The sequence below is a fragment of the Callorhinchus milii genome, unplaced genomic scaffold (assembly GCF_018977255.1).
Source record: "Callorhinchus milii isolate IMCB2004 unplaced genomic scaffold, IMCB_Cmil_1.0 Scaffold13, whole genome shotgun sequence".
Lineage (NCBI taxonomy): Eukaryota > Metazoa > Chordata > Chondrichthyes > Chimaeriformes > Callorhinchidae > Callorhinchus > Callorhinchus milii.
Genome location: NW_024704754.1, coordinates 18,503,582 through 18,791,939, shown reverse-complemented (window position 1 = coordinate 18,791,939; position 288,358 = coordinate 18,503,582). Strand labels below are relative to the sequence as shown.

General features: G+C 42.2%; 22 protein-coding genes and 1 pseudogene across 25 annotated transcripts; 22 read left to right on the top strand and 1 right to left on the bottom strand.

Moving 5' to 3' along the window:
• Positions 1–4,752: 4,752 nt before the first annotated feature.
• LOC103184107 (UDP-glucose 6-dehydrogenase) lies at positions 4,753–14,323 on the top strand. 2 transcript variants are annotated; one of them, XM_042340159.1, is made up of 12 exons: positions 4,753–4,933; positions 7,237–7,411; positions 8,595–8,696; positions 9,009–9,209; positions 9,757–9,954; positions 10,624–10,771; positions 10,918–11,012; positions 11,448–11,578; positions 11,802–11,941; positions 12,288–12,379; positions 12,998–13,108; positions 13,361–14,323. In XM_042340159.1, exons 2-12 carry the CDS (start codon positions 7,250–7,252, stop codon positions 13,466–13,468), a joined length of 1,488 nt encoding a protein of 495 aa, XP_042196093.1. In that variant the 5' UTR covers positions 4,753–4,933; positions 7,237–7,249; the 3' UTR covers positions 13,469–14,323. The 2 variants fall into 2 exon arrangements, with proteins under 2 accessions (XP_042196093.1, XP_042196094.1); XM_042340160.1 differs by having other exon boundaries at positions 4,788–4,933; positions 7,241–7,411.
• A 110-nt stretch (positions 14,324–14,433) lies between these two features.
• LOC103184108 (CRAL-TRIO domain-containing protein C589.09, mitochondrial) lies at positions 14,434–18,991 on the bottom strand. Its single transcript, XM_007901962.2, has 7 exons — positions 18,957–18,991; positions 17,367–17,463; positions 16,717–16,740; positions 16,202–16,398; positions 15,687–15,771; positions 14,851–15,062; positions 14,434–14,596 (listed from the first exon to the last, which is right to left on the bottom strand). Exons 1-7 carry the CDS (start codon positions 18,989–18,991, stop codon positions 14,494–14,496), a joined length of 753 nt encoding a protein of 250 aa, XP_007900153.1. The 3' UTR covers positions 14,434–14,493.
• A 365-nt stretch (positions 18,992–19,356) lies between these two features.
• Positions 19,357–30,503, top strand: hars (histidyl-tRNA synthetase). 2 transcript variants are annotated; one of them, NM_001292982.1, is given in 13 exon segments: positions 19,357–19,499; positions 22,310–22,399; positions 22,902–23,021; positions 23,543–23,638; positions 24,344–24,469; positions 25,033–25,140; positions 25,568–25,666; positions 25,974–26,067; positions 26,809–26,936; positions 27,397–27,657; positions 28,514–28,630; positions 29,121–29,267; positions 30,121–30,499. In NM_001292982.1, coding segments are annotated over 13 exon segments (1,542 nt in total). In that variant the 5' UTR covers positions 19,357–19,403; the 3' UTR covers positions 30,181–30,499.
• A 2,208-nt stretch (positions 30,504–32,711) lies between these two features.
• LOC103184110 (dead end protein homolog 1) lies at positions 32,712–35,038 on the top strand. The gene is made up of 5 exons (XM_042340105.1): positions 32,712–32,829; positions 33,072–33,527; positions 34,131–34,367; positions 34,545–34,652; positions 34,977–35,038. The coding sequence occupies exons 1-5, from the start codon at positions 32,712–32,714 to the stop codon at positions 35,012–35,014; spliced, it is 957 nt and encodes a 318-aa protein (XP_042196039.1). The 3' UTR covers positions 35,015–35,038.
• A 2,171-nt stretch (positions 35,039–37,209) lies between these two features.
• On the top strand, positions 37,210–45,925 carry zmat2 (zinc finger, matrin-type 2). The gene is made up of 6 exons (XM_007901968.2): positions 37,210–37,378; positions 38,837–38,930; positions 40,242–40,365; positions 40,942–41,015; positions 42,653–42,798; positions 44,350–45,925. The coding sequence occupies exons 1-6, from the start codon at positions 37,361–37,363 to the stop codon at positions 44,491–44,493; spliced, it is 600 nt and encodes a 199-aa protein (XP_007900159.1). The 5' UTR covers positions 37,210–37,360; the 3' UTR covers positions 44,494–45,925.
• Positions 45,926–61,837: 15,912 nt separating this feature from the next.
• LOC103184112 (protocadherin-10) lies at positions 61,838–71,730 on the top strand. 2 transcript variants are annotated; one of them, XM_007901969.2, is made up of 4 exons: positions 61,838–64,420; positions 66,569–66,627; positions 66,820–66,905; positions 71,196–71,730. In XM_007901969.2, exons 1-4 carry the CDS (start codon positions 61,913–61,915, stop codon positions 71,444–71,446), a joined length of 2,904 nt encoding a protein of 967 aa, XP_007900160.2. In that variant the 5' UTR covers positions 61,838–61,912; the 3' UTR covers positions 71,447–71,730. The 2 variants fall into 2 exon arrangements, with proteins under 2 accessions (XP_007900160.2, XP_042196092.1); XM_042340158.1 differs by lacking the exons at positions 66,569–66,627; positions 66,820–66,905 and having other exon boundaries at positions 71,196–71,282.
• Positions 71,731–96,567: 24,837 nt separating this feature from the next.
• LOC103184150 (protocadherin-10-like) lies at positions 96,568–126,451 on the top strand. Its single transcript, XM_042340104.1, has 2 exons — positions 96,568–99,102; positions 126,134–126,451. Exons 1-2 carry the CDS (start codon positions 96,568–96,570, stop codon positions 126,158–126,160), a joined length of 2,562 nt encoding a protein of 853 aa, XP_042196038.1. The 3' UTR covers positions 126,161–126,451.
• A 4,338-nt stretch (positions 126,452–130,789) lies between these two features.
• LOC103184152 (protocadherin-10-like) lies at positions 130,790–135,017 on the top strand. Its single transcript, XM_042340103.1, has 3 exons — positions 130,790–130,825; positions 131,584–133,776; positions 134,853–135,017. The coding sequence occupies exons 1-3, from the start codon at positions 130,790–130,792 to the stop codon at positions 135,015–135,017; spliced, it is 2,394 nt and encodes a 797-aa protein (XP_042196037.1).
• Positions 135,018–135,180: 163 nt separating this feature from the next.
• Positions 135,181–137,996, top strand: LOC121850062 (protocadherin-10-like). Its single transcript, XM_042340102.1, is given in 3 exon segments — positions 135,181–136,279; positions 136,282–136,674; positions 136,677–137,996. Coding segments are annotated over 3 exon segments (2,418 nt in total). The 3' UTR covers positions 137,603–137,996.
• A 1,640-nt stretch (positions 137,997–139,636) lies between these two features.
• LOC103184154 lies at positions 139,637–154,365 on the top strand. The gene is given in 12 exon segments (XM_042340100.1): positions 139,637–140,716; positions 140,719–141,063; positions 141,066–142,026; positions 142,602–142,610; positions 144,022–144,434; positions 144,437–144,703; positions 144,706–145,887; positions 145,890–146,456; positions 148,328–148,335; positions 148,440–150,784; positions 150,899–150,908; positions 151,473–154,365. Coding segments are annotated over 12 exon segments (9,693 nt in total). The 5' UTR covers positions 139,637–139,650; the 3' UTR covers positions 153,993–154,365.
• Positions 154,366–154,720: 355 nt separating this feature from the next.
• On the top strand, positions 154,721–157,324 carry LOC103184114 (protocadherin-10-like). Its single transcript, XM_007901971.2, has one exon. The coding sequence runs from the start codon at positions 154,768–154,770 to the stop codon at positions 157,249–157,251; it is 2,484 nt and encodes an 827-aa protein (XP_007900162.2). The 5' UTR covers positions 154,721–154,767; the 3' UTR covers positions 157,252–157,324.
• A 773-nt stretch (positions 157,325–158,097) lies between these two features.
• Positions 158,098–160,503, top strand: LOC103172942 (protocadherin-10-like). Its single transcript, XM_042340099.1, has one exon. It carries the CDS (start codon positions 158,098–158,100, stop codon positions 160,501–160,503), a length of 2,406 nt encoding a protein of 801 aa, XP_042196033.1.
• A 719-nt stretch (positions 160,504–161,222) lies between these two features.
• On the top strand, positions 161,223–164,220 carry LOC121850041 (protocadherin-10-like). The gene has a single exon (XM_042339993.1). The coding sequence runs from the start codon at positions 161,271–161,273 to the stop codon at positions 163,752–163,754; it is 2,484 nt and encodes an 827-aa protein (XP_042195927.1). The 5' UTR covers positions 161,223–161,270; the 3' UTR covers positions 163,755–164,220.
• Positions 164,221–164,993: 773 nt separating this feature from the next.
• On the top strand, positions 164,994–167,473 carry LOC121850061 (protocadherin-10-like). Its single transcript, XM_042340098.1, has one exon. It carries the CDS (start codon positions 165,068–165,070, stop codon positions 167,471–167,473), a length of 2,406 nt encoding a protein of 801 aa, XP_042196032.1. The 5' UTR covers positions 164,994–165,067.
• An 837-nt stretch (positions 167,474–168,310) lies between these two features.
• LOC121850043 (protocadherin-10-like) lies at positions 168,311–170,788 on the top strand. Its single transcript, XM_042340005.1, is given in 2 exon segments — positions 168,311–169,940; positions 169,943–170,788. Coding segments are annotated over 2 exon segments (2,403 nt in total). The 5' UTR covers positions 168,311–168,319; the 3' UTR covers positions 170,725–170,788.
• An 875-nt stretch (positions 170,789–171,663) lies between these two features.
• LOC103184155 (protocadherin alpha-C2-like) lies at positions 171,664–175,241 on the top strand. Its single transcript, XM_042339977.1, is given in 2 exon segments — positions 171,664–173,683; positions 173,686–175,241. Coding segments are annotated over 2 exon segments (2,499 nt in total). The 5' UTR covers positions 171,664–171,684; the 3' UTR covers positions 174,186–175,241.
• A 1,289-nt stretch (positions 175,242–176,530) lies between these two features.
• LOC103184156 (protocadherin Fat 4-like) lies at positions 176,531–193,770 on the top strand. Its single transcript, XM_042340097.1, is given in 7 exon segments — positions 176,531–177,308; positions 177,311–178,904; positions 180,274–182,688; positions 184,071–186,087; positions 187,336–188,233; positions 188,236–189,753; positions 191,306–193,770. Coding segments are annotated over 7 exon segments (11,685 nt in total).
• Positions 193,771–195,185: 1,415 nt separating this feature from the next.
• On the top strand, positions 195,186–197,642 carry LOC121850060 (protocadherin-10-like). Its single transcript, XM_042340096.1, has one exon. It carries the CDS (start codon positions 195,186–195,188, stop codon positions 197,640–197,642), a length of 2,457 nt encoding a protein of 818 aa, XP_042196030.1.
• A 1,152-nt stretch (positions 197,643–198,794) lies between these two features.
• Positions 198,795–201,743, top strand: LOC121850059 (protocadherin-10-like). Its single transcript, XM_042340095.1, has 2 exons — positions 198,795–201,224; positions 201,669–201,743. Exon 1 carries the CDS (start codon positions 198,795–198,797, stop codon positions 201,180–201,182), a length of 2,388 nt encoding a protein of 795 aa, XP_042196029.1. The 3' UTR covers positions 201,183–201,224; positions 201,669–201,743.
• A 2,623-nt stretch (positions 201,744–204,366) lies between these two features.
• Positions 204,367–272,887, top strand: LOC103184157. The gene is given in 13 exon segments (XM_042340094.1): positions 204,367–206,770; positions 207,487–207,512; positions 208,285–208,410; positions 209,922–212,426; positions 213,348–213,582; positions 213,585–213,740; positions 213,743–215,871; positions 217,486–217,540; positions 218,301–219,647; positions 219,650–220,719; positions 246,780–246,838; positions 247,355–247,440; positions 271,553–272,887. Coding segments are annotated over 13 exon segments (10,476 nt in total). The 3' UTR covers positions 271,831–272,887.
• LOC103184158 lies at positions 222,612–225,217 on the top strand (annotated as a pseudogene).
• LOC121850064 (protocadherin gamma-C3-like) lies at positions 243,710–245,418 on the top strand. The gene has a single exon (XM_042340128.1). It carries the CDS (start codon positions 243,915–243,917, stop codon positions 245,355–245,357), a length of 1,443 nt encoding a protein of 480 aa, XP_042196062.1. The 5' UTR covers positions 243,710–243,914; the 3' UTR covers positions 245,358–245,418.
• LOC103184161 (protocadherin-10-like) lies at positions 272,273–284,596 on the top strand. The gene is made up of 4 exons (XM_007902031.2): positions 272,273–272,281; positions 280,648–280,725; positions 281,671–284,151; positions 284,480–284,596. Exons 1-4 carry the CDS (start codon positions 272,273–272,275, stop codon positions 284,594–284,596), a joined length of 2,685 nt encoding a protein of 894 aa, XP_007900222.2.
• Positions 284,597–288,358: the final 3,762 nt, after the last annotated feature.

Genomic DNA, 288,358 nt, shown 5'->3' with positions numbered 1-288,358 from the left:
TGGATTTACTTTCTCAATCCTATTGCTTGGGACAGTGGCCTATTGCTAATGTGGCTTGGGACGTCCTCCTGACGTGAAAGGAGCTATACAAATGTAAATTGTGAACTTTACACACCTCTATTAGATTCCCTCTGTGAATCATCTCTTTTCAAGGCTGAAAAGCTTTAGCTGATAATAGTCCATCCTCAGAGCTCACCCATCATGAGGATCAGCCTCTGTGCTCTCCTCTACGCTGTCTCGGTTCTGGGAAGTCCCTTGCGTTGGAAACAGAATTGTAGTGTACGCAGTATTCCAGGTGCAGCTTGAGTATTTTTACCTTTAAGACCATTTTCTGGGATCTGAGCTCAATTGATTTGGCAATGTAACACGGTATTCCATTTGCTTTGGCAGCAATGCAGTGAATTGCAAGGTGGGGGGGGTGGGCGGAAAGACTGCCAGTGTGAAATGCCCCCCCTCCTCTCCCCTTCCCCCCAGGGGAGTGCTACAGTCGTACTTTATTGTTGATGCTGATTAGAAAATAGTCTGAACTTCTCACTCTCTTGCGAGCAGAGAACACGAGGCTAATTAAAAGCAGACTGTTTGGAAATCTTTTCCCAGCACGATTCGAACCAGGAGCATGTTAGCCAGACCTCCAGGGTTCAAGTAACATGTGTAACATGAGCCTTCAGCCTCTCCTCTCCAAGGGGGCCTCAAAGCTTGGAGCCCACTTTTGAATGAAGTCCAGCAAGTTGCCAAGCTTGTTGCACATCAGTGTGGCTATTGAGGTGTATCGCGGGAGTTCCAATAGGCTGAGATAAAATCGTCACATACTGTATGTTGGTTGGTGTTTGTGCACACGCTCAATCAGTTGTCTCCGCGTTTTGAATGAATCGCACAAATGCAAGTCGTTCTTGTTCTATGTGCACAGCCCTGACCTCCAGACAGGTGACCTGAATAAGAGCAAACAGACAAATCTCCTCAGACAGAGAGCAGATCCCTTCCTTCTTTATCACACAGGCTCAGACGCTTGCATACTACAGCTGTAGTTTATTGTTGTTGATGATAAGAAAATAGTCTGATTATTCAGATGGAGATTAATGATCCCGTTTCATAGACATCCTTTGTGGGAGGATTATTGAACCGGACACCTGGAGTAACCGCTCTGTTTCAATCGTGCTGTGGGACCTTTACCACTTGGCCCACAAAATACAGTCACAGTATATCCTGCAAAGCGTTTTGAGATGTCTCAACCATGTGATTAAGCGCTATTACCGAATACAAGGATTATTATCATTATTCACCTGAGCAGACCAAAATACACCAAGTACACGTGCGGGGCTCTGAGACGTTTCGATGTTGTAAGCACTGTATCCAACGTGAGGGATATTTCACCTGATCTGTAGTCAGTGTCTGTGAGAGGAGTTCGGCTGTTTGTTTGCTTTCTCTGTTTTCTTTGACAGCTTTCTTCAGCAGCCTGTGGAATGGGCCAGATTTTCTGTGGCATCAAAAAAAGGAGCACAGTGCAGAAAGCTGGTTTGTGCTGGAGAGAGAGACTGCTGCCTGCATGTGTGTTTGTTTTCGCTGTCAGGCCCTGGGCCGTGGGTGTAAGTGGAGACTGAGCGGAGCGACTGCGAGAATGTCCAGTTAGCAAGGATGAGATTACATCACACTGCTGTTGGTCTGTCTAACGTCTCTCCCTTTCTGTAGCTTGTGCTCTTCCAGATGAAAGATTTCCGACATCATTTGTTGGGGTCAGCCAGGTGTCGGACACGTGCAGATACCCCGTCACCGTGCTTCAAGAGTCTCCGAACCAAACTGAGAATACCGTACATCCCACCGAGACATTGGAATTCCAGAGGTAGATTTTGGAATGGAATGGAATGCACCGCTCTCTCCCTGGAGGGACACATCCTGTTTGCCTCATTCCGGAAAGTATTAGCTTCCGGAATTCCAACATTTAATATAGAAATATCTAAAACCAAGTACCACAAGCTCGGAGGGTCCTGAGTTTAATCCTGGTCTGTGCTCAGGCTGATCTCAATTGGGAGCAGCACTTGGGGATTCAAGTGGCCTCCATGACCCTGGTTATGGGAGAGAAAATCAACCAGGGTTCCAGAGCCAAACATGTATTAAAGCGGGATGGAATTCTGCTTCTGATTACCATTAAACAATATAATAATCCTTGCATTTGATATAGCACCTTATTAGTTGTTGAGAAGTCTCAAAATACTGCACAGAATGTACTGTAAACGGTGTTGACTATATTTTGTGGGCGAAACACGGCATCCAATTGCACACAGCAGTGTCCCCACAAACCATCATGAATTGAATGATCTATCATGCCCAAAATGCCTGTGGAGAGGCAACATGGAGAAGGAAACATAGGATTAAAATGTATTCAGGAGATGAGGAGGGGGAATATAAAAAAATGCACATATTGAATCATTGATGGATAATTTCATCTCTGAAACAAATGAAGGCTTCAGTAATTTTTAACAGAAGCAGTGTTGAAGCAGAGTGCCTAGCTTGGGTTATTTCATTGAAAGTCACTCGCTGTGCTGTTAAAGAGTGCTCTCTCTGTATTCCAGATGTCAATCACTGCACACGTGTAATCATAGTCAGAGTCTTGGCCATCTCTCTCTGCAGAGAAAGTGACTGACACAGGCATCGTTTGTTAGGGGTATTGAGAGGCTGTTCACTAAGCGAATCCAGATTTGTGAACCTTGTGAATGTTGATGAACCAAATCTGGAGACACGTTGGGGTTCGGTGTTTCTAAATGTGTAAACGTATGTTTTTTTTAAAAAAATTCTTGCCTGGTTTCAATTCCTACTGAATATTTTGCTCGTTCAGGTTTGATCAGGTTCTGGGGGTAATAATCCCTCCAAACAAAAATGTGGTCACTCACTCCACAACTGTTTGTGCGCAATTGGCTGCCGTGTTTCGCCCACAAATGCACAGTCAAACAATTTTACAATAACCTGATCAGGCACTATGTCAAATGGAAGGACTAATATTGTTTGGAAGGCATTTCAAGAGCTGTGGAAAAATGGCATCCGCGTGACAACTGAATTGAAGAATCTTCCACAAATGTGCACAGTCTTAAAACCAAGAAATTTGGGGACTCAAGTCATCAAAGAATGTATTTTCGTGTTGAATATCCCAAGCGTTCTTAGATTGCGCAATGACATCAAAACCCTGAACCCCGAATGCTTGTTAATCCGTGTGAATTCCAAACCTCACAGGACAAAAGTGTAAATTTATAAATGCCCTTAAACAGCAGATCCCCAGACAGACCGTCTCCAAGCCTTGGATTGTCTCTTTCACACGTAGACATCAAAGAGAAGGGAAGTCCCTTTCATTTTTGTTAACCTCAGCAAATAAAATAACAAGTAACAAGGCTCCCTATGGAGAAGGTGGAAGCAGGAAGTGTCAATCCTTTCAAGGAAAAATTAGATAGATTTCTGTTAGGACATAATATCTCGGGATACTGTAAATAGTTTTGGACACGACATATGCAAGCGACTGGCAGGATGGCGGAAGGCGAAACGGTTGGACCTTGGTCCTCTTTCGTGCGGCAAATGGTTCTTATCTCCTTTTTAGGTTGGAAATTGCAGGTCTGTAAACCCGAGAGTTTGGGGAGAGTGTAGAGAATGGGCTTTATTGTGAATTGGGCAGTTTACTGTGAGATTATTGGCCAGGATTGCTCATAATTTTGCCTGTAACTGTCTCTGACACCTTTCCCGGTCTTGGATGCCCGAATTGTACAGAGTGAACCAACCACAGAGCCACAGAGCAAACACCAGTAACAGTTACCGGAGATTTCGGATTTGGATACTCTGTGCTCATGTTACATGTATACTTTTGTTACCTCATCAACCAAAAGATGCAACAGGTTTATTCACCTGTCTCAATTCTACAATCCGCCTCAGTTGAGCGTCTTACGTCGCGGAAGATATTAAGTAACACGTTAATAGTACTTCGGGAATCTCGATCACAGATTCTTTGCAATAAAATTATTGCTTTTGATGACCTGACAATGTTGAAACGACGACGGGGATTTTGTTCTGCTGCGGTTCGCCCACAAAATGCACAAAAAAATATCCGAGACGTCTCGAAGACATGATACGGCCCTGAAGTCAAATGTCAGGATTATTATTAACGTTAATAATAATAATAATAATAATAATTAACATTGAGGTGCAACTTCAAATGCAGGAACTCGCTCTGCCCGCGGACCCGGCTGGTCAAGGTGGTGGGGGGGGGGGGGGGGGGGAAGGGGATGGACAGGGCAGAGTGGGGTCTGACCCCACTGATGGGCAGGTCCGGGGCACAGAGACCACCCACAGCAACGTGACGCCTACAGGACAGACCGCGCCTGCGTGGAGATGGGCTGAGAGGAGAGACAGAGAGAGGCTCAGAGAGAGGGGGAGAGAGGCTCAGAGAGAGAGAGGGTCAGAGAGAGGGAGAGGGGCTCAGAGAGAGGGGGAGAGAGGCTCAGAGAGAGGGGGAGAGAGGCTCAGAGAGAGAGAGAGAGAGAGGCTCAGAGAGAGGCTCAAAGGGAGGGGGAGAGAGGGAGAGGGGCTCAGATAGAGGGGGAGAGAGGGAGAGGGGCTCAGAGAGAGGGGGAGACTCAGAGAGAGGGGGAGAGGGGCTCAGAGAGAGGGGGAGAGAGGTTCAGAGAGAGAGAGGCTCAGAGGGATAGGGGGAAAGGCTCAGAGAGAGAGGGGGAGAGGCTCAGAGAGGGGGAGAGACTGGGTCTGAGATAGAGAGAAGGGCAGAGGGAGAGATAGAGAGAGAGACTGAGAGGAAAGGGGTCAGAGAGGCTCAGAGAGAGAGAGAGAGAGGGGAAGGAGAGCGGTTGAGAAACAGCACATTTCGGAAATTTGCCGTCCGCTGTTTGGCCGAAGATCCCATCCCTCCCCCCGGGGTTACAGCGGAGCCTCTGGGTTCAAGGTAAGAGTGAGTGTGTTGGGGGTGAGGGGGGGTTAGGGTTTGGGGGGGAGGGGGGAGGGTGTTTGGGGGTGGTGGGTTGGGGGTGGGTTTGGGGGTTGGGGGATTTGGGGGGTGGTGGGTTTGGGGAGGTGGTGGGTTGGGGGGTGGGGTGGTGGGTTTGGGGGGTGGAGGGTTTGGAGGGGGGGTGGGGGGTTTGGGGGTGGGGGGTTTGGGGGTGGGGGTTTGGGGGGGTTGGATTGGTGGGGGTGGGGGGTTTGGTGGGTTTGGGGGTGGTGGGTTGGGGGGTGGTGGGTTTGGTGGGTTTGGGGGGTGGTGGGTTTGGGGGGTGGTGGGTTTGGGGGGTGGTGGGTTTGGGGGGGGTGGTGGGTCTGGGGGGTGTGTGTTTGGGGTTGGGGGTGGTGGGTTTGGGGGGTGGTGGGTTTGGGGGGGGTGGTGGGTTTGGGGGGTGGGGGTTTGGGGGGGTTGGTGGGTTTGGGGGTGGGGGCGGTGGGGGGTTTGGGGGGGTTGGTGGGTTTGGGGGGTGGTGGGTTTGGCGGGAAAGAGAAGGTGGGGGTCATTTTTTAGTATTTAATATTATTGTAACACAACACTCGGGAGGTACTGATCATTGGATGATAGTAACTCCCTCCCGGGGTCGCGCCCCATTGCTCGGGTGCCTTTCCTCCCCAGTGAGGCGGCTCTGACTCCTTCCCCACAGATTGGGGTATGGGGGTCCTCACAGCCCCCGGGGCAGAGGGAAAGGGTTCACACTCTTTGGGGTTTGGGGGAACTTCCAGCCAAGTGTCACGTCAACTTTGTGGCGAAAATTTGGATTTTATGATGTTTGATGTATATTTTTATGCATTAATTTAATTAATACATAAAATACATAATAATATTATTAATTAATAATGATTGGGTTACTCAGTCCACGACTGTCTGTGGGATGCTGCTGTGCGCAGTTCGCTGCCGCGTTTCGCCCATGAAATACACAATCAATTCACTTTACAGTATATTGTGTATACTGTAAAGTATACTGTAGACGTCTCAAAGACGTGATAAGACGCTGTATCAAATTAAAGGATTATTATTATTATAGTTCAGTTAAGACTGGGGTTAGACAGGAGAGAAACAGAGAGAGTTACACAAAGTTTCTAACAGTTACTGGGGACTGAGGGTGTAAGCTGCAAACTCTGCAATATGTGGCACTCAGCATTAGGTGTGGCTGGTTTATATCTGGCCAGTTGTGTCTTGAAATGCTTTCCTTAAATTGCAAAAAAAACCCAAATATGTAGTTAAAACTCTTTATCGTTTCACCCACAAAATGCACAGTCAATTCACTCTACAGTGCATTCCGAGAAGCACTTTGAGACGTCTCAACGATGGGATAAGGCGCTATATAAAATGCAAGGATTATTATTGTTGTTGTGTCCTAAAATGACCGAGGATGTGGAGAGCTGAGCTGGCGACTTAAATCCATTGGTTACTGGTTGGAGCAGTTTAGCTGGTGACTGGAGTCGTCAAAGGAAGCATCCCAATTGCAATGATCAACTGCGCAAGAAATGTTTTGGGGGAAGGAAGGGCTAATGTCTTCTATTGCTTTGCTTCAGTAAGGAACTGTAGGTACTGTTAATTACCCAATGAAATAACTGTGAACTTGCATGGGATCCTTTGCCCTGAATGCACTCTAGTGCCATCTGTCGGTTTTAATTATGTTTGTCTTTATTGCCCTCTTTCACCCCTCCAAAAAAGTTAGTTAACGCCAATCTGGAACATGACATGACATGTGCGTGCGACTGCCAGGCTGGGGGAAGGCAAACTGGATGAAGGCATCCAGCATTTCTTACGTGTTTTGGATTTGATGTGGGAAGAGAGTTGAGCGGAAACATTAATGCGTGGTTGTAAGGGGGGGGGAGGGGGAGTTGGTTGCTGGCTGTTGCTCCCGTACTGATCTTGAAGTCATTTATTAGTTATCTTAAGCGTTTCACCTACAAAACACACAATATATTCTGAGAGGATCTTTGAGACGTCTTGAAGACGTGATAAGGCGCTATTTCAAATGCACGGGTGATTATTATTATTAAATGGGTCAGTGTGCGGGAATGCAATTGGTTTCCATGAGTGTGCGCGCGCATGTGAAATCAGCCAGGAATCTATTTCTGATCACTTTCCAAGCTCTCCTCTGCTCACTCCCTGGAAACCAAGAACACTACACTTACTGTATGTCATGTCTCAAATCACTGTATTCCCCCACGTATCATTTTCCAAAAGAAATCCATCTTAATGTGGACTTGAGTGAATTAGTCAATGTTTTCCTCTCACAGACAGGTTGCTCCCATGGTCTCAGTGCACAATATCTGCTGTATCGGTGCGGGCTATGTGGGGGGCCCTACCTGCAGCGTCATTGCACAGATGTGCAAAGACATCACAGTGACTGTGGTGGACGTGAACCAGGATCGGATTAAAGCCTGGAATTCAAACCAGCTCCCCATCTTCGAGGTGAGGCTAAATTTCACCCGCAAAATGTCATTTTTTCCCCCCCCCACCACAAAATACAGTCGATTCACTTTACAGTATGTTCTGTGAAGCGCTTTGAGATGTCTCGACGACGTGATAAGGCACTGTAACAAATGCAAGGATTACTTATATTATTAAATTCGCTGCTCTGCCAAATTGTCTCCATCTGTGTGGAATTGGGGGGAGAGTGAAAGAAAGGACTGAAATTTGGGGATGTTTTTTTTTAAAAAATCTAACCATTTGTCGTGAGTTAACAATTTTCCTTACGTCCAAAGATTTGCCCAAAGATACATTTGTATTGTGTCGTAAGAGTACTGTACTTATGGGAGTGACTTCTTAGCCTCTTGCCACATGGAAGCAATTGTCAAACTCCCTTGGGGTGGAATGATGTGGCACATTTCCAAGACACAGTTTAAGAATCATTCCATCCTCCCAAGCTTGATGGTAGGCACCCCACCCTCCCTGCCCTCCACCCTTCCTGATCCCAACCCCCAGCTCGGTTCCTAATGCTTGGCTGTCCGGCGCCTTGGGACATCCTCCCGATGTGAAAGGCGCCGTGTAAATACAATTTGTTGTTGTTGGAAGTCTCTGCAGGTTCTGGTGGAAATAGCTGAAATCCTTGTGGTTTCGGGCTCAGTCTCTGAGCTGCTGGACTACCCCAATGTCCCTGTCTCACTGCACGACCTGTGCAGCACTGCCCATCGCCTGCTGAATGGTCTCTGCTAACAAGGCACCATCATGGCTTTGTGGCGTTGCAGTTGTGGCACAATTAATTGCTCAACATTCACGTGGTGCGGGGAGGGCGGTAGAGAGCAACAGGTACAAACTGTCCGTTGCACAAAGCACTCACTGTGCGATTGCAGGACGTGTGGTGAATGAGACTCATTCATTGCATTAGAGTTGTAGCCACGAGCTGCTTGCGTTCATTCAGCAATGGAGGTAAATAAATGTTCTATGTAAGCACCACATCGACTTGAATCACATTCCCCCACTCAAATCCAACCGAGTGGTCAAGGATGATTGATGAATAGTGGGACAGAATTATATGAGAGAGGTTTGACGTTGTGTGTGGGAATGGGGTAAATTTCTGATTCGGTGATGGTCAGTTAGTTGTTTTGTTCCATGTAAAATTGGACCTAACATGAATAACCTCTTGTCGCAACAGCCTGGCCTGCAGGAGGTGGTGGAGTCTTGCCGTGGGATCAACCTCTTCTTCTCCACAGACATCGATGCCGCCATCAAAGAAGCTGATCTGGTGTTTATATCGGTAAGAAAAGGAAGCGATTCTCTCTCCGCACATACTTGTGTAACACTGCTTCCTGCTCACAGAATTCCCTTTGCTCTAGTGCGGGAGACAAACAATACAGTCAAACCTGTTAACAACCATTGGTGTAGTCCGGACAGTTGAGTTCGCACAGCACAGCCCTTACTCAGAGGCCACCCTTTTATAAAGGCCACTGAGAGGTTGTTGAAGACAGTATTTGGATGTTGGGTTCTGAGTTTAGTCTCGATGTTCCTCAGATAGCCAATGTGAATGATCTGCATGTGTCAGAGTGGTACCCCTTTGTCTCTGTGGCAGGTAAACACACCCACAAAGACTTTTGGGATTGGGAAGGGCCGAGCTGCTGACCTGAAGTACATTGAGGCATGTGCCCGCAGGATTGCCGAGGTGGGCAACGGTTGTAAGATTGTGGTGGAGAAGAGCACGGTGCCCGTTAGGGCTGCAGAGAGCATCCGCAGGATATTCAATGCCAACACCAAGTCCAGCCTCAACCTCCAGGTAAGAGAGTAACACTGCCTGCACGTTCATAATAATAATCATCCTTGCATTTGGTATAGATTTGATTATCATGTAATTCAGGCGTCTCAAAGAGCTCCACAGCATATGTTGTAAAGTGGATTGACTGTTTATTTTGTGGGCGACACGCGGCAGCCAATTGTGCACAGCAGGTCCCCACAAACAGTCGTGGATAGAGTGACCGCTTTTATTTTGGAGGGATTATTACCTTCCAGAAATCGACCCACCAATCGACTAACAACCGGGTTCCTACTTACTGAGGCGTGTGAAGTAAGGAAATAAGGAAACTTTCCTAAGGTTTCACCCTGCCCAAGAATCGAACTCTGGTCCTCTCGCTTGCAAGGCGACTTGCTCCAACCACGACGCCGCAGGACTGCAGGTTGTTTGATACTTTTTGAAGATACTTTATATCTTTATGTTGGGAGTATAAGACAGGGAGTATAAACTGGATATGCAACTGATTTCTTTGTAGGTGTGATAAGAGTTGAGCAGCACAGTGATGGGTTCCCTGCATTGGCTTTTTTGACAGGTACTTTCCAACCCTGAGTTCTTAGCTGAAGGAACGGCCATCGCTGATCTGAAGAATCCAGACCGGGTCCTGATCGGTGGGGATGAGACCCCTGAAGGACAGAAGGCTGTGCAGGCTCTACGCAGCATCTACGAACGCTGGGTCCCCAACAACAAGATCATCACAACCAACACCTGGTCATCTGAACTTTCCAAACTGGTACAACATTCTCTCTTACTCTGGGTGGCACATAGTCTTTAATCTGCAGTGAGTGGTACAAGGTTAAAGCACGCTGTAAACTTGTCTTATCAGATTTGTATTGAAACAAATGCCAGGATTTATGTCGGTCGGGACTAGCATTTGAACCACTGGGTGACTCAGGAAAACTGCGCGATATATAATATTAATCATAATAATAATTCTTGTATTTGATATTGCAGCTCATCACGTCATTGAGACGTCTCAAAGCACTTCACAGAATATACTATAAAGTGGTTTGACAGTAAATTGTGGGCAAAACTCATCAGCCAATTGCGCACAGGAGTGTCCCACAAACAGTCGTGGATTGAGTAACCACGTATTTTTTTTTGAGGGCATATTACCTCTAGAAGCCAATCCACCCATCAGCTAACAACCGGGTTCCTACTTACTGATAGGTAAACAGAGGCTTGTGTGTGGAGTAACAAAACTTGCCTAAAGTTTGCCCCTAAATTTTATCTTCGCTTCCCGCACTGAACAAACCGTTCGAAAACTGGCTTCTGATAGTTGCTTAGCATAGCTCCCTGCATGAAGAATGAATTAGATTTCGACCTGTGAGGTGTGGTCCTGTGGCCACTTGCCTCTGTGTTGGTGTGGGTGATGCTTGAAGATCTGTGTGGTGTTTTCCAGGCCGCTAACGCTTTCCTCGCCCAGCGCATCAGCAGCATCAACTCCATCAGTGCCCTGTGCGAGGCCACGGGAGCCGATGTGGAGGAGGTAGCCCATGCCATCGGCACTGACCAGAGGATTGGCAGCAAGTTCCTCAAAGCCAGCGTCGGTAACCACACTGTTCCTTTCTTCAATACAGTTCCTTTCTTCATTCTTATGTTCTTATTATGTTGGGATACAGTGTATAGTCCTGTTTGGAGATGTGACCCCTCGCTTGGCTCATGAATCAGACGCTTTTTGTGTTTAACTTCCCAGGGTTTGGAGGCAGCTGCTTTCAGAAAGATGTACTGAACCTGGTTTATCTCTGTGAAGCTCTCAACTTACCAGAAGTAGCGAGATACTGGCAGCAGGTACGATCATGCTCATGCTAAAGAGCACTGAACAGCTGAGTATAAGTAAAGTTGGACCCAAGTTTCCTTATGAGACCTGTGTATAATCATCCAAGAATCTCATCCAAAGACAGTTTTCCTTGTGCCCTCCACTGCACCATTGGTGGCTGCGCTTTTAGCCACTGCGCCCCGAAACTCTGGAACTCTTTGCCCCATCCTTCCCCACCTTCAGGTCATGCCTGAAGACCTTCCTCTTTGACCGTGCCTATGGTCACCTCCCCTAGCTTGGCATCGTGCTCTGCCACCGTCAAGTGCTCTGGGATGCCACCCTGTGTGAATTGGCACTATATAAATGGCCAAATATAAATAAAAGTTGTTATTGTTCTATATGATGGGTATTTTCATGATCTGTTGGACGGGAAGGTGTGCCCTCTACTGATATTGGTTATTTCTCAGGTAATTGAAATCAATGACTACCAGAGGAGGAGGTTTGCGGCGCGGATAATTGGCTGCCTTTTCAACACAGTCACAGACAAGAAGATTGCCTTGTTGGGTTTTGCCTTCAAAAAAGACACTGGGGACACAAGGTAAGGTTCTCCCCTCATTCAGCTGAGGTCACCCCACCCATTAGACTATGTCTCCGTGTCTCCCGTCTACATCTCCAAGTCAGTCATGCAAGAGTAGAAGTGGGAGATCTTCCATTCCTGAGGCTTTGCTCCTCTGCTGGATGGGCTACATTACCTTCCCAGATTTTCGTTCCATTAAAGTGTTAATGCAGCAGATATCTCAACTTTCTGGTTTCCATTGCAGGGAGTCTTCCAGCATCTACATTTCCAAGTACCTCCTAGATGAAGGAGCCAAGCTGCACATCTTCGACCCAAAGGTTAAGAAGGAGCAAATTGTTCACGATCTGACCCACCCCAATGTTTGTGAGGATGATCCCGAGCGAGGTACACGTTCAGTTTAATGGAATACTTTGTGTATGAATACTTTGTGTGGAAAACCCAAGCTCAGAAGAGGGAATTTGAACAGACAATTCAAATTGATTACTTCACGTCAGTGCAATGGTGGAGGGAGCTTTGTATGAGCAAATTCAAGAGACAATACGATAGGTGTTTGGAGATTAAATTAATTGAAGGGCGTGAGACCCAATGCTTTCGATGTAGTTTTAGTTTAGTTTTAGCTTCTGGGCTGATCTTCATTCGGCCTTAGTTTAGGGGCAGTAAGGGGCTTTAGAAACTCATAAGCGGGAAATTGACCTCTCATCTGAAACTCCTTGTGTTTTTGTTGATGTAGTTCCCCGTCTGGTCACGGTTTCCTTGGATCCGTACGAAGCGTGTGAGGATGCCCACGCGATCGTTATCTGCACAGAGTGGGACATGTTCAAGGTAAAAAAAAAAAAACTGGTCCCTTACGTCACTGCCCATGTCTGGGTGAGGGGTTGATTTATTTTACTTCTCCTCGCAAAGAGAAATTGGGAAATACGATTTATTGTTGGTTCTATGTTCTTGCCATCTCCTGCTTCTTTCTTGTGACATCCCTCGCTTTATGCCCTCTTGTTGCCGTCTCACTCATCAGTCTGGATAGTCTTTTCTCATTAGTGTCATTAAAATCAGTAGCAATATTATGGTAAACTATTGATACCCCCTACCTCGCCTCAAGATCTTCCTCTTCAACCGTGCCTTCCTACCCCTACCCTCCCTGGCCTACACCCCTCCGGATCCTAACCTCCAGTTCAGACACAAAACCTTAATTGCCCATTGCCTCGCGACGTGAAAGGCGCTGTGTAAATGTCATTTGTTGTTGAACACCTGGTGCTTGTCTGGCAACAATCCATGTGTGGAACCAGGAAGTTCTAATGTACATTCCTGATGACTTCATACATTAAAAAACATTGTGTACTTCTTGCACCTCGAGTTACTGAGTGAGTGCTGAAGGAACATTATTTTAGTGCGGAGGCTTGGCTTGTCATCTGGCATCTTTTTTAAGATGATGTTGTCTTCCAGGAGCTTGACTACGAGCGGATTTATAAAGGAATGCTGAAGCCAGCCTTCATCTTCGATGGCAGACGCATCTTGGACAGTCTTCACCAAAAGCTTCAACATCTGGGTTTCCAGGTAATAAGAGGGGATGGAAAAACAGAAGGAGAATATGAGGGCATTTGGCTTGAGGAGCCTGTTCTTGTGACTGTTTACAGTGCCTCGAGATGCCTTCCCGATGTGAAAGGCGTGATACAAATATCATTTGCTGTTCTGTATTCTGTTAAGATGTTTTCTGCCTTTTCTTCAAATAACTTTAATATAGAATTGGGGAAGAAGGTCCTCTTTATATTCTTCCTCTTCACGCTTTGCTTTCACTTCCATTAACAGGTGGAGACAATAGGAAAGAAAGTGACGGAGCGAATACCGTTCGCAGCCAACAAAGACATCTCCAGGATTGACCTTCAGGCTCCTCCAGCAAAGAAGCTAAAGATCTAATGGATCAACTGGGTTCACAGTGACTTTAAACTGCATATTTTATACACTTCAGTATTAGTTTTTACATGTAGTCCCCAGGCATAACGACGACACTAAGGCAGTATTTTAGGCAACTTTTAGAAGAATGTGATGGATGAATGATTAGACTGTGTATTTGGGATGGGACTTACACAAGTTCCTATCAGTTGGTTGTATTGCAGGAGAAATGATTGTGTTTCATTGATAACTAAGATGATGTCAATGGAGAGTGGGGTGGGTAAGAAACTAGAGCAATTCAAACCATTTTGCACATGGACCAAAGGGTCAGGACCTCACCTATAATTCACTCTGTCCACATCATTTGCACATCACATGTAACTGAGGGTGCTGTGCCGAAGGTACTGATGTCTAAACTTTGTTTTATCATGAAAGCCACGAATCGTAAGCTTTGAACAATCATTGTGAGGTTAAAGACTTGACTCGTCCCATCGGTACATGGAGAGACAATGGAGTATGTCTTTCTGTCTAATCCTCATCATTGTGTAACTGAGTTAGGAGAGATGATGGTTGCCAGGTAAGGTAGAGTCCTCAAAAAGCAGTGAACCTGTGGGTTTTTAACCTCAGATAATCATCATTTACCTGTATTAATACTGTAAAGGAAATGCATTGTGTTCACATTCCACGTTCATAATGTTTTGCTCTTGGCGAGCAAGATTTTTTTAAAAAAAAGAAAACTACGTGACTTCCGTGTTGATGAGATTTCACTCAACTTATTGGTTACATCTTTTTCCTAATAAAAATGTTTTTTCTAAATGTCATGAATTTTGCACATAGGAATTTTGGCTGGGAATTCTCTCTCGCTCTCGCTCGGGGACAAAGGCGCTCTGTGTTTGTCGCAACATTCTGTTGTCTATCGCTTTGTTTAGTCTTTCTTATACTTATAACAAATAGACTTGTGAATACAGAGTAATATCAAGACTCGCAACTTTATTTTCTCTATGTTGAGTAATACAGTCTGATGCAAAACGCATTTACAGAGCAAATAATCAGTGGAACAGATTTGTGGGCAAGATCTCTGGGTGAATATATTCTGTGAGTTGTTCTGGTTTGTTCACGAAGACAACTTTCTTAGCAGTGGTTTCATCCAGCCTAAAGAAATGGAATTCCCAAAGTTAATACCTAGTTGAACTTGTGAGTATATTCTCGAGTCGCTAAAGCTTTCCCGAACCCGGGAATTCTTCTCTGGAAGTGGCAGATTTCCTGTGGGTCGGAATGGCACGTTACCAGTCAACAGAAGGAACCCCCAATTTGTGGAGCTCAGGATTCTTTATTGGGGAATCTCTTTTAAGCAATGCCACAATACAGACCCCCCCCCCGTGCAGTCATAAAGAAAGGAAACTTACCAACCACGTATAATTATCCAGCAGCCAGTAAAAAGAACCGGAGGGTTGACGATCAGCCAGACTCCAAGTCGCTCGGGGTAGTAGTTAGAGAGGAGCCAAATTAGATTCTTAACAAACTGATAGTCCATTGTGTTCATGGAAAAGTCTTTCATGTCAAACAATATGCAGAAATTATCGCACATGTCATCATTACATTTCTTGGACGCAGACTCCTGTGGAGGTGGAGGTAGATTTTATCAACAGGAACCAGTTAGTTAATGAAATTATGTCTCACTTGTGTTTGACCCTAGTTATTGCAGTACTGACTTAAGTTAGTGCAAAACACGGTCCCATTGGGTACAGAACCTTCCGTTTTCCTATCAAGTATTGCCTTTGGACACAACTACATTTAGACTCCAATGTATAGGTTAGCTGTGGTAGTTTCTTGTATGTGATATTTTTAAAATCTCTTGTGGATAAATTAACTCTGGTCAGATCATGTTCAAAGAATGGGGAAGAATTTGCAGTATTTTTTAATGCGATGCCTTGATGCGGTGTCTGCATAATTCATGTTGACACGCAGAGCTTCCATTTTGAAATTAGAGAAGGTTTACCCCCAGGAGAACCTCTGATCTGGTTAATGGAAGCTGTTCCCAATTTGTGTGATTTTCTGATTCCACTTTAAGGAATGCTACAAATTGAATCCCCAAATTAGTTTTAATAAAGGCCCATTACTAGATGTAAAGTAACTGATTCTGTTAAAGCTTTTATGTTAAAAAAATACTCAAAAGCTCTTTTACGCCCTCCCCTCTGCCTGAGCTAAAAGCAATCCGTGCTCGGTTGAATGTTAAACTCACCAGCAGGTACACGATGAATCTCGTTAGATTCTGGAGGTTCCGCTCCTTTGGGTTGTGCATTCTGGCTCTTACCATTATGATGGGCCTGAAGGGAAAAAAGGCCATTTTAGATGGGAATTTCTACGCCTAATTGTTAAAAAAAAACTGTAGATCACATCTCTCCTTCTACAATCTACAGGGTCTTTTCAATCCTACTGTTCCCCCCCCCCACCGACTTCCGAAGCTGCCTCCCGAAGTGGTCAGTGCCGTTTTCAGCGATGCAGAAAATCTCTCAAATGCAAGGATTATGATGACGTTACCAATGAGAGTGGTGAATGTGTGGGAGGGAAAGTTAAGGGAGACAGATTGGGTCAGCAAATTAAAAATGAATTGCCCTTGTATTTGGTGAAGAAGGCGCTCGAGCAGTCAGTATGAGAGATAAAGTATCGGATGTCTTTTTGACATCAAGTGAGTCAGATGGACCGTAATGTTTTTCCCCTGTCCTGTACATTCCTGAGGTGCTATATAATACCTACCTGCTCATTAAGTCTCTTTCCTCAAGAAGCACAGCTTTACCAGATTTCATTTCAACTTTGATTTCGGGGCTATCAGCAGTAATAAAGTCAACGCCAAACTCTTTCCTCCACTTCAGGTAACTGAGGATTGCAGTCAGAGCCTTATCCACTGTGCCAAATGCCCTCAGGAACCGTGCAAGCCCCTTGTCGTTCAGATCCTGCAAGACACAAAATGTCAGTTCTTGTCCACACTGCCCTCTGTCATTGAACCACAAATGTATCGGTGATTTATGCACAGATTCTGCTTAACAAGAAAGCTACGATAAATGAGGAGAATACAATCAATGGTGAGAAAAATACAATTTCTTTATGCTCGGACAGTATTTTGAGACGTTGAAGGTTATGGTGAGAAGGTGAGGATGAGGATTGATGAAGGTTGTGAGGTTTTTTTGCTCTAATCTCACAATGCTTAATCCTCACACAGAATGTGTCCCATATTTTTGTGCCTTGAGAGAGATTTACAGACCTAATCCTACCTCTGGCAAAGTTCTGCAGGCAACCTGGAAAAACAAAGCACAAGTGTTGAAAGCGGAATTTTCATGTGAATTTTCACAAATCAAAATTGTAGCCAAATTCCAGATTGTGTCTTAGGAATCTTTAACAAAAGCAGATAATACAGTATCTAACTTGGCACAATACTTGTGCATGTGACTGCCAGTATGGTGGAAGGCAAACTGGATGGATCTTGGTCTTCTTTCATTGAGCAATTTTTAAGTTCTTATATAATAGTAGTGAGGGTTCTGAAGAAACTCAATGCCCCCAAGGAAATGAGAGGTAGGATAAACGTCATTCTTTCACCATATGGGCAAAGAGCAAGGAAGTAGGATGAGTGGATATAATTTCCAGTGAGGGAGTGAGCACTAACACAGACATGAATGAAGAAAGAGCAGGGGGATGGGATTAGAGTAACAGCATGGGCTAATGGCCTTAATAATAATGCTTTGCATTTGATATAATGCCGGATTACGTCGTTGAGACCTCTCAAAGTGCTTTACGGAATATATTGTAAAGTGAATTGACTGTGTATTTTGTGGGTGAAAGACTGTAATTCTATACTGTGCTGTAATTCTATGTTTTTCACTGGTCCAAACCTCATCTGACTGGTCATTTCTCAAACAGCCCCTACCTTTGTCTTTTTCTCCAGAAGTAACTTATTTGCTTGTGAGTCAAAATGGGCAGAATTTGAGTTGTCATAGCTACTGTCACCGATACTTTCTTTCTTCCTGATAAAATAAGTAACATTAAATAATAATGAAATCATCAAAAGTAATTAAAATAGAACCTGGTTGGATGTGTAGTGGGGAGCAGAATAATACTGTGTCCCATTCACTTCACAATTCCAACTGTACACGGTGTCTGCAAAGTCCTGTTACTCTCATGTTTTTTTTTCTACAGTGCACTGACCAACAACTGAAACATATGGAAAACTGATGATCATTGTATTTAGAAGTGCTTAATTGTATTCAGTACAAGAGTTTAACTGTATTTAGCCGTCCAGAGGATCAGTGTGTGCGTGAGTGAGGGTGCGAGAGCCATGACTTTCATGGCGGACGATCATCTCTCGCCACGTTCGGTGCGACATCTTCCGTAACATGGATGGAGTGCCGCGGCGAAATGTGTCTCTTGTTTCAGCTCCTCTGCAGACTCGCATCGCTGTTTTGTCACAGGGGGGTAACAGGACTTTGTTGGCGCCCTGGAGAATAACTTTATCCACTTTTATCCCAATTTCCATCTAGTTGCCCACACCCTTTTTATATTGCTCCTCTGGGCAGCCACTTCTGGGTAAGAATGAGCTGTGTGAGAGCACCATGTGCCTGGGGACAGACAGACAGACAGACAGACACGTGTACTGGAGTCCACAGTTTAGATCTGTCCCCAACGCTTCAAACCAAACCTTTAATGGCGTCAATACTTCCCAAACCTGCAAATACATTGCTATCACTGTGGACAGTCACGATCAGAACTGCTACTTGAGTGCGATGACACTCTCAGGTTAATGTGGTTACAGTGAGATCACATAACACTCAGCCATTACCCTGTAGCGCCCACGTTCTCGCACTTTGAATAGTTGAAGTTAGTTGAATTCATGGTTACATCTGTGGCCTCAGGGGGTGGCGGTGGCGGGGACTGTGGGGAAGAAGCACAGAACCCAACCGCCCAGAGCGGAGCTGAGCCTTGTGCCGTCAGTGCGCTTCACAATGGGGACAGTGTCACAAACACAGCGTAGCTCTGCGCCACCCGCGTTCCTCTCAATGTCACCCACACCCCAGGGCACAAGCACAGCCCCTCGCTGGCAGTGCAACACCCACATACATGACCACTGCCAATCCATCCATTCGCACATCTCACTGTCAGAGCAATGCCACATCTCACTGTCAGAGCAATGCCACATCTCACTGCCAGAGCAATGCCACATCTCACTGTCAGAGCAATGCCACATCTCACTGTCAGAGCAATGCCACATCTCACTGCCAGAGCAATGCCACATCTCACTGTCAGAGCAATGCCACATCTCACTGTCAGAGCAATGCCACATCTCACCGTCACTGCAATGCCACATCTCACTGTCAGAGCAATGCCACATCTCACTGTCACTGCAATGCCACATCTCACTGTCAGAGCAATGCCACATCTCACTGTCAGAGCAATGCCACATCTCACTGTCAGAGCAATGCCACATCTCACTGGAAGCCATATCTGGTTCCTAAGTAAGTACCTCCTTTGGCAGCATCCAAAAGTGCGTGTACACATCTGTTCTCATTGTGGAGCTGACAGCAATGTGTGGGATATTTTTTTATATGCAGTTTTTGCACTGTTCCATTTCCCTGCCAGTGCTTGTGAGTTTACACAGGGCACGTCGGGGGCGAGGGCCGCTCGTGTGCCGTTGGTATCGTTATTTATTTTGCCCCATAAATGTCTGGCAGTTTGACATCAAAGCCCACAGCGTCAGTTGCAATTATGATTATTATCAGCAACTCGTCGTGGCCGGGACCAGTGATTGACAGGTGGGCGGGTCCGGCGGCCCAAGACCGACAGGCGACTTGGCCAATGAGAGGCCCGGGAGGGCGGGGCCGGGGGTGGGTGGGTGGAGCGGTGGGTTCCGGTTCCGGCCTGTCAGTCACGTGACGTCCAGGCGAGCGCGAGCCGCACGGTGCCGGGTGTCATGGCGGCGGTTGGAGGCGCGGAGCTGGAGGTCGCGGTTAAAACGCAGGCGGAGCGGGTCCGCCAACTGAAGGCGGAGAAGGCCGCTCAGGACAAGGTCAGTGCCCCCCTCCCCCCCCCTCCCAGCGGCGGGGAATGGCGGCAGCACGTGGCGGGCGGGGGAGGAGAGCCCCCCCTCACACAGGCTGTCAGCCCCGGGTACAGCGGGTCTGCACAGGGGCTGGTGAGGGGCTGTGTGGGGGAGGGGCTGTGTGTGTGGGGGGGGCTGTGGGGGGGGGGCTGTGTGGGGGGGGGGCTGTGTGTGGGGGGGCTGTGTGGGGGGGGGCTGTGTGGGGGGGCTGTGTGTGTGTGTGGGGGGGCTGTGTGTGTGTGTGGGGGGGGGGCTGGTGTGTGGGGGGGGGCTGTGTGTGGGGGGGGGGCTGTGTGTGGGGGGGGGCTGTGTGTGTGGGGGGGGCTGTGTGGGGGGGGGCTGTGTGGGGGGGGGGCTGTGTGTGGGGGGGCTGTGTGGGGGGGGGCTGTGTGGGGGGGGGGCTGTGTGTGGGGGGGCTGTGTGTGGGGGGGGGCTGTGTGTGGGGGGGGGCTGTGTGGGGGGGGCTGTGTGTGTGTGTGGGGGGGCTGTGTGTGGGGGGGGGCTGTGTGGGGGGGGGGCTGTGTGTGGGGGGGGGGCTGTGTGTGTGGGGGGGGGCTGTGTGTGGGGGGGGGGGTGGTGGGGGGGGAGGCTGTGTGTGTGTGGGGGGGAGGCTGTGTGTGTGTGGGGGAGGCTGTGTGTGTGTGGGGGGGGGCTGTGTGTGTGTGGGGTGGGGGGCTGTGTGTGTGTGGGGGGGGGCTGTGTGTGTGGGGTGGACCTGCAGTGCTCCGAGCTCTGCTGTGTGTTCCAGTGCAGTGGTGGACTGTTTGCAGGACCTGCGGTGACAGCAACAAACTGTCAATCTGTTTGACATGTCCTGTAATAAAGGCTCCACATCCCGTCTCCCCCCCACCACCACCATCAGCGCTCGGGCCTTCAGCCTTTTTGCACTCCACCTTTTGGAACTCCTCCACACATTCCCTTCGCCTCGCTCCCTCCCTCCCTCCCTCGCCTCCTTCAAGTCGCGTCTCAAAACCCTCCTCTTCGACTGCGCCTTCGACCACCCTCCCCGATTCCGCCCCCCAGTTCGGGTCCAAATCCCTGACTCTCCAGTGCCTTGGGACGCCCTCCCGATGCGAAAGGCTCTGTAGTACAAATGTCATTTTGATTTACTTATATTCTGATGGATTCAAGAAGGCACATTATGATGTGGTCCCTGTAATCAGATATCTCTTGATACCTCGACTGGAGTTTGCTGTTGATCAGAGATGGTCTCTGCAGCCAAAAAGATAGTGGTTTCGTTGGGTTAGTGTTACAGCTGAATTCTGCAGTTCTGCATTCATTGTGAATCTGTTTTTATTAAAATCTGTTTTTCAGAGACTATTGTCTCTTCCTTAATGGTGAAGGAGGTATATGTAGATGGTAGAACCAACATTGAGCTAATTCTCTAATCTCACCCTCTTATGTTTGCTGTGTTGAGTGAAGTTATTTATGGCTGGGTGATGCAACCCTGAATTAAATTGCTTCACGATCCAGCACACAGAATCATCATGGGAATTTTTTAATCAATCCTTTGCTTCTTTCCCCTCCAAAAGATTCAAGTTTTGATTAAATTAGGGCTTTTGCTTGGGAAATCAAGGTTTCAAGTGTACACCCAGCACAATACCGTAAGCCCACAACTGTCAAAACTGTTTGTTTGGGGGCCGATGCGATTGTTTTATATGAATGTGAAAGGCACCTGAATATAAAGCTCAATGTTGTACTGTTTACTGACATTCAGAGTTGATAGATATTGGTATGAATTGGTATTGGTGGTTCAGATACAGAGGTTAATTCCAATTGTTGCTCCTTTCCACCATGTTTTGCTGCCACACTGCACCACTGGGATAGTGGTAATTGCTGACCAGTTTTCTCCTGTTCCTTCATGCTCACCCACTGCCCTGTGCTACGTTTTGCTTTCGACCCGATGAATTCTTGATGACGGAATGGACTGGACCTGTGGGAATAAAAATTGCTGCTCTGTTGGGACAATGGGTGGCATTTAATGGAATTTCATTGCCAATACTTTTGCTGGGACACTTGTGATTACGTGAACTGTGTGCTTCATCACACTGAACTGGTTTAAAACCTCAAAATGAACACATTTGGAATGGTCGTCTCTGTGAAATTCTGGGCTGGATTCATGTGCCGACGGGTTGGATCCTACAACACCACCGTGCGTGCGATGTGCTGTCGGCCTAATGAGCAGGTGTGTAATCTTTCACGAATTAGAAATGTTGTATGTTTCAAAGAGCTGTGAGAACTCATTGATATCCATCCATTTCCACACTCGCAGGTGGTTAGTTATTATTATCATCAGGGAGATTGAATGGCACTGATTTAGCAGAGTTCTGCCTATTATCCTCCCGATATTGTTTGTTACTGTGAAAAGCATGTGTATATTTCTATATTTGGTTTTGCGTGGTTACCATATAGGATAAAAGATCTTGTGCAAAAACCCTTGGGCAAAGGATTCCTGAAAGTCATCCTTTCACTGTTTCTGTAACATGTGAAGATCATTTTTATCTCACCTTACAAGCAGCTGTGAGGTGCCAGAACAGGAGAGTCCCCGTTTGGTACATCTTGTCTGTTCTACCAATTTTTTGAATTATATAAGCTGTTTTAATTCCATCTCTCTGCTTTACCCATACTGCCCAAGTATCTCTACTTTTGCAACATCCCAAATAATTCTGCATCCAGAATTTCTTTTTATTCATTTCTACTTGGTGGAGAGTAAAGCGAAGGGTTGTTTTATCGCAGGTTTTCCTGAGTTGAAGGTATGTGTTATTTATTCCATTCAGATCACAGAGGAAGTGAGGAAGTTGTTGGAACTGAAGGCACAGCTGGGATCGAATGATGGAAAGCACCAGTTTGTTCTCAAAACAGCAAAGGTAAAGGAGACGGTCGGATAGTGTTAATGTTAACTAAACATTAGTTGGACGACAACTTAAAGGTTAAACTTAAGAATCCCTCTGCGCAGTCACATCATTCAAAGTTATTTTTCTAAAAAGCATTGGTAAAAGCCACACAGCTTCAGGATTGTTGTCAATGTCCTCAGGGAAGGTCTGTTATAATAATAATAATAATCCTTGCATTTAATATAGCGCTTTTAACGTCTTCTTGCCGTCTCAAAGCGCTTTACAGAATAGACTATGAAATGAATTGACAGTATATTTGTGGGCGAAACGCGACAGCCAATTGCGCACAGCAGTGTCACAAATCAGTCATGGATTGAAAATGACCAATTTTTTTTATTATTGTTTCTACTCATAACAGTTGTGTTCTATCTTCTATACCTCTCAAATCCATTTCTTTACCAAAAAGCTAACTAATTTTCTTTGAATTGCTGATATAATCTGCTTCTGCTTTCTCCCCGAAATTTACATTTCTCAGGGAACCAGGGATTATAACCCAAAGCAGATGGCCATCCGTGAGAAGGCCTTCAGCGCCATCATTAATTGCTTCAAACGCCACGGAGCTGAGACCATCGACACGCCAGTGTTTGAGCTGAAGGTAAAGTTCTGTGTGAAGCTTTGCAACGTGAAATTTTTGTGCTTTGTTTGGTATCTAAACGTCCTGAAACTTTATTGGAAACGAGCAGGAGTTTGTCCCCATGTCCTGATGGGGAGGACTGCAAATTAATGGCTCATTCACCTCCTGGCAGTGGGTGTGGTCTTGCTGGTGCAAATTGGGGGCATGTTTTCTGGCAAGAACAGTCGATACACTTATCAGTAATTGTGTGTGAAATACGAGGTGTTTTGGTGTGATTGTGTCACAAAACTGTTTCTTCTTTCTTTCTTTGAACTTTGTTCTTGCATTAAGTGGGTTCCCTGGGTTCTTTCAATGTGTCAATGCCCTGCAGAGCTGTTTGCACAGATACTTCAGTGTTGATGGCAGACGTGTATGATTGATTACTTGGGTGCTCCATCTCTACTGCAGCGGCATCACATTTACAATACAAAATGGGGAGAATGACTTGTTGACTGTGCTTGTCTCATTGTGCTCTGTTGGATCTCTGTGTGTTTGTTCTTCAGGAAACGTTGACTGGAAAATATGGGGAAGACTCGAAGCTTATCTATGACTTGAAGGACCAGGGTGGTGAGCTGTTGTCACTGCGATATGATCTAACTGTATCCTTGATGGGTTCTCCCTAAACAGTGAAAGAACGGGGGAAATAATCTTCAAATCCACAACTAAATGCCCTTTATGTCAAAGCAACTTCAATGAAGTGTTCCTCTTTTTCTTAAATGACCAGTACACTGTATATTTTGTATAGCATTTGAAATCTATAGAATTTAAATGATTAATTCTGAAATTAAGTCCTCTGAATATTGCTGATCTTACACAGTGACGGGTTAAAAGTTGCTATGTTGTTACTTAGGTATTAGGATGACACAGAATGTTGCAGCCCAGAAACAGGCAGTTCTGCCCACCAAAGTCTGTGCTGGTGCTTCTCTCTACTTGAGCCAGTGGGTTCCGTCCTCTGCTCCCATTACCTCCTCATGTTCCACTTTTACAAGCATCTGTCTATTTCCTCTTTAAGAAAATTTATAGTGTCCACTTCAGTAATCGTTTATGCCAGAGAATTGAACCCACTCGATGTGAGTGGGATTTGAACCTGTTGCGTTCGTGTGTGTCCAGTGGAGCCTTTACCCACTGAACTACTGAGGGGTTTTATTTAAATAAAACTTTTGAGTCCCTCAGGAAGGTAAGTATTGATGCAATATTGTTCCCTTTGACATTGCTAATAGCAGGCTTTACAAAGAATAAAATCTCACTGAGACCAGCAGATCGTGTTTTTATTGTCAGATTTACCCTTAACTACCAGCTCTCAGGTTCCCTTTGCCCGTTACTTATCTATGAACAAAATCACCAATATTAAGAGATATCACATAGCTAAAGTGTACAGAAGGGACAACCCAGCCATGACCCGGGGGCGCTACAGAGAGTTCTACCAGTGTGTGAGTATTTACTGCTCTGATGTTAAAATGTGGGTGAAAAATGCACTTATTTATTTAGAGTAGTTTACTCCCCAGAAAAGGAGCAATTTGGAACATTCTATATATACATATGTGTGTATGTATATATATATATTGTGTGTGTATATATATATAGATAGATAGTGATAGGAATTGTAGAAAATTCTACATATGAAGTATTCACATACACCAGCATTAAGTCTCACTTGTACACACTGAACCTTGGCTCAGCTTTCCGCCTTAACCCTTCCCTTATCCACCTCTATATTGATATACAGAAAACTTCACATAAGTCGTATCAGTTGGGACCATACATTTAATATGACTTCTGCAAAGTATGAGTTATGTGAAATGTATAAATAATAGGAAATTCAACGGGAATTGGGCAATTATACGATTTATACAGATTAGATGTGTCTGAGTTTTACGCTAAAATAAGTGGCTAGTAACTGCTGATTCTATAAGAATCTCGCCCCAATCAAGTTAGTGTTTTGTATTAAGACAATTCAAAATAAACAGTAATAAAAGGAGTTCTCCTTTCTCAGGACTTTGACATCGCAGGCCAGTATGACCCAATGATCCCTGACGCCGAGTGCCTGAAAATCGTCCATGAGATCTTAAGTGACCTGAAGTTGGGTGATTTTTGTATTAAGGTAAAGGAGTGACGTTTGTATGATGTGTAATTATAATCTGTGGGTTCCAGTTTAGTACAGGGTGGGAGGCCACTGAACCTATGACAGACTGTGTTGGAAACACTAATACTGCACTGATAATTCAACTCTCACTTACAGGTTGAATACTAGAAAACCTTTCTCTACGTCAGGGTAGTCCAACTAGCGACCCATGGACTGAGTCCATCTGTGTCCCCCGTTCCCATCCGCCCCCCCCATTTCATCTGACCGACCCGCTCCCTGCACAACCCATAAATGTTCTGTTTCTGGAAGGCAAACACAAAAATTTTGCTTATGCGGCCCGCGGATGTTTCTCAAAGACGCATCCAGCCCTCGGCAGCCAAGAGGTTGGACCCCCCGCTGTACATTACCTTTCCAAACTTTGAAGAGTAATTGTTTGTCTACGCAGGTGAACGATCGGCGCATTTTGGACGGGATGTTTGAAGTCTGTGGCGTCCCTGATGACAAATTCCGCACAATTTGTTCGTCTGTGGATAAACTGGACAAGGTGAGGGCTTTGCACCTCACTGACTGTGATCTTTACGACCTTTATTGTCTTTTTCACAGGCTTAAAATTTATCACACAATTGGTGGTCAGGTGCTATTTAGCATCTCTGCATGTTGGCTCGATTTACTTGTCCTCTTAAATGCTCTTGATTCCGCTCTTAAATGCTCTTGATTCCGCCCCGGACAACAATTAAATAAATAATTTATCTGTTGATATTAGTTAATGTTAGTCCTAGTTACTGCAGGTCTTGTGTTCAGTCAGTGTATAGTCAGAGGAGAGCCTAATGTGGATCTGGTTTCTCCCACAGTTGCCGTGGGAGGATGTGAAGAATGAGATGGTTGGGGAGAAGGGCCTGGCTCCAGAGTCTGCTGACAAGATTGGAACGTATGTGCAGCTCAATGGTACGTACTTCCTCCATATAGACCTCCTTGTCCACACTGGCTTTTCAGGCTTATAGTGAATGGTCCGATTTACTCAGTCAAAATAAAGGCTTTGTGAGCGCCGTTGATGGGGTAGAACTTAACCAATTGATTCTATCCCAATTCCCCGTTCTTTTACCTTGTTCCTTTTTATATTGTTCCTTTTGAATTTATCCTCCAAAAAAATCTTCCCGCTTCCCACCCCTCCTCCTAAGCAGGATGTCTGTTTCTGGGATTGAGAAATGTCATTATGTGTAAGTAGGATCTTAACCGTGTTTCAGGATTCCGTCTATCCCTGATTTGGGTCAGTCTGTCACAGGGGTCTCTCAGTGTGAGCATACTGTTCACATATAAGGGAAGTCACCCATTTTTCACAGACCTTAGCTGATACGGGTTGGGCTTAGTCAGTTTATGAACTGAAATTCATAGAGTATCAATATGTCTACATTATTTAATATTTGAAAGTGTGCACAGTTGAAAACACCTGACATAATAATCCTTGTATTTCATTTTGCGCCTTATCATGTTGTTGAGACGTCTCAAAGCACTTCACAGAATATACTGTAAAGTGAATTGACTGTATTTTGTGGGCGAATATCCCAATGCCAATCTGTTCACGGATGTGGCTTTAAACCATCTTCAAGGATTATTATCTTTAAAGCATCGCACATCTCATTTTATCCTCTGCTTGTCTGTGTATGAAGACTAATCTGTCTTTTTCAGGTGGGGCTGAGTTGATTGAGAAACTGCTGAACGATATCAGCCTTTGCCAGAGTAAGGTGGCCTTGGAGGGGCTGAACGACCTGAAACTTTTGTTCCAGTATCTCACGCTCTTCGGAGTTGGGGAACAGGTGAGCACAGTCTGACCAGCATTTCTTTGCACCAGCCTCGCCACTTGTGTGCTTTGCTTAAAAATTATATTCCTCCTTCGATTTTTCTAAACCTTTTGAAATTGTAAAGTTGTTAATTCAAAGTTGTCACTGCCTTATTTTTGCTTTAGCTGGTTAGACTCCAGCAGTTTCCCCAACGCACATGCTAGGCTCCCCAAGCCTTGGATGTATTGCCAACCTGTACTTAATACTTTCCCGAAGCAGGATGTGTCCCACCAGGGAGAGAGAGAGCGCATCCCATTCCAACAATTTATCTCTGCAATTTGCATATGCAGGTGGGATGCATGGAAATCGCAGCTTGGTTTGGATATTCATTAAGCAAAGTGATGGGATTCTTCATGTGTTGAGACACCCGGCTGACCAAAAAAAAATCACTGCCAACATTTATTTTAAAATATGCCTCTTGTGTTTCCCTGACCAGGTTAAGTTTGACCTGAGCCTGGCGCGAGGGCTGGATTACTACACGGGTGTGATTTACGAAGCCGTGCTGGGGCCGAGCCAGGGGGCAGCACCGACACAGCAGGAGGAGCACACGGAGACGAGTAGTGTGGGCAGCGTGGCTGCTGGGGGCCGTTACGACAACCTGGTGGGAATGTTCGACTCCAAAGGTCGGAAGGTGCCATGTGTGGGAGTCAGCATTGGAATGGAGAGAATATTCTCCATACTGGAGCAGCAGGTTGAGGTACAGTATATCCTGTGAAGCGCTTTGAGAAGTCTTGACGATGTGATAAGGCACTATATCAAATGCAAGGATTAATATTATTAAACCTGTGTCCAACTCCCAGGCTCTCTTAGAAACCATAGGCCAATTTTAAAAAATATTTAAGAATCTTGTTAACCTGTGAGGTTTTGCTCCTCACATGAACAAAGTTCTGTGAATTCAATCAATAAATTTAAGTTTTTAGTCTCGCTGAAGCCAGTAAAACTGTGGCCTCTCCCTTTTATTCACTTGTTCTCACTTTCAGAAATTCAAACCCTTTCAGAGCAGTAAATCACAGCACATCTCTGGTGTTTACATTTCAACCCAGAGCCCCAATTAACTGGGGAGAGTGCGACCAAGTGCTATCTTATATACAATAGATTTGGGGATCAGGTGAAAAGTAAATCACTTGGCACAAGCCATAAATAATAAAGCTGACCTTGCTGGAGACTTTTATTGGAGGTTTGAAGATTGCCTGTTCAGGTGGCTGTTAAGGATCCCATTCAAAATGAGAAGGGAGTTTCTCTTCCCTGGTGTCCTGGCCAAAAATCCCCCAAGTAAAAATTGGTCACTCACTTCGTGCCTGATTGGGGGTCACTGCTGTGAGCAACTGGATGCTGCATTTTGCCCTTTAACTCTTTGAGAGGTCTCGATGATGTGATAAGGCATTATTATCAAGTGCAAGAATTATTAAGAATAAATTCCTGTCTTCATCACTCCAGTTTCTCTCTCTTACCCCCATGCTGAAATGTTACCACTTCAGCTTTGTGATGCTGTCTGTGTGCTGCTAATCTTTGCTGTTAAATGCTATGGCTCAATTCCTGCCCTTTTCCATCAGGGGACTGAACAGAAAATTCGCACGACCGAAACCCAGGTGCTTGTTGCTGCTGCCCAGAAGAAGCTGCTGGAGGAGAGGATGAAGCTTGTGGCAGAACTCTGGAATTCTGGCATCAAGGTGTTGTATATTGTACTGTAGATACTCTGCCTGTGTAACAAGCGAGGCAGGTTTTAATTCAAATAGGGACAACAATTTAATGTGTTTTAATATTTGTTCATATGAAAGCCCAATATCAGCCAGGGCAGGGCTATCTGCGATGCTTAGTTTGCTAGCAGTGACCTTTACGGTCAGCTCTTTGTTAAAGAATAGAATTTTATAGCACAGAAGTGATCAATCTGAAACACTTTCCATTTCCTCTCAACATCAACAACGATGGCTTACATTTATATTGCGCCCCCTCGGCCAGAGTAGCGTCCCAAAGCGCTTGACAGTGGCGGAGCACGACACAGAGTCAGGGAGGGGGGAGAGAGGTGACTGTAAGCATGGTCGAAGAGGAAGATCTTCAGGCACGACCTGAAGATGGGGAAGGATGGAACAAGGCGGAGAGTTAGAGGTTTGTTTTTATCTCAATTTTATCTAAATTGCTACCTGTGTTGTGCTCCCACAGGCAGAGATCACGTACAAGAAGAACCCAAAGCTCTTGAACCAGCTGCAATACTGTGAGGAGACGGGTATCCCACTGGTGGCTATTCTCGGAGAGCAGGAACTCAAGGATGGAGTGGTCAAACTGCGAGATGTGGTTACAAGAGAAGAGGTCATTCCTAAGTTTCACTCTTAATGTAGCTTCCTTGTGTAGCTGCACAACAGGAAGGTCGGGGAGGAATGATGCTCTGTATTCAAACGACATCTATGTTAAACAATACAGTTTGTTATAGAAACTCAGATTTGGTTTCTGCACATTTATATCTAAATTGACCTGACTTAGCTGGAGAAGATGAGTGGCTTTTGAACCTGATTTCAATACAGTTTTTTAAATAGATTTTGACACAAATTGTGAGTCCTGTTACAATAGAACCTAATTGAAAGTTGTCACGTTATCACTGTTTGGCATATAAGGAATAGCATGAATACATTTGGAGTGTGCAGAAAATGTCTGGTGGACATTTTTCAGGAAATAGCTATACTGTTTTACACAACTGCAACAAATTACATTTACACAGCGCCTTTCACATCGGGAAGATGTTCCAAGGACTGGATAGTAGAGATTTGAACCAGAGCTGGGGTTGGGATCAGGAAGGGTGGAGGGCAGGGAGGGTGGGGGGGTATGAGGGTGACTGAAGGTGTGGTCGAAGAGGAAGGTGTTGAGCTGGGAAGGTCTTGAAGGAGGCAACAACAACAAGATTACATTTGTATAGCGCCTTTCACGTCAGGAGGGTGTCCCAAGACGCTAGACAGCATTTCAGATGGAGGCAATGAAGGGTGCGAGGCGAAGGGCCTGTGGAATGGAGTTTCAGAGGGTGGTGGGGGAAATGTTGGTATGGTGGCTGTTTCACTTTTGTGCCCTGTTATACCCGTTGAGTTTATGACCCCAAATGGGATATAATGGGATTGTACTGTATTTCATATTTTCTTCCCGAGTTAACTTTTATTTTCTTACCTTTGCTCAGGTTGATATTCTCAGAGTAAACCTTGCAGAACAAATCAAGAAACGAACAGGTCAGCCCTAATGTACAACATCTGCCTTTCCATCACGCAGCTTCGTAATTTATTAGTCTCTCTACAGCCAATAGAAGTGTAGAATGAGCTCTCTGAAGGCCACCATTGTTCCTAGCACTTATTTACAACTATGACCAATCCTTACTAATAACCTCCGAAAGTACACCTCAATGTGGAACTGAAAGTACTCTGGATTTTTTTTTATTCAGGTGCGTCGAGCACAATTACCATTGTACTACGTATCTTAATTCTGTGTAATCAATAACCTGATTTTACAAAGGCTGTTGCAACTGTATTTGCCAAGTTAACTGAATGAATAAAAGTATGATGATAAGACTGTTTGATGTGTCAATTTTTGACATCTTGGTTGCAGGAAACGATATGGAAAGAGCGCTGTTGTTTTAGGCGAGCAGTTAGGTTGACTTAGAAGAAAGTTGAGGTGGCTGAGAAATTGGTTCACAACACAGAAGCGCAGTGAAATTGGTTTGACATCTACAGGACGATGAAGTGGTCAATCAACATGGTCACATCAAGAAGTTGTCCAGTTTATTAGTTACACCTGTGGCTACTCATTGTCAGGTCAAGGACTCCAGTGGTGCAAGTGGTCAAAGTGCAATGGGGTGGGGGGAAATGAGCAATTTGTGGTGGGGGAAGGGATGTGACTTAAAGTTCCAAAGATTTCTTCCATAATGGATAAAGGATTCAGAAATGGGGAAGTCTTAAAAAAGTTTTAATTCTGAGTGTGAGAAAGAGCGAGTTTCTGTTTTAACAGTTGGACTTGTTAATACAGGAGGGGTCGATTGGGGTCAATGAAGCTTTCTCAGCTGTTGCTGTGTCTGCTAATTTGGAAAGGGGGGGTGGGGGCTGCAAACGGATTCATCTCAGAATCTGAAAGTGTGAACAAGTGAAAGTAAGAGTTCTTTACCTCCTCCCCAACAAAACGGGAGTCTGAGGAGGATTAGTAACGAGGCTAAGGATAGAAGTTGTTTTTCTTAACCCCCCCCACCCCAAGGAATGTTGCTTGCTCATATATTTCCCGGGTACTTACTGCTGTGTCTTAGGAATCAAGGCTGGAATAGTGGACCTGCATCGCTGAGAGAGGAGCCAATTTTATAATTGCAGCGTCCATTGCCCTCCCAACTCGAGGAGTTGTCCCCTTCGCATCCGAGCAGAAGGAATCCAGCCAGGATTTTGTCCGGGGAAACTCTGGTAGAAATTTGTTAATTTGAAATGCAATCGATATAATGCCCTGGAAATGAGTGAGGAAAGGAAGTTCTTATCTGGTGCGCAATGTGTTTTGTGGACTAAGACAGAAAAGAGAAAATGAGAGGGTTGAGTTAAAGAGTTTCAGTGGAACTTTATTTCCAAACTTTCCATCCTCCACATTCTGTGCTGTTTGGAAGCAGAATCTCTCCCATCATCTGGGCTCCAATCACCAATCCAGGGCATGTGTCTATCTTTGGGGGGGGGGGGGGGGGGGTGAGGAGGGGGGAGGGAACCACTGCCTCTCGAGTAATTTGGGGACAGGCGTTAGGACTCAGACAGCCAATGATCGGATGCAGTATGGAGGGGTATAAAGGGATGGGTGAGAGGGGCGAGTTCTGACAGGTATCGTGGAGAGAGAGAGAGAGAGACAATCTGAGCTCAAACCCGAACCCGGACTCAGCCCCCAATCCTGCAGGTATGTGGGTGGGTGGGGTCACTCTTTGCAAAAGGTTGGGATTCAACCCCCCCCAAAAAAAATCTCGTGCTATGCTCTGATACCAATGAGCAGATACCTCTCCCCTGACTTGTTTGTTGGTGCTGTTTGCTGCCCTCCCCCCTCCCCCCGAATAACTGGAACGCGTTGCCTTTTAATCTTAATGCGCGAGTAATCTCTAACCCGCGCCGCCCCGGGACACTCTCCAGGTGGGGTTTTCGTGTGTGTGGCATTTATTTTTTTTAGGGACTTTTGAGGGTTTGTGTAACGCTGTTTAGTAACTTTTAATGCAACTTGTTTGGGGGGTTCACATGTTCGCAGTTGCTGTGGATTCGATTTTGCTTTCAGTAACGTTTGATTTGGCGTTGTACTGAGGCGCGTTAAAGGGATTTATTTGGTTGACACCATGATGGTGGCAGAAAGCAACTTTGTTCCTTCCAACAGCTGGGAGGCTCTCTGTCCACGGACATAGACAACTGTATTCCACTGTTGGGAAACCCTTTGGAACTCTGAATCCATCGTCTTCATTTTAAATTAAAATTAAATTTAAAAGGGATGTTACCCCACAGTCGAATCATATTCGATCTTCTGGATAAGAGCATGAATTCCCCCCCCCCCCCCACACAAAAAAATGTTGTATTAAAGCACGAAACAGCGTTAAATAAACCCTCAAAACTTGACGGCTCTGGTTTGAGATCTGATGTAGATCAGCACTTGCCATAGTTCCTGAAATCTCTACAATAATAGCCCTTGAGTAATAATGAGTACCCTATAGCCCTTGAGTAATAATGAGTATTGGAATGTGCTTGGGTTTGCTGACTCGCTTGTTTACATGCACAGATTATGGAGGACACTTTACTCAACACTGAGAATAAAGTGGCATTCAGAGCATGGGTGGAGGCAACTGGCATCAGGCTCGTGCAAGTCAACGGCCAAAGAAAGTATGGTGGACCCCCTCCAGGTGAGTGGCGCCTGTAACCAGTCAATTCTCTGGTTTTAGTCAATTCTCGGATTGCTTTTCTGGGGGTAATAATCCCTCAAAAAAAATTAGTCACACAATCCACAACTGTGTGACGCTGCTGTGCAAAATACACACAAAATACAATCCACTTTGCAATATATCCTGTGAAGCGCTTTGAGATGTCTCAACAACATAAGGGGCAAATGCAAGGATTATTAATAATATTATTATTTGTTGCACAGGTTGGACTGGTCCACCCCCTTCATCTGGCTCTGAGGTCTTCATCAGCAGATTACCGCAAGATCTCTACGAGGATAAACTAATTCCACTGTTTCAGTCGGCCGGGCAGCTGTACGAGTTCCGTCTGATGATGACCTTCAGCGGTGAGAACCGTAGCTTTGCCTATGCCAGGTACGCCAGTCGCTGGCATGCCCAATGTGCTATCAACATGTTCAACGGCTATCAGATCGAGAATGGCTGCCCCATCACAGTGTGCAGGAGCACTGAGAAGAATGAGCTGTACATGGGCGGTATCCCTAACGGAAGGCAGAGGGTGGCGGTTATATCGGTGCTGAGGGAGCTGACCAGTGGAGTGGCTGATGTCACCCTCTGCCCTGAAACGAGCAGGACCATGTACGCTGTGGTCAAGTATGAAGATCACCGGTCAGCAGCCTTGGCCAAGAAAAACCTGGTGCAAAGTAAGTGTTGGGTCTGTTCAATGAAAAGAAGAAACCTTGCTTATCACTAAGAACCTGGAAACAGGAGTAGACTGTTCAGCCCCTCAAGCCTGTTCCGCTATTCTATAAGATCATGGCTGATCTGTACCTCAACTCCCATTTCCCCGCCTTTGCTCCATATCCCTTGATACCCATATCTAACAAAAATCTATCCTGAAAAGTTTAATTGATCTGGCATCCACAGCCTTTTTGGGGGAGGGAGAGAGTTTCAGATTTCCACTTCCACTATCTTTATTCCAGCTGCAGTTTATAATGGCGTTGTGTGATGTGGATAGCGAGCTATCAGAATAATTTGGTAATGGGATTTGCACTGTTTAGGGGAGGAGGAGAGAAAGGAGAGGAGAGCGGAGAAATGTCTCCTATACCCCAGATATTATATTGTTGCCACCTTTCTTTGGGAGGCTTTGCAATTGTGTACACCATATCAGAGTTAGAACATCTTAGTATTGGAGAAGGGCAACTGGGTAATGTCTTTCTGTGGGTGGTTCATGGCTGTGAATTTCTCTCTCAGTTCATGCTAGTAGTTTCAGTTCAGTTGTTGACTATATTTTGGTTTCTTTCCAGGTTGTATTGAACTGTGGGGTCATGCGATTGAAGTTGACTGGATGAAGTCAGATAATAAGCAAAGACGCAGCAGGATGGTTCGAGCCGAAACACAGCTGCCATCACCATTATTGCCACAGCCGGCATCGAGCCTGGTGGTCTCGGCACCAGCGCTGGACAACACTAAATTCTCTTTGCCCAATATTGACCAGGTGTCCTCTGATTACAGTCCTGTCAATCCAAACAGCAATACGATTGGTGGGAGGTCTTGCCTCTGGGATGGCCTGAGCTCACTAGGCATGAAGGGAGGTGATGCCATTCAACTCTTGAATGAATATTGTTTAAAAAGACGTTGGGGGTCTCCCATTTGCAGCATCCACCTCCTGAGGTCCAGCTGTTATGATCACAGCTACCTGTTTAAAGTTCTCATTCCAGGACTTCCCGCCTATTTTAATGGGACAGTGAATGTAATGCTCTATGATCTGGTTGCCAACAGAGACTTGCCCAAACAAAAGGCTGCACAAGAGGTGCTGCAGCATCTAGGTGAGTCATAATAATCCTTGCATTTGATACGACGCCTTATCACGTCTCAACTTAGAGATGTCTAAAAGTGCTTCACAGAACATACTGTAAAATGAATTGACTGTATATTTTGTGGGTGAAAAGCAGCAGCCAATTACAGTCATGGATTGAGTGACAATATTTTTAATCGAGTTGGTTTAATTGCGTCACTTTTGTCTGCATTCATTCTGATTCATTAAAAACTGGTGTGTTGGCTGTCTCTTGCTTTGATGTACGCCTAGCTTACTCTAAACTCTGGTCATAGAATACGTATTTTCATTGCCTGATGTTTCTCTCTCTCCATAGGTCGCTCTGAGAATATCGATGCCTTTCAAGTAATTTGACTGAAGAGAAGCCGTTCTGAAAACCAAACGAGTTGCTGTCACTCACACTTGCCTCATATCATTTGCAACTGTGCCTTGGTCCATAATTTTGCTTTGACCTGATCTGTGTTGATGAATATAAACAGTCTATGCTTTTTACAATATGCAGTTGCAGGTGCAGAGTGTCAAGTTGAGCTGTCAATATTACTTTAATTTATTACTTTAATTAAGATTACTTTTTTGTTACTTACAAGCCTGTTCCACATCCCTCCATTGATGGTTGTCCCAGTGACTGCATTCATCGTACAAATTTGTTATGTTGTGAGGGATTCTGTTTGTAAATTTATTCCAGTAATGTCTTTGTTTTGTTTGACCGGGAACTAAAACACTTGTAGATTTAGATGATCTAAACCCTCCCCATCAATGGCAAGAAGCATTCGATGTATTAATACAAAAATACAACACAAAATTACATTTGTATAGAGCCTTTCATGCCAGGAGGATGTCGCAGTAAGTTCGTATTGGAAACATTTTGTACCTTGAAATCTTAGTTTAAAAATATGATACTGTTTGGTGGATTGACGGTTGCCTCAATTTCAGAGCCTGGAATTCTACAAGGCTAAAGAATTTCCCTCTCATTGCGTCCCAACATTTTCCCGAAAAACAATTCGGCTGAAATTTTTTTTCAGTCGTTCACCCAAATACTGTTCCAGTGACGGATCAGTAGCAATCCAGTATGACCTAAGGATCCGTGTGTTTAAGAAACCCAGATGATTTATCTTTACACCTCAGATTCTACATTGATGATTGCCCAGGATGTCTGATTGGATTTAGGAGGGATAGAATGGCAAGTAGCTTATAGTTTATGGTGAGTTCGTTTACGGTCATTTTATTGATGAAACGCCAAGATCTAGTTTTTTTTAAATTAAAAAAACTTAAGGTGTCACACTGCATAGTTGTACGTAACTTGTGTTGTTTTGAAAATTTGTGTTCACAGAACTTGGAAGAAAACGGTTGCCATTTTGCTGATGTTGAATTCTTTGTACTCAGACTTTTTGCGGGGGGAAAATTCTATCGGAAGCTTTATTTCCAATGCTGTTTGAGGGAAGAATGTTTGATTTTTTTTTCCGAAAAGTTTATTAAAATTAAAACCAAGTGATAGTTTGGGTCTATTATTGTATCCACCTTACAGACGTGCACGGTATCTTTCCATTTAAACATGACTGGGCAATTACCAATAGATAATCGAACCACAAAAACAGTTATATATATATATATATATATACACACACACAGTCCTTGTAAAACTTAAACACGGTATGAAATCGCATTCACGTATTAATGTCACGTGGTCAACAACTCACATTTCTCCTCAAATAAGTCAATTTACTATTGGAGACAATAATAATAATAATCCTTGCATTTGATATAGCGCTTTTCACGTCGGGAGGACGTCCCAAAGCGCTTCACAGAACACACTGTAAAGTGAATTGACTGTATATTTGTGGGCGAACGCGGCAGCCAATTGCGCACAGCAATGTCCCACAAACAGTCGTAGGTTGAAAATGACCAATTTATTATTGTTTTGGAGGGATTATTATTAGGCTCTGTGTGGGGTAAGGAAACTTGCCCGAGGTTTCGCCCTCTGCCTGGAATTGAACTCCGGTCTCTCACTTGCAAAGCGAGTGCTCTAACCACTGAGCCACAGGACTCCACAAATCTCCCGGCGCCCCATCTTTCACCGGGATCTTTGGGGAACATAGGAGCAGGAGGAGGCCACGTAGCCCCTCCAGCCCGTTCCGCTGTGAGCTCATGGCTGATCTGTACCTCAACTCCCAATTACCCCCCACCCCACCCTTTGCCTCATCTCCCTGATCCCCTGACCTGACAAACGTCCATCCATCCGCCTGACCGGACCCCCGGACCCCGGACCGCAGACGGTCGGGACCTCGGGCTTTGTTCCACCCGTAAGTGAGACACAGCAGTCGCTCCACTTCGCAGTATATTCTGGGAAAGCGTTTGAGACGTCTCAACGATGCGACTCAAGAGCGCAATATCAAACGCGAGGCTTATACCGCCCCCACGGCCCCGCCCCCGGCCCCGCCCCCCGGCCCCGCCCCCCAGCGGCGCCCCCACGGCCCCGCCCCCCATGGCCCCGCCCCCCACACCGCAGCCCACAGGGCATTTGAGTGCTGAAGGCGCGGGGCTGAGCGGGTGCGGTGCCGCCTCCGGCCGCCAGGGGGCGGCGTGTCGCTGCTGAGCCGGCAGCAGGTGCGGGGAGGGCCCTCTTGTCCCGGGCGGAGTGAGCGCGGCGGCAGCGGCGGGAGAGAGAGAGAGGGGGAGAGAGAGACAGAGAGAGACGGAGAGATGGCGTCTGGCAGTGGGGTGAGTGCGAGAGGCCGCCCGGGGGGGGGGCGCAGCCCGACAGCCCGCAACTGCCCGGGGACCGAGGCCTGAAGCCTGCGCCCGCTCGGGGCCTGAGGCCGAGGCCTGGGCCTGTCCCCCCCCATCACCATCCGGGGGAGACTCGCGCTCTCGCTGGTGTGGCCCCCGGGCCTCAGGCTCCCAGTGAAGGGATAATCATAATAATAATAATAGTAATAATAATCTCTGCGTTTGATATAACGTCGACGAGACGTCTCGAAGCGCTTCGCAGGACATACTGTCCAGTGTAGTGACTGTGTATTTGTGACCTGCCCCTGAGCAGCAGGAAGAGAGGGAACCCGGTTGTGCGTCGCTCGGGTTAGTAACCCCTCCGCGTCGATGAGGAAGATTTGGTCGCTCAACCCACGGCCGTTTGCGGGGGAACGCTGTCCGTGCTTCGCCCACAGAATGCACAGTCACTACACTTCTACAGCGTATCCTGTGAAGCGCTTTGAGACGTCTCGGAGGACGTGATAAGGCGCTGTGTCAAGTGCGAGGATTATTGTTATTACATTGATATTTGTGGCAGCCAATGCCCCACCAACAGTCACGGATTGAGTGACCCAATTTGTTTTTGCTGCTCTGGTAGGAAAGTAACAACAGTTTGTGTTTGTGTGGATAATTATACATCTCTATATCCTCTGTTTGTGGATCAGTGAAATAATCTTCACGCTGAATTTGTTCCTCACAATGTAATTCACATGAAAAGTCACCCTGAGCCCGGAAGCGCTGCCCGGCCCTGAGCAAGTTGTCTTGGTCGTGGGAACATCAGAGACGCCGGACGGAAAAAAGACCCCAAGTTCCGTCTAGTTCGCCTTCCGCCTTCCTGGCGATCGCATGCACCTACATCCCGAACACCCTATGTACAATATCCCGTAGAATCACACAACCTTTCAGAAGGAGGCCATTCATTCAGCCCGTCGTACCTGTGCCAGCTCTTTGTAGAGCTACCAACTTGTCCCACTCCCCCGCTCTTTACCCCAAAGCCCTGCCCATTTTTGTGTCAATAAACAGTCGCCCGAGTCTTGACTGAAAATAGGGAGAATGAAGTTTGTTAACGTTTTGGGGGAAGTTGCTGCTAAGTCTGAACTTTTTGGGGCTTCCAAATTTTTGATCAATGTGGTTTTCTTTCTGGTGACTTAAAAAAATCCAAACGTCATTCAGTCGCTTCAATCCCACCACGTATTGACCGTAGTTAGTGAGGTGTTGGGGATGCTTTTATTTGTACGTGTAGTTTTATGCAGTTATTGCAGTGTATATTATTGACTGCCTTTCCTCTATTAGCCCTTTCATTCCATTCCACCCATTATGTGTGGAGGAACAAGGAACACTTGAGGGCACGAGCCACACATTACACTGTCGCTTAGGGATGCGTTCCTTCCAAGTTTTGTTCCTAACAAAGTCGTCTTGTTCCTGTAGACAAAAAACATGGACTTCCGCAAGAAGTGGGACAAGGATGAATACGAGAAACTGGCACAGAAACGGTTGTTGGAAGAGAGAGAGAAGCGAGATGGTAAGTGGAAATGCAGAACAGTCAGTGCTTCAGAGGAAAGCGATGATTCCACTGTACAAATATGTAGTCAGTGAGCATGTTTACATCGCTGTGTCGGCGCTATGCCGGAATCTTCGGTTATGGTTTATTTCAATATTGGATACATTTCAATTTGTTCATTTTTCTCCTTCTTTGTCTTCAAAACTCTTAAAAACCTAGAAGGAACCTATCAAGAATGGGGGAATGGGTTTAGAGGAGAGAGTTTCACTAGATGAGGTTCGATGGGCTGAATGAATTGCCGCTGTGTTGGTATTTCTGTGACTCTTATGACTTTTCTCTTTATTTAAACATGCAACTTTTTGGCCAGCCAGAATCCAATGGATGCGGCTTATTCCCTAGTTTCTTCATTACTGTTGTGGGATCGTTTAGCTTAGAGGCAGTGAAACCTTTAACGTGCTCTGCTTGTTAGCTGGCGATGGGCTGCTGCAGGGAGCCATGCACTATAGTGAGCTGGCCTGGCTCCATCGCCACAAGCAGACAAGACAGTTCAATGATGAAACAAAGGGGAGAGGGAGAAGAGGTGACAGTGTGTACAGGGGGAACACACTAATGATTTGAGGGAAGGAAATCCAGCTCGGATGACGGGGAGATATGAAAAGGAATTTTGAATTAACAAGGGGAATCGAACTTTGTTTGCTTGAAAATTACGCAGGAGAAAACAAAATACTTAAGAGAGGATTTAACCTGTCAATTTCTTATCAGTTAAAATAATCAAGGTCATTAAATAAATGTATAAATTTAGACTTGTTTCTTGATATGACTTATGCGAGTGTGAGAAAAACGGGGCGAGGGTTGGTAGATTATTTTGGGGGAGGGGGGAAAAGGCATCATAGCCAAGCCACAATATTTGTTTTGAAATCACTTAATTCCCTCACACCTCCCCACCTATCCGACCTGCTTAGACCCCTCTACACCACCTGCTTCCTCCACTCAGCTGGCTTTGGCCTCCTAATTGTCCCTCGTGCCTTCCGCTCCACGATCAGTGGCTGTGTCTTCAGCCACTACTCTGCGAAACTCTGGAACTTTCCCTCAATCCCTCTGCTTTATCTCCTCTTTCCCCACCTTCAAATCCTACCTAAAGGCCTTCCTTTACTTGATTGTCTTACGGTTTCCTTCCCCTCCCTCTCCCCTTAAGCTCGTTGTCAGACTCGGCCACTGTGAAGCACTCTGGGACTCTACCCCGCATGACACTAGGGCGCTATTATAAATGCAAGTTATTGTACTCCCCTCGCCTGGGATTCACACTCATTCCACATTCTCTCCTTGTTCCAGCCAAGCCTCCCACTCCCGTTAAGCGGGAGCTTCTGCGTCACCGAGATTATAAAGTTGATTTGGAATCGAAACTGGGCAAAACCATCGTCATCACCAAAACAACGCCACAGTCGGAGATGGGAGGGTGAGTGCCCTGCACGTGTCCTCATTGTTCCACATGAGCAGTCGGGCTGGAGGGGAGGTCCAAATAGCTGTTGTGATTGGTCTGTAAACACATTTTTCTGTTGACAGTAATGTACCCAGGGAATGGACAACTTCCCGCAGTTGACTGTGTTGAGTAGCATGTGATTTCCCCCCGACTCATGACTTTACCGATTGCTTCCAAATATTCAACTGGTGATTAAAAAATCCCCTCTGAAATATTTCCTTTGCCGACTGGGGAAACAAGATCATTCCTGGGACAAGGCTGGACAGAAGTATCCTGCCCACGTGCCTATTATTACTGTGTGAACTTGACAGTAAGGTGTGTTACATGTTAACCATGTGCACCGCGGGAGTTATAGGTCTCCTTCATTCTGGATTGATACCTACCCCACTACAAATGTATATCATAGTGAAGTACAGAAAACAGATTGAATGATAGTTGTGCCCAACGAGCAGACTGTGCTGTTAGAAACAAAATGTTCACAACACAATACAATATGTTCACACATCCGCTGACTTTTGTTACACTCTGTTGTGTAAACGCTTCCTCCCGCAGATACTATTGCAATGTCTGTGACTGTGTGGTGAAGGATTCCATCAACTTCTTGGATCACATCAACGGCAAAAAACGTGAGCAGAATGGACCGACCGATGAGTAAAATTCTATGATGTTATAAGAAATAGCCATTTCTTTCCAAAATTTCTAATCACACCTGATGCATGAGCACTGAATAACTTTATCTCCTATTCCAGATATAATGCAGTAACTCAGAGGCCCATTTTGCTGCCTTATAAACACTTTAAAGAAGGCAATACAAATTCACTCTTGTCACTGTCTGCACAATTTGTGAATGTGTCAGTTCTGTGTCCCTATCATCCCGATGACACCAGCAGAACCAATCTGGTGGAGCTTGTTGCTGGATCGATTAGTCCTGGGCTTGCCTGACAGCTGGAATATGTTTTGTCGAGGGCTAAATCAGAAACCTACTGGATTAGAGTATCAGGGTGAGATAAATTGTAGAAATACCTTTGCTGGTAAACGGCAGGGTTCTGTTACAGTCTGTGGAAGAGGCTAATCGCTGAGTGGATTTACTGAGCAGGAAGAAAAAGTGATTTGGCTGCTGGTTTGAATGGAGATTGATTTCACTTCAGAGGTGATAAACGGAATGACACCTCCCTACCTACCGTTAGACAAGCACATTTCATCTGAACCAGGATGTTCTTCCAACCATTATCAAATGACAGCCAGCCGGGCAGGGGCAGTGATGATTATTTCAGGATAGAGGGATTGAGATTTGATTCTAAATCCCGGGGGCATTAAGACAGAGTGCTACAGTAGCAATAGCACCTGACAGGTTTTACTGGGAGCTGAATTAGCAGGAAGTAAGTAAATGTGATGTATTACATTGTGTGTTTCAATTCCAAACATACTGAGCTGTTATCTGGGCTGTGCTGTGCTTTTACTAAATTGACAATTGCTTTTTCTCCTTGTTATAAATCAAGGGTTGCAGAACTGACTGCACCCTTTCCTCTGATAGAGACAAATGGGAGAATCGGAAAATCATTTGCAGGGAAAAAATCAAATGGGCAAACTTGCTATTTGTTTTAAAGATGGAGTGAAATCCAGAGGGCAACTTTTTGTTATTTGATGCTCCCACTGTAATAAAACAAATACCTGTTGAGTTTAGTGTGAACTGGTTAGAGAATTGTTGGCTCTGGGGATGTATTGAACACAAAACTCAAGTCAGGGTTTACAGAACTTTCTCAGAGTCAGGCAGCGACTGATTGATTCAGGACAGACCAAAATCTCCTTCCTCAATCACAAGCTTTCAACGACAGCCAAGAGATGAATGTGGAATTATTTTTGTCTAGGGCATAATAATAAGAATAATAATGCAAGGATTATTATAGGGGCAGTGGGAGAAATTCTCTTATTTGTACTAGTGTTGAGTGATCTTTATAATCAGTGACCGAGGGCAGATTTACAGAGAAAATTCTTCATCTTGCAGTAGTTTCGCTAAAGGAAGCAGAGGTACAAACAGCAATGATTATGAAATCATTAAGCATTTGATAACATGACCCCAAAACAGGGGAGGGTCGTTATCTATAAGCTTTATCAATACCACTTTAGCATTTCATATAAAATGAATTTTAAAGCCAGACCGAATTGCAACCTCCTGTGCCATAGTTTCTGAACATTCACTTGCCTCTTTGAGCTGTGTTGACTGTAGCACCCAATTTGATGTTTTTTATCCCTTGTTTGACAGACCAAAGGAACCTGGGCATGTCTATGAAGGTGGAGCGTTCCACCCTGGACCAGGTGAAGAAACGTTTCGAGCTAAATAAAAAGAAAATTGAAGAGAAACAGAAGGAGTACGACTTTGAAGAGCGGATGAAGGAGCTGAGGGAAGAGGTGAGAGACTGCACACCGAGAGTGACACTTGCCTCTAGTGCTTAAAATGCTCATTATTAGAATAAGAAATGAAATGTGGAGTCCTGTAGTTTAGTGGTTAGAGCACTCATCTCGCAAGTTCGATCCCCGGGCAGAGTGAAAAGTTGGGCAGGTTCCCTTATTTACTCAGCAGTAAGTAGGAACCCAGTTGTTAGTTGATTGGCGGATCGCTTTTCCGGGGATAATAATCCCTTCAAAATTTTAAAAATACTCAATCCACGACTGTTTGTGGGACGCTGCTGTGCGCAATTGGCTGCTGCATTTCACCCACAAAATATACAGTCATTCCACTTTAATATATATTGTGTGAAGTTCTTTGAGATGTCTCGAAGTCACGATAAAGAGCTATATCAAATGCAAAGATTATCATTAAAATTATTTTTGAAATCCTCTTCCTCGCCTTTCCACTCTCACTACCTAGAACAACCCTCCCTAAATCTACCTTTCTAACTATCAACATCCTTAATTCTCCTTTCATTCCTTCCTGCTCGGTGCTCCCTATCATATTTACAAAGCACTTTGTTTACCTGAAAGAAATGCACATTGTTGTGAAAGATTTATTTGTTGAGCCAGGAGTTTACTGATGTCCTGAGGACAAGCAATTAGACCCAGAGAAAGAACGATTGTTCAAAGGACACATTTATCTATAACCTGAGATTATGTGGAGCATGATTTACAGTGTGACCGGCAATGAGATTTATTGCCCAGGGTGCAGTCGATACTGTTTATTAAAGGAGCAGCCTGGCTTCTCCTGTTTACTCACCAGAGCTTGAGGTAATCCTGCGGCCATGAAATGTTCAGTCTCAGCGCGAGAAACCTGGCGGGGGCTCTGGTGATAAATCAATGCTCTGCTGTTAATTGAGGGAACTTTTTGTGCTGGGAGGAACTGCATTGTTGCCGATGCTATCCTTTCGATAAATGTTAATCCAGGGCCCAGTCTTGGGGTTTGGGTGGATGTTAAAAATCCCTTGGAAAACATTGTCCTGGTCAACAACCCCCCAGATTAAATCTCATTCTCTGCATGATTTATGTGTGGCGATTTGCTGTGTATAAAACAGCAGCGATATTTGCCGATAAAGACAGTTGCTCTATGTGACTAATTACTAAGACAATTTCTTTGTGATGAGCTGTGATAAGATTGCACACTCTCCTTCATTGGATGTGGGAAAGACACGAGGGATGGGTCGAGTGGTCTGTACCTGGGCACCGATCTAGTGCTTATCCTTCGTGCCCTCCCTCCATTCCACCATCGGTGACCGCACTTTCAGCCACTATACCCCGAAACTCTGGAACGCTCTTCTATCCCTCCGCCTTCCCCTTGCCATCCGCATCTTCAGATGGAGCTTGAAGGCCTTCCTCTTCGACCGTGCCTACAATCACCTCTCCTGGCTCCACGTCATGCTCCGCTAACCTTCAAGCGCTCTAGGACACTACATTGCGCGAGGGGCGCTGTGTGAATGCAAGTTGTTGTTGTGATGTTGCTTGATTGCTAGTTTTGCCTGTTATTTGCAGGAAGAGAAAGCTAAGGCTTACAGGAAGGAGAAGCAGAAGGAGAAGAAGCGAAAGGCAGAGGAAGAGCTGACGTTTGAGGAAGACGACGAGATGGCGGCTGTCATGGGTTTCTCTGGCTTCGGGTCAACAAAGAAGAGCAGCTGACCGACCCCACAGGACCCACTCGGTACTGCCTTTGGCGCTCCATTGACTGAATTTACCTCCTCCTCTCCCTCCATGCCCCACCAGGCAGTGGCAATCGCTGTGCTTAAATGTGGACGAACCGAACATGTCACGGTTGTGGAAGGGTCCTGGATTGGCAAAGTTGCAGTGGCCCTTTTCCTAGTTTGAAATGCATTTTTTTTTGTTTTAAAAGAAGGAAAAAGCGCATGGTTCACGGCTGTGTGTGGAGCAGATTCAGCCTCGGGAGCAGTGTAGACGTCATGCCTGTGGGTGAGTTAGCACAGCTGGGAGATTTGGACTGTAGGAACCCAGTGTCTGGTCCTGTGGTGAACTGTAAGGTTCTGAGACTACCCCAACTCTTTCCCATGTATTTATTGTAATGTGCAAACTTTTGAGGGGGAAGTTTTTTTAAGTTTCAAGTTTGTGTTAATTTTAAGAGGGAGACAAAGTGTAGAAGGATTGCTGCTTCGTCCCAACTGGGGTCAACTGGGTAGATCAGCTGGGTCAGGCTTACGACCAGAAGCCTTTGGACTTGAATCGTGGTGGGTCTCACTTAGCCTTTCAACATCAATATAAAATCACCACATCCAAGAATGTTATCGAGAAGGGAAGTGGGAACGATTGAAGCAAAGGTTTCTTGTCATTGCAAAATTATAGATTTTTTTCTCCATATATATCTATTGGGAGTATTTTGACCCAGGATTGCTCCCGCTAGACTTCGCCTCCCTCAGGCTGTGCAGGGAATGCAACTTATCAGAAGCAATTGCTGTGATCTGGTATTGGAAAGGGGATACTGCAGTTTGGGGGGAGGGGGGTGTAAATGAAGGTGGAACCTTGCTGCCCACATTGCCTTGGATTGTTAACTTTTCTGCCAGGATTGCAGTTGCCTAAACTTCTGTTCTACATCTACTGGCCTGAGAGGAAGAAGGAAAGTGTCGTAAACTATGTTCTTGTTAAAATATTCATTCCTAACTAGATCAGGCCTCTTCTGTCACAAGTAATATGACCAGTGAGTGAAGGCCTACATCCCATATTGTTCTGTGGCTCTTGAAAGCAAGTGATTGCAGTGAGGGGGTCAGGATTGAGGGTGGGAAAAATGCAAGTTCCTGAGCGAAGGGGTTCGAGATTCCCAAATGCCCAGTTTGGTGTGTGCTCGCTTGGCTACACTTCTGTGAGTTCACCAACAAGTGGAAAGTGAGCCGGTGAGGGACCTGCGTCTGAACAACTGTTCGAGTGACATGAAAGTGTCTGTTACTGCATGCGACGTGCTCTTGAGTGTTTGTATGCTTTTCCTTTCAATCCAGGGAGGTCGCTTGTCCCGAAATTTACGTTTCCTTTCACAAATTGTGTACAATTTCTACTGAGAACTTGGTGTCCGTGATTTTTTTTAATTAAAAGATGAAAAAACCCTGAAGTCTCTGATCTGTTTTCGCTATTTAATTGCTGAGCGCTCTGGCTAAACGTACTGTTTCATGTACCAGACGCTAAACTCTTGGTTGTGTTTGACTCAGTACCACAGTGGGTAACGTCTTTATGCACTTCACAACCACAGGATTTGGCTTCATTCCTTGTTTCTCTTCTTCTCCCTCCTCTTCCTCAATTTACCAGCACTGACTTTCTTAGTGTTCAGAAAGCAACTTAAGGATCCCAGTAGAGACAGACAGCTTTGAAGCGTGTTGAGTGGAGCCTGACGTTAGCAACTGTGCTCGAGTTTGTTGAGTTTTAGAGGCAGATCTGCTTAAAATTCTTCAACCACAGAAAGTCTTCAACACAAGCTTGTGACTTGGGCATTGTGTCCATAATTAAAAACTGATTTCAACATTATTTTTGGTGCTGGGATAAGAGGGGACACTCGGTTATTTAATTGGGAGACCAGAAGTTCCGTCCACAGTGAATTGGAAATGAAATGTATGCATACTGTCTCTAACTGTGATCTTCCTGATTTTCGCTCAAATCTAACATTCACCCTAGGTTTTACATGCCTGATCTCACTCTACATCTGTTATACATTCATACCTTCGGCAGATCTTCAAGCCTTTTTGTTCAAAGGAACCTTCTTATATCTTCTAGTCAAGGCCTGTCCAGCTCCCATTGGTTCAGATGTTTGAGAGCAGCTTGGCTTCAGTTCCATTGTAGCCCTTGGGGGTGTAAAACTGCCTGCCTTACATCTTGTAAGATACCCTTGTGGAGACTTTCAAACTGCTTAGTTTGAAGGGGAGTTCATATATGAATTTCTCTAGACTCAATGCTGAAATAATGGCTATTGTCTGCTTACCCCTTCCATAGTTCGTTCTCCTCTCACCTATATCTCTCAATAAATCCTGGCGAGAACATCAATGCTGACTTTGTCTAATGAGTCAATGTCCAGTGTATTAGTAGATGGACTATATGCTTGGTTTATATGAATCCTGGTCAGCCTTTTATGCAATTGATCATACTCTTACTGAACGGTAGATACGCAAGTGTATTGATTCACAAGTATTATTTAAATTAGTTTCATAATACCTGCTGAAATGGGGGCACCATCTAAAAGAATGATTAATCAGAGTGTTGCTCAAAAATGAAAATGGAACTCTTGTGTAACTTAAAGTTGGGATCACCAGATATGGGATCAAATTGATGTTATTCCAAGCCAGCGGGCAAAGGCAGAACAAAAATAAATGACAAGTCTTATGTGCTACACAGAGAAATAATCAGACATCAGAGCATAACATAGACTGTGCCTGAATATAAGCACTTAATCACTACAAATGTACCAGTGTGGCAACAGCAGACCTCAGGGCTCAGCGACGCAGCAGCCAGCTTCAATAAATTATGCAATTATCTGTAGAAACTACAGAGTGGATTGTGTGGGTGAAGTCCAGGCCTTGAGGTGCGTGTGGGGAGGTTAGGAGAGGATGAGAACAACAGCAGTTACCTTATCAGAGAAAAAAAATCTGAGACAACTCCAGTCTGTTCCTGGGGTCATTGTCAACTTGGTTCAATCGGTCATGCTTAATTATGAGTTCAAACCCCGTGTCAGTACTTTGAGCTCACAGGCCAGGCTGGTGTTGTGTTGTCCCAGGTGCCGTCCTTCGGATGAGATATTGAAACAAGCTCTTGTCTGTGGCTGTTCAAGTAGATGTTAATTCATGTGGCGTTAATAGAAAAGAGAAGGGAATTTCTCCCATTTCTTGGGCAACACCACCGCAGATAAAATTTGTTCTTCACTTGATGGGTTGTTTGTAGGTCCTTGGTGAGTGCAAATTAACCACTGTGTTTTCCTACAAATATATAGTCACTGAACTTGACTCGCAATTATCTGTGAAGCACTTTGAAATATTTATAGGTGTAATATTCAGATTCATGGTTTATTGTTAATGTTATTCTCACAAAATTGCAAGGAGAAGGAAGGAATGTATGACAAAGAAACTGTTCTCAATAAAACACAGTCGCGTAATTTTATTTTCCTCTTGGTCTCCATTTGCCAATTGCTCATCATGGAGTGGTTCAGATGAGAAGCTCACAGTTTGGGGGAGTTTCACATGCAGACCCACATCCCATTACTTTATGCAGTGGCAGTTTTATTGACTCATCCCATTAGTTACCTAACAGAAACCAGGAGCAAAAAGCCCGATGGTACATTGGGAAGAGCAACTACTTGCATCTCAGATTAGAAGGTTACCGTTTTAGCCCCGAGGCAATGTGACATTTTATTTTGTCAGTTCCAATTAAGGGTTGAGGTCCAATGTAAGTTCCCTGAAACAGCACAGAGGCTGGGAAACCCACAACTGGGTTCACAGAGGATCTCTGCCACAGTTTACACATTGGGCCGGTGTCATGGATACCATCCTTAAACTCAATTATTTTCAATAGCAACAAGACGTGAATAAGCTTGTTTGAAACACTGGACAAAGAGCAACTGATATATTTGTCATAAAGACTTCAATTTTTGTGTTGTTTGGCCACAGAAGAACTTTCCACTTCTGATCTGCAGCATCAGCAACAAGTGTCGCCTTTTGGAGATAATAATAATAATAAGCCTTGCATTTGATATAGCACCTTATCACTTTTCTTTGAGACGGGTCAAAGCGCTTAATGGAATATATTGTAAAGTGGATTTACTGTGTATTTTGGGGCGAAATGTGGCAACAACAACAAAATACAACAACAAAAATACATTTATAGATCGCCTTTCACGTTGGGAGGACGTCCCAAAGGCAGCCAATTACACACACAGCAGTGTCCCACAAACATCCACAGAAAGCTTACAGTGTTAAATTAGGTCACTCAGTCCATCTTGTCTGTGCTGGTGCTTACATCTCCCCTGGAGCTCTCTAACCTTTGTGTCTATTTATTCTTTCTTCTATAGTGTCTGTTCTCCGAGCACTTGAGTTGGCTTTCTCAATTCAAGTTAAATCTACCATCATCTTCATTCACAATATTGGTGACGGGAGAGAGAGAAGGGTCTGGTTTATGCTGGTCCTTAATCATAATGATATAAAAGATAAAGCAAAACAGATGCTGATTTTAGCCACATAAGCTGAAAAACCTGTGAAATGCATGTGACAACTTTTACAAGCCAATCCTGCCCTTGTCTGCTCCATCTGTGAGGGAAAGCATGGAGGCTGCTTGAGGTGACCAGCGATTGCTTTAAGGTTACTGGGTTAATGCTATTAGTAAATAAATTAACTCTGGCAGCTGCATACTGTGGAGATGAGCAGGAGGTGAGAGAGAGTGCGCCTGAGGCTGAAAGACAGCAGAACTTGGCAAAGAGGAGAAAAGAAGGGGACGCAAAGCGAAGGCAGCAGAGGAGGTCAGAGGGTTGAGAAAGGAAGCATGAAAGCTATTTGGACACAAGTGTGAGGATCTTGAAGTCGATCCGTTCGGTGATGGGGAGCAGGTGGAGCCTGGCCTGAACTGGTGAGATGTGGGTACGGAGTTTGGTCTGGTTAAGTATGCGAGCAGCAGAGTTCTGAATGAGCTGATCTTGTGAATGGTGGAACTGGGGAGACCAGCAAAGGATGTGTTTGAGTAATCCAGGCGGGAGGTGACAAACGCACGCATGAGGGTTTGGGCTGCATTTGGGGTAAGGTACAGTCGGAGGCGGGCAATGTGGCGGAGGTGAAGGAAGGCGGTCCTGGTCAGGGACCGGGTGTGGGGGATGAAGGACAGCTGGGGTTTGAACCGAACACCTAGATTGTGCACTAGTTCGGTGAGCCTGAAGGAGAGCCCAGGGAGGTTGAAGACTTTAGATCCGCGGGAGTGAAGATGTTGACGGGCGCCAAAGTGTATGGCTTCCGTCTTGTCCACATTCAGCTGCAGGAAGTTTGCACTCATCTGGGCCCTGATGTCTGCCAGACAAGCTGATACAACATCGAGGGACCTCGCGTCGATAATGGAGGAGGCAAAGTAGAATTGTGTGCCGTACGCATACATGTGAAAGTTCACCTCGTGTCTGTGGATGACATTGCCAACGGGGAGACTGGTTGACTGTGTTGGCCACAGGGGGGCGAGGATGGGAAGTTGAGTGACCAGCAGCTGGGTGTGGAGGGGGTCAAGGCAGCAGGTGCTGAACTTCATGCGGGTGATTGTGATTGAGAGGGAGGAGGAAGAAATGGGGGGCAAAAGAGTGTAAGGAGGGGGTAGCGTCAGGAACCGTGGCGGAGGGAGAAGGTGGAGTGGATGCTCCGGGTGGGGTGGAAGGGGACAATGAGGGTGGTGGGGGGGGGAGGAAGATGATGCAACCAGGAGTGATGGATGTTTTCAATCTTTGAGGTGAAGAAGTCAGGACCTCTTCGCACTTGATGTTTGATAGCTTTCAATGCAAAAGCAGGTGAAGCGGGTGAATGTATATTAAGACAAATTCGGGGCTTTCTTATATATAAATAAAATAGATATAAAAAAAAACTGTTGGGATTAGCTATTCAAATTGTGTAAAGTGTGTCAGTGTGTAAAAAGTGAGTGGGTTAAAGTTTTGTAGGGAATTGGGGGGAAGTTTGGACCCAGTGGTTTTGGTGAGATGGTGTTTTGCTGAGGAACACTTTCGGTTTCTGTTCTGAGGAGGAATGACGCCACTCTTTATAGGTTGTATTTTCGCCTCTAGTTCTCGGCGTCAGCTATAGCTCAGTGGATACTTCGTTTATTGCAAAACACTTAACAGCCCCGAGTAACATCGGGACTCGTGCCACGGGCGCTGTCTGACGTTTTTTTTCAGTAAAAATTTTTTTTCCCCCTCAATATTCTTTATTTTTATACCGGATAATGTTTTGACTATTTTGGCGTTTAACTTGTTCGCAACAAAAAGCAGTACAATGACGAGGAAGTGGAGCACCACTGCTGATTCAGTCACACCTGTGTGTGTGTGTGTGTGTGGGATACACAAGAACAAGTGAATTACCCATTCACTTTTTGAACCCCTCGAGTCGGGTTTCCGTGCTGCCCATAGCACGGAAACCGCCCTGGTCACGGTCACTAATGACATCTTGACCATCTGCGACCAGGGATCCCTCTGCCTCCTCGTCCTTCTCGATCTATCGGCCGCATTCGATAGGGTCGACCACTCTATCCTCTTCCACCGCTTGTAGAGCGGGTTATTTTTTAGAAGGGGAGAGATTGGAATGTGTTAGAGTCCAGAGGGACTCGGGTGTCCTTGTACACCAATCACAGAAAGTTAGTCTGCAGCTGCAGCAGCAGTTAGGAAGGCGAACGGTATGTTAGCATTCATTATGAAAGGAATAGAGTATAAGAGTAGGGAAGTCTTGCTGCAACTGTATAGGGCCCTGGTGAGACCACACCTGGAATACTGTGGGCAGTTTTGGTCTCCTTATTTAAGGAAGGGTGTACTTGCCTTGGAGGGGGTGCAGCGTAGACTTATTAGGTTAGTACCAGGGATAAAGGGGTTGAGTTACGAGGATAGGCTGACCAATTTGGGTGTATATTCTCTAGAATATAGAAGAATTAGAGGGGATCTTATAGAAACCTATAAGATCATCAAAGGGCATAGAGTAGATAGTGGGGGATTGTTTCCCCCGGTCGGAGAAACTAAAACCAGGGGTCACAACCTTAAAATCAGAGACAGCCCTTTCGCACTGAGTTGAGGAAGAACTTCTTCACTCAAAGGGCAGTGAATGTGTGGAACTCACTACCCCAAAGGGCTGTTGACGCTCAGTCCTCGAACATATTCAAGACTGAGAGAGATAGACTTCTTATTGCAAAAGGGATTAAGGGATATGGGGATAAGGCTTTGGGGGGTGGGTGATGTGTGGGGGGGGGGGGTATATGTGGGTAAGGCAGGGCCAGGTTATTAGCTGGAGTTAGATTAGAAGATCAGCCACGATTGAATGGTGGAGCAGAGGCTCGAAGGGCCGAATGGCCTCCTCCTGCTCCTACATGTTATGTTGCACACACACACAGAGCTGAGGACACGGTGAGGGACAGTCGGAGCTCCGCTCCCACACACAGCCTTTGATGGCGATGAGTGGTTTAGTTTAAAGGGCCTCCCGGGCGGCCCCGCCCCCCCGTCACCCCGCGGTACCCGATTGGTCGGCAGTGTATCCATCAGCGCAGAACGCTCGCCGATTGGTCCCTGAAACGATACATGTGGACCCACGTGCTCCCCGGGGGGCGGGGCCGAGGCCGAGGCCCCGCGTGGGGTTTCTCTCTCTCCTCACAGTCGGTCACTCGGTCTCCGGTTTAATTTGCCGTTTCGCTGCTTCCGCGGAGTTTCCGTTATCCTCTCTCCCTCTCTCTCTCCCTCTCTCTCTCTCTCTCTCCCTCTCTCTCTCTCTCCCCCATTGCTGTCCTTTCCGACCCCCCTTTATCTGTGTGGGGGGGGGAGTGGGGAGTGTTTGGGGGAAAAAATAATAGCCTTTCAATCCGGGGGGTGACGCGGGTCTGTGAATGGGAACCACTGACTAATGATTCGGGGATTCCCGGTGTTTAATAATAATAGTAACAATGATGAAAAAAATGCAAAGAGAATAATATCAAAACGAACATCGACATCTGAAGTGTGAAGAGTGTCAGTGGGGTTTCAAAAAGAAGCGAGTGTGAGTGTGTGAGTGTGTGGGGGTGTGTGAGTGAGTGTGAGTGAGTGTGTGGGGGTGTGTGTGAGTGTGAGTGAGTCTGTGGGGGTGTTGAGTGAGTGTGAGTGAATGAGTGTGTGGGGGTGTGTGAGTGAGTGAGTGAGTGAGTGTGTGGAGGGTGTGTGTGTGTGGTGGAGGGGGTGTGGGGGGGAGGTGTGTGTGGGAGGGGGGTGTGGGGGTGTGTGTGTGGGAGGGGGGTGTGTGTGGGAGGGGGGTGTGGGGGTGTGTGTGTGGGAGGGGGGGGTGGGAGGGGGGTGTGGGGGGTGTGTGTGTGGGAGGGGGTGTGGGGGGTGGTGTGTGTGGGAGGGGGGTGTGGGGGGGTGGTGTGTGTGGGGGGGGGGGGGGGTAAAGTTTTGTTGGGGGAGTTGGGGGACAGTTTGGACCCAGTGGTTTTTGGTGAGATGGTGTTTTGCTGAGAAACACTTTCGGTTTCTGTTCTGAGGAGGAATGACACCACTCTTTATAGGTTGTATTTTCACCTCTAGTTCTCGGCGTCAGCTATAGCTCAGTGGATACTTCGTTTATTGCAAAACACTTAACAGCCCCGAGTAACATCGGGACTCGTGCCACGGGCGCTGTCTGACGTTTTTTTTTCCCCCTCAATATTCTTTATTTTTATACCGGATAATGTTTTGACTATTTTGGCATTTAACTGGTTCGCAACAAAAAGCAGTACAATGACGAGGAAGTGGAGCACCACTGCTGATTCAGTCACACCTGTGTGTGTGTGGGGGGGGGGATACACCAAAGGAGAACATGAAATGCTGTACAAACAAACAAAACTCTGGATTAATGGAGGCACCAAATAAGACGAGTCCCATTGAAGGACAATAGCTATTCACTGTGAGTGAGAATTATTTATAATGTAAATCACACTCTGGGGACTCCGAGCCTTGGTCCTTGGGCAAAACCTCAGGCAAGTTTCCTTACTCCGCACACCTCTGCTTACCTCGCGGTCAGTAGGAACCCGCTTGTTAGTCGATTGGCGGATTGCTTTCCAGGGATTATAATGCTTTTTTTTTAAAAAAATGTTTAATCAGTCCATGACTGTTTGTGGAACACCTGCTGTGTGCAATTGGCCTCTGCATTTTGTCCACAAACGACACAGTCATTACACTCTACAATATACAGTATTCCGTGAAGCACTTTGAGATGTCTTAATGACATGATAAGGCGCTGTACCAAATGCAAGGATTATTATTATTAATACTTTAAGGATTAGGAAAGCTGGATGCGTGGCTCCAGGGAGAGAGTGCACATTCCAATGACATATCAGTTCAATTTATTTGGGTTCCTTTGAATATTCCCAATGAACCTGCTGGTTTTGACCCGGGCAGCAGCCAAGAGCATAACTCTATGTGTCCACAATGAGTGGGACTCAAATCTGTTCCAGCGGCCTTAGTAATCCAACCAAGCCTGTATTTCGGAATAAAACATAGGGCTGTGTTCAGCTAAAGCTTCTGTGATGGATTAAAGCCGCTTTAAGTGGTGACCTGCTTAAGCAAAGGGGATTTTGTTGATGTAATGAAAACAGTTTATGTGCAAGTCAACCCTGCAGGAAGCAATCCAGGAGCTTGCAACCAGCAGCTTAATGCTGAGGGAGCTATGATTTTCTGGAGAATCCTATGTTATTTTCTGTAAAACAAAATAGCTAAATTGAGTAGAATTGGTTTTAAGTGAAGCATTTCATTAGAAATACTGGGGATTTGAAATGTACGGACAAAATGAGAGCAATTTGATCGTAGCTTTCAAAGGGGATTTGGATAGGTTTTTGAAAATAAAAAAAATTGCAGGGCAATAGGGTAAGAGCAGTATCGGGACTAATTGGTAGCTCTTTCAAAGAGCGGGCACTGGCATCATGGGCCAAATTATCTCCCTCTGTGTTGTAAAATTCCATGATCATGCTGATCAACATCCGAAAGACAACGGTAGATCAGTGAATGAAGCACTTGTTCAGGGATACTGACCTTTGGCTATTCCTCTCCTCCAGGACCTGCTAAACATAACATGTAAATGTAAGACCTTGGCTTTGCCAGAGTGAGGTTAGACTGAAAAAATTGTGTTGGTTTGACCTGAAAATCCCATCCCAACCGAGTCTTAATGATCTCAAGGCAGTGAAACTGAACACGTTACTTTTATTATTTCTACCTGTTGAATAGAACCATAGAAATGTTTAGCCCATTCATCCTACTCTGTGTGAACTCTCCTACAGGAGCTCCCAAATCCCATCCCCCTACTCTTTCCCTGTACGCTGTTACATGGAGAATGAGATTAAAGTGGTATTATTATTATTAAAGTGGGATTGGATCCCATTCCCTATATATTATCAATCCTGTTACATGGGGAATGGAATTAGAGCCGAGAGCTCCAGAACAGGAGTGATAGGCCAAATGATTTCTGCGCTGAAAGTGTTTTCCTTCTAACTACCGTCATTGACTCAGATGTAACTGTTGTTTGTGGTAACATTACCATGAAGCAATAACCCTTTACTTAAAAACAACGTTCCTAAATATGTAGCACATTGCAGGTACAAATCAACAGCTACATTTGCCTCTCGACATTCACTTAATTTCTAATGAATCTTATTATGTCAAGTGCTTCGGGATGTTTCTTTTACATGAAAGGTGATGTACAAACGTAGCTCGTTGTTTACATGGGAAGATTAATTCTGGAGGCTATTGCACCAGTAACAAAAAAAATGAGGTTGACTGAACAGCGACTGAAATCAATGTGCCATTCAGGCAGAGACAATTTTACTTTATACTCTCCTGACTCCATTCTGCTTGCAATAATTTTTTTTGACACAGATTTGCGTTGCTGCTCATCTGAGCAAAAAAAGATGTTGCTTCTGTACCTGGATGTGTCCCAGGGCTGTCGGGCTCTTATTTCTCGAGTTTGTGGTGAAGAAAGCAGAATTGTGTCGCTGTACTTAAAAGGATTATTAATGGTAAAATAGCTTCTGGGGAGATATTAGAAAAACAGTCAGTACACTTGACAGTAATTACTGTAATGTATTTTGAGATGCTTCAACATGATAAGATGCTGCAAATTGAAGCTCTTCCTTAATTGTAATTGTCTGAGTTGTATTTTGGTTCACCACTTGCGACGTGTTACCACATTGGCCCACGAGGTGGCAGTGGTGTGACACCAACACGAGAGGGGTTTCCATTGAACTTAGTGTCTTGTGTGGTATTTCCCCCAAAAGGCTAATAAATAAAAGGAATTTTAACTTCACGATCCCATGAGCTCCAATTAAGCAACTCAGTTATAAGCACTGAAGGAATAATAATCCTTATTAGCTGGTGCGAACATTCGGAACACAAAAAGATAATTTGCCTGCAAACAAGTTACTGCATTTGATAGTGATTATTGCAAAGGACTTTGATAAATTTGGGCATAAAATAGGCACACAGCGACATAGGAACAGGGGTAGGCCATTCATCCCCGCGAGCCTGTTCCGCCATTTTATTAAGATTATGGCTGATCTGTACCTCAACTCCAAATGTGCCCCATATCCCATGATACCCTTTCCTAACAAAAACCTATCCACTGCAGTCTTGAAAATTTGAATGGAGCCAACATCCATAGCCTTTTGGGGGAGAGAGATGCTGAGATGGTGAGCATGCAAAACCTTTCACTCACTTCTGCATTCATTTCCAGCAATACATCTAAGTAATGCAATAATTCTTGCATTTGATATAGTGTGTACAAGATGGAAACGCCTCAGAACGCCTCACAGGGAACTGATGTCAAGTGTGACAAATACAGCTTAGACTGTAAGCCTAAGGTTAACGCGCAGTGAGAATGTCCATTAATTCTGTGTTGAAATCTTCGAAGTTGTGTCAGAAACACAATGTGCATAAAATACCACAAGCCAGTAGCTGTCACCACAAATAACATGGATGGTTGCATGCACACTCAAGTCATGTCAATGTAAATCCCACCGGCAGCATCATCCAATAGAAATACCAGCTCAATTGCACTGAAGACTGTAATGACTGACAGTCTAAGAGGCTCATGTGTAGCAATTTCGAAACAAGGTTTTTCCTTCATGTCTAAGTTCACTGAAGGCTTTTAATCATTAATATTGAAACCTGTGCTACAGTCAACAATTACACAATTTGTTCCAGGAAAATGCACTTTAAAATTATTTGTCAATTCTAATATACTTCTGTGTCAGTAACTTTGCGTGGCGACCACATGCCAGGTTAGTGTGACTAAACCGCCTAGGATTCAAAATGGGATTGAGAAAGTTAACCCAGAACGGTAGCTTCAGTTATTTCAAAGGCATTTTGGCAAATGTCAAGAGGACGCAGGGTGGGTGTGAAGGGCAATTTCAGTACAGACACCACAAGTATTGCTGTACACAGAGGGTATCGAACAGCTGAAACAGGTTACCAGACCTGATTGCACGTCATATTTAAGAAGCAGTTCAGTGTTATAATGGGAAGAAGGTAGGATGATATCAAATGTGCCACAGGGGCTTTTTCATTTGAACCTCTCTTGTGATCATCGTTGATGAGCTACTACTTGGACAAAGGCCCAGCATGCCAAATGTGAGGACTAAGCAGTGATTGAGGAATGACGATTCGCCCACAAAATATACAGTCAATTCATTTTACAGTAAATTCTGTGAAGCACTTTGAGATGTCGCAAAAGCATGATAAACCGCTACATCAAATGCAAGGAATATTATTATATTGGCTTGACCTAGAGAGTGAACTAACTGTGATATTAATGGCTATGAATGCAATATGACATGGGCTTGTTGAAGCCTTTGCTTTTATTTTGGTACCCAGCCTTAGGAGATGTGAAAGGGTGCTAAAGAGGCTAATAATTATCCACTGTTTCAAGTGCAGTTATCTACAATGTCATAATCACATTACGGCTTATACCCTTTTCCCCTGATTATCCACAACATCCCCTGTGTTGTAGTAGCGGACTTTAAGATATTAAGTGCAATCCTCTCTTTTGAAAGCTAAGTTTGGTGGGAAGGTTCTTGAAATTATTTTGCAGTCACCCTAACAAAACCGTTGCAGTCACCTGGGAAATAAGATGGTGTTGAGAATCTGGCAGAATGTAAAGTACAGGCCACCTTAAATTTCCCAGATGACTGTACCAATAAATTCACCCACTACTTCAGCCTTTCGGCATTGCATTCCTATTAATCCTTTCAGAACTGTCTTGCTGCAAGAGCCCAGAAACCATTCAAGATTACATTTCCCATTAGTCAGTACATACCGCTTATCTATATTTTGTTAACCTTCCACAGGAAGGTTATTGTACTTGATTGACTGCTTTGTCTCTCACGCAACACATTTAAACTTTTCCCGCCACCTGCCCGATAATTGTAATTACAAAAATCATTTGCTCCTTCACTCAACGTGAGAACATTGTAATGTACAGAAAATGAAACCACCTTCTCTGAAATGAGCCGGGCAACTTTATAACAAATTTCCAGCTAAAACCATTTCATTCACAGTGAGATTTCTTTTGTCTGGCTTTTTCTCTCAAAGGATTATAGGTCTGAAAAGCCACCCAGTCTTTGCCTTTCTTAATGTTTAAGATCATGCAGAAAGATGGAAAATTCTTAAATTTAGTCTTGATTTTGCCCACAAAATATATAGTCAATTCACTTTACAATATATTCTGTGAAGTGCTTTGAGACGTGTCGAAGACGTGATAAGGGACTGTATCAAATGCAAGGATTATTATTATTAATTTGGAAAAACGGTTTTCCGCAGTGCTTAAAAAGAAAATTAATACTGAATTTAGGAATTTTTCACAATTCTGCATTTAATTTAATTATATTTAAAAGAAAAAGGCTAAGGCTACGTGAAATTTGGGGATGCAAGAATAGATGATAAGAATGGGGAGGAGAGAATAAGGACAAATAGGAAAGTAAGAGGCATATGACCACATTTAGAATATTTTTTATTAAAATATAATTGTACACATTTCCTTTGCCCACCAGAACTGAGATTTCCTTTTCTGATGTTTGCTTTTCATTATTCCCTACAGTACAATATATTGGCTAAGATTAAAAGGGGGAGGGGGGAAGAGATAGCTGGAAAAATACGCAATTTTGGTGAAGACTTTAACATTCACTCCATGTGGAGGTTGAGTATGAATTGCTTGAAGCTTGTTGCTAGAGAATTAAGAGCAAGGTCATTGTTTAAAGAGGGGCAGCAGTCTGTCAGTTTCCTTAAGTAGTCAAGTGCAGTGGGAATCTGCAATCACTGACAGCACAATGCTGTACAGAGCAGCCATGTAATAGCTTACACTCAGCCACAATCAACAGCCCCTCGTCTGGGAAGATGAAACGGTTTCAAGTAGATTCTCCTCTCCATTGCCAGATGAACACAATCTGACAATGCAATGCAACGTACAGTATTTCTTGATAGGATTCTTCAACAAGAAATCCTAGTCGCAGAAATGGACACTCTCTCCAGTAACCGAAAGTACTACTGCTGACAGAACTCTGCTCCGACGTGATCTGCTTAGGTCAGTGGGAATTCTATAGGGATTCCTTATTAACAAACCCATTAAGAAATAATGCAAATTAGCCGTGATATCGCACGGTGGCTTTGCAGCATCTTAAACAGTTGTAAAATGTTATGGAGCAAAAGCACAGAAGACTTAAACTAATGGTCTCTGTCCATCCATATAATGTGAGGTATTGTAGGGCATTCAGAGCTACACATATCATCCAACAATCAGGAACAATGTTCATACTGTACTGAGCCATTTAAAACTCGCTGGCTAAAGGAGTGCGTGTTCTGATTCTTTATGAATGGAGATTTCCAAGAGCCTATAAATTGAGTCTTTCAATAATTTATGTGAAATCAGATAAACTGCCCGATTCTTCCTGTGGGAGACAAGTCAGTGAATATTGGCAGGCTACTCTGCTGAACCTAACCCTGTCCTTCACTTGAACGATGTGCTGTCTGGAATAAAGATCAGGGACTATCATAACTAAAAGCATCCGTCACAGTGCAAAATACCATCATAGCTGTCTGTCAATCATCGGGTCCCTGTAATTTCTTGATAGACCATTGGGTTTGAGCGCCAAACTTGAGATCAACAAGTTTGAGTTTGAAGACACTGGATGCAACACACCCTTATTCCGTTCAAGAGATTGATGCTATGAGTGTAAGGTATAATAATGTGGGGAGGTGAGGGGGGGGGGGGGGGGGGGGGGAGAAGATAAGCAGTGTCTCCCTAGGATTGAACTAAGTCTCAGAGAACAGCTGTATGAAGCCAGAGAGAGACACACAGGTCCATAGTAAGTCCATTATTATTGACCAACATGTCTGACTTACTGTGGAGTCACATATCGAAGGGGTTAGTGCGCTCGCTTTGGAAGTTCGATTCCCTCAGGCACATTTCCCTACTCCACTCGCCTCTGTTTACCAAGCAGTAAGTAGGAACTCGGTTGTTAGTGGATTGGCGGATCACTTTCCGGTAGTAATAATCTCTAAAAAAAAAGGTCACTCAATCCACAACTGTTTGCGGGACACTGCTGTGTGCAATTGGCTGCCACGTTTTGCCCTCAGAAAACACAGTCTATCCAATTTACAGTATATTTTGTGAAGATCTTTGAGACGTCTAGAAGGTGTCATAATGCGCTACACCAAATGCAAGAATTATTATTAATATTATTATTATTATTACGTTGGATGTTGTTACCTGAGGTTTTTTGGTCCCTTCACACTTCTGGAAGAATTGGCATTGCTCTCAATCTCCATGTCACACCGCATTAAAGATGTCCATAAATTCATAGGGTTTTAAAGGCAAAATCCCTTCATCCGAAAGGAATTAATCGTCTGGTAGATTTTTATTTACTCTGATTAGAGTTTAATTTGAATATTACACATGTTCAGAGAACAGAGTAAGTAATACTGTAAGTAACTGAGGATAAGGACTGTGAGTCCTGGAAACGCCGGATCATAGCATTTCATTAAGCCCGTATCGCTACAGTGACCCCGGCAGGAAACAACAATATTAAAATAATTTTAATCAGCTCCAGTTACATATGTTTAAGTCCAAAGGCATCCATCCAGGGCTGGTAATATTGGACTTCAAGAGACTGAAGATTAAAACACACACGCTGATCCCATCCCATGGTGTGTTCTAATCCCAATGTTTAAGTACAGGGTACCAGCTGGTGACACCGAAGAGCAGCTGTAAGTACAGTATAAAACAATGATATTCCAGTGCTGCGGAAAACTACTTGTAATGCAGTTTGCCGGGAACCTGCTTCTGATTACAGCGGTGGATGAGGGGAGTGGGGCTCCAGTCTGCGGTGCATTGCCTCGCTCACTGCAGTGTTGTGTTGTGTGCCGTGTTGTTGGGTTAACTTGGTTTATTTATTTATCGATTGCTTCATTGATTCATCGATCCACTGATCCGTTCATTCACTTATTCATTTGCTTATTTGATTTTTTTGGCCAAGGTTACTGCTAAGTTTCATGACCCTTTGAGAGGAAGCTTATAAACTGCATAGCGTTGCAGCGCCAGCCCTGGTAATGCTAATTAGTGACTTAGACCAGCGACTCCACGCTGTGTTCTTTCCAAAACGGGTCACTTATTTATAATCCCTTCCAAAAATAATGAATAAATAATAATTTGTTCACTCAGTCCACGACTTGCTGTGGGACACAGCTGTCTCCAATTGGCTGCCGCAAAATACACAGTCACTACGCTTTACAATATATCACGTTAAGCGCTTTGAGACATCTCAGCGCTACATCAAATGCAAGGATCATTATTATCATAAGGATCCTTCCTCCTTAAGACGCGCGGGGCTGTGTTACCGAGTGAGTATCTCTGTTCAGCTGTCCTCCAATAAGGTGTTGAAATGCAGCGAGATAGACAACGCGCTCTCTCCCCTCCCTCCCTCCCTCCCTTCTCGGCATTAAACACAGTACAGAAATCAGAGAGAGAAAGCAGCGCTCAGATCATCCTCGGGCTGTTAAATACATCGGACGGGGCAGCAAGGGATTAGTGGCGATGTCTCTCATTTGCACTGCAACACTCTCTCGTCTGGCGCAGAGTCGCGGTGTGCAGAGAGACAGAGAGAGAGAGCGGGAGAGGTTATTCCGAGCCAAGCGCGGGTGCAAATCCACTTTAGCCCAAAAGTTTTTTGTTGGAATCGATCATTCCCGGCTCTGGATATAAGACGGGTTGTTGAAAATCGAACGGTTTTATTGCGCGGTGGGTGGGGGGGGGTTAAGGGAGAACTTCAGACGCCTCGAAGACGTGATAAGGCGCTCTATCGGATGCTATAGGATTATTATTCTCAGTAGTGGTGTTATAATAACTTGTGTAGTGTTATGGCTAATTCGAATCCAAGCCGGATTTTGGACTGTTGTCTGGCGTTTTTGTTCTTGAGTTCTTCCGGGCTTTGGGGTTCGGCGTTTGGGCAGATTCGCTACTCGATTCGCGAGGAATTGGAACACGGCGCATTTGTGGGCAATATCGCCGACGATCTCGGCTTGAACGTAGCGGAACTGTCCGCCCGCAGGTTCCGCATTGTGTCCGGCGCTCGTCAACACTACTTGGATGTCAACTTGGAAAATGGAATATTGTTTGTCAATGAGAAGATAGACAGAGAGCAACTCTGCGGACTGAATCCCACCTGTTTCTTCAACCTGGAAGTGGTGATAGAGAACCCATTGGAGCTGTATCAGGCTGAGATAGAGATTCTGGATGTCAATGACAATTATCCCAGTTTCCCCCAAAGCCAAGTGCGGCTGGACATCACCGAATCGGCGACTCCGGGAGCCAGATTCCCCCTGGAAAGCGCCCACGATCCGGATGTTGGCCCCAACTCGCTGCGGACCTACCGGCTGACTCCCAACGAACACTTCATCTTGGATGTGCATGCTCGCAGCGAACGGAGCATGTTGGCGGAGCTGATTCTGGAGAAGGCGCTGGATCGGGAGCAGAAAGCGACCCATCACTTAGTGTTGACAGCGATAGATGGGGGCATCCCGGAGAAATCGGGCACCGCGCAGATCACCATCAGTGTTCTGGATGCCAACGACAACACCCCAGTCTTTGACCAAACGGTCTACTCTGTGAGGCTGGTGGAAAATGCACCCAAGGGAACTTTGGTTCTCAAACTGGAAGCCACCGATTTGGACCAAGGTACGAACGGGGAGATAGTTTATGCCTTCAGTAACCACGCTCATCAGCGGGTGCGGGAACTGTTCAGCGTGAACCCCAGAACCGGGGAGATCAGGGTGAGGGGGTTGGTGGATTACGAAGAAGCCGCGTTATATGAGATCTTTGTACAAGCCAAGGACAAGGGACAGAACGCGGTGGCGGCGCATTGCAATGTGATGGTGGAGATCATTGACTTGAATGACAACCCGCCAGAGGTCATCTTGACTTCCTTGTCCACCCCCGTCCCAGAGGACTCACTTCCGGGTACCGTGATCGCTCTGATCAACGTGATGGACCGCGATTCCGGGGCCAACGGGAGGGTGAGTTGCAAAGTCGCCAAGAACATCCCGTTCAAACTCTTGCCCTCCTTCAAGAAGTATTACACGTTGGTCACTGATGACCTGCTGGACAGGGAGAGTGTGGCTGAGTACAACATCACCATCACCGCCGGAGACATGGGGACCCCTTCTCTCTCCAGCAACAAGACCATTGTGGTACAGGTGTCGGATGTGAACGATAACACCCCGCGCTTTACGCAGCTCACCTTCACTGTGTATGTGACTGAGAACAACGCACCGGGCGCTTCCATCTGCTCTGTGAGCGCAGTGGACCCAGACTTGAACCAGAACTCCTACCTGTTTTACTCTATCCTGAGCAGTCAGATACAGGGCATGTCTGTGTCCACTTATGTCTCCATCAACTCGGACACCGGGAACATCTACGCCCTACGTTCCTTTGACTACGAGCAACTTAAGAGCTTCCAAATCCAAGTGCAAGCGCAGGATGCCGGCTTCCCTTCGTTGAGCAGCAACGTGACCGTCAACGTCTTCGTTCTGGATCAGAACGATAACGGGCCGGTTATCGTGTCTCCCTTACCGCCCAACGGCTCGGTGGCGGTGGAGAGGGTGCCTCGATCCGCCGATACCGGTTACCTGGTGGTGAAGGTGACGGCGGTGGACGCGGATGCGGGACAGAACGCTCGCCTCTCCTACCGGTTGCTCCAAGCCACCGACTCGGGCTTGTTCAGCGTGGCGCTCTACACGGGAGAGATCAGGACAGTCAGGCGCTTTGGTGACCAAGACTCTGTCAACCAAAGACTAGTGATCCAAGCCAAGGACAATGGGCAACCACCACTGTCATCCACCATGACCATAGCCCTGTCTATCGTGGACATTGTGCCTGAGATCCAATCTGACGTGACCAGAGATCAGGAGCCACACACTGACCTCACTCTCTATCTGATCATCTCTCTCGGCTCCATTTCCTTCTTGTTTCTCGTGGCTATCGTTATCCTCGCCGCCATCCGCTGCCACAGGGACAGAAACAACCTCCGCGAAGCCTACACCTGCTCCCCAGTACCTTGCTGTAGGAGTGTCTGTTTCTGGAGAAGGAAGAGTCCGAGGGAGATCTACCAAAAAAAGGCCAACAACAACCTGCAGATCGCCTCGGGGACCAAGGCGGCGCCCAACTGCGCCGAGGTGGGAGGCAGCGGGTCCCAGGCTTACTGTTACAGGGTGTGTCTGACCCCTGAGTCGGCCAAAAGTGACTTCATGTTTCTCAAACCCTACGCGCCAGCCACCGCCCCCCCGCCCAATAACACCCAGCCCTCTGTGACTGGACGGAGTGGGCAGACCCCAAACCCTGCCAAACCCAGGACCAACCCAACAAGCCAGGTGAGCTTGATAGAGTCTTTAAGTCTCAACTCAGACTAACGGACAAGCAGTCGAAGAACATCAAAACCATATATTTCTCTCTTTTTCTCCCTTTCTTTCCTTCTTTCTTTGCTGATTCTGAAATACACGGTGCCTCGGGTGAACCCTCTGTCCACAGGGAACCTTCCAGACAGAATTCGCCACACTTGCACACCATCCAACAAACTCAATGCATTGACTGGGGAAGAGTTGTGCAGTCTGTCACCGGGACTGTTAGCGAGGGATCTCTCAGTATTCATCGAGACTCTGCCTATCCTCAGTCGATGTCGCGTTAGGTGTATGTGTGTGATATCATGTGATCCATTAGCTCCCTTTAAACCGCAAATGGGTGTCAGTATTCACAGGTTCCCACATAACGCTGTCTGTTAAGGAGACCCTTTCCCATTGGGAGTGAACTAAGGGAGGCACATTGTTATGGGTCACTCGCCAGAAGTGACCAGGTAACTCTCCTCCGCCACAGCGCTCCTTTTTCGAACACAAGACACGATCATTCCTAAAATACGCCAACAATTAACCACTTTGGGACTTCAGTCTACACACAGTGTAGGCTGACATCCCAGCACCGAGCCGAGCTTTGAGACAGTTTAGAAGCGACAAGGCGTCGCATACATCAAGGTTCTTTGTATCTAGGCTAATGGGGTAATCCCCCTGGGAGCTGTAAGCATATGAACCGATAGAATGATGAACCAAAACGTTTTCTTGTGACAGCAAAGGAATACTTAACTCACTTTTTTACTGAGACACAGACGCATATCTCATCTGAATACAATTGTTGTGTTGATGTTTGTGTGCGATGGAACTTGACATATTGACAATATAGGGTTGGTTCCCTAGTAATTGCTCGACCTTTCTTAATTTATTTGCAACAAGTATGTCTGAGTGGTGAGGGTGACAGATAGTAACTCCAGGTGGCATTATTCACGCTGCTCTCAACCCATCTTGCCTTTTATGTGACTGTCACGCAAATAATTCGCTTCCTTCCTTATTTTCTTCTTTCCTTCTTTTCTCCGTTTCTTTCAAAATGTTCCACATCTTAAACACAACTATTACTGAGCCCAGAGCAGAAAAAAAATTCCACTTTAAAGTTTGGTTAAAAAAAGAGAAACCATCGCCTGAAATTTTCTTGTAATGTTACATCAAGCCACTTTCTGTAAATATAAAGAATCTTAATTTTACACAGCTTGAATATTCTGTTTCTTATACATCAAAAAGTTCAAATTAGTGAGATCAATTGAAGTGGGATTGAAATAAGTTAAATTCAGGCGGATACGTTTTATGTCTCAGAAACTAGCCCAGCGAATGGGTTGAGTTTAAGCTGTCAGTTGCATAAGGAAATGTATTATTTAAATGTGGGTTTTCAAGTGGAATTTTTGCTCGTGGTTAAATAGGCTTTGGAGAGAGAGAGAGAGAGAGTGGGGGAGTGTGGCATTCAGAGGTCTAATGGAGCTTTGAGTGGGTTTGATGAAAACACAAACACGCACTTAATTAATGTCAATCCCATTTTCATCAAATGTCCTTTGCTTTCAATCGCATCCTACAAAGTAAATAAGCGGGAAAACCTCCCCCCATCAGTTCATTTACAGTCTGACATTCACCGGTATGACATGTTGGACGTTAAATCAACTGTTAACCCTACAATGGGTGTACTTTAATTAGGGTATAAACCCTTTCATGGCTCTACTTTATTTTTTATCGGCTAAACTTTAAGTGGAACCCCCTTTAAGTGGAACAAAAAATGATGTCCTTCCAAATACGCAGCAGCGATTTTGATTGATGGCATAATTTTAACTTACTTCTGGAAGTAATGTGCAATTTACCCTTCACTGTGTGCTGGGACGTGGATTATAGCTATCTGTTAACATGTGTTTTGTTTGGCCGGGGGGGGGGGGGGCGGTGGTAAAATCTTTGGTGTCTTGTCCGTTCTAACTCTGAGAGAGAAGGGAATTGGATCAGTGTAAATCAAACGTAGTGAGTTTGTTCAATCCCATTTTCTCCCGACCAGACATTTAGTAGTATTCAATATGTATCTTAGGATATATTTTGCTTTTAAATAACTAGAGCCAAAAAAAAACACCCCCACAAAGGACCTGTTTGTTATGTGTTTTACAGATGAAGCCACAAAACACTGACTGTCGATTCTCACCCCTTCAAAACAATCTTCCTATCAGGTAAACAATGTTCCTATCCTATTTATTCCTATTCCAGTTTATTCACCTGTGTCTCTGTGGTGACTTTCGCTCTCTCTGTCCTGTGTGTGTGTGTGTCGTTTCTCTGCCCTGTGTGTGTCTCACTCTCTCCTGCGTTTCACTGCGCTGTGATCTCTCTCTCGGTGGTTGACTCAATGACTCTTTTGTTCCCAGTTCTCTGGATCAGGACGTGTTGGTTTCCCGGCGTCCGGCACAGATAGAGCCGGTCAAAGTGCGTTCGGTGGTCTCTACACCAACCGGTCAGTGCTAGACGGGGTGGGGAGATAGAATAGATGTCGGGGATGTGGGGGGTGGGGGATGGAATAGCTGCCTTGGGGAGGGGAGTGGGGGGAGAGGGAGGAGTCTGCACTGACACTCCCGAATACCCATTTTTATTTTAAAATATCCTGTGCATATCTCACATCTCAGATTACTGAATTGTCCCGAACACCCTTTAGGTTTTTGGACTCTGAAGCACAGTGATGGGTTTCCGCCTTTGTCAGACACGGGGCCGACCAAAAGGCAAAATCTTACATCTCGGAGTCAGTTAGAGATCATTAATTCTATTAATTGCTATTCATTTTCCCCCATTTTCCGCGCTCATTGATCCAGTTTACTGCACAGTGCATCTGCGAAATGGTATTTTGCTACACACAACGCTACCTCAATCCCTCCCCCCCAAAAAAATGTAAGCATAAATGTGCATATTATTAAGCCACATAAATCGCTTCGTCTCTCTTCTTTTTGCGCCATCAAACAAATCATTTCAAGGGCTCTGTGTTTTATTGCCCAGATCAGCGGCTAATCCGAGATCGCTTGAAGTCTGATTATAGCAATAAAGAGAGAGGGAACCATTATCTGTGTTATCTGGCTTTTAATCAGTGTGATTATTCCAAAGCGATTTTCTCCTGGGAGGGGGGTATTTGAGGAGGGGGTATTATGTCCGGCACTGTTCACTCATTTTGTATGCCATCTGCGTGTTTGGAACAATTTGCTAATCGCGATATATTTTCGATTAACCTACAATAGCCTTTGTCCGTATGATTTATTCCCACCGATTGATTCATTCAATGTCCCTTTGTCCCTTAGAGGTTACTGTGCAGTTACACACACACACACACACAGAATACACACATACAGACCCACACCCATACACAGAATGCACACAAATACACACGTAATACACACACACACACACACAATACACGAAAAAAAATGTGTTTTCTGTTATTTTTCTATTGAAAAAAACGCCCAATGGGTTAATGTTTCTCTTTGAAAAAAAAACCCGACAAAACTTTGGTATTTTACCTGTTCAGTAGTAAGACACGAGGTGGATTTATATGGAAATGGACATTTTTTTCTCTTCAAGTTGATTGCTAACAGATTCTGACAGTCAGGCACAGCAGTTAGTTACCTTGTTCAGAAACACTCAGTTCCGCTTAACCAGAGCCCAGGTACCGCAGTGAATCAGACAGTCCAGACACCCCCACGAGATTGTGTGAAACACTGAATGCGCATTAGTTACAATGATTATTTAAATAGGTCTTTTTTCCCCATTGCCGAGTTTCCTTGTGTCAGGAAATGTAGCAAAAAATCGAGTTAGGGAAACTGCTCCAGGATTAGTTCTTTCAATTAAAATCGGCCTCTCTGGGGGTCAGGTCTCTTTCTCTTGTGGCACACAGTCAGGTTGAGATGTCCTCACATTCACACACACTCTCACACTTTTTCTTTGTTTGACAATCGAAGACATTGGGGTGGGAGACAGAGACAGAAAGATGTCCTTCCAATCTCCTTATCGCAGGCAACAGGGGGTGCTATTTCCCTCCCAGACCACCAGGGGCGCCAGTCAAACTGTCAGAAGGCAAATGGCTTCATGTTACTAATTCAGTCCAGTAGGGGGTAGAGCTGTAATGCTTGTCACTTCTAAACCTGTTATATCTGCATGAACGCACATGAATATGACCGTCGATTCGAGAGATTTCATTAAGACTACTTAATGCCAAATAGTCAACAGTTTGATTGGGGTTTTGATGTTGGCAATGAGGAAGATTTAAGCCAAGTCTTGGAGGGATAGTGCCATCCGAGGCCATTAACATGCACATATCTCCAACTGGAGCAAAATAATGTTTCTTCCCACAGAGTTAGTGCACTGGTGGAGCAGTTTCTGTAGCAAAAAGTAATTAATAGTTTATTTATTAGCTCATTAAAAAAGACTTGGCTGTAATTGTTTGGAGATCATTGGGATCACTGCAGACTGAGGGAAACAAACACTCAATGGGAGGTAATGTTTGTGTGCTTCCCATCTCCCACATGGCTCATGAATGGAGGCAAACAGTAGTCTGTGCATTTGCTGTGGCCTCACCCTATCATGACTCTCATAAGGTGTGTAATACAGTGGGGACCCGCAAATAAACATTAGCTTTATTTATGGACAATAAACCAAAGAACACATTCCCAAGTCAAACACTATCCAAGACAATTAGCTTATTGCCTTTCTCTCAGTGCCGGTTAATTCCAGTTTCTCCTCGGTTATTTTCCTAATCTCCTCAGGGTTCTCTCCAGCTTTCTCTCTGTTCTTTGAAGAGAGTGATAATGAGATGCTGTTGGTCAGGCACAAAAGTGGAGAAATCCCAAAATTTGCTGGAGTCATGGCAGAACAGAACCATAAGCTTCAAAATAGCTCATCAACACATTCACTTCAAAGCTCAGATCATTATTTCCTGACACTTCAAAAACCTTTGCCCACAGTTTAATTAAGATGGGTGCTTGGCACCTCACCACTTAATGGCACACTTGTCAATAAATGAGACACATAACAATGATATCCATAAGTACTTAAATAGAATGCACATTTTTTATAGAGGCAATCATCCTCATCTCAGGAGACATGTGGCAGGATCCTTGTGCAGTACATTAATTCAGATTTAAGAGAAAATCTACCTTACATTTGTGGGACTGATGGCACCAATTATACTGTTATAATTGTATTATAACAATACAATGTTATGATTGCTGACATGTTTACCTACAACAACAGTGAGTGTACTTGACAGTAGTTATCTGTGAAACAGTTTGGGACATTTTAATGTGATAAGATTTTATAAAAATCTCTGAAGCTCGTTGTTGCTGTAACCCCAAAACTGAATGTACTTGTTCAATGGTTTCCAAGGACATCCTTTACCACCAGGGAGAGATTTGAAGCCAACAATTTCCGTGCCTGGGCCAACTTTACATTATTTGAACCAAAAGCTGGGTTGATTGGTCAATGGGCCTGAGGGGAGCCTTGACTTCCTCTGGCAGCTTTGAGTTACAAAAGGCCATTTCTGTTATCTTGGTAGGAAGTCAAGGTAGTCATCTGGTTCTACTGTCTCTAAGGGCCAAGGAGTCCTGGCAATAGCAAGGACTGAGCTCCCAGCCAACTTCCCAGTGAATCATTAACTGGAAAAATCGCTGGAACTGCTGTCATCATTTGATAGATGCTATAGGGCCCGAAGATTCTCATTCCTTCTGTCCTTGGAAACACTGAAATGGGCACAAATTACAAGCGTATTGGGAGCATGAGGACAACTCTGAAAATAACTGAATATTAATGGAAGGGAGAGAGAGTCCAGTATAGCTGTCCTGCCAAATGTCTCCTGGGCTTTGTCACAATGGATGAGCAATTCTCTCATGGTGCAGCTCAACTCATTTTGCAGAGATTTAACTATAGAGCTTAATTATAGCCTTAACAAACGTTAATAATAATAATTCTTGCATTTGAGATGTCTCCATGACGTGATAAGGCGTTGTATCAAATGCAAATTTTACCGCACAGAGAAGGGCATTCGGCCCATTGTACTTATGCCAGTTCTTATTTTGGAAGCTCTGGTTCTTTTAAGAACTGTGGGCAACTGACTTCCGAATTAAATTCGACCAAAAATAACCTAAAATGCATTGCTCTAATATTTAGCTGAAATGGGTGATGTGGGGGAGACGGCTCAGCATTATTGAACGTGGCAATGGCGTCCTCGTGTGGACACAGTGGTGTACTACACCTTAAGACATTTGACCTTCATGGATGAAATCGTTCGTAAAATCCTATGTGAAAAGTGCTGAGAAAGTGCCAGTTATTTACATTGTATATTTAATAAGAACCAATTGTATGTACAGTGTTTTGAAAGTTTTACATGAGAGACAGTTGATATGGATGGTTGACAGACATCCAGGCCAACTGTTGCCCCTAAGTATGAGGATTTATTCTCAAATAAACTATGAATAAACTGCAAAAATCTTAACTTACCACCACTTTTCATGGTTCAGGTTTAATAAGCAGGATCGTTAGATTTTTATTTTTATTCGTCTGTTTGTGGGACACTGCTGTGCGCACTGCTGCTGTGTTTCGCCCCCAAAATACACAGTCAATCTACTTTGCAGTATATTCTGTGAAGCGCTTTGAGATATCAATGACGTGATCAGGCGCTATATGCAAGGATTATTATTATAATTATTATTTTGACTTTATTCCTGTGTAATCTGCTTAAAACATATTTTCTTCTTTCCGCTCTACTTAGAAAATTATCGTGGAACTCCTTTATTAGTTGACAAACATGGCTGGACACCTCGATATGGACCGCAATACCCTTATATTGACCAACCTACCGGGTACAAGCACAATGTATACATCCCCGGCACTGCCACCCTGAAATCTTGCAAGATGGACCCAGTGACTGAAATGGACCAAAGCAACACTTTTTCTACCTTTGGGAAAAAAAGGAAACACAATGCAGTTCCAGACATGCAAGTTGATAGAACTTTGAATTAAGGTCTCCGAGTCACAGAACTTCGAAATATCTTAAAGTGTAAAGGACTATCATATTCGAACGGTTTTACTTCTGTGTTAAACAACGTTGCGATTTTTTAGTGAATGATAAATATGTTTGAAGCATGTTTCAGCAAAGTAAGACCGTGGTGATTTACCTTCTACTGTATCTTGATTTGCTCCTTATGAATGTGCAATAGACATTGAACAGCAGTTGAAATTGTTAAAGGTTTGGCCCAGGGCTGAACATTGGGTGCAGCAAAGCCAGTTGCACAAATGTTTCTGAATTTTGCTTGTTCATTTGGCTTTCTTCTCTTTTTTTNAACATGGTTTTACAGGAAGTGATAAAGGCACATGAGATGCTAAATGGGATAGAGAACACTACCCCCAGAGCACTTATTTTCAAATACATTAAAGCACGTAGAAACCTGGCATTTTTCACTGTCTTTGCCTTAATATTTAGGTCAGCATCTTAAGGCTAAGACCATGAAACGTTTGGGCTTCAGGATGGGTGTTTGAAACTAGGACGAGGGATTTGATTAATGCTGTAATGTGAGGTAGGAAGGATGAGATACAATGGACACTAGAGGGCCTTCTCCATCCCACACCTCTCTTGTGATCTTGTTGTTCACTGGTTAGTCACCAATCATCTGCACCTTGTAGGTTAGACCAGGATATTTCTAAGAAATTCCTCAGTCTAACTCCCAGCAACTGAGTTAAGGCAGAGCATTCAAACTTTTGTTATGTATTGGGAAAGGGTTGAAGTGATTGAGAGATTAAGTTTAAAAACCTGAACCCAGTTCAAAAACAGATATTTGAATGAATGTTTTTATATTGTTAATTAAAAAAATTCATCAGAACAGGAAACAGTGAAATAATTAAAATATTAAAAAAAAGATACTGCCTTTTCCAGTTCCTTATATCGTTGAACAATAGTTTACATTCTTAGCATATAAAATAATTGATCACAGGCTCCTTAATAGTTTATTCCTGTATTGAAGTGTAAAATAAATATGTAGATGTTATGCTATATAAATATTTTTCACAGAGGGTTCTTCTGATAGCAAATGCAAACCAACACTTTCTTTGAACCAGTAAGCATCTGACTGCCATTTCTCCAAAGTCCTTTATTCTCTTACTTTCACAGTATATTCGGTGAAGCGCTTTGAGGCGTCTCGAAGACGTGGTAAGACCCTATATCAAATGCAAGGATCATTATTATAATTATCTATCTTTGAAATAACTCAATCGACTCTCCATCTATAGCCTTCAGGGGGCAGTGTGTTCCACACTCTCACAGTGCTCTGTGTGAAGACATATTCTACATTTACAGTGACCATCAGAGCGTTAGTTTTAAGATTCTGCCTCTCGATGTGGATTCCCTTAAAGATCCCTTTTTAAAAAAAGTGGTCACTCAATCCACAACTGTTTGTGGGGACACTGTTGCGTGCAATTGGCTGCTGCCTTATGTCCACAAAATATACAGGCAATTCACTTTACAGTATATTCTGTGAAGCGCTTTGAGATGTCTCGAAGATGTGATAAGGCGCTGTATCAAATGCAAGGATTATTATTAAAGATGACGATGTGTTCCTTAATTACTTTGCCAATTCCCATTAATACCTTAGAAACTTCAATGAACTTGAATGAAAGAACAATCCAAGTTTACTCATCCTTTCATCTTAGCAAAGTCCCCTCACCCCAGGTGAATCAGTGGCAGATTTGCTTTTGGGGCTAATATCTTTCTCCTAAACTGTGCTGCTCAACACTGAACAGCCAGTCGGCACCAATGAAATCTTTCTAACTCCAGACTGGTTATTTTTAGTGTACACTGAGGTTTTAAGGAGCTCAGATGCTTAGATCTAGGACACAAGGTGACCATTGTGAGTACAAAAAGCAGCCACCCTTCCCATTCGGGACTTAAAACACGCGGCATGGAGTTCTCTCTCAACATTGCGGCTGTGAATTCAAGCCAAACCTGATAGCAGCTGCTGATGAAGTCGTTGCTTCAATGAGAGTTGGTAAAATAATCATTTTATTGATATAGCACTTGTAACACTCACATGCCTCAAAGCACATCACAGGTACTCAAGTGTAGTGACTATATTAGAAGGTACATCTGGCAGCTATGATACAGAGCAAAGACTAAAAATAGCCATGACCAAAATCACTGGAGGATTGTTGGCTTGAATATGTGCTTAGTGGAAAAATAGTAGGATTACTGATGCCTCATCTCAGGGAAAAAGTACCTGTGACACAAGCTGTGCCCTTCACTGAGAACTTTATGTATGTCACCCTGTTTCTAACACAATCTCAGGTCAGAGCCCAAGTCTCATAAATTGGTGTGACTTACATAGATTCTCTGTTAGAGAACATTTTAAGTCATGAGGCCTCTTTTCAGTCGTGAAGCACTGACAACATGACCCCCATTATTGTGGAAGCTTTGTACACCTGGAAGAGGATCTATCTTCTGGAGGAAGGAATTCTTTCTACTGATATTAAAGTACTTCATAAATATTTGGATATTTTATACTGAATCAGTGGATTGTCAGACGCTATCCATTACAACAGTTTTTTCAACCTTTAAGGATCAGCGAAATTGGATGAAACTTATGACACTTTATAACAGGTTTGATGTGTTAACTTGCGATGTTTCATAACAGATTTTATGTGATAATTTGCAGATTTCACCCCAATATTTCTACGCCACATGAGCACAAAAAAAAAGACTCGTGTACGAAAGAAAGAGGTTTGTGAATTGGGAAATATACTGTGATTTAATGCAATTCTCTAATGTGACTTTTTATAACCTTCAGCATTAAAAATGTAGAGATACAAGTTCACAATGTTATTATAATGTGGGGAATGTGGATATCTGGAAACATACATTAAAAAGATTGTAGGATTATGGTAAATATAGCTTGTTAATAACTTGAGGGAGTTTAATATAAACTCCAGTGCAGAATTGACAAGTAAACATTAATGCTATCATGGACTTAATTATATTAGTGCCATGTTACCATCAAGCTTATTAAGATATGGTAGTGGCCTATCAGCACTGTCAGTTCATGGTTACCTCACACACTTGGCTTAAAGTGTTGGACATGGTATTCAACAACAGAGGGCATCACAACTACATAGAATCTTGTCCTCATCTGACATCCACATACTGTATATGCATCTCTAGACAGTGCTACTAGAACCTGTTTATAACTTGACATTTCTCACATTCTAAACTTAAGATCATTGTCTGATAAATTTAAGATTGTGCGCAGTTTTCATTTCAGTCTTAATCTGAAAGATGCAGTTCCACAGTTCTTTTTCAGTATTGCCGAGAAATCACTTCCAAGTTAAGACTGCATTTGAGACATAATTGAACACAAAGCAGGATCAATGGGGGAATGATCCTGGGGGAAAGTACAGTGCAGACGACTCTTAAAAAAAAAAGTCAACTTGCTTTTTGTCCCTTTCCTATTATTATTCAATGTCTTCTTTCACAGCTGAGTTTTATTGTACCAAACCTGCCTTAATACTCCACGACCACCAGATGTCCTTGCTTCATGGCAAACTCGCTGGATTGTCCCAGTTAAATGGTTTGCAATCAGGAAATGCTTTGTTATCTGAGCAGCTGTTTTTTTAGACAACCAGTTTGTTTTCCTAACAAATTCTCCTGATTCATCTGATGAATCAGATTGGGCGTGATTTTCTGGCGTGTAAGTAAACTCACAGTATTACCAAACGGCAATTGCGCCAGCCTAAAATATTCTTTAAAAAAGGTGCTGTCTGTTCTCTGAAATGTCTCTATTTAAACACAAAATTCTCCAGCTTATCTGATTGCTTCTCATAACCTCTGGGGCCACGGCCACAGTCCCTTTAAGCCACAGAGAACTTTTCCAACCTTTTGATCAACCATTTCCGGCCTTTTCTCAATCAAGAAATGGAAAGCTCTGGCTCTAATCATTACCTGGAATCATAATGCGTCAACCATTCAGATGACGAATGGTGTAGTTTAGAGCTTATTCTCTTTGTGGAGGACAATCAATGTCTGGTAGTGTTGGAGGAAGGCACTCTGACCCCCAGGACCACTAACACACCCTGGGACCAATCAATTTCGTGTTCAAAATTTTCCAATGTAATTATTAAAAACATTGTTTTTTTAATCTATTGGGAACAGAATACGATCCCTTGAGAAGTTACTGTGTATCCTGGTGATTGGTAAAGGACAAGGAAAGATAATTGTTCATCCATTCAATTTTTGGTTGTCTAACAAGGAAAAGGACAATTTTGCCTTGCTAATGAGTGTCGATCTTCAGTATCCAAGTAGACAACAGGGTAGGTCATAGCATTCTGATGGGCGTGTTTCACTCTAATGGTTGAATGGATCTAAGATGGTATGTAGGCTTACAATGGGCACGTGTCTCATTGAATGTCAACCAGACCCCTTGATGTGTAAAGCCTTGGTTTATGCTGGGTAACATGGGTTGGAATTGATACTATTTGGATGTACATCTCCGTGTGTGCATCTGAATTCCTTGGCACATTGTTTCCCAGCTGTCTCAGCATGACCTTCAAACTCAGCTTATGAATTTAGATTTGGATTCGGAGCATGAGGAATATTGGGCCACTGCTGTGGACTTCGGAATTGACAATAACTCTTCGCTCCCCCCCAAGTTGACCTCCAATGTTGCACACAGTTCTACCTGCTCATCGACGCTGAGCGATTCTCTATCCCCTTTCCGTGCTGCAGCTTCCTCTGCTGAGGTGGATTAGACTTCAAGCGGATTGTCAGACTTTGTAGCTGCTTAATGGACCTCTCTGCTCCACTCCACACACACGGCTCTTCTGTAGGAGGAGATTTACCATCTGGCTGGCTCTTGGGAGCCAAGTGATCTGGCTCCAGTGAAGGGAAATCTGCTGTTTCTATTCTCTCCAGATGTCTCCAGCTGAATGATATTTGTGCAGATGGATCTCAGCCATCTGCTTGGGAAGTGAATGAGAATATACCCTGAGGATTCGGGCCTATGACTGGGCATCTTACAACATAGCTCAAACTGATCCCCTATGCTGCAAATGCTATTTATTATTCCCACAAATGGAAAAGAAATGGGGAGAAAGGTAGAAAAGGGACGGAACATTCAAGAAAAATACACAGCAAAGCATGTAATACAGTATATAGTTTGGGATATAACATGTGCATGCAACTGCCAGGATGGTGGAAGGCAAACTGGATGGACTTCTTTTGTCTGGCAAATTTGTATGTTGTTGTGTTCTATCCGGTTTGGAACAAGGATGTGCACTGTTATCCTCTGTGTGAATATGTGCTGCCTAATACTGGTGCTGGAGATCGGTTGGGAAAAAAAACATATTTTAAAATGTTTAAAGTCACTGCAATATTTCTGGTCGTTGGAAGAGAATTTGTGGAAGATTGAATATTTTTGAAAAATGCAGTGCCTTAAAATATGAAAAAATTATAATATCGTGAAATGGTTCCTAGTTTTTAAATGAGTATAGACAGCTCCCAACATCCACAAGATATTGGATATTCTGGATGTGTTGCCTGCGAGGACATTTTTGTTTCCTCCGCCAGAGATTATTTGTGTTATAAGCCCTTCACAGTCCTTCAGTGGGTTTCAATAAATAGTCTCAATAAATACATCTCCTTTAGGCTTGGTTGTGGCACACAGATTGACAGGAACAGGTATGAAAGACCTTGGGTGAACCTAAAGGGAAGCGGGGATTAGAATTGGCTATAATTAGAAAAGAGTTGTGATCTTTGCTGGTAACCCCCGAAGTATCCATGGAAACGTGAGAGGGTCACCCAAACATGTGATGCTGGTGATTCAATTCAGAACAGAGGTTTCTGCACTGACGTACAGTTGTGGAGAGAAGGGAAAGTGATTGCTTGAGTTTCTCTCACAATTGTGATCTTGTGGGCCAGAGGGCAATGGAGAGATTTCATCTCTTGGTGAAATCGTATTGAGTTGAGATGAAATGACACAGCTTTCACAAAGGAAAGTTGTTGCTTATTGGCTTCCTGCAGAGGCACTGTAGCTTTTCTCTAAAAATCCTCAAATACCTTCGGGATCCTTTGACGCAGGTTCATAATGGAAAATTGCATTTTAAGGGCCTGTCACAGAATTTGCTTTAGTGAAGGTGCATTTACACTGCACAGTTGGTGCCAAATCACGGTAATTTTGGCAACAATTTGTCAGCAAATGTGAGGTTTAAACATGGGCTGAGGCAGCGTGAATTGGAGTCCCAACACCATCTGGAAACAAAGATAGTAATAATCATAATAATCCTTGCATTTGATATAGTGCCTTATCATGGCATTGAGATGTCTCAAAGCGCTTCACAGAATATACTGTAAAGTGAATTGACTGTATATTTTGTGGGCAAAACACGGCAGCCAATTGCACTCAGCAGTGTCCCCACAAACAATCATGGATTAAGTGACCAAATAATTCTTATCATTTATTTTTGAAGGGATTATTACCAATCCCTCAATCGACGAACAATGGTTCTTACTTGATACTGAGTAGACAGAGGTGTGTGGAGTCAGGAAACTCGCCTAAGGTTTCGCGTTACCTGGGAATCGAACCGGGATCCCTTGCTTGTGAGGCAAGTGCTCTAACTTGCTACAGGACTCCGAATCATAAACTGCTAAGGGTTTTCAGAGGAGAGCAATCAGTGCATGCACTGTTTATGAGAAATTATAGAGCGAGCAATTAATAAATGGACAGGAAAGTAGGATAAGAACAACATCATTGGGAGAAGAGGATAGCAGCGTCAAGATATGGGTGTTCAACCAATAAAGATTACTGTCAGAAGAAGGCAACCCTTGAAAAAAACCTCACATAAATTACAAGACAAATGACTTAAAAAGCAATTAAATTATGATAATTTCACATACAGGGTAAAGCACACCATGGAGACACGCTGGAAGAAATGAAAGTAATCAAACTGATCTTTTCCTAAGCAGTGAGGGAAGTTTGACACTATATCTTGGGGGAGAAGTGGAGGCGAGATTCATGTTTTGATTGTCAAAGTAGAAAAACAATTTGCATTTATGCACCACCTTTCACGTAAAAGAAACAACCCTAAACTCTTTACAGAATGATCGGGTTGAAATTACACCAGGGTCTGAATTTATAATATAATATGATATGATACAATAATCCATAATATAGCATCTTATCAGGTCGTTGAGACGTCTCAAAACACTTCACAAGATATACTGTAAAGTGAATTGACTGTGTATTTTGTGGGCAAATGCAGCAATCAATTGTGCTCAGCAGTATCTGTTCGCTATCGTTTTTAAAAGAACTTTACAGAAAAAACAACTTCAAAATTAGAGGCTGTAGTTATGAGAATTGGACAAAATCTTTGTCAAGTGCTACTTGAAATGCTACATGAATAAAATGAATCTTGACCCAGGTAAAAATTTCTACTTGGAACCCATACAGTCTAGGCTGACGCTCCAACGCAATGCTGGGGGAAGTGCTGCAATGTTGGAGCTGCTGTCCTTTGGTTGAAATGTTAAACCTGAGGTGATCGTTGCCTTTTAAGGTGGACGTTAAAGATCTCATGACACTGCGCTGCCCAACAATCCTGGACAATAATTTGGTGATTCATTTATTTCATGGCAGTGTGCGGGACACTGCTGTGTGCGAATTCTAATTACTTGGCTATTCATCAGTTTGCAGTTTATGTGGAAAGCTTCTGACATAAATCAGATGCTATGTTGCTACCCAGTTCATTCTTAATTAATCTCATTACATGAAAGGTGCTACATAAACACCGTTGCTTCTATTGCTGCGGTTGAGACTGAGACGGTCAAATATTCCATGGGAAAAATGTGAACACAAGGTCAGGTAGATGCTGGTAACACAAGAAAAATTGGTCAACCTTTGAAGGGGAAAGGTGCTTAGGTTGGTCACAATGATAAAGAGAGCACAAATTTCAGATGCAGACAAATAATAACAACCTAATAATAATCCTTGCATTTTTTTGCATTTGGTATAGCACCTTATCACATCTTTGAAATGTCTCAAAGCGCTTCACAGAATATACTGCAAAGTGAATTGACTATATGTTTTGTGGGCAAAACGCGACAGCCAATTGTGACCAGCAGCGTCCCCACAAACAGTCATGAATTCAGTGATCAAATTATTATTTTTTTTGAAGGATTTATACCCCCGGAAAAAGCCATCCACCAATTGACTAATAGCCCGGTTCCTAGTTAATGCGAGATAGGCAGAGGTGTGTGGAGTAAGGAAACTTGCCCAATGTTTTGTCCTGCCCGGGAATTGAACCCAGATCCTCTCGCTTGCGAGGGGAGTGTTCTAACCCCTAGACTACAGGAAATAGAGTTTGTATCTTGTTTATATCTGAATTCTGTGTTCCCCATCACACCGCTGACTTAATTGCTATTAGCCAATTATCACGAGGTGCAATGGTAATTAGTTTTGTTTGATCCCATCGCTTTACTGTGTTGTGGAGCTCATGCGAAGCTAATCCTTGTGCACATTTTATAATAGGTTCTGAGTTAGAGCAGGCGAAAACGTGGCCTGGAAACACTTGGGGGATTTGTGCTGGCACGATTTTCATGCTTTTCTTTGATGGGTTGAAAGAGAAAGAGAAGGAGAACAAACATCTTAGATTCAGAAATTGAAATCTTTCTGGATGAATTATCCAATGCTTTTCTGGTTGCAAACCGAGAACTTTGAATAAGCAACACATTGGAGGTGGAAAGTCTATCATGGGCTGAAGATTAAAAAAAACACAATTTGGTACGATTTCCTCGTATCGAATTTAAGTGGAAAAAAGATACTCTTGAAAACTTTTTAGGCTGTTAATGCAAGGCAGATGGAAATGCCTGCTTATACACTAATACAAAATGTCTCTCTTTCTATTACGTGTTGTGATGAGAATCAGTTTGAAAATTGGATCTGTTTCCAATGGAACCGAGAATGTTAAGAAAGGATCTGATAGAGTGCGTCACAGAATATACTGTAAAGTGAATTGACTATATTTTGTGGGCAAAACGCAGCAGCCAATTGCCTACAGTATTCTCCCACAAACAGTCATGATTGAGTGACCAAATTATTATTATTAACTTCTTTTACTAGTTTCCCACCTTCAACTGCTCCTAATAGTACGTGAAGCCGGGGTGTTGCTGTACAGTAAGTAGAGAAATGTGATTAATGATCTGTCATGATCCAATAATGATGGAACAGGCTCCATAGGCTGAATGTCTGCCTCTTGTTCCTCTGTTCCTATGATTTTCAAAGCAGTTATGATTTTAACAGAAAGTACTCCAGTTAGAATATCCTTACATTTTAAATTAATCTCTGTAGACTGAATGTTGTGTTCATTCTAAAGACATATAAATAAATATAATGTGATTAGGATTATGCAGATGGTGAAATTTGTGATTCATGTTTGTTTTCATATATACACTGCCTGTAATAGAAATTATCAGTTTGCATATCAGATGTGGAATATAAATAGTTTGTCTGGAAATACTTAGCATTCAGTGTGACACAGGTCAAATTGGAATAATGTTAGACCATCTCCCCCCTAATTTACCGCTGTGTTTTGATAGATGTGACAATTTATGTTGGCCTAATTTTATTTTCTCATTTCCATTTTCAGAGCCTCAAAAAGACAAACACGTGATCGAAAATAGTCCAAGATAAAAATGACTGGAATTCCTGGAACATCTGAATAACTCCCAAGAAAATGATGTGAATCAGCAGGTCAATTGGCTTCTGAACAATAGTTCAGGGTAAGAGCTGAAATTCTGGCCTCCTTACCTCTTTTAGACACTGATATAGATCTGTGGATTGCCATCATCTTCTGATTTTTATTCCACACAAAATGTGCAGTTGACAAGGTTCTGCTTATAAATGAGATTGGAGTATTGGGATTTGCCACTTAATGGGGTAAAATAACCATGCAAATTGGATACGCAATTAAGTGACAAGCTGTAATGCAATAATAATAACTAATAGTTGGAAATGGCACATTTAACATGGTTCTCGAAAGAATAACCATACAAAATGTTGCACGCTCCTAGCCTTCGGTCCTCTGAGGAAAGCCTTATTTTGAGGCCGAGATTGTTGAATTTTCTCTCAGTCTCTCACTGCACGGCTTGTTTTTCATATTGCAGGTCAAATTCCAACAACTCCACCATCCTGTTCTTTTCCCCATTCCCAAAACCAATTCCCTTCGCTGTCTAGCAGAAAATAAGTAGCCGTGTGTCTCTTACCCCACATTTTCAAATTTCCCATTGTGTATTCTCCTCTGAGCATTCCTGTTAAATTGCTCATTGAGTTCAAGTGAACCCACTCTAAATTTAAATGAATGTCAACCCTTCTTGTGAACATATTCCTCTTTCCTTACATCTTAGACTTATCACTGGTTTCTTGAGTACCGTGATTAATCTCATATGGCGCACTAGTATTGTACATTGTTATTTATTTATATGGAAAGGACCGATCAGTACCCTCCTAAGCCTCCGTCTACTCTTCTCAAACAGCTTGTCATTGTTACAACGTCCAGCCCACTCTTTCCTCACTTCTGCCAATGCTTATTTTTCACAACATAATTAAGTACGAAAATTAGATTTACAAGCTACCAGTTATGTCAAATCAATTCTGCAAATGGATGTATTCCAATGTTCAGTAGGCAACCACCTCGCCAGCGAGCTGCAATCTTGTGTTCTATTAGTTATGAGATGATCATGTTGGAAATTACTGCATTCGAAATTGAAATTCATGACCATCTAAGAAATAATGGTCACAGATAATAATGATAATATTACTAATAATCCTTGCATTTGTTAGAGTGCCTTATCATGTCTTCTAGACATCTCAAAGATATACTGTAAAGTGAATTGACTGTATATTTTTGAGCCAATTGCGCACAGCAGCGTCCCCACAAACATTCGTGGATTGAGTGACCAAATTCTTATTATTTTTGGAGGAGGGATTATTACCCCTGGAAGGTGATCTGCCTAACTAGAAAGGTTACTGGGATGAAATTGCGAGAAATTATGGAATTAACTCCGCCTTTTCAAAAAGAAAATTAATCTACAGGAGAGGAAAGTAAATCAGAGAAAAATCAAGTGATGTTTTTACACACTAAAGTTAGATTTTCATTGAGCATTTAAATCGCTGTGTTTCTTTGTTGATTCAACTCACTGTAAATAGATCTGATTCTTCCAGCTCTGACTGTCTGAATCATAGCTGTATTGCGTTAACCCACAAAGCCAGAAGCTCTTTTCTTTCCAACTTCCAACACTGACTCATAGACATAGCTACCTTCTTTCAGCTGCCACATCTGTGTATCTCCCAATGCATTGATTTACAGTTGCCTCTGGTTAAAATAGGTTTGGAAGAAATCTGCAAAGGCTCAGTGATCCATTCTGCATTTTGATGAAAACATTGAGAAATGTTTCATATAAATTGTATGGACATTTACTTTGCTGTAGAATCCAAGGTAGAAAAAAAATATAAATGTTAAATCTTTCTTTGGAGAGGAGTTTGGGTAGAATATTGCATTCAAATATATTTGCGCTTTTAAAAAGTGTTTTGTTTAATATGGGAACTCTTTGAACCGTTGAATTATTCTGGTTTTGTTTGAAGTCTATCATGTAGCCACTCATTTTATGTCAAATTTGCACCTGACCTTTGCACAGTTTAACAAACAGAAGAAACATTTATCCTGTTTGCACTTGCAAGTTTGGATGTAAAGAAACAAGGTGAACAGTACTTGTGAACAGTTCCCCTGGCATCTCAAGCACTGAACGTCCCAGATAATCCTTGCATGTTACAGTGAGAAAAAGAGGAATATTTGGTGTAGTGAGTGAAAACATACAACAGAGGCCCTAAGCTTTAGCGTTGCAAGATGTGAAAGGCTTAGAATAATATTTGAGAGCTTGCATTGGTTAATATTTGTGCACTCATCCCCTCCACTCCACCATAGGCAGCAGCTCCTTCAGCCACTACGGCCGGAAAGCTTTGGAACTCTCTCTCCCCATACCATCTACCTTGTCCCCTCCTTCTCCTCTTTTAGATCATGACAGAAGACCTGCCTCTTTGTCTGTACTTACAGTCACCTTATCCCTCCCTTATCCACGCTGCTTGGGGGGTCAGGCTCCGCCACTGTTAAGCGCTCTGAGACGCTGCCCCACGTGAAGAGCACTGTATAAATGCAAGTTGTTGTTGTCGTTGATAAACAAAGCTCTTGCAGGAACTGGCTTCACCTCCATCCTACAATTGTCTTCATCCTCGTCATTTTATTCCAGATATGAAGTCACAGGTGTGGAGGAACAAGATTTCACAAGATCCCAAGAGCGGTTTGGATGAAAAATGCACTTTCTCATCCTTCGTAACCTGCTCACCCTTTGGTCTTTCCGTTGCAGCGCCAAGCTGTTTCTTTATTAAGTCCGTTTTTTGGTAACCAGTTCCAACCATTAATTCTCGTTACATAAGTAAATAATTCCTGGTGTCTGTTCTAAACTTGCACGTCACGTTCCCGAGCATCCTGTTTATTTTGCTTATTTGCCCGCAGAAATAGTTTTGAAACAGTGAGAGGGGAAAATTGCTTGTTAGTGACTGAGTGTCACGATGAGTGAATTAATTCTGTTGTGAAGTATCCCCATTGTTATAGCATCTGAAGCTGAAGAACTTGCATTTTTATAGTTCTTTCATCAAGTTTAAGCCTCATGAAACGCTTCACAATAATGATTGTCAAGTGTGCTGGAGTTTGTGTGAAGAGTTTGCCAGATTCTTGTGTGGGGAGTTAATCTGAACCGTCTCTCCTGCTTAAAGGTAATATAACATCACAGAGTGTGCGCAGCGCAGGGACAATTGGTTTTCATGTGATGTGAGTGGATCTGGGGGAATTGGCAGGCGTCAGCAAACGATAAGGCTGCTGGATTTTACCAGGCTTTGTCACAGCATTGATCCTTGTAATCCGTGACAAAAAGGCAGATGAACAGGCAGCTTTGGGGTTCACATAAATAAACAATACAGTTCTCACTATAGTCACGAATGGATAGTTTGACCTTTTCAGCTAAGAAGCAAAATAACACTGGGAACACCTTCCAATCTCTCTCCAAAATCATTCTTAACTTTCTACCCATTGCTGCAATCCAGGGCACCACATGCTAACTTATGTACCCCTTGTCCTAACATGCCTTGGGACTGCTGTAACGCTGACTCAAATCAATGTTAACATATCTCACAAGAACATAGTATCACTCTATTTTGGGACCATTCAGGACATGCCCATTTATCTCTGTTTAAACACCTCATTCAGGTCAATTTCCCTCCATTTTCTGATGTTTGGATTTTTTTTCTCCTCTTTCTCTCTTAGAAAAGCAATCAGTTGCTACGGAGACAGATCTGTGCCTATGGTCACATCTGTTGTTTGATATTTTCACAGAGGGAGCGGAGCAATGCGCCCTCAACATACGGTGCGGATTATCAGAAAGCATTGCTTTGTTTCTGTTAATGGAAGAAGTGGGTGTTTTGCTCAAATGCACACTGCTCTTTGTGTTCAATAACTCAATCGGCCCAGGAGTGAATTGCAGCACAAATCAATGACTATAAACCGTTTTAGCAATTCAAAAAATAAGCAAAATACTTGTCCCAGTACAACTTGTCCAAGTCCAAATACCAGTGATTTGGGATGTCCTCCCGACGAGAAAGGCGCTATACAAATGTAATTTGTTGTTGTTGTTGTCCTGGAGTTCCTGATATCAGGTAGAACCATAGGAAAGTAGGAAAACGGGAAAAGGAAGAGGCCATTCAGTCCACTGAGTGTGTTCTACCAGTTTACCAATAATTCTTGTCAGATTTTTTAATCCCAATACCCAGCTCTTTCACCATACCCCTTAATACCTCTACTGCCCGAATCTCTATCTGTTTCTCTTTCAAACAATCCTATTGATTCCATTCTCCACAGCTAACTGGGGCAGAGCATTCCGTATCTTCACATGTCTCTCTGTGTATAAATGCGTCCAGTTGAAGCTCAAATGTCTCATAGTTTTACTTTTAAGACTGTCGTCTTCGAATTTAAGATCAATAGGGTTGAGCTGATTCCATTGTAACGTGCCTGGTGAAGGGAGAGCAAAGCTGAGTGAAATCTCTATGAGTGATGTGCATTCTGAGTCAAGCAGCTCCACAATGCTCCAGGGCAGTCCTGGTGATTGACTGGCCTGCCTGTCTCATCAAAGAGATTAGAAATAGTAGACACATCACTGGGAATAAGATTCTTCCTCCTCAGTTCCCCACAACCCAGCACAGGAATGTCCTAACAGATAGGATGGATTTGGACAAACAGTCGAAAGCCCATTGGTACCTTTAATTCATAATCTGTGTGTTTGTAGTCAATTCCCTGTTCCTTTCCATACTTTAAAAAAATATTGTTCCTTTTCTTCAATCAATATCGAGATGATGTGGTAAGCAATTAAAAAGCTAATGGAATACACACATTTATAGCTAGAATAGTAAAATATAATACCCTTTTTATACTGCTGAAATGAGGTGAAGCAATTTTGTGCAGGAATCCAGATTTATACAACTTGCTGCTGAGCCCTGAGGCTGAAGGCAGCTCTGTACAAGCTCAGCTAAGAGTATGTGTGGATGTCTACTCACTGGCAGTAATGATTGGTTGCATTTTAATATTATTAAAGAGAATGGAATGTGGCCAGTTCTCCAGCAACTTTAAACACCTCAAAGTCTATTCGAATGAACTGGCTGAGATTTTTAGACTATTTTTTATAAAACTAAACATTTATTTGGGATTAATTCTCGTGAAATGCACTTCGCTGCCATCAATTCAAAGCACTTTCAGGAGAGGGGCTCAGTCAAATTGCCAATGTTGCATTTATCTCCAAATCTAATTGATATGTAAGGCTCATTGAACTGACCCTATCGGAGTGTCATAAAAAGGATTATGGATCTATAGATCAAACCCAAATTCAGAATATTACTTGAAACTAAGTCAAGAAAGTAGAACCAAAGGGCATGTGTGGAAATCAGTAAAAAAATAATTCTCAGGAGAAAAAACTATACTGCTTTATCAGTATTTGGAACAATCTATCAGGAAAAGTAAAAGATGCAAAATGTAAGAATTATTCATAATACAATTAAATATCACAATGGTAATTAATCTACTGAAGATAAAAGGGTGAAAATGCTATCTCTTCACATGCCACTAATTTCACTCCATAAAGTCCAGTGGCTGAATTTTCTTCCTGATCCTTGACCTTTTCTGTTCTCATGAATTCTTGAGTTGGTTAAAATATCTTAATGTAAAAAAATTCTGCAGTGAACTTTTGTAGTTAAAATTGAAGGCTTATCTTCTTTTGGTCAATCTAAAAGGTCAGTTGAAATTTCCCAGATAGAGCAATGAAAACAAATGCCTCCAGCCACAAAACCCTCAATCACTTTCTGCACATTGATTGAATTTCTTATGGAGCAGTTTCACAGCCACAGTGGACTGTAAAGCTGTCAGAATCCCCAAGTTTCTCATGGTCTTAGGCTTAACACTATTGCCTTCAAATTTTATATCAGCAGAAGTTTGGAAATTCTTAAGTTCAGCCTTAATTCAGAAGCCACTTCTTTTCAAGAACTGGTGTCTGACGCATATGGAAACCCATCGTCGTGCTTACAACAACAACTTGTATTAATATAACTTCTTCACGCCAGATGGCATCTCGGAGCGCTTACGAGTTTCCAATCCAAGCTGAGAATTCCATGCATCCCACCTCCATGTGGATAAATTCCAGAGATACATTGCTGGTATGGAATGCGCACTCTCCCTCTCCCTGAAGGGATGCATCCTGCTTACCGAATTCCGGAATGTATTAGGTGCAGGTTGGCAAGAGCCAAGGCTTGGGGATCCCAGAGTGTGCGTTGGGGTGTAACCAGATAAGTATGTGCAATAGAGACTCTCACAGCAGAAAATGAAGTGAATTTCGTCTCAAGTGAGTGTACAATTGGATACGAGGGTGGGTTGAATTGACAATACTTGAAAAATGCCTAATGCAATTTATCATACACAAGAAACATCAAAAACAGTTACCCAAATCCTTAAATATCTCTTAATATTAATCCTATAATCCATGCTTTTGATATGGAGCCTTATTATGCTGTTGAAACGTCTCAAAGTGCTTCACAGAATATATTGTAAAGTGTAGTGACTGTGTCTATTGTGGACAAAAATTTCCCTGTGTTCACCGTTATATCAAGCACTTTGAGAAATTCATTCTAATTGAAATGTATTATGAAAGTACAATGGTGTGATTTTGTGATTTATTAGAGACTTTGCTGAATTAGTATTGAATTATGGAGAATTTTGTGAAAATATTTTTTTCACTGAATACAAATTAGATGGATATTATATTTAATTGGAATCTTTGAAAGCTATTTGAACATCAAGTCAATTTGTTTGCCTGGAGCATTGCCAGAGGTGAAACCCCTAAAGCTATAAGATATGGACACAGACTTTTCCCCCCTAGTAATCAACAACAAATTATTTATTGATGAATTTGCGGTAATTAAATCAGATTAATTAATCTTGCAGCGTGAATGCCTATGTACTGCAATAACATGGAGCACACTGACAGCTGGTGCTGGCACTGTTGATTACTGCTAGCACCAAACTCAATCCAAGACATATGAAACTAACAGTTTGTATGATGCAAACAACAGAAACAGCTTCATTTAGTAACAACACTGCCTGTGTACTCAGAAAGTCGCTGGCTTGATTCCGCATTTTGTGCTTTATTACCTGATCTCAGCCAAAATTGAGGTAGTTGAGGTATAGATCAGCCATGATCTAATAGAATACAGTATGAAATCTACTGTATGTATTAATTATCAAACTTCAGTCGTGACTTTTTCCAGGTAAGCACAGCAAATTCCCACAAAAGGTTATTAGGTGAATGACCCATCTGGAACATTGTTGGTTGAACAGGCTCCAAGGGCTGAATGGCCTACTCCTATTTCAATGGACTAAAATCTGTATTATTTTCATTCAAGATTCAAGGATTTTAATCACTATCCAGTGTCCCCCACCCCATTGAAAATGAATGTCAGGTTGGAAATGATCCCTCCCCAGTCAAATAACCTGTACAAACTTTCTTTTGAGGTTCAAACAGAAAGCGTAGCAATTTGGGTGAGTTTCTGAAAGGAAGAACTTGCATTTTTATGGCAGTTTGTTTCTCAAAAAGATCTGCTGAATGTAATAATTATTGCCAAACTTCAGTCGTGATTTTATGGGCAAATACAGCAAAGTCCCCGGGACAGCAATGAGGTGAATGGCCAATCAGGAAGATTGTTGGCCAGAAGATTATTCTAATCACACCAGACACAAATCCATTGCTCCATATCTAGCTCATTGCACGAATCAGTTCTAGTCTTTATTTGTAACTTCAGTGATAACCTATTTATGGATAAATTCTTCTGGAAAATAATCATCTGACTGAAAAATTGAGTAATTTTGTACGTTACAGTAGGGAAAACATATTAATCCAAATATAGTAGTAGCAATACATGCACAGTGCATTACCCTACTGTGCCATTTGTCTGTGTTTGCAATGTACTGACTGGCTGACTTGGCTAACTCTGTGTCTCTCATTCAGAACACAACCAGGCACGATCTGCTCCAGACACTGGCCGTTTGTGAATTGACACATAAATTTAGTCTAAATTATTCCAAGCAACAACCGCTCACCGACTCCAGCAATAATGACAAAACCCAGGGGGACTGATTTGAATCCAAAATAATAGAAAAAAACACACAAAAAGTCACGCATCAGGAAAAACAAGCTGAAATTTTGAGATCAGGAGGGAGAAAGAGAGAGAGAGAGGAAGAGTGAGAGAGAGAGAGAGAATAAAGCCCCCATGACAGTTAGAACATATGGATGACAATTTGTGCAACCGTTTAATCCGCTTTTTAATGTGTTCTTCCAAAAAAAAAACAGTCTAAACAGAACGAGACTGGAGTATAATGTGGGTAATTGCTGTTTGGGAGTTTTTAGCATTTAAATAAAGGGAGAGTTCAGTCAAAGCAGGATGGACAGCCAGCCATGAATTGCGATTATGAACAGCTTTGAGATAATCCCAAAGAAATATGCACATAAATGCACCAACCAGCGGCGAAATGCACTCTTGAAAAACATTGTTTAAATTGTTTGACATTTATATAATGGTGCAAAAAAAATGTTCAGTTTCCATAACAAACCTCAGTAATTGCTTGTCTCCCCCCCCACCTCATACACAAAGCTAGCCATTGTGTCAACAGCGAATGATTCCTTAAGAATAACATAGGCAGATTTTCTTTTTGGAGGGGTGGGGTGGGGGGACGAGGTTAACATTAAGATTGGTCTGAAAAATGATGTCTGTGTCTATTATGATTCAGTGGACGCCATTGCATTGCAAAACCTGGCCGCTAATATTCCCAGTCACCACAATGATTCACTGCACATTAACGTGGATTAAAATACGATTTAGTGTGGACAGCAGAATTTCCGCCTCTGCCATGATGATTCAATGTATCTCTAAAAGCCTGCCCTTGGCGGCCCCCGAGCCAGCATCCAGCCATAATCTAGCCCAGCAGTGACCTTATAAATCTTCATTTCGTGTACATTTATGTTGATCGTGTCAAGTGAATACTTACCAAGTTTAACAGATGAGGATATTCGTTTGTACTTGGCCCAGCCCAATAAGCTTTGACAATGCAGCGAAAGAGAAACACTTCAGCAAAAAATTGTCTCCAAGTTGGCTTCTCGCATACATATCATAATGCCTGATTAAATTAATTGCTGTGCATGGAACCACTGAAATGCTTCCTCTGTGTTTCTACTCAGAAATGAAATGAGAAACAGACCAGGGTTTGAGTCTGACAAGGTTGTCCATTGCATTTACTGTTGTGTGCAATAGTGCAGAGTCTACACACACGCTCAACCCCAATTCCTTTCCCAAGCCAATACAAGATATTTTTTATTATTACATATACAGTACAATATAATGCTTCCCCTCTTCCATTTGTAGCTCTTAACCCTGCTTCTCTATATTACCTAGATGGCACCCTGCGTGAGGGGCGCTATATAAATGCAAATTGTTGTTGTAAACAGTTTCATACTGTGCTATCCTTCTCCAAGGTTTAATTAAAAGCGTCAACAAATAGACATTCGGTAGAAAAATATACCAATATGTTGTCAATCAGTCTTTTTCTATGAACTAATACATGAACTATTCTTAAAAATGGAAAAAATCAAATAATGCAAATAGTGCTTTGGGACGTCCTCCCGACGTGAAAAGCGCTCTATAAATGTAATTTTGTTGTTGTTGTACTTAGGACGTATTAAATATTAAACTTTTGGTTCATTCTTGATATGTGTAGTACTGGGGGGAATAGGAGGCCTGAAATTATACGTGGTCTTAATAGATCGACTTAAAATCTACAATCATGCACAATTATGGAAAGTTTTTTTTTAATACTCAATCTTAATTTAGAAACCAAGTTTCTAGAATCCTTTTCAAAATAATAGGTTATAGCAAGGATGTTGAAGTCAATCTGCAAGGGTAAGGAGAGCCAATGGAGTCTGGCTAGGATGTGGGGTTAATAGGCTAACACTACTATATGATGAGGCTGATGGATATATCCTGAGAGTTTGTGAAAAAAAGTACTTTAGCTGCACTTTATGATTTTGAATGTCCTGATGGATCCCCTTTGATCTCAGTGTTTGCTATTTATTTCCTTTGCAATTGCAGGAACATGCTTTTAACTCACCTTTCCATGGGACCTCAGTGAATTGTTTTATTGTTATTGCAAATTAATAAAAAATAAGTTCCAGAAAAACCAAGCCCTCTGATGTTTTCATGCATAGATGCACTTTCATAGGAGTACAGACCAAAAGTATTCCAGATTCATTTGCTGAGTTAGCTGATCTCAGCTGGAGTACTGCTTCAGCACCACAATTGGCCTCAGTGACCCCTTGGCCCAAGAGGGCAAAATCACCCAGTATTTCCATTCTTGATTGCTATCCGTGAAGTTCTTGCTGAATTACCCATGCTTGTGTGTGTGTGTGAGAGAGAGAGAGAGAGAGGACAGGAACTAGCTGTCATCCTTCTACGATTGAATTGCCTGCTGACATTTACACTCTAGACTCACACAAGAAGAATTGCCACTTGGGGAAGCTACTTGAAAAAGAAGATTGAAGGGTTTGGGGGAGCAGGCAGGAGTTTTGGATGAGATACAATGACAAAAGTGGATTTAATAGGACAAATTGACTATTTTAGTGCTGTAAGAATCTATGACAACACGATTGGATGTTGAGCCAACATTAGAGTCAAAAATATTAAAGGATTGTATATTAAAGGATTGCTAGTTCCTTGGAAATAGCTGATGATTTTTCTCACTTCTATAAGGCGACATGTCACGCTGGAGATGCAAATGTGCCATGACAAAGATTTGCTTCATGGCTGCAGTTTGATTACAGAATTTTTCACTTCTCTCTGTAACAGATTAGTGTGTTCATGGTGAGGAAGTGGCGGTAGGAAGGAGAATGTGAGGGTCAGAGAGAACATGGGTGAGGTACCAATAGGTGTATAAGGGAAAGATAATCTTAGCAAGCGCCTTAGGGCATGGTATTTTCAGAGAAATCTACCATTTTATTGCCATCACTCCCACATTGCTTGAATCAGGAAGAGTGTAGCATCTTGCATGTGGAGTGACCACATTTTTATTTAAGAACCTTTGTTTTGTTAAATTTGGCTAGTTGCAATTATTTCTTCTGTGAGTTAAAGTGTTTTTGTTTAAGCACTCTGGGATGCTAACCTGCATTAGGGGTGCTATATAAATACAAGTTGTTGTTCTTGATGTTGTCATGTATTCCAGGAATAAATCAGTGCCTCATTTTAGTGGAGATACGTAAAATAAAATTATAAAAAAACTTTGAGTAAGTTAAGGCCATTCAGTTTTCCATTCCTGCTCTGTCCAGAACTCTGCAATCCATTTTATTGAAGAGATCTGAACGTTTTGCATAAATGCTCCCTGATTCCTCCATCCCCACAATCAAACCCGATTTGTTTTCCCACCAGACAAAATTTGCTGCCCCCACCCCACCACCTCTCCAGGTCCCATTGGAACCACGTGATAAGGCACCATATCAAATTCAAGGATTATTACATTGTGCATCTGTAGTTTCATTTTAACCTCCGACTGCAACTATCCATGTAACCTCCAATACTTTTCTCAAGCAGATGCTTATCCATTTCTTTTCAGAAGGACCTAATCTCATTGAGAGGGATTAATGAAAGGGGCATCAACTGCTTTTGCTGCAAGACTGTTCCAAACATCCACTACTCTGTGAGGCAGACATCCTTCTTATCAATTGAGTTTGCTAATTTTAAGATTATATCTTGTTTTCTGTTTTGCAGACTGAGTCAAATAATGTTTCTGTGTTATAATAATAATTATCTTTGTATTTGATAATAATAATCCTTGCATTTGATATGGGATTTTATCACATCTTCGAGACGCCTAAAACTCTTCACGGAATATACTGTAAAGTGAATATATAGCACCTTTAATACTGAAACATCTCAAATTGCTTAGCTGGTGGTTTATTTCAAGTATAGTATTTGTAGGCCAATGACAGCCAATTTGTAAGATTTCACAAATCAGTATGAAGTGAATTGACATTTTCTCTTACAATATCTGTGCCTCTCACTGTTTTGAAAATCTATATCATGTTTTCTATGAGATCAGGGAATACCTAAACAGCTTTCTCCCTAACAGATAGAATGGCTTAAATTGTGAAAAGAATGAGCCTTTCTCATTCACCATTTAAAGTTGTGTTATGAATAAATATCTTATTGATTTGAAAATAACTTCCATGTTTTGATCAAGCTGTTCTTATCTGGACCTAATATTGCCCAATTTTCTCAATGCTTGGTAATCTTGAAATAATCCTCAATTGCAGATACAGTATATATTGCAGTGCCAGATATAGAATTATATTAAGTCACAGAAACACTGCCCAGTTGTAGACTTACAAACATGTTCCAGCTGTGTTGTATTTCTAGGCCTCAATTACATCTGAGTGGTATGCATGGTTTTATTATGACATGGGAATGTGAAACAAATCATTGCAAATCGCCCATGTGTCACTATTTAGTGTTTGTTTTTGAGTCCCAAGCAGGCAGCTTTGCAAAATTGCCATTAGATCAAATGCTTCACTGGGTAGATGAAACCCAAAAAGTCCCAAAGAGAAGCTTTAAACCTTCTGACCCAGACAAGAGAGTGTTACCGACTGAGCCATGTACTTGGCTGCTCAATTCCGTTTTTGGGGTCGGCTGGGAATCTGAAACTGGGAATCTGGCAAACTCATCACCATGCTCCATGCATCCCACCTACACGTGGAATTCCCAGAGATAGATTGTTGGAATGGAATGCACACTCTCTGTCTGGAGGGACGCAGCCTGCTTACCTAATTCTGGAAAGTATGAGGTGCAGGTTGGCAAGAATCAAAGCTTGGGGAAGCATAGAATGTACGTTGGGGTAACTGCTGGAGTCGAACCAGCTAAAACCACATAGAGGGCTGTTGATAGCTCTGTTCTAATTGTGAATGGCTTTGCTGAGAGGCGATTGAATCTGAACGCACCCGCTGTTCTCTAGGATAATAATAAAAATAATAATCCATGCATTTGATATAGCGCTTTTCACGTCAGGAGGACGTCCCAAAGCGCTTCACAGAACACACTGTAAAGTGAATTGATTGTATATTTGTAGGCGAACGCGGCAGCCAATTGCACACAGCAATGTCCCACAAACAGTCGTAGATTGAAAATGACCAATTTATTATTGTTTTTTGGAGGGATTATTATTAGGAGTGTGGAGTAAGGAAACTTGCCCAAGGTTTCGCCCTCTGCCTGGAATTGAACCCAGGTGTCTCGCTTGCAAAGCGAGTGCTCTAACCACTGAGCTACAGGACTCCACAGCTACAGGATGCATCTCAGCTGAGTTGGTGGCTGGTAGCGAGAGTTTGACTCTCCCGCTGTGTTAGCCTATTGTCTAGTGTTGTTGTTACTCGGCGCTCACACAATGATTGGCGACCGTTTAAAAATCTGTCCCTTTGTGAGTCATGGCGAGCTTTATTTTAACACACACCAATACCTTGTGAAAGGGCCACCAATAGCCTTTGTCTGCACAAAAGCTGCACGCCTCTCTGGAGAATGGACAATGGACACCAGTTGGTGACTGAAGCAAAGCCACAGATCTGACTAAGTGGGAGTGTCGTGGCGGGGAGAAGGGGGGAAGGGGGGGGAGGGGGGAAACTATCAAAAGACTCCTTTGGGGATTCCCGGAACACAAAAAGTTATCAATCAGAGACAATGTGCACCACTATTTGTATTTCTATTGAAATGGGAGAAGACCCTTATAATTTGTCAAATTGTGTAAAGTAAAGCCACTCTTTTGGTACAAAATCATTGCACTTATTAAGCTTAGCAGCAACGTGACTGTTTGTGGGGACGCTGCTGTGCACAATTAGCTGCTGTGTTACGCCTACAAATATACAGTCAATTCACAAGATAGTATATTCTGTGAAGCGCTTTGAGACGTCTAGAAGACGTGAAAAGTGCTATATCAATGCAAGGATTTCTATTATTTTTATTATTCGCAACAACATGCAGTATGCTGTATGTGTACATGTAGTCTGAGGTCGCCTGCTTCTCTCTCTCTCCCATTCCCCCCCCACACCCACCCCCCCCCCCCACCCCCACCCCCACACTGTCCATCACGAACCCTGGGAAATAGCTATGATTTAGCTACTGTCTTCAATAAGTTAACAAACACGTCCCTTCATCTTTAAAGCAATCGATGTTTTTTTACTCGAAGCTGAAATCGACCTGTATGGAAATTTGGGTGTCAAACCGTCAAGTAAATTACAGAGGGTGCTTAAAATTACAGAAGGAGAGCACCGTGTGAAGCACAGAAGGCACGGATTAGGTCTGCAGATAGACAGGAACTCGAAATATGGTCGTGTTCCCATTTTGCTAAATGGGTATGTCATGGAAAAGTTTTTTTGTATTTAAAAAAAGTGCATTCATACCCGTCCATCATTGTGCCTTGTTTGTGTTTACCAGTCAATCGCTGCACCCGCCCAGTGCTTGGCTCAGAGATCAGCGAAAGAAAATTATGCCAGTTCTCTTCTTCCTGGTATAGTACGTTTATTAATAGACCAGTAAGTACGATAGAAAGTGTAACGATGTGCAGTACTTTCAATCTAGAGTCTCAGCGTTCGAGTATAGTATTGCTTATCTTCCTCACAGGCAATTTCTTATGGATTCTTAGTCAAATTATATACCAATGCAATTGTTGTTGTTATTATTTATGATGGTGGTAATTGGAAAAAAATGAATCCAAATTTTCAGAACGCTAACAATAATAATAATAATCCTTGCAGTTGACATAGCGCCTTATCACGTCTTCCAGACTTCTCAAAACATACACTGTAAAGTGAATTGGCTGTGTATTCTGTGGGCGAAAAGCGGCAGCCAATTGCGCACAATTAAAGTGGAGGTTAAAATCATTTGGTCTTTGCAGAAATTCTCCCGCGATCAGGCAAGGGTTAATCTCGCCCTGCCGCTGTCCTCCAATAGGGTTCTGAAATAAAACCGGGATCTGCTGCATCAAATGCACTCCTGCCTCCCAGCCGGCGATACAGGGGGAAGAATTCCCAAAGAAAAAAAAACAGTACTGGCTCGTTGTGCTGCGAGTCAGCTGTGTGAGCGGCGGGGCGTGTGTGTGTGTGTGTGTGTGTGTGTGTGTGTGTGTGTGTGTGTGCCATGGGAAGTCTCAACAGTAACATCGCTGAAGCCTTTCAGTGTCAGTGTGGAATTGGAGACACGACACGCGTCTTTACGCAAATTGCAAGTGAGCCCTTCAGTGAGACACGTTGAGTTATTTCTCTCTCTCTCTCTCTCTCTCTCTCTGTCTGTCTCTCGCTCTGGTTCTCTCTGTTTCTCTCTCACTGCTCGAGTGCCGGATGGAACAAGAACTTGCCAGGTTGGGACTGCGTTCAAGGTATACCCGCGATGGAGTTGTCTAATGCACAGAAAAGTACCTGGGTGAAATGGCAAGTAATTATTCTCATTATCTTCTCGTGCGTTTGGGATTTCATCACCGGACAGATTCGCTATTCCATCCCCGAGGAACTTAAACACGGCGCGTTCGTTGGCAACATCGCCGACGATTTGGGACTGGATGTACGGAAACTATCGGCGCGTCGGTTCCGCATCGTCCCCGGTCCCAAAACCCAGTATCTGGAGGTGAATTTGGAAAACGGGATCCTGTTTGTGAACGAGAAGGTAGACAGGGAACAGTTGTGTGGTGTCCGGGCTAACTGCTTCCTGCACCTGGAGATCGTCATTGAGAACCCTCTAGAACTCTACCGCGTGGAAGTGGAGATACTGGACGTGAATGACAATTCCCCCAGTTTTCCCTGGCGGGAATTCCGCTTGGAAATCGCTGAGTCTGTCACCCCTGGAGCCCGGTTCCCCCTAGAGAAGGCGCGCGATCCAGATGTGGGCGCCAATTCCCTCCAAACCTACCAACTCAGTCCCAATACACACTTTGCTCTGGAGGTGCAGACTCGCAGCGAACGCAACAAATTCCCAGTGTTGGTTCTTGAAAGATCCCTGGACCGGGAACAACAGGCGGTGCACAAACTGATACTGATGGCGATTGACGGTGGAGTCCCGGAGAGATCAGGTACCGCACTGATTGTCGTTTCCGTCCTGGATGTCAACGATAACGCGCCCGTCTTCGATCAGACGGTATACACGGTTTGCTTGGTGGAAAACGCTCCCAAAAATACCGTAGTGATCAAACTCAACGCCACTGATTTGGACGAGGGTTCCCATGGAGAGATCACCTATTCCTTCAGTCATCATGCGCCAGGCAGATTGCGCCAGCTGTTCAGTGTGGAACCCCAAACCGGGGAGATCAGGGTCAAAGGGGTTGTGGATTATGAAGAAGCCAGTGTGTATGAGATCTACGTGCAAGCGAATGACAGAGGTCCCTACACGGCGGCTGTGCATTGCACTGTGGTGGTGGAAATCATTGATGTCAATGACAATGCGCCTGAAGTGGTCCTGACATCCTTATCCAGTCCGGTTCGCGAGGATTCTTTCCCGGGTACCGTGATCGCTTTGATTAGCGTGACAGACCGGGATTCGGGAGAAAACGGGAAGACGCATTGCCACATGGCCAAGAACCTCCCATTCAAACTCCAGTCGTCCTTTAAGAACTATTACACCTTGGTCACCAACGACTTTCTCGACCGTGAAAGCGTCCCGGAGTATAACGTGACTGTCACGGCGACTGATTCGGGATCTCCTCCTCTATCCACCAACCAAACCATCTTAGTGCGGGTTTCAGATGTCAACGACAACGCGCCGCACTTTGCCCACCCTTCCTACACCGTTTATTTGATGGAGAACAACGCCCCGGGGGCTTCTATTTGCTCCGTTTCCGCCTTTGATCCAGACATTGATCAGAATGCCTATGTGTCCTACTGTATCTTGGACGGCAAAATACGGGGCACCCCCATATCCACCTATGTCTCCATCAACTTGAACACGGGAAACCTCTATGCGCTGCGCTCCTTTGACTTTGAGCAACTGAAGAACTTCCAAGTGACAGTTCAAGCTCAGGACGCGGGTTTCCCATCTCTCCACAGTAATGTGACGGTCAATGTGATCATCTTGGATCAGAACGACAACGCCCCCGAGGTCACATCCCCGTTGCCCCGGAACGGTTCCCACGCCACCGAGATGGTTCCACGCTCAGCGGACCCGGGCTACCTGGTGACCAAGGTGGTCGCCATCGACGTGGATTCTGGGCAGAACGGGCGGCTCTCTTACCAGCTGTTCCAAAGCACAGACCCGGGTCTGTTCAGTGTGGCGCCCCTCAGCGGCGAGATCAGGACAGTGCGCCTCTTGGAGGATCAAGATGCCCTCAAGCAAAGGGTGGTCATCCTTGTGATGGACAATGGACAACCCCCACTGTCCAGCTCAGTCACCATAATGGTGTCCATTGTTGACAGTGTTCCAGAAGTCTTCTCTGACTTGAGCGACAAGCCCCAAGACACCGAGTATCTCTCTAATTTCAACCTCTATTTGATTGTCTCTTTGGGCTCCGTCTCCTTCATATTCCTGGTGGCCATCATCACGCTGGTTTCGGTCAAGTGCCACAAGGAGAGACACAGCGCCCATGGCTACCAGGGCTGCTCTCTCAGCGCCTGTTGCTCCAGCGAAGGCAGCAGCTGTTGTTTCAGACGCAAGCGTTCAGGAGATGTTTTGAATAACTCCCATGTGAACTTCCAGATGCCAGCCAGCGCCAAGGTCCCGCCGAGCCACATGGAGGTGGGAGGCAGTGCGTCCCTTAATCAAACTTACTGCTACAAAGTGTGTTTGAGCCCAGAATCAGCTAAGACAGACTTAATGTTTCTCAAACCCTACAGTTCCTCCACTCCTCGGAATAACGCCAAGACTTCTAACCCATACGTGACAGGCTGGAGAGGCCAGACTTTGGATACATCAACTATTGGGGCCAATAAATGCAGTGAGGTGAGTCTTGCGATGGATGCTTAAACCTTGAGGTTGGCTAGTTTAGTTCGGGCGAGCAATAAAAACGGGGATAGCGGCGGATTCCATCGGCATAATTTAACTTTCACTGAACATTTTTATATTATAAAACGTTGTTGGGCGATATTGTATCATGTGATACGGCTCATTAGCGAATCTACTCCGCATGGTGCACTTCGTAAATGTGTTTTTTTGTTAATATTGAGCTAACTCTCTCCATAAAATGGAACAGCTGCCTGGTAAGTATTGGGTTTGATGGGGTTATTTGAATGGAGGGAGTGATTTAGACCAGCCAATTTCTCCGCAACAAACCACTGGAAACCGCTGTATTGCGACTGTATAACTATTCATAACCTGTGATTTATCTTTTTCCCAGGTTTTCAGATTTCCACGGTGGGTAATTCAGTCCTAAAGCCGAATTAATGAAGAAATTCCTTTCCGTACGAGATTTCCCCAGTGGAGTGCAGTATATAGTACTCGCAGACTTTTAGCATGACAGTCAAGTGCTCTATCTCTGTTTAAAAAAAAAGCCGGTATCACGAATGAAATGGTGTCTAGCCTACCTAGAGTAAATTAAAATATGGCAGGGACGAGAGTTTAAGAAGCCCTAAGCATATCTGATAAACAGTGATATTTAATTAACTGCATCAAAGGGAACAGTCCTGTACAGAAACCCTTTGAACCGCTTTAATAACTCGCGGGCAAAATGTTTTAGCCCGGATGGTTAGAACAGTTCTGTAATGCATTGATCAGAATTGTTTGAGATGGGATTGATAAGTAGCAATGCAAACTATTTTGATCATCGGCGTCCAGGTAATAATATCACGTCTTTGAGATAGTCTTGAACTGAATTCATTATTAATCACTTTGAACCCTTTCAAGACTGAGTGTGGTAAGGTAAGGGTTTGAAGGGTTACGGGGCAAGGGTCGGTATTTGGAGTTGAGGTACAGATCAGCTATGGTCTAATAGAATGGCAGAAAGGTTCTAGGGGCTGAGTGGTCCTACTCCTGTTCCTATGCTCCTCACATACCACAACAGTGACAGGTAAACGCTGATATAACGTTGGCTGAATCCATATGCCTCACAATAGACAGTAAATATTAACATTTCATGGCACATGCTTTGCTCTCGGGGTTTGGCAAGCACCAACCAACTTTCTTCCAAAAATGTGTCTCTCTCCCCATTTCCCACACCCCACCACCCCCCAACAACAACAACAACCGCAACAAAAAACAGCCCTTTTGTACTGTAGAGAGTTAATGTTAGAAGAGAGAAAACAACTGTATTTGCCCAGAGCTAAGGTATAAATCATCCATATGTAGTAACTTTAAGGAAAGGGCAGTTCTGCCAGAGATGTACACATACTGGTAAAGGGTAAGTCGAGGCAATATGACCGTAGCTTTGATTCATGTCAGATACAGTTTCCTCACACTCTCAGCCCGCCAGCGGCAGTGTGTAAATCAAAAACTGCCCTTTTCGGTGCAGAAGCCTTTTTCCTATTGATTAAAACATTGTGCCCTTCAACTATTCTCGCTATTAAGTCTGCAGCCGTAATGTTCTGCCTTCTGTTGAATCAAGCATGTCGTTATTCACTAATTACACCGGACTTCGTGTCAGTTAATTCTTAGGTGCTGATAATTTTTACTCCGGCTGGAATAGGTTAATTCCTCTGTAGGGCATGACTTTTTGAATATTGAATTCCAATACTTTTGGGTGCCTATATATGTATATACAACATTTTCTTATACTGGACTGTGGGACTTCAGATGGATGAAATTGCTTTTTTTGTGCTGTTGTTGCAAGGCAAACCGATCTAGAGAAAGCCCAGGATTTATTCCTTCGAATCACTGAGCTGAAATGATGGACAGCGAATGAGTGTACACAGGGAGCGAAGAAAAGGCCAAATTAAAATGCAAATCTGTTTTTTTTTTGTTGTTGGAACATTTCGCCATCCTGCTATGTCTTCTTTTGCTTCTTCTGTCAGACCCTCACCTGCATTTCTGCTGAAAGAAAATCATCAGCATTTCAATTAACTTCATTATGAGCACACCTGCAGTTGTGAATCCATTCTCCCCTCGTGATTTTCACAGTGCAATACTCAGTTGGTAGGAGCTCGACTGCAGAGAAAACATTGGCATCCTAGCCAAGTGGCATAGTAATTTTGGAACCTGTGATGCACAACATAAGGCAATACTCTTGTTGCAATTGCACAGTGGTCTGCTAACGATTTTTTTTCATTATACGGTGCAATCCCACCGTGCTAGAGCAGTTGAATTGCCTTGATGCACTGCCGTTTTATTACATTTTCTTTTTTTTTTCGGGAAATGGAGTTTCTGGGGCAACGAGCACAGTTGCTGTGGGTTATGCTGGTTTGTTTAATAATGTTGTATTTGATATTTATACATTATTCAAGACATTCTTTACTTTCCATGACCTAGGATTAATAACTCCAGTATGGTGCTACAGAGATTGTGTCAATATTACTCTGGAGGTCACGGTATTGTTATTATTACTGTTTTTTTGGAAGCGACCAGATGGACTACAATTGTTGTATCCAATCCTGCACATTCCTGTTGACATCCGCTGTCACTCTGATGATATCTGTGGTAATTGTAGTCATGAGCGATCGTTTCACATGGCAGACATATGTGATGCTGGAAACTAATATAAAGGTATTCACAGTGACACCCATCACTCTGCCTGTGGCTGTGAGACTGTGAAAGTCACCATTAATTTCTGGGCTCATGTTCTTTTCTACTCACCGGGAAATGATTGATGTGATACTCCAACAACCGTTACATGTTTATGGCACTTCAACCAATTATTGGTGAGGGATGGTTTTGGGCAAGGGGTGGGATTCCTTTGACTTTTCTCACTTAAAAAATTCTGAACTGTTGTGTGTTGTACTCAGCTGAAGTCCTATACCACCCCAGGCCATAGTTTAAATTAGACTTGGAGGCAAGAAGGAAAATGACTAAAGAAACTAATGAAGTCAGTGGTGATAATTACAAGAAATATTAGTGTACAAGCAGGAGGCAATGATATAAATTAGATTGATTGATAAAAGCAAGTCAAACAGAAGGTTATGCCACCCTGGGCAGAGGTACTAAAAGATCCAAATTTCATATGTAAGTTCATTAGAGGAGCAGTAGATGTCCAGGTTTAGATGTGCAATGATTGGTTTGCCAGAGGCATGCATGATGCTTGGAACTAATATAAAGGTTTCCACAGTGACACCGAGCACTCTGTCAGTAGCCATGAGGATGAAAATCATCATTAATTTTCAGCTTCATGTTCTATTCTACTCTTTAGGAAATTATTTATATGCTACCATACATACTGCTGTGTTCACCTGCAGTCAAGATATGAACTCTTCTGAGAAGGTTGGCCCATTTTCATAGAAGTGGGAATAAACAGTGTGAGAGTAACATCCATGTCCTGACAGTCAACTTGATGGTCTATGCCTCCTGTTAGGGCCTCTTTTCCCTAGGCATCTGCAATGCCCCCCAAAGATATTGTGATTGTTTAATACCAGGGTCAACAGAGGAATCCTTCATCTTTTGCTGGTTATTTATACCTGGGTTAAGTGACTGCACCCATTTTTTNAAGGTAAAAGGGACTACAGTCTGAAATCATTGAGTATGAATGCATTGACTGCAGACATCACAGCATAATGTGGGTATTGTCTGGTGCGCAATATCACATTATCATACAGCAATTCTTCAGTGCTCTCTTAAACTGATTTATGCCTCAATCTCCTGTTGCGGAGGGAGCCTCTTAATCTGAACCATCTAATTTGTGCAACCTCTTGGTGTTGTACTGCATGTTTTACCATTCAGAGGAGCATCTACACCAATGTTGAAGGAATGGCTTTGTGCCATGGCTATGAATAAGAAAGGATTTAAAAGTATGTGTCAGGTCCAGGAGCTTTGCAAAGAAACTTGATATATACCTGTTTTGATCAATGGAATCTCCAATGCAGTTGCATTTGTTTACTTGTCCTGGCCATTTATACACATTTGACATCCATTACCACTCACAGTTTATGGTCAATCTGAAAGTGCCTACGCCCATGCCTTATTGCTTGCATATTAAAGCAATCGTGCTGTAAAATCCCCAAATTCTATTCTTTAGAGACCCAAGCACAGATAATATTCATTGTGAATATGTGTGTATTTTTGTTGGCCATGTAATACCCATACAATACCTCTCTCTCATTGTTTTCCTGTTGAGCCTATTGTGATTATGATGTAAGAACACATGGAAAGGAAGAGTCTGTTAGTTATTTACTCTGTCAGTTTACTAGATTATGACTAGTTTTTTAATCCCATTTTGCTGCCTTTCCTCCAATAGGAATCCAGCATCGCCAATAACAGCGCTACTAATAGAAGGTTCGCTATCCAACTGGGATGTACATGTAGGGAGTGAGGATGGTGGAGGGGTCAGCAATATCTCCATGTGTTTAAGGGAAATAAGCATTTGGAACAGTCTTGATGCTGAGTGAGGCTTGTGCAAATACATGACCTGGGCTGTTCAATATTCTGATCAGATTGCTGACCAAATGAGATTCAAAGTTGTTTTTGTTATGCTACATTTGATATCTGAAGTCCTGGATCTGCTCTCCGTGGGCGCAGTGTGGCCAAGGACATCTGCAAGCTCTGTTAGCCCATCCTTCATGCTCAACTGGAACTGTTTCACACAATCTGCCAGTCCTCAGTGCCCAGGTGATTGGAAAGTTGTCTTCATGCCAAACATAGTTACAGTCAGTTACTTTGCTTTGATACCCATGTGTCTGACTCCAGAACAGATGATTCAATCACAGCTGCCTTATCAATGCCATTTTCGTTTTTGGTGACAGCTACTGTATCATTAGTTAACCATTCAGTGTTGAGGCACAACATGGATCTCCATATCTTCTTTAGTTGGTCTATCATTGAGTACAATCTTCTTTGGTGATGTTCACATCATTGGAGCCCTTGAGAAGTCACACAATTCCTTTGAGGCCTTGATTGGATTTGTGTGGATTTGAGGCCACAACCCTCTATGCTGCTGCCCTCTTGACCGCATCTCACTCAGTGAATTGATCTCCCTCCTTTACAGTGATGTCAACTAGCCCCCCATTCAATGTAATTCAGCCTTTTCTGATCTCTTGTAGGAAAAAAAAGTGTCTAATTTTCCATTTTTTTACATGTATAAATGTGCTGAACTGAAGGCTTGAGAGGCAGAAGAAATCATGAGGTTTAAAAAGAGATAGACATTTAGACAGAACAGGATCAATGGGCTGAATGGCCTTCTCCTGTTCCTTTGATTATTATAACCATGTTTATTGGGTACATTAATTTCCCAGTTTGGTTGGATGGTGCAGTTTATGCGCTTTGGTTTACAGGCTGGTAGGGTGCATCTTACAATTCAAATTATTGCCCTTGTCGGTCATGTTTCCTCAGAGCCAGTTAGGCACCGGGGAGGCACCTGTTACCTCGCTACCTTCTTACAAGGAGGATATTTGTAGACACGGTACTTGTTTTGTCAATCTCAAAAGGTAAAGGGCTTGAGTGGATCCATCCAGGATTGTGAGCCTTGTCCTCCAGATCTGTCTTGTCCCAAGTGTTCAATTGACTGAACCATGAGGATGGTAATCAATAGAGAAGTGCTGAACTACAGCACAAACTTGAAGTGACATGCATTGTCACTTTGGGTTAATTTACCAAGAGCTGAATTTTGACTCATTCTAGGCATTTCCAGTACAGGTACAGCCTCTTTTGAAGGGAAATGGTGATGTGTGCAAGTGGAGTGACAAAATATCTCATTTGCTCACTCCACCTATTTACACATTGCTATTGTAGTCGATGGGCACATCATTGTTTTGTATGTGGTTTGGGAATGCAAAAACAAAGTCTACGAACCTTATTAATGTTAATAATATGACCTGGTACATTGTGAACTAATCCCTGATTGTTATTTGGGTGGTGATGGTGTTGTGGTGTGGGGGAGGGGAGGAGGGAAGGAGGAGGAGGAGGAGGAGGAGGAAGGAGGATTATCACTCTCTTGACAGCGGTGATGGAGAATATGTCCCACACTGATTTTATTTTAATTGCTTTTTGCACACTTTTGGTCTGGTCTGATCCCCATTGGTGTTGGCAGATCTCATCAATACTGGAGCCTGCCTCCATCCAACCCTTGTCAATATAGAGGTGAGCATTGTCTGTAATTGCTGGCAGGAGAATGGGTTGATATGTCTGTGTTTCCTGGCAGTCCAGCAGGATCCTGTGATTGTAATTGAATTGGACTTCACACAAACTCCATCCCTAGAAGCTTTGAAGACAAAGCCCAAACACGACTGTTTATTAGAAATTTACATCAAATCGCTTTGAACAGATTTTAAAACTTGTACAGGTTATTTGGTAAGCAAGCGGTTAACAACCCATTCAAATCCAATCTGTGTTGCTTTTTATTTGTCCACTTTGAAAAATACCTAGTTTTTTTAAAAAAAATGTATATTTTAAATGAATCAATACGATAGAGATTTCTACTTATATTGCTGGTACCGCAATGCTCATTTTCTGTTTCAACACTACTCCAGTTTTGAAATAATTTTTATTTATAAATCGCAGACACATACAATATACGGTTGTCAGTGTTGCCCTGAGATTAATTTCGCACAGATGTAGGGCTGGCCCTCTTGATCGAAACGAAACCAGGTAAATAAAAATCAAGATGGGTTTGAAAAACCCAAATTGCTGTTATTTATTGGGTAGCTGATGAAATAGAAGCCAATTCCAAGATTCTGGTCAACACAAAAAAACACATGGATTCAATTCCATTCCATTCCACCAAGCCATCATCTGATATGTGACTGAAATGTAGAACCAGAGATTAAAAAAAGAGAAAAGAACTGTGAATAACATGGTAGACATCAGCAGCTAAATTATACCTTAGACTGTGAGGCCATTGGCCTCCGGTTTAGGATCATGTAGTATTGTATAAAAATTGAACATTCAGACTTAATTTTGAAAGTTTTATTTTTTATTATATTTAACATATTCTGTTCTACATTTTTTTTTACCTTTTAAGTATATAAATGCAATGCATGTCTCCGGAATTAAACATATGGCTTTATTCAAAAAAATTAAAAATGTAATTAATTAATTTTTATGGATATATAATGATCAGGATGATTTCCTTAAGCATACAGTTTTGAAGGTAATACACACCCAATCTATCTGCAAATTCTAATCTGCTAATTGGATCTCACTATAAATCCATCTGTCTGACACCTCATTATTTACCAGCTACCACAACCCAGCGGTGCAAATGCCACACTTACAGCAGTCTGCAGCAATTCAACAGTTTTTTTTCATCAAAACAGTGAAAATACATGTTTCAGGAGTCAGATAGCCAATTTAGCCAATTCGTGTGAGTGGGTTTTGTGTCAGATGTACACCTTCGTGGTCACTTTCGTAAGTCTTCATGATCTTTCTCCATCCTACCCAACTTTGCAAATTTCCTCCACCTCTATTCTTCTATTCCGCTCTTTTAGTTCTTGTCTACTACACATTCCTCCCTCGCTCCCTCGATAGCCAGAATCTTCAGCCACTGTATTCCTGATCTCTGGAAGTCTATCCCAAAATGCAAAAAAAATGAGTTGTGTGGTCAAACTAAACTAGCAAACGGAGACTCAGAAAGATTAGCTGCCTTTGTAGAGAGACTGCTCCTTTGTGTATGCAAAGGGATCAATGTTAACTTTTTTTAAAAAATGTTGCTTACTTCAAACTCATTTGTTTTGTTCATTTCTTCACATTTCAGTTCAATATCAACAGCAAGTGTTGAAGCCGGGATCAAGACTGATAGCTTGAGGAAATAGCTGAGCCTGACCCTGTGAGAAAGCCACATTAACACATTAACGCATATACATAGTTTGTGGCAAAGCACCCTTAAGCTAATAATTATCTCTGCTGATGTTAATTCAGATCCCTGACACCATCAGCCTCATTCATTTTTTGTAGGTATTTATAAATCTGTTTTTCATCACTGTGGGAGTGAATTTTATATTACTTATATGAAGCACTTATAATGCTGAAGCCTGACACTAATAATAGAGTTCACAGATGAGAAGACCACTTTGTGCCTTGCAGCTCATTCCTGTAGTCTATTAACCTTCACTTTATGCTTTCTGATTATACTTTAAATAATTCCTATATTTTTTTTCTCTCTGTTATTTACTTGCTAGTTTATCTCAAACATTAATTACTTTTGTAGCAAAGAATTTTCCCGATATTTGGTCTCAATTTATTCCTCAGTAATTTCCATTCATGTCCTCTGGTCCTACTTTGTTGGCTTACTTTGAAGTCATATTCTGGGTCTACCTTATCAATACCATTAAATATTTTATATACAGTACTTCAGTAAGGTTCTTGTCCTTCCTCCCCCCACGGCTTTCATCCGCAGATTTAAAGCTTAAGTTTCCATCATCTTTTCTTCAGAGATTTGTATATGCACAGGAATAAAGAGAAAAAAGAATCTGGAAAGGCCATTTGGCCCTTCAAGACTGCTCTCTCCACAATCCATTCAAAAGCAAACCTACTATAGAAATTGCGCATCGTCTTGGAGGATCATAGTCAAAATTCCACATATTTACTCCACTCGTTCAAAGTTTGAGGCCTGAAATTCCATCTAGTTGTAACCTACTTAGAAACATTTTTTCTTCAGATGTAAGGTGATTTCTGCACCTTAGGACATCCTCCCATTGTGAAAGTGCCTTATACATGTAAAGTTGTATTTTGATTTGTATTGTAAGGCCATGAAGGCCATGTAAGGCCATGAAGGCCATGAAGCATTGGGAAATATTCCTTATTAAGAAGCATTTTTTTCCGCAGTCCTTGATAAGAAATGACATCCGAATTACGATGGCATTTAAAAATTTTCCACAATTCTGTACACTGTTAAATTGAAAGGCGAAATGTTTTTTCATGCTGAAACCAAGGCAGATTTTGTGTTTCTGGGCTCCATCTCTTCACAGTTGATATTTACCTACCTCCCTCTCAAGCACTTAAACCAAAGTACAGCAAGCAGTAATTTTTATGTATCTCATTCTCCACCCATCCATTACATCCTTCAATATGCTTCCCAAGAAGATACCTACCCAGGTTTTTACGTTGAAGCAATTACTCAATTGATGCATTGTAGGCAGGGGTATTGGGTGTTTTTCAGATGTTTGCTAATCTTGGGGTTGGGATCAGTGTTGCTCTTTTCTGTGCACAAATATTTGCACTTCAGTGTGAATATCAGTACTCTCTATGAGGAGAGGAATGAACACTCAAGTGACAGTGTCATTTAAATTTTTACATGAGCGATCTTGTTGTTACATCAAAAATATAGTTTGCTCCAAATCACTGCAGAAGATGAAGGTGAGAATTGGTTTGTTTATGTTGAGAAAATATTCTCTTTGACTAGTCGTGATAGACAGCGTATCTGAGATAATTTTTTTTAGGTCAGCCAGGTGTCTGATACGCATGGAAACTCATCACCGTGCTTAAGAGCATGCAAACTCCAGACTGAGAGTTCTCTGTGTGCCATCCACACGGTTTTATGCAATTTCTAATATTTGACCTTTTTGAATGTGAAAGGCAATCTTCAGGCAGTCGCTAGAAAGCATTCTTTACATACGAGAAAATCAACAGCCAGAACCGTTGGATTAATTTAGGAAACAGCTTGATGTTGTAATGGGAAGCTGGAAGGGTGGATTGTCTGCAAGGGTGAGATCAAATAGTATGAAAGGCCTTCCTTAGCCAAAGCTCTCTTGAACCTTTGATCTCTCCTGTGATATTGTGATGCTGTTCAGATAGGAGCAGCTCTCACTGACTAATAGATGGTTTGGCAAGGCAGTGGAATTTCAGATCTCAGCAATCTGAGCTCTTGCGAGTGAAATTAAACGGGTTGCTAAGGGTATAAATAAGAACACTCTTGACCAGTAGACTGCTAATTCTGAATTTTACTCGGTTTTCCTATTTCTAAGAAGCTTGTAAAATCGATAACCTCAATCAAGAGACCAGCCAAGAAAATAAGAACTTTGAATATTTTTTTTTGACGTATATAAGTTGATTTGTAAAACAAAATCTTTGCAAAAGTTTTATGATTTTAATACGTTATCCAAGACCATTATGAAGTCTTATCTTTAAGTATTCTTTTTAACAATTGCTGTGTCTCAGATTTAGTGTTGGAGGTAGATTTAATGAGAAAGTGCCCCACCAGTCGAAAAGATAATTGGATGGTACAGGAAAGAGATGCCACATAGCTGTACTGGAGTTTGCCTAATTAGTTTTAATTACTTTTGGAAACTACTCGGCTGCTTTTGATTTTGAAAAGTAAGGAAATTAAAAACATTCTTTTCTGGGATAAAGGCCAGAGATGAGCTCTCTGTGATTGAGAGAGAAATGCTACATTCTCCACCCACACCGAACATTAATGTACCAGTGTGTTCCATTCATGTCATGTTTAATGATAGGAAACCTTCAAAGCATGCAGAGAAGAGGGTAAATGGCTAAGTGTATTGGCTTGACAACGTTTGTGCATCCCAATATACGCACCCATTCTTCAACTTGGATTCCTTATTAAGCAATAAAGTCCAAAAATTCTGCAATCTAGACCCCCAATATAATCCTTGCATCTCCCTACCTCTGTGACCTACTAACCCTATTCCGGCCTGTCCATTCCCTTGGCGGACTACGGCCTGCTCTACATCCTCCGGCCTGCCTGCCTCACGATTGGGCCTTCAGCCTCTCTGCCGCCACCCTCTGGAACTCAATCCCACAGTTATTTGCCTCACCCCCTCCCTTGCTTTTTCAACTGCGCCTTCAGTTACGCTCCTACCCCCCCACCCCCCCACCCTCTCTGCCCTCCACCCCTCCTGATGCCAACTCCCAGCTCGGGTACAAGTCCTTGACTGTCCAGTGATTTGGGATATCCCCTGATGTAAAAGGCCCTGTGTAAATGTAATGTAATTTGTTGCTGTTATACTGTTGCTCATATGATTTGTTGTAGCTGGAACCTCTGTTTTGAATCTTCATTGAAACCAATGCGTGAGTGAGAGATTAGAAAACTCAAAGCTCAGACGTGTGTCACTTATCTTTATTCAGACCACAGTCAGCAGTGCAAGGCTTAGTATTAATTTATTAAATTAATGCTCTAAGTGATCTGGTCCATTTTGGGATTAGCATCCTGAAGGACTTATTTTCTTATTATGCCTTTTTTGTACTGAATAGTCCTTTACCTTGATTGGAGTTGTCAGGTGGTGCTTTGTCTGTCCTGCAGTGTGTTACAGAATCCTAGTTTCTGCTAAAAATGGCTTTGCTTAGATGCTGTTTACAAGGCATCACGTACTAGTTTAAGATGAGAGGATTATAATTATATCTATAGCCAAATGCATAAAAAAAATCACACTGGGAACTCGACATTCTGCTCACTTGATCATTCAGATGTGAAAATGTAATCGCATTTTAAACCAAACTGGATGCTTTTTATTCAATGATCCACTTACAACTCAAAGCTGGTTCATAAATATCACCTAACGCTTGATTATTGATAGATTTATGGGTGGCAGATTGCAGAAGGAGAAGATGGTTCATAAATGTACCATAGTCCTCGATTATTAATGGATTTATGCACTGCAGGTTTCAAATGGAGAGTGGTATTCCCAATTCACAAGATGAAATGATTGAGTTTCACTCTCAAAGTGAGTAAGACCATAAGACGTAGGAGCAGGAGTAGGCCATTCAGCCCCTCGAGCCTGCCCCACCATTTAATAAGATCATGGCTGATCTTCTAACAATTCCATTTACCCGCCCTATCCCCATATCCCTTAATCCAGCTATCCTTTCAAAATCTATCAACCTCAGTCTTGAATATGTTCAAGGAATGAGCATCTACAGCCTTCTGGGGTAGAGAATTCCACAAATTCGCTACCCTCTGAGTGAAGAAATGTTTCCTCAACTCAGTTCGAAAAGGCTGACCCTTAATCTTGAGACTATGACCCCAAAGTATTGTAATTCGTTTCAATGCATGAACTATGGTACAACAAAGTGAGAGTATATAACATTGCCATAATAATATTGTGTAACAAAGTCATAGCCTGATATATTAGAGTTGTGATTACATTTTAGCCAAGTAACTGTAATGGGCGGTGTAAGTTTAATAATTATCTAACACCCACCATGAAAAAGAAGAAGCAGCCAAACATAACCTTGAAATGTTATTTCTCTTTCTTTTGCTAATTTTTTTTCCTACCCCAAAGGTGTGTGGGTAAAGATTCTGTTCAATGTTATGTACTATATCTTTGATGATGCTAGCTGTTAATAGGATTTCCTATTATAGACATTGCCAAAGGTGGTACTTGTAATTTTGAATGGAATTTGTACCCTTGTCATGTGGTAGGTTTTCCTGGGTGTTAGGTGTCTTACAATATCTTTTATAAGTGATTCTTTTTCAGTTTGATATTTAGCAGTGAATGTGAATAGGTTACTGGACTGTATGAGAGGCAAAACAGTCGAGCCTGATCTTAGGTTCACCTCCAAATCCCAAGCAAGTGGATTTTTGAGGAAGTTTTGTTGGATAGCATGGAAATGGGAAGTTTTATTGCTTCCCCACCTTCCCCCCTCCCCCACCCCATCCGGTCAGTGAGGAACATGGGGTTAATTGCCACAGCCCAACTACTCCCCGGATTTGATCAACTTACTTGGCACAGTTGTTCATTTGAACATGCGCACATTGACTAGCGCTCTCTCTCCTCTGGTTCGAAGGGTTGTTAGTTCCACATCTCATTGGAAAATGCAGCTCACAGACTCGCCAGATTTTCCAGTATGAGCTGGGGCTCATTAATAATAATATTCCTTCCATTTGATACAGCGCTTTATCACATCTTCGAGACGTCTCAAAGCACTTCACAGAATATATCGTGAATTGACTGTATATTTTGTGGGCAAAATGTGGCAGCCAATTGCGCACAGCAGCGTCCCACAAAGAGTCATGGATTGAGTGATGAAATTATTTATATTTTTTTAGAAATGTTTTTTTAAGGGATTATTATCCCCGTTAAAGCGATCTGCCAATTGACTAACAACTAGCTTCCTACTTTACTGCTAGGTAAACAGAGGTGTGTGGAGTTAGGAAACTTGCCTAAGTTTTTGCCCCACTGGGAATTGAACCCGGGTCCTCTCGCTTGAGAGGAGAGTGCTCTAATCACTGAGCTACATGACTCCACTCATTGGATTGCCAAAGGTGACATATTCAAATGAGACTCTAAAACTAAAGTGCCATATACCTGTTTATTGTGCGTTAAAGATACCATTTGTAAAGAGAAGAAAGTTCAGCTGATCTTTCCTGGCTTCCTGATTATTTGAACATTCACCTCATGGCTATTTGTGGGACATTCTGTGCACAAAAGTCACTACGCTCAACAGTAATTTCCCGTGAAGTGTTTTGAGATGTTTTGACATTATAAACCAAGGCAAATTCTTTCTTTTCTCATCTGCACAGCTTAATGCAACACCAAGCAATGTATTTCCCAGCAAGCCATCAGGGAAGCATATTTGTTGTTTTATACTGCAGTGGTTTGGGACTGCTGGAAAGATTTATTGCAACTTATCTGTATGCAGGAAATGTGCAAAGTATTTATATGCATTTTATTGACTTTTCAAATCTATGTTGGAGCTCTTTATGCCGGTAGATTAAAAACCTCAATTTAGCCAATTATTGTAGAGAGGGGAAAAAGAAATCTAACTTTGCTAATGATGCATTTTACGATTATGGGGCGTACAGATGATGGGTTGTAAGTTCCATCAGAACATTAGACAGGTGTTGGAAAAATCAAGGCTTTCATTATTGTGTAGAATGTGTCAGTGCAAGAATTGACAATGCTATACTAATGTGCTTGGAGGCAGTGGAGCATTTTCCAATTGGCTGTTTGTGGGACCAAGCTACAGAATGCACGGTCTGTCTTTCTTATACCCCCACAGTAAACTGGGACTGTGGAGGACTCTCATTATCTTGTGTTTGAGTGTGTTTCTTGTCCTCTGGCAAAAAGTTAATATCTTTCAAGAGTGAGAAGGCAATTTGGTGTGTTGTTTTGCAGCCCTTCTGCGCTCAGATGCACAGGTTTTTTAATCCACGGTTTCAGGCTGACATTCTTTGTGACTTTAAAGTTTTGTGATTTTTATTGTGAGTATTTTTTTTTGGGGGGGGTGGGGTGCTCTTTATTCCATCAGAAAATTATTTCTTGCGTGTTAGCTCACTTTCCAGAAAAAAGTTTTTTTTTTAGGAAGTGAAAAACTGAATCAAAAGAATAAATGATTTCATATAATAATAATAATAAAATAACAATAGTATAATAATAATAAAAGGAGTATTTGGGAAGAGCAAGAAAAATGGAAAATAATAATAATTGAATAATTTAATGTTGGGAGGAATCTCAAACTGCTTCACAGGATTTTCTGTGGAATGTGTTTGTAGGAGAGTACGGCAGCCAAATTGTATAGCCCAAAGTCCCACAAATAGCCATAAAACAAATGACCAATTTTTACTTGGGGGGATTGTTCTGTTGGCCAGAACACTGGGATTAGAGGAGATACCTCCAGCAGGGGAGCTGGAGCCAGCACAGGTGCAAATGGTTGAATGGCCGACACACGTATTATAAACATTCTGCAATGAGCTTCAATTTTATGCCTTCGCTCCCAGCGGAGTGTGATTTCGCATTTATTCATCTCTCCAAACATGTCTGACAAGCGGAATGGCTTCCTCCTGTCCCAATGTTGCTATAGATCTCTGATTCTTTAGACGGACTCACAATTTACAGGCTCCAAAATCAGTTGAATGAAGGAACTGATGGATTACCTAGGTGCCGTTGCATTAATGTTTGGCTTGTATTTGCCCCTGAGACCACTTTACTTGTGAAATAACATTGGTGAATTAGATATATCTTTAATTTATCCTTGATCATCTCCTATTCTGTCTAACTTAAAATGAATCGTGCACTGAATCTCTTCCAGTTATTTATTAATGTGTTTGCTGACCATTATCCCATCTATTGGCCTGAACAAAATGTCTTCAGGATGTAATTAATCTGCAGGTTATATTGTTATTGCTTTCCTTTCTGCAATTAAATATGAATTATATTGTGTTTGTTTTTGAACCTGAGTAATGTTTTGTGAAAGGCAGGGTCTGAAAGATTTGCTTACACTGAGATTTAACTGTTCAGAACCATGGCTAGAAGGCCTTTGTCCTCAAATATTCTAAGCTTGTGAGACACTTTTGTTAAAATTTAACATGACGGGTAGAATTCAAGAAATTCAGCCTCGATTTAGAAGCCAATCTTCAGCGGTTATTGAAAAGAAACAATTTTAAATTAGGATTTAGGTTTAGAATTTTGCACAATTATGACACAAAGCCCGACTCTCAAAGTCGAAGAATGGGTGAAATATTGGGCATTTGAACTTGGGAGGTAGGTATGGTTTGTCTCTGCATGATTTCAGAGCTGGATAATACAGCTCTGCTTGAGTAGGACATTACAATTTTATAGAAGGGGATGGAAGAATTGTGAAAAAAGTTCTGGCCATTTCCCTGTTCAGCTTCATTTACATGCAAGTCAGCACCTCGTAGCTTAGTGCTAATATGCTCAATCGCTTTGATGAGTTTGTTAATTTGGGGATTAACTGCTTGAAGGACTTTGTCTCCAACAGGGTGCATTATTTTTAAGCAAGCCTTCATTTTCATTAGGAAATAATTGTTCCAAAATGCTGGAAAGGCTCAGCAGGTCAATCGGCAGCAGAAAGAAAAGCACAGGGCAGCATTTTCAGGTGTGACCCTTCATCAGAACTGATTGTTGTGATGATTGCACTTTTGGGGCATTTTTAGAACCAAAATGTTTGCTCGAGAATGAAATTAAGACGTCCTTTTGTAAGGCATCTTAAGGTGGTATGAATAGAAATATTCATCGGTATATTTAAATGGGGTATCTCACTCCCCACTTATGTCTGGTAAATTAGCATTTTTCTTATAATGAATTGGTGTATGAATAGCCAGTTCTGTGATATTTAAGTTCAATCACTGTGTTATATCTGTTTATGCTCCTTTGCTACCAGTTGAAAGCAATTATCCGCAACCTTTTTGTGATTGCCGCAGTAGATTGCTGAAGAGGATTCTGAACCAAATTCCGAACGCAAAGGGAACTGGTCAAACACTGAATGGTTTGGATTGTGTGTGTGAGTGTGTTGTGTGTGTGAGTGAGTGGGTGGATATGTGTGGGGAAGAGTGTATGTGTGTGAGTGAGTGGGTGGATATGTGTGGGGATGAGTGTGTGAGTGAGTGGGTGGATATGTGTGGGGATGAGTGTGTGTGTGTGTATGAATGAGTGGGTGAATATATGTGGGGGTGAGGCTGTCACATGAGTTGGAAGCAGAATCATGAAAATGTCTGTGTGTTTGCATGTTTTCTCTATCGTGTTCTAGGCCTCACAGATATTAGTGGTTGCAACTTTGATCACAACTGCAAAAGTATTCGGAGGTCTAAAGAAAAGAGGGAAATGAGAGCAAAATGGTTAAGAGCTGCTATGAACTAATTAAATGGTAGAGCAGACTTGATGGACCGAATGTCCTCTCCCTGCTTCTGCATGGCATTCCAGCGTCAATGACAAAGAGCATTTAGATGTGCGATTTTTTAAAATCAAAAATACTTTGTTCAACAGTGCACATACCTCAATTGATTTTGTTCAGTGACTTCAGAAGGAGCACTCTGATTCTGCAATGCTTTCCTCATTCCAGGCCTGTAGATCCCTGTTTGCCCCACAGCAATTCTCTGAATGTGTCCCTGCTCTGAATAGCAAATCTAGTGTGTTGGTGAAAAAAGAATGGTCTAGAAATGGTTGGGTTTTGGTACAACTGAGTCTGGCTAAATACACAGCAGTTTGATGGATTGAATTTTGCTTATTAAATCTCTTGTCAATCATTTCTATGATTCTGAATTTTGAATGAAGACAAAATAAATTTCTGTTTGAATGAATTATTAATTTCAATATTGACCAGGTAGAGTAGAATTGACCAATTTTGCGTTCACTGTAAAGCCCGCACAGTAACAGTCTAATCTTTCACACACAGACGATGGCTGCTATTCAGTGAGCTTCAAACATTTGTGCATATTTTCAGTAAAAGCCATTTATGGTGTATTAATGGATTATGGTGTTGTTATAAACGCTGCATTTGCTGCAGAGATTTTTGCTGATTATCCTCGTGATTAAGCATTCAAATAGATGCATAGGCACGCAAAGTTTGCTGCCAATATTTAACATTCAAATTGAGGCATGCAATGGCAAATTAATATTCCTACTCTGCTCACTGAACCTTCCTGATCCATGAATTAACTTTTTAGCGGAGAATCAAATTACGGAACTTCAACCTTCCATTACTGACTTGTAAGGAGTATAATTATATCTGTGATGTGTGGAGCTCTGTTCCATTGAGAACACAATCTCGGCCATAAAAAATTCTGTGATAGGCTGAAGGATGCTGAGAAAATAGGGTAACATTTGTGATGTGAAAAGCTGCAAATTTGACCCCTATTTAGGAAAGAAGAGATTGGGGAAAGCCAAGACAACACGACTGGGAGAGTAAGACGAGTTTTCTAAGAGTCAACATTTATAGGAACAAAATCAAAAGTCAATAATATTAAGTCTGGCACAGTAGGGTTTACACACTCTATGCACAGCAAACATAATAGACCCCACTGAGTCAAAACCCATAATAATGACCCACAAGAAAGGGAATGGACAGTGGTAGCACGACTGTAAGATGCAAGTTGACAATGAAACAGTATGCGAGGACATGCTAAGTGGATCTCAGAAGAATGAGAAGGAATTTGGACAGCATAGTACAGGAAGGGAAAGAGCAGGTGACCTGGACAGCAAGACCCAATTGGGTATAAGGAAGTGAAGCTGTAGTCTTTGGTTCTATATAAATTCAGCATCACAAAGGACGCTTGTGCTTGAGTCAGTCCTTAATGTTTACAACAACAACAAAATTACATTTGTGTAGCTCCTTTCACATTGTGAGGACTCCCAGGTGCCTGACAGACAGAGTTACGACCCGAGCTGAAGGTCGAGGTTGGGGAGAGGGTGGGCAGGGGGCCACTCAGGAGATTGAAAGCACGGTTGAAGAGGAGGGTCTTGAGATAGGTCTTGAATGTGGCAAGAGAGGGGGCGAGACAGGGGTGCTGTGGGATGGAGTTCCAGATGTGGGTGGTGGAAGGCCCGCCCGCCGATAATGGGGAGAGCAAGGCGGGGGACATGAAGCAGGCCGGAACCTGCTGAGCGGAGGGAGCGAACAGGGTGGTAGGGGGTTAGGAGGTCAGAGAGGTAGGGGGAGCAAGCCCATGGAGAGCTTTGAAGGTGAGAACCAGGATCTTGAACTGTAAGTTCTGTGTGATGGGAAGCCAGTAGAGTTGGGCAAGGAATGGGATGATAGGGTCACGACTTAGTGCGGGAGAGGAGACGGGCACCAGGAATACAAGTACAAAAGTGTACAGTCTTGAGCACCCTCCGTTAAAAAACTATTGATAAGAGCCCAATTGAGGAAGTGATGAGGATGATTATAGGATGCAGACTTCTTAAATTATGAAGGAAAACTGCACGAAACAGAACTTTTATTTCTGGAGGGAAATCTTGAGAGTGGATAAGAGCCAAGTCATTAAAATAATGAGGAGAATCAATGGTGTGGATGAAAGCAGGTTATTTAACTCAATTGATATTGGAGAACAAGACAATCTGAGCAAAATATTAACAAACCTCAAGTGAAAATAGAGATTAGATGATTATCACCTCACCCTCATCCCCACACATACCTCTACAGACCAGTAGATATGTGAAATAAACTCTGAGCAAAAATAAATGCCAAGACAATTAACTAATTTTAAAAACAGTTGGATAATTATCTGCCAGAGAACAGAATTCATGATTGTAAGGAGAGGGATAGATAAAGATGATCAAACACTAAAGTTTTATGTGCTGCTGGGTATCATAGCTGGGTGAGCTGTGGAATGCAATTGATCAGAGGCCTCAGCCAATGATTTGCGGCTGAATTAATCGGTACATTTTGCATTTGAGGAGTTGTTAGAAATGTCACAAGACTTTATGTTCTCTGAAGTAACTTGTGGCGGAAATTTCCCAAAAAAATCAGTTCTGCAAATGCTCAGAGGTACTAAAATATTGATCTGAAAGGCACTCATACAACTGTAAATTATTGTTGCAAATTGCCTTTTTATCTTAAGAGAAGGTAGTTGCTTCCAGTGTCCTGGATGGCTAAATGGATCATTCACTTAATAATAATGATCCTTGCATTTAATATAGCACCTTATCATGTCGTTCAGACATTTCAAAGTGCTTCACAGAATATACTGTAAAATGGATTGATTGTATTTTGTCAGCAAAACTTGGCTGTTTGTGGAACCTTGTTGGTGCATTTGACTGCTGTGTTTACTAACAAAACTCAGTTAGTACACTTGAAAATAATGATAACATTAGTTACAAAAGAAAATGCTTACTTTTGTAATATTATTGGCCTAGGTCCATTTGAGATGCTTACTCAGCTCAACTGACAATACTTGTCACATAACCTCTTTCACTAGTGCCTTATTGCCTTCCCTAAGCTGTTGAAAAGTAGATTGCTTCTGAATTCACAAAGATATATTTCAAGTTCATATCTCTTTATTGCATCACATGGAGCCAGAAAAGTCACCAAGTGGTATTCTGACCTGCAATGATTTGATTTATAGTTGTTAAACTATTGGGCTGATGAGAAATGGCATTGATTTTAAAGACAAACCCATTGAAACTGTATATCAATGAAGGCATTTGTTAAAATTTTTATGGTAGTGGGTTTCCCCCTTAAACATAATAGTTCTGCTCTCTCTGCATCTCCCTTCTCCCACAAAATATACAGTCACTCACTTTACAGTATATTCTGTGAAGCCCTTTGAGGCGTCTCAAAACCGTTATAAGGCGCTGTATCAAATGCAAGGATTATTATTATTATTATTAATGTTCAATCACTTTGTTTCTTTTTCCCAGTATGTTTAACTTCGACACGTTAAGTCTCAGTGATTATGAATGAATACAATTAGTCCTTGTGATTTCATATACATTTCAGATGTTTAGTTTGATTCAGTGTGACAAAGCAACTCATTAATTGTGGATAGGGTGTTTTTGGCGTTTCATTTTAGAAAGCAAATGTATTGCAATGCAAATTGAATGCTTTGTGTAATTTATTGATGGACTAATTTATGGAGTCCTGTCGCATATTGGTTAGATTGGCGGATCGCTTCCCAGGGGTAATAATCCCTATAAAAAACAGTCACTTAATCCACAACTGTTTGTGGGACATCGCTGTGCGTAATTAGCTGCTGCGTTTTACCCACAGAATACTGTCATTTCATTTTACGGTATATTGTGTGAAGATGATGTCTCAAAGACATGGTAAGGTGCTATATCAAATGCAAGTATTATTTTTATTATTATTATTTATTCTGTCAAGCTTGTTGAAGTAGCATCCTGTGGAATCCGAGCTGTTGGTCAAATCGGAATTGTCAGAATATTTTCTGGCTAATATTTCTTTTGGAACTTCAAATTCAGTCAGGGAAAAGTTTTGCCTTTTGGCTTGTACTTCCTACTGAGGTTGATTGTACCATTGATGCAGAACACAACATTTATGAGAGAATTAGGTAAACATTTAAAATGGGAACAATATAAAACATACAAAGAAAGAGCAGGGTATTGGGATTAGAGCAGTCAGCTTCAGTGGAGGAGTTAGCACCAGTATAGATTTGATAGGCCAAATAGTCTCCTCTTTGACTATAATTATATAATTAACAACAAATGATTTTCATTATGTTTTTAATTATGATCAACTTTAATTTCCTCTAAACACATATGATTACACACAGTACAGCTGTGTTTACGCATGATTTATTCATGTTTGTTATACTATAGCCCTTGCCAACCCAAATTCACCTGAAGTACAATTCATCCATGGTACACAACAGGTTAAGTGTAAGTTTCAGTTTTTGTGACTATGGCTTAGATACCAGACAAGCTTATAGAGTAGATGCACAACATGCTCAGTCATCACAGAACTGTGAAGTTGAATTTTTTTGGTTTCTGCCTGAAATCCTGCACTTATTCAGATGATTGATGACTGTACTGGGAAATGGAACAGTTTTGCAGTTTGATAACCATGCAGAAACAAAATAAGCAATTTCAGGTTGTGTTACAACTTGGGTGATGCAAAATGCAGAGTTTCATTATTTTCCCTGAAAAAAATTGTCTCCACTTCAACTGAATCCGCCACCTATTGAACCGGCGTGATATAATCATTTATTACTAGTTCAATCTTTGTTGTCTTTCTGAAGGAGACTGTGGAATTAGTGTGAAGGATTGCCAAATCGAGATCATTTGCCCACTGTGCAAAGTGAATCTCTTGCAGATAACATTCTCATTTCTGAGGATTTCCAAAACTATTTCTGCACCACAATCAAATGCAATATGGGTTTGTTTTATTAAATCATCACAAATTAAGAAATCATGTACTGTTGCATATACTACTCCAACTCTTAAATTATTCAGGTTTGGAAATTGCCCAGTAGGTCTTAGCAGTGTTCCATGTAGTCCTAACCCATACAGAGCAGAGAGTTGCATCCAATTCCACTGGGGAAGATGAAGACATTTCCACATGTTTGTTGACAAGTTCTCTCCCGTGTACATCTTTTGTTGCAGTTTTAGTGCACTTTGACGATGTGTCTGCTTGATTGCATTTTTCATTCTGAGTGCCCTAATGTTACTGGCAAGCAAAATTGCTCCCTCTTCATAAGAACATAAGAATTGCTAGACAAAAGAAGATCAAGGTCCATCCCATTTGCCTTCCACCGTCCTTGCGCATGTCATGTCCCAAACTATATGTTGCATGAAGTATTTATTAGTAACCCATAACAAAGAAGAACTGCACAGATGTTGTGCTCGTGAAAAGAAGGGTTAAATGTTCGAAAGGCCTCGTCCTTTAATCTGGCAAAGATATAAATCAGTGGTTTGAAGTGTTGAAACTCAGCCACCTGGCATGCAATTTCTCAGATTGCTTTGAAGTGTAATGAGTATACAAGTAAACAAGTGCGCTTTTATTAATAATAAACCCCAAATCTATCTCAACGGCATAATGCTCGAAACAGCACTGCACAACCCTGGTTGCAGCATTTAAATGAGTAGCCGTGTTTACACAGATGTTCCAAATTTGGAGCCAACCCAAATTAGACCTTGAATGCAATTAATCTGAATCATGTATTTTAGATTTTGCCCACCACATCTGTTCGCTTGTGTAGATCGTGTGTGATGGGCAGGTGGGAAACTAAAAAGAGGGTTAAAGATGGTATCCGTTTCTCTTCCCAACGGGGGAGTATTGTGGACCAGGGGCAGGTGGCACTTCAGTCAAATTCAGGTAACACCAAGAAATTGGATGTTTGAATCACCCATCAATGTGAAATAGGTCAGATTTTCTGCTGCATTTTTACAGATTAAGGGGGCAATGCTGCCACTCATTGGTTGCCATCGGTACTGCAAAGAGTGTCGCAACTAATTTGCACAGACTTTAATTTGCATAATCATAAAAAAATAACATTTGCATTTAATGAAGTGCCTTATCACGAAATGCCACAAAGGCTTCAAATTAATTACTTTGATGTGTTTTAATTCTTCTTTGGTTGCATGAATGAAGGAAACTTGTCTGAGCCAGTTACATCCCACATACAGTGTTGAGATAAATGATGAATTCATACATTTTTTTGTAAATTTGAATGAGGGCTGAATATGGCCAGGACAGAGGGACAACACCTTGTACTTTTTTCAAAATAATTCCATGGGATCTTTAATGTCCACCTGGATAACTATATTAATAATTCTTGCATTTGATCTAGCACCTTATCACATTGTTAAGACGTCTCAAAATGCTTCACAAAATATACTGTGAAGTGAACTAACTGTATAGTTTGTGGGAGAAATAAGAACAGAAAGATAGGCTTCGGTATAATGTTTTGTTCAAAGGATTCAGCTCCCACAATTCAACAATTTTTCTTAAAGTTCAATATCTGATCAGGCACTAAAAGGGAAATTTCCTGCTTTTCAAGGTGCTTGGTATTGATTATTTGTGCTTCAAACTGATTGATGACTTTACCTTCACCAATAGTGGGCAGCACAGAACTGTTGTAAGTCGATAGTAGAGCTTGTCTGTAATTCCATTGCCCTCTAACAATAATTGCTGGGTTTACAAGGGCCATATTTGACTCTCATATTTGTCCCCCTGTTATCTCAACTGCTCAGTGGCTAGTTTATCAACCATATCCTCTAACTCTTGGAAAACTATCAATACATTCTGCTTCCCTTGAAAACATTCACAGTAATAATTCACCTTGTAAGTGTCTTACATCTGGCTTGATTGGATCCTGAGCAGCAGCTAGATGTTTGCTGGGCCTAAGTATATAGTGCTTACACAGGGTAGCACTGTATTGTGTCAGACAGTCCTTGTTAATGTAGATCTTTGATCAGTTGAATATTCCCCCCACCTCACACTTATGTTTTTACTTTGTTCAACAGCAAAGCATTATCGAATACAGTACTCCCATTCCTATGCTCAACTATCAAAATCTGCAGTCATGAGCAGACACTTAAAATTGAGGTTAACAAAGTGCACTATTCCAATTAAATGCAGGGGCGATAGTACTGATAATTGCCATTGCCGTGATTCATATTTCTTTTGTTAATGTTTTGAATGAATTGGAAATGTTGAGTGGAAATGCATTGCATTGTACATTTTTTTCTCCCATGCAAACTGATTCAGTGCTAAACCGGTTATTCCAGCATACACAGGAGCGAATGTAATCATCGTTACTGCTATTATATTGCTGCATTGTTCTGAATGCTATTGCTTTCCAGAATATTTATAATTATGTCAAATGATGATATAGATTTAGATTTGCAAAATGGTTCAGATCAATCAGAACATTATATTCATATGTAAATGAATTCAGCACGTGCAGGTAAAGGATGCCCACATGAGACAAATATTCTCAAAGTTTTGAACAAAAATACCTCTTTCAGTGGCAAGTTTCAGTTGGTGAGTTGCAAGAAATGAGAAAGAAAAAAACCTCACTTCAAAGAACCTATAAACTATAGAAGAGTCCTTTTTTAAAAAAACTTCAACGAGCGGAGAAATTGTTTATGGTAGGTGGGAAATATTTTGCATTGGAAACAATGCGATAGCTTCCAAAACACATACAACAGATGCAAATCCCACGTTGAACATAGCTTGATTGATTGATTGATTGATTGAATGATTGATTGTTTGATTGACTGATTGATTGACTGATTGTTAAAATGAAATTGCAGCAACACCATGGACATTTCTCTGTTTACAGATTTCACACATCACAATCTGAGCCACGTTAGGAGGAATACTGCTGGAGATGCTCACCGCAAGCAGGACATCAGCCACACTGCCATTGTCTGATGCCCAACTTGCCGCCCTCGGAGGATGGGGGGAGGGGGTGTTCAGATTGTTCCATGGCAGTCTGCTGGTGTTGTGCTGGTTCAGTGAGGAGATTGATTGCAGGACTTTTACCATTGCGCACAACCGATTTACCAGAAAGATGACACTTCAGCGATATTGCCCTGTGATATTGCAAAACGAGTATTTGAGTAGCTGAATCCATATTGCACTGCATGCACATTACCCGTAGCCCCTGACCTATGGGCTAGGATACTTGTCTGTGCAGGTTGGGAAAATACTGAGAGATACTTGACAGCACCCGATCAACTAACAACGTTCACCTTGTGAAGGCACTCCACACAAGAGGTGGTTCCTGGTTCAGCTGTCGGAGAAGAAACCTGTTTCCCCCAAAAGGACTTGTTGCAAATATTCTTCTTTTCCACACCATCCACCAACTGTGATAGGTCCGTCACACTGGGTAGAATCTTGGGGTTAAAAAAATGTCCAAATTATTGTGAAGAAATAAGGAGGACAGTGCCTCCTTAATTCCTGTCTGAACACACAACGCACCTAATATGGGACCAACGTTGATTCAAAACAAGTTATTTGGATTTATGCAAACCAATAAATAAAAAAAATGGACATTTTCTATATTTTAATGGGCTGATATTACATATAACTTCAGTATATATTAAACATTATATAGTATTAGTCGAGATTGTTAACAGGAGCCTAGTTTAAATTTTCGAATTTGTTACCACACTCATTGCTACCTTCTTCTGCCTGTGTGAAGTGGGAAATAATTAATCTCCATTGAAGTGTCAGAAGTCCGAGAGTTCAGGTGGTTTGAGATTATTACAGGTGAATTTTGATTTGATATTTTTGGCAGAAACATCAGTCACTATCTAGAGTGCTATGATGAAAAACAGTAGTTTTTTTTTGAAAATCCACCTGTGCCACCTTCTGTCAGCAACATAAATGATGTATGTTGCACATTTTGTGTGAGTGATTGCTTTCGGAGAAGAGTCCGGGAGCGTGCGATAGAATTTGCAAAGGTCACTGCCGTGTGTTTTGAATAAAATATTGGTACAAAGTCACATTGAGGCATGCGTTTTCTTTTTGAGCTTCGCTTGCAGAGGATGTCTCGAATTGCGTCTCGATGCTTGTCTGGGTACCTAAACTCGGAGTGGGGGTTGGGGTGGGTGTGGTGGAAGGGGGGGGGTAGGGGAAAGAAGACCAAAAGCACGGTTCAAAGAGGTACATTTTTCTCTGCTTTACCCTGCTGTGGAATTGTCCTCCGAAAAGCAAGGAGACTGACACAACCCTGGGGATAGGAGGCTGTGCATTGAATCATTTCAGTATCACATGAAGAGAACCAGATGATTGAGGTCAAAAACAGGGCCCCCTCGTGGCGGCCCTGAAATGTGTACCTTCGGAAAGTTTTTCTGCAGTGACTTTTTTCAGGGTCCCGCCTTGGTCCCATTTATTCAATGCAATAAAATTCTAGATCCTAAATAGTGTCATTATTTGCCTCACAAGAATCTATCGGCAATTGTAATATGCATTCACAATGAGAGTCGGTAAATATTTTTGCAGCTCATCCCATTCTTATGGCAATGTTACAATTTAATAAAACATAAGATTTCACATTGTCGTCATGCTCTTTGAATACAACCATTATTTGGTTCAGTTGGTTAGATCCTATAAGTCAGCACAATGAATGCCAGCTCAGTCCGTCTGCTCTGGCGCCAATGGTATTTTTTAATGAATGTTTGAAATATGCAGTAACTCATGTCCAAAAGGGAAACATGACTAAAAGATCAGATGTTATAAATAATTCAGATAGAACTTGCAAAGTCAGTACATGTTCAGCGAGAAAGCTTTTCTGAGAGAGAGAGTGTGTGGGGATAATGTCAGCCCTGTTTCATACCAATATATTGATCTCTGAAAAGGCAGAAAGTGATTTAAAACCAACTCATTTATTAGTGTCGTTACTAAATGAGTCGGTGACGCTCTGGAAACAGTTTCCAGAAAAAAAGAAACTGTGGAATGAACTAATTGAACAAAGAACAGTTAAAAAAAACGATTTGGTTGAGTTTGGGGAATGAAACACATGCGGTATTTGTAATCTGAGAGAGTCGAATAATCCAGCACCATGTTTGGTTCTCAGATGGGGGCAGTGTTGTAAATATAAAAAGAACCGAAATTCATACTACAGTATAAAGAAGATGAGATTAATAATTAATTGTTATGACATGGATATAACGAGAGCATTCTCTAAGCAGAAATGGTTTTATACAATCTATTGACATAATTTTAAATTGAAATTGATTGTATATGTGGTTTACGATATAATATATTACAAACGTAAACTTAGTTTATCGGAATATTTTTACTGATAATTTAATGCATCAATATTAATAGTAATGATTTCTCTATCATTTATTTTATTCAGACCACATTGACCCGTCACTATCTCTAGGAGCTGGCGAACCAAGCATCTGACACCGAGATGTGGACCATGGTTCTATCCAGGCAAACTACTGAACACAAATGTATAGAGGAAACTTAGTCATACTTACCAGCGGAGACTCATCGATTAATTTACTGAACAGAATAAATCAACCTCCAGCAAAGGTGGGGGGAACAGCGAGAAGAGAAGGAATACAAGTTACATCAAAAGGAAGACGAGACTATAACTTCCTGTTGAGCATATTTAGAGGGAATCATACGTTATTAAAATGATCTGATTGTAAGGAGAATGTAAATGAAATTAGGAAGTCGAGTAGCTTGATTCATGAGGGTGGTGGTGTTGGGGGGGAGGGGGCTGGGAAGGGTGGGGGGATTGCGTGGCTGGCATGTTGGCTACTTATTGTAATCATTGTGCCAACAATTTTTAAAAAAACTCTACCTTAAACAATATTCCATGTTAAATTGCATTTCCCTACTTACCTGAATCGACAATGGTAAGATTAATTTAGTAATTTACCAAGAAACAGTTTAACAGATGAAAGGACAGCTGCATGTATTTGGAAGCTACTATTTTTGCCACTATTTCCTAAGAATGCTTTATGTTTGGAATTCCATCCAATAAAGGACACTTGGATTATTACTTTGTGATTGTCATACAACACTGGAAAACATTAACTATCTTAAAATCTGGAACTTTTAGACGTCATAGAACATCTACAAATGAATCGTTTTAAGACAATGGAATGTAGGGCAAATGAATAAATACTTGAAATAAATCATTTCTATCTATCTGCATTTGTGTGGGCACCAGTCAATATTGGAAAGGACAAGTGAGAATCATTGAGTCTACAAATTAAATATAAACAAAAGATAAATATAAAGGTTGACGTGATCTTCTGGAATGAACGTGCTGTATTAACATGTAAGGCATTACTTGTACGCTTCTTTATGGTTTCCATTACACAACCTGGAATGAAATGGAAACATGGTGATTGTTATTTTGTATGTAGGGTGCACTTTGATTTTGCTTTAATAAATATTCTTAATGTGAACATTTCAGTCTTAGGAAGTGTTCAGTGTAATTATTTGGAGGAAGCTTGTTATTTATCATTTAAATATTTATTACCACAAAATACACAGTCAACTTTGCAATATATAAAATATATATGAAAAATCAACTTTGCAATATATTCTGTGTAGCGCTTTAAGATGTCTCAACTACGTGATAAGACGCTATATCAAATGCAAGGATTATTATTATTATTATTTGTTCAATTTGGCCCCTGTTCTGTTACTCTTTTTTCGCACTAATACAGTTGATAAGATCACTAATTCATGCCCTTGTTGAATGTAAAATTAAAGTTCTTATTTAAAATTCAGCTTTAGTATTCCTACATTTTCAGACTCTTTTTCCAAATAAAAAAANGGTTTGTGGAGATAAACTGGACTAACGCGCAGCCATGATACTGAATGCATTAAAGTTATGTAAATGAACCTACAGATCTATTTTTAACAAAGTGTGCAGCTCAGCCAGACCAGTCTCGACCTTTCGGTGCCGAACGATCACTATCAGCAACCTTCAGCTGGATATCAATAATACCTCGGATAACAGTTAGAATATTCCACTTCCATAACACATCCACTCGGCCTAACTTGTAGTTTGATTTTACTCTAAACTCTAAATGTTTTGTGACAAAGACCACGACAGTGACACATACTTTGTTGGGACACAGTTAGTTTACAACCTGGATCCTGTTTTCCCTCTCAGTTTTCCACAGAAAAAACTGTACAATAAAGAGCTAAACAAAGCACCGTGTTTTTACACAGCAGTTTATGCAACCCGTATGATGTGAAACTCAGTTCCCGACCCTTCTAAATGATTTTCTTCTGTCAGAATCAATATGAGAATTGTACATTAATCAGAGAATAGCGTCATATTCGGAGAGGCACTCGTCTGGTCCCATCTACAACAAACAAGAGAATGTTTTAAATTACGCATTAGATGCCTCAACAGATGACAATGTTCTACACTGCTGCAAATATATTTCAATGGCGATTGTTAGGCACCAAAAGGTCAAGAATGGTCTGGCTGAGCTGCACACCTTGTTAAAAATAGTTTCCGGCCTTGATCAGACCAAAAAAACAAATTATCCTGAAACAGTTACAGACAAAAGGCAACATACAACTTTTCCTAAACCACTGCATTTATTTATCTCTTTGAAAAACCACACTGGCCCACAGAACATACAGTCAATCCACTTTGCAGTATATTCTGTGAAGGGCTTTGAGGCGTCTCAACTACGTAATAAGGTGCAAGGATTATTGTTGTCATACAGTGCAGTGAGGAAAATGGTAGCAGTGATTTGGAAGAGTTGGCGACAGGCTGTGTCAGTAAATGCTACTATTTTAAGCAACCGTTAAAATGACAATTTCATTAGTTTGAGGGTTCATTGTCTAATTCAACTGCAAAGCCCTCACCCAAGCTTTTGGAATCAGTGATATGGACCACAATCTTCTCTCGCTGTTCTGCGAATTCCATATATATATATGGTCAATGCCATCCAGCGGTCACTAGAATTCTGTTAATAAAGGGAGTAACCGATTAAGTATAAATTTCTCCCGGGGCGTGAATCGGAAGAGATTTCTGAACACTCTGTAATGATTGGCCTCTTCATTGCTCTCTTCTGTTTTCTAAAACAAACTAGATGGTACAATATAACTGTCGGTGTTATGGACGAAAATCCAAGGTAGCATTTCAAAGAATCGCAAAGATGCTAAATGTTAAAATACTTACTTTGCAAAAAGGGATAGCTATTGAGATACCGATCTGATACAATGGTCTGTATTCTCAGACTTAAAGTCACTTTCATCGTGTTTCTTATTAGTTCTGATCTGCTTCACTTTATTATATCCCTGTGTTCTGTGCGTAATATGGGACACTACTTTCGAAAGGGACATTGAGAAGCATGTATTCTATTGCTATTGCCTCCAGGGTTCAAAAGCTGAGCTAACATGTTCCTTCTGTAACCTGGCTTCCCAAAGGGTGCGCAAACTGTCCAGTTGCACCCGGAAACTGGAGAGATTTGAGATCAAGGGGATCTAGATTATGAAGAGGCAAACAGTTATTAAACGCAGTCTGCTGTTGCGCAACAGTGAATTCGGAGGATAATTTTAATTGTAGATCCAGAATAAGGGAACCATTGCAATACCCTGGTGTTGATCAGATAACTTCCATTGCAGAATCATATCATTAAAGGGTCTGTGAATGTGCCAAAGTTTTGTCCAATTAATGGATGTGAATGACAACAATCCCGAGGGAAAACAGACCCGAGTGACCAGTAGGATCTCTGAAGACACCGCTCCCGGGACTGTGGTGGTTGTGATCTTTGTAACCGATCGAGGTTCTGGGCAAAATGTACAGGTTCACTGTCAGGTTCCGGGGACCATGCAATTTAGAATTCAAAGCTCTTCCAGAAACCACTACAAGTTGATGGCTAGCGATAGACTGGATCGTGAAAGTACCTCTATGTACAATGTGTCTATTATGGCCTGGAACTCGGGGACTCCCCGTCTCTCTATGAATAAAATAATCTTGGGGATGGTATTGGATGCAAAAAATAATGTTCCACGGTTTTCACAATCCTTCTATGATGTGTATCTAATGGAGAATAACACTCGCTGTGCTTATATATCTTCTGTGTCTGCTTTGGATCCTGATTTGCACAAGAATGGCGAAATCTCCTTTTCTGTTCTTGAGGACCAAATGTTGGGCATGTCTGCGTCCGCTTATGTTACCATTAACTCCAAAAGTGGGAATGTTTACCGCTGAATTCCTTTGACTATGAGCACCTGAATTACTTCCAGATCAAGGTGGGAGCCCAAGATCCTGGATTTCCTTCTCCACTGACCAGCAGCAGCAGAGTGAAAGTGATAATTCTAGAACAGAATGACAACCGTCCTATGATTAATTCGCCATTGCCAAGGAAAGGATCACCAACGTGTCCCAGTCAATCAGCCCAGGTGACCTGATCGCCATGGTATTAGTGTCAGATGCTGATTCTGGTCAGAATGCATGTCTTTCCTACCAGTTCATTGACGCCACTGACCCAGTCTGTTCTTCGTCGAAACGTTGACATGAGAAATCAAAACCATCTGAGGCATTATAGACCAGGATCTCACAACAAACAATCTGGTCATCATGGTGAAGGACAATAGACAACCCAGGGTTTCCAGCACTGCCGCTATATTCTTTTCAATTTGGCAAATATCACTGAAGCATCCTCTGAAAGCAGTAACTTAGCTAAACATCCCCAACATTTCTCAGAGCTAAACCTTTATTTGACCATCACTTTAGGGTCAACGTCAATCACATTTTTCCGACTTGCTACTTTACCTTAAGTGTAATGCCAATGTTACAAACATGGATTTGAGAAGCAGTTAGTTGCGAAAATTAGCTTTGCTGATAATTTATATTGATATACTTGAAGGGGGCAAGAGGTGATTTCAATCAAAGAACGAAATTTTGACCCTATATTGATTGTGTAAATATTTATACATTCTCCCTCTGTTCTTTGCACACACAGATGTAGGTAGCCATTATCCAATAATGCAATTGGTCTATAAATTCTGTGTAGATTTAATGTTAGGTTTGTTTTTGATTGTCACTGTTGTTGACGTTAATATCTGGCTATTTACTATGTAAGGACTGAATTGATATCCTGAATTGAGAGGCGATCAAAATGCAACCACCAATCGAGTGAAAGTAAATCTAAATGAAACGTCTTAGTTGCTCGTAGTCAAAGGAGCGCAGTGCATAAATAGTCCCACTTTGGGAGTTGATAGTAACGTAACGAGATTCACTTTGTATCCGGTTGTCTTCCAGAACCGAATATGAGACTTTGCCATTCACATCGGATGGTAACAAGTTACTATACAAGCATTATATATTGTTAAAATTATATATTGCGCTACTAAAATATACTGCATAAATATAAAATATAAGGTTTGCTGGGATATAAAAAGAAATTCCGAACAGTCCAGCTTTAAGAGAAGCTCTGGGTATTTATTGGTCAGAGCTCTTTGTATCTCTCTCGGCCAATAAGGAGGGAAAACGCTGCCAGAAATCTACCCTTCCTCCCCCTTCACAAAGGGCAGAGCAGAACCACAGAGAAAGGCGAGCAGTGTTTGTCTCTCTGGCTTTGGTTGTGGAGCCATTTTTAGACAGAGTACTTAAGGTGAGACCTTTCATGTCTCGGATTAAGACGCGCATTTGGCTACCTGAATACATTTAGATAAAATATTCAATAAGATACTAAATTCAGCATTTAAGGATTGAGGTTAATCTTGGTGCACTTGCCTCATATTCGAACCCAGAACATGGAGATTGCGCTAAATAGAGGAGCTGTTTTCACGCTCCTGTTTCTACTCCCGGAGCTGGTAATCGGACAAATTCGCTACTCGATTCCCGAGGAACAGGAGCGGGGAGCCTTTGTTGGGAACATCGCTGAAGATTTGGGATTAAACGTTCGGCAATTGTTCGCTCGCAGGTTCCGCCTGGGCTCTGAACACGAGAAGCGATACTTGGAGGTAAATTTGGAAAATGGGATTTTATTTGTCAATGAAAGAATCGACCGGGAACAGCTCTGTGGACAGAGCCCGACCTGTTTCATTTCTTTGGAAGCAGCGGTCGAAAATCCTTTGGGAATGTATCGCATTGAAGTGGAGATCAGAGACATAAACGATAATTCTCCCAGTTTTCCGAAGAGTGTATTTTTCCTGCAAGTCTTTGAATTAACAGCGCCAGGGGCGCGGTTTCCCCTCAAGAGCGCACACGATCCGGATATAGGAACCAACGCAGTCAACACTTATCAAATCAGTTCAAACGATTACTTTGGTTTAAAAATGCAGAGCAGAAGCGACGGCGTAAAAATTGCCGAGTTACTGTTGGAGAAACCTTTAGACCGCGAAAAAGAGTCAACATTTCAGCTGGTGCTAACAGCCATTGATGGTGGAATACCACATAGATCTGGCACAGCTCAGACTATAATCACTGTACTTGACGCGAATGACAATGCGCCTGTATTTGGTCAGGATATATACAGAACTAACGTGGTAGAAAACGCACCGGAAGATACCCTGGTGATGCAAATTCACGCCGTTGATTCGGACGAAGGGCAGAATGCGGAGGTAAGATATTCTTTCAGTAATCATGCTTCCCAAAGAGTCAGCGAGTTGTTCAAATTGGACCCAGAAACCGGAGAGATTACAGTTAAAGGTCTGCTGGATTTTGAGGAATCCGATATTTATGAGCTCGATATACAAGCTGTGGATAATGGCCAACATTCCTTGGTAGGTCATGCCAAGGTTTTGGTCGGTATAACTGACGTGAATGACAATTTCCCCGAGATTAAATTGACCTCAGTGTCTCGCATGATCCCCGAAGACGCTGCGCTGGGGACTGTGGTGGCTGTGATTAGTATAGAGGATCGAGATTCTGGAGAAGATGGACACGTTTATTGCCAAGTCCCTATGAACATCCCATTTAAAATCCAAACATATTCCAAGAACCAATATAAATTGGTTACTAGTGATGCACTGGATCGTGAAACAAGTCCCTCGTTCAACATCTCAATTTCAGCTTGGGATTCGGGGACTCCCCCTCTCTCAACAAATAAGACAATCTCGGTGTCAGTTTCCGATATGAATGACAATGCTCCTCTCTTCACGCAGTCCTCCTACAATGTGTATGTGATGGAGAACAATGCTCCCGGAGCCTCTATATCGGCGGTTACAGCTGTAGACCCTGATCTGGATCAGAATGGCGAAGTCTCATATTCGGTTCTGGAAGACAACCGGATACAAAGTGAATCTCCTTACGTTACTATCAACTCCCAAAGTGGGACTATTTACGCACTGCGCTCCTTTGACTACGAGCAACTAAAACGTTTCCGGATCAACGTTCATGCCAAGGATGGAGGATTTCCGCCAATGAGCAGCAGCGCTATCGTGAATGTTATTATCCTGGATCAGAATGATAATGCGCCGCTTGTTGTCTCATCGGTAACATGGAACGCCTCAGCTGCCGTGAAAATTGCACCTCAGTCAACTTACCCGGGTGACTTGATCGCCAGGGTGATGGCCGCAGACGCAGATTCCGGTCAGAACGCACGTCTCTCCTACCAACTCATTGACGCCACCGATCGCAGTTTGTTCAGCCTGGAACGCCTCACTGGAGAAATCAGGACACTGCGAAAGATCACGGAACAGGATGACCCCACACAACATCTGATCATCATGGTGATGGACAATGGGCAACCCAGGCTGTCCAGCACCGCCACTGTACTGTTTTCAATCCTGCCCAATGTGACTGAAACGCTATCTGAACGCAGTGGCCGGCCCGGAAAGCCTCAGCATTTCTCAGAGCTAAATTTTTATTTAATCATTACGCTAGCTTCCACGTCCTTGATATTTCTCATAGCTATTATTTTTCTGGTTGCAGTGAAGTGTCACCAGGACAGAGGTATCTTGCAAAGCCAGAGCTACATGACTTGGTGCTTCGGGCGTCGATTTGCCAGGGATGTTGTGAATCGCAGACCTACACCAAAAGGACCTCCACACTTACCTGGAGTGAGTCAGGCAACCTCCCAACGCGAAGCTTATAATTTCAGGGTTTCTTTATCTCCAGAAGCATCAACTACGGAATTTCTCTTTCTGCAGCCATGTAATCCGACCCTGCCCTTCAATGATATCCGTGTTAATGACAGCAAATTGTCAAAATCCTTCACAGACTCAATCCGTACAAGTGGTGGGTATTAATTAATCTACGTGTGGAGTTACCTGAACCCTATTTCTAATGTGGAGGCCATGTGAAGTGAACAATTCATGTGGAAATTTCTAAATATTTAAGGCATTTCGAAAAGTTGAATACCGCATCTTTAAATGGCATATTTTGGTGCAAAAAATCCATTAACATCAGCATCAATGTTTTCAGTATATTTACTAGATATTTCACTGTATTCCACGCTTGTCCAAAACGGATGCTTTTACCAATGATTTTAAGTTCGCCTGCAAAATTCGAAGCAAGAAGTCCTTGGAAGAAGAAACTCTGCATTTAGTTCCTCATTTGGTGGTGGAGAATCTTGCTTTTTTCATTAATTTTCTCTGACAATGTGTTCCACGTGGATTTGTCACATTGCAATTATTTGCAATATAATTGTTGAAGAAAACTGTGCATGTGCAAAACATTTTGAATCCCATTTAAATGTTATACCTTTGCTCTGGACCTTAAATGCACGAGCAAACGTAAAACTGGCATGTAATTGTCTGCTGGATCGAGCGCGGAAATAGGGAAATCATTTTACTGTTAGTTGTAATAAGCTTTCAGTGAATAAGATGTGTTATACAACAGATATCCTAACTTAGGGAAACAAAATTCATGCGTAATAGGCATGCCCATTCCATTTTTTATATATTGACCTTCATTAAAACCCTTCCATGATTCCTTATCCACGATTATAATGGCAGCGAGACGAAAATGATCCCTGAAGATATTTTACGCACAATGATTATTTGTCAAGATGTTTTCCTATAATTCAAATGGATAATTATGAAAGGAAACGATATTTTAAAGCATGAGGGTAGTTTGGGTTGCACAGCAATACGTGGCGTGGGTTACATGGGAAACCATGACTTTTGGTAAACAGCCTCGCTTTAAGAAAACTCAATGCAGTTATTGGCGGACACTCCTTGTGTCGCTGTCCACCAATAAAGAGCTGAAACGCGCCCTGGAGATCTATCAGCCCTCCCTCTTCACCAGACGCAGGACAGAATCAAAGGAGAAGCTGAGCAGTAACTGCGTTTGCAGTTAGTTGTCCTGTTCAGGGGGGGGATCACGGTCGTATAATTCCAATATTCAGTTTAAATTCAGAAATTGATATATTTTAGACAGAATTTGTTGCTGGGCAAAAGCACTGACGTGAGACAGAGAAAAAAAACGCCCGTGTATTTGCATTGAGGTCGAATCCAGTATTAATGGCGACTCCAGGGAGAGGCAGGACATTGCCCTACAGGATCGAGCATTTTATTGTTCTGCTCTGTGTCTCGCACCTGGTTTCTGGACAAATCCGCTACTCTATCCCAGAGGAAATGAAGACCGGCGCCTTTGTCGGAAACATCGCTGAGGATTTGGGATTTGAGATAGGGAAACTGTCTGCTCGGAAATGCCGCCTCGTCTCCGATAACGGAAAACAGTACTTTGAGGTGAATCTCGAGAACGGAATTTTATTTGTGAATGAAAGAATGGACAGGGATCGGCTTTGTGGCGAGAGCTCGACCTGTTTCATCTCCTTTGAGGTCATGATGGAAAACCCTTTGGAAATGTATCGCGTTGAGGTGGAGATCTTAGACATCAATGACAATTCTCCTAGTTTTCCAGAAGGTGGGTTTGCCTTGCGCGTCGCCGAGTCCATTGCGCCGGGAGCGCGCTTCCCTCTCGAGAGCGCGCACGACCCAGACGTAGGCTCCAACACAGTCAGCACTTATCAGATAAGCGCGAACGATTTCTTTGGCCTAAAAGTGCAAACGAGAAGCAGCGGTATGAAGGTTATTGAGTTATTACTGGAGAAGCCCTTAGACCGGGAAGAGCAGTCAACAATTCAGCTGGTGCTGACGGCTGTTGACAATGGGAACCCTCAAAGAACTGGCAAAGCCACGATCACTATATCGGTATTGGATATCAATGACAATGTGCCAATCTTTGACCGCGAGGTTTACAAAGTGAGTTTGACAGAAAACGCGCCAGCTGGCACCTTTGTCATAAAAGTCAACGCTGTAGATTCAGACGAAGGAACAAACGCCGAGGTAACATATTCTTTCAGCAACCGTGCCTCACAACACGTCCGGGAATTGTACAGCTTGGATCCCAAAACGGGAGAGATGAGAGTTGAAGGCGTGTTGGATTTTGAAAGATCACCCGTGTATGAACTTGATGTACAAGCTGTGGATAAGGGCACCCCGCCAATGGCAGGACATTCCAGCATTCACATCCGATTGATTGATGTCAATGATAACCCTCCGAAGATACAGCTCACCTCAGTGTCCAGCAGCGTGCAGGAAGATGCTGCGCCAGGCACGATATAGCTGTAATCAGTGTAACAGACGCGGATTCTGGAAAAAACGCACAGGTTAATTGTCAAGTTCCCACGAATATCCCGTTTAAATTGCAAAAGATGTCAGAGAACCAGTTTAAATTAGTTACAACCGGCAGACTGGATCGTGAAAAGTTTCATGTATACAATATACCCATATTAGCCTGGGATTCGGGATCCCCCCCTCTTTCGTCCAATAAAACCCTCCTAGTGACTGTGTCTGATATCAATGATAACGCACCCAGGTTTGACCAGTCGTCATACACTGCATATGTGATGGAGAACAACGCTCCCGGTGATTCCATTCTATCAGTTACAGTTTTGGATCCTGATTTAGACCAGAATTCCCACGTGTCCTATTCCATCCTGGAGAATCCCATACAGGAATGACGTCCTTTCCTTACATCAGTGTCGACTCGAAAAGTGGGAACATTTACGCGCTGCGCTCTTTTGACTACGAGCGGCTAAAACACTTTCAGATCCAAGTTCAGGCGCGGGATTCCGGATCCCCGTCACTGAGCAGCAGCGCCGCAGTCAATGTGATTATCTTGGATCAAAATGACAACGCTCCCGCGGTGGTTTCCCCTGTAACACGGAACGGATCAGCAACCGTGGGTCCAGTGCCCCAGTCAGCACCAGCGGGATACTTGGTGACCAAAGTAATGGCGACTGATGCTGATTCTGGTCAGAACGCACGGCTTTCCTACCAGATGCTTAAAGCTACTGACCCCAGTTTGTTCAGCCTGGGACGCAATTCTGGAGAGATCAGAGTAAGTAGAAGTTTATTGGACAAAGATGGCACCAAACAAAGTCTGCTCGTCTTGATAAGGGACAACGGACAGCCCAGCCTTTCCGCCACAGTGACTGTCATTGTTCCCATCATGGCCAACCTCACCGGACCCGAGTTTGAACATAGCAACCTTCTCCAAACCTCTGAGGGTTTCTCTCATCTAAATCTGTATTTAATCATCACTTTTGCCACGACTTCATTCGTATTTCTTTTGACCATTATAGTCCTAATTGCTATCAAATGCCGCCAAGATCACAACTTTACTGATGGATACAAGTCCGAATTCTGCTGTTGCAGATGGAGAAATTCAAGGGAATCTTTCACTCGGAGATCCGCACCAAGAGAATCCCTGAATTACGATGGAGTTATGGACGGTGCCCCGATCCCAGGAAGTTACAGTTACAGATATTGTTTATCGCCCGAATCAGCCAAAAGCGACTTCCTGTTTCTAAAAGCCTACAATTCATCTTTGCCCCAGAGTACTCTCAGGATAACTGACCATAAAACGAATAAATAAAATGTTCATGCAGTCAATGCAGTGAATAGCGGGCGATATTTCACTCACAGAAGGTGAGACGTTTCACTTAAATGAAAAAAAATCATAGTCAGGTGCACAGGCATATTCAGTAAGGGTGGAATCTCACTCCCTGAGGTTAAAATTAAGACAAGATTATTTTGTGGCGAATTCAGTGCTCATGAGGTTGGCATTGCTAATGCGGAGAAGTTGATACGTGTCCAGTTTGGGCATTGAATGTCAACATCAAGGCTAAGAAAAGCACATCCGTCACGCACCTCATTTTATTGGATTCCACTTCAAAAATTGGACCTGAAGTTTGTATCAGCACTTCAACATTTCACACGTTTAATATTTTCATCTTCCCACCATATTCTTAGACTAACGTCAGAGTCCAGGCCTGAATCCCGTTGTGCTTATTCACTCGGCATGTATTTTGGTGTGAGCCATCCGTCCACGGTTCATTTGAGGTCATGACCTGCATGGCATTGTTCAGTCTGACTTCTTTGAGATAAATTATCTGACAAATAAAAAATGTAGGTGGTTGCTTTTATAATTGTTTGTGGGAGTAGGTACGTTGCACCAAAATGCCCTTTTGGTTTTCAGTGTTTTACACAAAATATTCCCCAAATTAACGCCAAAATATGCTTTTCAGTCCTAGCTAATTATTGAACATATTCGGATTTTTTTTCCGGTTTATTACCTTAGTGTCAAATGATTTCATATGTCTTGTAACCGTAATTTTGCATGTAAATTTCTTAGCTTTTTGAATAAATTGGAATGTAACAAAATGAATGTCTGATTTTGCGTAAACTTTACGTCTTGTTCCACCTCAATTATAGTGGTCGAATATTAAAAACATTCGCAATGACAAATTTAGTGGGGTGGGTGGCAGAACTCTGATGACTATAACAGTTTTTCAAGATAATTCGATAAATTGTTGAAAAAGAAAGATATGTAAGTGTATAGGGACTGAGCAGGAGAGCGCCCCTACACGTATTTCTTATCTTTATTCAAGAACCTGTACCGACACGATGGGTGAAATGGCTCCCCTTTGTGTTATCAAATTCGATAGTATTTAGTTGCAAAACATGCCATAAGCAATGCTAGAAACAGAATTACGCACGGGAATCAACCGCTTAGTTTCCAAATTTGGAGAATTATACAGATGCGTTTGAAAGCAGGTGATTATAAGTTAAACAAAGCTGTTGCTTTTTGCTTCAATATAATGGAATGAGAGCACTGTTAGTAATATAATACAACATTGAATCCATTCATTTTCCTGCAAGTTAAAGTAATAATAATAATCCTTACATTTGGTACAGCTCCTTCTACGTCAGGAGGACAACCCAAAACGCTTCATATGACGTACTATAAAGTGGAAATAACTATGTAGTTTTTTTGTTGGCAGTAACGAAAAAAATCGTACAGCTTTACATATCGAGAAGGTCAAGGAACAATACCCCAAAACAGATAAGAACTGTAAACTGAGCATAATGGCACTGAAGCAGGGAGTTCTGAAACTAATTCGGTAGGAGGACCGATACTATATTTGTCATTTGTATTATATATTTACGCGCTTGCAATAATGAAACAAACATGATACAGTCAACCAGATTTTGTTAGTGCCTTGGGATATTTTGGTTGCACAGCAATAAATAGCATAGCTCCTGTCGGAGATCAACACATTTGAAGCGGCTTCGCTTTAAGTAAAGCTCAGTGCAGTTATTGGACGAGACTCGTTGTGTCGCTGTCTACCAATAAGGAGCGAAAACACTGCAAGCGATCTCTCACTCCTCCCTCTTTACCAGGCAAAGCGCAGAATAAAAGAGAAAGCTGCGCAGTGCCTGTGTGTGCTGGACGGGGCCATGTTCACAAAGATCCGGGTGGCATATTTACATTTTTAGGTAAAAATCTTGCGTTTACAGCCACAATTTCTTGTTGATCAAACCAATTAACTGAAGAAGTGGTGGCGTTTTCTGTGAGTGGAATCAGTAATGGCGAATCCACGGAGCGGCGGGTTGTTAACGTGGAAGGTCGCGCGTTTCGTTATGTTGCTTTGTGTGACCGACCTAACATCTGGGCAGATTCGCTACTCTATTCCTGAAGAATTGGAACTGGGCGCTTTTGTTGGGAATGTGGCTGAAGATTTGGGGTTGAAGATTCAGGAGCTGTCTCGGCGGAAATGCCGTCTGGTCTCTGACAAAAGAAAGCAGTATTTGGAGGTGAAGATGGAGAATGGGATTTTGTTTGTGAATGAAAGGATCGACAGAGAGCAGCTCTGTGGGCAGGGCTCTGCCTGTTCTCTCTCCTTTGAGGTAATTGTTGAAAACCCTTTGGAAATGTTTCGTGTTGACGTGGAGATACTAGATATAAATGATAATTCCCCCAGCTTCCCCAGTAGCGTTTTTCCCTTGCAAATAGCGGAGTCAATGGCGCCGGGAGCTCGCTTCCCTCTTGAGAGCGCGCAAGACCCGGACACGGGCACAAACGCAGTCAGCACTTACCAGATCAGTGCAAACAACCATTTCAGTCTGAAAGTGCAGACAAGGAGCGGAGGTACTAAAGTTCCCGTGTTAGTGTTGGATAAACAATTGGACCGCGAACAGCAGTCAGTCTTTGAGTTGGTGCTGACAGCCTTTGACGGCGGCAATCCACAAAGATCGGGCAACGCTGAAATCACTATCTCTGTATTGGACAATAATGACAACGCGCCTGTCTTTGATCGCGAATCGTACAGAGCCAATTTATTAGAAAACTCGCCCGTTGGAACATTGGTAATAAAGGTAAACGCCGCTGATTTGGACGAAGGTGCAAATGGTGAAGTGAAATATTCTTTCAGCAAACGGGCCTCGCAACATGTGCGAGAATTGTTCAGTTTGGATGTGAACACTGGAGAGATTCGAGTTCAAGGAGATCTGGATTTTGAAGAAACAAACCTTTATGAACTTGATATACAAGCTATGGACAATGGCGCACCTGCAATGGCAGGACATTCAAGTGTTCTGGTAGCCCTAACTGATGTAAACGATAATGTGCCCAAGATACAACTGACCTCTGTGTCCAGCACCGTCCGTGAAGACATTGTACCCGGGACTGTGATAGCTGTGATCAGTGTAACGACGAAGATTCTGCAAAAAACGGACAGGTTAATTGTCAGATTCCCAAGAATATACCATTTAAACTCCAAAAATCTTCCGAAAACCAATACAAATTAGTTACGAGTGGTGTACTAGATCGTGAGAAGGTTCCTGTCTACGATATTTGTATATCGGCCTGGGATTCAGGCTCCCCACCTCTTTCAACTAATAAAACAATTCTGGTGTCAGTTTCTGATATCAATGACAACGCGCCCCGGTTTGACCAGTCCTCATACAATGCATATGTGATGGAAAACAACGCTCCCGGTGATTCCATTCTATCAATTACAGCTTTGGATCCTGATTTAGACCAGAATTCCTACGTGTCTATTCCATCCTGGAGAATTATATGTCGTCATTTCCTTACGTCAGTATTGACTCGAAAAGTGGGAACATTTACGCGCTGCGCTCTTTTGACTACGAGCGGCTAAAACACTTTCAGATCCAAGTTCAGGCGCGGGATTCCGGATCCCCGTCACTGAGCAGCAGCGCCGCAGTCAATGTGATTATCTTGGATCAAAATGACAACGCTCCCGCGGTGGTTTCCCCTGTAACACGGAACGGATCAGCAACCGTGGGTCCAGTGCCCCAGTCAGCACCAGCGGGATACTTGGTGACCAAAGTAATGGCGACTGATGCTGATTCTGGTCAGAACGCACGGCTTTCATATCAGCTGCTTAAAGCTACTGACCCCAATTTGTTCAGCCTGGGACGCAATTCTGGAGAAATCAGAGTAAGCAGAACTTTATTGGACAAAGATGGCACCAAACAAAGTCTGCTCGTCTTGATAAGGGACAACGGACAGCCCAGCCTTTCCGCCACAGTGACTGTCATTGTTCCCATCATGGCCAACCTCACCGGACCCGAGTTTGAACATAGCAACCTTCTCCAAACCTCTGAGGGTTTCTCTCATCTCAATCTGTATTTAATCATCACTTTTGCCACGACTTCATTCGTATTTCTTTTGACCATTATAGTCCTAATTGCTATCAAATGCCGCCAAGATCACAACTTTACTGATGGATACAAGTCCGAATTCTGCTGTTGCAGATGGAGAAATTCAAGGGAATCTTTCACTCGGAGATCCGCACCAAGAGAATCCCTGAATTACGATGGAGTTATGGAAGGTGCCCCCATTCCCGGAAGCTACAATTACAGATTTTGCCTTTCTCCGGAGGCATCTAAAAGCGACTTCCTGTTCTTGAAAACCTACAATTCGACTTTACAACCGAGTACACTCAGAATGACTGACACCCACGGGGCAAAGAATGTGGCCAGGAATTCACAGTAACCTGGTATAGGCAATGAATTTCATTCATAACGTGAGTTAGTACATATCTTTCTCTCTAACATATGACTTAATCATTATCATAATATCTTCCTCTCATCGTGTCTCTTATTATTACGTTGTGTCTTAAATGCTGGTCTGTTCTAATTTCTTACAAATAAATAAATGGATAGCATCAGTGTTTGGTGTCCTCGATCCATTCCGAAACATTTTTAGATTTTAATAGGTTTCTCCGTTTGTCAGGCTTCTTACATCAGACATATGTGAGAATTATAGCTGTGGCTGCACCTCAACACGTTCGTTGACTATCCTAGCACTCTTAGCAAGGTCATATTTGCGAGATATCTGCATTCTATTGTGGTGCCTGATTGAGATATTTCCTTGGATCAGAACTAAAACGTCTGAATGAAAGGAAACTCCACTAACCCACTGCGTCACCGAGAGTTTGGTGTGCTTAGTTCAGCAATATAAATGAATGGAATCAGCATGAATTCCATATCAGTAGCATTGGTATTAACGCTCCATTTGTTTTGTTTTTGTGTATTGCAACTTATATCTTTATTCTTGTTCAAAGGACAACGAGGTACTCGACTTTCCAACACAAGACACACCTGCCTGCACACATAGAATTGGACTACAGCCATGTGGCAAGAACAAGTCACTATTTTGGTCTGATGGGTTTGATAGTAAACCATGATGAGAAGTGAGGGGCAAAAATTTTGATTGTTAAATCGCATGAATGATTTAACGTCAATAAATACAAAATGCAAATCTCATCTAAAGAGACAGTTTGGCATTGCATGTTTTTTTTAAAAGTGAAGTTTCGTAGCAATTAGCTGTAGTTATACTTTTGCTGCTGATTTATATGCCTGTAAAGTATGAATAAAAAGTAGAAGGGACGACAAGAACTCTTGTAGATCTGCGTAGGTTTATCGGGGGGAAGTACAACATATTCCAGGCTGTGCGGACACCAAAATAATCGCTCCTGATGCAGATTCTGGCCAGAACGCACGTCGTTCCTAGAAGCTGATGGATACCATATACTAGCTCCCCCCTCACCCCAACCCCTTTCGGTGAGGGTGTCACTGGAGAAATCAGAACAGTGGGAAGTTTTGTGGAACAAAGATGCCAAGACACAAGGCCTGGTCATCTTGGTGAAGGACATTCAAAAACCCATCCTCTCCACCACTGCCATAATACTTTATTTCCTGCTACTGAAAATACCTTTGAGCAAATTGATCAATCCGGAAAGCCATTCCACCGGTTGCAACAAATTGTAAAAATCTGTAATAATATAATAATAATCCTTACAGTTGACATAGCGTCTTCCTTTTTGCAAGTTAAGACGTCTCATAGTGCTTCACTTAGTATATTGTAAAGTGGATTGACTGTTTATTTAGTGGGCAAACGTGGCAGCCAATTGCGCACAGCAGTATTCCCCCAAAACAGTCGTGGATAGAGTAACTAATTATTTTATGGATTATTACCCCTGGAAAGCGATTCGCCAATCGACTAACAACCGTAAATATTTGTAAACAATTAAGACAAAATAAAGATCCAATAAAGGTGAACTGAACCATTATTTCTATCCAAGGGCGTTAGGGTTTCACAACAGTGGTTGTTGTGGTTGTTGTGGTCCATCACTTTGGAAGCAGCCTCGCTTTAAGAAAAGCACAGTGCAGTTATTGGCCGGGACTCGTTGTGTCGCTGTCCACCAATAAGGGGTAGAAATGTTCTGAGAGAGATCTATCCACGCCTCCCACTTCACCAGACGCAGAACAGAATCGAAGAAGAAAGCTGCGCAGTGCCTCCGTTAGCAGTGAGTGTGGGGCCCTGATCAGGAAACAGCTCTGAGGGCGTATATTTGAATTATTCGGTTTAAAATCGAGATAAGGCGCATTTCTAAAGGCAATTTGCTCCCGGGACAATCACTGGGATAACACATTCTGTGTACGGTGTTAAATAAAACAATCAACGATGGCGAATTCACGGAGCGGCCGGACATCAACATGCAAGGTCGTGCGTTTTATTGTCCTGCTTTGTGTCTCGGACCTGACTTCTGCACAGATTCGCTACTCCATTCCCGAGGAACAGGAGCGCGGCGCCTTTGTTGGGAATATCGCCGAGGATTTGGGATTGAACAGCCCGAAATTGTCTGCTCGGAAATGTCGTCTCGTCTCTCAAGACGGGAAGCAATACTTCGGGATAAACATGGAGAATGGGATTTTATTTGTGAATGAAAGAGTCGACAGAGAACAGCTATGTGGCGAGAGCTCCACTTGTTCCCTTTCTTTTGAGGTAAGAATCGAAAATCCTTCGGAGACGCATCGTGTTGAAATAGAGATTTCAGACATCAATGATAATCCACCCGGTTTCCCAAAGAGCGAGTTAGCCTTGGAAATCGCCGAGTAACGGCACCTGGAACGCGCTTCCCTCTCGAGAGCGCGCACGATCCGGACGTGGGTATGAATACGGTCAATAATTATCAGCTCAGTTCAAATGAACACTTCTCGCTGAAAGTACAGACTAGAAGCAGTGGCAATAAAATTGTCGAGTTGCTCTTAGAGAAGCCATTGGACCGGGAACAGCAGTCAACCTTTCATCTTATGTTAACTGCCTTTGATGGCGGAAGCCCAAAGAGATCGGGCACAGTTGAGATCATCATCAGTGTAGGGGACCAAATGATAATGCGCCTGTGTTTGACCGTGAGGTGTACAGAACCGATTTATCGGAAAACGCACCCAAGGGTACCTTGGTGATCAAAGTCAATGCGGATGATTCAGACCAAGGCACAAATGCCGACCTGACATATTCTTTCAGTAAACACGCCTCACGACAAGTGCGAGAGTTGTTCAGTTTGGACCCAGAGACCGGGGAGATAAGAGTCCAAGGACCGCTGGATTTTGAAAAGTCAAACATTTACGAACTTGATGTACAAGCGGTGGATCACGGCGCACCCACGATGGCGGGACATTCCAGTGTTCTCGTCAGACTCACTGATGTGAATGATAACAGCCCCGACATACAACTAACGTCAGTCTCCAGCACGGTGGGTGAGGAGGCAGCCCCGGGGACTGTGATCGCTGTGATCAGTGTGACGGATCTCGATTCTGGCAAAAACGGGGAGGTTCATTGTCAGATTCCCAGAAATGTTCCTTTCCAGCTCCAAAAATCCCCAGAGAACAACTACAAGTTAGTCACAAGCGATAGACTGGATCGTGAGAAAGTTGACAGATACAACGTGAACATACTAGCCTGGGACTCCGGGTCTCCCCCTCTTTCTACCAATAAAACAATCGAAGTGTCAGTGTCGGATATCAATGACAACGCGCCCCGGTTTGACCAGTCCTCATACACTGCATATGTGATGGAGAACAACGCTCCCGGTGACTCCATTCTATCAGTGACAGCTTTGGATCCTGATTTAGACCAGAATTCCCACGTGTCCTATTCCATCCTGGAGAATCCCATACAGGATATGACGTCTTTTCCTTACGTCAGCGTCGACTCGAAAAGTGGGAACATTTACGCGCTGCGCTCTTTTGACTACGAGCGGCTAAAACACTTTCAGATCCAAGTTCAGGCGCGGGATTCCGGATCCCCGTCACTGAGCAGCAGCGCCGCAGTCAATGTGATTATCTTGGATCAAAATGACAACGCTCCCGCGGTGGTTTCCCCTGTAACACGGAACGGATCAGCAACCGTGGGTCCAGTGCCCCAGTCAGCACCAGCGGGATACTTGGTGACCAAAGTAATGGCGACTGATGCTGATTCTGGTCAGAACGCACGGCTTTCATATCAGCTGCGTAAAGCCACTGATCCCAGTTTGTTCACTGTGGGACTGCAGTCCGGAGAAATTCGGTTGTCCGAAATATACTTGACACTGACGCCCCCAAGGAAAGTTTAGTAATCCTGATTAAAGACAATGGACAGCCTCGATTCTCTGCTACAGTGACTATCGGTTTCTCAATCGTGGCTAATGTGACCGGAAACGATTTTAAACACAGCAACTTCCTAAAAAACTCTGAACGTTTCTCTGACCTGAATCTGTATTTGATCATTATTTTTGGCACCACTTCGTTTCTGTTTCTGCTGATTATCATGATGCTTGTTGCCCTAAAATGCCATCAAGATAGAAGCATTGGTCGTGGGTATGATTCAGGAATTTGCTGTTATAGCAGGAAGGAGTCAAGGGAAGGGTTTGCTCGGAGGTCAACTGCAAGAGAATCCATGCATTACCCTGGAATGAGAGAAAGTGGCGCCATTCCTGACGCGTACAATTACAGATTTTGTCTCTCCCCGGAATCAGCTAAAAGCGATTTTCTTTTTCTCAAAAGCTACAATTCCACCTTACCCCAGAGCACCCTCAAGATCACTGACACCAACGTGGTGAAGGAATTTGACCAGCAATTCAATTCGGCGATGAAAGGTCAATAATTTCCTTTGAGAAGGTGATGCACTTAATTTGTCCATTGGTGCTGAGAAGCACAGAGCTAATGTGACAGACACAGATAGAGTCGTGGAGCAGATCAGATAGACGTGTAAATACATACACAACTATTATTCTAAAGTGAATTTTATACTTAATAATGTGAATATCATGCAGCAATGACGTTTCTATTTTAAGCTGGCAACACAATCGACAAACACTCCAAGGTCAGGTCTAAAGACCAATTAGTTGCACTCCAGTTTAAATGATTTAAATGAACGAGGTGGATGGATTTTAAGTAACTTTTAACTTGTGAAACGTTAGAGAATAATATTGTGTAATATTCATCGGTAGAACTGCCCATGTAACAGATTTTGTGCTAGCTTTCATCACAGCATTTTAGCAGATTGAAGATTACAACAACAACAGCAAATTACACTTGTATGGCGCTCTTTACGTCGGAAAGACGCTCCAGGGTGCTGGACAATACACTCTAACGCATTAAGGAATAACACTGAGTTTTGTTTTCCTCCATATTTGGTATGTTCCTGCCAGCTTGTGGTCACTCTCAATTGGCTGGTCATCAAGTCATCGGTTCATATCCGCAATCTGATACTATTTATTAAGAATTGTAAATCTAACATTGAGTAATTGTATCTCAGATTTTATTTAGTCACATTTGTAGAGAGATTTCTGCCACCAAAGACGTGCCTTGTTGGTTGGTGAATATCACAGCAGTTTTGCAATAGACAATTTGTTAATTTCCACTAAACATTTGTTCTCCTCTTTCCCAACATTTTACTAATTACTTTATTTCCCTTTATTGCAGGAAAATAAACCATCTTGATCAAGAAAATCTTCTCTTATCTATTTCAGAGGAATTATGTGGACTTTATGTGTCTTTAAATGTTTTCTCAACCCTCGCATAACTTCACTAGGATTTAACTTAATATCTTTACAAAACGTTTTCTGATTTCTTATAGCATGAAGTGGATTGTTTATTGATGTCCTGAACTTTCTATGATATACACAAGGGAATATCAATATTTCCAATTAAATATTTACCAAATAATGCCATTTTGATAAATCCATTTTCTGTTCATATTCGCCGTATTGTTGTCTCTAACTGTCTTAAGAAGTATTAGGCGTAATTTGGAGACACCAGAGTGTGCGTTGGACGTACGTCTGGAGTTTAACCAGTTAAAAAAAAAGTAGCCTGCCATTGGGAATACTGTCTAGTCAGTTTGTTTCTGTTCTTCCAGATAAGACCATCCTACCCATTAGGCCTTTAGCTTTGCAAGGTTAACAAGAGTCGAGTGAGAAGCATCATGATCGCCAAATTTAGATACTTTTGCGCTCCCACTTACTACGGTGGACAATAAAGTCATCCAAATCATAAGATATCAACTTAATTCGAATATTAAGAACCAGTTAGATAGATTCCAACAGAAGTTAATAAAGAATAAGCCCACTATTAACATAAGCGTGCAGTTTCTGCTTTCCTCACACAGAGCAAGCACCTTGTTGGAGATACTTTCATTGGAGCCACAAACCAAGAATATGTATTGCTTCATTGGTAGGTATTAGGACTTTCCTGCAGTTCAGCTTTAAATAAAGCTGAATGCAGTTATTGGTTGAGGCTCTTCGTGTCGCTGTCTGCCAATAAGGAGCTCCTACGTTTAAGAGATCTACCCTTTCCCCCACCCCCATCACAAAAAGCAGATCAGACGCGCAGAGAAAGACACAGAGTGCGTGCCTGCGTTTGGGAAGCGTAGCCATGTTCAGAGAGGCAGAACTCGATTATTTCAATGCCAGGTTTTAATATCGATACATCCACACATTATGCTTACCCGTGTACTTGTCTGACAAAGAACTGGACGTAAGTAACACAGAAGATTTTGTTTAATATAACGGAGCACCAGGAAATTTAAAACCACAACAATGGCGAGCGCGCTCGGCTGCAGTCAGTCGTTCTTTCTCCAGCTCCTGCTCTGGGACCTTGCACTCGGCCAAATACGCTACTCTATTCCCGAGGAGATGGAGCACGGCGCCTTTGTTGGGAACCTTGTGGAAGATTTAGGGCTAAACGTGCGGATGTTGGCGGCTCGCAAATTCCGCCTGGTCTCCGGGGACAGAAAGCAGTATCTGAAGGTAAATTTTGACAACGGGGTTCTGTTTGTGAATGAGAGAATCGATAGAGAACAGCTGTGTGGACAGAGCTCCACCTGCTCGCTACCTTTTGAAGTCGCGGTTGAGAATCCCATGGAAATACATCGCGTCGAAGTGGAGATAGCGGACATTAACGATAATTCCCCCAGTTTTCCGAAAAGCGATTCTTATCTGCAAATCGGTGAATCGATCGCTCCAGGAGCGCGCTTCCCTCTCGAGAGCGCGCACGATCCCGACATCGGCGTCAACACTGTCAGCTCTTACCAAATCACTTCAAACGATCACTTCGGGTTGAACATCCAGGCGAGAAACGATGGCAGTAAAATTGTCGAGCTATTGTTGGAAAAGGCTTTGGATCGCGAGCAACAGCCATTTCTACTGCTCGTCCTGACGGCCATTGACGGTGGAGTCCCGCACAGATCTGGCACAACGGAGATTAGTATTGCTGTATTAGATGCCAATGATAATGCACCTTTATTCAACCATGAAATATATAGGGCAAGTGTACCAGAAAACGCACCAAAGGGGACATTAGTGACACAAATCAACGCTGCCGATTTAGACCAGGGTACAAACGCTGAGATAAAATATACATTCTCCAAACATTCAGCCGAAAGGGGGCGCGAGCTTTTCCAGTTGGATTCGGAAACTGGTGAGATAAAAGTTCAAGCAGGTCTCGATTTTGAAGAGGCAAATATTTATGAACTTTATGTACAAGCGACAGACAACGGCGCACCTCCGATGGCGGGTCATGCCAAAGTTGTTGTCAACCTAATCGATTTGAATGATAATGCTCCTGAGATAAAATTAACTTCAGTCACCAACGTGATCACTGAAGACGCCACACCTGGTACTATAGTGGCTGGTATAACTGTTACTGATGTAGATTCCGGTGAAAACGGACAGGTCCGATGCCAGATCCCTACTTCCATTCCATTTAAACTTCAAACGTCTCCAAACAATCAATATACGTTGATGGTGGGTGACATACTGGATCGTGAAAAGCAATCTTCGTACAACGTGTCCATTTCAGCCTGGGACGGTGGGACTCCTCCTCTTTCAACAAACCAAACCATCGTGGTGACGGTTTCTGATGTGAATGACAACGCTCCAGAGTTCACGCAATCTTCCTATAACGTTTACCTGATGGAGAACAACACTCCCGGGGCCTCCATATTTGCAGTGACCGCTTTAGATCCGGATGGGGACCAGAATGGGGAAATCTCCTATTCTGTTGTGGAGAACCAGATCCAAGACGTGTCTGCCACCGCTTACATCAGTATCAGCTCTAAGAGTGGTAACATTTACGCACTGCGCTCCTTTGACTATGAACAACTGAAGCATTTCCAGATCAAAGTTCAAGCTCAGGATGGTGGGTTTCCCCCATTGACCAGTGTTGCCCTCGTGAATGTTATAATCCTGGATCAAAACGACAATGCGCCATTTATTGTTTCAGCTATAACATGGAATAACTCCACAGCAGTGGAGATACCACTACGGTCAACATACCCAGGTTATTCAGTCACTAAGGTGTTGGGCACTGATGCAGATTCTGGTCAGAACGCACGGCTTTCCTATCAGCTGATGGATGCCACTGATCCCAGTCTGTTCAGTGTGGGGCTGCTCACTGGAGAGATCAGAACACTGCGAAGATTGTTGGAGGAAGACGCCACCACACAGAGTCTGGTCATTTTGGTGAAGGACAATGGGCAGCCCAGCCTGTCCAGCACGGCCACTCTCCTCTTCTCTCTCCTATCCAATGTCACTGATATTTTGCCTGAACCAAGTGACCTATCCAACAAACGGCATTATTTTTCGAATCTAAATCTTTATGCAATCGTGGGTTTAGGATCAACTTCCTTTATATTTCTTGTCACTATAATTCTGCTGGTCGCCATCAAATGCAAACAAGACCGAAATATCTCCACAGTTTGTTGCTGTTTGGGCCAGACAATTTCTGAAGATAATTTTAGTCGAAGGTCCGCACCACACCAAGCTGTAAATTATACTGGAGTTGGAGCTGAACCTTACCATTATAGCATTTGCTTATCCCCAGAGTCATCCAAGAGCGAATTTCTATACCTGAAGCCCTACACTGCCACATTGCCCTACAGTGATGTCAGTGTCAACAACACAACTGCCAGACACGAATTTAAACAGTAATTGTGTCATGGAAGTGACGTTTATTTACTCCCGTTAAGCAAAGATCGTGTTCATGGTGGCTTTGCATATGTTTTGGAGGTGCGTAAAAAGCAACTTGCTTTTTATGATAGTACGAGTTCGGTAAATATGATTCGAAGCAGTTATTGCTTAGCATTTCAATGTTTTCCATTCTTTGTCGATCATGTTGTAGCGTCTGAGAGATGTTAATATTGGAAAAGCAACAGTTTTATTATTTAAACATGCCATTATTTCGAGGTTGAATATCTAAGATGGGATAAGATGTACTAAGCAGTGAGCGCAGGAGGAGTAGCAATGACTCATAGTAACTTGACATAATGTGTCACTGTCGTTGCTGAGAAATTTATTTGATGGCCAAATTTATGTTACTAAATTCATGTTCAAATTGTAAAATAATTATGGTAATGTGTACCACTGACTGAATTTGGATAATATGTGAGAAAAATAACGTTTTGATGATATTATAAATTTCCGTCTGGCTTTAAGAAAAGTGTAATGTAGTTATTGGTTGGGACTCTTCGTGTCGCTGTGTACCAATGAGGAGCCGAGACGTTGGCGGCGATCTACCCCCTCCCCCACCACAAAAGGCTAAAGCGAATAACAGAGGAACAACACAACAGTCCCTGCGTTTGCGCCGCGGAGCCATCTTCAGGGAGCCAGATCTAGCGGAGTTCAAGGTTTCACATTAATGTCGGTACTTTTGATGGGTGGAAATATAAATTTCGAGTTGAGGAAGAAGCTCATCGCTGTTGGGAACAAAGAAAATCGCATCGCAGAAGAATGGCGAATGCGCTCAGCTGCGGGCCGGCTTTCATTTTGCTGTTGTTTGTGTCGGACCTGGTATCGGGGCTAATTCACTACTCGATTCCCGAGGAACTGGAGCAAGGCGCCTTTGTTGGGAATATCGTTAGAGATTTAGGATTAAACGTTGAGAGATTGCCGGCTCGCAAGTTCCAGCTCGTCTCTGATGACAGCCGTCAGTATCTGAAGGTAAATTTTGAAAACGGGATTTTATTTGTGAATGAAAGAATCGACAGAGAAGAGCTGTGTGGACAGAACCCGACCTGTTCCCTTTCCTTTGAAGCAGCGGTCGACAATCCTTTAGAAGTGCATCCTATTGAAGTAGAGATTGTGGATATTAATGATAATTCACCAAGATTTCCAAGAGATGCATTTTCCTTACAAATATATGAATCAAATGTGCCGGGAGCGAGCTTTCCTCTCGAGAGCGCCTATGATTCTGACGTGGGCGTGAATACAATCAACATTTACCAAATCAGTTCGAACGATTATTTCGGCCTAAAAGTGCAAACGAGAAGCGATGGCGGTAAAATTGTCCAGTTATTGCTGAAGAAGGCTTTGGATCGTGAACAGGAGTCAGCGTTTCAGCTTGTCCTGACGGCCATTGATGGCGGAAATCCGCACAGGTCTGGCACAGCTGAGATTATTATCAATGTTCAAGACACTAATGACAATTCTCCTGTTTTTGATCGTGAGATATACAGAGCAAACATTCCAGAAAATGCATCAAAGGGAACCTCAGTGATACAAATCAACGCTGTCGATTTGGACGCAGGTATAAATGCTGATTTAAACTACACCTTTTCCAGTTATTCTTCCATAAGGGGGCGCGAGATTTTCAAATTAGATTCCGAAAGTGGTGAGATAAAGCTTCAAGGTGTTCTCGATTTTGAGGAGACCAATGTTTATGAACTTTATGTACAAGCGACAGACAAGGGAACGCCTCCAATGGTGGGGCATGCGAGAGTTATTGTCAAAATAACCGACGTGAATGATAACGCTCCTGAGATAAAACTGAGCTCGATATCACGTGTGGTTCCAGAAGATGCTGCAACCGGGACTGTGGTGACTGTGATAAGTGTATCGGATCGAGATTCTGTTGAAAACGGACAAGTTCACTGCAAGGTTCCCATGAACATCCCATTTGGACTTCAAACGTCTGCCAACAACCAGTACAAATTGGTTGTGGGTGAGACATTGGATCGAGAGAAGCAATCTTCGTATAACATCTCCATTCTCGCCTGGGACGGAGGAACTCCGCCGCTTTTTGCAAACAGAACTATATTGGTGACGGTTTCTGATGTGAATGACAACACTCCAGAGTTCACGCAATCTTCCTATAACGTTTACCTGATGGAGAACAACACTCCCGGGGCCTCCATATTTGCAGTGACCGCTTTAGATCCGGATGTGGACCAGAATGGGGAAATCTCCTATTCTGTTGTGGAGAACCAGATCCAAGACGTGTCTGCCACCGCTTACATCAGTGTCAGCTCTAAGAGCGGTAACATTTACGCGCTGCGCTCCTTTGACTACGAACAACTGAAGCATTTCCAGATCAAAGTTCAAGCTCAGGATGGTGGGTTTCCCCCATTGAGCAGTGTTGCCTTCGTGAATGTTATAATCCTGGATCAAAATGACAATGCGCCATTCATTTTTTCACCTGTAACAAGGAAAAACTCCACAGCAGTGGAGATACCACTACGGTCAACATACCCAGGTTATTTAGTCACTAAGGTGTTGGGCACTGATGCAGATTCTGGTCAGAACGCACGGCTTTCCTATCAGCTGATGGACGCCACTGATCCCAGTCTGTTCAGTGTGGGGCTGCTCACTGGAGAGATCAGAACACTGCGAAGATTGTTGGAGGAAGACGCCACCACACAGAGTCTGGTCATTTTGGTGAAGGACAATGGACAGCCCAGCCTGTCCAGCACGGCCACTCTCCTCTTCTCACTGCTATCCAATGTCACTGATATTGTGCCTGAACCAAGTGACCGAATCAGCCCTCGGGGGATTTTTTCGCATCTAAATCTTTATGCAATCGTGGGTTTAGGATCAACTTCCTTTATATTTCTTGTCACTATAATTCTACTGGTTGCCATCAAGTGCAAACAAGACAGAAATATCACTAAAGGATACAACTCCAGAGTTTGTTGTTGTTTGGGTCCGAGCGTTTCTGAGGATAGTTTTAATCCAAGGGCTGCACCGCATCAAGGTGTAAGTTATACTGGAGTTGGAGCTGAACCTTATCATTATAGCATTTGCTTATCTCCAGAATCTTCCAAGAGCGAATTTCTGTACCTCAAGCCCTACACTGCCACATTGCCCTACAGTGATGTCAGTGTTAACCATACAATCGCCAGACACGAATTTAAACAGTAATTGGGTAATTCAAGTGATAGCTATTTATTGCTGTGAAACAAAAACATATCCATGGTAACTGGATATAAATTTTAGGCGTGCGTAATGACCAAGTTGATACTCATACCTGCTTTTATGGTAGTAAAATCTCTATTGTTCCTATGTTCATACATCTGCGACAAATATCATTCTTAACATATATTGCTTGATATTCTAAGTGTTTTCAATTTGGTGTAGACTCTATTAATGTCTGAGAGATGTTGGGGAATATTGTGAAGGCAACAATTTACTCGCATGCCATTATTTCCAAGTTGAATTGCTGGCATGGGATAAAATGTACCAAGCAGTGGACAGCAGTGTGTTTCAGGAATATCAGTGAATATATGTAACTGGTGAGAAATTGACATACTCTGTCCATTACAATGCTCATCAATGTCTTCTATCGTTAAATTGATGTCATTCGAATCATGATTCACATTGTAAAATAATTACGTCCATGTGTACCGCAGCATATATTTTGATAGAACATGAGAAAAAATAATGCTTGCAAAATATAATAAATTTCCGTCTGGCTTTAAGAAAAGTGTAATGTAGTTATTGGTTGGGACTCTTCGTGTCGCTGTGTACCAATGAGGAGCCGAGACGTTGGCGGCGATCTACCCCCTCCCCCACCACAAAAGGCTGAAGTGAATCACAGCGGAAACACCACAACAGTCCCTGCGTTTGCGCCGCGGAGCCATCTTCAGGGAGCCAGATCTAGGGGAGCTGAGGGTTTCACATTAATGTCGGTGTTTTAATGCGTGAAAACATACATTTTCTAGTTGAGGAAGAAGCTGAACGCTGTTGGGAACAAAGAAAATCGCAAGGCAGAAGAATGGCGAATGCGCTCAGCTGCGGGCCGGCTTTCATTTTGCTGTTGTTTGTGTCGGACCTGGTATCGGGGCAAATTCACTACTCGATTCCCGAGGAACTGGAGCAAGGCGCCTTTGTTGGGAATATCGTGAGAGATTTAGGATTAAACGTTGAGAAATTATCGACTCGCAAATTCCGACTGGTCTCTGATGACAGCCGTCAGTATCTGAAGGTAAATTTTGAAAATGGGATTTTATTTGTGAATGAAAGAATCGACAGAGAAGAGCTGTGTGGACAGAGCCCGACCTGTTCCCTTTCCTTTGAAGCTGCGGTTGTCAATCCTTTGGAGGTGCATCCTATTGAGGTAGAAATCGTGGATATTAATGATAATTCCCCGAATTTTCCGAAAGACAAATTTGCTTTGCACATTGGTGAATTAACTGCGCCAGGAGCGAGCTTCCCTCTCGAGAGCGCGCATGATTCTGACGTGGGCGCGAACACAATCAGTACCTATCAGATCAGTTCAAACGGGCATTTCGACTTGAAGGTGCAGACGAGAAGCGATGGTAGTAAAATTGTGGAGCTATTGTTAGAGACGGTTTTGGATCGCGAACAGGAGCCAGAGGTCCAGCTGGTCCTGACAGCCATTGATGATGGAATTCCACAGAGATCTGGTACAGCTGTGATTACTATCACTGTGCTGGATGCGAATGATAATACGCCTACATTTGATCATGAAATATACAGAATAAGTATACCAGAAAATGCACAGAAATGGACCTCAGTAACACAAATCAACGCTATCGATTTGGATGAAGGTATAAATGCTGAAGTAAAATATAGCTTTTCGAGTCATTCTTCCGAAAGGGGGCGCGAGCTTTTCCAGTTAGATTCGGAGACTGGTGAGATAAAAGTTCAAGGGGATCTCGATTTTGAGGAGGCAAATGTTTATGAACTTTATGTGCAATCGACAGACAAGGGAACACCTCCTTTGGCGGGGCATGCCAAAGTTATTGTCAAATTAATTGATGTGAATGACAACGCTCCAGAGATAAAATTACGTTCGATATTACGTGTGGTTCCAGAGGTTGTTAAACCCGGGACTGTGGTGGCTGTGATCAGTGTAACAGATCGAGATTCTGGAGAAAACGGTCATGTTCACTGCACCGTTCCTATGAACATCCCATTCAGACTTCAAAAGTCTACCAACAACCAGTACAAGATGGTTGTGGGTGAGGCAATGGATCGAGAGAAAGAATCCTCGTATAACATCTCCATTCTCGCCTGGGACGGAGGAACCCCACCGCTTTCAGCAAACAGAACTATGTTGGTTTCGGTTTCTGATGTGAATGACAACGCTCCAGAGTTCACGCAATCTTCCTATAACGTTTACCTGATGGAGAATAACACTCCCGGTGCCTCCATATTTGCGGTGGCAGCTTTAGACCCGGATTCGGAGCAGAATGGGGAGATCTCCTATTCTGTTGTGGAGAACCAGATCCAAGACGTGTCTGCCACCGCTTACATCAGTATCAGCTCCAAGAGCGGTAACATTTACGCACTGCGCTCCTTTGACTACGAACAACTGAAGCATTTCCAGATCAAAGTTCAAGCTCAGGATGGTGGGTTTCCCCCATTGAGCAGTGTTGCCCTCGTGAATGTTATAATCCTGGATCAAAACGACAATGCGCCATTTATTGTTTCACCTGTAACATGGAACAACTCCACAGCAGTGGGGATACCACTACGGGCAACATACCCAGGTTATTCAGTCACTAAGGTGTTGGGCACTGATGCAGATTCTGGTCAGAACGCACGGCTTTCCTATCAGCTGATGGACGCCACTGATCCCAGTCTGTTCAGTGTGGGGCTGCTCACTGGAGAGATCAGAACACTGCGAAGATTGTTGGAGGAAGACGCCACCACACAGAGTCTGGTCATTTTGGTGAAGGACAATGGACAGCCCAGCCTGTCCAGCACGGCCACTCTCCTCTTCTCTCTCCTATCCAATGTCACTGATATTGCTCCTGAACCAAATGATCGATTAAACAATCTGGAATATTTTTCGGATCTAAATATTTATTTAATTGCCGGTTTAGGTTCAACTTCCTTTATATTTCTTGTCACGATAATTCTGCTGGTTGCCATCAAGTGTAAACAAGATAGAAATATCACCGAAGGATACAGCTCCGCACTTTGTTGTTGTCTGGGTCAGGGGATTTCAGAGGATAATTTTAATCGAAGACCTGCACCACATCAAGCTGTAAATTATTCTGGGGTTGGAGCTGAACCTTACCATTACAGCATTTGCTTATCTCCAGAATCATCCAAGAGCGAATTCCTGTACCTCAAGCCCTACACTGCCACTTTGCCCTACAGTGAAGTCAGTGTTAACAACACAACCGCCAGACACGAATTTAAACATTGAAGGGGCGCGTATTTATTCCTGTTAAACAAAAAACATATTCATGGTAAGTTGGTATGCAATTTGGGCGTGCGTATAGACCAACTTGATAATCATACCTGTTTTTGTAGTAGTTGAATCTCTGTTGTGCCTACTCTATGTACGACAGCGGTAAATATGATTCTAAACATATATTACTTGACATTTTCAATCTTTCCTCTTCTATGTGGGCCGCATTGATATCTGAGTGATGTGTGGAAATATTGTGAAAGCAACAGTTTACTTGGATGCCATTATTTCAAAGTTGAATATCTGACATGGGATAAAACACATTAAGTAGTCGACAGCAGATTTTCCAGCAATATCAATGATTAATAGTGACAAATAGTTGATAACTTCACATATGCTGTGTCAGTGTCAATACTCATAAATGTCTCATTTGGCTAAATGTTTGTTATTAAGTGAGGTTTACATTGTTAACTAATTGGGGTCATCTGTGTTACACCATAAATTTCGACAGTACATGAGAAAAACAACGTTTCGATGATAGAATAAATTTCCGTCTGCCTTTAAGAAAAGTGTAATGTAGTTATTGGTTGGGACTCTTCGTGTCGCTGTGTACCAATGAGGACCCGAGACGTTGGCGGCGATCTACCCCCTCCCCCACCACAAAAGGCTGAAGTGAATCGCAGCGGAAACACCACAACAGTCCCTGCGTTTGCGCCGCGGAGCCATCTTCAGAAAAGCGGATCTTAGCGGAGTTCAAGGTTTCACGTTAACGTCTGTAATTTAGTGCGTAAAAACATACATTTTCTAGTAGAGGAAGAAGCCGAACGCTGTTGGAAACAAAGAAAATCGCAACGCAGAGGAATGGCGAATGCGCTCAGCTGCGGGCCGGCTTTCATTTTGCTGTTGTTTGTGTCGGACCTGGTATCGGGGCAAATTCACTACTCGATTCCCGAGGAACTGGAGCAAGGCGCCTTTGTTGGGAATATCGTGAGAGATTTAGGATTAAACGTTGAGAAATTATCGGCTCGCAAGTTCCGGCTGGTCTCTGATGACAGCCGTCAGTATCTGAAGGTAAATGTTGAAAATGGGATTTTATTTGTGAATGAAAGAATCGACAGAGAAGAGCTGTGTGGACAGAGCCCGACCTGTTCCCTTTCCTTTGAAGCAGCGGTTGACAATCCTTTAGAGGTGCATCCTATTGAGGTAGAGATCGTGGATATTAATGATAATTCCCCGAATTTTCCGAAAGAAAGAATTGCCTTGCAGATTGGTGAATGGATTACACCAGGGGCGAGCTTCCCTCTCGAGAGCGCGCATGATTTGGACGTGGGCGTGAACGCAATCAACACTTACGAGATCAGTTCTAACGATTATTTCGGGCTGAGTGTTCAGACGAGAAGCGATGGAAGTAAACATGCCGAGTTGTTGTTGGAGAAGGTTTTGGATCGCGAAGATGAATCAGAGTTTAAGCTTGTCCTGACGGCTATTGACGGGGGATATCCCCACCGATCTGGCACAGCCGAGATAAGTATCACTGTTGCAGACATTAATGACAACGCCCCTGTTTTCGATCACGATATATACAGGGCAAGTGTACCAGAAAATGCATCGAAGGGGAGATTAGTGACAAAAATCAACGCTGTCGATTTAGACGCAGGTATAAATGCTGAGGTAAAATATACCTTTTCCAGTTATTCTTCGGAAAGGGGGCGCGAGATTTTCAAGATGGATTCTAAAAGTGGTGAGATAAAGGTTGATGGACTTCTCGATTTTGAGGAGGCGAATGTTTATGAGCTTTACGTACAAGCTACAGACAAGGGAACCATTCCCATGGCGGGCCATGCTAAAGTTATTGTCAAAATAATTGATGTGAATGATAACGCTCCTGAGATAAAATTGCGTTCGATATCACGTGTCGTCCCAGAGGATGTTACACCTGGGACTGTGGTGGCTGTCATTAGTATAACTGATCGAGATTCTGGAGTAAACGGAGAAGTTCACTGCACGGTTCCTATGAACATCCCGTTTAGTCTTCAAAAGTCTCCCAACAACCAGTACAAGTTGATTGCGCGTGAAGTATTGGATCGAGAGAAAGAATCCTCGTATAACATCTCCATTCTCGCCTGGGACGGAGGAACGCCACCGCTTTCTGCAAACAGAACTATGTCGCTGTCGGTTTCTGATGTGAATGACAACGCTCCAGAGTTCACGCAATCTTCCTATAACGTTTACCTGATGGAGAACAACACTCCCGGGGCCTCCATATTTGCAGTGACCGCTTTAGATCCGGATGTGGACCAGAACGGGGAAATCTCCTATTCTGTTGTGGAGAACCAGATCCAAGACGTGTCTGCCACCGCTTACATCAGTGTCAGCTCCAAGAGCGGAAATATTTACGCGCTGCGCTCCTTTGACTATGAACAACTAAAGCATTTCCAGATCAAAGTTCAAGCTCAGGATGGTGGGTTTCCCCCATTCAGCAGTGTTGCCCTCGTGAATGTTATAATCCTGGATCAAAACGACAATGCGCCATTTATTGTTTCACCTGTAACTAGGAAAAACTCCACAGCAGTGGAGATACCACTGCGGTCAACATACCCAGGTTATTTAGTCACTAAGGTGTTGGGCACTGATGCAGATTCTGGTCAGAACGCACGGCTTTCCTATCAGCTGATGGACGCCACTGATCCCAATCTGTTCAGTGTGGGGCTGCTCACTGGAGAGATCAGAACACTGCGAAGATTGTTGGAGGAAGACGCCACCACACAGAGTCTGGTCATTTTGGTGAAGGACAATGGACAGCCCAGCCTGTCCAGCACGGCCACTCTCCTCTTCTCTCTCCTATCCAATGTCACTGATATTGCTCCTGAACCAAATGAGCGATTCAACAATCTGGAATATTTTTCGGATCTAAATCTTTATTTAATTGTCGGTTTAGGATCAACTTCCTTTATATTTCTTGTCACTATAATTCTGCTGGTTGCCATCAAGTGTAAACAAGATAGAAATATCACTGATGGATACAGCTCCGCACGTTGTTGTTGTCTGGATCAGGGGATTTCAGAGGATAATTTTAATCGAAGACCTGCACCACATCAAGCTGTAACTTATTCTGGAGTTGGAGCCGATCCCTATCATTACAGCATTTGCTTATCTCCAGAATCATCCAAGAGCGAATTCCTGTACCTCAAGCCCTACACTGCCACTTTGCCCTATAGTGAAGTCAGTGTTAACAACACAACCGCCAGACACGAATTTAAACATTGAAGTGGCGCGTAATTATTCCTGTTAAACAAAAAACTTATTCATGGTACCTTGGTATAAGTTTTGGGCGTGCGTATAGACCAATTTGATACTCATACCTGTTTTTGTGGTAGTGAAATCTCCGTTGTACCTACTGAACGTACGACTGCGGCAAATATCGCTCTAAACATATTTTACTTGACATTTTCAATGTTTCTGTTCTGTGTGGACTGTGTTAATATCTGAGAGATGTTCGGAAATACTGTGAAAGCAGCAGTTTACTTGCATGCTATTATTTCCAAGTTGAATATCTGACATGGGATAGAACACATTAAGTAGTCGACAGCAGATTATTTCAGGAATATCAACGACTAATAGTGACAAATAATTGATAACTTCACATATGCTTTGTCAATGTCAATGCTCATAAATGTCTTCTTTGGCTAAGTGTATGTTATTAAGTGAGGTTTACATTGTTAACTAATTGGGGTCATCTGTGTTACACCACAAATTTCGACAGTACATGAGAAAAATAACGTTTCGATGATAGAATAAATTTCAGTCTGCCTTTAAGAAAAGTGTAATGTAGTTATTGGTTGGGACTCTTCGTGTCGCTGTGTACCAATGAGGAGCCGAGACGTTGGCGGCGATCTACCCCCTCCCCCACCACAAAAGGCTGAAGTGAATCGCAGCGGAAACACCACAACAGTCCCTGCGTTTGCGCCGCGGAGCCATCTTCAGGGAGGCAGATCTAGGGGAGCTGAGGGTTTCACGTTAGCGTCTTTATTTTAATGCGTAAAAGCATTCATTTTCTAGTTGAGGAAGAAGCCGAACGCTGTTGGGAACAAAGAAAATCGCAAGGCAGAAGAATGGCGAATGCGCTCAGCTGCGGGCCGGCTTTCATTTTGCTGTTGTTTGTGTCGGACCTGGTATCGGGGCAAATTCACTACTCGATTCCCGAGGAACTGGAGCAAGGCGCCTTTGTTGGGAATATCGTGAGAGATTTAGGACTAAACGTTGAGAAATTATCGGCTCGCAAGTTCCGACTGGTCTCTGATGACAGCCGTCAGTATCTGAAGGTAAATTTTGAGAATGGGATTTTATTTGTGAATGAAAGAATCGACAGAGAAGAGCTGTGTGGACAGAGCCCGACCTGTTCCCTTTCCTTTGAAGCTGCGGTTGTCAATCCTTTGGAGGTGCATCCTATTGAGGTAGAAATCGTGGATATTAATGATAATTCCCCGAATTTTCCGAAAGACAAATTTGCTTTGCAGATTGGTGAATGGATTACACCAGGAGCGAGCTTCCCTCTCGAGAGCGCGCATGATTCTGACGTGGGCGCGAACACAATCAGTACCTATCAGATCAGTTCTAATGATTATTTCGGCCTGAAGATGCAGACGAGAAGCGATGGTAGCAAAATTGTGGAGTTACTGTTAGAGAAAGCTTTGGATCGCGAACAGCAGTCAGCGCTTCAGCTGGTCCTGACGGCTCTCGATGGCGGAAAACCCCACCGATCTGGCACAACTGATATTAGTATCACTGTACTGGACAACAATGATAATGCACCTATCTTTCAGCATGAAGTATACAGAAGTAGTATTCCAGAAAACACACCAGATGACACCTCAGTGGCACAAGTCAAAGCTACTGATTTGGACGCAGGTCCAAACGCTGAATTACAATATAGCTTTTCCAGCCATTCTTCCGATAGGGGGCGCGAGCTTTTCCAGTTGGATTCGAAAACCGGTGAAATAAAAGTTCGAGGTGTTCTCGATTTTGAGGAGGCAAATATTTATGAACTGTATGTACAAGCTACAGACAAGGGAGCCACTCCCATGGCGGGCCATGCTAAAGTTATTGTGAAACTAATTGATGTAAATGATAACGCTCCTGAGATAAAATTGCGTTCAATGTCACGTGTAGTTTCAGAGGATGTTAAACTCGGGACTGTGGTGGCTGTTATCAGCGTAATAGATCGAGATTCTGGAAAAAACGGACAAGTTCACTGCACAGTCCCCGTGAACATCCCATTTAGACTTCAACAATCTCCAAAAAAACAGTACAAGTTGGTTGTAGGTGAGGCATTGGATCGAGAGAAACAATCATCGTTCAACATCTCCATTCTCGCCTGGGACGGAGGAACGCCACCGCTTTCTGCAAACAGAACGATGTTGGTGTCGGTTTCTGATGTAAATGACAACGCTCCAGAGTTCACGCAATCTTCCTATAACGTTTACCTGATGGAGAACAACACTCCTGGGGCCTCCATATTTGCAGTGACCGCTTTAGATCCGGATGTGGACCAGAACGGGGAAATCTCCTATTCTGTTGTGGAGAACCAGATCCAAGACGTGTCTGCCACCGCTTACATCAGTGTCAGCTCTAAGAGCGGAAATATTTACGCGCTGCGCTCCTTTGACTATGAACAACTGAAGCATTTCCAGATCAAAGTTCAAGCTCAGGATGGTGGGTTTCCCCCATTGAGCAGTGTTGCCCTCGTGAATGTTATAATCCTGGATCAAAATGACAATGCGCCATTTATTGTTTCACCTATAACATGGAATAACTCCACAGCAGTGGAGATACCACTACGGTCAACATACCCAGGTTATTTAGTCACTAAGGTGTTGGGCACTGATGCAGATTCTGGTCAGAACGCACGGCTTTCCTATCAGCTGATGGACGCCACTGATCCCAGTCTGTTCAGTGTGGGGCTGCTCACTGGAGAGATCAGAACACTGCGAAGATTGTTGGAGGAAGACGCCACCACACAGAGTCTGGTCATTTTGGTGAAGGACAATGGGCAGCCCAGCCTGTCCAGCACGGCCACTCTCCTCTTCTCTCTCCTATCCAATGTCACTGATATTGTGCCTGAACCAAGTGAACGATCCAAAAATCGCTTTTATTTTTCGGATCTAAATCTTTATTTAATTGTCGGTTTAGGATCAACTTCCTTCATATTTCTTGTCACTATAATTCTGCTGCTTGGCATCAGGTGCAAACAAGGCAGAAATATCACTGAAGGATACATCTCCACAGTTTGTTGTTGTTTGGGTCAGGGCGTTTCTGATGATACGTTTAATCGAGGGTATGGGCCACATCAAGCTGTCAATTATTCTGGGGTTGGAGCTCAACCTTACAATTACAGCATTTGCTTGTCTCCAGAATCATCCAAGAGCGAATTTCTGTACCTGAAGCCCTACAGTGCCACATTGCCCTACAGTGATGTCAGTGTTAAAAACACAACCGCCAGACACGAATTTAAACAATAATTGTGTTACGGAAGTGACGCTTATTTACTCGTGTTGAACAAAAATCATATTCATGTTATCTTCGTAGAAGTTTTGGGGATGCGTAAAGAGCAGCCTATATTCATACCTGTTTTTGTTCTGGTAAAATCTATTATTCGTAGTGTGCGTAGGAGTACGATACATTTTTATTGTAAGCTGATATTGCTTGAGATTTTCAATGTTTTCCATTCTATATCGATTATGTTATTTTGTAAGAGAGATGTCGGGAAATATTTTACACGCATCAGTTTGCTCGCATGCAGTAATTTCGCGGTTGAATATCTGACATGGCAGAAAATGTACAAAGCTGTGCACAGCAGTTTTTTTTAAAGACTATGAATGACTCTTGTTTACGGGAGGACAAGTTCGCAGCGCTATGGGGAAGTGCGATTGGTTTAGACAGCTCTTTAAAAGAGCCGGCACAGACACGATAATAATAATAATAATAATCCTTGCATTTGATATAGCGCTTTTCACGTCAGGAGGACTTCCCAAAGCGCTTCACAGAACACAAGTGAATTGACAGTATATTTGTGGGAGAACGCGGCAGCCAATTGCGCACAGCAATGTCCCACAAACAGTCGTGGGTTGAAAATGACCAATTTATTATTGTTTTGGGTTTTGGAGGGATTATTATTAGGCTCTGTGTGGAGTAAGGAAACTTGCCCAAGGTTTGGCCCTCTGCCTGGAATTGAACTCAGGTCTCTCACTTGCAAAGCGAGTGCTCAACCACTGAGCTACAGGACTCCACGATGGGTCGAATGACCTCCTTCTGTGCTGTATATTTCTACGATTCTATGACTACAAGTAACTGTTGATAACTTAACCTATTGTGTTAATGTCCATGCTGAGAAATTTCTTTTTTGGTTAAACTTATGTTGCTAAATTTATACTTACATTGCAACGTAATTATGGCAATGTGAACCACAACATACATGTTGATAGTATATGAGAGAAACAAAGGTTTGTATGATATAATAAATTAACGTCTCGCTTTAAGAAGAGTGTAATGTAGTTATTGGTTGGGACTCTTCGTGTCGCTGTGTACCAATGAGGAACCGAGACGTTGGCGGCGATCTACCCCCTCCCCCACCACAAAAGGCTGAAGTGAATCGCAGCGGAAACACCACAACAGTCCCTGCGTTTGCGCCGCGGAGCCATCTTCAGAAACGCAGATCTAGCGGAGTTCAAGGTTTCACGTTAACGTCTGTATTTTAATGCGTAAAAGCATTCATTTTCTAGTTGAGGAAGAAGCCGAACGCTGTTGGGAACAAAGAAAATCGCATCGCAGAAGAATGGCGAATGCGCTCAGCTGCGGGCCGGCTTTCATTTTGCTGTTGTTTGTGTCGGACCTGGTATCGGGGCAAATTCACTACTCGATTCCCGAGGAACTGGAGCAAGGCGCCTTTGTTGGGAATATCGTGAGAGATTTAGGACTAAACGTTGAGAAATTATCGGCTCGCAAATTCCGACTGGTCTCTGATGACAGCGGTCAGTATCTGAAGGTAAATTTTGAAAATGGGATTTTATTTGTGAATGAAAGAATCGACAGAGAAGAGCTGTGTGGACAGAGCCCGACCTGTTCCCTTTCCTTTGAAGCAGCGGTTGATAATCCGTTGGAAATGCATCGAATTGAAGTAGAGATTGTGGATATTAATGACAATTCCCCCAAATTTCCAAAAAAAGAATTTTACTTACAGATTGGTGAATCGATTGCACCAGGAGCGAGCTTCCCTCTCGAGAGCGCGCATGATTCTGACGTGGGCGTGAATACAATCAGCACTTACCAGATCAGTTCTAACGATTATTTCGGCCTGAATGTGCAGACGAGAAGCGATGGTGGTAAAATTGTGGAGTTATTGTTAGAAAAAGCTTTGGATCGGGAAAAGGAGTCAATGTTTCAGCTTGTCCTGACGGCCATTGATGGTGGCAACCCGCACAGGTCTGGCACAGCTGAGATCAGTGTCACTGTGCTGGATGCCAATGATAATGCACCTATCTTCGACCATGACATATACAGGGCAAGTGTATCAGAAAATGCACCGAAGGGGACCTCAGTGACAAAAATAAACGCTGCTGATTTGGACACCGGCACAAATGCTGAGATAAAATATAGCTTTTCCAGTCATTCTTCCGAAAGGGGGCGCGAGATTTTCGTGTTGGATTCGGAAAATGGTGAGATAAAAGTTCAAGGAGTTCTCGATTTTGAGGAATCAACTGTTTTTGAACTCTATGTACAAGCGACAGACAATGGTGCATTACCAATGATGGGCCATGCCAAAGTTGTAGTCAAACTAATTGACATGAATGATAACGCTCCTGAGATAAAACTGAGTTCTATATCACGTGTAGTCCCAGAAAATTCTGTACCTGGAACTGTGGTGGCTTTAATAAGTGTATCGGATCGAGATTCTGTTCAAAACGGACAAGTTCACTGCAAGGTTCCTATGAATATCCCATTTCGACTTGAAAAGTCTCCCAACAACCAATACAAGTTGGTTGTGCGTGAGGCACTGGATCGAGAGAAAGAATCATCGTATAACATCTCCATTCTCGCCTGGGACGGAGGAACGCCACCGCTGTCTGCCAACAGAACTATATTAGTGTCACTTTCTGATGTGAATGACAACGCTCCAGAGTTCACGCAATCTTCCTATAACGTTTACCTGATGGAGAACAACACTCCCGGGGCCTCCATATTTGCAGTGACCGCTTTAGATCCGGATGTGGACCAGAACGGGGAAATCTCCTATTCAGTTGTGGAGAACCAGATCCAAGACGTGTCTGCCACCGCTTACATCAGTATCAGCTCCAAGAGCGGAAATATTTACGCACTGCGCTCCTTTGACTATGAACAACTGAAGCATTTCCAGATCAAAGTTCAAGCTCAGGATGGTGGGTTTCCCCCATTGACCAGTGTTGCCCTCGTGAATGTTATAATCCTGGATCAAAATGACAATGCGCCATTCATTGTTTCACCTGTAACATGGAACAACTCCACAGCAGTGGAGATACCACTACGGTCAACATACCCAGGTTATTTAGTCACTAAGGTGTTGGGTACTGATGCAGATTCTGGTCAGAACGCACGGCTTTCCTATCAGCTGATGGACGCCACTGATCCAAGTCTGTTCAGTGTGGGGCTGCTCACTGGAGAGATCAGAACACTGCGAAGATTGTTGGAGGAAGACGCCACCACACAGAGTCTGGTCATTTTGTTGAAGGACAATGGGCAGCCCAGCCTGTCCAGCACGGCCACTCTCCTCTTCTCACTGCTATCCAATGTCACTGATATTTTGCCTGAACCAAGTGACCGATCCAACAATCGGGAATATTTATCGAATCTAAATCTTTATGCTATCGTCGGTTTAGGATCAACTTCCCTTATATTTCTTGTCACTATAATTCTGCTGGTCGCCATCAAGTGTAAACAAGATAGAAGTTTTACAGAAGGATACAGCTCCACAGTTGGTTGTTGTTTGGGTCAGGGAATTTCTGAGGATAACATTAATCGAAGGGCTGCATCACGTCAAGCTGTAAATTATTCTGGGGTTGGAGCTGGACCTTACCATTACAGCATTTGCTTATCTCCAGAGTCATCCAAGAGCGAATTTCTATACCTCAAACCCTACACTGCCACGTTGCCATACAGTGAAGTCAGTGTTAATAATACAACTGCCAGGCACGAATTTAAACAATAACTGCGTCGTGGAAGTGACGGCTATTTACATGTATTGAACAAAAATCAGATTCATGGTAACTTGGTATAAGTTTTGGGCGTGCGTAAAGAGCAGCCTGATAATCATAACTGTTTTTGTGGTAGCAAACTCCCTATTATGTCTACTCTCCGCATCAGTGAAGTAAGTATGATTTTAAACAAATGTTGCCTGACATTTTCAATGATTTCCATTCTGTGTGGGCTCTATTAATATCCGAGAGATGTTGTGAAAGGAACAATTAATTTGCTTGCCATTATTTCCAAATTGAATATTTGACAGAAGATAAAATGTAATAAGCAATGGACAGCCGTTTGTTTCAGGAATATCGACCGGGAATAGTAACGCTCGATAAGTTCACAAAAACTGTAGCAGTGTCAATGCTCATAGGTGACTTCTATGGTTGCATTTATGTGATTGAAATAATGATCCCATTGTAAAATAACTATGGCCACGTGTCCTACACCATAACGTTTGATAGTACATGAGAAAAAAATTACGTTTCTAGGATAGAATGAATTTCCGTCTAGCTTTAAGAAAAGTGTAATGTAGTTATTGGTTGGGACTCTTCGTGTCGCTGTGTACCAATGAGGAGCCGAGACGTTGGGGGCGATCTACCCCCTCCCCCACCACAAAAGCCTGAAATGATTCTCAGCGGAAACACCACAACAGTCCCTGCGTTTGCGCCGCGGAGCCATCTTCAGAAACGCAGATCTAGCGGAGTTCAAGGTTTCACATTATTGTCGGTATTTTAATGCGTGAAAACATATATTTTCATATCGAGGAAGAAGCTGAACGCTTTGGGAACAAAGAAAATCGCAAGGCAGAAGAATGGCGAATGCGCTCAGCTGCGGGCCGGCTTTCATTTTGCTGTTGTTTGTGTCGGACCTGGTATCGGGGCAAATTCACTACTCGATTCCCGAGGAACTGGAGCAAGGCGCCTTTGTTGGGAATATCGTGAGAGATTTAGGATTAAACGTTGAAAAATTGCTGGTCCGCAAGTTCCGACTGGTCTCTGATGACAGCCGTCAGTATCTGAAGGTAAATTTTGAAAATGGGATTTTATTTGTGAATGAAAGAATCGACAGAGAAGAGCTGTGTGGACAGAGCCCGAGCTGTTCCCTTTCCTTTGAAGCAGCGGTCGACAATCCTTTGGAAATGCATTCTATTGAAGTGGAGGTTTTAGATATCAATGATAATTCACCCAGATTTCCGACTGATACATTTCCCTTGCAAATTTTCGAGTCAATTGCGCTGGGAGGAAGCTTTCCTCTGGAGAGTGCCCATGATTCTGATGTCGGCGTGAACACAATCAGCACTTACCAGATCAGTTCTAACGATTATTTCGGCCTCAATGTGCAGACGAGAAGCGACGGTAGTAAAATTGTGGAGTTATTGTTAGAGAAGGCTTTGGATCGCGAACTGGAGTCAGCGTTTCAGCTCACCCTGACAGCCATTGACGGTGGCAACCCTCAGAGATCTGGCACAGCTGAGATTAGTATTACTGTACTTGACACAAATGACAACGTACCTGTTTTTGATCATGACATATACAGAATAAACATTCCAGAAAACACGCTGAAGGGAACCTCAGTGACACAAATTAGCGCTGTCGATTTAGACGCAGGTACAAACGCTGAGGTAAAATATAGCTTTTCCAGGCATTCCTCCGAAAGGGGGCGCGAGCTTTTCAAGTTGGAGTCGGAAACTGGTAAGATAAAGGTTTATGGAGTCCTGGACTATGAGGAATCAATCGTTTATGATCTTTATGTACAAGCCACAGACAACGGTTCTCCTCCAATGGTGGGACATGCCAAAGTTGTTGTCAAGGTAACTGATGTGAACGACAATACTCCTGAGATAAAACTGAGTTCCATATCACGTGTAGTTCCAGAGAATGCTGCACCAGGTACGGTGGTTGCATTGATAAGTGTATCGGATCGAGATTCTAATGAAAACGGGCAAGTTCACTGCACGGTTCCTATGAACATCCCATTTAGACTTCAGAATTCCCCCAACAACCAGTACAAGTTGCTTGTGGGTGAGACATTGGATCGAGAGAAAGAATCCACGTATAACATCTCCATTCTCGCCTGGGACGGAGGAACGCCACCGCTTTCAGCAAACAGAACTATGTTGGTGTCGGTTTCTGATGTGAATGACAACGCTCCAGAGTTCACGCAATCTTCCTATAACGTTTACCTGATGGAGAACAACACTCCCGGGGCCTCCATATTTGCAGTGACCGCTTTAGATCCGGATGTGGGGCAGAACGGGGACATCTCCTATTTTGTTGTGGAGAACCAGATCCAAGACGTGTCTGCCACCGCTTACATCAGTGTCAGCTCCAAGAGCGGAAACATTTACGCGCTGCGCTCCTTTGACTACGAACAACTGAAGCATTTCCAGATCAAAGTTCAAGCTCAGGATGGTGGGTTTCCCCCATTGAGCAGTGTTGCCTCGTGAATGTTATAATCCTGGATCAAAACGACAATGCGCCATTTATTGTTTCACCTGTAACATGGAACAACTCCACAGCAGTGGAGATACCACTACGGTCAACATACCCAGGTTATTTAGTCACTAAGGTGTTGGGCACTGATGCAGATTCTGGTCAGAACGCACGTCTTTCCTATCAGCTGATGGACGCCACTGATCCCAGTCTGTTCAGTGTGGGGCTGCTCACTGGAGAGATCAGAACACTGCGAAGATTGTTGGAGGAAGACGCCACCACACAGAGTCTGGTCATTTTGGTGAAGGACAATGGGCAGCCCAGCCTGTCCAGCACGGCCACTCTCCTTTTTTCTCTCCTATCCAATGTCACTGATATTGTGCCTGAACCAAGTGACCGATCCAACAATCTGGAATATTTTTCGAAACTAAATCTTTATGCAGTCGTCGGTTTAGGATCAACTTCCCTTATATTTCTTGTAACTATAATTCTGCTGGTTGCCATCAAGTGTAAGCAAGACAGAAATATTACAGAAGGTTACAGCTCCACAGTTTGTTGTTGTTTGGTTCAGGGATATTCTAATGATAACTTTAATCGAAGGCCTGCACCACATCAAGCTGTAAATTATTCTGGGGTTGGAGCTGAACCTTACCATTATAGCATTTCCTTATCCCCAGAGTCATCCAAGAGCGAATTTCTATACCTCAAACCCTACACTGCCACATTGCCCTACAGTGATGTCAGTGTCAACAACACAACCGTCAGACACGAATTTAAACAATAGTTGGTAAAAATGAGTGATGCTTATTTACTCCTGTTGAACGAGAATCGCCTACAAATATATGGTCAATTCACTTTACAGTCTATTCTGTGAAGAGCTTTGAGACGTCGAGAAGACATGAAAATCGCTATATCAAATGCAAGGTTTATTGTTATTCTTATTCATGGTAAGTTGGTATAGATTTGGGGGTGCGTAAAAAACAACTTGTTATTCATACCTGTGCGTGTCAGTAACATCCCCATTGTACCGCCTTGAAGTTGCATTTCGGTAAATTTCATCCTAAACAGATATTGCTTCACACTTTTCATGTTTTCCAACTATGTCGATTCTGTTCATGTTTGAGAGACTTACAGAAATATTGTAAATGGAACAGTTTATTTGCATGTCATTATTTCAATGTTAAAATTCTGACATTGGCATAAAATGCATTTAGCAGTTGACAGCTGTATGTTTCAGGAATATCAACAAGTTATGACAACTATTGATAGATTCACATATACTATGTCAGTGTCAATGGTCATAAATGTCTTCTCTGGTTATATTTACTGTATGACAATTAAGCTCAAATTATAAAATAATTATAGCCAGGTGTACCCCAACATGTATTTTGATAGTACGTGAGAAGAATACATTTTCGATGATATAATAAATTTTAGTTCAGCTTTAAGAAGAGTGTAATGTAGTTATTGGTTGGGACTCTTCGTGTCGCTGTGTACCAATGAGGAGCCGAGACGTTGGGGGCGATCTACCCCCTCCCCCACCACAAAAGGCTGAAGTGAATCGCAGCGGAAACACCACAACAGTCCCTGCGTTTGCGCCGCGGAGCCATCTTCAGAAAGGCAGATCTAGCGGAGTTCAAGGTTCCACATTAATGTCGGTATTTAAACGCGTGAAAACATACATTTTGCAATGTAACAGGAAGCTCATCGCTGTTGGGAACAAAGAAAATCGCATCGCAGAAGAATGGCGAATGCGCTCAGCTGCGGGCCGGCTTTCATTTTGCTGTTGTTTGTGTCGGACCTGGTATCGGGGCAAATTCACTACTCGATTCCCGAGGAACTGGAGCAAGGCGCCTTTGTTGGGAATATCGTGAGAGATTTAGGATTAAACGTTGAAAAATTGCTGGTCCGCAAGTTCCGACTGGTCTCTGATGACAGCCGTCAGTATCTGAAGGTAAATTTTGAAAATGGGATTTTATTTGTGAATGAAAGAATCGACAGAGAAGAGCTGTGTGGACAGAGCCCGACCTGTTCCCTTTCCTTTGAAGCAGCGGTTGACAATCCTTTAGAGGTGCATCCTATTGAGGTAGAGATCGTGGATATTAATGACAATTCCCCCAGATTTCCAAGGGCTATATATTCCTTACACATGTTTGAGTCAATTTTGCCAGGCGGAAGCTTCTCTCTCGAGAGCGCGCATGATTCTGACGTCGGTGTGAACACCATCATTAATTACCGGATCAGTTCCGATGAGCATTTCAGCTTGAAGGTGCAAACGAGAAATGATGGCAGTAAAATTGTGGAGTTGCTGCTGGAGAAGGTATTGGATCGCGAACGGGAATCAGCGTTTCAGCTCGTCCTGACGGCCATTGATGGTGGAAATCCCCAGCGGTCTGGCACAGCAGAGATTAGTATTACTGTAGTAGACATGAATGACAATGCACCTGTTTTCGACCATGAAACATACACAACGAGCATTCAGGAAAACACACCGAAGGGGACCGTAGTGATACAAATCAATGCTGTCGATTTAGACTCGGGTGCAAATGCTGAGGTAAAATATAGCTTTTCCAGTCATTCTTCCGATAGAGGGCGAAAGCTTTTCCAGTTGGATTCTGAAACTGGTGAGATAAAAGTTCAAAGTGTTCTGAATTTTGAGGTTGCGAATGTATATGAGCTTTATGTACAAGCGACAGACAAGGGAACGACTCCCATGGCGGGTCATGCCAAAGTTGTTGTCAAACTGATTGACGTGAATGATAACGCTCCTGAGATAAAATTGCGTTCGATATCTCGTGTAGTTCCAGAGGATGTTACACTCGGGACTGTGGTGGCTGTGATCAGTGTAACAGATCGAGATTCTGGAGAAAACGGAGAAGTTCACTGCACCGTTCCTATGAACATCCCATTTGGACTTCAAAAGTCTCCGAACAACCAGTACAAGTTGGTTGTGGGTGAGACATTGGATCGAGAGAAAGAATCATCGTATAACATCTCCATTCTCGCCTGGGACGGAGGAACCCCACCGCTTTCAGCAAACAGAACAATATTGGTGACGGTTTCTGATGTGAATGACAACGCTCCAGAGTTCACGCAATCTTCCTATAACGTTTACCTGATGGAGAACAACACTCCCGGGGCCTCCATGTTTGCAATGACCGCTTTAGATCCGGATGTGGAGCAGAACGGGGAAATCTCCTATTCTGTTGTGGAGAGTCAGATCCAAGACGTGTCTGCCACCGCTTACATCAGTGTCAGCTCCAAGAGCGGTAACATTTACGCACTGCGCTCCTTTGACTATGAACAACTGAAGCATTTCCAGATCAAAGTTCAAGCTCAGGATGGTGGGTTTCCCCCATTGAGTAATGTTGCATTCGTGAATGTTATAATCCTGGATCAAAATGACAATGCGCCATTTATTGTTTCACCTGTAACAAGGAACAACTCCACAGCAGTGGAGATACCACTACGGTCAACATACCCAGGTTATTTAGTCACTAAGGTGTTGGGCACTGATGCAGATTCTGGTCAGAACGCACGGCTTTCCTATCAGCTGATGGACGCCACTGATCCCAGTCTGTTCAGTGTGGGGCTGCTCACTGGAGAGATCAGAACACTGCGAAGATTGTTGGAGGAAGACGCCACCACACAGAGTCTGGTCATTTTGTTGAAGGACAATGGACAGCCCAGCCTGTCCAGCACGGCCACTCTCCTCTTCTCTCTCCTATCCAATGTCACTGATATTGTGCTGAACTAAGTGACCGAATCAAAACTCGGGACCGTTTTTCGCATCTAAATCTTTATGCAATCGTGGGTTTAGGATCGACGTCCTTGATATTCCTTGTCACTATAATTCTACTGGTTGCCATCAAGTGTAAACAAGACAGAAATATTACTGGAGGATACAGATGCACAGTTTGTTGTTGTTTGGGACAGGAGATTTCTAAAGATAACTTTAGTCGAAAGCCTGCATCACATCAATCTGTAAATTATTCTGGAGTTGGAGCTGAACCTTACCATTACCGCATTTGCCTATCTCCAGAGTCATCCAAGAGCGAATTTCTGTACCTCAAGCCCTACACTGCCACTTTGCCCTACAGCGATGTCAGTGTCAACAACACAACCGCCAGACACGAATTAAGCAGTAGTTTCATAATGTGGGCGATAATTTTTGGAAAGCTTTGTCACATTTTGCGTAATATGCGAAAGATTTATTTGTTTGAATTCATCTCTACTTTTGTGTAACCTGTCTTTAATGCCAATGTGATTTGCTTTGATATTCTCCGAATACAGAGTTGGTTCTGGACTTGTTGACCAATACCACATTACTTTGTCTACCCGTGAGTGGCTAACAGACATCCGAAGGACCATCAAGCCCAAATTCAATGCTGACAATATAAAAGTAAACCATCGTATGCATTCCAAGTAGCAGTGGGGGAGTTTTGAAAAAAAATCTACAGTTAATGACTTTGTGATACTGTTGAAATATCTCTGGGAACTGTAAAATGTATCCAACGTTCTCTTGTATATGGGTAAACGTATCGAAGTATTGAGGTGCAGTTGGAGTGTTGGATTTCCTAATGACGATTGTCGAATGACTAATTTTTAACTTTAATGCAATCTGATACTTTTGTCAAAAACGTCATTGCCTTTGGGACTCCTTCTTCATACTTGAGACCAACAGTAACATACAAAATCAAGCGCAATACGTATCCAGAACCATCAACTGGAACATTTTTTGTTTCAGTGGTAGTATCATTCTTCACCAACAAACTCTTTGTCGTGAAATTTAGTTATGTAAATAATATAGGAGCGCATTTATATGCTGGGAAGGATCGTTGCTCTTTGTTATTGCCTAATTTGTTTTTCTATTGGGAAACATGGAAGCAATTTACATTGTTGCCCAAGCTTATATTTGATATAAATGACATAGCACCTTGTTTTAAGCAGAACTCCTAATGTTCATATGTTAGAAATGTTAGTAATATTGTTCTTAGTTATTTCTTCAGTCTGTTCCTGCTCTGAGCAGATGTCAAATGGTTATTCCAGTGCCCCCATCATACAAGTGCATGTTTTATTCACAGAATACAGCTGTTCTTAGAGGAACTTTGCAATATATTCTCAAATCATTTGACGCACAATTAATGTTACCGTTGATAAATATTAGGCAATGTCGACCTTTCTAATGTGCAGAACAGTTTATTTCTGGTGTTGTTTTTTCTTCTGGTTTGAAAAAAAGATATTTATGAATGTAGCTCACTGTTTTTTGCATTCCTAATGCTATGCGTTATTCGTTTGCGTGGTGGTAAAACGTTTATAAACATTTCAAAAGAAAGTTAATAAAGAAAGTAAATTATTACATATTGGCTCTTAGTATTTTTGGCTCCAGAGTATAACAATCGAGCGACTCACTGTGGTCGCTTTAAGCAACGAACGATGCAGTTATTGGGCGAGACTCATTGTGTCGCCAATAAGTTACTGAAACGCTGCCAGAGATCTCTCGAATTTCAATTGTTTTTCCTCAAACAAGATTCCTACCACTCCAGACAACACCGAATTTTTTAAAAAAAATGTTTAACGTCAACGCACCTTGACCCTATTTTGAAGCGAGGCTCCGGTTTGCAAACGTCCACTAAATACCATCAGAGCATTCCGAATTAATTGAGACCTGTTGTCCTTTGAGGTCCATGAATGCATCCAGTCTTCATCCAGTGTAAAGCGCATGTGACAAAGAACAAATACTCCAATTGCCTCATTATGTACAATTACCACCTTGCACCCTAATGTGGACAAGAATGGGGAAATGCCCTTTTCAGTTTTGGATAACCAGATCCAAGACATGTCTGTAACCTTTATTAGATGAAAGAGAATATTACAACCGTATTCCCCGAATTTGGATGGTCGCCTTATTTGTCGGAAGAGGGTGGAATCTTTGCGCATTTAAAGCATCATTCATGGTCAAATAGACTGATGATAGGCTTATTAATATGGTTCCATACTTTCTTTATTTAACATAATTTAAAACGACATTGAACAGAGAAGCGTTTTTTTGTCTGAAATATGGTTGAGTTTCAGTGGCCAATCGCTGGATTATAACGCCACCAGTTTCTTTCCAACAGGACACCAGAGAAGATTAGCAGCGTGACGTACATTAGAATGCAATATGTTCTACCAATTGTCAAAACAATATTAAAGAATCAAGCTTATTAATGTCTAAGTGTACTTGTCAATACTTTAATTGGGCAGTACCAAAATATCATGGTTTGTTGATGTGATGTTGGCGCAGTACAGCTTTAAGAAAAGCTTAGTGCAATTATTGGTCAAGGCTGTTCGTGTCGCTGTCTGCCAATAAGGAGCTTGGAGACTGCAAGAGATCTACCCCCTTTTCCAACCTCACAAAAGACCGACCACAATCACAGAGGGAAGACAAACGTTTCCGCCGTGGAGCAGTGTTCAGGACGATTCAGTTCGATTGTTTCCAAGTGCTGCGGTCTCATGTGGGTATTTTGAATCATTAACAAATGTGCTTTGTAAATCAGCAAAATTGTTTTGGTGCTTACGCATCTTTTTTGTATAAAAATCCAGCCAAAATGGCGCATGGACTCGGCTGCTGGGCGTCTTTCATTTTCCTGATAATATTCTCAGATTTGCTTTCCGCACAAATTCGGTATTCGATTGTGGAAGAATTGAAACACGGCGCCTTCGTGGGGAATATTGCAGAAGATTTGGGATTGAAGGTACAGAAACTGAGGACTCGCAAATGCCGGCTGCTCTCCGATAACAACAAACAGTATTTGGCCATGAATCTGGATAATGGGATTTTATTTGTGAACGAAAGAATAGACAGAGAACAGCTCTGTGGGCAGAGTTCCGTGTGTTCAATTGCCTTCGAGGTAAGGGTAGAATATCCTTTGGAAATGTTTGGTTTTGAAGTGGAGGTTTTAGATTTAAATGACAATTCTCCCAGGTTTCCGCAGAGCTCTTTCTCCATACAAGTCGCAGAGTCCATTGTACCAGGAGCGCGCTTCCCTCTCGAGAGGGCGCAAGATCCCGATGTGGGGACTAACACAGTCAGTACCTATCAGATCAGTTCAAACGAGAATTTCGGCCTGAAAATGCAGACCAGGAGGGATGGGAAAAAAGTGGCCGAGTTGTTCTTAGAGAAGCCATTGGACCGCGAAAGAAGGTCTGTTTTTCAGCTTGTGCTAACGGCCTTTGACGGCGGAAGCCCAGCACTATCTGGCACAGCTCAGATTGTAATCAATGTATTGGACATAAATGACAACGTACCTAAATTTGACCGTGAGGAATACAGAGTCAGTATGGTAGAAAACGCGCCCCGGGGTACGTTTGTGACAAAAGTTCAAGCTAAGATTTGGACGAGGGGGCCAATGCTGAGATAAGATACTCGTTCAGTGAACACGCCGCACAGGAAGAGCAAGAATTATTTACGTTGGACCCGAAAACTGGAGATATCAGGGTTCAAGGCATATTGGACTATGAAAAATCAAACGTGTTTGAACTTGATGTGCAAGCTGTGGATAATGGTGCATTCGCCATGACAGGGCGCTCCAAAGTTGTTGTCACTCTAATTGATGTGAACGATAACGCTCCTGAGATCAGATTAACCTCAGTATCCAGCACTGTGCGGGAGGATGCGGTGCCAGGGACTGTGATTGCTGCGATCAGCGTAGCAGACAGGGATTCGGGGAAAAATGGAGAGGTTCAATGTCAGATTCCTCAACATCTACCGATTAAACTGCAGAAATCTCCAACGAACCAATATAAATTGGTAACGAACAATATGTTGGACCGCGAAAAAGTCGAATTCTACAATGTATCTATAACAGCCTGGGACTCGGGGTCTCCCCCTCTCTCCACAAATAAAACAATTCTGGTGTCAGTTTCTGATATCAATGACAACGAGCCCCGGTTTGACCAGTCCTCATACACTGCATATGTGATGGAGAACAACGCTCCCGGTGACTCCATTCTATCAGTGACAGCTTTGGATCCTGATTTAGACCAGAATTCCCACTTGTCCTATTCCATCCTGGAGAATCCCATACAGGGAATGACGTCCTTTCCTTACGTCAGCGTCGACTCGAAAAGTGGGAACATTTACGCGCTGCGCTCTTTTGACTACGAGCGGCTAAAACACTTTCAGATCCAAGTTCAGGCGCGGGATTCCGGATCCCCGTCACTGAGCAGCAGCGCCGCAGTCAATGTGATTATCTTGGATCAAAATGACAACGCTCCCGCGGTGGTTTCCCCTGTAACACGGAACGGATCAGCAACCGTGGGTCCAGTGCCCCAGTCAGCACCAGCGGGATACTTGGTGACCAAAGTAATGGCGACTGATGCTGATTCTGGTCAGAACGCACGGCTTTCATATCAGCTGCGTAAAGCCACTGATCCCAGTCTAATCAGCGTGGGACTCAAAACTGGAGAAATCAAGTTAATCCGCAGTGTATCGAGCCATGATGCCACCACCCAAGATCTCCTTATCTCGGTAAATGACAACGGGCAGCCAACTCTCTCTGCCACAGTGACTATCGCATTTTCAATAGTGGCCAATGTAACAGAAAAATACTTTGAACGTAGTAACGTTCTGGAAAACGCTAACAATTTTTCTGATTTAAATCTGTATTTAATTATCACCTTGGGCTCAACTTCCTTTATATTTCTTTTGACTATCATGGTGCTTATTGCCATCAAGTGCCACCAAGATAGTGACAACGGAGACGACTGTAGTTTCTGTTGTTGTAGAATGAGAGATTCAGGGAATAGCTTTATGCGGAGATCTGCACCTAAAGAATGTCTGAACTATACCGGGGTTAGAGACAGTGTCCCCATCCCCGGATCTTACAATTACAGATTCAGTGTTTCTCCAGATTCATCCAAAACAGATTTTCTGTTTCTAAAAACATATGCTCCGACCCTACCCCATAGCACCCTCAAAATGTCTGATAATAATATGGCAAAAGAACGTGGCCAGGAAGACAATGGATATTGATTCATTTGCAGTGGTTCAAGTATTTGTTTTAAAAATGAAACTCTATTCATATAGTAACAGATAGAAACATTAGATGTTGATTTATCAATGCTAGTAGCGTTGATAATTGAGTGCATGTTCTTCTTTTGGATGCCTAGAGACTGCAAAGCGTATGCTGAGGTCAGGGAACAGGAGAGCTAGAATAAAACTATATCTTTCTTCTTGCCAGAAGGTTATTTCAGCGTATTTCAGGAGTAACACCTTCTTCTAAATCTGTATAAGATTTTTGGCTTTCTATGTGAGTTTTTCTTTAATTTCTAAGCGTATATACATTTGGTGGAAGATTAATGGCCGTTTTGCTCACACCAATTTGGAAACATTGCATTCAGTTAGAAATAAGTGATCTGGGGAAGGACAATTCCTAATTTCCTAATACGATTCCTAATAGGCCACCATCTTTGCATATTTCCCATAGCAAATGGTGCCGTTGGCTTAAATTATTACCTTAAATTGACTGTATTTTGGACCCAAATTGACAAAAAATTACAATCCCGGAGAAAACGTTCCTCCAAAGCGTGAATGGTATCAATTGCTCAATAATGGCGCATTGAGAAAGTGCAAGAACAAAATCATTTGTTGTCTGGTGCTTCAAATGATAGCACTATTTGACGTCATATTCCTGGATCCATTACCTTATTATTTATTTGGGAATAAGGAAGATACCTTTAAATAAGACCTAAAAGGAAATGGAAAATGTTTGTTTGTCGCACTAGAATATGAAGAGGAAAATGCTACTGGTTGAAGTGGGGAAAAATTATGGAAACCACAGGATTTTACCATCAGGATCGATGTACCTTACATGGCAACAAGTTGCTCCCCCCACCCCCACCACCACGTTTAAAAGTAAGAAAGTAATACTAAATGTAAATTTGATTAAATTCTACTTATACCTTGAGAATTTTGAGCGTGGTCGATAATATAATATATCCCTGGGTAGGATTTTCATGCAAACCAGCTTTAAGAAAACCTTAGTGCAGTTATTGGTCGGGGCTCTTCGTGTCGCTGTGCGCCAATAAGGAGCTGAAACGTTGCGAGAGATCTACCCCCTTCCCTTCACAAAGAACAGACCATAATCAGAGAGGGAGAGAGAGAGAGAGACGAACGGTGCCTGCGTTTGCATTACGGAGCCATGCCCAGAATGACTGAAGCCGAGTGATTTTGGTGTCCAAGTTCAACGGCATTTGCATTCATCAACAAAGCGGTTTTGCAGTGAAAAAGAAAACAGCATTGGTGGAAACTGTGTTACGGAACTCCGCCAAAGATGGCGAATGTACACAGCCGTTGGGCGTCTTTCGCTCTCCTCATAATGGTCTCAGATTTAACGACTGGACACGTTCAGTACTCAATTCCCGAGGAACTGAAACTCGGCGCCTTTGTAGGGAATATTGCTGAAGATTTGGGATTGAAGATCCGGGAACTGGCCATTCGAAAATGCCGTCTGCTCTCTGACAATAAAAGGCGATATTTGGAGGTGAACCTGGACGATGGGATTTTATTCGTGAACGAAAGAATCGACAGAGAACAGCTCTGTGGACCCAGCTCGACCTGTTTCCTTTCCTTTGAGGTAATGATGGAAAACCCTTTACAAGTGCATGATTTCGAAGTCGAAATATTAGACATAAACGACAATTCCCCGTCCTTTCCGAAGAGCTCATTTTCCATACAGATTGCGGAGTCGGTCGCACCAGGCGCCCGTTTTCCTCTGGAGATGGCGCAAGATCCCGACGTGGGGACGAACACAGTAAGCACTTACCAGATAAACTCAAATGAGCACTTCGGCCTGAAATTATACACAAGAGGCGATGGAAGAAACGTCCCCGAGTTGTTGTTAGAGAAATCTTTAGACCGCGAAAGACAGTCAAGCGTTCAGCTGGTGTTGACAGCCTTTGACGGTGGCCGACCACAGAGATTGGGCACAGTTCAGATCTCGATTAATGTACTGGACGCAAATGACAACGCACCCGTATTTGATAGCGAGTTATACAAAGTCAGCTTGGTAGAAGATGCGCCATTGGGTACTTTAGTGACGAAAGTTAAAGCTGGTGATTTGGACGAAGGAGCAAATGCTGAGGTAAGATATTCTTTCAGCAATTATGTCTCACAAACAGAGCGAGAATTGTTCGCTATTGACGGAAACACTGGAGAGATCCGACTTCAAAGGGCACTGGATTTTGAAGAATCCAAGGTTTACGAACTGACTGTGCAAGCTGTAGACAACGGCGCTCCGGCAATGGCGGGACACTCCAAAGTTGTTGTCACGCTGATTGATGTGAATGATAACAGTCCTGAGATAAAACTCACCTCAGTGTCCGGTAAGGTACCCGAAAATGCTGCGCCCGGGACTGTGATCGCTGTGATCGGTGTGACAGACCGCGATTCGGGTAAAAACGGTGACGTTGTTTGTCAGATTCCTGCGAATATTCCATTTAAGCTGCAGAAAGGTCGAGCGAACCACTACAAATTAGTCACGAGCCAAATGTTGGATCGTGAAAAGGTCCACGTTTATAACATCTCTATCTTAGCCTGGGACTCGGGATCGCCCCCTCTTTCGTCCAATAAAACCCTCCTAGTGACTGTGTCGGATATCAATGACAACGCGCCCCGGTTTGACCAGTCCTCATACACTGCATATGTGATGGAGAACAACGCTCCCGGTGACTCCATTCTATCAGTTACAGCTTTGGATCCGGATTTAGACCAGAATTCCCACGTGTCCTATTCCATCCTGGAGAATCCCATACAGGGAATGACGTCCTTTCCTTACGTCAGTATTGACTCGAAAAGTGGGAACATTTACGCGCTGCGCTCTTTTGACTACGAGCGGCTAAAACACTTTCAGATCCAAGTTCAGGCGCGGGATTCCGGATCCCCGTCACTGAGCAGCAGCGCCGCAGTCAATGTGATTATCTTGGATCAAAATGACAACGCTCCCGCGGTGGTTTCCCCTGTAACACGGAACGGATCAGCAACCGTGGGTCCAGTGCCCCAGTCAGCACCAGCGGGATACTTGGTGACCAAAGTAATGGCGACTGATGCTGATTCTGGTCAGAACGCACGGCTTTCATATCAGCTGCGTAAAGCCACTGATCCCAGTCTAATCAGCGTGGGACTCAAAACTGGAGAAATCAAGTTAATCCGCAGTGTATCGAGCCATGATGCCACCACCCAAGATCTCCTTATCTCGGTAAATGACAACGGGCAGCCAAGTCTCTCTGCCACAGTGACTATCGCATTTTCAATAGTGGCCAATGTAACAGAAAAATACTTTGAACGTAGTAACGTTCTGGAAAACGCTAATAATTTTTCTGATCTGAATCTGTATTTAATTATCACTTTGGGCTCAACTTCCTTTATATTTCTTTTGACTATCATGGTGCTTATTGCCATCAAATGCCACCAAGATAGTGACAACGGAGACGACTGTAGTTTCTGCTGTTGCACAATGAGAGATTCAAGCAATGGTTTTATGCGGAGATCTGCACCTAAAGATTGTCTGAACTATACCGGGGTTAGAGACAGTGTCCCCATCCCTGGGTCTTACAATTACAGATTCAGTGTTTCTCCAGATTCATCCAAAACAGATTTTCTGTTTCTAAAAACATATGCTCCAACCCTACCCCATAGCACCCTCAAAATGTCTGATACCAATATGGGAAAAGAAATCGGCCAGGAAATACATACCACCGGAAATAGGTATTGATTCACTTAGATTAACATGTTAAATTCCATCCACGCGTCAACCTACGGAAACAACCTTTGAACGGTGGATATAGAATTATTTTAAGATAAAAACTGAAGGAGCATTTTTTTTCAGAATTTCTGTGTTTGAACGGGTTACTGATTGGGATGGTAACAAAAATGCTATTGGGTAAACTTTTCTAGTCCCATTTCCACGTGCGCAATAAAACAGCGGAAGACACTTTTAGTGATGGGGGTTCAGCATGAGGCACATTTTCTCTCATGACGGAAAAACTTTGTGAAATGTTTTGAGACATATGGATATCAAACATAAAGGATTGTCTTTACGAAATTCTAGTTCAGACTCTATCATGTTAGAAACAAAGGGTAATTATTTCATTTAGATTGGATTGATATTTAGGTCCCAAGTTGAAAAGCTTATGTCCTAACCCAATAGCACATAGGTTTTAATTGCTGATACATACCCCATGTAGGATTGAAGCAGGTATGATGATTAAATGAGGAACATATTTAACTGCTTAAAGATGCATGTGTTGCTTTTGTAGTAGATCAAATAATTTAAGAATTTTGGTTATTCACTTGCTTCCCGCTTGCACCCAAATTGAGAAAGATGCTTTATAAAATGTAAGGAGAAATTTGGATTCCTAACTTAATCCCTTTATAACTATCAGCCAGGGTTTGCTGAACTTCTTTCCCCAACCGGGTCAGGTGTTGGCTTCACATTTTCTTTTATGATTAAAGTTGGGTATTGTCTATAACATTCATATTTGGAGACTACTTTGTTAAGTTTACATTATCTACTGTTAAGTGAACAAAACGTGACCCATGACCTCGTATGGATAGATGCATTCTACATTAAGTACAAATTCTCGAACTGTGAAAGTAGTTGATTACTTGAATTGCTGAACTTATGCCACATTATGATACATTCAGTGTTTCTTAAAAAAAATCATAACGACACATATGAGATTTGGTTCATAGAATGCTAACAATAGTTCGTTGGCATTACACTTCCATGTATTCTCGCTTTAAGAAATGCTCAGTGCAGTTGTTGGTCGGGACTCTTTGTGTCGCTGTCTCCCAATAAGAAGCTGAGACGCTGCGAGAGATCTACCCCACACCCCCTTTACAAAAACGCAGAACAGTCCTGTGACAGAGACAGTCGAATGGTGCCTGCGTTTGCGTTGTGCAGCCATGTTCGGGAAAAAAATGAGCTGGAAGCCTTGGAATGTTCAGTTTAACATCGATTTCACCACTTATTAAATAACAGAATGTGTGGTTTGAAAATATAGTGAATTTGAAAGATTCGAGGAAACATAGCTGTACTTGAACCAAATTTAAACGGAGACGAAAATGGCGAGTGTTTTGAACAACAGGGCGTCTTTCATTCTCTTCTGGTCTCTTTATTCTCTCATGGTCTCCGACTTGGTTTCCGGACAAATTCGGTACTCGATTCCCGAGGAATTGGAGCAGGATGCTTTTATTGGAAATATCGCTGAGGATTTGGGACTGGACGTTCATCGGTTGTCAGCTCGCAAGCTCAGAATGGTATCCGACGATCGGAAGCGCTATCTGGAGGTAAATATGCCGAATGGGATTTTGTTTGTGAATGAGAGAATCGACAGAGAAAAGCTTTGTGGACAGAGCTCTACCTGCTTCATTTCCTTCGACGTGTCGGTCGAAAATCCTTTGGAAATGTACCGCGTCGAAGTGGAGATATTAGACATAAACGATAATTCACCGAGTTTTCCTAAGGGTCGCTTTACCTTGCAAATATTTGAGTTGGTTGCACCGGGAACATCCTTCCCTCTTGAGAGCGCGCACGATCCGGACGTGGGGATAAACACAATAAGCACTTACCAAATAAGCCCAAATGAGCATTTTGGCCTAAAAATCGAGACGAGGAGTGATGGTGCTAAAACCGCCGAGTTAGTCTTGCAGAAGACCTTGGATCGCGAACAGCAATCAACCTTCCAGCTGGCGCTGACGGCCATTGATGGCGGCATCCCGCACAGATCTGGCACAGCTCAGGTTTTTATCACTGTCCTGGATGCGAACGACAACGCGCCCGTTTTCAGTGAAAAGATATACAGGGCGAACTTGCTCGAAAATACACCCAAGGATACGTTAGTGATCAGAATACAAGCTGACGATTTAGATGAAAGGCAAAACGGTGAGGTGACATATTCTTTCAGTGATCGCGTCTCGGCGAAAGTCCGCAAATTATTTAATGTGGATCCGGTAACGGGAGAGGTTAGAGTTCAAGGCGTACTGGATTACGAGGAATCAAATATGTATGAACTTGATGTACAAGCGGTGGACAATGCCCCGCAAGCTATGGCACTGGTAGGATATGCCAAAGTTTTTGTCGGAATAATTGATATCAATGATAACGCTCCCGATGTAAAACTAACATCGTTGTCTGGCATGGTCGCAGAAGATGCTATTCCAGGAACTGTAATTGCCCTGATCACGGTAAGCGATCGAGATTCCGGCAAAAACGGACAGATTGACTGCCAGTTGGCGAGGAACGTTCCATTCAAACTTTTAACATCTTCTAAATACCGTTATAAATTGGTTACCAGTGACACATTGGATCGCGAAACGGTTGCTCTATACAACGTGTCCATCTTAGCCTGGGACGAAGGCTCTCCCCCGCTTTCAACAACCAAAATTATTTCGGTGACGGTTTCCGATGTAAACGACAACGCTCCACAATTTACTCAATCGTCATACAACGTGTACCTGACAGAGAACAACTCTCCCGGTGCTTCTATATTTACGGTGGAGGCTGTTGATCGTGATTTGAACCAGAATGGCGAGGTCTCCTATTTTGTCCAAGAGAGCAATTGGCACAACACGTCTGCTTACGTTAGCATCAACTCGAAAAGTGGGAACCTTTACGCGCTGCGTTCCTTTGACTACGAAAAACTGAAACACTTTCAGATCCATATTCAAGCTCGGGATGGTGGGGTTCTCTCGCTGAACAGCATTGCCACCCTGAATGCTATCATTCTGGATCAAAATGATAACGCGCCGGTTGTTGTTTCGCCTATAACGTGGAATAATTCAGCAAACGTGGAGATAGCGCCTCAGTCAACCTATCCGGGCTACACAGTCACAAAGGTAATAACTACAGATGCAGATTCAGGTCAGAACGCACGGCTTTCCTACAAGTTAATGGACTGCACCGACCCCAGTCTCTTCAAATTGGACCCTCTCACAGGAGAAATCACAACAACTCGAAGTATTTTTGATGTGGATGTCGCTTTCCAAAGAGTGGTCCTCTTGGTAAAGGACAATGGACAACCCAGCCTGTCCACCACACTCACAATACTCTTTCAGATTCTGGACAACGTGACTGAACAATTCTTTGAACGAAATGAACAGCCGGTAACCGTTGAATATTTTTCGCATTTAAATCTGTATTTAATAATTGGTTTGGGAACGACGTCCTTGATATTTCTCGTCATAATAACTTGCCTGGTGACCATTAAATGCAAACAAGACAGCACTATAATCCGAGACTACAACACCTCGGCTTGTTGCTGTCTCAGACCTCAGAGTTCAGACAGTGCTGTTTACAGGAGACCGACGGCAAAAGAATATTTAAATTATACTGGGGGTGGGGAGACGCTTCCGGTTCCTGATAAGTATAATTTTAGGGTCTGTTTATCTCCAGAGTCATCTAAGAGTGAATTCCTGTTTCTGAAAGCCTGTAATCCAACTCTACCTCTTGGTGATGTCAATGTTGGTGACACCAGCAACTACCAATGACGGGCACTGATGTAGTTTTGTGATGGATCCATGTAACAGCAGTATATTTGACGTGTTGACACAGTGACATATGCATGGTGAGGGTGAAACATTGTCTATAAATGCGAAGTTTCATATAGTCCGTGGTTGCATTTTTACTAGCTGTAGTGTGATATTTCGATTGTCAATAATAAGAAATATTCTAAAAAAAATAAAAGACGGGAAGCAAGATCCTTCGAAATACTTGTGGGTGTTCTGGGCCTATTTAGAAGTTCCTCCTAAACTCCCTGTTAGATCTGTTACTGACTATCTTATCACCCACATAAAAAATATGGCCACTTATTCAACGACTATTTTGGGACACTGCTGTGCGCAACTGGCTGCCGTCTTTCGCCCACAAAAGGTGCAGTCAATTTACTTCGTAGTATTTTTTTAGAAGCGCTTTAAGACGTCTCAACAACGCGATAAGACGCTGTATCAAATGTAATGATGATTTGTATTATTATTTTGGGTGTGGAGGGCTCATCGTTACGCTCGTTGTAATTATCCATATTTTGGGAAGATGCAGCCTTGCTTTAAGAACCGCAGATTGTAATTATTGGGTGAGGCTGCTTGTGTCGCTGTCTACCAATCAAGAAGGGAAACGTCGCTAGAGATCCATCGCCTTCCCTCCTCCTCCATCATCCGGCACAAAAAACGCAGGGAAGAGCGCAGTTGTTCCTTTCTTTATATCTCGCTGCAATGCTCAGAGCTCCGGGGATCTTCCATTTTCCTCATTGTGTGGACTAAATACCAATATTCATCAGAAATATATATTGGCAATGTTAGCAAAATCGCCGAATCACAAGAGATTTGCGTTCTGATTTATTTTCAACTCGGATTCAGAAAGTAAGTAAGATGGCGAACCTACACAGCAGAAGGGTATTTAAACGCTGGGCGTTTCATTTAATTTTCCTGTTGTGTTTCTCGGACGTGGCTGACGGTCAGATTCGCTACTCGATTCCCGAGGAACTGGAGCGCGGAGCCTTTGTGGGGAATATCGCTGAGTATTTAGGAACGGATGCTCGGACGATGTCAGCTCGGGACTTGCGGCTGGTCTTTGAAGGCAACAAACGCCATTTCGAGGTAAATTTGGACACTGGAATTTTATGTGTTAATGAGCGAATCGACAGAGAGCAGCTTTGTGCTCAGAGCCCCACCTGCTCCCTTTCTTTTGAGGTTACCATCCAAAATCCTTTGGAAATATATCGGGTGGAGGTAGAGATATTGGACGTGAATGACAATTCGCCCAGTTTTCCAAAGCGTGATTTTATCTTGGAGGTCGGCGAGTCCATCGCCCCGGGAGCTCGCTTCCCTCTGGAGAGCGCGTACGATCCTGATGTGGGCACCAACACTATTAAAAATTACGAGATCAGTTCAAACGAGTGCTTCGGCCTCAATATGCAGACAACGAGTGATGGAAATAAAGTTGCCGAGTTATTGTTGGAGAAATCTTTGGACCGGGAAACGGAGGCAACCTTTCAGTTAATACTGAAAGCGATTGATGGAGGTTTCCCCGAGAAATCAGGCACCGCTCGCATTATTATCACAGTGTTAGATGCAAATGACAACGCGCCTGCGTTTGATCAACAACTGTATAAAGCAAGATTGTCAGAAAACTCGCCAACGGGTACCTCAGTGGCCACAGTTAATGCTGATGATTTGGATGAAGGTGCAAACGCCGAGATGACATATTCCTTCAGTAATCACGCTTCCCAAAGAGTTCGTGAACTGTTCAGTTTGGACTCAGAAACGGAGAAATTACAGTACAAGGAAGATTGGATTTTGAAGAGGCAAAGGTTTATGAACTCGCTATACAAGCCACAGATAATGGTCAACTCGCCATGAAGGGGCATTGCAAAGTTTTGGTGGAAATAATTGACGTGAATGATAATCCTCCTGAAATAAAACTGACATCAGCTTTCGGCACTGTGCCCGAGAACGTGGCCCCGGGGACAGTGATAACGCTCATCAGTGTTTCGGATAGAGACTCTGGAGAAAACGGACAGGTGCATTGCCGGATCTCAAACACCGTTCCTTTTAAACTTCAATCATCTTCGGAAAACCAATATAAATTCGTCACTAACGGGCCTTTGGATCGCGAGTCCACCCCTACGTATAACGTAACAGTCCTGGCCTGGGACACAGGGTCTCCGCCTCTTTACGCAAACAAAACTATTTGCGTGTCCTTGTCAGACGTCAATGATAACGCGCCACGGTTTGAGCAGCCCTCATACACAGTCTACCTGACAGAAAATATCACTCCCGGCGCTTCTATTTTTTCACTCACCGCCCTCGACCCCGATTTGGATGCGAATTCTTATGTCACATATACTTTGTTGGATAGTTTTATTCAGGGCGAATCGACATCTGCTTATATCAGTGTGAACTCGAACAATGGGGACGTTTACGCGCTGCGCTCTTTTGATTACGAAGCACTGAAGAGCTTCCACATCCAGGTTCAAGCCCGCGATGCCGGAGTCCCTCCACTGAGCAGCAGCACGACAATCAACGTCATTATTTTGGATCAAAACGATAACGTGCCGGTGGTCATCTCGCCTTTAACCCGGAACGGATCGGTCGCAGTGGAAACTGTGCCCAGATCAGCGCCGACGGGTTACTTGGTCACGAGGGTAGTCGCGGCTGATGCCGATTCTGGGCAAAATTCGAGGCTATCCTACAAGTTGCTCAAAGCTACTGATCCCAGTTTATTCAGTGTGGGGCTTTACTCTGGGGAAATCAGAACGACTCGCAGCTTTTCATACCAAGACTTCACGACTCAAAGTCTGATCATAACGATAAAAGACAATGGCCAACCAATGCTCTCCGCCTCTGTCACCATTTCCTTTTCCATTGTGGAGAATGTTACTGAAAATCACCTTGGGCGTAATGATTTGTATACAAAGCCAGATAACTTCTCTGATCTAAATGTGTATTTGATCATCACTTTAGCATCAACTTCATTTATATTTTTAGTGGCAATAGTTGCCCTTGTTGCTGTCAAATGTCATCAGGACAGAAAAACCAACTACGGTTGCGATACTGCAATATGCTGCTGGGGATACAGGAGTTCGAGAAATGTTTCTGATCACGGATCCGCACCAAACGAATGTCTGAATTACACTGGATATAATCCTGGAGTTTATAATTATCAGGTGTGTCTCTCTCCAGAGTCAGCGAAGAGTGATTTTCTGTTTTTAAGAAGTTACAATTCAACCCTTCCCAAGAGTAATATCGAGGTCACTGACCACCAAAGTCGACAAAGCAATATGCCAGAAAACTAGTGCTGCCGATTATAGACGTTGATTCACTCAAGAGGGTATTCAAATTCCAAATTTAGATAAATGTATTTATACGACTGTTTATTTCGCAGACTGCAAACATATGATACTTAGGTGTGCATGTGCAGACATTTTCATCCCACCATATGTGTGTGAATCTGTAGTAAATATACAATCATAAAGTGATATTCAGAAAAGCTATTTTAGTACAATGGACAACCTTAAACAAGTTATGATAATCACATCGACTAGGGAATACAAAATATTCGTATTACAAAACATAGAAAGCATATCATTCCTCTATATTCGGGGTGGTGGGGGATAAATTAGAATACAGTTCTGGTACAAAGTAGTTACTTGTTTTTCTGTTAATTGTAGGATAGTTAATATCATTTCTAACCAGGTCACATGTTGCACAAACATGAACAGATAGTTTACGCCATATAGATGCAGGAAGATAAATGAATAAAACAACCTTTCCAAAGCAGAACACGTTTTTACTGAAACTATTATACAGCGTTAATTATAGTTTGTTGGAGTGGAACATCTTGATGATTAGGTTTTCCTGATAAACCTGCGAACTTCTCTCTTGCGAATTGTGCCATCTCGTGTGGGTACCTACTCCACACTGAGCCAGAACTACAGCACAGTGGAGATTATTGTACAGTCTTCTTTGTCTCTCCTGTACTGATTTTTCCGTAGAATGTTCGCCAAACGCCTGAAATAAAACGCATTTCTTTTGAAACGTATCTATCTGCAATCATAAAACATATTGGTAACACGAGAAAACCGTAAATATTTAGATACAGAAATCAATATTGCAGCATTATAGAAAATATCACGAAAAATAATGCAGTTTAAGAGTTCAGATCAGCTTTTTGTGTCTGTTCAGTTCGGCGAGTTTCGTCTGATTTTTCACCGTGTTTATTATAGAAGTGTTATGCTAAGTTAAAAAAATGCATAGGGCCGAATATCTTCACTCTTCAAAGTCCAATATTGCTGTAATTAAACTGAACCAGAACACGCAAGTCATGTTAATCGACTAAGAATTGATGATTTGATTCAAGACTGCTTGGGGGAAAGATTCGCAATATGTTATTTGCAGAAAAAATACAAAATTACACTTTAAAATGTTAGTGCTGTTTTTTTGAAAAATGCAACAGTATAAAGGCTGTATTTTTACGCAATGGAATATTGGTTTGTAACAGAATATGAATGCGAATAAAACCAAGCCAGCTTTAAATAACACTTGATGCAGTTATTGGATGTGACTCTTTGTGTCGCTGTCTACCAATAAGAAGCTGAAACGTTCTTGGAGATCCATCGGCCCTCCCCCATCGCCATAACGCAGGACAGACTCAGAGAGACAGACTGCATTTGCGCGTTGGAACTCTGATCGGACAGACAAAGGCCGAGTCTTTGTATTTCTGGATTTACATTCAATATTTCCACTTTAAGAGTCGGATTTTGGTAATATAACGGACTAAGTTATATTTCAGACTATTCGTTTTAAACTGGAATGCATGGAATGGCAGAGCCAAGCAGTAAAAGGATGTTAAACCGCTTGGCAACGTATTTTATCTTCTTGCTTTATGCCCCGGACTTGGTTTGTGGAGAGATTCGGTACACAATCCCCGAGGAACTGGAGCACGGCGCCTTTGTGGGGAATATCGCCGAAGATTTGGGATTAAACCTTCGAGAATTATCGGCTCGGAAATTCAGACTGGTCTCCGAAGAAAGAACACAATACCTTGAGGTAAATTCGGAGAATGGGATTGTTTTTGTCAATGAAAGAATTGACAGGGAGCAGCTTTGTCAGAGCTCCACCTGTTCTCTTTCTTTCGAGGTAATAGTCAAAAATCCTTTGGAAGTGCACCGTGTGGCTGTCGAGATACTAGACATTAATGATAATTCACCTAGTTTCCCGAAGAGTGATTTTTTCTTGGAAATCGCTGAGTTTATAGCACCAGGAGCTCGCTTCCTTCTCGCAAGCGCATACGACCCGGATGTCGGTAAAAACGCAATCAGAACGTATCAAATCAGTTCAAATGAATATTTTAATCTAAACGTACAGGTTACAAGTGATGGTAAGATAATATGCGAGTTATTATTGGAAAAACCATTGGATCGCGAACGGCAGTCAGAATTTAAACTAACCCTGACAGCGATTGATGGTGGGATACCAGAGAGATCTGGCACAGCTAAAATTATTATTAATGTGGTGGACGCCAATGATAACGTACCTGTATTTGATCATGAACTGTACAAAACGAGTTTACCGGAAAATGCAGCTGAGGACACATTGGTGATCAAAATCAATGCCATCGATGTGGACGAAGGTAGCAACGGCGCAGTAAAATATTATTTCAGTAATCATGCTTCTCAAAGAGTGCGCGAGTTGTTTAGTCTGGAGCCAGAAACCGGCGAGATTCGAGTGAAAGGAGTCCTGGATTTTGAAGAATCAAACGGTTACGAACTTGCTGTACAAGCTATGGACAGTGGCGCACCAACTATGACCGGACATACCAAGGTGATGGTGAGCATATTGGACATGAATGATAACGCCCCTGAGATAAAAGTTACCTTATTGTCCAACACAATCCCTGAAAACGCTGAATCCGGAACACTGATAGCTTTGATCAGTGTCACAGACAGGGATTCTGGGAAAAATGGGGAAGTTCACTGTCAGATTCCCACGAACATACCTTTCAAATTACATTTGACTTCCAAGAACCACTGCAGGCTGGTGAGCAGTGGCGTACTGGATCGTGAAACCATTTCCACCTACAACATATTGGTATCAACCTGGGATGCTGGATCTCCGCCTCTTTTGACAAACAAAACAATAATGGTGTCAGTTTCTGATATAAACGACAACGCCCCCCGATTTACACAACCCTCATATACAGTTTATGTGTCAGAGAACAACGCACCCGGGGCTTCTATTTTCACAGTTACTGCATTGGATCCCGATTTAGACCAGAATGCACATGTATCGTATTCTGTATTACCAACCCGGGTTATGGAGATTCCTGTGTCTACTTACATCAGCATCAACTCAAACACTGGGAATATCCACGCGCTACAATCGTTCGATTACGAGCAGCAAAAGACATTTCAGTTCCAAGTTCAAGCCAAGGATTCTGGAGTTCCTCCTCTCTGGAGCAAATGCGCAGTGAAAGTGATTATCTTGGATCAAAATGACAATGCTCCAGTGATTATCTCACCCTTAGCTTGGAATGGATCGATATCAATTGGGTTAAAGTCCCAATCTATTTATCCAGGCTATTTGGTGACCAAGATAATCGCAACAGATGCAGATTCGGGGCAGAACGCACGGCTTTCTTACCGTCTGGTGAAAGCCACTGACTCCAGCTTATTCAGCGTGGGACTCTTTTCTGGAGAAGTCAAAACAATCCGCAGATATTTGGATAAAGATGCGGCAGCACAGGTTCTGTCCATTCGGGTGAATGACAATGGACAACCTTCCCTCTCAGTCTCCGTAACTGTTTCCTTTTCAGTAGCCACCAATGCGACTGAAAAACATTTGGAACGCGTTGACTTGGTTCACAGTCCAGCTAATCCTTTTTCCGATCTGAACCTTTATTTGATAATTGCTTTCGGGTCAACGACATTGATATTTCTACTGACCATAATTTTGCTGGTTGCTATCAAATGCCATCAGGATAGAAACGGCATTTACGGGTACAATTCCATATATTGTTGTTGGACTCACAGGAATTTAAGAAGTACCAGAGATGCATCCATTCGGAATCGAGCACCGGCAGAATCTCTAAATTACACTGGAGCTCGGGAAAGAGTTTCCATGCCCGGGGCCTACAATTATAACGTCTGTTTGTCTCCGGAATCAGCCAAAAGCGACTTTCTCTTTTTAAGTACTTGCAATTCCAATGCACTCACAAGTACTATCAAAGTGACTGACACCAACTTTACTAAAGAATTTGAGCAGGAAAGAGGTGTCGGCAACAACAGATATTGATTGGCATAGGTGAGACATTCATTAGCTCGTGGCAACCCGATTATAGTAATTTCAATTGATATCATGAAATTGCATTTATCCCCTCGCAGGCATACATACGATGAGGGTATCAGGTAACCAATTTTGTAAAGCGCTAAATATCTTTAAAACCAGAGGTTTCATTATACATTAATAGAAAAGTGCTAGAGGTAATATTGATTAACGTTCAGGGACAATCTATTGCCAATTCATGCTACATTAGCCGAATAGTCTGTTCTATGCTGAAAAAGCGATTCTAAAACATTTGAATGTTCACAAAAAATATACTATAGAAGATTATATCCGTGGCCTCCGAATTACTGTAATCTAAAAGTAAGATGCGCTAAAGAATTGCTTTCATTGGTTTATAGCCCCGAAAAATTCAGCTGGTGTCCCCCCCCCCCCCCCCCCCCCCCGTCCCATGTGACAGCACAGCAATGAAAAGTTGTTTATTCCCAGGTATGCTTCTCCATGTCGTTGTGTTCTTGGACAAAATGCTTGAACGAGCATTCCTGGAGAACCGCCAATACGATGTCACGAATTCTGCTTTCCAGGGTTATGTTCACAGTCTGCGTTACTACAGTGGAATAATGCAAGGCTTTATGTCAGATAATTTAGGAAAATTATTTATTATTATGATTGTATCATACAATCGCGTTGATCATTGGGCAAAACAGAATTACGTACAGAAATGCAAAACATTCTACAGCCTGTTGTTATCATTGAATAAATAATAAGGGTTCCCAATGAACCATTGAAATGACACCATCCCCAAATACAGTGGTTAGTAATTTTTATTACAACCATTGGCAAGGATGATATTCTTTTCTTGAGGTAATGCAAACGGTTTTAGAATGACCATGTTGGGGAAGTGGGTATGATTATGGAGATAGACACATGTCGCATATAAATATATGGAGAACTTCACAATTCCAATCATACGGGCCAAACCAAGTGACAAGACATTTGTTAATTCATAGGAGCCTATTGAAGCAGGGCATTTTGGTTGCATGATCGAAATATACATTATTCATTGGTATTAACCTTAAAGCAGTTCGCCTTTAAGGGGTGCACATTGCAATTATTGGCCAAGACTCTTTGTGTCGCTGTCTACCAATAAGGAGAGAAAACGTTCCTGGAGATCCATCGCCCCTCCCACACAGGAGAAGCACAGCAGACGGTCGCCGAGGAAGCTGACATTCACGTCAGGCAGTCAGACAAGCGCCGAGAGGGAACAGCCTCCTTTTTGCCTTTTCGCCTACCCCACCCCCACCTATTTTGATTCAGCATTTTTGCGCACTCATGGATGTATTGTTACCTGGACCTTTCATTGGACATCCAGTAATTGGTTAGTGATTTGTTGCGTTTGCTCATAACGAAAACTGGATGCAGCAAAAATGGCGAATTCGTGCGGCAGGAGTCTAACATCCACAGTGCTTTCCCTGGTTTTCCTGCTTTGTCTCTCGGACGTATGTATTGGACAAATTCGCTACTCGATTCCGGAGGAACAGGAACGCGGTACGTTTGTTGGAAATATCGTCCTTGATACAGGACTTAACGTTCGCATATTAGCAGCTCGGGAATTCCGTCTGGTTTCTGATGAGCCAAAACAATATTTCAAAGTGAATTTGGAAAGCGGCGTTTTGTTTGTGAATGAAAGGATCGACAGAGAAGAGCTGTGCGGGCAAACCGATGCCTGTTTCCTTTCTTTTAAGGTAATCGTCAAAAACCCGTTGGAAATATTTCGCGTTGAAGTGGAGATAAATGACATAAACGACAATTCGCCCAGTTTTCCGAAGAGCGAAATCTCCCTGCGGATCGGGGAATCGATTGCTCCGGGAGCGCGATTCCCTCTTGAAAGCGCGCACGATCCGGATGTGGGCACAAACGCAATCAAATCTTATCGTATCAGTTCGAATCAATACTTTGGCCTAAAAATGCAGGTCGGAAGCGATGGCAGTAAAAGTGCGGATTTGTTGTTGGAGAGGGCTTTGGATCGCGAACTGAAATCAGCCTTTAAACTGGTGCTATCAGCCATTGACGGTGGAGTTCCCGAGCGTTCGGGCACAGCTCACATTACAATTAATGTAGTGGACGCCAATGATAACGCTCCTTTGTTTGATATGCAAGTTTATAGGGCAAGCTTGGTAGAAAACTCACCCACAGGAGCTTTTGTGATCAGAATCCATGCCACTGATTTGGACCAAGGTGCCAATGCTGAGATACGATATTTCTTCAGCAACCGCGCTTCCAAGAGAGTCCGTGAACTGTTCAGCGTGAACTCAGAAACTGGAGAAATTAACGTTAAAGGTTCACTGGATTTTGAAGAATCAAATGCCTACGAACTTAACGTAGAAGCTACGGACAACGGCATCCCATCTATGAGAGGATACTCCAAGGTCCTGGTGGAATTGATTGATGTAAACGATAACGCTCCCGAAGTGAAACCAACCTTAGTCTCCAGCGTGCTCTCGGAGAACACTGCAATCGGGACCGTTGTAGCCCTGGTTAGTGTAACGGACTCGGATTCCGGGAAAAACGGTAACGTACAATGTCAAATTCCTTCTGACATCCCTTTTAAGCTTCAACCAGTTTTGAAGAACCACTATGAAATAATTACAACCAGTGGATTGGACCGTGAAATAAAATCAATGTACAACATCTCTGTCATAGCCAGGGATGAAGGATCACCGCCACTGACTACAAACAAAACAATACTGGTCACCCTTTCAGACGTAAATGATAACTCACCACGGTTTACGCAATCCTTATACACCGTTTATGTGACAGAAAACAACACCCCTGGTACTTCTATATTTCGCGTCAGGGCTGTAGATGTTGATGCTGAACAGAATGCACATGTGACCTATTCTGTTACGGAGAATCGGGTAGAGGACATGACGGCCTCTGCTTATATCAGTCTCAGCTCCAACAATGGAGACATTTACGCACTGCAGTCGTTTGACTACGAACAATTGAAGAGTTTTCAATTCGAAGTTCGAGCTCAGGATTCCGGAGATCCTCCGCTGAGCAGTGGAGCTCGAGTGAAAGTTATTGTTTTGGATCAAAACGACAACCCTCCGCTCATTGTTTCTCCTCCTACGTGGAATGGCTCCGCCTCTGTGGACCTTGTGCCTCAATCAGTCTATCCCGGTTACCTGGTCACCAAAGTGATTGCAACCGACGCCGATTCTGGTCAGAACGCACGGCTTTCCTACCTGACAACAACTGATTCCGGTTTATTCAGTGTGGGACTCCACTCTGGGGAGGTCAGAACAACCCGCAGAATTCTAGATGAAGACGTAACAACGCAACGCTTGACTATTCTGGTAAAGGACAATGGACAACCCACTCTCTCCACCTTGGTCACCATTTCCTTCTCAATTGGAGTCAATGTTACTGAAAAACCACTTGAGCGCACCAACTTGAAAAGAAAGCCAGCCCCATTCTCCGAACTAAATCTGTACTTGATAATTACTTTGGGTTCAACCTCCTTGATATTTCTCGTGACCATAATTATCCTTTTCGCGATAAAATGCCATCAGGATGGGAATGATATTTACGGGTACGGTTCTACAATTTGCTGTTGGAGGCACAGGAATTTGAGGAGTTCACGGGAAGTGTCCAATAGGCATTCTGCACAGAGCGAATTTCACAATTATCCTGGGGAAAGGGTTCCCATTCCTGGGACTTACAATTACAATGTGTGTCTGTCTCCCGAATCAGCGAAGTCTGACTTTCTGTTTTTAAGTACCTGCAACCCAACCATACCAATGAGCAGTGTGAAGGCCAACCAAAGCAACTTCAGTCAAGAAGTTGGAGCAGGAACGTTTCCAGCCAATAATGGGCATTGATTGTATTGGGTCAGACATTAGTTTAGTTGCATTTTAGCTTAAGTTCAATTAACATTAAGTCTCTTTCCACTTTTGTAATATATTCATATGTTGATAGCCAATTTGCAATGGGAGATATTCCAGTGATATTACAATCCAACCCCTATTGTTGGTTTAGGCACAAGTGAAGGACTCAGTTCGGAATTCTATTTGATGATTTATGTTTGACCTTATTTCTTTATTCTGTTAAATTACAAATTATAGGAGAACAAGGGACAAGTCCATGATGTAAGATGCTTTTATTTTGTTTCTTAACCGCTTATCTTTACTTCATTTTACTTGTTCTTGTCACATGCAAGGAGTTATCTAATTTACTGGAATTATGTTATTTGGCTATTGTGTTAACACATGTGGAAATACAGTAGAAATCATGACAGAATATTACAAATTTAGTTTTGTTTCAGGCATGCTATGCATTCTGTCCTGAATAGATCTATAACTTTCGAGTCAAAGAGGTATAAGTGATGGTTGAGGTGTGGGAACCCTGATTGAATGTTATGTAATTACCCCAGGACTCAAAGGAAACTTATTACATTCCAAATAACCTCCAATCTTCGGTCAGCTAAAAGAGAATGGAACCCATGATTCTGCTTATCCTGGTTCTTTTGAGGCCACCTCTAAGGTCATTACAGGAAATAATTTTAAACGATTGTGATTCCTAAATGAGAAATTGAAATGTTAACTCCCATTAACTAAATAAGACAACAGGTAGCCATGATTTACCAAAGGGTAGGTTGGGTACATGACAATATGTGATGGCTGATTGAGAATATAGACGGTCTAGCTTTAAATAACTTTCAGTGCAATTTTGGGGCGTAACAGTTTGTGTCGCTGTCTACCAGTAAGAAGCTGAAACGTTCTTGGAGATCCATCAGCCCTCCTCCATCGCCATAACGCAGGGCAGAATCAGAGACAGCCTGCATTTACGCCTTGGAGTCTTGATCGGACAGACAAAGGCCCAGCCTTGGTACTTGACGAGCTGAATTCGGTTTTTCTGTGTGTTACTATTCGCAGTTTACGGTAACAAACCGCTCGTGGTGTGATCCGCATCCGTGTTTTAAAATAGAATCAGAAGGAAGGGCGAATTCACGCAGCCGAGAGATGTTAACCGGCATGGCGATGCAGCTTATTTTTCTGCTGTCTACCTCGGATTTAATATCTGGACAAATTCGGTATTCGATTCCCGAGGAGATGGAGCGCGGGGCTTTAGTGGGAAATATTGCTGAAGATTTGGGCCTCAAGGTTTGGGAATTGTCTGCTCGGAAATTCCGATTGGTGTCTGATGAGAGGAAGCAATATTTCCAGGTAAATTCCGCAAATGGGATTTTGTTTGTGAATGAAAGAATCGACAGAGAGCAGCTGTGTGGACAACGCAATGTGTGTTCCCTTTCTTGCCAAGCCATGATGGAAAATCCTTTGGAAATATATCGCGTTGAAGTGGAGATCTTAGATATAAACGATAATTCACCCAGCTTCCCGAAAAGCCGATATTCATTGCAAGTGCTTGAGTCAGTTACGCCAGGAACGCGCTTCCCTCTCGAGAGCGCGCACGACCCCGACGTGGGCACAAATACAATCAGAATTTACGAGATCAGTTCAAATGATCATTTCGTCCTGAACATACAGACTGCAAGGGATGGGAAGAAGGTGGCTGAATTGGTGTTAGAAAAGTCTTTGGACCGGGAGCAGCAATCTAATATTCATCTTACTCTGAAAGCCATTGACGGAGGTTTGCCCGAGAGGTTTGGTGTAGCAGAAGTAATAATTGATGTGGTGGATGTCAATGATAACGCCCCTATATTTGATAATGATTTATATAGGACACGCTTGAAAGAAAGCTCGCCCAGAGGTACTTTGGTGATTAAAATTCACGCTGCTGATGTGGACGAAGGTTCACATGGCGAAGTGGCATATTTTTTCAGTAACCAGGCTTCGGAAAAAGTACGTGAAATATTTACTTTGGATCAAGAATCTGGAGAGATTAGAGTTCGAGGAACAATAGATTTCGAGGAATCAGAGGAGTATGAGTTTGCTGTAGAAGCTATGGATAATGGCGCAGTGGGTTTGGTAGGGCATTCCAAGGTTTTGGTGGAAATAATTGACGTGAACGACAACGCTCCTGAGATACAAATCACCATCTTCTCCAGCACGGTTCCCGAGGACGCTGCTCCAGAGACACTGGTAGCTTTAATCAGCGTTACAGACCGCGATTCTGGGCGAAACGGAGACGTCCAATGTCAGATTTCCACTAACGTTCCTTTCAAACTTCAAAAGAATTCCGAGAACCACTACAAATTGGTTTCGAGTAAAAAATTGGATCGTGAAACCAACCCGATGTACAATATATCAATATCGGCTTGGGACAACGGGTCTCCTCCTTTGTCTACAAACAAATCCATAGTGATATTAGTTTCTGATACAAATGACAACGCACCACGGTTTGAGAAACCCTCCTACAATATATATGTGGCAGAAAACAATTCCCCCGGGGCCTCCATTTATGCCATTACCGCTACGGACCCTGATCTGAATCAAAATTCTGACGTCTCATATTCTATCCTGACTCGGGATTCCGCTGTGTCTTCCTACATTAGCATCAACTCAAACAATGGGAATATTCACGCTTTGCGCTCGTTTGACTATGAAGAGCAAAAGAAGTTTGAGTTTCAAGTTGAGGCGCGTGATGCTGGGGTCCCCTCGCTGAGTGGCACCACCAGACTCCATGTGATTATTCTGGATCAAAACGACAACGCCCCAGTCATTGTTTCGCCTTTAACGTGGAATGGCTCGGCTGTTGTGGAAGATGTGCCCCAATCAGCGTATCCGGGACACTTGGTCACTAAGGTGGTGGCAAAGGATGCCGATTCCGGTCAAAACGCACGACTTTCATACCAGGTGCTCAAAGCTACAGTTCCCAGTTTATTCAGTGTGGGACAATACTCTGGAGAAATTAGAACCGCCCGCAGCTTTTCAGACCAAAACCCAATCACCCAACGTCTCGTCATCTTGGTAAAGGACAATGGGCAACCAACCCTCTCGGCCTCTGTGACCATTTTGTTTTCAATGATCGCCAACTTGACAGAAAGACTCTCTGAGCGCGCAAACTTATACCACGAAAATCCCACCTCTTTCTCCGATCTGAATATTTATTTGATTATCACTTTGGGTTCCACTTCGTTTATATTTCTGATGACCATAATTATCCTCATCGCAATCAAATGCCACCAAGCCAGAACTGTGACTTATGGCTACAAATCGACTATTTGCTGTTGGAGACTTAGGAGTTCACAGGACAGGTTTAATCGTCGACCGATGCGAAACGATTGTCTGAATTACACAGGAGTTGGAGACAGGGTCGCCATTCCAGGGGCTTATAATTACAGGGTTTCGCTGTCTCCAGAATCAGCAAAAAGTGACTTCCTGTTTCTGGGTTCCTGCAATTCAACCATACCCATGAGTACTATCAAAGTCACTGACACGAACGCGACAAAAGAGTTTTAACAGGAAACGAGTACATGGAACAACGGGCACCGATTAACGTTGGTGAGGCATTGCTTTAAGAAATGGAATATAATTATTGCGTATTTGCTTTGGTCCAAGGACACATTTTTTTTATTGTTAATTTTTCTCTCTTTCCAAACGAACATATGTTTTCGAGGGTATATAAGTGACCCGTTTTGTGATTATGACAATTATCTTCCGAACCTAGGCTAGTAGTGTGACATTGTAATCAACAGCTATGATAATTACCAATGAAGTGAAGCAATCGCAGGATCCGTTTTAAAGGTGCCTCAATTATGGCTTCCATTCTTACACTACAGAGCTTATATGCAGAGCTATCGTTTGTGTTTTCCACTTCATCATTTTAAAGTTTTCATCTCTTTAACCCATATTACTCTACTTGACCAATATATGTGTTTTGTGATAAATTGTATGCAATTGATTAATGCTGCAATATATATTTCTCTCTCCAATGAAAACAATCAGGCTCTGCAACTCCAAGAGATGACGTCTGTGAATGGACATTTTTGGGAAAATAAGGTCCTGTCAAGAACAAACACATATTTTTTTTCGAAGATTGTAAAAGGTTTGAACCAATAACTAGCTGACTATTTCATTGTTTAAATATTATAAATGTCTACCTTCTCAAAATCTTTCAAGATCCTAAATAGATCCAAAAAGTCGAACACCACTGGCGTATTTTGCAAGATTCGTAAACTCCTAAAGAAAAGGAGATCATGATAACTTCTAAATCACATTGTATGGTAAGAATATTAGTTGTTTTTGCTTACTGGACATTTGTTTGAAAAAGTAAAACGCTTTAAAGTTGTGAATAATAATTAATTACCCCCACTGTTCAGTTTATATCTGGATAACAATATGCTCAGTTAGATCGTGTAAAAGTCAAATATACAAAGCCAAAAATAACAGACAACATTAGAGATTTTGAAAAATATGTTTATGGAATTACTTGTATATTATATTAAGTTTTTAATGCCTGTAAGAGATTTATCTGCATTAAGCTAACATTATATGGATGCTTCTACTTTTGTTAGTACACATTTACAAGAATTATGTATTGTTTCTCTGCTAACAATGAGTTCACAGCAAAAAATGTCATCCTTGTTCAAGACAAGCCATTGAGCCCAGAAAAATGTTTTGCATTTAATGATATAAGTGACTTTGATAGTGTGGTTGCTTTGTACAATATCTGTGTTCAACTAACCATATATCATCGCATGAAATACAATAGAATACATATACTGTTGACCAAATCATTATCTTCAAATTATATTATTAAATAATGTTTCTGCTAGCAAGAGTCACCAGACTTGAGGACATTTTTGAAAGAAAACGTAAGTGTGGCAATATCATTTGCAACACAATTTCCTATGTTGTCTGGAAAAAATACAAAATTGTGACTTGAGATTTAATTGCTAGTTAAACTCTCATAACTTTGTATCACATATATCGTTTCCAACCTGATATTAATTATTATGTTTAAACTCGAAAAACAAATAGTAAACATGCAACATTATATCCACAATATAAATATTTTCTGATGATAATTGCAACTATACAAGGCCAAACATATAAACTAGAAGGCCACTTTCTTTCCAGATGCAGTAGAATTACTGCTCAGATTGTTTTCAAAGTCCTTTTTTATTTGGCCTCAGAATTATTTGGGTTCAAACTGATCTCAATAAATATATTGAAACCTATAGTGTTCCAGCAAAGGACGCCATCGTGTCTGATGCACTAATATTGGGACTTAGATTTTTTTGTTTAGAATTGCAAAGGCACAGGTAAAGAAGCATATTTGGTGGAACCCACGAACATTTCAAACTAATTTTTAGAGTTGTGTTATGCACGGAAATTCACTTCAATGTCATAAATTGAGGCAATTTCCTTATTATTGTGTGTCAATAAACAATTCTATTTGTATGTTGTATTGATCGTTTTCAATAAGATGTTGTACAAAATGCAATCTTATTTATGTCTAGTTCTGTAGGGAGCAATGTCAAAATGAATTGGATAATGCATTATAACAGTAGTAGCATTTTGACAAAGCAGCAGTACAGTATCTTAAAGCATGTAGGTGTCAATCCACAAGTGTTAAAAATGTTTCAATTTTGTTGTTCAATTGTTAACATTTCATACTATTAGTTTCAGAGAATTATCTGAAAGTAATCAGATGCAACACTCACCGGTATTCTCAATCTAGTTTGAATTTAAATAATGTAGTAAACACCCGCAGTTACGTGTGGCTAACACTGTTTATTTGTTTTCTTCATGTAAATATATTTCAGGATATTAAAGAACATCTTACTAATATCTTTATGTTGCCTCTTCATTTGCATTTAATTTAGGTAACTCTTTGTATCTTGGCGATTGTGCATCACCAAGATGATTAAAATATTTATGAACCGAATGTATTATGACATAATCACTTGAAGAACTCTCCCATTTTATTACTATACAGATGTTTGAAGAGTGGATCCAATTGTTAATTTTGATGAAGCAGTGACAAAGTAACTGGTACAATAATTACATAAAAATACAAGAAATCTAAACATGTCACTACTGGGATTGTAAAAGTTATGCCTATTCAAAATGTCATACCGGAAATAGATCTACACATTTTATTATACTAATATGATGTAATGCGTTTTGAAGTTCACATCCACATTTTTTTCATTGTAGTATTATTTGATTTTTTTTAACTGTGAATTTTATTTTCTAGGGTCTCGAGCTGATTGTTTTCATAATTACAATTTCACGTAAAGGGTTAGAAAGGAATCATTGCCTGTCACTCATCCCACATATTTTGATTGGATACTCCAAATTACTGTGACTACAGTCTACCTTTAAGAAATGCTGATTGTGGTTATTGGTCAGTACTCTTTGTGTCGCCGTCTTCCAATCAGAAGCTAAAACGTCGTGGGGGGATCCATCAGCCCTCCCCCATCGCCATACGCAGAGCGGAGTCAAAGAGAAGGGCGAATCATTCCTGCGTTTAAGCCGCGGTGCAATGGTCGGTGCGAGATGGTTCGCCTTTTTGTTAAGTCATAGGACTCATTTCCGTACAGTTTTTCCATAACCGCATTTCCCGTTAGAATCAACCAGCGATTGCGAACAGCCAGCGATGTCTTGCGGGTTTGCACCGAGAGCGAATTCGGGAACAATGGCGAAATCAGGCGGCCAGGCGGCTCTTTATATTTTCCTCCTGTGTGTCTTGCACCCCGTCACGGGTCAAATCCGCTACACCATTCCCGAGGAAGCGGAGCAGGGTACCTTTGTTGGGAATATCGCTGAGGATTTGCGACTGAACACTCGGACGCTGTCAGCTCGCGAGTTGCGGCTGGTCTCTTACGACAGCGAAGAGTACCTGGAGGTAAATTTGGACACTGGGATTTTATTTGTTCACCAAAGAATTAACAGGGAGGAAATCTGCGGCCAAAGCGTTCCCTGCTCCCTTTCGTTTGAAGTGATGGTTGAAAGCCCTTTGGAAATACATCGCGTTGAAGTGGAGGTACTTGATATAAATGATAATTCTCCCAGTTTTCCTAAGAATGAATTGGCCTTGCAGATCGGTGAATCGATTGCTCCCGGGGCGCGATTTCCTTTGGAGAGCGCACACGATCCCGATGTGGGCACAAATGCAATCAAAACATATCAGATTAGTTCAAATGATTATTTCGGCATCAATGTTCAGAGCAGAAGCGACGGTAGTAAACGGGCTGAATTGCTACTGGAAAAGCCTCTGGACCGGGAACAAGAGTCAACCCTCAAGCTGGTTCTTACAGCCGTTGATGGGGGTGTCCCACCCAGATCTGGAACCACTCGGGTTATCATTACTGTACTGGATGCAAATGACAACACGCCTGTGTTTGATCATGAAATATACAGAGTGAGTTTGGCAGAAAACGCTTCGAAGAATGCATTTGTTATCCGCGTCAAGGCTACCGATTCAGACGAAGGTTTAAATGCTGAGGTAAAATATTCTTTCATCAATCACCTTCCTTACGGTGTTAATGATCTGTTCAGTTTGGACTCGCAAACGGGAGAGATTCGAGTTCAAGGATCACTGGATTTTGAGCAGTCACACGTTTATGAACTTGAGGTACAAGCTGTGGACAAAGGTACATCTGCTCTGGCGGGACATTGCAAAGTTTTGGTCGCCATAGTGGACGTGAACGACAATGCTCCTGAGGTTAAACTGACCTCAGTGTCCAGTACTGTCCGAGAAAATGCATCGCCCGGGACTGTGATATGCCTGATCAGCGTGACAGATAGGGATTCCGGGAAAAACGGTCAAGTACACTGTCAGATCCCCAATAACATCCCCTTCAAACTTCAAAAATCTTTGGCTGACCAATATAAATTGATTACCAGCGATAAACTGGACCGTGAGACTAACCCTACATATAATATATCGCTGTCTGCCTGGGATTCAGGGACTCCGCAGCTTTCCACACACAGAACCATTTGGGTGTCGGTCTCTGATGTAAATGACAACGCACCGCGGTTTGCTCAGTCGGTATATACCGTCTATCTAAAGGAAAACAACGCTCCCGGTGCCTCTATCTTTGCGGTAACTGCCGTGGACCTTGATCTGGATCAGAACTCTTACATAAGCTACTCCATGCTGGAGAACCAAATCCAAGGTAAATATGCGTCCTTTCACGTCAGTGTGAACTCCAACAACGGGAATATTTACGCACTGCATTCCTTTGACTATGAAGAGCTCAAACGGTTTCAGATTCAGATTCAGGCCCGGGATTCCGGAGTCCCGCCCCTCACCAGCAGCGTCGCAATCAATGTGATTATTCTGGATCAAAACGACAACAAACCCGTCGTTATTTCACCTCTAACGTGGAATGGGTCAGCAGCGGTGGAGGTGCTACCTGGAGCTGCATCATCCGACTACCTGGTGACCAAGATACTTGCGACTGATGCGGATTCTGGTCAGAATGCGCGGCTATCGTACCATTTACTTCAAGCTACTGACGCCAGTTTGTTCAGGGTGGGGCTGCATTCCGGGGAAATAAGAACAACGCGCAGTTTTCTTGGCCCAGATTCCAACCCACAAAGTTTGGTGATTGAAGTCACCGACAATGGACAGCCATCTCTCTCCACAAGCGTCACAGTACTTGTTTCTACGGGGCCTAATGTGACTGAAAAATACTCTGACAAGCGCCAGGTGGACCCAAAGCCTGATACCACTTTCCATTTGAATCTATATTTAATTGTTATTTTGGGTTCTACGTCATTCATATTTCTAATCATCATAGTTTTGCTGATTGTCATAAAATGCCACCAAGACAGACACACTGGTTATGGTTGCAATTCAACATTTTGCTGCTGGGAAAAGAGAAATTTGAGGAATGTTTCTCATGGAAGAGCTACACCAAAAGAATCGTTGCATTACACTGAGGTTGGTGAAAGGCTTCCCATTCCCGCAGCGTATAATTATAGGGTGTCCCTTTCTCCTGAATCGGCGAAGAGTGATTTTCTGTTTCTAAGAACATACAATCAAGACATCCACAGTAGTAGTGTCACTGACACCAACGTTACCAAACAATATTGTCAATAAACCTGCAACATGAATAATTGACAGTGATAGCTTGTGAGATTTTAGGTCCTACAGTATTGTTCAAATAGCTGATCTCTCTTTGTCTTCCGAAATACAATACATATACACCTGGAGAAATGACCCTGTATAAATATATAACCATTTGGCAAGTGGATATGATAAAGGTTGTGAATTAGACATTCCAAACCATTTTTTGAACTATACCACTGCAATAGTGTTCTACGAGGGACTGTGATTGCTTTTAACATCACATAAATACTTTGGGAAGTGACTTATAAATGTAATTGTTTTGTAAGTTATCTCAATCGAAATAGCACTTGTTTTGTGTTTCGAGACAAATAGTTGAATATTGCTACTGTTGATGTTACATTAACTTTATATCCTATCATTTTCTGAGCTAATTCTCCAGGCAGGTGTGGCTCGATTGATTGTTTGGTAAAATATAAACGTGACAAAGATGGTTTCCATCCATCAAACCATAAAAAACGCTTCATTGAATCTCGTGTGAGAAATCCACAGTTGCATTCTTTCTGATGCTCAGTCATCTGCGCTGAACTCGATTCAACTCCTGAACATGAAGTTTCCATTGACTGTTGATGTTCTCAAATTGCATGCGTTAAAATAATATACATGCATAATAAAATGAAACATGCACAATTTATGAAACAGCTTTTGCATATTTATGTTGTTTGCCAATCGCTTTTTAAGATTCAAATGAAACCATTTACCTTTGGGTTTGTTATTTTGGAGAGCTTTTGTGCTGACGTGCGTTCTTATGATCATAATTACACTTGTTTGAAAATAGTTTTGAAAATGCCTTCATGATGTGCTCACCTTCAATAAAATTCAATAATGATGACCCTCTTTGTATATTTATTTTTCTTCTCTGTAGCAGGACACTGATGACAATAAATTGATTGGAATATTTCAGAGGTTTCAAAACTACGATCGAAATTACGCAATTTGGCCCACAAAACACACAGTCAATTCAGTTTACAGTATATCCTGTGAAGCACTTTGAGACTTCTCAAGTACGTGATAAGTCGCTATATCAATGGCAAGGATGATTATTATTTCATTATTATCGGGACCATTGAGGGAAAGCTGGCACCGACAAAGCCACTGGCAAAAATTGTGTCCAAAGGATGACGCAACTAAAGAAAGCACGTAATCACAAGCTCACTAAATAAAATTTGCACAACTCCGCACTGGTTGCTTCTTGAAAGAAAATATCCAAAATGCATACACACAGAGTTCAATACTAAATAGCAACGGAATAGAAAGGACCATTTTCAACATCAAATAATTTATGATCAGCACCTTTACGCACCATATTTTTGAAGCAAAAAAAAGTGAGAAAACAGGCAGCGAGTTACTGCTGTTGGATAGTGAACTTAGAAGGAAATAAGACTGTAGACTGCGAAAGCGTAGCATAATCACTGAGCTAAAGATGTTGGAAAGTGCCGTCTGAGGTATCCTCCATTGTAGGATTCCTGTGTTCAATAGCCAACCAAATCAGGCGAGGATGAAGGCAATAAGAAAAGGAAATCAACCCAGTCCCCAAAGGGGACCAGGGTGAAACCGACATTCCAGTTGAAACCTAGCGATATTCAGAATATGGCTCATACCATGGTTAGAGTAAATAGATATCAAAGCGTAAAAACGCCAGGAAACCCCTCTAGCTCGACATCAATGTCGAGGGTGTAAAATGAGTAAAGTAGACACTGACCTAAAGATGGTGTCTATAATCTCCTGGTCAAAGCAGTGTCTAAAGGATGCCGGAACCTAAAATATCCACCGAGCAAAGATTTTAACAGCATCACATTAGTCAAAGAAAACCATCACTTCTTGAACGAGGCTATATATTAAAAAATAAATTCTCGAATGGAGCTAACCAGAGTTCAATAATAGGTATTCTTTATAAAGGAAGACTTTAAACATAGCAGAAATTATCATTAGTATCATTACGCGCGATATGTTTGAAGGGAAGGAAAACAGAATTGAGACTCAATCATCCATCCACTGACACGAATACTCGAACAAGTGATTTCCATAAAGCACACACGCGCCCATTTCGATCGTATACAACACCTTAATAAAAACCAATCACCAGAATCAACACCAAAAAAGAGAACAGATACATTGCGCAGCAGGATATCAACGTTTTAATTATACAAAAAGCAGATTATGTTCAGCACATTACGAACGGTGGAACAAACATAATTCAAAGAGCAAACAAGGAAGTGAACCACTGTTGTTAAACAAAGTCGAGTTCGTAATTGGGGAAGTCGAAATTAGTGAAGCAGACGAAAAACTGAGCTAAAGTTAGCGCCGCGTGATTGGTGAGAGAAGCCTACGTTTCAAACACGATGTTAGCAGCACATATACGGTTTTGAATGACGAATCGAACTCTGTTTTCAAAGATGACGTGAACAGAACATGAATATGGACTGCTAAGGATGTTTCTCATGACGGGCTTGCATTTCCTTGCATTAGCATTGCAAGGAAATGCAAATACAAGGATTATTCTGCAGTGAACAATTTGACAAACGTCCCTACATGGTTGAGTATCGGAGTCACACAGAAGTTTTAACATTGTACCGATAAGTTGTAACTTGTATTCATGTAATCGAAGGGTGTTTTTGGATAGAGCAAATTTGAGCCATATTTCTCTGAACTGCTTGTGCAATTATCTCTTTACGAAAGATTATTGGGACTTTTGCCCGACTCTAAGACGTTTACCTACAAATTCCCAATCACTGCACTTCGCTGTATAATCACGTGAAATGCTCTGAGAGGTCCCGGCGAGTTGTTAAAGCGATATATCAGATATCAAATGTTTATCAATAGGTAATGATGAGTTTCCCATTTTAGAGACATTCGAGCTTTAAGGGGTGTAAAGTGCAATGATTGGCTTGAGTCTCGTTGTGTCGCTGTCTACCAATAAGGGGCATAAAGCCGCTGGAGATCCACCAATCCCCCCGCAACACCGCGCACAATGCACTGTCAGCCGGAGAGAAGGCTTCCTGGGTTTCAATCGCAAATCGGAGCCATCTTTTCCAAATCGCCTTCAAACTAGTCAATGTTTGTATTATTTCAAGATTTTCCTAAAAATCTAATGCGGATGCAATCAATTATCGGAGTTTATATTACCGAAATCCTGGTATTATATTGGAGAAGACGAAATAACAAATAGAAACCGATCTCGTACGGTAGGAATGAACGCTTTGTCTTATGTTGCTGTCTTTTGTATCTTGGGTCTGGCGTTTGGAGAAATTCGTTATTCTATTCCCGAGGAATTGAATAACGATGCTTTTGTTGGAAATATAGCTAATGATCTGGGTTTGAATGTTGAATCTCTATCGAAAAGAAGGTTTCGGATAGTCTCTGTCGTCAGGAAGCAGTATCTGGGGGTGAATTTACAAAATGGAGTTCTGTTTGTGAATGCAAGGATAGACAGAGAACAGCTGTGTGGAGCCAACGCCGCTTGTTTTCTGCGTTTGGAAGCGGTGATCGAAAACCCTTTGGAATCATTTCAAATAGAAGTGGAAATTCTTGATATAAATGATAATGCTCCCGGTTTCGAACGGAGCGAACAGCACATAGAAATCCCTGAGACGGCAGCACCGGGGACTCGCTTTCTGCTGGACAGCGCGCAAGACCCTGACGTCGGTACAAATTCTCTTAATACATACCTGCTTAGTCCGAATGATTATTTCTCGCTGGATGTACAGACTGGGAGTGATCATGGCAAATTAGCCGAATTGGTTCTCAAAACAAATCTAGACAGGGAAAAACAAGCCGCCTACAAACTGGTCCTGACAGCGTTAGACGGTGGTTCCCCGGTTCTATCAGGGACCACATTGATCAAAATTACCGTGTTAGATAGTAACGACAATATGCCTATTTTTGACCACACTATCTACAGGGTCAGTGTACTGGAAAACGTTCTTAAAGGAACATTGATTATCAGACTCAACGCTACAGATGCAGATGAAGGTGCAAATGGCGAGGTCATGTACAACTTCCGCAGGCGCACTCCTAAGAAAGTCCTTGAGCTCTTTAAGTTAGAACCCAACACGGGAGAGATTCGAGTCCAAGGAGTGATTGATTTTGAAGAAAATAACGTTTATGAGATGATCGTAGAAGCTAAGGATAAAGGTGCATCTGCAGTTCCAGTACATTGCAAGGTCGTGGTCACAGTCTTAGATATGAATGATAATGCACCCCAAGTCATTCTTACCTCATTATCCAGCCCAATCCCTGAAGATGCCCCACCGGGAACAGTGGTGGCTCTGATCACTGTAACAGACCAAGAATCAGAAGAAAATGGCGAAGTTCGTTGTCAGATTCAACACGATGTCCCCTTCCAATTGAATTCTTCCTCAAAGAACTCCTACACATTAGTCACCCGCTATTCCCTGGACAGAGAAGCATCATCCCATTACAGCGTTGTAATCTCATGCAGGGATTTAGGGCTGCCTCCTCTGGTAACCAACAAAACCATCCAGGTGGAGGTGTCAGATATCAACGACAACGCGCCACATTTTGCGCATCGTTCATTTACAGCGTATGTAACAGAGAACAACCCACCTGGTTCATCTATATTCTCAGTGACTGCTTTTGACCTCGACAAGCACCGGAATGCGCACCTGTCTTACTCTATTCAACACACCGAGGTGAAGGGTGCTCCTGTTTTCGATTACGTCTCCATTAATTCGGAGAGCGGAATTATCTTTTCACAGAATTCTTTTGACTATGAACAACTCAAGAATTTTCAGGTTGGTGTTCAAGTACAGGATGGCGGCGACCCCCCACTCACAGCCAACGTTACAGTAAACGTAGTTATCTTGGATCAGAATGATAACGCGCCTCTCATTGTGTCGCCCATACCAATGGATGGCTTTGACGCAATTATTTCTCCATCTGTGGATCCGGGGTACCAGGTGACAAAAATCATCGCCACGGATGCTGATTCGGGGCAAAATGCCCGCCTTTCATACCAGTTACTAGACGCCACACAGCCAGGTGTGTTCAATGTGATATCGAACTCTGGAGAAATCAGGACTACTCGGCGTTTGGATGACCTGAAAGACACTGTGCATCGCCTTGTTATTATGGTGAAAGACAGTGGCCATCCATCACTCTCAGCCACAGGTACCGTTAGTCTTTCCATTATTGATGGTGGTGCAGAAATGTTATCTGACTTCAGTGGGAACGTCCCCAAATCGACGGATTCTTCAGATTTGGCCTTTTATATTATTATATCGTTAGGATCTATTTCATGTGTTCTTCTGGTGACTATTATTGCCCTTGTAACCACCATATGTCATAACGACAGTCGTTCCTCCTCTGTCTGTTGCTTCAGACAGAGGAATCTGAGTGACACCTTCCAGAATTCTCATATCAATCTCCAGCGAGCGCATAATTCCGAATTGGTTTCAAACTTCATGGAAGTTCGAGGTACCGGTTCGCTCTCCCGCACCTATTGTTATAAAGTTCATTCGGCTTCTGAATCGGGCAAAGGCGATTTGACATTGCAGGAATCGGCTCCAGCGACTCTCGCAACCCATGAGAAAACATCGGCAATCACCAAAGCAGAATGGAATGGAAAAGCTGCAGGCAATTGGATCAAGATACCTATCCAGGTGAGTTGAATCAATCTCTAAAATTCCTGTCAAACTTTCGCTGCGGCAAATGTAATTGTAAATATAATTTTAAGGGAACCCGTTTGCCTATTCCAAAATTACGCATTTTCGTAATTTCCGAATTAAAACTGCAATTTAACTACAATAAGCTAAATTCCATCGTGCTTCCTTACAATTATTCATACCCAGCATAAAATTATTGGACAACTTTACTTTCAAAGCTCACTGCTTATCGGCATATCAACAGCTCAGTGAGAGGAGAAAAAAATGATAAGGTCTGTATTGTAATTTAATATTTTTTTGCATAGTATTCTTCATGAACAGGTCTTGTTAGGTTTTAATTACAACAATGAACCGTTGTGCCATGTTGTGACATTTTCAAATGAGAAAAGTAATCAATTAGTTTAAACAGTTTGTTGGACATGTGTTTAGTTTGGAACTAAACTGCAAATCAATGGTAAGAGAGATAGTTGGTCTGCAAACTTTTCAAAAAACTTTTTTTTTCAAGTGAAGCAACGACGTTGCTGTGCAAGCATGGAAAACAGGCTGATGTTGCTGAGATTGCTTCGAGTTCATTGCAAACCAGTGAACATATGTTTGGAACGCCAGATGTCCTTGCTCATACCCCCATAATGCATCCACTAACCAATTTTTTAAAAAAAGAAGTGTAGTGGGGCTTTAAGAGGTTGCCATGTTCTGCTCAATGCAGTTATTGGTTGAGACACTTTGTGTCGCTGTCTACCAATCAGGTAGTGTTTGGTAGCTCCAAAACGGAGCTCCGGATCCCCAACCCTTCCCCCACACCGTGATGTCGGAGAGGGAGGGAGGCGCAACCTCCATTGTTTATACTCACAACTAAGGAGCCATTTTATTTCCACACCAGGATGTTGGAGCACAAGATGCCTTTCTTTTGTACCTAAGATCGAATGCCCACAGATTTTTGGAAATGACAATTTTTTTGAAGCAGAAATGGCAAACCGAGATGGACACTGTGTGCTAAGTTTTCGAGCAATATTTCTTGCTTTCTTCCTTTATCGCTGGGATTCAGCTTGCGGGCAGATTCGATATTCTGTCTCTGAAGAACAGAAGCACGGGACTTTCGTTGGAAATATCGCTAACGATTTGGGCTTATATGTGGGAAATTTATCCACCGAAGGTTGCGGATGGTCTCTTCTGCTCGGCAGCAATATTTCAAGGTAGATTTACAAACTGGTATTTTGTTTGTGGATAAACAAATTGACAGAGAACGGCTGTGTGCGCAGAGCCTGGCCTGTTCGCTTACACTAGAGCTTGTGGTTGAAAATCCGTTAGAAGTATTTCATGCAAAATAAAAATTTTAGATATAAATGATAATGCTCCTAGTTTCGTGAATAATGAACAACATTTGGAAATTCTGGAATCAGCAGTCCCTGGAACTCGATATTTGCTGGAGAGTGCGCATGACCTTGATGTGGGCAGCAACTCTCTCCGGACCTATGTACTCAGTTCCACCGAGTACTTCACTTTGGATGTCCAGTCCAGCATTGATAACAAGAAGTTTGCAGAATTGGTCCTTGAGAAGCATCTGGACCGAGAAAAGAATGCGGTTTATGATTTAATATTGACGGCCATTGATGGCGGGACCCCGGAAAGATCTGGAACCGCCCGAATAGTTATTACTGTACTGGATGTAAACGATAATGTCCCTGTTTTTGACAAAACAATTTACGAAGTGACTTTGGTGGAAAATTCCCCAGTGGGTACACTTGTAATTAAACTGGATGCTACCGATATCGATGAAGGTAGGAATGGCGACATTGTTTATAACTTGCACAGTCACACCTCCGAGAAAGTGCGTAAATTGTTCAGCATAGAGCCCCAGACTGGAGAGATCAGAGTGAAAGGAGTTGTTGATTTCGAAGAAGCAGCTTTTGTAGAAATTAACATAGAAGCAAAAGATAAGGGCCCTTATCCAGTTCCTGTACGTTGTAAAGTAATTGTCAATATAGTGAATGTTAATGATAATGCTCCTGAGTTTACAGTGAGCTTATTTTCCAGCCCAGTTCCCGAGGATGCGCCACTTGGCACAATGATAGCTCTCATTAGTCTGAAAGATCAAGAATCGGAGGAAAATGGAGAAATTCACTGTTATATTGCAGACAGAACTCCATTCATACTTAACCTATCTTCGAAGAATTCGTATACGTTAGTTACGCATCAGTTGTTGGACAGGGAGACTACTCCGCAGTATAAATTTGTAGTCATATGCAGAGACTCGGGGTCTCCTCCTCTATCCTCTAACAAAACGTTTTTGGTGGAGGTTTCAGACAGAAATGACAATGCACCACATTTTACACAGTCATCCTATACAACACATGTGATGGAGAACAGCGCTCCAGGCTCCTCCATCTGCGCTTTGACTGCCTTTGATGCTGACTTGGACGCCAATGCTTATCTGTCCTATTCTATACTGGAGAGCCATATTCAAGGAATGCCCGTGTCTACCTATGTCTCCATCGGTTCAGACAGTGGCATTATATTTTCCAATATGCCTTTTGACTACGAGCAAATAAAGAGCTTTCAATTCATAGTTCAGGCCACGGACGCCGGAGTCCCACCGCTTAGCGACAACGTTACTGTGAATGTAATTATTCTCGATCAGAACGATAACTCCCCGGAAATCATATCGCCGCTCACGATGAAGGGTTTGGAAGTCACAGTTCCCCGTTCTGCTGATCCTGGATATTTAGTCACGAAAGTAATTGCTGTCGATGCCGATTCTGGGCAGAATGCGCGTCTGTCCTACCAGTTGCCGGAAGTGAAAGAGACGGAGCTGTTTCAAGTTGGGTTGAACTCCGGAGAAATCAGGACTGCTCGACGTCTGCGTGACAGAGATGCAACTGTTCACCGTTTGGTTGTGTTGGTAAAAGACCAAGGCCACCCATCACTTTCTGCCAGTGTAACTATCAACCTATCTTTACTGGAGGACTTTGCGCAAAACGTTTCTGATGTAAACCTATTGATCCGAAAATCTGAGTACAGCTCTGATATAGCGTTTTACTTAATCATATTCTTGGGGACACTGTCTTCGGTTCTTTTTGTGGCTATTATCTTCTTAGTTTTTACCATCTGCCAAGCTGACAGAAATACTACCCACGGATCCTTCAACACCTCATTCATTGCGCGGAGATATACAAATGACCTGTTTCTGGATTCCAATGTTAACCTCCATACAGTGCCTGATTCTAAGCAGCTGACAAATGTGGTTGAGGTTCGTGGGACCGGATCCCTTTCTCGCACCTACTGTTATCAAGTTCACTCAACCCCTGACTCCGCCCAAACTAAAGTCATGATCCCATCTTCAAGAAATTCAACTGTATCTAGAATGTATAACAAGGAAACCGATCAGCACGAGATAGAGTGGAATGTGAGGAGGGAAAACGGCAAAACCGAGTGGCCAGTTAAGGTGAGTTTCCAAAGTCTGAGGTTTGCATTATATTTAAGAGTTTGAAGGTCTTGCAATGAACAACGTGAAACCAATTGTTCAAATGTGAAAGAATTCTCAAAACAATGGGATATTGGTGTTTCAGGAATTAATAACCTAACCAGATGACTTGCCTATGATAGAAACCATAAGATGGTTTGTTGAATGTACTAACATATATTATTATATTTGAGATTTACCTTCACTGTCATAGTCATAAGGCGAATTACTATTTCAAAACTCCCCGAGCAGGCTTACATATGTGGATCATTAATGCGCCAAAATACTGCACCAAAGAGTGGTTTGCTTTTGTTTGAGTCAGTACTTTCCACCACATTGGGAAACTGAATGCATCTGAGCAACATTTTCCATTTTGAAATGAGTGAAATTGGAGAACAAATCAATTTGCATAATTGACAAGTGGCATCGTCCACCCAGTTGGTCAAAGAATGGCATTTTACAGAGAACTTGTACAATTGCAATGAAAAATATATTCGGCATTGATGTGTGAAAGATAAATTAATTACATAATAATGCTTTATTCTGTCCTGTATTATATTTAATTGGTTGAGTTCAGGACCTGACTGACGCTCAACCTAAATCTGTTCAGGAATCAGTTTCTGAATTAAGTTACCATGTCCTGTGGACTGAACATGTGAACAAGGCTAATTATATCATTTTTTCCCCAGAAAGCTAACCAGTACAGTATATCAAGGTCTTCTTAATCTACCTTTCCTGACAATAAAATAACTGGAAAGCAATTAATTTACATTGTATGATTCCACATTGTATAAACAATTGGATCCAGATGGGTTACATTTCTTCAGTTATTTTATTGTTACTTGTGCAGTTCATTGAAACCTTATTTTCCCTTTGAGACTGGATAGGCATTTTTTTGTGTGGGTTTCTGGAATTGTCCAGGTTGTAATATCTGGTCCATTCTACACAAATTTTCAGTTACGTTGGAGTTTTGTAATGTTGCTGTACATTCATTATGTTTCCAGTAGTACAAGGAATACACATGTATCCTTGAAGTTGACTCTATGTTTAAGCATTTGATGGAGTCGTCAATTCACCGCCGTCCCACTGAAACATTCCTGATGTCAATACCATATTTTTTTAATTTTGTGCCTCTGCAACTGTCGTGCGTCCTAATCTCATATATTTCTCAATTTTGCTACTATTTATTGGCAATAGACACCGGGTGTTGCACAAATCCCGGCATAGTATTCATATTTAACAGGAAAACGCAAGCAAATCTATGTTACAATAACCTTCCCATGTTGCAACAATGCTTTTAAAATTAACGTGAAACCTTTGATTTTGGCAATGGTGCGTTCAGTCATCCCGAATTATGAGCCCCAAACAGCTTCATATTAAGGTGTTTTTTTTTCCTCATCATAATCCTGTCAAAAAAGTTTAAACATTGTTTTGGCTTCCGTGAGGTTTCATCAACTTTCACATCGATTTGGTTAAATGGGATGGAGCAGATTTCTTTTCACTGTTTGATGACGCATCTCATCAAAATGTTGGAGCGCTTGTTCTGGCCACTGCGCATGCACATTATCCATGCTTGATTTTTTTCTAATCGCTTAGGGATTTCTGCGATACTTTATTTTCATGAGCTATTTCACAGCAAACAAGAAGGAAAGTATATTTAACTCGACGACGGCTCTCAATTTTTTTTTTGGGGGGGGGGGGTGGTTTGGCTAATACATGTTGTACATTTATCTGTATGTATTGCAAATGATGGAAAGAGATCTATCATTTGTATTGCACTGCTAATATTATTTATACCTCACAGCTACGATTCACTCGTCATTTTGAGATGCTTCGGGCATTATTTTTATTTCCAAATTTAAAAAATGATAATTTGGTCACTCAATCCACGACTGTTTTTTGGGACACTGGTGTGCGCAATTAGCTGCCACATTTCGCCCGCAAACTATACCGTAAACCCTGCGAAGCGCTTTGAGACGTCCCAATGACATGATAAGCCTCTATATCAATTGCACGGATTGTTCTTTTTATATTATTACTATTTATCGACCATTCGGTAACTCTTAACTAGTAACCAGAAGCTCTCTACTAACCTTATAAGCACTGTTAAAATATGTTAAGTTGAACCTTTCACTTTAAGAAGGACCCATTGCAATGTTGGGCTGAAACACTTTGTGTCGCTGTCTACCAATAAGGGTCTGAAATTCGACTGGAGATCCACTACCCATTCCTCTTTGCGCGGAGGAAGGACGCACAGAGCTTATTTTCTGTATTCAGAGTTCGGAGCCATTCTTGCATAGCGCTTCGCCGTGAATGAGCAACAGGACTGAACGGTATTTGCAATGATTTGGATTCAAATATCAGGGTGATTTGTCAGGGTGTGATCCAGTGTGTAATCATGGTAAATTCAGGAAGACTTTACAGAATGAGAAAACGAGGTTTGTCGTCCATTTTATTGCTTTGTGTCTGGGATATCGCGTTTGGGCAGGTTCGTTATTCGATTCCAGAAGAAACGGGGAGCGGTGCCTTCGTAGGGAATATCGCTCATGATTTAGGCTTAGAGCTCAAAGAACTGTCAGCTCGAAGATTCCGAATTGTCTCCGGTTCTCGGCCGCAGTATTTTGGAGTTAATCTACAAACCGGAATTCTGTTTGTGAACAAAAGAATCGACAGGGAAAAGCTGTGTGGACAGAGCCACGACTGTGTCCTTCCTCTGGAGGTAGTTACCGAAAACCCTGTCAATCTGCACCGTGTAGAAGTAGAAATCCAAGATATAAATGACAATTCTCCAATTTTCCCGAAGAGTGAAATTCGTTTGGAGATTTTCGAATCAGCTTCACCTGGGACTCGCTTCCTGTTGGAGGGCGCGCAAGATTCCGACGTAGGTACCAATTCAATACGAACCTATGAGCTCAGTACAAATAAATACTTTAGTTTGAACATACAGACTCGCGGAGAACGTAAATTAGCTGAACTGGTGCTCGAAAAATCGCTGGACAGAGAACAAGAGTCCTTGCATAATATCTTGTTGACAGCCATTGATGGTGGAACGCCAGAGAGATCCGGCACCGCTTATACCACCGTTGTGGTCCTGGATGCAAATGACAACTCGCCAGTTTTCCAGCAATCTTTGTACAAGGTCAGTGTACGTGAAAATGCAGCAGTGGGAACTTTGGTAATCGCGCTGAACGCAACTGATTTGGACGAAGGATTTAACAGTGACATAGAATATTCTTTCAGTGACTACAATTCTGATAGAGTGGGCGAACTTTTCAGTCTGGATTCAAAAACAGGAAAACTGAGTGTGAAAGAAGTGCTGGATTTCGAAGAAGCCGATATGTATGAGATTAATATTGAAGCAAAGGATAAAGGTTTTTATGCAGTTCCTGGGCATTGCACAGTTGTGGTGAATATTGATGATGTCAATGACAACGTGCCGGAGTTGACTTTCGTCTCGCTGTCCAACACAATTCGAGAAGATTCTCCCCCGGGAACTGTGATCGCCCTGATCAGCGTTACGGATTATGATTCGGGTGATAATAGCCGGACCAGTTGTCAGATTCCCAACACACTTCCATTTGAACTCAAATCTTCGTTTAAGGGAACGTACACTTTAAAAACAAAGGCTGCACTGGACAGGGAAACAGCCCCCGAATATAAAATTAACATCACATGCAGAGATGATGGATCCCCTGCCCTTTCCAGCCATAAAATCATGGTGGTCAAGATTACAGACATAAATGACAACGCACCCAAGTTTGAAAGCCGTTCCTATACGCCTATGTGATGGAGAACAGCGCACCGGGGTCTTCGATTTGTTCAGTAACTGCGTTGGACTCAGACTCGGACGAAAACTCCCACCTATCCTACTCTATACTAGAATCGCAATTGAAAGGTATTCCTATATCGTCTTACCTCTCCATTAATTCGGAAAGCGGTATCATATACTCGCAACGTTCGTTTGACTATGAGCAGTTTAAAAACCTCCTGTTCCACGTTCAAGCCCGAGATGGCGGCGTCCCGTCATTGGGTACGAATATTACTGTCAACATGATTATCTTGGATCAGAATGACAACGCACCAGAAATCTTGTCCCCGCTGCCAAAAAGGGACCCTAAGATAACAGTTCCGCCATCCGCAGATCCAGGTTATCTGGTAACCAAGGTCAGCGCAACCGATGCTGATTCCGGCCAGAACGCAAGGCTCTCATATCAGCTGGTCCAAGCTACAGACCCAAGTCTTTTCAAGGTGGGACTCAGTTCTGGGCAAATCAGAACGACTCGCCGTGTTGCAGATCATGATTTAAGAGTACAACGGCTTGTCATTATGGTGCGGGATAACGGGCATCCGCCTCTGTCAGTGTCAACGAATATCGAGGTTTCGATAGTGGATAATAATCCGGAAACGCGTTCTGATTTTAGGGATGTACCCAACCCCCCTGAACGTTCATCTAACTTCGCTATGTATATTATAATTTCTCTCGGGGCTCTCACGTTTATACTTATGTTAGCCGTAATTGGTCTAGTTTATTTCATGTGCCACTCTCACCGAAACGGTTGCCACTTGGGAAGAAAGAACGAGAAACATAGGTTCACGAATTCTCATCTGAACTTTCAAATTGCGACAGACTCCAAGCTAATTTCTAATTATGTGGAGGTTCGAGGAACGGGGACTTTGAGCCAAACTCACAGCTACAAAGTGCCTTCAGACGTTATGGTTTTCAAGCCCTGCAGCCCGCCAGGATACAGGCATTCGGTCCAGAAAATTGAGCCTTTTTCTTCAGAGTGGAGTGGGGAGGCAACAGATAATTTGACCGGTGTAATTAATGAGGTAAGTTTGATGGACTATAAGAATCAATATATATTCCTTACCCTACACTGAATTATTTATCCCGCGCCGTGTTGTGTAAGCGATTTTTTTTTTTTGCAGTTTGTCTTACTTAAAGTTAAAAAGGGCAAATAACTATTGGAAAAGCTTTGCAAGTTATATGGCTATATATATATAGTTGTATAGATTGTACAAATGATCAACCATCTATCCAATAGGATAGATTATTTGCTGCATAGCCTATGAGTACGTTTTCTGGGAGATTTCTGAGTTGCAAACAATTGGGGTTCTGCACAAAGATTGAACATTTAGGAGAGCATCTTGACGTTTTTCTTAATCATCCTGAGTTATAGGCTGAGACAGAAATTTAAAGTTCTTTCTGAGTGCTAAATTTTGTTGCTCATTTGTTTATTTGGGGAATGTAGAATAGTACCAATTATGCATGGTTTGTTGGAAGGGGTAGAACAAATAACGTAATAGACAATCTGGTTCTCCAGGATGTTGTCCCATCGTTTTATTCCTAATTATGAACATGTTTTAGGTGAAAGATTATAAAAGAGAATTGTATGTACAAATACCCAAAGGTATACGTTTTGATTGGTTGCTATTTCCCCTCACCCCTACTCCTACCCCCTCAACATAACCTAATTCGTATTTTGCAGAAACATCATTTACTGATACTTGGTGCTGTACTGATACATAAAGTGCAACCATGGGCCCAATATTCTTGGCGAACTTTAACTAAAAAGTAAACACAAAAGCAGATATATAGAGAAGGGTTATCAATTTTACATTCAATATTTACCATGTGTTACAGGAAGTCTTCACCATATACAATAAATATGTTTATATACACAGAGTGTGATGTCCAGGACTCCTAGAATATACAACAACCATAATTTTCCATATGAACTTGAAATTAAGTAGTCCATAATGATCTGAACACATCAAACAAGAATACAATTGAAAATGGTTTTGGGGTCTTGTTGCATTGTTGGAGATGCTATCCTTCCGATGAGACACTAAACCGAAATCCCATCTGGCTGTTCAGGTGGATGGTAAAGATCCCACAGCACTATTCGAGAAGAGAAGTAAGTTTATCTCGAAACACAAAATACTGGTGATGCTGGAAATCTGAAACAAAAACAGAAGTCGCGGGGAAATTCAGCAGTCCAGGCAGCATCTATGGAGAAAGATGCTCCATAGATTTTCTTCATAGATGCTGCCTGACCTGAGTGTTCCCAGTGATTTTTGAGGAAGGTTATCCAGTTGTCCTGGCCAACAGATTCCCCAAATAAAATTGGTCACTAACTTTATCGCTGTTTGTGGAACATTGTGGTGCGCAAACTTCCTGCCGAGTTTCACCCCCAAAACACACAGAATAAAAAACACTTGCCAATGTATCTTGTGAAGCGCCTTGAGACGTCTCGATGGTGTATTACGGCGCTATATCAAATGCAAGGATTATTATTATTTATTCATAATGAATTATAATGTTTGATATATTAAAACGTATACAAGTCATGGTCAAAAAGTTGTGACCCTGACTTTTTTGGGTGAAACCTAGCTTTAATATGATCTCAGTGCAGTTATAGGCTGAGACTCTTTGCGTCGCTGTCTACCAATAAGGTGATTAAATCCAGCGGGAGAGATCCACCCCCACCCCCAACACCAGAGAGAAGGAAGCAGCCATACTAGCGGTCATGTTGATATTCATGTACTGAGCCTTTACGCAACGCCTCTCATCATACGAAAGAAGATATTCAAAGGTATGATTTTCTTTGGATCAAGTGCGAGATAGTAAGACGGGTGAGAAGAATTTACAGTTCAGAATTGCTTGTGTTACCCCCCAAAACATGAGAGATTCAGTCAGCCCGTGTACGCTGAGAAAGCAAATGTTATCGTCCATTTTTCTCCTTTGTGTCTCGAATCTGGTTTCTGGACAGATTCGTTACTCGGTTCCCGAAGAACTGGAGCCGGGAGCCTTCGTAGGGAATATCGCTAACGATTTGGGATTCAATGTGGAAGACCTTTCTGATCGCGGATTGAGGATTATATCTGACACGCAGACACAATATTTGGATGTTAATCTACAAAGTGGAATACTGTTTGTAAGCAAACGAATTGACAGGGAACAGCTCTGTGGAGAGAATCCTACCTGCTTCCTCGCTTTGGAAGTAGTGATTGAAAAACCCATGGAACAGTATCATGTTGAAGTTGAAATTCTGGATATAAATGATAATTCACCCAGTTTCTCCAGCAGAGAAATCCGGTTGGAAATTGTTGAGTCTGTACTGCCTGGAGCTCGCTTTCTGTTGAAAAGCGCAAAGGACCCGGACGTAGGTTTAAATTCCATTCGTACGTATCAACTGACTCCAAATGAATATTTCATTTTGGATGTACAAACTCGTGGGGAATGGAAACTGGCCGAGTTGGTGCTAGAGAAACCTCTGGACCGAGAAAAACAATCCAGTCACCAGTTATTGCTCACAGCCATTGACGGAGGATCCCCCGAAAAGTCAGGTACAACTCTCATAATTATTACTGTTCTGGACATTAACGACAATGCACCTATTTTTCATCAATCGTTGTATACTGTGAGTTTGGTGGAAAATATCCCTGTGGGTACTTTGGTGATTAAACTTAATGCCACTGATTTGGATGATGGATCTAATGGTGATATAGTGTATTCGTTCAGCAATTACGGCAAGGACAGAGTGCGTGAACTATTCAATGTTGATCCCCACACTGGGGAAATCAGAGTAAAGGGAAAGTTGGACTTTGAAGAAGCGAATGTTTATGAGATTAACGTGGAAGCCAGAGACAGGGGTCCGCATCCAGTTCCTGTACACTGCACAGTGCTTGTGGACATCAGAGACGTGAATGACAATGCACCCGATTTGACGTTAATTTCAACGTCCGACACAGTGCGTGAGGACGCTCTGCCTGGAACCATGGTGGCTCTGATCAGTGTATTGACAGGGATTCGGAAGAAAACGGAAAAACCAAGTGTGAGATTGAAAAACACCTCCCCTTTGACATCAAGTCATCCTTTAAGAATTCCTACAGAATTGTTACCACCGACCCACTGGACCGGGAATCCATCTCCGAATACAAAATAACTATTATGTGCGAGGACTCGGGATCGCCGCCGCTGTCCGCCAACAAAACTATCCTTGTACATATTTCGGATATCAACGACAACGCGCCATATTTTCCCCAGAATTCCTATACAGCCTACATCATGGAGAACAACGTGCCTGGCACATCCATCTACTCAGTGACAGCAATGGACCCTGACCTGACCGACAGCTCACACATTCATTACTCAATACTTGAGACCTGGATTAAGGGGTTGCCAGTGTCTTCCTTTGCTTCCATCGACTCGGGTAATGGTATCATATTTTCACAGACCTCTTTTGACTACGAGCAGCTGAAGAACTTCCAGATTCAGGTTCAGGCTCAAGATGATGGATCTCCGCCGCTTTGTGGCAACGTGACAGTGAACGTAATTATTCTCGACCAGAACGATAACCCTCCTGTCGTGACCTCTCCAAGGGCAAGGAACCCTTCTGAGATGTTGGTGCCTCTGTCTGCGCCTCCGGGTTATTTGGTGACGAAGGTGACTGCCACTGATGCCGATTCTGGCCAGAACGCGCGCCTCTCCTACCGGCTTGTCCAGGCGACCGACCCGAGTATCTTTACATTGACGCACGGCTCAGGCGAAATCAGAACGGCTCGCCGCTTGGAAGACAAGGATGCTTTGAAACAAACTCTAATCATCCTCGTGCGGGACAGCGGACACCCACCTCTCTCATCAACGGTGACCATTGCGTTATCGGTCGTACAGAATATTGCAGAAGTTCTTTCCGATTACAGTGATGCGCCACCGAAAAACGAGCATTCCTTGAATTTAGCCTTTTATATCATAGTGTCTTTGGGTATATTATCATCCATACTTCTGGTGACTATAATTGCCCTTGTTGTAACTATATGTCACAATGCTCGAGGCAACTCACTTTCTCTTCAGGCGTGCTGTGCAAGAGAGAACAAATCAAACGACAGATTCCAACATTCAAATTTCAACCTTCAGATGGTACCGGAGTCCAAGTTAATCACAAATTATGTTGAAGTTCGTGGATCTGGCTCCCGTTCTGAAACTCTCTGTTACAAAGTACAGTCAGCCCCAGAACACGATAATGTGGACTTCATGCTGTTTACACCGTACAGTCCCGAAACACACCAAAGCAATACCACCGATCCCGAAAACCACGCAACGGAATATATCAGGAAATCACTGAATAATAGGTCTGGGATGCTCAATGGGGTGAGTAAAATGTACAGTTTTAAATTAACCAGAAATCAGGGTGGTTCTGTTTGTGACCCTGTGGCGTTTTAATCGTTTACCAATTTCATCCAGGCTAATTTAGGTAATCTAGTTATCAGAAGAATGTCAATATCGTGGTCAATTATGGTGCAATAGAACACTTGGCAAATTTGATTACGTATTAGTTAAATCACACTTGAAGGTTACTAACGTATGAGAGATATCTCTCACCCATCTCTGGTTTGTTTGGGCATGATCTTGGAAACAGCAGCATCGCACTTTTGTACACATTTCAAAGAAGCAAATGTATACCAGTAGCCGAAAATGTATGCGGGTTATTTACAGTGGGATATCTATTGCACGTTAATAATAAAACAAATTCAGAGTAAGTCAGAAACCGAGAATTGTTTTGAAAAATTAAAGCGCCGTGTTTCTTCATATGTCTATTCAATTGGTTACATTCAGCAATGACCAACTCTACATTATGTGCTTTTTGCATAAAATTTGCTGGAGTACTGCTCTGACTATGGTATCCATTGGCTACTCATTGCCTCATTCTGAAGCCATTTTTCATGTTAGAATTCAAACTGGGCTCCAGTTCAACTGTGTGACATAGAATCTTCTGGTTCCAGGGGAGTTAAGTCTGTTGCCAGTGTCAGTATTTTTACCGTCCATCAGGTCTAACATATATCAGATCTAACCTATATATTCTATAGAAAGTTGAGAATTTATACACTGTTTTAACATCTACATTCTTCATGCCTGGTACCTGTCTCAGTGACTGTGCAAAGCTGCTACAAATTAGATCCGAACCATGGGCACTTTTTCTAATGAGGATTTGTGAGATTTAACAGCTGCCATGAGATCTGGTTTGAAAGACATGATGAACTTATTGCTCCAATAACTCGCTGAGCTCATTGTAACTATGGTTTGCCACCAAAATCGCACGATTGGCTACCAAATTCGGGTATAAACAAGGAAAACAGCAAAGCAGTGGAGTAATGGAGTATTGGTTTGGATGGACTTTTTGCGCCTTTTTCTTGGCGGAGGAACCCATTCAGAAACCGGAAGTGAGATGCGTACAACGGGTTCCGGTTTTCCAAAGTTGGGTTTTCAGCTCCAATGTGGGATTTGCAGTCTGATTGCCTTACTGAACATTCTCTGTGAATCATTTGCTAACTGACTAAGATTGTGGAATTGGAATCCACAATTCACAACTCTATGATTATGAATAAGTACCGTTAATTTTATGGTTATTGTCACAAACGTCAGGCAGTTAAATTGTGAATTTAGTTACCAAAATCAAAATGGGATCCCTTGAAGTCAATGAAACTTCTTGAAAACTCATATCGCCTTAAAGGTCCTGGACAAGCAATGTCATTTTGGATGGTGACACATTATATATCTGTAGAGGATTAGGTACTGAATTTAGTTGTAATTGAGAAAACATTTAAAACTGCTTCAATGAGTATTTTTCCTAAGGCCTTTATCATTATATTTAAGTAGATTTCAAGAAAAAATATTGCTATTAATATACACTTATAATTATGCTGCTAATGTTTTGCGCGGAAGTACTTGCTGGACATATGTAGAGACAAACTGCCTCGTGTGCACTGATCAAATAATTTCTATTGTCCAATCGAAATAGATCTATTCATGGAAGTGGCATAACATTTACTCCCCGCTCAGTAAATAGTCTCATAGTTTTTTTTTAGAAAAATGCAAGGTTCATTTTAAAGTTGTAATGAATATAGCCAAACGGTGTGACTCCAACACTTGGGGTGGGGGGTGAAGCTTAGCTTTAAAAGGTTCCCAGTGTAGTTATGGTCCGAGACTCTCTGTGTCGCTGTCTACCAATAAGGAGAAGAAATTGAGCTGGAGATCCACCACCCATCCCCCAACACCAGGAACAGGAAGCATGCGCAGTGCTGGCCTTTATATTCACGTTCCCAATCATCTCTCCACAAGGTATCCCGGGTTTTCCAACTTGCAACTAAAATATACGGGATTTTCTTTCGAGTCAACAACGACCATTGACCAAGGGAACCATTTACCACGTCTGAAACTTTCATCCAGGAAACCGAAATGAGACATTCGGACAGACCGTGGATGCTGAGGAGGCAAGTATCGTCCATTTTCCTGCTTTGTGTTTGGAGTCTGGTTTCGGCGCAGATTCGGTACTCAATTCCCGAGGAACTGAAACACGGTGCTTTCGTGGGGAAAATCGCATCGGATTTAGGATTAAGCACAGAGGAATTGTCAAATCGCAGGTTCAGGATAGTCTCTGACGCACAAACACAATACTTGGATGTGAATCTCAACAACGGGGTTCTGTTTGTGAATCAAAGAATTGACAGGGAACAGCTGTGTGGAGAGAGCCTTCCCTGCCTCCTGCCATTGGAAGTGGTGATCGAAAACCCCGTGGAACAGTATCGAGTGGAGGTGGAGGTTTTGGATATAAACGACAATTCTCCTAGTTTTCCAAGGAATGAAATTATTTTGGAAATCGCCGAGTCGGCGACAGCTGGAGCGCGCTTTCTGTTAGAGAGCGCGCACGACCCTGACGTCGGGACAAACTCTATCCGCACTTATCAGCTCAGTCCAAACGATCACTTTGTTCTGGATGTACAGACTCGTGGAGAATGGATTCTGGCCGAATTGATTCTAGAGAAGCCAATGGACAGAGAAACGCAATCGAAACATCAGTTGTTACTCCAAGCCTTTGACGGTGGAACTCCTGAGAGGACAGGTACTGCCCGTATATCTATCATTGTTTTGGACGCGAATGACAACGCACCGGTTTTCGAACGATCGCTCTACAGTGTCAGTCTCACGGAAGACGTGCCGTTTGGTACTCTGGTGATCAAACTTAACGCCACCGATTTGGATGAGGGTTCCAATGGTGAGGTAGTTTATTCATTCAGCAGCTACAACAAGGAGAGGATTCCAGAACTGTTTAGTATTGATCGTAAATCTGGGGAGATTAGGGTGAAAGGAATATTGGATTTCGAGGAAGCGAGTTTTTATGAGATTAGCGTAGAAGCTAGAGACAAGGGTCCACACCCCTTACCCGCACATTGCACAGTTCGGGTAGACATTAAAGATGTGAACGATAACACTCCGGAACTGGCGTTAAATTCAGTGTCCAGTACAATAAGTGAGAATGCTCAGACTGGCACACTGGTAGCACTGATCAGTGTAACAGACCGGGATTCCAATGAAAATGGGAATACCGATTGTCAGATCTCGCCAAATCTCCCCTTTGAGCTCAAATCTTCCTTCAAGAATTCATACAGACTGCTCACCAATGACCTTCTGGATCGGGAAAACACTCCCGAGTATCAAGTGACTGTTACATGCACGGACCAGGGGTCTCCTCGCTTGTCTACCAAAGAAACCATCGCTGTGCACATCTCAGATATAAATGACAACGCGCCCAGCTTTCCCCAGACTTCATATACCGTCTATGTTACGGAGAATAACGCCCCTGGCACTCTCATTGGATCAGTTACAGCTTTGGATCCTGACACAGAGCAAAACTCCCATCTCACTTACTCTGTCCTGGACACCCAGATTGAGGGGATGCCAATAACTTCATATGTGTCTATCAACCCAGAGACCGGTGACATCTATTCGCAGCACTCCTATGATTATGAGCAACTGAAACATTTTCGGATTCACATTCAAGCTCAAGACGTGGGACCGCCATTACTTTGGGGTAATGCTACCGTCAACATCGTTATTCTTGACCAGAATGACAACACTCCTGCAATCATATCGCCCAAGACGGTAAAGGACAGCCAAATAAGTGTGCCACGGTCTGCGGGTGCTGGATACCTGGCGACCAAGATCACCGCAACGGATGCCGATTCGGGCCAGAATGCCCGGCTGTTCTACCAGCTTCTACAGGCCACCGACCCCAGTCTTTTCACGGTTTCGCACAACTTGGGAGAGGTCAAAACCGCTCGCCGGTTTGAGGACAAGGACTCTGCCATTCAAAGGCTTGTCATCCAAGTCAAAGACAGGGGACACCCGCCTCTCTCAGCCACAGCTACTGTTACGCTCACAATTGTTGAACATATTGGAGACTTGAGCTCTGATTTCCGTGAAACTCACATGATTCCTGAACATTCTTCCAATTTAGCCTTTTATATCATCATTTCTTTAGGAGCAATCTCATCTATCCTTCTCGTGGTTATTATTGCCCTTGTCATTACCATCTGTCCCCATAACAGACACCATGCCTATGGTAGGACTTGGCCTCCTATAAATTGCTGTTGTGTCAGGGAGTTGAATTCTAATGGTAGACTCCAGAATTCTAATGTTACCCTTCAGATAGATTCCAAGTTCATGACAAATTCCGTTGAGGTGCGTGGAAATGGATCCCTTTCTGATACATACCGTTACAAAGTCAGGTCAGCACCAGAACCAAATAAAATGGAATTCATGTTTGTCACACCTTACAGTCCAACAGCTTCCGGAAGTATCAAGAGGGTTCCCAAAGCATATTTGTCAGAACAGAGTGCGCCAACAACCAACAACTGGCCTAATAGACAAAGTGAGGTGGGTAGTAAATACAGTACTAAAACAAATATATTTGAAAAACAGTAATGATTTACGTGTGTACAATATTGTCCATTTATCATTTCAGTCGATACAAATATGGATGATTGTCATAATTCCATTTCATAATGATATTCCATTGTAGATTTTTCTGAATTGAACTTGATCTAAAGATGGTGGTTTTAACATGGCAGATTGAATGGACAGTTGATGCCAGTTAGAAGATATTTGATGACGAAAAAGTATATGTTTACCGCAACTAACAATTCAGCATTACCAACAAATGTTTTACATGAAGAAAATATATCGAATATGTAGAGCAGTAACATCAATGTTGTATTGAACAAATTATATCATGATGAATTTTACGTATGAATAATGAATGCTTTAGGTATGTTATGGTAATCTTAATTTCCAATGTATTGTGTTGACGGGATATAATCCTTGGAATATAACTTGAGATACAGGCAAAGCTACTGAATTCTGAGAGAAAAGTAAGGGAAACCAAACACATCAACTGCAAAAGTTGATTTTGTTTTGCTTAAGTAAGTCAATTATAGTGCAATATGACTTCTTTGCAAGGGTCAAATATAAAGTTTGTCTTTTCACCATCACATCAAATTAATAACTATTTCATATAGTATTCAAGTCTATATTGATATACAAACATATGTTCTGCTTAAATATTCTGCAATGCTTAATAGATGTGTTACAACATAGCAAATCAATATTTTAATAGATGATTATGGGCAAGGCTGCCAACTCACTCTGAATTCCAAATGCTTGATCCAATGAATATCATGATCTTGGATCAACTGATAGTATGTATCATAGAGACGTTGAAAATCAATGCAGCAAACTCCAAGGAGGTTACCTTCCCAACAGCTGGAGAAGATAGTTAGAGCTTCAGAAAATATGATGCAATCATATTTCTCAGCATTATGCATCACCGTGGTACAGATAAAATATGATTTAAATACATCTTTCCTTCACTGCAAGAAACTAAATAGTGTCACAGTGAAGGACATTGGTCTCGTTCCAGAAATGTATCAGTTCTGGAGCCATTTTCTCTTTAGTGTCATATGGAAGATTGGATCAACTTCTGGACCTGGAAAGTTAAAATCTTTTACGAATTTTGTGTGCTTCATCTCAGTTGATATCCATGTTGTATTCTTTTTCTGTAATGAGTGAAATTTATCATGACACAATTATCTTCCAAAAATATCAGGTTCGTTTTTTTCAAACATGCCATACAATTTTCAATATTTAGTTGGCATAGTGTCCTCTGAAGCGAGGACTCTTCAAAAGTCAGATTCAAGCTATACAATCCACGGGTAATCTGGAACTGGATTTCTACATAAAATTCCAGTCCCAGCAACATTATGGGTAGCCAGTACAGAGAGATCAGAACAAATATCAAAGGAATTATTTATGATGAGCAAATGGATATATCAAGGCTCTTTAATCTTGAAAATAAATGTTTTGGAGAAAGGTATTTAATTGTTATACTAAATAGGATAGAGAAGTTAAACATTGCTTTCAGATATGCAGATACAACTGGACAAGTATATATGGTTTCAGACGTCTGAAGAGCAATTTATACTAGGATACCAGTAAGTATTTCTTTACATGGAAGAAGTACTTCCTGTTAACGTGCTATAAATTGATTATCTTTTCTACTTCTCGCTTCATACCTAGAAGGGAATTAAAGACAAGAATGTAGGAATCAGTAAAAGAAAGCTTGATACTGTAATGTTAGTAAGTCATAATGAATTTTCTCAAAGGAAGAAATCAAGTGGGCAGATGGATCATAATCTGAACCATTCCTGTGACTTGTGACTTGAGTGGCGACTCAGATTCAGATATGTGTTGGTAACATTTTGATAGATTTGAATAGAATCTGAGGATGTGAAATTAGAGTTGTTATAGTTAGATGAGTCACCTTTTTCTGTACTTGTGTCCTGTGGCTTTACTTAAATCTTCTTATTGTGCTGGCAACAACAGATGCGCCAACAACATGTTTACATCATTAGCTTAAGATCTGAGCATGAATAGGAAATTTATTTTGGATTTGAAGAAATACTTCTGGCATTGCTTGGGTGAAATTCTGGGTCAAAGCATGGGTTGTATTCTGGCCAAAGAGTTCAGAGTTCATGCGAAATATCTCTTTAAGAAACTGCTGCGTGTAGTTATTGGGCGAGACACTTTGTGTCGCTGTCTACCAATGAGGAGCTGAAATATGACCAGAGATCCATCAGTCCTCCCCCAACACACGATAGAGAAGGAAGAGGAGCGAGAGCACTGCTTGCAGTCACATATCAGCCATCTTTCGTTCGGGGCACATTCTACATTGGCAGGACATGATATTCACCATCCACTTTCCTTTGGATTTCATACGAAGACAAGTGGTTGTGAGCGATATTTCCCTTTCATTGTTATTTACGCAGCATTGCGAATGAAAAGGCTCATCCGGTTTAGAGGATGCAAACATTGTCCTTGCTTATTCTGCTTTGTGTCTGGGATTTCTCATCTGGTCAGATTCGATATTCTATACCAGAAGGACTGGAAACCGGCGCCTTTGTTGGGAATATTGCTAGAGATTTTGGATTAGATGTGAGAAAGCTCTCGGATCGCAGGTTCCGAATCATCTCCGCCACAGAAAAGAGGTATTTCGAGGTAAATTTAGAAAATGGCGTTCTGTTCGTTCATGAAAAAATCGACAGAGAGCAGCTCTGTGATCAAAGTTTTCCCTGTTTACTGAACCTCGAGGTTGTTATGGAAAATCCTTTGGAACTGTACCGAGCTGAAGTCGAGATACAAGACATCAATGATAATTCCCCCAGTTTCTCTAAAGGTGAGCTACATTTGGAGATCCTTGAATCCATTCCGCCGGGAACTCGTTTTCCACTACAGAGCGCTCACGATCCGGATGTGGGTATCAATTCCATCCGCACTTACCGTCTTAGTTCGAATGAACATTTCACACTGGAAGTTCAGAAAAGGAGCGATGGCACTCCAATCGCACAAATGATCCTGGAGAAATATTTAGACAGAGAAAAGCAAAGGGTTCATCATTTACTCTTGACTGCCGTCGATGGCGGAAATCCCGAGAGATCAGGTAGTGCCCAAGTCGTTATCACTGTGCTTGATGTGAATGATAACGTGCCTGCTTTTGATAATTCGGTCTATAGAGTCAGTGTGGCGGAAAACGTAGTTGAAAATAGTTTAGTTATTGATCTGAATGCTACTGATTTGGACGAAGGTTCCAATGCAGATATAATCTATTCCTTCAGTAGCCACACTCCGGACAGAGTCCGCGATCTATTTAGCTTGGAGCCTGAAACAGGAGAGATCAGAGTGAAGGGGGTGTTGGACTATGAAAAAGCCTCTAGTTACGAGATCAATGTTGAAGCAACAAACCAAGGTGCAAACTCTGTTCCTGTATATTGCAAAGTGCTGGTGGACATCTTGGACCTGAATGATTTTAAACCCGAGTTGACAGTGATGTCGTTATCCAGCCCAGTGCCCGAAGATGCTGCGATTGGGACTATGATAGCTCTACTCAGTGTAAAAGACCCAGATAGCGGAGAGAACGGCAAGACGAGTTGCCACTTAGCCCCAAACCTTCCCTTTGAACTGAAATCATCTTTCGAGAACTCTTACATGCTGGCCACCAAACATACATTGGACAGAGAAACAGTTCCTCACTATTCAATTAACGTCACGTGTAGGGATGGAGGTTCACCCGCCCTTTCCACCGAGAGAGCTTTACTGGTGGAGATTTCAGACCTCAACGACAACGTCCCACGCTTTGAGAAGTCATCTTACACAGCGTACCTAATGGAAAACAACGCCCCCGGCTCTTTGATTTGCACAGTAAGTGCTAGAGATCCCGATTTGGGTCAAAATGCTCACATTTCCTATTCCATCCAAGAGAGGCACACTCAGGCTGTTCCTGTCAGCTCGCTTGTGTCCATTAACTCGGACAATGGCAACATCTTTTCACAGCGCTCCTTCGATTACGAGCAGCTTAAAAAATTTCAGGTCTACGTTGAAGCCCAGGATGCCGGGACCCCTCCCCTGAGCAGCAGCACTGTTGTGAATGTGATAGTTCTCGACCAGAATGATAATCCTCCCACACTCCTCTCTGCGCCGGCAATGGATGCATCGCGCGTAACGGTGCTTCGATCGGCACAACCCAATTCCTTGGTGACCAAGTTAGCTGTAACTGATGCTGATTCGGGACAGAACGCAAAGTTGTTTTATCAACTGCTGCAAGCCAGGGAGCAAAGTCTGTTCAGGATAATACACAGTTCGGGAGAGGTTAGAACTGTGCGCCCTTTTGATGACAGCGATTCCAATGAGCAAGTGTTGGTTATTTTGGTGAAAGATAATGGACATCCCTCTCTATCGTCCACCTTCACTATCACATTGTTGCTGACTGATGGTGTGGCAGAAATTCTCTCTGATTTCAGCAATCTGCCTCCAGATAGCGAACCTTCCTCCAATTTAGCCCTTTACATAATAATATGTCTCGGCTCTTTCTCATTCACCCTTCTAGTGATAATAATTGGCCTAGTGACGACCATATGTCACAATGATAATGGCAACCATATGTGCTCTCTGGTCATTTGCTGCTTCAGAAGGAAGGTTTCTAAGAATGTTTTACGACAGTCTAACGTACACCTTCAGATACACCCTGATTCTAAACTGATTTCAAACTTTGTAGAAGTTCGTGGAACAGGCTCTCTCTCTCAAACCTACTGCTATAAAGTTCCTTCAGCTTCAGAGCCAGCCAGCAATGACTTAGTGATACTCACTCCTTTCGGTTCTGCAACGCGTGGAGACAGAAGTAAACACACTGAGATGCATTTCTCGGAGTGGAGTGAGCAAGCTACTAGGAGAAGCATTCATGTTAGCAGAGAGGTGAGTCATTAAAAAAATGCCTATGCCCTCTCTTTATATGCAAAGAGGTAACCTGTGCTACAGTACATGTAGTGTGGAGCGGTGGGGAGTGGTGGGGGGTGGGGAGTAGTGAACAGGGGAGAATGCATTCAATTCCACTTTAACGGGAAATGTCCATGGGTTGGTGCCAAGCATATGTGGAACCTTCAGTCTGTTCTGGATTCCCTGAAGTATGGCGTGTCAAACATCCGATTGACTAAAATAAGCACCCAGGGAGGCAATGAAAGTGGATGGCGTATGTTGACAAAGAAAATAGACAGAGGCATATTAGACGTAGAACGTGTAAGCACTCTGGGACGCTATATCAATGCAAATTGATGTTGTATTATTTAATTTTTATTCTGGGATTAACAACGTGGATTGCAATATTCCTCCCCCCCACCCCGGTGCTGAATATTTTTGCCCCGGGTAAAATAGGATCATATGAATCTCTGTTCCCAGTCCTACCAATGTTCGACAGATCCTCACAAGAAGGTGATAACCTCAGCAGTTCCAGTGTCAGGGATTTAATAATGTTTGTGGTTACAGAACTGGCCCAATGACAGCGAACTAATATTGTCTCAAACAGATGACAAGCTACTAATGTTTTAAGAAAGGGTATTGTATAATATGTTCACGTCATATTGTGTTTCTTGATAGGGCCAGATCCTTTCGACTTGAAAGGCGCCACATAAAAGCAAGTTGTTGTTGTTGGGCCAGATGCAAGTGATGGTTTGGTTAAGTGCAATACACACAGGTACAGCCAGGTGGCTAATGTTTATCATTTGGTGCTATTTGTGAAAATATTAGATGCAATTAGTATGCTAATTGCCTTCGTTACCCATAACCGTCATAAGAGGAGACTCTGCGTTGCTTTTTGTTGTATATAATATATACAAATCCAGCTGTATCGTCAATTTATCAATGCAATTATTGGCAAGGACTCTCTGTGTCGCTGTCGACCAATGGGGAGCTGAAACGCTGCTGGTGAGCCACCAACACCACCCCCCTGCCCCCCACCCCCCCCCCCCCCCAACTCCCCAACGCAACGTATAGCACAGAACAGCAGAGGAAAAGCAGTCTCCGGTTTACCATTGACAATATGTCTGCGACGCTGATTATCACCGTGAAGGACGCAACAGTGGTCAGCAAATCCTTAGTATTTTATATCGGATACAGGTGAGGGTCGTTTGCTTACGGAACTATCATTATTTTTATATGATTACGAACGAAAGGGCAGAGAATTCAGACAGACAATGCAAGCCTTGCCTACATTTTTCCTGCTTTGTGCCTGGAATATCGCGTATGGACAGATTCGCTACTCCATCCCCGAAGAATTGAAACATGGCGCTTTCGTTGGGAATGTGGGTAAAGATGTGGGACTGGATGAAGGAGAGCTGCCTGGTCGGAGACTCAGGATCATGTCGGCGGCAAAGAAACGGTATTTAGAGATAAATGAGGAGACTGGTATTTTGTTTGTGAATGAATTGATAGACCGGGAGCGTCTCTGCGGGCAGAACCCTGCTTGTTTGTCAACGTTGAAGTGGTCGCAGAGAACCCCTTGGAATTATACCGCGTTGAAGTGGAGATATTAGACATAAATGACAATCCTCCCAGATTCCCAAGCGATGAATTCCATTTGGAGATCATGGAGTCGGCGCCGCCGGGAACTCGCTTCCTTCTTCAGAGCGCGCATGATCCAGACGTGGGCGTTAATTCCATCCACCATTATCGCTTGAGTCCAAATGAACATTTTGCTTTGGAAGTGCAGAGCAGCGGCGATGACAGCAGACATGTCTATTTGGTGTTGGAGAACCACTTGGATCGGGAACAGAAGGCTAGTCATCATCTGTTACTGACTGCCATTGACGGTGGGACGCCAGAGCGATCTGGGACCACCCAGGTAATCATCAGTGTCCTTGATGTCAATGACAATGCTCCTGTTTTTGATCAGACGTTCTATAAAATCAACCTCAAGGAAAACGTACCGGTAGGCACAATAGTTACTAAACTAAATGCTACCGATGTGGATGAAAATATAAATTCGGAAATAAAATACTCTTTCAGTAATCTCACTCCAAAGAGGGTTGGACAACTTTTCAGTATAGAACCCAAAACGGGTGAGATCAGAGTAAAAGGAGCGATAGATTTTGAAGAAGCCAATGTTTATGAAATTATAGTGGAAGCCAAGGACAATGGTGCAATTCCCGTGCATTGCACTGTTTGGATAAACATTATAGATGTAAACGACAATGCTCCGGATGTGACTCTGATATCAGTAACTAACTCAATCCCAGAGGATGCAGAGACCGGAACTGTGATAGCGTTGATCAGTGTGAGCGATCAGGATTCTGGAGATAACGGGCGGGCGAGTTGCAGACTCCCTTCCAACCTACCATTTGAACTCAAGTCCACTTTTACAAACTCGTACACACTAGTCACTCGTTATGCAATGGACAGAGAAACTATGGCAGAATACCATATTGACATCTCATGCCGGGACATGGGAACGCCCCCTCTGTCCAGCAACGCGACCATTCAGATACAAGTGTCAGACATCAATGACAACCCTCCTCGCTTCTCAGAGAATCTATACACTGTGCACGCAATGGAGAACAATCCTCCCGGGGCTTCTGTTGGCTCAGTCTCTGCTTTAGACCCTGACATGGGACAGAATGCTCACCTTTCCTACTCAGTCCTGGAGAGTCAGGTCGGAGGAATGCCCGTTTCCTCCTTTGTCTCCATCAATTCAGACAATGGCATCATCTTCTCCCAACGCTCCTTCGACTATGAAGAGCTCAAGAACTTCCAGGTGCACGTTCAAGTGCAGGACGCTGGGTTCCCCCCACTAAGACAGAACGCTACAGTGAATGTAGTTGTTCTGGATCAGAACGACAATGCTCCTGTAATCATATCGCCTCTGGTAAAGAATGGTTCCGGATTAACCATACCTCGATCAGCAGATCCAGGCTATTTGGTGACCAAGGTCATTGCAATGGATGCTGATTCCGGGCAGAACGCACGCCTGGCTTATCAACTAAGTGGAGCTACCGATCGGAATCTTTTCACCATTGGCAGTAACTCTGGAGAAATACGAACAATTCGCCCACTCAGAGACAGGGACGCCAGCACACAACTGTTAGTCATCGTGGTGAAAGACAATGGACACCCATCGTTATCTACAACCACTACTGTAAGGCTCAGCGTGTTAGATGGTGAGACAGAAGTAATTTTTGGCGTGCCACCCAAACTCAAACCCACCGAGGAATCATCAGAGGCAGCCTTTTATATAATTATACCTTTAGCTACCATCACAATGGCGCTATTGGTGGCTCTCATTGCCCTTGCTATCGCCATCTGTCACACGGACAGAAGTGCGCACGGCTCCGGCTGTTGTGTGACCTGGTGCTGTTGTTTGGGACGGAGGCCCACGAACGAGAGGTTTCAAAACCCCACTCTGCCAAACTCCAGACTGGTCAAAAATGTTGTTGAGGTCCGCGGAACCGGTGCCCTGGCCCAAACATACAGCTACACGATACGGTCGGTTCCTGGAACGATTAGAAACGATTCCAAGTTGCCTCCACCTTTCTGTGCGGTGCCTGTCAGGAATCAATCCCACGATGCTGACAGATACCTCTCAGAGTGGAACATGAAGGGAATGAACAACACATCACTTTTCCCTGATCAGGTGAGTTACCTAATGGGAAGATCAATGAAAATAACTGCCACAGCAATGATTCGCTAATAAACCATTTCTTGTGTTTCGCTGGCGTCTTTGTCTGGGAACGATCAAACATCAAACAGTGGACTTTGAAAACACATCCTCCTATTTCTCTCCTCCAATTTTACACTCCATTACCCTCCTATACCCTTCTTCTCCTCTAGGTGGAGACTCACACAGGGATATGATTCCAGTGAAGTGCTGCTCAGGCTTTACTTCCCCAACTGGATAATCTTCATGTGTGAACCTGGGCAGTGAGTGTCAATCGTGTATTCAACTATGTGCCAGTTCCCGCCCCCCCAAGATCTAGCCAACTAGCAGGGTTTGCTGCATAATTGGTGAGGATTAATAATTCTGAATCAGGATGTTAAACTTAATTATTTGCTTCTCATAGAAGATGAGATTAGCTCGTTCACGACAGAACGAGGTTGATAACATCTGCCAGTGTGTGGTTGCTATGAATGAATGCCACACTAAACAATGCATTTATCCACTGAGCTATTTGTTGAGGTGGGGGTAGAAATAGTAATTGCATCACATTATCCTATTTAAATTTGGGAAGGTAGTGGAATTCTATCTAACTTTAGAAACCAGATTCATAAGACAGGACATATATACAATTAACTGAATAAATTCAATATTTGTAATACAAAAAAATCCAAGAGTTGTATAATGGCTCTACATAAAGCGTAGATATCCATCTTTCGAGAGGTTCGCATGAAGAAGGCCCTTCAATCCCTTGATATATTACTTCCAGAAAACCGACCCTGCCACATTTTCTATTGTGACATCAAGATATTTATGAAGTGAGTGCTAAGCTTTATGAACTTGAAAGATGTAATACCCCAGTCAGTTACACTACAGTTGCCTATAGCAGAGGTATTTGGAAACCACAGACTGGAGTCTGTGTGTTGCCCTGGTTGCAGGGTACATCTGGGATTGATGAAGGAAACGCAGGTTCTGTGCATGTACAGCTTCATGAAGCAGAATGTGAAAAGCATTTGCTGTCCACTCAAATCTTGGTTTGAAATGCCTCGTTGAAAGTTCACAGCTAATCAAATGATCTGCTGTAATGATTCTTAATGTTGTTGAAGACTATATCTTATTAATAGATGTTTAATAGCATGTTTAGCATCAGCAAATGGAGGTAGCAGCTCTCTGAGTTCTTATTTGCATTGAGTTTCATGTGCATGATGCTATGCACAATCCCAGCAATAGTGATTACAGTGCACACAAAAAGGAATGTTGTTTCTTGGTACTAATTACTTTACTGTTTGGCAATGATTCTGAATGACTTACAGCAGTATAAACAGAGTTTTAAACTGCAGTTATACTGCTAAGTTTGTGCTGGTTCATGTACATTACTTCCTACTATTGTCTAATTTACAGGGAAAAGGAGGATATTTTACCAGTAGTTAGTGGCTATGATTAATTCTCCCTATTTAACAAATAGGAATAACAATACAGTGATTCCTTTCATGTAAATGAAGGTCTGAAATAGTTTACTATTTGCGGGCAGATTCTCAAACTTAAGGAATGTTAAAAGTCTGGTTCTTATTTTGAAATAAGAATAATTAATTAATTTTAATATATACAGTGACTATTTGTAAAAATAGCTCCAGTATCAAAAACTGAGAGATTTCATAACTTATTTTTCATACAATGTATATACCAAAACATTTTACAAACACTGTACTGTGAAAATATTCTCCTAATAGATGCGATTATGTGTATATGCATGGCAGTCACTCTATGGGTATTTTCAAAAATATTTTGACTCACTGATCTCAATGGCCATGTGTTACTTATTGTAACACCAAGGGCTCTGTCCTTGGCCCTCTCGTCTTTCATATCTGCATGCTCCCCCTTGGTGACATCATCCGCGGACATGGGGTCAACTTCCACATGTATGTGGATGACACCCAACTCTATCTTTCTGCCCCCACCCTCAACTCCAGGACCACTACTTCACCCCTCAGGCCACTGAAACTCTTGTTCATGCCTTCATCACCTCCAGGCTCGACTATGAAAATGCCCTGCTTATCGGCCTTCTCAATTCCTCCCTTCACAGGCTGCTGATAATCCAGAACTCTGCAGCTCGTGTCCTCTCCCAAACAAAACTCCATGACCCCATCTCCCCACTCTCGCCTGACTCCACTGGCTCCCTATCCTTCAGAGGATCCAGTTCAAGATCTTGGTCCTCACATACAAAGCCCTCCATGGCATCGCCCCACACTACCTCTGCAACCTCTTAACCCTGTACCAACGCACCCGTTCCCTCTGCTCAGCCGGCTCTGGCCTGCTCCATTTCCCCCGACCCACCTGCCCCACCATTGGCGGGAGAGCCTTCAGCCACTCTGCCCCCAACCCCTAGAATTCCATCCCCCAATCACTCCGCCTCGCCCCCTCAATAGCTTCCTTCAAATCCCGCCTCAAGACCCTCATCTTCGACCATGCCATCAGCCCCTCCCCTTCCCCTCCCCTCCCTTAACCCCCCAACCCCAGCTCGGGTCTGAAATGCTGTACTATGTCAAGTGCCTTGGGACGTCCTCCTGACAAATGTAATCTTGTTGTTGTTCTTGTTGTTGTACTATATGCATGTGTGGGTGGTGGTGGTGGTGGAGGAGGTGGGGAAGAGAGTTGGTCAGAAGGGTGTCTGAAACATGCAGAATCCATCACCATACCATTCCACCTATATGTGAAACTTAAAAGATATTTATTAGAATGTGTACTCTCTCCCTGGAGAGAAGCAGTCTGCTTACCTAATTCTAGAAACTATTCAGCATAGGTTGGCACAGAGGGTGGGCTCAAATCTGGCATTCTATTGCCAAACATGTCAACTTGGAGTTGGCGGGGTGGGTGGTGGGGGAGAGAATATTGTCTTTGAACAACAGCAGGTCGAAGAACCGTGAAAATGAATGATTATTCTGAAGTTTTAACTTGATTGTTTTGGGGAATGAGCAAGTATGCATGCAGCAAATCCCACAGAAGATAAAAACCCAGAGGGACAATAATAATAATAATAATAATCCTTGCATTTGATATAGCGCTTTTCACATCGGGAGGACATCCCAAGGTGCTGGACAATCAGTGTTTCAGACCTGAGGTGGTCCAAGGTAAGGGAGAAGACGAGGCAGAGGGCCTGTGGGGTGGAGTTCCAGAGCATGGGGGCAGAGTGGCTGAAGGCCTGCCCGCCAATGTTGGGGTGGGCGAGGCAGGGGATGTGCAGCAGGCTGAAGTCCACTGAGTGGAGGGAGCTGACAAGTTGGTAGGGGTTTAGGAGGTCTTAGAGTTAAGGGGGAGCAAGGCCATGGAGGGCTTTGAAGGCGAAGACCAGGAACTTGAACTGCATCCTCTGTGTGATGGGAAGCCAGTGGAATCAGGCGAGAATGGGAGTGATAGGGTCATGGAGCCTCGTGCGGGAGAGGACACGAGCTGCAGTTCTGGATGATCCACAGCCTATGGAGGGAGGAGTTGCGTAGGCCGACAAGCTGGGTGTTTAGTATACATCAGATATATTAAAGGGTATATAAATCCAGATTTGAGCTCTCTCCCCATTTACAGTGCCCACAAGCAACGTGTATCAATCCCACATTGAGGTATTATTGCCCTGATCGAAGGCTAGGGCTGAATAGTGGAAGATTGATATTTTTGGAGTTTTTGAAGTTTGTTTGTTAATGATCAGGGGATTAAATGCATAGATTATTCATCGTCCTTTGGGGAAAATTGTTAAAAAGTCCTCCATTATGCTTTGAAAAAAGATTGAGTTTCTTAATCTGCTTTGATAAGTTAACTTTTATAACTCCACAAATGGTACAGATCATGACTCTGTCAATGAACTCAGACAACCCACTCCATCTGGATTGGCACTTCATTTGTAAGAGATATGCACAAGTCCTGTGCTTCTCAACATTCTGTAACAATTAGAAATGCTGCAACTACAGGATCCTTATCGTGTTATTAATCTTTTGAAAATAACTAGAAAATCTTAAACCCGGTTATTAGCTGTATAACTACATCACAATTAAGGTGTAGAATTGCCATTTAATAGATCAAGTTATCACCAATCTGCCTTTTAATCGAATCCTAATCATGTGGTTATTAAATGTTTGCTCGGTTTGCCATAAGTCTTATTTGAGGCAGCAGGACAGGATCATAGTCCAAGTTTCGCTTTCTTCGGTCATTAATTATTGTCACTTTCTCCAATATATTTTTTTTCTCTTGTGAAATGAATACTGGGGACTTGCCTGTCGTGTTTCAATGTCCCCGAGTGACAGGTGCTTTGTCTGTCTGGACTGGGCACGTCCTGCAGGGGTTGTGTCTTTGACTATGCTGTTGACATGATCATGGGGCATTTTGCTGTACAGCCAAGGTGCGGAGAAGTAATGAAGTATCGTATTTATTCTGATTAATCTCGGGACTGTCAGAGGCGAGATCCCAGCAGTCAGCACAGAAACGTTAAAGTTCAGATGAAATTAAATCTGCTGCAGCCCAAGCTGGTGAAAAGAGAAATTAATTTTCCAGTGAACACTTTCATTGCCTTTCTTGTCTGAACCGTTGCTCGTGTGTGGAATACTTAACACACAGTGTGTCATAGCATCGCAGTTCTGCTCCTGTTGGCAGGATTTTCGCTGTCTCGCCGATTCCCAGCGCCAAACGACATTCCGAAATTGCCCTCTCAACGTGCAAAAGAACTGCAATTTGCTGAGTGGAAACAAGCGAGTTGTTATTTAAGCAGCAATAAGACGGATTAAGGGGCGATTGTAATGGGTATCCTACAGGCACACAGATGTCTGTGAACAAAAATAACAATATCTAAGATCATGCGCTGGTTATAATGTAAGATAATTGATGGATCTGCATAACAGATGTGTCATCAGCAACTGTCTGTGAACACTGGACCGGGAGTCACACATGTAACACAAAGCCACTACATTTTCCCAGACTCGATTGTTACTTTTACAATCCAAAGCAAAGCCGGATTTTGAAACAGTTAAAGGTTCAATTATTTTAAATGCTGAGTGTACGTGGGGTGGGGGAGAGGGACGGTAACACATTTGATTACACGCCCCACCCACCCCCACAAAAAAAAGTTGCCGTTTCCTCCATTTTATTCACAGAAATCTGACGGATTTAAAGCAGCAATTACTTTTCATTCCGCCTTTTGGAATCAAAAGCGTTACTTTCGGAGCAAATCACCAGCATGTGGCAAAGATTACTCTGGTCTGGGTACGAGAGAAATGGTTTGCATTTGCTGGAATAATATGCCGAATGCGCACCTCCTCCCGCACGGTTGGCGCAGTCTCGCTTTAACGAGAGTACTGTGCAATTATTGGCGAGGACTCTTTGTGTCGCTGTGTACCAATGAGGTACTCAAACTCCGCTCCCAGTCCCACCTCTCTTTTCCTCAGCACCGCGTACAGCAGAGATTCGGAAAGAAGGAAAGGCAGGGGTTTGGTGTGTTTACATCAGTCTCTGAAAAAAACAGCCATGTTTTTCAACACAGTGTTCCTCAACTGCTCAGGAAGTGCTTTAAGCCGTAATTAGTTCGGTCGGATCTGAAAGTGGATACAGGTGGTCGGAGTGTTTTCCCAGTTTGCATTGGCACAGCATTCCGAATGCACGGATTAACTCGGACAGAGAATGCAAACGTGGTCTTTGGTTTTCCTGCTTTGCGTCTGGAAGAATGTCTCAGGGCAGATCCGCTTTTCGATTGCCGAAGAACTGGAATACGGCGCCTTGGTTGGGAATGTCGCTGAAGGTTTGGGGCTACACGTAAAGAACCTGGTTAGTCGCAAGCTCCGCGTTATGTCCGAGGCGAGTGAACGGTATTTCGATGTCAACTTGAAAACCGGTGATTTGTTTGTGAGCACTAAAATAGACAGGGAGAAGCTGTGCGGGAAAAGCGCCAAATGCATCCTTAACAACGAAATCGTCATCGAAAACCCCCTGTCCCTATACAGCGCGGAAGTGGAGATATTGGATATCAATGACAATGCCCCCAGTTTCCCCAACGAGGAGCTCAAATTGGAGATTGTGGAATCGGTTCCCCCGGGAACTCGCTTCCTGTTGCCCAGCGCTTACGACCCAGACGTGGGAGCCAATTCCATCAGGACTTACCACTTGAGTCCGAATGAGCACTTCTCGCTGGAAGTTCAGAATAGTAGTGATGGCGGAATAGTCGCGGAGCTTCTGCTGAAGAAGTATTTGGACAGGGAAGAGGTTGCGACGCATCGGTTGCGCCTGACAGCCATTGATGGCGGGATTCCAGAGCGATCTGGCACGGCACAGTTTGTTATTACCGTTCTCGACGTGGACGATAATTGGCCGGTGTTTGGTCAGACCATCTATAAAGTCAGTCTGATGGAAAATGCGCCAGTGGGGGCCTTGATAATCAAGCTCAATGCCACCGATTTGGATGAAGGTCCCAATGGAGATATTACCTATTCCTTCAGCGGCCGCACCCCACACAGGGTTCGTGACCTGTTCAGCCTGGGATCCAAAACAGGGGAGTTGAGGGTCAAAGGAGTGTTGGATTTCGAAGAAAACAATCTTTATGAGATCAATGTAGCGGCCAAAGACAGCCTGCATTTCGCAGTATGTAAAGTGATGGTGGAGATACGTGACGTGAATGACAACTCGCCCGAGGTGACGCTGATGTCAGTGTCCAGCCCTGTCCCTGAGAATGCTCAGCTCGGCACCATGATCGCTCTGATCCGCGTAACTGACCGGGATTCCGGCCCAAACGGCCACGCTGAATGCTACGCCCCAAACCATGTGCCATTCGAACTCAAGACATCTCTGAAGAACACCTACACCCTTGCCACCAACCGTGCCCTGGACCGGAAACGGATTTGCAGTACAACATTAACATCATCTGTCGAGATGAAGGGACCCCGCCTCTCTCCACCAACAAAACCATTTTGGTTGAGGTATCAGACGTTAATGACAATTCGCCACGTTTTGCACAGGCTTCTTACACCGTCTATGTGCAGGAGAACAGCCCACCAGGAACTTCCATCGGTTCTGTCTCTGCCCTGGACCCAGATCAGGACCAGAATTCACACTTGTCATATTCAGTCCTGACCACCCAGGTGAATGATCTGCCTGCATCAGCCTATGTGTCCATCAGTCCAGCAACTGGTGTCCTCTATTCCCAACGCTCCTTTGACTATGAGCAATTCAAGAACTTTCAGATCCTGGTCCAAGTTCAAGATGCTGGATTACCTCCACGTGACAGCAACATGACCCTGAACGTAATTGTTCTGGATCAGAACGACAATGCACCTGTCATCATTTCTCCATTGACAACCAATGGCTCCAAAATAGTCCTACCTCAATCTGCAGAGCCGGGTCACTTGGTAACCAAAGTGGTGGCCACCGATGCCGATTCCGGCCAGAATGCACGGTTATTCTTTCAGCTCCTCCAGGCGACTGATCCAGGCCTGTTCACCATAACGCACAATTCCGGGGAAATCAGGAGCACTCGTCGTTTTGTGGAGAATGATGACTCCATTCAAAAGCTTCTTGTCCAAGTGAAAGACAATGGGCATCCACCTCTCTCTGCTACCGTCACCATCATTGTATCAGTGACAGATGCTGCCGGAGAAACTCTTTCGGATCAAACTGAACAAACCAGCAACTTGGGGAAAGCTTCCAACTTGGCATTTTATTTAATAGTCACCTTAGCCTTAACCTCTTCCATTCTTCTGGTGATTCTGATTGTCCTTATCGTCACCATGTGCCACTGTGACAGCAATTGGTCTGACTGTTGCAGTTCTTCCTCCTCGTGTTGCGGTCTCAGTCGCTGGAATTCCAATGATCCATTCCCCAATTCTCACTTGTACCTTCAGACAGTGCCAGACTACAAAGGAACGCCACACTTCGTTGAGTTAGTTGGGAATGGATCCCTCTCTAGAACATATACCTATAAAGTTCGGTCAGATCCCTTATCACGTAAGGGAGATTTTGTCTTTTTAGCACCATACAGTACAGCTACCCTACAAAATGACCCCACAAATACAGAAACACTTCTTGCAGAATGGAGAGGGGAGATGGCAAATAAATGGACTAATGTACCTGATGAGGTGAGTTGTACAAACTAGGAGCTGAAGAGCAAAGTGCTCTTAAGGAATGTGAGAAAGGTGGTAAGTAGTGATAGCTCGATAAACCATTTTATATCATAAGTTCACCAATGTATCAGCAACATATATGGTCCATTACGATTCCATTTAACGTGAGTCTGTGACTATCAACAATGAAAGGTACATATCCATGATATGTGAGGCTCATATCTATCGATTTGGCAGAACAGGCAAAACTCACTGAGTAAGAGAAAGTGAGTTTGTTAGTCAACAATAACATTTATTGGGTGGAAAAACCTACCATTGAATAATATATGTATGTTTAATTTTATCCAATGTGTACTTTCAGTATGAGTTATTTTAATGTTCTTTGTTGTCTGATTTATTGATGCATTTTACAGTTTATACATATGTATATTTACAGGTAGGACAACTGAACACAGACTGGCGTTCTTCAGAACCTTACATAGCATCAAAGATCAGGTATTGTATTTCATCTTCTTTAGCACAATCAGGGCAGCTACAGTTGGCCTTGGCTCTCCTGCCAAGATTTAAGTCACTGATTGTAATCTAGTGGACCCTGTTGGAAAGGAACCATGTTGGGCATTGGATATCTGGATTGTATTGGTCTTGTAATGACGTCAAAGATCAAATTATCTGACAACAACTCCTTCTCAGGTTTTCACATAGTAATCCAGTAATAGGTGTAGGTCATTTGGCTTGATGAGCCTTTTCTGCCATGTGAAAATTGGCGATTTGGTCCGGCGTGGAGGGCGCTCTATAAATCCAAGTTGCTGCTGTTGTTGTTGGATATTGTTGTGCTTGTGCTATTTATTAAACTATCTCAGCGGGAGTCTTGCTTTAAGGAGGGGAGAGGGAGAAAAGGGAGCTAATTGCAAAATAAAACCTCCACTTAACATCATTTCAATGTTCTCAAATGTTTATTTCTGATTATAAAACATAATTTCAAGCATTGTTTTGCCTCTTTGTTTTTTCCAGCTCCCAGTACTTGGAAGAAAACCCAGCCCAGGATGAAATTAAACGAGAATTCAACAGGCGACACACAGCTATCACTTCAGCAGCAGGTGAGTGTTAGAAACAAGATGAAAACTATTAATATGTTGTACATGAGATCAGTGTTCATCATTTCACCGCATAAATTCAAGTTGTCAAACACTTTACAACTGTATAGATTCATGTATGTAGAATTATTCAGCTCTCAAATTGGTCAGACTCTTTCCAGCATTACTAACAGTGTTTGATACTGTAAAACCTGTAATAATGAAGTTAGCTCATAATCAAAGGGTTCAGAGAAATAATAATTAAACAAAATGGCACAAAATATCTTTAGCTAAATACAGATGCAAACTATTATGAGACGTAAGGAAATGTATACCATTTTTTATAAAATTCAAAAATATATACACGTGCATGTAAAAATAATGCAGGAGTTATTACAGACAGAATAATTACAGCATTTTTAAAGCTTCTGCTCTGATCAGCACAAGAGAATTTAGTTCAAAGGAATGCTATCTGTCACCATGGTTTGATCTCTTGGATGTTTGCTGCTCACGCGCTACTCAATCTAAACGCACATGAAGAAAATATAAGCCTCACATGAGATTATGTGCGCTCACAAATGATAATTCCAAATGCCTTGCAAATATCCTGATATAAAAGTAGGGATTTTGTTTCTGTTATGTTAGACTTTAAATTTCACTATCTACAATGAAAATATGTTTTAAAGTGTGTATTAATACATTTAAAATGAACGTGTCTTATTTGTTTCTTCTGATTTGAGAAGAATACAAATAGCAAGTTTATTTGCAACAAAATATACTTCATGGCTTAGTGCCTGGAGCTATTTATATATTTAACTGGTTATTGTTAAGAAGATTATGTGGTATTTGCAATTATTTATAGGAAATATAAACTCCCACCTTAAACTGTCAAACTATTTACTTTATGTGTGGTAAACCTGTTGAAGGATATAATTTCTCATATTCGTTCCCTTTGAGCTTTCACGTCATGGTTGCATAACAAAAACTATAAATCTACAGTAAAATCTTTTGAAGTTGAATTTTGAGTATTTCTGAAATCAGCAATGTATGAGATGTCAACTGGATATTTCATTTATATTGATTGCTCACTAATTCTCATTAATGGAGATTATTATCATCATCAGTCTTACTTTGGTACCGAGCAGTACCCAGATAGATGGACAAGGACATTTAAAAATGAATTGAAGCCTACAAGAACAGCCCATTAAAGCAGAGAAAAAAACTATAATCTAATGCAGCGTTGCGTTTAAATATGTGCATGTCACTCTGACTGGAAGACAAAATGGAAATTTCACACTTCTTTGTAGTTTCAAAGGAAAAAGGTCAATGGAAATATTTAATCATTATTGTACACTATAATTAATATGAATAGACAGCAAGTGTCCTTGAGCATTTAACCTTGAGCAGAGTGCTGGACAAAAGTTCTGAACCTTCAAATTAAAATAGCCATATAGCTGGCTCCTTTAGAAAAATATGGAGCTTAGAGCTTAAATATTATCAGACCTTATGGCTTAGTTGTTCTGGAAGCATATATTTAGCATTAATACCTATGTTTGAGATATGAAAGCTGACCATGTCTATAGAGCTGCATGGTTTGGGATTAATACATTGTACAGTTCTATTAACTGATGCATGAATTTTATTGAAATGTTGAACATTAATAAAGAGATGATTGCCTTGACATTGGTAATGTAAAACCACCTTGTGAAGTTGCTTAAATTCAGATGGCATTTAGATTTCTGATTTTTAATCACAATTATAACACAGTTTCAGCACTGATGTGACATAAATTTGATTCACATGAAGAGAGAAATTGCAATGCAACTACTTATTGAAGATATTCCCAAGGTGGCACAATACAAAATTGAAATACCGTAAATTTTCTTTGTGTGGTGGAAATGAAATATGAGACTTTATCCCAGATTAGAAAAGTATTACCTTTGATTATTAGGAATCTTTTAAGATAGAAAGTATCCACCTTATGCCTAACATTTTTTTAAAAATGTGTAGCCAAGAATGCAGCATTGACAAACAAATTGGTTCAAAACAACTCAAAAATATTTGATTGATGAGCGTTCTGAGGCTGAATGGCTTGCTCACTGGATTAGAATGTCATTCTTTAGGTCCAGGATAGCAGTTCAAACTCAGTCCAGACTGGCGGGATGAAAGACATCTTTCTTTTGGCCACATAGTGACGTGAATTTTATCAGTCTCAGTCAGTCCTTAGCCATCGTGAGGTCAGAGTATGAAATCTGCCTGGAATTGTGCAATTAGTCGACACTAAACCGACAGTTTCTCTCTGAGGGATTTCTGACTTCAGACACATTTTTGCCATGGGAAATTGAACTCTATGCAGAAGGAAATCCATTGTGAATTGGTGGACAGGCCCCACGGTGGAAACTTTACTCCATGTGTATATTGTATCTGAGTTGAGGTGCTTGGCAATGGGAGGAACTGTGTTAAATTTCCCTGCCTCAGTGGGTCTATAAATGGAGAAATCCCATGTAAGAAATGCACAAACAACAAACAGAATTTCAGCACGTAGAGTTGAAATAGGTGGAAAATGCTTGATTCTTCATTTGATTAACATTTGCTCACAAAATATATGATCAATTCACTTTACAGCATATTCTGTGAAGCGCTTTGAGGCGTCTTAATGACGTGATAAGGTGCTGTATCAAATGCAATTTTTTTTTTAAAAAAACGTTTTTATAACATGCCCGCATCCACTTCAGATATTGGAATGATGAGTTTCAAATCCGTGCCATGGGATTTTCACTTCTAAAGGTTGCTTCTGTAAACATGTGTCGCAAAGATTAAATTCACTTTGAATAATACTCAAACAGCTAGTGCCAGGCAAGTGATAGTAACCATGATTTGTTAACAAGGACATATAGTGAATATTAGCAAGAATACTGCCCTCAAGTCAATGAAGTTGCCATTAATGTCAGTATTGATGGGTTATGACATGTGCATCCCTTTAGCCATTCTGTATTTGTGAGTCCTTGTATTGAGCTGACTGCACAAGATAATGAAGTGCAATAATATGAGTTTGATAACATGACCCCCAAGAGCATTTGCTTACAAAACAAATGAAGACTTTTAGAACCATATAAGCCAAATTTATCTGTTAGTAGCAACAGAGTCGTTTTACTCGTATCAGTAATTTGAACTGTACGAATAACAGTAAAACACCTATATGGGTCTTGAACCTTTGTGGTCTGTATGATCCTGTGTCACACTAGACACTCAATGAACCATTAAGTTGTGTTAGTTCCAACTCATAGGCCATTACTATCAAACGCTTCAAATTGCTGTGAGTATTCTCAACAACCACCGAATACCATTTTGTGTTGGATTGAGAGACAAGTAGCATTATTACAAATTATTTTGTAGAATCTCCATACAATTTCAGATATACTATAAATCAGCAAGAGCATATCTTTCCCCCTTTCTTTTTATGATTTCAAGTTGAATTTTGGTTTTTGGGAGTGGTGGGGGATTGAGATTTGCGTCTTCCAGATTAATTATTGGAATAATAGGAATAATCCTTGCATGTGATATAGCGCCTTATCACTTCTTTGATACGTCTTAAAGCGCTTCACAGAATTTACTGTAAGGTTAATTGACTGTATATTTTGTGGAAGTATTGAAAATGCAATGAACAAAGGTAAAATATAAGGTTATTACAGAAGATAGAGTTACATTTGTATCGCTTGCTGAGAAATTAACTGCTGTTGTTCTCTACTCAGAAGCTAAGTCTAATGTGACACACCAAATTAGTTGTGCCGCAGATGCCTTTTCTGTTGTAAAACTGGATGAGGCACTGGTTGCTGTTGAAATGAAGCCAGCAGTTTTCACATCACAAAGAACGTAACAAATTCTTACGGCTTAGGATGGCAGGAACCAGGTTGGAAAACAGAACAGAAGGATGGAGGTAGAGTGGTACAGTATGTGATATGATAATTGTTACCAGTGATAATTATCACATTAAATATTGGATTTCCCCAATACTTCCTTAAAAGGAATTATGATATATGTGAGGTATTTTGGTTCATAAGAGCATAAGATTTTGTTGGCGAAAGAAGACCAAGGTCCATCCAGTTCGCCTTCCACCATCCTCGCAGTTATTTGACATGTTGTGTCCCAAACTATATACTGTATGCTGCGATATTATTTGTCTGCAGAAATTTATCTTATTTGTCTTGAAACAAACAAAACTTTCTGCTTCCACCATCTCCCTAGGGAGCCTGTTCCATAGTTTACTACTTGCTCACACAATTCCATAATATTCCACAAGGCAATACCTCAAAACAGCCCAGGTGGATACCATAGCAACAACATGCTCACTCTATAAAATTCAAACTACTGAGACTTAGGTTTTACTATCTCTGCGCTATTAATGTAAATGCACCAAACCCTGCAGGTTCAATGGCAGGACAGCTTGAGCAATGAAATAAACCTTTTGAGTAGGTTAATGCATTTTGATCTTGTTATCAACAGTTTTCTTCTGCAATCACAAAGACATCAGCAATTATAAGGACTGATGATAATTGGCAGACATTGTTTTATTAAACCTAGGTTACTAATAATGATTCCATAAAACAGGAATTCCACATTAGAGTATTTATTCAGAATAACTAATAGCCTTGAGTGTTTATAAGTTCCCCAAGTCTATCATTGTATTGCCAACATCACTGCTTGTATTAAATTACCAGGCATTTAGAATCAGTGAGCAGAGGGAATTGTTGTGATTTCATTATATTGTATGGTATCTCAATGGTTCTTTGATGAGAACATTTTGATTTTTGTCTGGAATATCTGATTGTGTAATTTTTTAAATTATATTTTTTAATGCATCAAGTTATTTTTATTACTTTTTCTCTCTCCAAATTTCTTTCCTCCTTAGCTGAAGGTTCTAACTTAATTGGGTTACAGTTCCACAGGTACCAAAGGGTAGGGCCAAAGTTTTCCTACTCTCAGGTTATAAGACTATTAAGGCATGCATTTTAAGATCAGCAGAACTGTGGAAGATTCTGAAATTCAAACTTAGGTTGGAAGCTGGTATTCAATAGTTTTGTTTATATAAAGAATTGGGTTCCAAATTGAGACTGATTTTAAAGATTTTTCACTATTATGCCCCAAAGTGACTATTATTGGGAGGTGTAATAGTTAATAGTCAGTGCAACTGTAGCAAGATGTTTGTAAAGAGAAATAATAATAGAGATTGTGGACCAGGTTCTGATTGTTAAAGGTATATTAAAAAGGTTTTCTTATATTGCATACAAATGCAGTTGTGGGTGATTGTTGGGGTTACAATTTGCTTCCAAGACAGTTCAGTGGATAAATGCAGTCTGTCATGTGACATTGATGCATGAAAATCAGGAAGCTTCCAGGTTGATCTTTGATCTATGCTGAGTGAGCAGATCTCATCTGAGTTGTTAGTCAGTTGCCTAAATGTCCTTAAGCTGCTGGGAGAGGGTATAATCAGACAGGGTTTCTACCCCTCTTTGTGGTACTTGCGTGGACCTGAAGCAGAGATATTGTCAGTTGCCGTTGTGTTTGATGGATGGTCAAAGTATTCATTAATTTGCACTGTCCAGGCTCACACCTCGGGATGACAACTGGACAGCCATTAGCACTCATGTATCCATATTCCAATGTTTGTCACTTCATTAAGGAAAGGAAGGGGAAGGGAAAAGTTGAGTGAAAGAACAAGAATACTAGTCTGTCATTGGAGTCATGAGCACAGTTTCCCATGTCCATGAAAGCACTATTGGCAAATGGTTAATAGTTCCATTTAAATAATCTAGCAATAAATTTAGTGTTCACCAGTTTCCACAGTGATAAATGATTATATCCATTTATTAACAGCATAAATGAGTCTCACAGTGTGGACAAACAAATTGAAAAATGATCTGAACAGATCCACAGATATTCTCTTAATTAACAGCAAAGAAGACAGCTTCACCGCCGATTTAAATACCAGACCTACTCTATATTTAGAATCATTTCCGAACCATGCTGTGTTTTTCGTTATTCTAAAAGAGTCTGTGAAGTAGGATAACCTGTGAAATTGTGTCGCTTCATTGCTGGAGATGAAGCAGAGAAAGATATCCATCCTAAAAGATTACAAATCTAGATTCTGTAAACTTAATAAGGCGACATTAGTAGTAACAGTGATCATTCAGTGATCCTATATTCTCTGTCATTTGGTTCAAACAGAAATGACATGAAGGGAATAAATAATACATCTTGTGAACTAATCCTCATCCTGCTGAGTAAACGTAAAAGTCCACAGTGTTTTTAAAATAAAATTAAAATCCCTTTCGCATTCATTTTGATACAAATATGTGGCTGCCTGTGCCAAATTGTGGGTTGTGGCATCTTTTACTCTAGATAATATTATAATTCAGGAAATTGTCATTAAAGCTTGTTAATAATAATAAAAAAAGCAAATTTAGGTATGAATTTGGTATAAATTAGACGAGAAAGCCATCTACTGATAGTACCAATAATATGTGTTATTTTTGTTGCAGTTTTTAATACAGTGTTTTAATACTTCACGAGACTGTCGAGACATTTGTTTTCAACAGCATATTTAATGGCATTGTTATTCCAGACAGACTTTGTAATATTAATTCAAAATATTAGCAGCGTTGGAATTATTCATGAGAAAGGAACCGAGCATAAAACAAGAATGATTTCTGTTACCAGTGGTGCTGTGCTCCCATTCCCACAGAATGCATTGTTTCATGGACCAGGGCAATCAATGTAATTTATTTTATGCCCTGAGGTAAAACTGGTGCAGTCGAGTCAGACGTCCCATCTGACACTTCACTTGAAAGTTGCAACTTCAGATTAGTTACGAATTTGCCGCTGGCTTACAGTAAAATGAATTGCTAAGTGTTGCAGAGGTATTTATTAAAAATTATTGAACCTTCGCTGGGAAAGAAAGAGAGCAAACGAGCTCCGCATTGCTGAAGTCAGCTGTAAATCAATGGATTTTCACCAGACTGGTGAAACGAGCTGTCAAAAATGGAAACACAGTGTATGCCCTGGGTTGTCAGCTCAAAAACACTCACGCGTTAACTGAACCAGGGCCGAGAGGGTAAACATTATGGCTAGGTTTAATTCGGTGCTCGCCCTCACCTTCAAAGCCCTCCACAGCCTTGCTCCTCCCTACTAACTGTCGCCTTCTAACTCCATACCTGCTTGCTCCCTCCACTCAGCGGGATCTGGCCTGCTCCCTTTCCCCTTTCCAGCCCACCCAACATCAGTGGTCGGGCCTTGAGCCTTTCTCTTCCCACTCTTTGGAACTCTATCCCACAGTTCCTTTGCCTCGCCCACTCTCGCCTCCTTCAAGACGCGTCTCAAGACCTTCCTCCTCGACTGCGCCTTCGATCACTCTCATACCCTCCTGGTCCCTCACCCCTCCTGATCCCAACCCCCAGTTTGGGTCCAAATCCCTGACTGTCCAGCGCCTTGGGACGACCTCCCGACATGAAAGGTGCTGTGTAAATGTCATTTGTTATTGTTGGTGGTTCAGACCTTCCTGCTGCTCAGAAGTGAATGTAATTTTTGTTGTGTTCATCTGCTGGAAACTCATACTTGTCAGTCTCCAAGTGTGAGTGACAGTCATAATCGGGCATCAAACCTCTCTCTAGGCTTTCGATGAAAAGAACATTACCCTGATAGGATCTGACTTCCTAATTTTTCTAGAATTAATTTCCGAATACACTACATCTTCAGCATTTTGAATGAAGGTGACATGATAATGGTAAATGAAGACACATTGAAGGCAGACACCTCAAATCTTTATTTAGAAGCATGGTATGATGCAAACAAATCTAGGGATTTTTGCTTTTTTAATGATCTATATGACAACCCATTTGACTACACAAGTAATGATATTTGCACATGTTATTTGACAATAGATTGCTACTTGCAACACAAGTGCCATGAATTTTTCCCTGACCAAAGATTATTATTTGTAGTGAACATGCACACTTATAAATGTAGAGTTCGTATGAAAAAATCTTAACAGCAGTATGAGTGTCACTCGTAATTTGGTGATAGTTTGTGACAGTGTTGTGAAGTTAGCCTGAAATGGATTAAGACTCCTTAAATCTAGTTCTCATGTGGAACCTCTACAGCAGTAAATTATTGTGAGGTTTTTTCCCCCACGTGGACAATTACACTGAAGCAGGGTACACCTAATTGCTGTAATTACACTTCATGGATATTTAACATTTGAATTAAAATATTACTATATTTGGAGAAAAAAATGCATGTGGTTATGGTTGTTTTTCTCGCTTCACTGAATACCACAGTGTTAGTATATTTGGATAATATTAATTCAGTTGAAAGTACTAATGTGAACCATATGCATAATTCATAAATAACATCATCAATTATGAATAATCATAATCAGAAAATATTCAAAGTTTACACCGTGTACATGATTTGAAAACGTATTTGAAAGATGTGCTTCCTACATATAATAATTTAGTGTAGGTTATAAAGCCTCATATTTAATGATTGCTTCTGGTATCTCACACGAGCTATGAGAGAATTATTCCTCAATAAAGGATTAAAAGATTAAATAACTCCAATGGAATATAACAAACTGTAGCAAAGGTTCATTGCTGCGCAAAATGAACAAATATTAATCAGGCAGGAAAATGAGTAAATGCATATCTGAGGGGAAAAGGCAACATTTAATCTAGATTGATGCACATTTTGTAAAATTCTGTGTTTGTTATGTTGTACAGTACGCTGTACCTGTTTATAATGTGCCTTAATATTTGTGTGTACAACTGTGAACAGGACTGAGCTTATTATGCCAGTTTGTACTGTATTGCCTTCCAGGGTGCTGTCTCACTCACTCTCAACCACTCTCAGTTTCCAAACTCCCTTGGAGAACCCAAGTCCCCTCCAACTACTTACTTCTATGATGTGCATAGCAGGAACAAGATCAACTAAGTGGTATTAATTTTGAGATATGTGCATTTTTATTGAGAATCTTTGTAAAGGTCCATGGTGGGAAGAGTACCATCAATACCAAAGCAACAAAATATGTGTCAAAAATAATTGGATATGTGTGCCAAGCTTAGGGTTTTAAAATGTGTGGATTGTCAAAAGAACGGAAAAATTAGTCATATATATTCCATAGTCTTGATGACCTGCTAAGAATGATTAAAGTGGAACACAGGGTAATTAGTTTGTAATGATAATATAATAATCCTTGCATTTGGTATAGCAACATACCATGCCTTTGAGACATCTCAAAGCGCTTCACAGAATATACTGTAAAATCAATTGACTGTATATTTTGTGGTCGAAACACGGCAGCCCATTGCCGTGTCCCACAATCAGTCATGAATTGAGTGACCAAATTATTATTATTTATTATTTTGGGGTGGGGGAAGATTATCACCCCGGAAAAGCGATCCACCAATCAACTAACAACAGGGTTCCTACTTACTGCTAGGTAAACAGAGGCATATGGAGTAAAGAAACTTACCTAGTTCAGGTTAAAACTCAAGAGAGGACGCAGAGAGGAGGAAGCATATGTGAGCCAGCATGCTTGGTGGAGACATAGGATTTCAGCCCAAACATGAGGGAATGATCATCTGAATGAGATGCTAAAAAATACTCCTCAGATGTGGGAGCAGTTCAAGTCTTGGATGAATTTTGGATTCACAGAGAAAAAAATGTTTTTCATAGATACAATCAGACAAATTATAACACAGTGTCCATTATGTCCATCGAGCCCTTGCCAATGCTCGCTCTTCCACTCAAGCTATCTGCTCTTTTGATAGGAAGGAAAGGAATGCATGTCCAAAAGAGTAAAGATTTTATAACTTTTCACAAGCATTTCAGGCTGAGAAAAGTATCATCGAAAAGGTAATCAGTTGTCTGAATGCAAATCTTCCTCCTATGGGCAGCAAGCAGGAGGTGTTTGACATATGGCAGAGAGTGATAATATCATTCATTGCTGCCTTTGATTCTGTCTCACTGGAACATTCTGTCCTGTTAAGGTTAGACAAATGATGTTATGATTTTCAGTTCTCAATCTGAACTGAATTTGTCTTGGCTGCTCTGCTTGTGACAATCAAAGGGCAGGACCAGTGTTTGTTGCTGACATCAGACTGACCTGAAACTCTGACCGACAAGCAGGGCTTGGAGGAATGGAGTGTTCGCTTGTGGGTCACAGCCATCACAACGGGGAAGTTGCAGACACAAACTTCCAGTGTGAAAAAAGCTGAACAATATATTACATTTGTACAGCGCCTTTCACATCAGGAGGATGCCCCACGGCGTGGTCGAGTGCGATAGTTAAATGCCTGGGATGAGCGAGATGGATAGGGAATTCTACCCACAACACCAACATGAAGTCCATTCCATGCCCTTAAATATTGAATGGTCTCCTGAATTGTCCCAAATATGGCTAACATGACGATAAGCTTTATAAGAGGGAACATTGGAAAATAGGAACAGGAGTAGTCATTCAGTCCCTTGAGCCTGTTCCGCCATTCTGTAGGATCATGGCTGAACTTGAGTCAGGAAGATAAGAAGGAAGTACAGCTTAGATGTACCTAGTTTGTCGAGCATTGTGAATGTGTATAGAGACATATGGGGCATTGATTAAAATAATTGAAGGTAGATTTACACAAGAACAATTTGGAGAGCTATTTAGGTGAGTTAGAAGTATGAGAAATAGAGGAGTGGTGCGTGATTTTCTATTATTTTGCACTGGCCTGATAGGCTGGAGTGTGTGGGTTGAGGTATTTAAGATCAAAGGCCTGGGTAAGAAATTGGATGTTTAGGGAAGTGCAGCCTTAGATTGTGTCGTGCCTTCAGGAGAGGAGACATTAGGTTGGAGAAGTGGTTTTAATAATGCACTGTCTTTGAGAATCATATAAAACAACATCTTTATGTAGAGAAATTCAAACAAGTAATGTCAGGTGCATTACTCATAATTCCAAATGGTCACTAAGTTATGCAGCTCCAAATCAGCCAGTGATTAATTTTCCATTAAGCCGCCAAGTATCATTGCATTTTTTATTCATCTACTTCTTTAAGTTGTAAAATGCATTTGTGGAATGTGGAAAACATTAAGATATATTATTCTTGGTCAGGTGCCTTGCTATTAAGGGAGATTACTTTCAGTGCTGTTTTACAGCTGACACTTCGTTGCTTGCTGCTTGTGTGTTGCTATGGTGATGGAGAAAAAGACTTGTGCAGTTGCAAAGAATACTTACACTGTGCGCCGTGTGGGAAACCAAAATGCAGCCCGTCTTCTGTATAGCTGGGTGAATAAGTAGATTTCCGTAGCGTAGTGGTTAGAGTGCTCGCCTCGCACGTGAGAGGACCCTGTTCGAGTCCCAGGCAGGGCAAGTTTCCTTAGACCACGCACCTCTGCTTACCTCGCAGTAAGTTGGAACCCGGTTGTTAGTCAATTGGCCGATTGCTTTCCAAGCGTGACAATCCCTTCAACAAAAATAATAATTTGGTCACTCAATCCACAACTGTTTGTGGAACACTGTTGTATGCAGTTGGCTGCTGTGTTTTGCCCACAAAATGCACAGTCAATCTGCTGTGCAATATATCCCGTGAAGTGCTTTGAGACATCTCAACAACGTGATCACCCGCTATGTCAAAGCAAGGATTATTATAATAATCTGCTGTGGCATTACAGTAACTAATAACCTTAGCAAAGTACCACAGGAATCATGCTCAACAAACACCATCTCACATTATGTTAATGTTCTGACCTACCATTAATGAAACGTCGATTCAAAAACAAATGTGTATAGAGGGGTCGTCAGTAATAATATCACATGCCGTAATTTTGGCCCCACTCTAATTTGTTTTCTCTGTACATTGAATGTGTTGGTGTAATTTCTCAGCAATATAGTTATAAATATTGCATTCTCCTGCTCCTGTTGCAGTGATATTTATGTAACTTGTAGATTTAACCAATTGTAACGCATGAGCAATGCCATTACCTAATCAGTGTCAATTACTGTACAAGTATATCATGTCACACACGATGAACAATTTATATGGACAGTAAACTCAAGACACTTAGCTCAAATATAATCAGCCAGTTTTGAGATGCTTTTCACTTTATTAACCAGATTGAGCCTGTATCTGTCCCAAGTGTAGGGTTGATTAAAATATATCTGAACGCACAAGCCTGCAGTGAATCATTTTAAACTGCAGCAATTTTAAGAAAACAGAGCATGCATTTGATATATTACACGTATATTATAAAATGAATTGACTGCTTATTTTGTGGGCAAAACATGGCAGCCATTGCATACATCAGTGCCTCACAAGCAGTCGTGGATTTACTTGATGGTAATCCTCTTTGTAAATATTTAGTTTGATGGGAGGAAAAGGACGTTTTAATTTGAGCTCACAATATCTGACTTGTAAAGGTAAAGTCTTAGTAAAGTTAAAGGGTTAATCAAGCTCATAAAATAAATTGAATGTAACTACAGTAGCAGGTGGCTATTCAATGGATTTGTCACCTTGAAATGAGACACCTTGCACTTCAAATCAATATAAATCATGCAACACAAGTTTAGAAGTCTGGGTGGGGGGGGGGGGGGGGGGGTGGTGGTCGGTGGGTGGTGGAAGGAGGAATGATTGAGTTATTAACAGATTTTGCAGCAGTTGGAGAGAAACTTAATTATCAGTGAAACCAAAAGAGAAGTAGTGGGTTTTAAAAAATATATATATTTTGTGAAACTCACTCCGTCCAAATTAAATAAATATTTGGACATATATAAATGGAACTTTTTCTAAAATAATAAACGTCCTGCAGTCTTCTCAGTATAACTCATTTTGTTTTTAATCTATTCTGTTTATTTTCCTATCTACTTTTAACTTTTTCAATTATTGCCTTTAAATCTGATTTCCAATGGATCACTTCACTTTGTATTATTATGGTGCTTTTATGACTGTTCTCAAAAGACAATTATTATTGATTGCTGTTTGTGCCATTGGCTAAATAACAATCTCTTTTAGTTTTTGTATGTGTTCGCTGGTTTACTGAACCCATAAATGTGTTTCTTTATTCTTTTTCTCTCCTATTTTTCCTACACGATCCCTTCATTTTCTCCCTTGTCTTTATTTCCCCAAACAATCTTAATAATAATAATTCTTGCATTTGATGTAGCGCCTTATATCTTCGAGATGTCCTAAAGCGCTTCACAGAACATACTGTAAAGTGAATTGACTGTATATTCTATGGGCGAAACGAGGCAGTTAATTGCGCACAGCAGCGTCCTACAAACAATTGTGGATTTAATTTTTTTTTGAATCATCCCTTTTCTTGTCAGACCAGTTGCACGTACCCTGTTAAAATAGGGAACAGCACAATTTTTCAGAAGAAAAATATCTTGCTTCCATTTTCAGAGCAGATCACATTTAATTCATCTTAAATTGATGTGAGCTGGATTTCATCTCCCTGGCAATTTATTCGCCAACTTCTCATCAGCCACTAAATTTGCCAGACAGTGTCAAGTTACTGACTAATGAATATATTGTGTTAGTCAGTGGGCCAGAAATTCAGGAGAGATCTAAATCGGATTGTATAAACAAACCTAGTTTGAATCAATTTGCTTTAAATTTGGTGTGAACAGCCCGTAAATTTTAAAGTTGGTGCATGAATTATTTTGGAGTAAAATTCCAGAACTAATTTGAAATGGATACAAATTGGGAAAAATATTCCAATGGAGAGCTAACATGTAATATAGGAACAAGAGTAGGTCATTCAGCCCCTCGAGCCTATTCCGACAATCTATTAGATCATGGCTTAGTTGTGTACCTGAACTTCAAATACCTGGCTTTGCCCGAAATCCTTTGATACTCTGACCTAAAAAAAATCTATCTACCTCAGTCTTGAAAATTTGAATGGATCCAGCATCCACAGCCTTTTGGAGGGGAGAGTTCTGGATTTCCACTATCCTTTGTGTGAAAAGTTGCTTCCTGATTTCCTAAACGGCCGAGCTAATTTTAATCAGGGTGTACTGCTGTCAATCTCACTGTGCGGATAGAATCTGAATTCAAAACAGGAGAAGAACATCACACAATCCTTGAACCCCCACCCCACCCAACTGAGGGAAGGAATGTTTCTGGAGATTGAATAGGAACTCAGCAGGGGGGCAGTCAATTTTGCATTCATATATCACACAAACGAATTCTCTAGTGAGAAATATGTTTGTGAATTGATTACGTGATAGAACGGTGTGTGCGTCAGTTAGCGAATTACTCATTGCATCGATTGACCTCAGGAACAAGATAGAAGAGCATAGCCTACAAACAGACACGGTCACTATATGTTACAGCAAATCCTGTGAAGTGCTTTGAGACATCCTCCCAATGTGAAATGAAATGTGAAATGCAAAGATTATTGTTCAGATGTAAATGGATTCATTTGGAAAAATGTGAGGGTGAAAAGCCACCACAGGCAGGAAACTCAAAATACTTCTTCAAGGAACAAATGAAACTGGTATGCTTTCCTAACAAGTCAGATTATTTTTAGTTTGCCATTGTTCTCAATTACACGATGTGGAAGGACAGATAGCCAAGGAATAAGCTGACAGCTACCTGGTAAACAATGCACATTGACTCCAGGTATGAATCATCACGACTAAATGAGTTGCAGGATGACTCATTGTTTTATCCTGGTAAACTCAACAATATTACTACCAGATGCGAACGGAATACAATATATTCATAACGCACAGCCTTTGGTTACAAAATAGATTACTTTTATGAAAGCATTTATCACTGGTGCCCAGCGCTTTTGATTAGAAAATGCTTTTTCAAAAGTCCGGTCTGCCTGTTCAGGTGCATGTGAACGAGAAGGGAGATTCTCTTCGTGTTCCTGGCCAACAATTCACACAGATTTTCTGAAAGCTAAATGGTCATTCACTTCATGACTGTTCTGTGAGCACATCTCTTGGTTTCCGTTACCGTCACAGGTGTTGTTGAGGTCACAAGACAATTCTAATGGTGGTTCTTACAATGCATGGACGTCTTGATGTGATCACAATACTGAATGGCATTACATCGAAGCTGGCGCACTGTATGGTATTTGACACAAGTGGTCTCCAGAATACTCCAGTAACTGCATACAATAAGTTGAGGATTGAAATCTGACAGTGTCCATTTCAAATCTGCGGAAACACAATGTATAAGTGGCCACGTGGAATTAGCTGTCACTTGCACCTTACAGCCTCGCACAAAGGCCAAAATATTCCTAAGCGGACTTTACAAAGCCATACTTTATTTAATGTTTCAGTTGCAAGTGAGCATTTCACAGCAAGAACCACAGCAAGACTGATACACAATTGAACCGAGAAGTAGTCTTGAATGCTCGAGGGTGCTACGGACAGCACGTGATGACGCTAGACATCTGGTGGGGTGACACTGGGACCTTAGGAGGAAGAAGAATTTCCTGTTCAGTTAATGCAGTCCCTATGTACACATTTGAGCTCAAATCACATTAACAGGAATATAAACACTCCATTGTCCCTCTTCACTCACATAGGCATGACTTAACCTTTTCCCAGACAGGCACTGAAAAGACATTAAACGTATATATGAATACACTGCAAATTAGGAAAAGCCTTGGCGATAAATGTTAAGGAAAATATAATAGGAGAAAGGATTATATGCAGCTGTAACTTGCAAAGATGCATGTCCTCATGCAGTTGACTTTTTAACTCCCCTTCCTTAGAGATAGGACAAACCCATTACATTAAATGGCACAAATATTTCTCAATATCTTGTGTGTGTGTGTGTGGGGCAGGGTTGAATGCATTATCTCTTGGAAGCAAGCAAGAATTCCCCTGGGGCAGAAGTGGCTCTGAATAGATTTGCCAGTAATCAAAAGGACCGATAATGGTTTTGAAGCCCTAAAACATTGTATTATCAAAAACATGAAACTCTGGTTATGTTTAAACTCATTACTCACTGGGGAAGGGGATTGTTTGCAGACGACATTTTCTCTTAATGATGTATATTTTACTGTGAGAAAGTGAGGACAATTTTGCAGTTAAGGGAATATCCTAAAACTGTACAAAAGTAATAGGAATCAATGACAATTGAAAACAAAATACTATTTGGGGTGAACTTTTTTGATATCGCCTTGCTGTAGCAAATGCATTATTTAATACTTGCAATTTTCATCCTTGTATTTCAACAAAAGACATTAACAATAATCACGTCAATAAACATGTCAAAGACAAAGCTAGCCATCATTAGAGGGCAGCAGGACTTGATTGAAATGGGGTCAGGTTACAGACCTTTCACCATTAATAAAATGGAGCACTGCATAGCTGAATGTAGGAAACAGGAACAAAAGTGTTTACTTTAGTAAATACATCTCAGAACAACTCTTTGATGTATATTTGAACATAAACCCCCAGAAAGACTGCGGCTGCTTTGGCTAGTGACATGGTGGGAGGTTCTGTTTGGAAGCACGATGCAATGGTTGACCCCTGCAGAGCACAACACAGACTCTGCACACAAGGGCTTCCCCCTCGAGGCAAGAGCAGATTTTAATAACTACACTGGAGCCTTTGAAACAGACTAGGCCTCTTTCATGTTTTATCCATTGCAAAGCGTACCAAAACTCAGTTTGAATGGAATTTATCATGCGAAATTCTAACAGCCCACCAGTTGGTAAATATATCACTGGGTTTTTATAGAGACTCACGCCATCACCCTTGTCCTCCCATCTTTCCAACACCTCACAAAATTCTAGTCGTAAGTGGTAGAGCATTCACTCATTATAAAGAAATTACAGTTGCATTTGCTTTTCGTGTTTCATGTTACACAAAAAAAGTCAGACAACTGATGTCAAAGGCCAAATTGATGATCCACAGAATTTTAATGTAGATATAAGTTTATGAAAATGAGATGTGTGATAATAAATATTTTTACTGCACCATTTGTGGCGATTGGAGACTCAAAGCACAGAATGAATGTGCCCAGGACTGGAGCCTAATTCCTTTGACAATGTGGATAAAATGGTTTTAGGAGCAATTTGGTTTGCAGCAGTATAAATAAAAAGGTAGCAATAAATACCAACTGTAACATGGAACTTTCAGTCACATATAGTTGGTTTGGGAAGTGCAAAGTGGCACTCATGAGATTTAGAATGAGTCGCAGTGTTGGGGCTTTGATCTGCATCTAACCATTCCGCACCCTCCCGGGAATGCTTGACACCAACACCGACAGGCTGAAATAGAAAAGGGTTCCAGTTCCCACTACTACCATCCATCACCTTGAAAAGCATAAAATGTACCAATTTTGTATTAAAAAATTTAAAATTTATTACATTGCATTCAGTCACGGCATGAATAAAATATTTGTCTTGGGAGCTGTGGGCTGTGCAGAAATAATGCGGCTCATGGATTCAGCATACAAATAGCCCACAAATCCTTTGGTGCATAACTTTCTTATATGCCCATGTTCCCCATCAACTGTCTATTACTTGCCAATCATCAGTATTGTAATTATGTTTACTGACATTTTCATTACATGTAGTATATTGTCACAACCCAAATTATTAAAGTCTGGTGTCTGACCGGAGTCTTCTGTAGAAAATTAATATTTATTTTATTGTGTCTTACATCCACGCATTCTAGAAAAAAAATGCATTTAAATAGGCATTTTCAAATATTACCTTTAAAGTAATAGGAAATTACAACAACAGCAACAACCAAATTACATTTATATTGTGCCTTTCACGTAGGAAGGACGTCCCAAAGTGCTGGAGAGTCAAGAGTTTGCAATTACACCTTGAAATGCCAGGGTTTGAATTAGCGCCACATTGCATGAGCTCAAAATAATAATAATAATAATAATCCTTGCATTTGATATAGCGCTTTTCACGTCGGGAGGACGTCCCAAAGCGCTTCACAGAACACACTGTAAAGTGAATTGACTGTATATTTGTGGGCGAACGTGGCAGCCAATTGCGCACAGCAATGTCCCACAAACAGTCGTAGATTGTAAATGACCAATTTATTATTGGTTTTGGTTTTGGAGGGATTATTATTAGGCGTATGGAGTAAGCAAACTTGATGAGTAAGAAAACCTAATGACTAGAATTTTGTGGTGAGTTTATCAGGTGGACTTATCTGCTGTAGGTTGCAAACAACTATACACTTGCTTGCTTAATCATGATCCCTTTGTGTATTGCTGCATTTTAACTGCAGTTGTAGAAGTTTTCTGTCCTGTTGCCTGGCAGAAGGTATTTGCATGAGCAGGAGTATATAATGGGGTTTATTTCTCATGTATGGAAAAATCTATAATTCAAAAGCACTGCAGGCATGAGAGAATTATCAGATCTCTTATGCAAGTAAAATAAATGGAATACGTGTTGCTGCCAGTGCAATAAACTATTTATTATTAATACAGGCTACAGCGGGATACTCATCAATATGGCTTCTAACTGGTTACAAAGAGATGCTCGAGAACGGACCTGAGGTGGATAAATGCACTGCTTACATTTGATGGTTCACCACAGTGATGAGACTGAGATCAATTGCGTGGAGAGGAAAATCTAACCACTGCATTATAGTGTGATGTGGTGTCGTCATTATTGCAGACCTACTCTTAATTAAACACACATTATTTTATCATAGAGTGTACAGAAAGAGGCCAGATCTCTAAAAGAGCTATCCATTTATTTACTCTCCCTTAGTTTTCCTCTAAAGTTTTTATATTTTCCTTTGCAATTATTTGCCCAATTCCCTTTTTAAAAAAAACTGTTATTCGTCAACAAAATGCACAGTTACTACACCTTACACTATAATAATAACAACCCTTGCATTTGATATAGCGCCTTATTATGTCTTTGCGACGTCTCAAAGCTCTTCACAAAATATAATGTAACGTGAATTGACTGTATATTTTGTGGGCAAAACTATATCCAGTGAAAGACTTTGAGACATCTTCTGGTGTAAAAGGCTTTACATCAAATGGAAGGATTATTATTTCAGAATTAAATATTCATAGGTCAATCCATTCAAGTCGTAAAACTAGAAAACAGCTGTGATTGAAAAAAATGAAAGACTGTCTTGTCAAAATGATCCATAGTTGCTCTCTCCTCCTGGAAGACATGTGTTAGTGTCATAACAACAGTTCCCAGGATTGAACATCTTATGACCTCAACTAAACTATTAGGGGATTTGCAGGTAGTTTAGGGGATTTAACCCTTAGCCTGCTGAGAAAGGGACAATTATACTGTTCAGCTAATTCAACTAATTACTTTAACTGGAGAATCGATTGTTAACATCTAAACTCACCTCAGAGCTACAATCTTTGAAATGTAATGCCATTTCCAGTATCTCACCGACAGCTGAACTTTTGCAGTCCATATGGTGTCTTTTGCACAATGAAGGGAAAAGCAGATGAAAAGCTGACAGCCCTCCATGCGTGAGCCTCAGAGACGAGATGATTATAGCCCTTCTTAAACAGGATTAACACTTAAGCGTTTTAACAAGACATTGTTTAAAACCGAGGTTCACTATTGCTATGGAGACAAAATGCTTCACAACAGAATACTTGTAAGCAGTTATAATTTCATCATTCGAAGCTTAATTTACTAGTGAGTTAATAATACAAGGGTCCCAAATGTAATATTTGCAACCAGGATTTGCCTAGAATTCATATTTATTTGATAGCCTGCTGATAATGGAATGTGCATTGCACAAATTGGCAGAAACTATGGTCCTACACGATTGGAAGTAGATTGAGTTTGAAGCGGACTGAATCCAAGTCTTATTTCTAGCTAATGGGGAAGCAGTTGCTCTTTGCACGTTGCACAGGATTGTGTTATAATGGTTCACAAATAACTGTTAGATTTGGTTGTATGATTGAATGGCAGAGAAAATGAAACGAGCACACACCTCAAGTACAGACACATATCCAAGCTGGTGGATTTGCCATACTGTTTTATTGCAGGATAGTATTGCAATGGACAATCACTGTTATCAAGGACACTGACAAATTGACAGAATGTGTTGTGTAGTCCTAACTACGGGTTTCTTTTGTGTAGTTTCATGCTGAAAAATGTCAATCCCAAATTATTGTTTAAATTTTTAAAATGATGTGAGAATGTGCTATATCAAATGCAAGGATTATTATTCTTTATTGTACCTTGATTCATGATTTGATCAATGATATGTGCTGCGATAACTAATTTTATGGAGGGCATTCAGCCAGCATTTTTGGTCCTCATAGTTATCCAGTGAAGCTGACTGGGTGAGGACGGGTGTTTATTGGCTGTGATGCTATTGCAGTCAGACACTGAGCAGACGCTCGCTGTCTAGACTGACTTACCAAGGACGGTCACTTGACTGAGGTATCTGAAGGCTGCCAAGACTCACAGTACTGTCTGCCTACAAAGGAAAGCAGAATCAAAGGTGTTGCTGCAGAATTAACTAGTGGATGCCGATAGAATTTTATTATCTCAATTCCAGGCTTATGCATTACAGATAAAAAGAGCAAAACGTGACTGCTGGGAATCTGAAATAAAAAGCGAACATTCTAGAAAATGCAGAGCACATCAATCAGCATCTGAAAGAGACAGACAGGTTAAGACTTCAGGTGATATGACAAAAGGACTCTCATTTCTCTTTCTCTTTCAGATTCTGATCCAAACTTTTCCAACATTTTTCTGTTTTAAAATGAAGAGTCACGCTGTGTCTATCTGATAGGATTTCAGCGCTTTGGGACATCCTCCCGATGTGAAAGGCTCTCTATAAATGTAATTTTGTTGTTGTTGTTGTTATGCTGTATAACTTAAGTTTAAAATTAGCATTTCGTTGCTTTTTCTGTTGTGCTCTCTTTCTGGTTCATTTCTCTGAGGTCCAGGTAAAGGAGGATCAATCATTTGATCATTGATTACATGTCTGGATGTCTTTGTGAACCTGAACCAATTTTTTTGTTAGTGCTAGCAAATACGTAAAGACAGAGCGGTGAGAATGGAATTACAATTAACCTAAAATATGCAGTCAATTCATTTTACAGTATATTCTGTGAAGCGCTTTGAAACGTCTTGATGATGTGATAAGATGCTATATCAAATGCTATTCTTATTATGATTATTATTATTACATTTCTCAATAAAATTTACGTAGGGACAACAGCATGGTTAAAAGTTTGTGCTATTTGGGTATTTTTAAGTGTAATTCTTTTTCGTAACGTTATCGTGAAATTCACCGAAGTCAAGCTTGCTTAGGTGAACCTTCATGCATTGTGTAAGCATGTTTCATCTGCCATTTTCAACATGCACACTGCTCTTGCCCACTTGCACTTTGTAGATCGGTGATTAAGTGGGGCATCAAGGTAACTTAAATATGAGTCTGACTGGCGGCATATTTGATTTGATGCAAATCTGAAATCCCAATTTATTTGATGTGAGGTTGGCTCCTGGCGAGTAATTTTTGTGAAAGTTTAGCAGAAGAGCTTTTTTTTTCTTTAATTGACTCTGCCTGCGGGGAAGTGATTCCTTTGTTGGTGAATCGACTGTCATTATGTTTTCAGATGTACAAGTGGTTGTTTTGTTGACAATCTACATGAAGAGCTTCATTGTTCCTGGGTTAGTGAGGGAGCAAATTAGCCAGGATTCTGTTGATTGCTATATAGGGACCCCTGATTGAAGATGTTTGTATTTGTGAGTGTTGAGTGAAGAAAGGATTGGATTTGATGGAATGACCCTTTCCGCACTCCCTTTCTAATAGCTTGCTGACATTCAATGTCAATGCTTAGACATGAATAATGGGCACTCGGATGAAGTACTGTACCATACCACAAGAAAAGCTTAAATGCATACAGATGAGTCGTTAGGGAGAAATTTGAGTCAAATTGGATGAGAGAAAACAGATCGAAACAACAGGAGATGTTCGTATCCTGAAAACTCCAGCTAAAGCAAGATGAAATTTATATTGCTTTTTTTTCTCCAATTTTGTGAAAATTTGACTGTTGTATCATTTAGGACTCGGCGAGTTTCAGCAATACATCATTTATTTTCCTCATCACTTATGCAGTGTTACTGAGCACGTACTGAGTAAAATGGTGATAAACCATAAAACACACATTTGCTAGTGTTTTACATGGGAATATCACATAATGTCCAACTACCATTTACAAATGGCTCCTTAATTATTAATGCAGCAACATCTTTTAACAACAGCTTTGAAATCGCTTTAAACATGATTTAGTATGAAGGACAAGAAACTGCAAGTGGGTTCTCTGTTTCTTTTTCTGTTTTTCTGGCCCCCACACACTTATTGGGAAAACAATTTTCCCCAGATCTTCAGCGGCTTTTTAGCTACAAATACATTTTGTATCAAGAAGGGAGTTTACAAATGGAGGTTGACAATAGATTCAGTTGCCTATTGAAACTGACAGAGTCTAATATTAAACAAAAGAATTTTTATAGCAATCAATGATCATAATCCCTCAAACCATAGATTTCATATAAGAAAGTCAATTTCTGCTGCGACTATTTTTAAAATGGAACATTATTATAATAATAATAATCCTTGCCTTTTCACGTCATCGAGACGTCTCAAAGCGCCTCACGGAATATACGAATAAAGTGGATTGATTGTGGATTTTGTGGGCGAATGGTTGATATACTCTCACGCTTAGGAACAATTTAGTTTTATGCAGGCGTAAGTCACCATGTCATATTTTAAGAAAAGGCAATGGTGCACTGCAGTTTCTGCTGATTCTAGGATTGGACCTGTGTTGGCAAGAAAGATGGCACATAGAAGTTCACGCCAGCACATTATTTCATTCTTTGTCATTCTATTTAATGCAAAGCATTCAGAATTCATTGTACCATTACCACAATTAGATCTGAAACTAATTAATACATTTCTCAAATGACCAGTTTCAAATCCACAAACATTTTGTGCTTCCACTCATGCTTCCACTAATCCTCTAAAGGCAATTATTTGTGTTAGCATCAAATAAGATTGCACTGTTAGTTTATCCACTGAACAATGCAAAAAACAAAATAATTTCCATTTTTGTTTAATAAATTACTCTGAAATGAAGCTCACAATATTTAGAAAACTAAATTCATAAATATATCATCAAGAAACTGCATATTTTTTAAAAGCTACTGCGAAAATCAGGGATGAAAGGAATCTTTAGCCAGGAAATCTTTGCTCTCATATGTAGTAATAGCTGAGAAACAAAATTTAAATGAGTCCGATAAATGCAGATGACTTTTGTGCTTACTAAACTTATCAATTAAATTTACTGTGTGGGGAGTTGGGTATAAATTTCTTTTTTTGAAAAAAGATTTCTGACATTTTATTAATTTATGGCAAAAAGACTTACAAATCAAAAACTTGGAGCTTTCTATTTGATCGCTGGAACCTGGGTTTGAATGTAATCCAGACTGATAGGTTGTAATATGATGTCTCATAGCACTAAGGGTCTAAGTAAAATGAATTCAGGTTGTTTCACCAAGTCATAATTGTCATGTGCAAAACTGTGAATAACTTGCTACCGAATAGGGTGAATGTGTCCGAATCACTTTATAAAAAATGCCTGTTGTGGAAGACAGCAATTCTAGAATTGTGTTGTTGATATATTCTGTGGTAAAGAACATGTTCCATTATTCAGGCAGAGGTGAGGAAGACATCCATCTTTGTGTGACGATATTAAAAAAAGAAGAGAGTAGTATCCTAGTATCCTGGCCATTGGTCATTCATGTCATTTCTGTTTGTGGGACTGTTCAACAATATCAACAAAGATATTGGAGCTTAAAATGTATTCCTAAATGCATCTCAAAGAGTAATTGAAAATCTGTAAATTCTGTATTCACAATTTAAATTACACCCAGAAACTATGAAACATTCATCCCCTATCCCTCTGCCTTGTCCGCTCCTTCCTTATCTTCAGGTCATGAGCGAAGACCTTCCTCTTCGACCGTCCCTGTGGGCTCTTCCCCCCCGGCTCGGCATCGTCCTGCACCACTGTCTCTAGAATGCTACCCTGTGCAAGGGGCGCCATATTGTTATTGTTGTTATTGTTCTTATGAACTGTAATAGTCTTGTCTTTATCTCATTTGTTTTAATAGATGCAGGTTACATTGAAGCATCTCCAGATCTAGAAGATGGCATTCCTACTTGGGCTCCTCGATATGGATCACAGCAGCTTGAGCACCAGGAACCTGACGAGTATCAGCCCAGCATCTACATGGGAGGTAGTCCAGTCCGATTGCCCGCCAAACAGGACCAAGTGGCCAAATTGGACGGGCAGCAATCTGCCTCGTCCACCAAGAAAAAGAAGAAACGTAGCAAACGAACGGAAAAGAGGGAGAGCAAAGTTACCGTTGAGGAGCCACAGAATGAGTAATGCAACTTGTCATGACAATCTGAGAACTATCAGTATCCAGATCAGGGCACCAGGATAGACATAAGGGTTTTGCGACTTAAAATTAAAATCACTTTTGAAAAGGGGTATTGTACGTTCAACGCTTATTTGTTTTTCTTTGTTAAATTCCATTGACTCTGTAGGAGGGAATCTTTCATCGCGACTTTAATGCCTGGATTAGTCAATTCTCATCTCTTCTATGTCCAACCTTAGCCAAATAAAGTCAATGGTAAGAACAAATGAAAAACTAAATTAACAAAATAACTTCTCGCTAATACAAAACAGCAGTAGACTGACATACCAATTAAAGCAATGCCATTGTGTGACAAACGTATTAGCAATTTTATGCACCCTTAAGTGTCTTATCCAGGAACTGACCCACAGAACAGATTAACTGTACTATACATGTTTGAAGTGGAAAATTATGTATGACGTAAGTGAATATTGATTAAATCTCGAGATAATAACAAGGGGATAACAATCAGAATTCCATCTGAATGGAATGAAAACAAATGTACACAAAAATCTGAATCCTGTATTGAGCAGTAATTATTTCCAGTGCCAATGTAGATGCGGTTTACTCCACAGGACCCTAAATTAAATAGTTGTTGAACCAATGCATGTCATGCCAACTTAGCGGTTCCATTTACACAGCTTATCCATGTCTCAATTAACCTTGGCCTGGATAGAATAACAGCATGTGTTTGCCGCTTTTTCTTGTGGGCTTCAAACAGCTGACTGTATACCTATTGAGCATGGATCAACCAGTAAACTGTCTCCAGCTACACCTTGTAGCAAAGTCAGATTGGTTCTGTACTGCTTAATATCCGTATGAAATATATTGTGCTGTTCTCAAATCAGTAATCACAAAAAAAAGTCAAAATTTGTTCAATCACCTGCGGCAAACTATGCATTTTTTTGTTACATTTGTACCAAAGGTGGCTTCCTTTCTTAATAATGTCTAATGTAATCTTTTATGCTTTAGTCTATTTTCAGATGTATTCTGTTTTGCATGTATAAGTAAACGTGATCAGGACAATCTTTACTATGTATCTGTTTATTGAAAAAGAAACACTTCACCACTTGAGTTCTACAGTTTTAGAACACATTGCACACATATAATGTGTACACTTACCTAACTAAAGTTTTGCTTCATTCATATTTTGTAGCAATTTATTTGTGCGGTGATCCTGTTTCAATAATAATAATAATCCTTGCATTTGATAAAGAGCCTTAACAAGTCGTTGAGACGTCTCAAAGGGCTTCACAGAATATATTGTAAAGTGGATTGACTGCGTATTTTGAAACTATTCCTGAAAGGTTTTGAAACATTATTCCAAACATAACCATCATATAGCAAAATAAATCTAAATATTGTGTTTGTACCAATACAGTAAGTTAACTTACATGAAACTTTGATTTGTTCCTGAAATATTGACACACACACATTGGATTGGCTTCTGTTACAATGTTCTGATAAAACAGCGGTATAATATTAAACAACAGATACATCTAAAATGAAACGAACAGATCTGAATACACTGGATCCAAATAATATTTCAATTTGACTGTTCCATCTCTGCTAAGACCTAGAAATCAAGTGCTTTAGCACTGGAACAACTTATTGTCTTATTAAAAAGAACGTAAAACTTCAAAACATTTTGCACATCATGAAGACGAGGCAAAACAGTGCGCTAAAACATTATCTTTTTGAAGACTTATAGACCAAAGGTTCAAATCCAAGCTAAATGAATGGGGTGATTATTATCCCTTTCAATGTGAGCTCCAACATTTCTACATAAATTGATTTTGAGAAGACTCAGCCCAATTACAAGTATTCAACCCACAGCAAAATGTTATTAATTTGAGCATCAATTTGTATTGATTTGGCTGTTTCATTCAGAGTCACCTAACGTGGCAGCACATTATGATGACGATGAAATAAAGAAAGCAATCTTGCTCTTGACAAACTAAAATATTTATTTGAATGCTGAAGGTCACAAGAAGTACTTGATGGTATACAGTTAATTCCTGGACTACAAAAGGCAAAAATCATGCAGGATCCACTCCCTAGTGTTATCCTTGATGCAACGTGTCTGTGAATATTTCACAATGAGAGAATTGAACTACTTTGTGGGTTTGTGGGCTGAATACCTAACGGACAACTCACAATGTGAGGTCACTCATGAAAATATATGGTGAGGCTTCAGAATGAGGCAGCATCTTTAGAAGGTTTCTTCTTGAACTTTTAGAAGGTTCTCCAGAAACTCCTTGGAGCAGAGAAGATTACAAAGAGACCTAATAGAAGTTTTCAATACTATGAGGTGATTCATTAGGGTGAACAAGGAGAAACTATTTCCACTGGCGGGTGGGTCGGTAACCCAAGAAATTTTTTCACACAACGAGTCGTTGGGATCTGGAATGCATGACCTGAAAGGCTGGTGGAAGCTGATTTGATAACAACTTGTAAGAAAGAAGTAGATAATTATTTGGGGAGGTCAAGTTTGCAGGACTATGGGGAGAGCGCGGGGGAGTGGGGTTAAATTGGATAGCTTTTTTCATAGATTTGGCACAGACACGATAGGCCGAATGACCTTCTGTGCTGTTTAATTCTATGATTCTATGAACGAGAGAATAGCCAAATTACCCTATGAGGACACAGACTGATGCAAAGACACTGGAATCGGTATCATGTACTTTATGTCAATTTTAAGAGATTTCAAATGGTGAGGTAATTTCAAAGCAGAATTATTAAGTTGTACTTTACTGACAGTTTTCTGGATTCGTAAAAGGTGAGATAGATTTCTTTTAGGAAATAATAATGCGGGACAATACATTATATAATTTGGGACATGACATGTGCATGCGACTGCCAGGATGATGGAAAGCGAACTGGATGGACCTTGGTCTTCCTTCATCTAGCAATTCCTCTCTTCTTATGTATACAATTTATATGAATGAGTGCGGTGACTTGGAGGAAGGGTTAGGTTAGAAATCTGGCTCTGTGACGAGGTCAGCTGAACTAAAAATGGATTGATCCTATATTCCCTTGTCAGAATGGAAAACATTTTGCAAAGCTTCTCTGGCTCCAGAACTTGTACCTATAAGACTAAGAATCTATTAATTTTATAATATTATTCCACTGTTTATTAAAATCATGGAACCCATCTGCACGCTAAATCAGCTTCTCTTGGACTAGAGCATGTAGAGCATTTTGGAGTGCACAGGCAACAAATTAGTCTAATCAGTTGAGGAGGTGAGATCTCAGGTTACATCTGGAGGCAGGCGTGGATATATTTGCAAAATAACATTCAACTTTACATGCTCGAAACTTAATTTACTTGTTAATCTTACTTTCACTTGTAAACTGGCCGTTTCCGGATTATCAGTGGAAAAAAAACTGTTTCCAACAATAATTTGTCTTTGCGAGCAGATACTTTGCTACAATTTATCATTTTGTTTGGTATGCTAATAAGGATAGATTCTTATCTGCTGAACCAAGCAACACGCTCAATCAAGCGGAATGCAGTCATTATGCATTGATCCTTCAACTAATTTTTCGCTATTTTAAGTATCCCTTGACCCCCTTCCCCTGCGGAGCTTTCCACTGCTTTAAGTAATTTTAACGAGATGGCGAGAGGAGAAATGCTGAAAAAATGCCCTACATAATTTCCGCAGTTAATTACAAAACGTGGACTTAAAATTTAAAAGCTTATGTTTGTATATGGTTTATGCATAAACACGTTTGCACTGTGCATAGGATCTGTAATATGCTTCTACATTGCACTCCAAAATACGAAGAGACAAGTAAATGCCATGTTTATTTACATATTCTTTTCTTGCTGTATGGCACTGAATAAATGTCACCATTAACTCAATGACATAGCCTTTATGCGTCTAATGCATCTCAATTTCTATACAAATGCTTATTTTTCTTCACGTAGTGATAAAAAGGAAAAAAAAATAATAGACGGTAGAGATCTAAATTTTGGAAACAAACAGGTGATTAATGTATCTTTATATTTAACGATACTGATTGGCCTGATTTGGATTTCTATCGTTTTCGCTGTTGTCACTTTTTTCTTCATTATGATTACTTGTTAAACCGCTTAGGCGTTAAGTGCAATAACCGATTGCTAACAAGATATCTTTCTGCATTTGTGGTAAATGATTATAAAATGCAAATTTGGTTTTATGTTCAGAGTAACACATTAGTAACATTATAGATGGATTTCTAAAACACATGCCTATAAAAGTAACACATCATTTGAACTATATCTTTCTAATTTACTTATTTAGAGATTATGTACATTTATCTGAAACAGCAAATACTAACAGACTTTATTCCCATCCCGAATAACCAAAAGACCAAGTAGTGAGTATTTTTTCTGGGCCTCAGATGCTTACAAACTGGAACACTGTAATGTAAATGCAAATTCTAATATCAAGTAGATCATTTGCCGTGTAATATTATTCAATTGCATTGTCAGCAGAAAAATGCATGTGAACGTTATATGAACGTTAATCCATATGGCGTTATTATATGTTGCTTTGAGTCAGACCGAGAATGACAACTTACAATTTCTGGTCTTTGTGTTTTACTTACATTGAGTAAAACACATCCATTGACACAATGAAATCCATAAGTAATTAGTCTAAGCATCTTGAAGAATAGAGTGAAATGATAATTATAAAAATAAAGAGTGAGCATACCCTACCTCAAATGTGATGACACAGAGTACAGGGAAGCTATTTTAGGAGCAGGTAATCAGTGCTTCAAACCACCCTAATCTCAGAAATAAATCTCAGATAGCTGATGGAATACTTATTTCAGGGTGAATTGATGAGATAGGGTTTGTAAAAATTCCAAACCAAGTTGTTTAAAATTACAGAAGGTACATTCTTGCCATACTTCCGGGTGTCCTTTCCTATTCCAGGCCTAGATTTACTTGGCAAATGATATTAGTATGGGACTGGACTATAACATATTGCTATATGCTGATACGCTGATTGCTTTGGGGTAACAGTAAGAGTTGCCCTCAGTCCACTTGGGTTTCCTCCCAGTTGCCATGCAGTGGCCTTTTGAAAAGTGCTTCGTTTGAATCTGGGCCAATACATGACCTGAAATAGCTGTGATTTCCCTATTCCCCAAACTCCTCCCAAACTCAAGAGTCTTACTGTCTTGCTGACATTCAAGATCCTATCTCAAACCATAAAGAGCAATCCAAAGGGTGGCTTCTAACTCTGGAACTGCATACCATGACCTGATTGTGTGCTTTCAGGAGAGAAGGGGAATAAACATAGGAAGGGAATTGATGTTCCCAAGATATGTTTATTATTGGTAGAGTATCTTAACTGAAAAAGCAAAATATATAAACCTTGGATTATTTTATTTTAATATTGTTTATTTTTGTTTTTAGTTTGCTCCATTCAATAATGTAATAATACGATAAAAATACTTGGATAGTGTTGAATAATTACTTGTTTAAGTCACGTTTGCAGTTGTTTTAACTTTCTTTCCAGGTTAAACATTTAGTCCACAAATTTGCTTATAGAATAAGTATTGTGCTGTTATTTTATGTGTGTTAGCATTCAAATCAGCAATCATTTACTAAAATAAAGTGTATTATGCATATATAAATCTGAATGATAAAACATGCAGCAGAAATTTTGAAACTGAAATGATCTGACTTCTTGAATGATAACTGCTCATAAACGAACACCAGTTTGTATTTAACATTTTTTAATATAAAAATTCCCATGTAAATACATTAATTAAGTATTTCTTTAAATAGTTTGTAACCAGACAAAATTGTGAGTGAAAAGAAAATATAATAAATTCATTAAACGTGTTCATTGTTGTCTTTTTTTTCAAGAATAAAGTGTCATTTCAGCATTCTATATACCATGAATGGGAGAAAGAGTGGGGTTGAACAGTCAACCCCTGTTCAGCCTTGAAGGAGACTTCTGTGCTACAACTTGCCATAAGTGTAAGAACATTAACCGTTAACAAGCTGATGTAAAGGGTGATAGTTTTGCACCAATTTCCAGCAAAAGCTGCAGCTGCCCCCTGAAAGAACTGATGGGATTCATTGCACATTTTTCTTTTCATGTTTTATCATTGTTATTGTTAACTTGATCAGCTGCCAATCCGTTGCTGGTGGACTTATCCCACAACTTCCACATTGTATTACTTTCTGTCAAGATGAAGCAATTCCTCTCCCAATAGACCTTTCAATATTGTTTTGTTTCGCAACTTCAGATATTTCAGAGTGGATTTGCTATTTTTGCCGTTTAGCACAGACCCAGTAAAACAAAACTCAATCTCTAAATGCAATTTACCTACAATTTTCATTTGATGATACTTTCCCCAAAGTGTGATTTCATCCTGAATCTAGAGGAAATTGATAATTCCACAATATGTGTATGATTACACAGAATGCAAACCATTCACTTCATAGAATATGCCTGTAGTTACAGAATCATAGAATATTATTGCACAGAAGGTGGTCATTCGGCCTATTGTGCATGTGCTAGCTCTTTGAAAGAGCTATCCAATTAGTCCCACTCAACCGCTCTTTCCCCATAGCCCTGCAATTTCTTTCCAAGTATATATCCAATACCCTTTTGAAAGTTATTATTGAATCTACTTCCATCACCTTTTCAGGCAGTGTGTTCTAAATTGTCCCTATTTTCTGTGAAAGTAGTTCTACAACAATAAAATCCCTTCGCCATGAATGTGATACAAGTAGTTAGCATTAAATACATATCCACTGAATCCCTATTAAGCTGTTTCATTACTGTAATACTGCATGGAACATTTCATTTGAAAAGACATTTCAAAATACCTTGACCTTTCAAAGAACCATGTGTTTATAATATGTGACATTCAGTAGCTACTACTATAACTAACCTCAACCTTGTGCTATGGATTGGACTGGGGAGAGAAGGAAGATATAATTCCTTTTGTAGATATCACCATATGAGTGTGTGGTAAGACTGTGAATGAAACAATCAATTCCCCTTGATGCAATCAACAAATTCAATTGGCTTTGCACTCAAAGTCCATTGCAAAGATAGAAAGGAAGATTTATTTGCACATCACAGAATAAATCACAAGCACGGGGTTGGGGGGGGTTGTGTGTTGAGGTAATCTCCAGAAATTACTACTTGTTATAGATATTCTTGACTAATTTTAGCTCCACTTCAAACTTGAATAATTCTACTTGTAGGAATAGAATATTTTGCTTCGATTGTTTCACTCTTAGCCTCAAGACGTGGTCAGTGGCAAACTTTTTTTCCTTTTATCATACGTGCACACCTAACTTCTCTCTTGGCAATGCCCAATCAAAAACAATTTTGATCAAATACCAACCTGTGCCTCAGACTTTATGTTAGGATTCAAAGAGCAAGGAGTCAGACACTCCGTTTCCTTGGCAACCGGGCGAAAATCCTTCTGCAGAATTTATTCCTGAGGTGTATCTAATAAACATTCATGTTCCTCCTAAGAGTTTTCACAGGAGTTATGTTTGTTAAAATTGAAGGGGTTTGAAAAGAGATAGCAGGATTATTTCTGTTTAAACCCTCCCTATCTGGCAAAAGAGTTATAGCACAACTGGGACATATTAGGAGAAAATGTTTTAAGTGCAATGAATTAGTTTACAGCATTAATTCATTGCATGAAGTCATATTGTTATCAAATGTCTCCAATGACTTTGTAGCGATATTTACCAATCTGTGTTGTGCAAGGTAAAACTTTCATTCTCCCGGGAAATCATATTAATTTTAAACCAAGTTCAGATTTTAGGACCAAAGTTTGCTCGACTAATTACAAAAAGTGCACAGAAAGTTTTATTTATTCGACACAGTTTATGAAGCCTTTCAGTTTGTCGACGGCAAATGTACCGTTGAATACTATTACTGTAAAACACAATGACCTCACAAATTGGATACCACAGATATGCACATTTCATTTAGATCCAAACATTTCAAATAACTCAAAAATAATTTGGGTTACCGTTTGCAGATGCATCTCACTTGGCGACCAGGCTGCGAGTCATTCATTCCTTCTTAGTGACAACAACCTATTTTAGGTTAAGTTTTAATGGCTTTTTTTCCCATCTTCGTCTCTCCAAAGAAATAAACACATTACTACGTGTTTTAATTAGATTGCTCTTTGCTTCTCTTTTTGCGGTTAGAACCTCCACCACCTCACCACTGCTTACAACTCCCGATGAGCATTATTGACTGAGAAATGAGCCCTCAATCTGCATTTCCCTCTTCAAAGGCCTCATTGCTTGCTGCTTAGATCGTCTTTTATTTATAAGATAACACAGCGGAATCCCATCAACATAAATTTCAACCAACCACAAATGGGTAATCCAGGCCATAAATGTACGTTTTAATATATATAAAACTGTGAGGCGAAATGATAAAAAAGCAATAGGCGTACTTAAGGAATGACTTTGTTTCCTTTGCTTATTATCCAGTACTGAGTGCAGAATTAATTCTCCCCCCTCCGGGAATTCTGCCAAAGGTCGGATGAAAAATATTCCAAGGCTCATTAAGTTTGGACATTCGCTAAGAATTCCGGGAGGCAATTTTCACGCGAGTGCACAATAATGAGTTTAATAAGTTGACTCCGAGAAAACACACACACACATACACACACACATATACATATATTCAGAATACTGCCGAACATGCAGAAAGAACATTGGCAGTTTAATAGCTATATAATAATTTCGCTTTGGGTAATGTGTTGTACAAGCTGAATAGCACTTATTGATTGATGAAAAGTTTGAATTTCAAAGCACTTTGAAATTCTTCCTTTTATTTTTCTACAAGAACACCAGCAGCAAGAACCTGTCAGATTCAGTGTGCATTTCAGCACAAGAACATTCTCAGCGGGCATTCAGTATGAAAGAGAGGGTGAGAGAGGGAGAAGGAGAGAGAGAGAGAGCGAGAGGGGGGAGGAGAGGGGCAGCAATTCTAATTAGGACGAGAAAGGCACAAAAGATGTTGAGAAACACTTCAACATTGGATATTCTGATGCTTTGTTACACGTCGTGTGCACTGCAGAGCAAAACATTACTTTCTCAATTTAAACTACTGCAAAGCATAAACCAGAATAGTGATATCTCTCTACCTATCTCTCTATGTGTTGTTGTTGGGTGAGGGGGTGGTTGGGGGGGGGGGGTGGGTGGGGAGGTGGCGGGGGGTTGTTTGGGGGGTGGCGGGCGGTTTCTTAAGAGAAGCTGCATCTCTGTTTGCAATAAACTGTTACGCGTTGAGTGTCTCGCAGCTGCTGTCCGCTATTCAGTGCTGAAATGTGTGCGGCGCTTCACAACCCCTACACAGCCACACACAAACCAAACCAGCTCCACACACACACACACACACACACACACACACACACAGGCGCACGCTCCAGCCTAATTAAAGTACAAATCGGCGTTACAGATAGCATTACATTCCTTCCTGGGTCCAAGCCTTGGAGAGCAGATTGAGAACGGCGCTCCAAAGAGATTGCCGGAATGCTCCCCCACCACCCCAGATTGATCATTTCTCAGGCAGCGTAGACCCTTGCAAGGAATCCGAAGAGCTGAACGTGTTTCCCAACACGCGGGAACTTCCCCCAAAAGTGTTTAGCTACCGGTCAATAATATCTGTCCCCTCTCCGATCAATACTCACGAGAACGCTGGAATATTTCCCCCCTCACCTGCGGTGGAATGTTTACTGGAAGGAGACGGGGGACACTAGCCAGGCAAGTGGTGTGCTTTATCGCTGTATCCTGTATCGGTGACTTGATTTCTGGCCAGATCCGCTATTCGATTCCCGAAGAGTTGAAACACGGCGCTTTTGTGGGGAACATTGCTGACGATTTGGGTCTGGATATCAATAAACTCTCAGCCCGAAGGCTGCGCATCGTTTCTGGCGCTACCAAACAATACCTGGAGGTGAATTTAGGCAACGGTATCTTGTTTGTCAATGAAAAGATAGACAGAGAGCTACTGTGTGGCGAAGGAGTTACCTGTTTTCTGCACTTGGAGGTGGTCATCGAAAATCCGCTGGAGCTTTACCGAATCGAGGTGGAGATTCTGGATGTCAATGACAATTCCCCGGTTTTCCTGAGGAAGGAGCTCGATTTGGAGATCATAGAATCGGCTTCGCCCGGGACTCGCTTCCCCCTGGAGAGCGCGCAAGATCCAGATGTGGGTACCAACTCCGTCCGCACCTACCGGCTCAGTCCCAATGAACACTTCATCCTGGATGTAGAAACGCGCAGCGACCGCAGCAAATTTGCGGAACTGGTGCTGGAGAATCGGCTGGACCGGGAGCAACAGCGCAGTCACCATCTGATCCTGACCGCCATTGACGGTGGGATCCCGGTGAAGTCTGGCACGGTTCTGGTCAGTATTGTTGTCCTGGACGCCAATGACAACGTGCCTGTCTTCGAACAGTCCGTTTACAAAGTTAGCTTGCTAGAAAACACACCCAAAGGCACGCTAGTCTTGAAACTCAGCGCCAGTGATCTGGACGAAGGTTCCAACAGTGAAATAGTATATTCTTTCAGCAGTCATACTCCGCCTAGTGTGCACCGACTCTTCAGTGTGGATCCCAATACAGGTGAAATTAGAGTCAAGGGCATTGTTGACTACGAGGAAGCAACTGTTTATGAGATTTATGTGCAAGCCAAAGATAAGGGCGGCTCATATGCAATTCCCGTCCATTGCAAGGTCCTAGTGGAGATAATTGATGCCAATGATAATGCCCCAGAAGTAATCTTGACCTCTCTGTCCAGCCCTGTGCAGGAAGATGCTACACCCGGGACAGTGATAGCTCTCATCAGCGTGACAGACCAAGACTCGGGTAAGAACGGGCAAATAAACTGTAGGATCACCCAGAACCTTCCATTTCGGCTCCAAACCTCCTTCAAGAACTATTACACACTAGTAACCGCTGATCTTCTCGACCGAGAGCGTGTCTCTGAGTACAACATCACAATTACAGCCACTGACTTGGGAATCCCTTCCCTATCCACCCAAACATCCATTGCCCTAAAGGTCTCAGATGTGAATGACAATGTTCCAACGTTCACCAAACCTTCCTATACAGTTTATATTATGGAAAATAATGCCCCTGGCGCCGCTGTTTGCTCCGTGTCTGCACTTGATCCCGATTTGAATCAAAACTCCTACTTGTCCTATTCCATCCTAGATAAGTCCATCCAAGGGTTGTCTTCCAGAACCTACGTGTCCATCAACTCTGACAACGGCAACATTTACGCGCTAAGATCCTTCGACTACGAACAACTCAAAGGGTTTCAGATCGAGATCCAAGCCCAAGATGCCGGGTTCCCACCACTCAGTGGCAAAGCGCATGTGAACGTCATTATATTGGATCAGAACGACAATGCTCCGGTCATCTTGTCCCCCCAACCCAACAATGGTTCCGCTGCGTTGGAGATGGTCCCTCGATCTGTAGACCCCGGTCACCTGTTGACCAAAGTCAACGCTGCTGATGCCGATTCGGGCAAGAACGCAAGGCTCTCTTATCAGTTGCTCCAAGCCACGGATTCGACGCTGTTTAACGTGGCGCTGTACACAGGAGAAGTCAGGACAACGAGACGCTTTGGGGACAAGGAGGCCCCCAAGCAAACGTTGCTGATCCTTGTGAAAGACAACGGACAACCTCCACTTTCGGCCTCTGTTACCATCATCTTTTCAATCGTGGACAGCATTACGGAACCTGTGCCCGACGACGTCAGTGACTTGTCTCCCAAAGCAGAGCACAAATCCGACCTTACGTTCTACTTAATTATCATCCTGGGGTCCATTTCATTCATCTTCCTCCTGGCCATCATTATCGTGGCTGCCACCAAATGTCACCAATGCAGAAATAATGTCCACGATTACAGCTGTCCCCTGGGACATTGCCGGTGTCTCCAGCGAGTTAATTCAACTGATATCTTGAAAACGTCGAAACTCAACCTTCAAGTGACCACAAACTCGAAAGTGCCTCCTGAGTTTTTGGAGGTTGGGGGGAGTGGGCGCCTTCCTTGTACCTACTATTACAAGGTGTGCCTGACTCCTGAATCCGCCAAGAGTGATTTTACTTTTCTCAAACCATTCAGTCCTGCGGCACCAGGCGACAAAAATAGGAACAATACCGACCCACGGGAGACCGCGTGGGAGAAGCAGGCCACAAAACCTCTGAACAACTGTCTGTCACCTACAAAGATCAACCACAAAGCTGTTGAATCTCGCAAAGTAGAGTCGGATAGGCCTCCATCCAATCAGGTGAGACGTGAGCGCACTTGTGATTTTGTTTGCTTAGAACTTTTTTAAAAATGATTAATTAACATGGAGTTTACATGTTAAATGTACCTTTGCAAGTGTTCCTGATTGCATTACCATGAGCCAAGCCGATTCTTAACTTTATGACTTGCCTTTGGGTGCGTTCATAACCTCTACTTTATACATTATGCATGGGTAATGTTAATCGCTAAAATAACATTTAATTAATCCTCGGAGTACCAGATTTCCCTTGAATTGCTAAGACATTTGGGTTCGCTTCCATCATCTATCATTTTAATGACATTCTGTGAAATACTGCGGTGTTAAACAGACCAGAGTTTCCATGAGGAAGAGGGTAAATGGAAGAATTGCATTACGAAAACATGTTTCTGCCATTGAAACCATTTTGAATATGTACAATGTGTGGTCTTTGCAAAGACCCAGTTGACTTTCTTTGATTAGAACATCTGCAAATTTTATGTGGCCCAATTCTTTCCATGATACTGTAACACGAGAAAGTCTATTGTCCTCATGAGCCGCCTCCTTACAAATAGTGAATCGTCGTAAGGCATTGCGTTGGGCTGCTGATAACAACAAGAACAACAACGTCAAAATTACATTTGTGTAGCGCTGGACAGTCAGAGTTTCGGACCCGAGCTGGGGGTCGGGGTTGGGGAGGGTGGAAGGGAAGTGGAGGGTGGGGGGTTGGGGAGGGGGGGGAACAGGGTGGTCGAAAGCACGGACGAAGAGGAGGGTCTTGAGATGGGTCTTGAATGAGGCGAGGGAGGGGGCGAGGCGGGGGGACTGCGGGATATTCTGATAAACGCCAAAGAATGAAATGCTCTCGTTCGACGCTGCAAAATAAGTTGGAATGCAAAGTGCGGCACAGCTATTTATCCAAGCAGGGTTTCGCAGATACTAGCACGAGTTAGAGAGGTGGTCGGCGAGGATGAGACACAGCGCGCCGAATGGTGGCAGAGTTAGGGAATTTTAAAATGAGTGAAACAAAAATCTGTGCCGCCAACAAGTCTTACGCATTAACCATGTGAGGCGCAGCGCAGCTATTCTTTGTTTCCATGTACAAATTGAAAATTGTTTTATGGCACATTGTAAACCTTTTAACAATGAAATAATGGAATCAGAAGTTTCCAAACAGCATGGATGAGGGGGAGGGTGGCGGGGGAGGGGGTGGAGTGGGGGGGAGGGGGGTTGAGGGAATAGGGTAGAGAAATGGTCTCCACCTGTTGATTGTTTGTCTCGGGAATAGAGTGGAAGAATGGAAATATTGGTTTTAGTGATTTTTCCATCATTTCCCGTTCAACATTGTCTCATTGCGTCAGAAATTCACCAATTAAGTCAATAGTTCTGTGATAGGTAAATTCAACTTGAAACTGGGGGTAACTTTCCTTCATCATTTCAACGTTTTATGATGTGTAGTATTGAAATGAATATCTTTCCTGAATTGTGAAGCACATTGTTGTTGTTTGAAATAACTATTTCATGTTTGAGTTAAGATCACAGGCTAGGGCGGTATTTCCAGAAGTAACAATGTACTAACCCGGTTTATCTGAAGATTAAAGGTTAGCGCTCAGGAGGTACATTATTGCATAGATTTATGATTCACATTTTAGCCACAGGTCAATCCAAAATCTACTGGTAAATTGTACCAGTGTTTCATATAGCACAATATCTCAATCACTCAAGGCTTTAACGATATGCTTTTCAATTTCCAATCTTTATTCGCTTCTAAAATAAATATGATGGGGGTTAAGACTTTTTTTAAGCCATTTTGTCCTTTCTTGGTCCCTTCAAGCAGAGGGCATTTCCGGAATTATTTGGACATTCATATCCACATGCTTTAAAATGATCACATGGTTCAAAGCGAGAAATTAAACTGTTCTTTTTGCCCTACTCCATTGATGATTATAATTTTACTGACTCGATATATTTAATATAGCATTTATCATGTGCAATGATTGTGTGTCAGCTGTGCTGAAAGGGTAGAGACGATTCTATAGTTAAACAAATATCTCCTCTGTATATATCCATGCTATTTAATACATTGCGACACTTGTCAGGTCCAGTATATAGTTTTCAGATAAATTAATAATTAATATAATTGGTCGCTTGAGTAGAAAATGTGAAACTATTTGTAATGGACAGTGTAGCAACGCAAAATGACACAATGCATTATATCGGTAAAACAAATATCTAAACTTTGCAAGTATACTTGACCTCAGATATAATTTCATAAAGTTGTACAACACTGAATAACATAATGTACACGAATTACATATCATCTACGGTGGCATATCTACGGTGTCACATCGGCCCGAAATTCTGTTCTGCAGATTTGAGCCAAACATCTTGTCAATAAAAATTGCACCTGATCAATGAATCAACGATGGGGGCAGTGGAATTGAAATTGAAATGAAAACGGATTGCATAGATTGGAATTATTTTGAATAAAAAAATACATACCAACTGAAGAAAATTCCAGGATTTTCATTAATGTACCGTACTGCAACGTCACGGCAGCAACAAATTTATATTAATGGGGCGTGTTCTACGGCTGGAAGACGTCTGAAAGCTCTGGGGCAAGACGCCCCGATATGTTTCAGGCAGATGGATCTATCGGAGTGTACATTGAGATACACCTCAGAACGTGGTTTAATATTAAGTGAAAAAGAGGATTTAACTCGCGCAACAGTCAAGTGTTTGTTTTGCATTTGTTATGTACCCACGAGCCACTGTTCGATATTCTGGATTTAAATGAATAAATAAGACCAACATTTTAGAATCTTAAGTGGCGTCTATTATCATCAGACGAGGATCGAAGACTTAGGTTGTATTGCAATATTTCGACACCAGATAATATTAGAAATCTTAAAGATAAAATTTGTGGATTAAATTTCGCGATTCAGCAACAAAAAGCGCTTCTCGGGATACAATATATTTTGGAAATGAAAGTAATAAAAAAAAGTACGCCTCTAGATGTAATATTATGCCTTGGCAATGATTATATCACAGCACAAACTTGCACCGTTCGTTTTTGAAGGATAATTTGTTTAAGAGAGTGCTAGATATTACAATGCCAAATACTATATGTTTAATGTTCGTATTCTGATCGGGCCACAGCTGGTGGGAATATTTACTATTAAATTTCTGACGAATTAGATCTCAATACCTTTGCTTGTCATATTGCATTAACTATTTCAGGTTAGATTTTATACCGTTTTCTGCTGGTAGCTGCATAATTATATCTGAGTCGAGGTGGGAATGATTCGGTGCAAATATAAAAAATGTGTTCTCATTTGTAAATTGAAATAATTCTGAACAACTTCACTGACAGAACATTGCTCACCGGATCAACCTGTCACTGACCTTAAAATTCACTAAACTGATGCGTTTCAACTTGAACACAGAATCGGGTAACATTAACCGTGAAACTATTTGGAGGTGTTACCATGCAACAAGTATTGATCTATCTTCCTTTTAAACACCCTGGTCCAATCTTAACCTTCTGGTGTATCCTTTATGTGAAGATGTGTCTTCTGATCTTATTACATAACCTCGCTAAAACGTTAACACAATGTCCTATTATTTTAGATCCCTCCATTGGAGTGAAGTGTCGTCAATATCTAGTTTGCCTATCTCTCTTTATTTGAAAAAAAACTTCAATACGATTATCCTTTTCTGATCCACAATTTTGCTAGGCAGTGCATGAAGGGGTCTGTGGCAATGCGGGGGTGGGTGTGGGGGGGGTGGGGGGGGTGTGGCCTTTGACAGCAGAGTGGAGGTGGTGTAATGGCATTGTAGGGCGCCTCTGGCAGTGCAAGGGAGGTCTGTGGCAGTGAGTGGTGTGTGTATGGGGGGTGGGGGGAGGAGGGGTGGGTGTGGGGGCGGGGGGGGGGGGGGAGCGTGCCTGTGTCTATTATTCTATTCCATTCAATCTCGGGAAGTTATTCCACTTGTATCTAAACATTTATTCATGACAAGTAATAATATGGGGGAATCTTCAGTTAACACTCTGCCAAGCCAGTGAGCAACCTTCTAAGGTGGGGGAGCTCAAAACCGGAAACAGTACTCCATGTCAGACTCCACACAACTTGTTACAGCACATCCTTGCTTTTATATTCCTCAATATAGAGCCCAGAGCCCTCCCAGTTATTTAACTGCATCACATTTTTGATAAATGACGTAAGGAAAT

Excerpts from the sequence above, each read along its gene's own strand:
- LOC103184107 (XM_042340159.1), top strand. The coding sequence starts at position 7,250 with ATGGTCTCAGTGCACAATATCTGCTGTATCGGTGCGGGCTATGTGGGG. Across the intron at positions 9,955-10,623 it reads CATCTGAACTTTCCAAACTG|GCCGCTAACGCTTTCCTCGC; the intron begins GTACAACATTCT and ends GGTGTTTTCCAG. Across the intron at positions 11,942-12,287 it reads TGAGGATGATCCCGAGCGAG|TTCCCCGTCTGGTCACGGTT; the intron begins GTACACGTTCAG and ends TTGTTGATGTAG.
- LOC103184108 (XM_007901962.2), bottom strand. The coding sequence starts at position 18,991 with ATGTGTACACGCACTTTTGGATGCTGCCAAAGGAG. Across the intron at positions 15,063-15,686 it reads GATTCATCGTGTACCTGCTG|GAGTCTGCGTCCAAGAAATG; the intron begins GTGAGTTTAACA and ends CCACCTCCACAG. Across the intron at positions 14,597-14,850 it reads TGGATAATTATACGTGGTTG|GCTGGATGAAACCACTGCTA; the intron begins GTAAGTTTCCTT and ends CCATTTCTTTAG.
- hars (XM_007901963.2), top strand. The coding sequence starts at position 21,604 with ATGAACACATTTGGAATGGTCGTCTCTGTGAAATTCTGGGCTGGATTC. Across the intron at positions 22,400-22,901 it reads TTGTTCTCAAAACAGCAAAG|GGAACCAGGGATTATAACCC; the intron begins GTAAAGGAGACG and ends TACATTTCTCAG. Across the intron at positions 25,667-25,973 it reads CTGTGGATAAACTGGACAAG|TTGCCGTGGGAGGATGTGAA; the intron begins GTGAGGGCTTTG and ends TTTCTCCCACAG.
- LOC103184110 (XM_042340105.1), top strand. The coding sequence starts at position 32,712 with ATGGAGGACACTTTACTCAACACTGAGAATAAAGTGGCATTCAGAGCA. Across the intron at positions 32,830-33,071 it reads GTATGGTGGACCCCCTCCAG|GTTGGACTGGTCCACCCCCT; the intron begins GTGAGTGGCGCC and ends TTTGTTGCACAG. Across the intron at positions 33,528-34,130 it reads CAAGAAAAACCTGGTGCAAA|GTTGTATTGAACTGTGGGGT; the intron begins GTAAGTGTTGGG and ends GTTTCTTTCCAG.
- zmat2 (XM_007901968.2), top strand. Across the intron at positions 38,931-40,241 it reads AGAGAGAGAGAAGCGAGATG|CCAAGCCTCCCACTCCCGTT; the intron begins GTAAGTGGAAAT and ends TCCTTGTTCCAG. Across the intron at positions 41,016-42,652 it reads TCACATCAACGGCAAAAAAC|ACCAAAGGAACCTGGGCATG; the intron begins GTGAGCAGAATG and ends CTTGTTTGACAG.
- LOC103184112 (XM_007901969.2), top strand. The coding sequence starts at position 61,913 with ATGGCTAATTCGAATCCAAGCCGGATTTTGGACTGTTGTCTGGCGTTT. Across the intron at positions 64,421-66,568 it reads GGACCAACCCAACAAGCCAG|ATGAAGCCACAAAACACTGA; the intron begins GTGAGCTTGATA and ends TGTGTTTTACAG. Across the intron at positions 66,628-66,819 it reads CAAAACAATCTTCCTATCAG|TTCTCTGGATCAGGACGTGT; the intron begins GTAAACAATGTT and ends TTTTGTTCCCAG.
- LOC103184150 (XM_042340104.1), top strand. The coding sequence starts at position 96,568 with ATGGAGTTGTCTAATGCACAGAAAAGTACCTGGGTGAAATGGCAAGTA. Across the intron at positions 99,103-126,133 it reads GGGCCAATAAATGCAGTGAG|ACCACATTGACCCGTCACTA; the intron begins GTGAGTCTTGCG and ends TATTTTATTCAG.
- LOC103184152 (XM_042340103.1), top strand. The coding sequence starts at position 130,790 with ATGTTAGGTTTGTTTTTGATTGTCACTGTTGTTGAC. Across the intron at positions 130,826-131,583 it reads TGATTGTCACTGTTGTTGAC|CTGGTAATCGGACAAATTCG; the intron begins GTTAATATCTGG and ends CTACTCCCGGAG. Across the intron at positions 133,777-134,852 it reads GACCTCCACACTTACCTGGA|CCTCGCTTTAAGAAAACTCA; the intron begins GTGAGTCAGGCA and ends TTTGGTAAACAG.
- LOC103184114 (XM_007901971.2), top strand. The coding sequence starts at position 154,768 with ATGCGTGAAAACATACATTTTCTAGTTGAGGAAGAAGCTGAACGCTGT.
- LOC103172942 (XM_042340099.1), top strand. The coding sequence starts at position 158,098 with ATGGCGAATGCGCTCAGCTGCGGGCCGGCTTTCATTTTGCTGTTGTTT.
- LOC121850041 (XM_042339993.1), top strand. The coding sequence starts at position 161,271 with ATGCGTAAAAGCATTCATTTTCTAGTTGAGGAAGAAGCCGAACGCTGT.
- LOC121850061 (XM_042340098.1), top strand. The coding sequence starts at position 165,068 with ATGGCGAATGCGCTCAGCTGCGGGCCGGCTTTCATTTTGCTGTTGTTT.
- LOC121850060 (XM_042340096.1), top strand. The coding sequence starts at position 195,186 with ATGGCGAATTCGTGCGGCAGGAGTCTAACATCCACAGTGCTTTCCCTG.
- LOC121850059 (XM_042340095.1), top strand. The coding sequence starts at position 198,795 with ATGGCGATGCAGCTTATTTTTCTGCTGTCTACCTCGGATTTAATATCT.
- LOC121850064 (XM_042340128.1), top strand. The coding sequence starts at position 243,915 with ATGCAAACGTGGTCTTTGGTTTTCCTGCTTTGCGTCTGGAAGAATGTC.
- LOC103184161 (XM_007902031.2), top strand. Across the intron at positions 280,726-281,670 it reads GCAAGAACCTGTCAGATTCA|ATCCGCTATTCGATTCCCGA; the intron begins GTGTGCATTTCA and ends ATTTCTGGCCAG. Across the intron at positions 284,152-284,479 it reads ATAGGCCTCCATCCAATCAG|ACCAGAGTTTCCATGAGGAA; the intron begins GTGAGACGTGAG and ends GGTGTTAAACAG.